The following is a 287164-nucleotide window of genomic DNA, read 5'->3' on the forward strand; positions in this document are numbered from 1 at the left end:
CACAAGAAAAGAAACTACAGACCAATATCATTTATGAACATAGGTGCAAAAATCCTACACAAATACTGGAAAACTAAATCTTGCATCGTACAAAAAGGATTATATACCATGACCAGCTGGAAGTTATCCCAAGAAGGCAAAGTTGGGGCAACACATGAAAGTCAATCAACGTAATGCATCATATTAATAGATTAAAGGAAAACCACGGGATCATCTAAATAGAGAAAAAAATTTGACAAAATCCAACACCCTTTCATAATAAAAACACCTGACAAAATAGGGTACTTCTTGATAAAGGGTATCTGTGAAAAACCCACAGCTAAAATCACAATGGTAAAAGACTTTTCCCCTAAGATCAGGAACAAGACAAAGATGTCTGCTCTCATCTCTTCTATTCAGCATTGTACTGGAGGTTCTAGCCAGGGCAATTGGGCAAGAAAAAGAAATAAGAGGAATGAAGATCAGAAAGTAGGAAGTAAAACTACTTCTATTTGTAGGTGAAATAATTTTGTACATCGAAAACCTTAAAGATTCCACCAAAATACTGTTACAGCTGATAGACAAGTTAATAAAAGTAGCAGGATATAAGACCAATATACAAAAATCAGTGGAATCTCTATACCCTAGCGATGAACAATCTGAAAATTAAATTAAGAAAACAATTTCATGTACAATAGCATCAGAAAGAATAAAGTAGGAATACATTTATCTAAGGAAGTGCAAGGTTTGTGCACTGAAAACTACAACATGTTGTTTTAAAAAAAAGTAAAGAAAATGTAAATAAATGAAAAGACATCCAGTGCTTATGTATTGGAAGACATAATATTGTTAGGATGACAATACTACCCAAATTGATCTACAGATTCAATGCAATCTATGAGAATCCAACTGCCTTTTTTGCAGAAGTGGACAAGCTGATCCTAAAATTCATATGGAAATGCAAACAATCTTGAAATGATTGATGCCTATCAATAGGAGAAGGGGCAAATAAATCATAGCACTTTTATACAATGGAATACTACACAGAAATCAAAAAGAAGAAGCTATTTCTACACTCACCAACATAGATGAGTCTCACGCACACAATGTTGAGCAAAAGAAGCCAGACACAGAAAAGTTCATACTATATCTTCTTATTTACATGAAGTTTGAAAACAGGCAAATCCATGACGTCAGATGTCAGAATAATGGTTACCTCTGGGGAGAGATACTGAGTGGGAGGCAGAATGAGAGAGCCTGCTGACATGTTGGAAATGTTCCATATCTTGATTTGGGTAGCAGTTATCTAGGTGTCTACATATTAAAAACTCAATGAACTGTATGCTTAGTGTTAGAGACCTTATGCACTTTCCTGTAAATGTTAGACCTTAATACAAAAGAAAAAATCAGAAGTTTCAATCCCTTCACTTTGCCATAGACAAATGACACTCTTTGTCTCATCTCAGTTTCTCTATTGTGTTAATTAATGATCTCACCATCTAGAAAGAGCTTTAGTAAAGATAGTACCTATGGTGCTTATTTAAAATGCGGATTCTCTGGTCCCATTCTAGATCTCCTGGATTGGAATCTTGAGAGGGAGGAGCCTCAGGACTCTGCCTCTTTAACTCTGAAGCTGGAGAAGCATGGCTGAGGGAGAGGAAGCCAGCGCCACCCTGAAGGCCTCGTTCCGCCCCATCCCCCACCCCTGCTCTAGCCAGCTCCACTGTAGCTTTTCAAACCAAGGCCAGGCTGAAAAATTGAGACATTGTGTATTGTTTCAGCCTTGATGTGGGGGAAGCAGGAGACTATCCCTCCTCTGAGCCCTGGGAGGGCATGCCTTTCACTGCCGGATGTGCCTTTGTTTGGGTTGAAAGTTCATCTTTTTGCTCCTTTCCAATATAAAAGAATTCAAGTGTTTTACTTGATCTTTCTTTTTTTTTCCTAGTCCATCCCAGTTGAGCTGGAATGTTCAGAGTTTCATGGGTTTTTATTTGTTTGATTGGGTTTTGAGGTTGGAGTAGAGGAATCTTTGCTTTATAGTTTTCTTGATTACATCTATTGCTTCCATATGCAAATCTTCACTTTGAAAGCATTTTTAGTTCCAGCATTATCTGCAGGACAGAATTTAGTTGTTAATCAAATCCCTTCTTTGGGTAAACTACACTGACATGAAGAAAGCCAATTGGTAATGTTGCTGCCTTCCACTGAGCAATGTTTTTTTCAATCAGTAGATAAATCTGGTGGTGGGGGTGGGGGGATTGGAGGGGTGGGCAGGAGGGTGAATGGGGTGGGGGGTGGGATTATAATGCCTCTCTGTCTTTAGTAAACACAATTGTAAGTACTGTATATATTTTGGTTAGTAGAGTGTTTGCATAACAATGTCCTCAGTGTGGAATGTGCCACCAAAAACAAAAATAATGTGCTGAAGTTAATTTTCCTTTAAAATGAGTTATGTCTTTGGAGGGGAGGAAGAAATATTCCTCTACCCTCTAGGTTCTTCTGGCTGGTCTAAGAATTAAATTGACATGAGACAAAATAACAGGAGAAAATCAAATAAATTTAATAATATGCATGTGTGGGAGAAACCCAGGGACACTGAGTAACTCACCAAAATGGCTGAAGCCACCACCTTAAATACCATTTCAGCCAAAGACAAAGGAGGATGTTGGGGGTAGTGGTTTGGACTTCAAAAAGGAGGATGGTATTTCACATGGAGATGGAAGAGCAAATGTTTGGTAAACAAATGTTTGCCACGTCTTGCAAAGACAGTGAGACATGGAGAAGACTTTGATCAAGTGGGCCTTGCTAGGTTCCTCCCTGTCTATCACATCTAGGTCATATTATGCTATAGTTGTCTGTGGCATTAGCTCCTTCTTGAAACAGGCCTTTTGTCCTAAATTCTTCTAGGCAGTTGGGGGAAGGTCAAAGTTTCTTCCTGAGTCTTTTGTTCTTAAAAAATAATCAAGCCGAAGAGACACATTTTCGGGTGGCAAATTCTGATCCCCTCCATCTTCTTATTGGGTTCCATAAAAGGTGATCCCAAATTATCTTAGATCTGCTTTCCAGAAGATCCTTCACCTACTACAGTTAGGATCACCTTAGTGTAGAAGGACACTTTGTTCTGTTAAAAAAAGATACTCCTTCAGGGTAGAAAAATTAGAAAAAGGCACCCCTCCCGCTGGCTGATGAAGCCTAGAGTTAGGGTGCTTGGCTTGGCACACAGCGCCCAGGCAAGATTTCAGCCTCTTCTTGTGCCCTCTCTGGTGTGTGGCCTTGTGTAAGGGCCAGCTGTGTGTGGAGACCATGGAACAAGGACAACATGGTGTGCGTTCCCAGGACCTCTTTTCACCCACAGATTGCCTCTGCCGGGGCGTTGGGAAAGGTAAAGCACAGGGACTCATTTATCACAAGACTGACGGGGCAGAGGCCTTTACCCAGTTGTGCAGGAAGAGGACCCGCTCGGCTTCTCCTGGATTTGTTCCCACTTTGTGATCTTGGACACGTTGGCCCTGAGAACTGCAAAAACTCTCGGCACTAATGACAGAATGCAAACCCTGCCCTGGGAGACCTGAGCAGGGTCTAGCACAGCTTTTAGCAGTCTAAGGCCCTGGAATGACCCAGAACCCTGGAGCTCCTGTATAGAAAAACTCAGAGTTGCCCAAAAGAATTGCCGTTTTGTTCCAGCTAACACCTGACCATAGGCCCTTGACCATTCTTTCTTAGAGCACTTGTTTTAAAAAACTCACAGTTGTAAATCCTTCCTTTGTCCCTTTGAGACGTATATGTAATTCCTACAACCCGGGAATGTCTTTCTCAAAGACCAGAAAGCCATTCCTTTGAAATGTAATCATCAAGATGAGAGGGCCTCTGTCTGCCGGTCTCCGTGGGACCGTGTTAGGCTGACCTGGGTGAGTTCCAGCCAGCAGACAGAGAGCGCCTGATCACGTTGATGTTAACCAACTTCTGACTGCTTTTGGTAACTTTTCACTTAACTCTGCTTGAACCCTCCCTTGCTCCCTTCCCTGCTCCCTCATTCTCCCTCTAACACACCCGGTCACCACGGCACAAATCAGAACTGAGCTCAGCTCTGTCCCTACTGCCATAGCTACTGAATAAAACCTGTGTCTACCCGCTTTAACTAGCATGCAGCTTTGCTCCTCTTTGACAGCTCTTCTCCCAGATCCTGTGCTGCTTCTTTCTAGAAAAGTAATATAACTTAATGTTCTAGCACACACATTTTTCCATGTTGCTACCTAGTTTCCATAAGTAGAGTATTTAATCACTGCATATTATGGGTTATGTGCCAGAAATTTCTTGACCAAAAACCTATTAAAGTTTTTCTTTATTATTATAAAAGGACTATATGTTCATCATGGAAAATGAGAAAAACGTTTTAAGCAAAATACAAAATTGCTGTCCAGTAATCCCACTACCTAGTCTTGCCTCTTTCTAATCCATTTTCCAACTTTTGCTGTTAATATTTCGATATATATCTTATGGTCTACATATCCTCTGAATGTATCTGTAGGATTAAGCATAATTTTTAAGGGAAAAGTGGGATCATACTTTTTAAACAGATGTCTTTTCTACTGACATTTCCCCATGTCATGAAATATTGTTCAGAAATATGACTCGGGGCCGGCCCCGTGGCCGAGTGGTGGAGTTCTCACACTCTGCTTCAGCGGCCCAGGGTTTCACAGGTTTGGATCCTGGGCACAGAGATGGTACCGCTCATCAAGCCATGCTGAGGCAGCATCCTGCATATCACAACCAGAGGCACTCACAACCAGAGTATACAGCTATGTACTGGGGAGCTTTGGGGAGCAGCAGCAGCAGAAGAAAACAGGAAGATTGGCAAGTTGTTGGCTCAGGTGGCAATATTTAAAAAAAAAAAGAAATATGACTTGACGACACAACAGCCCCTTGCATGGATGACCAACATTTACTTAACGACTGTCTTGGCAGGCTTCCCTGTCCCTTCTCACGACCAATATTTTCCCAGTACAGACGATATTGAAATAGTCCTGTAGGCAAATCTTTGTGCTCATCCTTAATTAATTCATTTGGATAAATTCTGAAGGGAGCATTTAACTTGACTGATGACTCAATTCCCTTTTTCTCTTGTCTTCGATGACACCACACCTCCCCTTTCCTCTCTGGCCACGTCTCTGCTTCCCATGCAGGATCTTCTCATGGTGCCTATTAGATTTTGGCTGGGCTGGGCTTTTTTCCCCTGTTCTCTCTCAGCATGCTCACTGATTCCATGGCTTCAACGACCATCCCTATGCTGATGACCCCCGTCTATGCCTTTAGTCTAGACGTCTGCCCCGAGCTCCAATTCCTAAAGATCTCCCTATTTCAGATGTGCTCCTTGGATGTCTCACCACACACAAAGCTCATCATAGCCAAAATGGAATTCATGATTTTACCTCTCGAATCCTCACGCAACAGTGACTCCTCTTTCAGGAAGCAGCACCGCCATCTACCCAGTGGTTCAACCCAGAAACCTAGTGGTCTTGCTTATCGTCTCCGTTACACATTTTGCCAAGTCCTGTTGATTCTACCACCCACCTTTGAGCTTTAGAATCCATTTACTTCTCTTCATCCTCACTGTGATCTCTAGACCAGATTATCATCTCTCACCTAGATTAATTAATCAGCTCCATCACTGGCTCCCTGCCTCCAGTCTTATCTTCTTCCATTCCTTTTCCCCATTGCAGCCTGAGAAAATTCCCTAACATGCGATTGTGGTTGTGTCACTCCAAGACTTGAATTCCTTAAACGGTTCTCCACCTTTGGGATTGAGTCCGTATGCCTTACCACGGCTGACCAGGACTTTTTAAAAGAACAGCTGGTCCTGCCTGTTTCTTAGCTTCATTTCTTGACACCCCACACTCTTGCTTTAAGCCCTAGTTTTTTTTTCCGTTTTTCCACTAAACCATTGTTCCACAGGTGACATCCACATTTCCTGTTGGCTCTGCTTTGTCCCATTCATCACGTTATCACATCACAGGGTCTGTCTAGCACAGTGCCTGGCATAACAGACATTTCAAAAGACGTGTTTGAGTTAATAAATGTATAAATATGGGTGAGAGGGTGTTAATATAAATATTTTCTGGAAGCTGGATATATACTAATTGAGGAGCAGTATAGTCAAGTGTATAGGCTAGTGTCTAGAGTAATTCAGAACAAAGGTCAAATTCCTGCTCCACCACCCTGGGACAATTTCTTTACCTCTCTGAACCTCAGTTTCCTCACCTTTGAAGAGAGGACCTAGTATCTACCTCAAAGAGACAGTGTAGGGATTAAACAAGACAACTTAAGTAAATTATTTAGTACAATGCTGGCAGGTAAGCGTTTAAGAAATGCAACCCAGCTAAACTGACAGTCGTCATCAGGATACATTGCCTCCAGATGGGTGCTTCATTTTATATACCAACCTATTATAGAGTGTGTAGCTGTTTCAATAAGCCTTGCCAATTGCTGTTAGCAATGAAAAATATACCTGCCAGGAGATGGGCAAAAATTTTGTATTTCTTTAATTAATAGCAATATACCTAATATTAGACATTCATGGTATTTATACATTTTGGCTTTCTTAAAAAAATGTTTCAGTGAATCTTCATGCAGATAACTTCTTTCTTCTTCTTAAAAGTTCTTTTGGCTATGTTTCCGGGAGTAGTATTTATAGGTAACACAGTCACATTTTATCACTTTTTATATGTATGTACCGCTTTTTATAAAGTACAGACTGTGTGTTCTAATTTTAGGATCTCTCTCTAAATCCTGATTCTTTTACTAGTTTTTAATTAAAAATGAAGAACATATTACACTATTCTGTGTATTCTTTATGTACTTGGCACTGTGATAACTTTGGCCAGTAACTTGTTTCTAGACTAGTACAGCTACTTGTCATCCTTTCTCATAGTGATATTAGAGACTTACTGAGATCATGTATGAAATGTGTAAAATCAAATGTACTACAGAATAAAATGTAAGACATGCTTTTCGAAGACAAGAATTGATGTGTTTTCTTCACCAAATACTAGGCAGGGCAATCACAGAGAGCACTGATTTCTGCAAAGAACAGTTACTTAAGACAACAGCAAAATCAAAGAATCGTATCTATCTAGTATAATATATATACCATTCTACAGAGTATTTTTTTTCTCTGAGTATACCAAGGAGACAGTGTTTAACTTGGCATTTTAGTTAGGATCGCATTTGTTGGAGGCAGCAGTCTTGACGTGGTGTGGCAGCTCCATCATGCCATCATGGTCCCAGGTTCCTATCTCTTGGCTCTGGCATACTTACTACATGGATTTCATTCTCATGGTTTCAAGATGACAGTTTTCATTCTCATTGTCAGCTCATGGTTACAGCTCATAGTTACATGACCCCACACTTAAATCCTCCTTTCGGGCAGGAATAAGAAAAAAAGTACAAATGGCAAAAGGCAAAGTGATCGCTGAGTTTGTCCTTGTTTATCAGAAAAATAAAAGCTTTCTTGGAACCCATACCAAATAATCTTCTGCTTCCATCCCATTGGTCAAAATACTCATACGGCTACCCCAGCTGCAAGAGGATCCTGGGAGGCAAATCATTTCAGTCGGACCCATTGCCACTCTGCACAAAATGGGGTCCGTCAGAGAAAAGGGAAGAATGGATATTGACCAGGCACCTTGCAGTATCTGCCCTGGGTGTAAATACGTATGTAATTTTTCATTAGTAACGTGAAAAATACCATGTGTTATTTCTCTCAGGCTGAACTTACGAAATACTCTGCCCATAACCTTCCACCTCACCTTAGACCAATCCAAACCGGAGGAAAGCAATGCAACTGGCTTCTCAAACCTGTTTTCCTCTTGTTTTTCAAGTTCTTTTTTTTCAGTGCCTGCTATCTCTTAGGAATTTGAAATCTGCACACAGTAGGAGCATTTGACAAAGAAAACCTCATCAAGATACTGCTTTTTGTCCTGAAAGCACTCCTGAGACATATTTTATACAGCAGGGGAAGAAAGCAAGCATTGCAGGACGTGTAGTCCCTTCTCCTCTTCCAGTGCGAGTGGGAAAGATTGCCTTCTGGCTCCCCCGTTGCCCTGACTGATGTTATTAGCTAACTAGTCAGTTAATTGCATGATATTTTAGATTTAGAAGTCCCTGGATTACCTCAGTCATTAAAACCTTCTCACTGTGATTTTATGAATTTAAAACAGATATATTGTGTATATTGGATCCTAATTCTACCCTTTTAAGTCTAATGGAAAGTCAAAGATGGTGACGAATCTTTCTGAGGAAATGTTTCTTCCATTCACTAAAGAAATCTAAATAAAACTTATAATTGTGCTCTGGAACCTGAAAATAACTTAGCAATTACCCTTAAAAGACGTTAAAAGAAAAATGTGCTTTTCAAAAACTAACAGATTATAAAACTCTGCTTTATATTATGTCAGAACAAGTCTTACAAGTTTTCTTTCTAAAGGTTTAATTTCCTCTTCATGTTCAGGAAAATACTCCTAGATCTAAGAAATCATTTAAGCACGAAGGTATTGGGTATTCAAAAGTACTGGGTATGTTTTAGGGCTTCAAAAGCAAAATCAAATCATATGGCACAGGATTTTGTGCACGGCAAAGGTGGTATAGAATACTGGTTAAGGGAGTGTGCTCTTGAGCCAAACTGGTGGGATTGTTAGCTTTGTGACCATGGAAATTACTGAGCTCTCTGGGTGCCTCAATCTCCTCTTAGGTAAACTGAGGATAACATTAGTACCTCAAAGGATGGTTATGAAGATTAAAAGTGTTCATTTCCACAAAGAAGTTAATAGAGTGCCTGGCAACTTGTTAGCAGTCAAAAACATTAGACATGATTTTAGCCATCAGGAATTCCTGTCTTCCAGTGCAATTTAAGGACTCTTTTCTGGGTCATTTGTATCAACAATCTCCAAAATGCAGTGTCATGGCAAGCTTCTCTTACCTAAGATGATTCCACTTCCCTTTAAACATACACAGATCTTCCTCAACTTATGATAGGGTTACTTCCCAATAAACCCATCATAAGTTGAAAATATTAAGTAGAAAATGCATTTAATAACCTAAGCTACCAAACATGATAGCCTAGCCTAGCCTACCTTAACTGTGATACATGTGCTCAGAACACTTACACTAGCCTACAGTTGGGCAAAATTATCTAACACAAAACCAATTTTATAATAAAGTGTTGAATATCTCATGTAATTGATTGACTACTGTACTGAAGGTGAAAACAGAGTGGTGGATGGGTACAGAATGGTTCTAAGTGTGCTGGTTGTTCACTTTCACGATGACGTGGCTACCTGGGGGCTGCAGCTCTCTGCCCAGCATCGCCAGAGAGAACCGTAGTGTGTGTCACTAGCCTGGGAAAAGATCAAAGTTCAAAATGTGAAGTATTTTGAATAGTACTGAATCTATCGCTTTTGCACCATTGTAAAGTTGAAAAATCATTGTCGAACCATTTTAAGTTGGGGACCATCCGTACTAAAGATGCAATGAGAACTCTTAACCCGTTTACTTCTGCTTGTAACATAAAATAATAACGAAAGCAAGCATATGCAACAACAAAAACCAAAGCGATAATCCTTTCACTCTCTACAAAGTTTTTAGACAAAAGCCTTCAAAATACTTTGGTAGCGATTTACAGCATTTGTTAATCTGACACAGACTCATTTTTTAGTTCTCTGCCCACTAAGATCTCACGGATCCTCAGAGAACGAGTAAACACATAAGCAAGATTTAATGTATCTCAGCCAAAGACGGAAGGAAATGGTGACTTTTTTCTTAAAACATTCAAAGATGCATCACATTTCAAGCAGAGAAAAGACCACGTTCACGGACACGCCTCATGTAGGTAGGAGACGGCACTTCTTCAGGAGGTCTCAGCAGATAGGATTTTTGCCACAGGAAGAGAGCTGGGTGTAGCTGCCTGGATGGGGGCAATGGACCCTCTCTTTTGTGGGGCTGGGTGGATCTACTTATGACTCCCACCAGGATGGCCAGACATATGGGAGACAGGCCTCCCAAGCACAAGTACTCACCAATTGAAAATAATAGCTAAAAGCCAATCACAGTCAAGCATTTCAAACATTATAAACAAGTCGCATTGGCTAGCTTTACACTAAGCCCTTAGGCTTCAGCACCTGTAGGGTCTGATAGCCGAAAAAAGAACATCTACCCAAAGCGCCAAGTGTTGGGGATTACCCTGGGGACTCTGACTTACATACAGCTCTAGAAACATAAATTCAAAAGTTATATTACTTCATTCATTCATTCAAGGTTGGCTGTGGACAGAACTCAACTATTCAAAACTGCTGCTCAAATCTAGTTCATTGCTAAGTTCTAACAATGGTAAATGATGTACAACATTCAAGCTTTCTGCTAATTAAATATTACAAATTAAACAGACGTGAAATTAATTGTAATCAGCAATTCGAAGCAGAAAAGTTTGACTAAAAAAAACGGAGTCAAATATATCACAAGTATTCTTTAAAGTATTTACTAATCTCATCGATCATTAGCAAATTCGTGAAAGGTGACAGCTAAATATTTCCGAGGAATGAAAGAAGCAATTTCAAATTTACAATGCCACAGCTCTTGGATGATGAGTTTATTTTCCAAAGTTTATGTATAAAAGGACGTCTTAAAATTACTTAAATGCAATACTGTTCCTGAATGCATTTATTAAACCACGGCATACATTACTTTTAAGAAATCTACCATGCTCTAAATACACGAGAGCCTATCTTCCGTGGGGGGCAATCAGCCGGAGGGCCCCGGGCGCTAGAGCGGAGGAGGTGAGTGGGGCGGGGACCGGGAGGCAGGGAGGGCGGAGCCGCGGCCCGGGGTCCGGGTCAGTTTGCGTGTGCTGGGCTCGAAAGAGGAAAGGTCGGCGCCGGGGGTGCCTTGTTATCTCAACATGGAAGCGCTGCCTCCCGGGCTCATCCAGATTGTGCACGGAGCTCCCGACTTCCCTTGCCGTTGCATCCTGCTAGGTGGCAGGGGCTGTAGGAGGGTCCTCGCCGGCGCCCTCCGCGTCCCCGCCCCCAGCCCGGGATGGCCTCGCCCACGCTGGGTGAAGTCCCGGAGGCCCGCCCCGCGAGGGGGAGGACTCCGCGGGGGTGGGCGCACGCGAGTCTGCGAATGTCGACATTAAAGGAATACGCAAATTCGGCGGCGTGGTCCCCGCAGCTCGCCCGCACCTATTTTTAATATCTAAGCCAAGGTCACTCTTTAATCCCGGGCCCCGGCCTCAGCCGGCCGGCGCCGCGGCGGACGGGGCGCGGGAGGCGAGGCGGGGCCATACCTGCGGGCCGCCTGACGCCCGCCGGGGAGGCGGCGGCGTCCCCGCGCCGAGGAGGGGCCGCGCGGGCGGGCGGGGGGATTCGCGGGGGGCGCGGCCGCCGAGGCCGAGGCGCTGCGGCGCGAGTGCGTCACGCCGCGGAGGGCGCGGGGGGCTGCGGCCGACCCGCCCGCGGAGCCGGCGTCCGGGCGAGGCGAGCGCACCCGCCCGAAGGCGCGAGGGCGGCCCGGAGCGCCCGCGGCTCCATTCATTCCGCGGCCCCGCCTCTCTCCCGGGCTCCCGGGCGCGTCCGAGGTGAGTGCGCCGCGGGCCGGGGCCGCCCGCTCCCCGCCGCCCGGCCCCGCGCCCCGGCGACGCCCGCGGCCACGGCCGGCGCAGGCCCACGCGGGCCAACGGGCCCGGGGCACGCGTGCAGCGGCGGCGGCCGGTCCGGAGCGCGGGGGGCGCGCCCCAGGTGCGCCGGCCTCCGCTCCGCGCCACCATTTTGTGTGAGGGAATGCCTGTGTCCGCCTCCTCCCCGGCCCCCGGGCCCCCAGCGCGCGCCGGTCGACCCTCCCCGGGCCCCCCGCGCGCGCCGGCCCACCCTCCCCGGGCCCCGGGCCCCCCGCGCTCGCCGGCCGACCCTCCCCGGGCCCCCCGAGCGGGCCGGCCCACCCTCCCCGGGCCCCCCGCGCGCGCCGGCCCACCCTCCCCGGGCCCCGGGCCCCGGGCCCCTCGCCCCTCGCCCCTCGCCCCTCGCGCGCGCCGGCCCACCCTCCCCGGCCCCCGGGCCTCCTGCGCGCGCTGGCCGGGGGCGGCGCAGAGCGAGCTGGCTCGGTGTGGAACTCCGGCGTTCGGCTCGGGGTCACCGCGTAGGTGGCCTCCGGAAATGCGCTGCCCACCTCCCTCCCCTTGAACGGCTCCTGGACTAGGTGTCGCACGGGTTCCCTTCTAGAAGGCAGGTCATTGCAATTTCGTTCTCATTCTTCGCTGTCCATGATGCGATCTGTCGAGGCCTGTGACCCGGGAGATGGCGGGGGAAGCAGCGGCTGGATCAGGATTACGTTGACTCCCATCATTGTCCTTTGGGAGAAACGATGAGGCCTCTCGCTGGCTTCTGGGCTTCTGGAAATTGGTTTGGGTCTCTTCTCAGGAGTAGGTTCTAAGATAACCACCTGATGCGGGCCCCCTGTGCGCTTCGGGATATCCTTTCAAAACCTGAATTAAAATGGTCGCGGGTGAGGATTTTTGAGGGGCTTCTGGCGGGAGGGACAGCTTGTTAAAAGACCCCCGCAGGAAAAGTTGTAATGGTGATTCAGAACTGTTACACAGATTTGTCATTTTCCAGGTTCCTGAGAATTCGGTAATTCTTGTTTTAATTCGTCTGCTCGCAGATGTACTTAAGTACCTCGTGGATTATACCCGTGCCGTTTGTGTTTTGTTACTGCATCACAGACGGATTAAAATCTGGGATGGTGGTGGTTGCATAATACACACATTCGGGCCCGGAGGGAATTCACCAAAATGGATCTGGGTTTGATGTGCCGTATATCATCCCTTTGGTTTATTTTTTGCACAAAAGGTGGACAGGCTATCTTTATAACTGTGTTGTTTTCCTCATACAAGAGGAAATATTTTTAGTGACTAATACGGACAAGACTAAGGTTTTTTTTTCTTTTTACGTTTACCTTTTTTGGTGGGGCGGGGGAGTGCACACGGGAATGCAATGGCTGAGGAATCTGGGAAAGGTCCATTTGTGATGAGACTTCCAGACAAAGATAAAACATCACAGTCTTGCATGGAAAGCTTGTAGCTGTCGTAGTGGACTGGTCTGAATTGATGAGGAGGACTGGTTTAGGGAAATTAAAAATAACTTATGTCAGTAGCAACACTGGCCTGCTGTGTGAGTAATTATAACCTAGGATGTTTACCTGTGGATTTTAGGTTCTGACAAGTTCCGGATTAGACTGACCTTTGAAATAATATTTGAATCTTTACAAGTAGTATCATTTCTCTAGAAAAGGTACAGCATATTATCAAACCAAGGGCTTAACTTTTGATTTGGAGAAAACAAAATATCTTATAACTCGATGCTTTAGGGCGTCAAATTTCAGTGTCACCTGTCTATTGCATTACTCTAAACTTTTTTTCTGATTAGTTAAGACCTTTCCACTGATTCTGTCTACAAACAAGTGATTCCATATCATGTGCCGTTCCCAGCAGATTGTCATGCCTTTCGGTAATGACATATCCTATGGGGAGAATTATGGCAGTGAGAGGGCCCAGGGACACCCAGAGATGTCTTGTTTTGGAGAACTTGAGTAAGCCAAGGTTGCCTGCTAGGGCTTGCAGGTGTCCTGAGCGGCACTCTCGCAGTCCACAGGCATTCAGCTTGTTCCTTCCAGCAAGTTCAGCGCTGAGTGAAACATAAGTCTTACACCTTTGCGTTGATCCTGTTAGTACACACGTCAGAGAGTTTCGCTGAATTGGTACTACTGTATTTAATTGAGTTTTGGAGTGATTTTGGTGTGCTTTTCATCTTTAACGTAGCTGGAGATTTTGAGCATTATTTTACCAATGGTTGAGAAATGGAAAAAAAATCTCAAATATTTTCTCCATTAGTTTCTACCTAGCACTTTTTAAGCCTTACGTGTGTTATGTTCAGTCATCTGTCTAAAAATTCAAAAAGAGGGGCTGGCCCGGTGGCGCAGCAGTTAAGTTCGCACGTTCCACTTCTCTGCTGCCTGGGGTTCGCCGGTTTGGATCCCAGGTGCGGACATGGCACTGCTTGGCAAGCCATGCTGTGGTGGGCGTCCCACATATAAAGTAGAGTAAGATGGGCACGGATGTTAGCCCAGGGCCAGGCTTCCTCAGCAAAAAGAGGAGGACTGGCAGTAATTAGCTCAGGGCTAATCTTCCTCAAAAAAAAAAAAAGCCAAAAGATTTACTTTTTAAAGGTAATTAAGAATATGAGAGGATTGAGTATTCAGGCAGAGGTTTGAAAAATAATCTATCAAGGATTCCGTAGAAAGGATTGTTGGTTGGTAGGAAGTTCCACAAAACCTCCGTGCTTTTTCCCATTTCTAAGATTTTTATGAGTCTAAATTGAAAAAAGGAATTGCATGATTATTGTGTTTAGGCTGATTTTCTCTTCACACACCATTAGGCTTCTGATCCACGGTGTATTTAACCCTGAAATTAAAGTTCTAAATTTTGACATGCTTCATTGGTAGTAAGGGAATTTCACAATTCTTTCCAACAACAACAAAATTAGTCAAGGTTGAATTTATTAAGGAATAGGTGTGACGACTTAAAAATAATCAGGGAAAAGCTCATAATTTACTAAAGACATCACAAAATAATTATTACACTCATTGAGTTGTAGAGCTCGAATTTGAGACCTTATATCTGCACCATAGGAGGGACCTACTCATCAAGCCAGTCTCTTCTTTGGGCCACAAAGTTTGTGACTTAGCACGTAACTTTTTTTTTTTTTTTTAAAAAGAATATCCTTTTAGTTACTGCCTGCTCCAGTGAGATGTTTTAGGTTACAGCAAAGGTAGCTTTCATTCAACAAACACTGTGTCTATGGTATGTGTGGGGCACAAAAACAAACAGACTCCACCCTCATGGAGTTTATAGTTTAGCGAAGTGTTGTGGATTTAAATGTTAAAGATTCCTTAAAATCTAAATGCACAGAGGTTTTTTCCAAAATTAATTGAGAACACATCAATTTGGTAAATTGCGTTTTTTAGGAAAGTGCCAGATGTCGTGGGGTGAGCCCTGCATTTCTGCGTTGTGCAGAGGCAAGGGTTCAGTTGTTGAAAGAAACTGAGGAAGGAGAGCACCCAAGGAGTAGAACTGGGAGGGAGTGCTGTCCGAGGAAGCAGAGGAACTTTTCAGTGGCAGAAGGTGGTCAGTTGGGGTGTCTGTCATGTGGTCAGGAGGGGTGAGAATGAAAATAATCCATTGGGAGTTGAGAGGTTATTAAGAGGAGTAATAACAGTATAAGGGGAGAAGCCAGTTTATGCATAAATAGGAATGGAGAAAAAGTCGGTTAACTTGACTTTTTGTTATCAGTGATTGATAAAGTAACAAACTGTACTAATAAGGGATTTTATAGTCTAAAATCTTTCACACGTGTATACCAGTGCTTTCAAATTTGCATCAGCCCCTGATACACCTGATGAACTTATTCTGATTCTTAAATTAACAGTAGTTATTACTCAGAGGCAGTATAACACCACAATTTAAGCTAAAAGACATAGGTTTGAATCTTGGTTTTGCTGTTTTTGGCTGCCTGCCTCTTTGTGTGTGTGTGTGAGGAAGATCAGTCCTGAGCTAACTACTGCCAATCCTCTTCTTTTTGCTGAGGAAGACTGGCCCTGGGCTAACATGCATGCCCGTCTTCCTCTATTTTATACGTTGGGCGCCTTCCACAGCATGGCTTTTGCCAAGTGGTGCCATGTCCACTCCCAGGATCTGAACTGGTGAACCCCGGGCTGCCGGGGATCTGAACGTGTGCACTTAACTGCTGCGCCACCGGGCCGGCCCCCATGGCTGCCTGACTCGTTAAGATATTTAATCTCTCTGGGCCCCACTTTCCTCATCTGTGAAAGAGTAGTTACAACAGAGCCTATCTGAAAATGTCATTGGCAGAGTTAAATGTGAACTATTGTTATCATCGTCAATGAAACTGGGCTAGTTTTTAGTGTCCAGTTCAGTGCTCCTGTCTTTCTCTCCCTTTTATTACCCTCTCCCCACACCCACCCCATGTACAACTCTTTGTTGAGGTACGTTTCAAAGCAATAATTTACTTTTTCATTGTTAAAATTGTGATTCATTTACCAGTTGTCAGTCAGATGTTTGCTCTGCAGGAGATAAAGTGTAAGCACGAGTTGAGTTGGTAAAGTTCTAGTTAAAAATTAAGAACATCTTCAGTTTTGTTAGTTTGTGTGTTAGCGTAGGGGGAATTAATGTTCAGTTTTTCGAAAAACTGAAAACAATTCATATAGTCCCCTTTATAGCTTCTGTAGATGCCAGGCTGAGAGCCTGTCTTCTAATTTTAGATATGGTCTTGTTTTCTATTAATTATTTATGCTCATGAATGGAAAATATAGCTAAATTTTTCAAAAAACAACCATGTGTTAGAAGTCTTGATATTTGGCTTTGGAATACAATGCATCTAAAATCACTTGAAATTAATTTCAAGGCTGAGGAGATTTATTGATAACATTTTCTAAACCATGAAAAAAGAAATTGAAGTGATTCTGAATAAATTTTATTTGGAGAATACTAACTTTTTGTATCTGAGTAGCTTTTCAGAATGGCAAAAAAGGGCATAGTCTTATTTTATAAAGTGATCCATGTGGTTTGACAGTTTCATACGAAAATAACCGCTCAGCTGAGGTCTGTGGGCTCCTGCCCTCCGTTCCACATCTCCGATCCCGGCTCTGATGGAGACGAGGGAAGTTCTGGTGCCTGTACTTACAGCGGGGCAGAGAGAGGTTCTCCAGTCTTGAGTTGGAACATACCAGCTGCAACTAACGGGACTCTTTGACCAGCTAGTTGCCTGGTCTCTGCTTGCACGCGGTGTAATTCATCTGAGGGTAGAATTTATTGTTGGGAAGGCCCGTTTCTTTTACCGTTTAGAGATATGCAGAATAAGTTTTCAAATGCATGCTGGTACTTCATGGATTTGAAGGGGAACTTGGCTGCCTCCCTTCCCCTCCCTGATTTCTCCCCATTCCTGTTCTTCATCTGCTCTCTCATGGTTTCCAGATCCTTTGCCACCCTGGTTGTTCTCCATTGGAGGCACTCCAGTTTTTCGGTGTGATTTTTCTGAAAATGTGGTCGTCGGAAGGGAGTAAAAACCTGTGGGCGCGGCTGAGCTCGGGGAGGGTGGCGCCCTCTGGGTCTGGACAGTCTTCACCCAGTTGTGAGGGCCTGTGTGGGGTTATTTTGCCGTAACTTGAAGAACACTTGCTCCTGGTTCGTGCTGAATCTAGTATCTTCCAAATCTCAAGGTCTTACTTGTCTCTGTCCTTCAGCCACGGATGATAAAACCGCTAATGCAGCTTAGTGAGTTTGATTATTTTCCACTGCTCTACTTTGCAGTAACTTGTTAAAGAAATATTTGGTAGGCATTTTACTTTGTCAGTTTTTATGTTTCCCTTCTACTTTTTAACTTTAAAGCAATTGGGTTTGTATTTGTTGTGTAGTAACCATTTAAAAACTCTGAAGGAGATGGATCGTAGTGACAGACGGGCACCTGAACTCTGAAGAGAAGATATGGCAGGGTTTAAACTCTGACTCCTAGGGACATTGTATAGTCACATACACCATGGGTTATCTTGGCCTTTTGTCTTGAGGTGGGAACCTGGCCTCCAGGTTAGATGGAGAGGGACCGCCTAGCTGTGTGACCTTGGGCAACTCACCTAACCCCTCCACACCTGAGGCTCCCCATGGGGAGAATGTGTAAGAACACCTGCCTCCTGGGGTCATTTTGGGGAATAAATGAGATAATAGGTGTAGAACGTTGAGCACAATACTCGGTGCCAGTAAGCAAGCAAGAAACAGTTCTGTTGTCACATCAAAAAACACATTCTCAGTTTTAAAAAATTATAAATGAGTTTTTGACCATCCCACCGCTTTGAAAATTAAAACCTTTTTTCTATATGCTTTCTCCATGTATTCAAGTGTAGACACTTAAGTTATTAGTTATAAGGGGCATCAGAGGACCGTTGACCCATCTCTGCTTTTTCTATGTTGGGAAAAAATGGACTATGCTGCCCTGGAGTTCTCAGCCTGGTAGGATAGACAGAAAAAAAATAAATCACATTGTCATGTGATAAGTATATTAAAAGAAGCATGCACAAGGTATTTACCCTAAGAGTGTCTCAGCTTGTCTCCCTTCAGTTCTGCCTATTAATCCATCCTACACACAGCTGCCAGATGAATTGTCTTAAAGCATAGCCTTGAGGTCTGTTTCCTGCTGCAGATCTTTAAATTGCGTCCTCCTGTGTACCAAATAAAGGCAAACCCTGTAGTCTGGTATTCTTGGCCTTTTATCTGTCGTCCTCAGCTCATTTTCCTAGCGTTCCTACCACTCCTTCTCTTTATATATCTGACTTCTCTTGGTAAATCCAGCTCCTTGCTGTTCTCAGCACGCTTTCTGGCTTCCCTTTAGCATGTTCGTCTCCTTAGAGGGCTTTCCCTTCCATGTCTGGTGCTCAAAGACCATCTCTTGCTTTTGCTTTAGTAGCAGAACTCTCCTCCTGTTCATATTCCTCCTCGTAGAAACCAGTGTGTGCTTGCTTTACACAGAGTTTGGTCCAGTCATTCATGTGTTCATTTACTTGGCAAATATGTACTGAAGTCAGCTAGGAAGGCTCCTGCTATCTTGCATCTCTTCCCCCTGCCCCTGAGCCTGCTGCAGGTGAGAGGTAAGAAAGCAATTGTCCTTAATCTGGGTAAGCAGACCCACCTGAGTTTGCAAGCGGGTTGCAGGGGCCACGGCTCCAAGTGCAGAGTTGGAGAAGCCAGGAAGGGAAGGCGGGATGGTTAGCCTGGGCTCAGAAGCTGCTGTTTTTCCAAGTTGGTGTGATACTCTGCAGGCAGTGGCAACCCTTGGTGACATTTCTTAGTTCCATAGTGAAAATAGTAGGGAATGGGTGGAATGGTGGTGATCGTGACTCAGCAGAATATTTCATGAATGCCAGAATTAAGTGCCAGGTTTTGTTTTTGCTCTTCTTTTGAGCTAGATGTATTTTGTTTAAAATGAAAACGTCAGTCATCTTTGTGGTTCTAAATGAGACAGACCTCTGATATTTTGTGTTAAAGATAGCTGCAACAATGTGTATATTGTTTAGGCTCCTGTCTTTAAAAATCACCGGAGTCCTTGAGGTTTGCTATGTCAGCCTCCTGTTAACTTTAATAAAGCCCTATAAAGTCAGATCTGTTATACGGTAGAGAAGCCAGGTAAAACAGTTAAGAATTTTAGGTTGTCTGATGTTGAAGTGGAGGACAAAATTTTATGGTGTGTTCATTTAAATAGTTCCTGTTTTGTCTCTCCTGAATTTTGTAAGCTGCTGTGAGGTTATAAGCAGTATTCAATAATCTGGGTCATGGAGTTCTAGAGTAGCTGTGCTCTAGAGGCAGACGCATTCTTTCCTCAGTACAATGCGTAGTTGGTCAAGTGGAAGCTTCAGTTACAAGCGCATTTCTGTTTTTCAGATGTCACGTATTAATTTATTATTAGGCTTTTGCATGTGTATCTGAGGAGTGTACGTGGCTCTCTCTCCTGCTCAAAGTGAATCGATAGGAAGATAAGGATTTAGCCTCTATTCCCGGGTGTGGTCATTTAGTATTTATTTTGTGTTGACTCATTTTTGCTTATGAGTCTCGTTTCAGCCGTAAGAATCCTGTTTTGCCTCCCCAAGGTAGAACTTCCCCCAAATCACATTTTTTCTCTCTGGAGTTCGGATGCCAGCATGTAACCTAAATGTCACCAGTCAGGCGCGTCCAAGAGAGACTGCGCTGCCCAGTGAGCGGTGGAGGAGTGTGGCTCTGTGTGGACTCCCCCCCCCCGCCCCCGTCTCCTCCCTTGGGGCTGCCTCCCTCCCTCACCAGGAATAACTCCTGTTAATACAATGCATGCTCTTCCGGATCATTTTCTGTACAAATGTATAAATATTTACCATTTTTCATAAATGTTTTTTAAAAATGAATGCAAGTAGGTTTTTTATAAAACCAATTGAGCATTTTTGATGTTTAGTTCTTCCTGTTTTGTGAATTGTCTGTTCATGCATTTGCTGATTTATTTGCGTCTTAGTTTGAAAAACCATTGTGTTTGTAGTAAGGATCATAACTCTTGTGGGTCATATAGATTGTAGTTTGCCTCTGAGTTTTTTGTTTTTAGATGTAAAAATTTTAATATATATTCAAAGTTACTATTTTTACCCTTGCAGTTTATTTCTTCCTCAGAGACCCTTGCCCTCTGTTCAGTTATTTCGCCTGTGGTCACACAGCTGTTGATCCTGGTGGTTTGGCCCGAGAGCACAGTCCCTTAACCAGTCTCTGCATGTTCTGCCCTTCCAGGGCCCGAGATCCTATCCCATAGACTGGATTTGCTTTTGAAGCCCTTAAACACGCCAGATACCCAGTAGCTTCATGTTTAAATGATTTCTTAGATTTAGGACCGTTTTCCTGGACGTGAAGAGGGAATTAAACCCTTAGTTAGAAAGAAAACTTAAAGACTTGTGATATATGTAAGCAACCCTGAGCTGTCTGAGGGCTCCTAAGATGCTGTGCTTTCAGACACAGCATGGTGATGGGAAGACTGGGCATTGGGGCCAGATTGCCTGGCTCAGGTACTGGCTCTGCCGCCTCTGTCGTGTGTGCCCTTGAACGAGTGACTTGCTGCTGTGTGTCTTAGTTTCCTCGTCTGACAAGGGACGATCATTAAGTTACCCACTTCATGGGTTTGTGATGAGAACTGCATCGGAATACATGTGAAGGATTTTGAAGAGAACCAGGCACATAGTCCACTGTTGGCTTAGTGATTATTACTTCAAGATAATTTTGCTTCCTACTTGAAATAAAAAGAGGCCACAAATATGAAACCCATTTAACTTCCTGCTCCTTTTCCCATAAACTTATAGGCAGACCTCACCCATACGTAACCAAACCTTTTTCCTTTCCCGAAGGGCGGAAACGGATTTCTGAGCCGTGTTGAGCCGCCTGAGGTCGATGGTTGTAGAATGCCGTTCAGTGGTTTTGTTTCTGTCATGCTCAGAAACTCGGCTCCAAGACTGGAGAAGGCTTCGTCTAGGACTTGGGGCCTTGTGTAGGGCAGGAGGGATAGAAGGAGAGAAGGTGAGGCGAAGAGGTCAGTTGAGCTGGTGTCGTGCAGGGGCTAGGCTAGTGAGGGAAGGAAGGGATGTTGGGGAGAACAGGGAAGAGTCAAGAGAAGAATCATAGTAAGGTTCAGAAACAGGCTTTTTGTGTAAAAGGTTGAGAGCATTGCCGATTGTGTTGCCTGGATACCTAACCTATTTTTGGTGTTGGGAAACAGCAGAGGTAGGATCAGGACTTGGTTTGGTTGAAATAATTATCTTTTTCTCTAAGAATTCTTTCAGCTCAAAAATTTCCATGTTTTCTTTTGATCTTCCCCTCCACCTGAAATCCCCCAATCATAGCAATAACCTATAAGAATCTTGAAATAATTTAGGAACTGAACTTATAAAATATGTTCCTCCCTTTTAAGAATATAGTTGACAGCCATTAATTAACATTAAATAGGGAAGAAATCACAATAATAGGAATTTGCTTTCCCTTTTTCATATTTTCCTTTCTTTGTAGAGTGTTCATTCTTTCAAATAGTTATATAGTTTTTTTTTTAAGAAAAAGGGGTGAAATTATTAGAAGATGGATATAAAGTAGCTGATGGGCATTTTAGACCTCTTATGTAAGAGATCTGAGTATTGTGTTTTACACATGCCAGCCAGGATTAATGAGCATACCATTTGCTTAATTTATAAATTAATTTGGACACTTTTTACACTTCATTGTCCATTCTGCGTAAATTTTTTGATGAGTTAGTTCGCTTAAGGCGACATTAAGCTTTCTCATTCATGTAGAATCTAGTTAGGTCTTTTGGTTTATTTCATGGGCAGAGTATAAAGTACTTGACGAATTTGATCTGACAGCTTTACAGTTATGTAACGCAGAACAGAAGCTTAAAAACAACAAAGAAGAGGGAGAAGCGAGTGATTTATCATAGCGACTTATATTTCTCTCCAGAACATTACCACCCTTCTCTTGCCTCTCTGAACTGTAGCTGAATGACCATAAGGCTAGTAATTTACTCAGTCTTAAGTTAACCAGTATCTTTTTTTTTATTAACAATTATAAACATTTAGAGGTGAAAAGCTCCTTAGGATTATCGTGTCCAGGTGCATCACATTGCTAATGAGAATACAGAAGCCTAGAGAAGGTAAGTACCTTGCCGAGGGTCACAGAGCTAGTTAGTGGCAGAGCTGACCCAGGAGCCAAGGTCAGAGAGTTCCAGTTCCAGAGCTCTTTCTGGTGTGGTATGTGAATAGAGTATTTAATAACAAGATAATTATTACACTCTTTTACAAAAGGAAATTTCATATAACCATGACAAATACTGGGATATTTGGTTTTGCATATTGAGTAGAAATACTTATATTGGAAAGCATATTTGGCTGTGTGGATTCGTATTCTTCTAGTCCCACTAGTGGTATGACGTTGGTCACATCTTTTAATCTCCAAAGCTCCGTCTCTTCCTCCGCAGAGTGGAGCTCATAGAAGGACCTCCTTGTATGTTACGTGCAGCAGTCTCTTCAGTCTGGCATGTGGTCACGTCTGTGTGAATGTGACGTGCTGCTGTTACTGATTGAGGATAATTTCTAGTTCCTTCATCTTCCTTCACATACTAACAGGTGATTATTTAGCCAATAAAACTGAGCATTGAGAGTGACCAGTAATGAAAGTAATGGATTTAAGGATGGATTTGCAAACAGATGTTTTGGAAGGGCTATGTGTGTGTCTGGGCCTTTGGAATTAGGGAAATATTTTCTACTTTTTTTTTGTATTGAAAACTATGCTATAGTTGTTTTTAAACTGTATTCAGAAATTACAGCCTCTAACTAAGTGAAGTTTTTCCCACAAGTAATGCTCTTTATGCAAATTTCCGAGTAGGTAAATTGTAGAACTTTGGAAAACAGGATTGTTTCATTTTGTGTGTGTGTATATGTATGTGTGTGTGTATATATATATATATATATATATACACACACACACAGAATTATATATAGAGAGAATAATCTTTGAATAATAATAAAAATAAGCCTAGAATTGATTATTTTTCTATTTAAAAACTTGAATCCAAAAACGTTTCTGAAAGAAGGATAATGAATTTCTGTTTTTACACTTTAATTGACATAGTCGTGTTCCACCTGCCTTTGGTCTGCAGTGGTGTTGTCCCAGGTAAGCAATCCCAGACGTGCACAGCAGTGTTTTCTAAAGTGCTGACGTACTACGAGTGCTTTGGGAGATGTTTTAAATTTGTGTTCAGGTGAACATTTAAATTATGATAGTTAGAAATTTTAATGCTGATTAGGAAAATTTGTAATCTAATATACCAAATTTGTGGTTTCATAGGTTTTGTAGTTTAGGGTGAATAAAATGTTTGTGAAAAAGTAAGTTTGAGGTTCTGATACATGCTCCAGCAGGGTGAACCTGGACATGGGCCAGATGCAAAAGGCCGCTTATGGTAGGATTCCACGCACCAGGCTCCTGCAGTAGGGGAACTTTTAGAGACAGAAAGTGGAGTGGTGGCTGCCAGAGGCTGAGGGGAAGAGGCAGTGGGGAATTACTGTTTAATGGTACCTAGTTTCTATTTGGGATGATGAAAAGTTCTGGAAATGGAGAGTGGGGATGGTTGTGCAACAGTGTGAATGTACTTACTGCCACTGAATTGTAAACGTAGAAGTGATTAAAATGGTAAATACTGCATGTGTATTTTACCAAATTAAAAAAAGGAGGGGAGGAAATGGGATCAGAGGTCTGCGTGTATTTTTTTAAAAGTGAATTGAGAAAAATATTAATTAAGTAGTGTTATAGGCATTTGACATTCTGGAAAAATTATCCCTTGTTTTGGTAGGTAATATTCAAGAGAGTGTTTTGAGTTGGTTTAAGGGAAACACTATGATACTAATTCTTCTTGAGCTTCGTCTGGTCAATGGTGTGAAATGTTAAATGTCTCTTAATGTTTTACTTGGATGCAAAGCTGGGGTCTTGTCTGTAAGAGAGGAACAAGCTAATATAGTCTCTTAGCTAGTGTCCTAATTGTCCCCCTTTCCTCCACTATTGACCATTTGTTTCCTGTTGTTAGTTTTGTATAAAATTTCAATCTTCATTAGATTGTTATATCTGATTATAAATCATAATGTTGTATTTCCTTAATTTGCTTTTACATACTCACTTTGTTAGAGAGAGATTTGTCCAAACTAACAGTGAGCTTCCTTAGCAATAGAGCTACTGTTTTATGTTCTTTTTCTAACTATAACATCTTATTTACATAAGCTCCTGGTTGATCTCTCTTGAAATTCATAGGGTTTTTTGCCCTCCTTTTTATAAGCTCACTGGAAAACCTGTGGCATTGCTTTCATAAGCAGTTTCACAAATTTTTCTTGCTTTCTCCTTTTATTTAGACATTTGCATTTACTAACAGATGGGGTGAATTTGTGAGTTATATTTCTAGGCTTTGATTTAAAAAATTAAAAAAATCAATTTGATTAAAAAAACGTATACGTAATTGTATAAACTTAGGTTCCCAATCATATGTACACCAAGTTTTAAAGTCCTTAGGGCCAAGATTTCAGATTATGGTAAAAAGTAAGTTCCTCTCATTATCATAGTATCTTCAAAATTCAGAAAAATATACTTAATATACTTAACTGTTACTATATGTGTCTGTCCTGTCTTTTATGTCTTCATCTCATATTTCCATTAGATTTTCAGTTCCTTGCCTACTGACTCTTTGTTGTGGTAAAATGGGTTTTAAGGTCACTTAAGAGAAAAGTAACTTTTGTTGTCTCAGTTGCTTTTCTTCTGTCTTTCCTTTAATAATTTTTTTTAATTGAAACTGAAGAGGTTATTGACACATAGCAGTTGGGCTCTGCAGTTTTTATTTTGGGTAAATATGAAATGGGGAACGTTTAAGAGGTAATCTAGACTAGCTTTATTTATGCCTCCTTTAAGGACTAGTAGCTCGGTATTTGACATAGATTATAAGTTTTTTTTTTTTTAACTTTTTGTCATGAAAATTTTCAAGAGTACACAAATCAGGATCCTCTCCACAGTGCCTCTGATTATTTCTCTTGTTTATTTTAATTCACATTAGTTTCTACTCTTTTCTTTCTCTCTCTCTTTTTTTTGGGGGGGGGGAGGGGAAGATTAGCCCTGAGCTAACATCCGCCACCAATCCTCCTCTTTTTGCTGAGGAAGGTTGGCCCTGAGCTAACATCCGTGCCCATTTTCCTCCATTTTATATGTGGGACGCCTGCCATAGCATGGCTTGGTAAGCGGCACATAGGTCTGCACCCGGGATCGGAACCAGCCGAGCCCGCAACCTAAAAACCACTATGCCATTGGGCCAGCCTCTCCACTCTTTTCTTTAAACTCCATGACATTATTTATCGAAGAAACTGAGTTATTCTAAATTTGGCTGACTGCATGCTTAAGGTGTCATTTCACATGTCTGTCTAATGGCTTGGTTAGATTTGGGTCCAGTTTTCTTGTTGCAACATATCAGGATGTGTATGTTTGCTTGTCTTACTTTTAGTAAGGTTGATTAGTGTGACTATACAGATCGACAAATGAGTGCATATATCCACCAAAAAACTCACGTAGGAATGCTCAGAGCTGCCCAAATGCCCATCAGCAATAGAATGGGTCAATAAATTGTATTTGTATAGATGGAATACTACACAGCAATAAAAAGGAACAAATTAACTGATAGGTGCCACACTTATGTTTCTCACAGAAATAGTGTTGAGTGAAAAAAGTTGATGCAATAGAGGGCATACTGTATGATTTCAGAGACAAGAAATTCAAAAATGGGCAAAACTCATATCTCACTTAAATGTGTTGTAGGACAGACCAATGAAACAATACTACCTAGTGAAAAGTCCTTCTTTTCCCACGCTGATTGAAGTAGCTCCTTAATCATATACTCAATTTTCATAAGCATTGGGGTGTATTTCTATATCTTGTTCCATCGATCTGTCTGTTCATATGCCAGTATCACAGTGTTTTAGTTATAGAAGTTTTATACCATATTTCAGTATCTGACAGGGCACCTTCTCCAATCATTGCTGTACCTTTTCAGGATTTTTCTAGCTGTTCTTGCTTATTTATTCTTTCATATTAACTATAATCAGCTTGTCTTGCTTCGGGAGAAAAAAAACCTCTAAAGGTATTTTCATAGGATTGCATTAAATTAGTAGGTTATTTTAGGGAGAACTGCTACCTTTATGTGTTTTTTATTGGTAGTGTTAAATTTAAGCCTGTTTTTGCTGTTTTATGGGGTCTTTTCTATTTTTACTTCATTTTTTCCATTCGTTATTTCTTCTTACTGATTATTGTTGTACATATGAGGGCTTGATTTCTGTTTATAGTGTTATATCTTACAATTTTACATTTTCCTATTGTCTGGAATGGTTTTTCCATTGATTCACTCAGGTTTTTCAATTAAATATACTACTGGCAAATTGAGGTAGAGACAGTCTCCCCCGAACCCTGGCGCCCATCCCCAGCTGTTATGCCTCTGATTGCTTTCTCGTGTCTCATTTCGTTGGCAGGTGCCTATGTAATGTTATATGGTAGTGGGGTCCTTATTGTTCTTTAGAGGGAAAGTCTTTCGTGTTTCCCCATTAAAGTGCTGGGTTTTTTTTTTAACAGCTATATATATGAGAGCTGTAATTTACATACTGTAACATTTACCCACTGCAGCTGTGCAAGCCGATGATTTCTATTTAGTAAATTTATAGGGCTGTGCAACTGTCACCACAATCCAATTGTAGGGCATTTCTGTCATTCCAAAAAGTTCCCTTGTGTCCTTCTGCGGGGACTTTTATTTTGACAGATGTGTGAGGATATATTTATATGCATGTGTGTTTGAATATGTCTATCCCATACCTGTGTAAATATATTTATTCTTATCATTTAGGGAATTATCCATTAATTCCTGTTTTACTGCTTGTTTTTAATACAAACAAATAATGTTTGAAAGTGTTCTTTTTGACATATGTTGTTAAATGAGCAGGCTTAGATTGTAGTCTGTTGTGGCACCGTGGAAAAGAAGTCTGCTTGCGGTAAAATGCTGCTGTGTTATAATAAAAGGCTTTTCACATGGGTGAAGGAAGACAGCGTTCCATCTTCTGAAACACTTTGTCCCGTGTCGTTCGTTAGAGGATGGCCTTCCCTGTGGACGTGCTGGATACTTGCAGTCACGAGGACCTGGAAAATTCCGCTGAGGATTACATGTCCGATCTCAGGTGTGGGGACCCTGAGAACCCTGAGTGCTTCTCTCTTCTCAATGTTACGGTAAGGCGTTCTGCAGTGGTTTTTATCAGTCTTTTCAGTTGAGTTTATACATGAAATCGGTATCATTTAAATTTTTTATCATGTTAAAATGTTAATCATGTTTGAAATTTTTATGAGAAGACTCTTCGGTAAAATGGATGAATGTTGGTTATACAGCAGCATGGTCAAGGGTTAAAAAGACAAACTCTATGCGTTATTGCTTATATTTGTCGTGCCTTTAAAATTATATGTAAGTAGTTTACTGGTTTTGCTAAGACTGGTTACTGTATTTGTTACCTCAATTAAAGTTATGTTAGATTTGGAATTTGTGATTTTTGAAATTTTGATTATTTTTTTTTTTGCTGAGAAAGATTCGCCCTGAGCTAACGTCTGCTGCCACTCCTCTTTTTTTGCTTGAGGAAGACTAGTCCTGAGCTGACATCTGTGCCAGTCTTCCCATGCTTTGCATGTGAGATGCCACCACAGCGTAACTAGTGAGTTGAGTAGGTCCATGCCTGGGATCCACACCTGTGAACTCCGGCTGCCGAAGCACAGCGTGAAACCTTAATCACTGAGCTGTGGGGCCGGGCCCTCAGAATTTTTTCAATAATAAAAAAAAAAATTAGCAAAACACATTTTTGTGTCATGAATCTTCCTTTTTCTAAAATATTAAAATCAAAATTTCTAATTAGTAAACTGTGATATGTTGTGATAGAAAGATCATTAGCCTTGAATCATTAGAATAGCACTGTGAACTTGATGGTAGGCAAATTCTGTAACCTCTCTAGGCCTCAGATTTTTCTTCTGGAAAATGATCTCGATTTAAAGGATTCTTTAAAGTCTCCTCCAGTACCAATATTTTATAATTCTCTGAAGTGTAATACTGTCTGTAATTGGGGAATTAGTGTTAGATTCATGAAGGTAGAAAAATTTTAAAGTATGTATCTCGCTGGAAAAATAAATTGACCTATCTGGTGTCTTTTTCTAGAAAATGGACTTTACCCCCTCTAGTAGTCCAAATGACAGATGATAAAATATAGTTGCTTTTACTGACTGATTGACCATATCTTGCTTTTTTAAAAAAATTTTTTTAAGGCTTTGTGGTGAGGAAGAGTGGCCCTGAGCTAACATCTGTTGCCAATCTTCCTCTTTTTTTTCCTTCTCCCCAAAGCCCCCCGGTACATAGTTGTGTATTTTTAGTTGTGGGTCATTCTAGTTGTGGCATGTGGGATGCCGCCTCATTGTGGCTTGATGAATGGTGCCCATGTCCGCACCCAGGATCCGAACCAGGGAAACCCTGGGCCGCCAAAGCGGAGAGCACGAACTTAACCACTCGGCCACAGGGCCGGCCCCTCGTGCTTTTGTTTTTATTCAGACGCGTGGCTAGAGCACAGTAATATTTATCAAAACAAACTTCCGTTTCTCCCCCAAAATAATAAAATTCCTGCAAAAGGAAAGTCTATTTCTTCTACCTTTTTTTTTTTTTTTTTTGAGACGAGAAAGATCCATGAAATGAAGTGATGTATTGGCACTGATGGAGAAGTTTTGTATTTTGTAGAAGCAGGGTGTTTTTGTCCTGTATTTTCTTAACAGACTTCACTAATTTTTAACCAATTGTCGTTTCAGATCCCTATTAGCCTGTCAAATGTAGGCTTTGTACCTCTTTATGGTGGAGATCAGACCCAGAAAATTCTTGCTCTTTTTGCACCTGAGGACTCGCTCACAGGTCTCTTTTTCGCTTGATCTTTGTAAACTGAGGAATTTTTCTCCGAACAATTAGAAATTTATTAAAAGGTAGCTACATGAAGGAATTTTAAAAAAGAAAACGTGTTTCAAACTGTAAATTTAGGAAAATGTAATTCTCAGTTTCTTATAATTAAATGTTTAATGAGTGAAATAAAACAAAATAAAGATGATATAAATGGGGCCGTGTTTATTATAAAGAACAAGTGTATTTAAGGGAATCTATGCAAACCTTACCAAATAGTGATATTGTATACTTGACTTCAGTGTTAATGCTCATATATTCTGTTTCAGCTGTGGCGCTTTACCTTGCTGATCAGTGGTGGGCTATTGATGATATTGTGAAAACATCTGTCCCTTCTAGGGAGGGGCTTAAGCAGGTAACAAGATTCTGTGCTTTTAATAGTGTTTCTTACGAGGCCATTTCACAATGTGTTTCCCATAAACAGTGATGGTGTTTGAAGTTATTGAGCTCTTCTCCATTTTAGTATAAGCAGGTTACATTAAACCCTTAGAGTTTCACTCTTATGATGAAGCTGGCACTAGATTGGGCTTCCTCAATTTTATGTGGTGCTAAGAGTCTCTGAGAATTGGGTGAGGAAGAATGACTGCCTCCGGGTTAGTTGAGCTTTCGTTGTCTGTGTAACCCAGCTTCTCATTTTCCTGTCGGGTAGAGAGAAGGCTGGTCCTCAGTGTGGGTGCTGGGTTCCCTGTCTCTGGGAGAGACTGATCAGGAACCTGCTGATAGTAGGGCCATTTTGGGTGTTCTGTTTGGTGTTCTCGCAGTGGAGTGGAAGGGGGGTCCTTGATAGCATTCTGCCAAACTTTATCCTTTTTTCTGTCCCGGTCACCATTTTATCAGTTATTTAGGGGAAGACACAGATGGCATCCTTATCAATTCTGCATGCCACAGTGCTGAACGGGAGAACTAATCTGAAAGGCAGAATTGAGAAATAAAGAGAAGGATCTACCATGATGGAAATCAACAGAGAGAAATGTATAGTAGTACCCACAGGTTCAGAAACCTAACTGCCCGTGTGCACCAGGAAGACCCAGCTGAGACAGCAGCCCGTGTAAGAAGGCTGGGCTTTAGTTAATGAGAAGTAAGATCAAGGTCAGCAAAGGAGCTGTAAAAACCCTTCCGTTCATAGAGAAAAGCCCGTTGTCTTAGTATCTTCAGTGTTCATGTCTGTCATACCTGCGTGGCCAACGTGAAGAGAGATGTTAGGGATCTGAAGCCTTCCGAGGGAGAGGATGGAGTGGTGAGAGCACCCAGAGCTGTGTAAGCTGTCTTTTCCCGTAGGGCTTCCTGCGTTTAGCTCCGGTGTGGGATTCAGAGGGACAGTCTTCTAGTGCCGTAGGCTGTGTGGCTCCGGATTGTCACAGGAGAGTCTTTGGGAAACAGGGTTTAGCTCAGCATGAGCAAGAATTTTATGCTGGTCAGAGGAAAGAGTGGGTTGCTTTGTAAGCTAGTGAGCTGTGTCATTTGGCATCGAGATCCCCTGCCAGGGATGTTTTTGAGAGTAGTGTGTGTGTTGCATGCTCTTTCTCTCCACTCACCCAATTAAAGAGCACTCTTGTTTCTCTTTAAGGAGACTTGAAGGAAAATAGACTTTATGGATAGGAGTCTTATTTTTAGCAGTGAAAGATCCTATGGGGAAAACCCTGCTGTTTGATGTCAGAGTTGGTGAGGGTCCCTGTGGCCGTGCCCTGTGTGTAGGATGTGAGGTTCAGTTTCCACTCTGTGATTGCCCCAAATGTGTTTTCACCAGACTTCCCTGGGGCCACTGTCATCGTTCACCTGGCCTGGCAGAGGGGTGGGGGAGTGGGAGAGGCAAGTGTTCCTTAGAATCAGACAACAAGGACACAACAGTTAAATGAATGTTTACCTGGAGAAGATGAGGCAGATTCCTTTCCCGAGAGCATAATTATGGCTTTGCTCATCAAATGAGGTCGTTGTTCTGAAAGTCTTCAGGGGCTAACGTGAGACGTTTTTCTCCTTTTTAAAAAATGTTTGGGCTGGAATGGGGTGAAAGAGTTGAAGCAGTAGTGGTGGTAGGGGAGCAGTTGGGGGCGGGAGCCCCTGGATCTGGGCAGCTGGAAGCGGAAAGAAAACACCGAGTGCTAAAGAGGAGGTGCTGGGGACTGGGCGTCGGGAGCCCGTTTTGCCTGTTCCAGAATTTTCTGAGAGGCAGTGTTCCTCGCCTGATACGTGTCTATAGAAATGGATTGGTTTGGTGTGGATGATGAGTCTCATCTCTGTGATGATACAATGTTTTACCCATCATTTTGAATGTCCTCAAAGTGCTTTGAATGCCAGTATGAGGAGTGGAGGCAGGAAGCATCTTCGAATTGATGCATGTTATAACCGTTGTGCCTGGTGTCTGACTCTCTTTGTAGGTGAGAACTCTTGGGGAGAGAGTGGTTCTATATGTTCTGAATCGAATTATTTATAGAAAACAGGAAATGGAGAGAAATGAGATCCCATTCCTGTGTCATAGCAGTACTGATTATGCTAAGATTCTGTGGAAGAAAGGAGAGGCCATTGGGTTTTATTCAGTTAAGCCTACAGGTGAGTCTTTAAAAGTTATTCAAACAATATATTATGGAAACCTCCTTTTTAGACCCAAACTGTATCAATATCCCTTTAAATTAATCTCTAGAGTGCACATTGAGGTGATTTTACTCAGTATTTCTTGGGAGTACTTTGATTCTACCGTTCTGCATAAGTGAGCATTGTTAGGAAAGTCTTTTGAGGAAAAAAAAAGTAAAAGTCAACATTTGACAGAGGGGAAGATTTCTCCACGTGTGTGAGAAGAGAGTTGTGTGTTGACCCTCAGATCTGTCCGTCTTCTCGCCCTCCGTCCTCCTCCCTTCATTTAAAGGTGCTTGTTTCCTATGATTCCTGCTGTTCTCACTTTTACTGCCTCCTTTTAAAACCCCCGTCTACCTGTGGACCAAATGCACAGCCTTTTCCAACCTGAATCAGCCGGACATATTAAAGGCAATGTTGCTAATTACCATGAAAACAGAGCACTTGAATATGTTTAGAGAACCCGAACAGCTTTGAAACTGTTAATCTTCTAAGTTTGGATTCCTGATCCTAAGACCCAGCCATACCGACTTCCTAAAAAGATGTGAGCCTCCCTGGCTTTCCCTGTTTTCCTGTTCGTTCAGCTCCCCAGAGCTCTGGGAGCCAGAAAGGTCTAAGCTGCTTCCTCCATGGGCGTGCACCCCTCACTGTTAACACCGTAGCAGGGTCAGCCTCCTTCTGCACCTTGACAGAAGACCTTTCGCAGAGAACACTCACCTTATTTTTTCTGTCTTTTTTGCATTTCAAACCTTTGAAATTTAACTCTTCTGGTCAAATCCAGTTTAGAGATCCTACCAGGTTCACGGCTGATGGGGAGCACAGTTGTGACTGAGCCTTGATCACATAAGTAGTGTACACTTGTGGTGAGAATTAGCTCAGATGGTCAGTAAAAGGAAGGTCACTTTTTCTCAAGAATCAGAAACTGTGTGCTCTATAGTTTAAAATGGTTTGCTGTTTAGTAAATACTTCGATCCTCCTCTAATATGCTATTTTATTCTTGTATAAATTTGAAGTAGAACCGATAATTTATGTAACTTCAGAAAGCTATCATTATACAGGGGCAGAACGATAGTGTTTGGTAAAGGAAGCTTAGTGCTGCATTGCATAAAGGCATCACGTTGTTGAATTTACAGTGTTTTTAGTTTGGAGCTGGGACGTGGATTAATTGTGTTCTGCTTTATGTTAAACACGACAATTCCTATGGGGACGAGAGGCTTTTGGCTTCTCACACGGGCTCCAGGGCGGTCTCCTACCTGAAACTCGCTCATAGGCGTTTGGAGCACATACTGATTGATGCTGTTTTAGTTAGAGCTTGCATTAGACGAAAGGCACATGGTTAAGGGACACAGCATTCCGCTTTTAGTATTCCAGGAGCGTGCTCCTCTTCGTTATATGTACATCTGGGGCCTCTCCTCTCCTCTCGGACCTGGCCTCCACTTTTGCTTGTTCTGGTAGTTAACTTAATTTTACATCCTCCAGCTTCCAATGCTACTTGTCAGCCACTTTTAGCACTTCCAGACTTCTCCACTAACTGCCTTACATCCTCACTGTTTGTTTGAGTTCTTTCCCACTTTAACCTCTGACTCTCGTCTACCAATAACAGTGGAATTAGGTGTGCTTATACTAGCCTTTGAATCCAGAACAATTTAATTCCATCTGGAAGTATTTTTTCTACAGAAGAAACTCAAACAAAGTATTTTGGAAAATTGTCCAAAACAAATACTAAAACACTTAGTGATGGAAGTATCCCTAATACACATATTAGGAAAAAACTGGACCAGCAGCAAGAAGATAAAATCTTTGTAAACAAATTTTTACTCGAGTGAAAACCTTATATCACTTATTATTTATAATCTTTTAATTAGATAGCAAATCAGTATATGGGGATCTTAGTTGGGACATCAAAATAGACTTGATATATGAAAGGAGACTGTTGATGAGGTCAAGTGCTATTACAGTGCAATGAAGTTCAAGAAACTCTGTGAGTTCTTTTTAACTGAAATAAAGAGATCACTTTGAGGGACTTAAGGTTTGTTTGTTTTTTGGGCGGGTAGGTGTCAGATTATTAAAATAGTTTTTTTACAATAGATCGTTGTGTGATGTTGGGCGCACAACTCTAAGGGAGCTCACAGAATTGAGTAACATGACTGTAACAAAAGATTTTCTGGTTATTAAGCACTTTTATCTATAAAAACATTGAAATAGTATTAATGCTGAACCTTGTCTCATTCTGGTAGTAAGTAATATTCATTCATGGACTCATAAACCAAAAAAAAAGGTAAGCTCCATCTATTTCATTAGGAGATGTATTTTCAGTAAAATTTTATGTTTTGCTTAACACTTTTCCAAATGTATAATATACTTGTGTTTTGATTAATCATGTACTAATATTAATTACAATGATAATTCAAAATTTCTTTTGGATTGATACTTAGAACCATATAGTCACAAGAAATCTTAAAAATTTGTATTTATACACAGCTGTGTTGTTGCAGAGAAGAACAATTGGATAATAAGTATATAATCCAAGTATAAAAATATGTTACATCAGGATAGCATTCTCTAGAATAAAATAGAAATAGAAGTTCAAGGAGAAAAAGGAGCAATGTAAATCTTTTGAGTGTTAAGGAATGGTTAGTTCAATAGTAAAGTTTGTTCAGTGGATGATGACGGTTATCAGGTTGATAATAATTTTTAGGGTCCATTTGATACATTTAAAAGAGTGATGTAATGGTTTTTGTTTTCCTTTAATCAGTATTGTTTGTTAATTGAGAAGGGAAAAATAATAAATGTACATAGAGAATCCTGGCAGGCACCATGTTAACTAATAGGTCATGGTTAACATCACAGGAATAAGGCATTGAGCACCATGGACCCCTGATCTGTGAGATACTGAGGAAGGCATAACATCATTTCTGTTGTATTTTTGCCCCAAATGCATAACTTCAGTTTTATCATAAGAAAACATCAGACACAGCCAAATTGTAGATTATTCTACAAAATAACTGATCAGTAATCTTCAAAAGTGTCAAGATTGTGAAAGACAAGGAAAGATGGAGGAATCGACAAAGATCAGAGTTTAAGGAGACGTTAAACTAAATGCAGTGTGGAATCTTGGGTTGGATTCTGAAACAGAAAAGGATGTTAGTAGAAAAACTGGTGAAATTTGAGTAAGGTCTATAGTTTTGTGTTTTATCAATGTTGATTTTCTGGTTTTGCTACTGGTACTTTAGCTGTGGAAGATGTTAACATTAGGGGAAGCTGGGTGAAGAGTACATGGAAACTTTTTGTATACTTTGCATCTTTTCTCTAAAATTATTTTTAAAATAAATAGTTTTTTGAAAGTTAATATTGATAATATGCTAGGAATTACATCCTTTGTAATTGAAACTTAAGATAAAAATTTTAGATTTTACCAAAAGTGTGTGAATACCTGGTATTTCAAAATTGTTTAATGGTTTCATGAGCAAAATAGTTTTCTTTGAGGAATTTGAGTTGGCCAAGAGAAAAAAAAATTCTAAAAATAACCATATAAGTGGTTCACCTGGGAAAGGTCCGAGCCAGATTATCCTGCTGCAAAGCTTATTGTCAGCAATCCCACCACGCACAGAGCATCAAACTGGCTTTTTAATGTCTCATTCCTAAGTATGAAGAAATAGCTTAGTTAGGGAAAGCCACTGATCAAAACAAAAAAGAATGAGAACAATTTGGAAGAGACAGACAATGTAAAAACAAAACAACTCAACTCTTAGTATTTTTGGAAGATAAGGGTAGTCATTACATTCATGAAATGAGAACACGATATGTTGAAAGTATGTCCATAGAGCTCTTGGAAATTAAAAATTCAATATAAAGAAGATAAAAGTGAGGAGTTTGATCAGAAAGGAGAGCAACGACAACCACAAAAAATAAACCCTAAATGATAGGAAATAGGAAAGAAAAGACAAAATTAGAGGAAAGTTCTGAATAATAGCTGTTTCAGAAGGAGAGAACAGAGAAACGGGGGGGCGGAATCACCAATGAAACAATTCAAGAAAATTTCTCAGAACTATGAAATATGTGTTTGGAGATTAAAAGGCCCCATTGAGCATCCGTCACAATGAGTCAAGATAGACCCGTGCTGAGAAAGATTATTGTGAAATTTCGGAACATCTGGGATAGAGAAAAGACTTTGTAAGCCTCCAGAGAGTGAGAGAAGGATTTATACAAAGGATCAAGAATCAGATTGATTAGATTTCTTGACAGTGACGCTGAGCTCTAGAGGTGGAACAATGCCTTTAAGATAGTGAGGGAAAATGGTCTCCAGTGTAATTCTACACCCAAATTACCAAGGAAGTATGAGAGTAAAAGAAGGAGATTTCTGCATGGTCAGTTCCAAAAAGATTTACCTCTCATGCACACTTTTTCTGGAAGCTAGTAGAGTTTATGCTCTACTAAAATAAGGAAGTAAATCAAGAAAGAAAGGTAACAGATCAGGAAACCAGGAGAGAAAAGAGATCCCCAGCTCCCAGCTGTGTAATAGTTCTGGAGCTGCCCTGTCCAGATGGGTAGCCACTGGCTTTATGTGGCTATTGAGACGAAAATTAATTAAATAAAAATTCAATTTCTTGGCCATAGCACCCGCATTGTAAACGTTCACGAGCCGCATGTGGCTGGTGGCTACCACATTGCACAGGGCACATTTAGAACATTTCCATCATTGCAGAATGTTCTTTTGAACAACACTTTTGTAGAGATTGGATTGTAGCAGGTCAGAAAGCTCTGGGATACTGATTCTAGAATATGGAATAGCTGATGTGTTTAAATTTACCAAGGTAAGGATTCCAGTTACAGGAGACTTTGGGGGATAAGTTAGAGGTATAATAAATAGAAACCGTTATTAAGGCAAATCAAAAAGCAGTGCAGGAAGAGAAAAACAACCATAATATACTGCATGGCTCAGTTGTCAAAAGTGTGTGTGTGTATATATGTAATCGTGAAAACTGAAAATTGATCTAACCAAAATTACGAATTACTCTCTTGGGGTAATGGGGCAGTGTGATTATGGTGGAATTGGGACTGGGGTGTGTGAACGTATGTAAGAGCTTGGTTCTCATCTTCCATGCTGGGAAGTCAGTTGGTTATGCCTAACATGGAAAAATCAAGAAGTAGTAAGTTATGTAGAGATGTGGAAGTAAATACCAAAAAGATGAGTTAAATGATTTCACAGTGGTGGTTTCTGGGGAATGGGAAGTGTGTGTGCGCGTGGATCAGGGAGGCAGTCACAGGACCGCTTTTCCCCAGCAAGCAGTTTGGGACTGTTGTACTCTAAACAACGCACATGTACAACTTTGAGTAAAAACAAAAAGGGAGCATTTAAATAAACGGAACCGTTCCCAGATAAGGTATAAATCAGATAGTGCATTTTATTATAGACAAGCTGAGAGAAAAAAACACAATTGAGGACACTGTCATTAGCTGCTACTTTGGAAACGTCCATTATTGTTTGGTTTCAACCGTGAACCACCTCGATCCAATTTGAAGACCCATCTGGGAAAGCACAGAGAGCCGCATGAGAGAAGCACGATGTAATGAACAGCTGCTATAAATTGGCTTGTTGGCTCACTGCTGAAGGGGTTGATGATCAGTACCAGGGGACATAGTTTTGCTTTTTATAATCTCCATTTGAAATAACTTATAATGGAAACATTTTTTCCTCTCTTCATTTGCTAATCTTCTTTCCTTATGACTTTCAGACCTTTTTACTGAGAGCCAAATCTGTTCTCTTCCCTCCTTTTTTGGCCAGATCACTCACTTCCTGTTCACTGAAATTCAGTTTTCGGTCCTTCTGTTTTAGGGTTATTTTATGGAGTAACAGAACTGTGATATAAAATGGTAAAGGTTGATGGTATAGCTAAAGGCAAAACAGCAGAAGGTTGTGTTGGAGAAGGATCGAGGTTGTATTTTAGGCCCTTGAGTCTGTCTGGGTATAATTGTTTGTAAGGAAATGAGCAAAGGCATCGGGGAGTCCCACACTGCTCTGTGGCTCCCTGAAATGTGTGGTTGGGAAACGAGGTGCCTACTTTGTTTTCGGGTGAAGCTCTAGCCATCTAAAGAAGCACATGTTTTCCAATAAGCACGTGCTTATTGGAGGTGGGGCTGACTCCGTTCTCAGTGGAGACACAAAGATTGCTTGACATGGGTTCAGTCCTCAAAGCCCCAAAAATCTAGTGGATGAGACAGAAAACTATAGTCAGTAAACAGCTAGTTATAATTCAGTTTGATAAGCCCTATATTTGAGGTATTGACAATAGTAGTCATTGAAGCATAGAGCAGTTAATTTTGCCTAGAGGAAGGTGTCACTGAGAAAGTGATACTTAAAGGTGGCTTGAAGGGTAAGTAGGATGTCAGTGGGCAGAGAAGGGGGAAGGGAAAGAACATTCTTACTACACGTATGAGTGGAATATGAATACATGAAAGAAGGCACAGAGTCGTGAGAGTTCAGGCTGGTGTCTGGGATGCCACCCTGAATAAGCTGGTGGGACCAGAAGGTGGGAATTGTGGAGTGGAGAGAAGTGAAGATGGAAGTCCCTTCGTGAAGGGTCTTAAATGCCATACCAAGGTTTGGAATTTTATCTTAGTGGCAAGGAAGCTATCAAAGAATTTTACGTGGAGGTAACGTGATTTAATATGTTAGGGAGGTCATTTTTGTAGTACTTGGTGATGAGTAGGGAAATTGTATTCCGAAGTCAGGGAAGTTGATTAAAAGAGCTGTTTTAGTAGTCCAGGCGAAAGAAGGACTAACGCTAGGAAAGGGGCAGTAGGGGCAGAGGAGGAAACAGATCTGAGGGAGGTTTTGCTGTGGACGGAGTGTGGCGAAGGCATTGTCTGTGTGTTGGAGGGGAAGGGGAGGAACCAGGGATGCATCTCGATGGTTTGGCTTGGTGCCTCGGTGGGAGGCTGTTAACTGAGATTGGGAATACAGAAGGAGGGTGGATTTGGTAATGCTTGAGTTCTGTTCTGACACGTGAAGATATTCCTATGGGACGCAGAAGTAGAGACACATAGTTTAGAAATGCAGGTTGGACCACATGGGGAAGGTGTGGATATTTATGTGGGCCCCAGAAAAATGTGGATGAGAGCAATCAAACCTATTGTATAAAGTGAGTAAGTGTATTTGTGAATCCTGTGAGGATATAAGTTACTGAAAACAGCCCGAGGTAACCAAACATAATTGTGGAGGGAGTCTGCCAGCAAAAGGTGGTATCTGCTGAGACAGATCAGGGATTCCCTGAAAGTTCAAAGGAAATGTTAATCTCTGGGAGATAAGAGAAAGGAGAAAGTTAGCTGGGCAGCTGGCTCTCCACCAAATATTTTGCTTCCTTTTCTATGTTCTGGTCATTGGCCAACAGCTGCCCACTTGGGGATTATATTTTGTAGTCGCTTTCACAACTAGATGGGGCCGTGTGACTAGTTCTCCCCAAAGAAATGAAAGAATTGATACGTGTGACCTCAGATCAGAGTGGTTAAGATGTATTTCTTTTCCTCATCTGTCTGCTGAATGCAGAGGATTCTGAGACCTAGGGGCTGGGGGACCCACAAGATAGAAGGGTCCTGAGTTCCTGTGGTAGTCTGTTAGTGCGGTGAGCCCCAGGAAACCACACTTCTGTTATGTCCTCATGTAGCCTGCTTGAATCTGGGTTGGCTCTGTGACTTGCTTTAATCAGTAGAATGCAGCACAAGTGACACTGTAGTAAACTTAAGAACGCCTGGCAGTTTCCACTTGGGTGCTCTTAGAAGCTAGTCACTGTATGAGAAATACAACGACCTCAAGATGGCCATGTGGGGAGGAAGCCCGAGCAGCTGCATTGCAGAGAGAACCAAGGCACCAGGCTGGTGAGCCCAGCTGCTTCCAGGCGGCAGCCGGGACAGACTGCCAGTGGGAGCGAAGCCATTGGGCCTGTAGCTGTTCCAGGGCCCCAGCTGATACCGTATGAGGGTTGTGAGAAATCACGAAGTAATAAATGTTTGTTTTAAGCTGGCACGTTTTGGGCTGGTTTGTTAGGCGACTGAAAGAGCTCCTGGATGATCGTGAGTCAGAAAGCCATCCGCTACCCAGGAACACCTACATGGGCCTGGTAGGTGAGCAAGAATGAAACTTTTCTTGCGTCAAACTTTCTAGGTTTGGTTGTTAGAACAGCTCGCATCACCTTACCTGCTCCGTGGAGAGTGAGGACTGTGCGGAGAATACTTGCCCAGCAGCGCATGACGAGGCGTCTCACGTAGACAGTCACATTCTCTGTTTAGAATTCACTTCATGTGTGTTCTGTGGAGACACACTGATGCCTTCTGAGGTGAAGCCAGGGTTCGTGAAGGTGAGGGAAGACATGTTCCTGGGTGGACAAAGAAGAAATGGTGATTCCGTGGGAAGAGAAAGCCAGTCAATTGTGGCAGAATATCCTTAGTTTGATGCGTAGCTCGTGTTATTGAAATTTGTTGGAAAGTGATTTTTAAGTGCCGTATCGTTAGAGGAGAGGGAGGAGGGGAGGGGGGTGAAGAGGAGGAAGAGCAAGAGGAGAAATTGAGAGATGATAATAAAAATTTTGTGAACTCTGATCTCATGGCACTTAGATTTTAGAGGAGGAGATGGCGATGAATAGACAGACGGTATGTTCTCAGGTGCTATGAAGAAAACTAAAGTAAAAGAATTGAGAGCGTGTCTGTGTGTGTGGGGGGGGTACTGTTTTAAATAGAATGGGCAGGAGGAGCGTTTCTGAAGGAAGTGAAGGAATGATGAGATGTGTGACGTTTCTGGAGAAGAGATTTTCAGGCCAAGAACTGAAATGCGGAAACCCTGAGGCAGAAGCAAGTTTGGGGTGTTTCAGAAATGACGAGAAGGTCACTGTGGCCAGAGTAGAGGGAGGGAGTGACACAGGACGGAGAGAGGCAGGGCCGTGGCCAGAAAGGCCGTGTAGGCCAAGGAAAGAGTTTGGATTTTATTCCGTGGGTGATGGGAATGCATCAAAGGGTTTTGAGCATGGCAGTAACACAATCTGATTTGACTTTTAAAAAAGTAACTGTCCTGTGGAAAGCCGGGAGGAGAGATGGCAGGACTGAGTGAGTTTAAGAGGCTGCTGCGGAGAAGCCCTGCTGAGAGGCGATGGTAGCTGGGACAAAGGAGATGGAGTGGAAGTCATCATGTTTGAGATAAGGTTAAATTAGGACGTTTGCTGCAGGCTTTCTGACGGATGGTACTGTGCTGAGAAGGACAAGAGTCAAGGATGACTTCTGGCTTTTTGCTCTGAGCAACTGGGTGAATGGTAATGAGATTTATGGAAAAATTGATAAACTGGTGGAGGAGCAGGTTTGGGGAGTGTCTGTGAAAAATCCGATTATAAATGGTTTATCAGAGTCACATCTATAAATTATTGTTTTGTTTATGTTTTTAATAGCTTCATTGCAGTATTATTCATATATCATACAGTTGACCCGTGTAAAGTATACAGTTCACTTTTTTTTTAGTATATTCAGAGAATTGTACAACTATCGCCATAAGCAATTTTAGAGCCCTTTCATCCCCGAAAGGAAGCCTGTACATATTAGCAGTCACTCTCCACTCCCTGTCCACCCTCAGCACCTGGCCCTAGGCAACTGCTGCTCTGTCTCTGTGGATTTGCCTATTCTGGACATTTCGTATAAATGGAACCGCACAATCGTGCAGTGAGACACAGTGGTTTTTTGTGTCTGGCTTCTTTTGCTGAGCATACTGTTTTCAAGGTTCATCCATGTTGCTGCATGTGTCAACACTTCATCCCTTTTTATGGCCAAATGATACTCCCTTGTATGGATGTATCAATTTTGTCTTTCCTCATCTGGTGGACTTTTGAGTTGTTTCTACTTTTTGGCTGTTATGGATAATACTGCTGTGAAGATTTGTGTACAAGTTTTTATGTGGATGTGTGTTCATTTCTCTTGGGTATATCCCTAAGAGTGGAATTGCAGGTCATATGGTAGCTCTAAATTTAGCCTTTTGGGGAACTACCAAACTGTTTTCCAAAGAGACTGCACAATTTTACGTTCTCATTAGCAAGGTACCAGGATTGCAATTGCTCCCCATAGAGTTTCCCTGGAACCCTAGTCTAAAATCAACTGACCGTGAATATGAAGTTTCATTTCTGTGGACCCTCAATTCTATTTTATTGATCTTTATATCTGTTCTTATGTCAACGCCACACTGTCTTGTTTATTTAGCTTTGTACGTTTTAAAATGGGAAGTGCGAGTCCTCCAACTGTGTTGGTCTTTGTTAAGGTTAGTTTGGCTGTTAGTGTTCCTTTGCACTTCTGTATGAATTTTAGGATCACCTTGTCAATTTCTGCAAAAAGTCCAGCTAGGGCTTTGAATTTGTAGGTCAATTTGGGAAGTATTGACATCTTTACAATGTTGAGTCTCCTGATCCATGAATATGGGATGTCTTTCCATTTATTTAAGTGTTCTTTAGTTTCTTTTAACAATGTTTGTAGTTTTCAGCATGCAAGTTTTGCACTTCTTTTGTTAAATTTATTCCTAAGAATTTTATTATTTGTTGATGCTATTGTAAAAGCAATTTTCTTAATTTCATTTTCAGATTGTTCGTTGCTGGTGTATAGAATTACAGTTGATCTTTGTATATTGATCTTCTGTCCTGCAGCCTTGCTGAACTTCTTTATCAGCTTAATAATGTTTTAGTGGATTCCTTAAGATTTTCTATATACAAAATCGTTGCATTGGTGAATGTAGTTTTACTTTTTTCTTACTAATCTGAGTGCCTTTTATTTCCTTTTCTTGCCTAATTGCCCTGGCTAGAACCTCCAGTACAATATTGAATAGAAGTGGTGAGAGGGAACATTTTTGTCTTGTTCCTGATCTTAGAGGGAAACATCCAGTCTTTCACCACTAAGTGTGATGTTAGCTGTGCATTTTTCTTTGATCGCTTTATCAGATTGAGGACCTTGAGTATTTTTATCATGAGAGGTGTTGGATTTTGTCAAATGCTTTTTCTTGTCTTTTGAGATGATCGTGTGGGTTTTGTTATATTTCCATTTAAATGAGCTCTTCCATTCTTGATCTTGGAGTAGGTCTCGTGCATTACAGAAATTAACGATTAGTGGTCATTAGCAATTGGATAAATGGCAGAAGCCTTGGGAGCCAGTGAGATTACCCAGAAGGAGCATATAGAAGGAGAAGGGGGCTAAAGATGGAACTTTGAGGAATATGAGTAGTCAGTTATCATGTGCAGTGCTAAATTTAGTCTCATATCAGTTAATTTAATGACAACTTCACCTAAGGTAGCAGAGCGTGGCTTTCCTTTGCTAGGCAATAGTGCTGTTGTCTGCAGCCACTGACGTGTCTGAAGACCCTCTGGTAACGTGGGAAGTCTTTCTGCCCGTTATTTGGTTGCCTTTGTATGAGGGCAGAGCCCTTGTACAGAGTGCAAGTATTTAACGTGTAGACAAAAAGATCAGCATGCTTTTTGAAATGAACATGTACGTGGCAAGTAAATAGTAGAACTTCAAACTTCGTAAACACTGCTAGTTTCATAAATTGACCATTTTAACAGTCTTAGATGCTGAAATTTACCTTTTGTCTTAGAAGTGATGTTTGTGTAGAAACAGAAAAAAACTCCCAATTTGTGGGAAATTTCCTTCATATAATTAGTGTTCTTTTGTAAGGAGCCTGAAGCATGCACAGTAGTGAGCGCCCGTAGAGCTGCAGACTTTGTATTGAGAACTAGGACTGGAGAGCACTTTCTCTTCTCATTTTCCTTTGTCCTGTAAACTGCTGCTACTTACAAAGTAATGTCTCTTTTAATTTCATGATCACTACTAGCAGTTACCCAGGAAACCCCGATATCAAAGCATTAAAAACTGATAATGATCACGGTAGCTTGTTGGTGAGGCTACTTGTTATACAAGAAAGTTATTTCAGCTTTATTGAGTATAGTTGACAAAAGTATATAATTGAAGTATATAACTTGATGATTTGATATACTTAATGTAGTGAAATATTCACCAAAATCAAGTTAATTAACGTACCTATTACTTCACACGGCTACTGTTTTCTTTCCTTCTTTTTTTGTGGTGATAATACTTAAGATCTGCCCTCTGAGCAAATTTCAAGTGTATGATACAATATTGTTAACTGTAGTCACTATACAAGACGTTTGACCCTTAGAAATATCCTAACTGAATGTCAGCAGTTAAGATCTAAGTATATAGCAGTGTGTTACCTATTCTAAATTTAAATTAGTTGATAGTCTTGGAGACTACTGCAAGAAGTTATTGAAATTCTCCAATTTAATCATAAGTAATTCAAATGATTTGGTTGAACTACAGTCTTGTTAAATTGATCAACTCATCAAATAATATGATTGGTAAAAGTCAGGTTTTGAGGGGCTGGCCCAGTGGTGCAGTGGTTAAGTTTGCGTCTCTGCTTTGGTGTCCTGGGGTTCGCAGGTTTGGATCCTGGGCACAGAGGTACACACTGCTCATCAGGCCACACCGTGGTGGTGTCCCACGTACAAAATAGAGGAAGATGGGTGCAGATGTTAGCTCAGCGACAGTCTTCCTCAGCAAAAAGAGGAAGACTGGCAACAGATGTAGCTCAGGGCCAAAAAAAGAGTCAATTTTGAGATGTTTGTTACCTGAAATTTTGTTTCTGCCTTGAACTACATTATTAGAATTATCCAAAATCATGTGAATAACCTGACTGAGATTAATAGATTGAGGCACAAAATAGTAGAAAATTGACTGATAGCTATGAATTAATACTAAAATTAATAGAACATGGGATGCTGCAGCATGGTACCCTCAATTTATAAACTATCTAAGACACATTAAAGGAGCTGACACATCTATTTGGAGGGTCAGAACCCAAATCAGGGTTCTTATGAGACGAATCAGTCCAGCTGTGTAGTAAGGAGAGATATATTTAGATGCTATGTCAAATTATTTGTCGTGTTTAACCTTAAATATGCAAGATGTTTTTAAAAGTATATTAACAGCAGAAAGATTGCTGACTTAGCCGTTTCTAAGACAGATGTTTCCACTTGGTCCTAATCCATAGTTCTTAAAATTTTGGAGAACTGCTTCATTTCTTTGCCATGATTAAGTAAATAAAAATGAGACTGTACTTGCTAGGGGAAAAGAGAAATGAGTGTTCAGGTACTAAGGTTGGAAGTAGATGATTTATGTACTATAAACTTTACACAGTCATGCGCCACATGACGACGTTTCGGTCAACAACAGACTGCCTGTACGATGGTGGTCCCATAGGATTGGTACCATGTAGCCTAGGTGTGTAGTGGGCTGTACCGTCTAGGTTTGTGCAAGTCACTCTGTGATGTTCGCACAATGACGAAATCACATAAGGACGCATTTCTCAGAACGTATCCTCATTGTTAAGTGATGCATGACTGTGAAGTCATCACATACTTTTAATTGTTGATGAGTTTTTACGTTGTGCAGGTCTGTAGACAGTGATATATCTTCAAGTATATGGTTCATAAAATGGTTGTGGTTAATTTGTCCTGTATTAAATTATATTGTTGGCAAACATAAAATACATAGCTCTTCTCATTATCACATGTATACATTATGATGTATGATAGCAGCTGGAAAACATTTTATATTATAAAATTTATACATTTCTTTAGTAGTCTTCTTGATGTAGCAAAAAACTAACCCTTTTTAGAAAGACTGTTAACTCATGTTCTCTAAATGTATATACATATAAAGCCTTTTAATGTGAAAAATTGTTGGGTTTCTGTTCTTATGACTGCAGGAAGCATATGTGCCTCATTTCTTACCCAAAGCTACCAACTGCCAGTTCTTGATACAATGTTTGTACGAAAGAAATATCGAGGCAAGGATTTTGGGCTTCATATGCTGGAGGACTTTGTTGATTCCTTTACAGAAGATGCTCTTGGCCTGCGGTATCCACTGTCTTCTCTCATGTACACAGGTAAATGGATTGAGTTAGAAAACGTTAAGCTTGTCTCAGTGTTGCTTCTGACTTGTGTCTGTGGAATATTGTAAATGTGCATATCTCAATATTAAATAAATTTGAATTCTTTGGCTCCCTAAGGCTTAATTTTACAGATGTGCCCTTATATATGTGGCTTTTGAGGGTGTGGTAGCTCTTTTTAAAAAACTGAAATATAATTCACATACCATAAAATTCACCCTCTTAAAGTGTACAATTCACTGGTTTTTAGTATATTCACAGCTGTACAACCATAACCACTAATTCCAGAATATTCTCATCACCCACCAAAAGAAACCCTGCGTCAATTAATAGTCAGTCTTCATTCCCCCATTCCTCCGTCCCCTGGCAACCACTGATCTGTTTTCTGTCTCTATAGATTTACTTATTCTGGGTATTTCATATAAATGGAATCATATGATGTGATTATATTGTAAGCCCTTTGTGTCTAGCTTCTTTGATTTTGCTAAATGTCGCGTCCATGTTGTAGCTTGAATCAGTGCTTCATTCCTCTTTATGGCTGAGTAATATTCCGTTGTATAGTTAGGCCACAATTTGTTTGTCTATCACCAGTTGATGGGCTTTTGGGTTGTTTCCACTTTTTAACTGTTATGAATAACACTGCTGTGAACATTGTGTGGTATTTATGTGAACATTTCTCTTGTGTATGTGTACCCAGGTGGGGATGAAATTGCTGGGTCATATGGTGACTCTATGTTTAATCTTTTGAGGAATTGCCATGCTGTTCTCCAAAGCAACTGCATCATTTTACATTCCCATGAACAATGTATAGGGCTGCAGTTTCTCCATATCCTTGTCAGCACTTGTTATTATCTGTCCTTTGATTATAGCCATCCGGCTGGGTGTGAAGTGGCATCTCGTAGTTTTGATTTGCATTTGATGTTGAGCATCTTTTCATATACTTATTGGCCATTTCTGTATCTTCTTTGGAGAAATGTCTGCTTAGATCCTTTGACCATGTTTTCTTTGGATTGTTGAATTATTTGTCTGTGAAAAAAAACCTCAGGGGCTGGCCCTGTGGTGTAGTGTAGTGGTTAAATTCAGCATGCTCTGCTTTGGCAGCCTGGATTCACGGATTTTGATGCCACTTGTCAGCCATATTGTTGTGGTGACCCACATACAAAATAAAGATTGGCACAGATATTAGCTCAGGGCTAATCTTCCTCAAGCAAAGAGAGAGGAAGATTGGCAGCAGATGTTAACTCAGGGTGAATCTTCCTCAGCAAAAAATAAATAAGTAAATAAAATTCATTGGTATATGTATGTGTCTTTCTGCCAGTACCATGCTGTTTTGATTGTTATAGGTTTGTAGTATATTCTGAAGTCAGGAATTGTGATACCTCCAGCATTGTTCATTTTTCTCAGGATTGCTTTGGCTATTCTGGGTATTTTGTTGTTCCATATAAATTTTAGGATTCTTTATTCTATTTCCATGACAAACATCATTGGGGTTGTCGTTGATTCTGTAGATTGCTTTAGGTAATATGGACATTTTAACTATATGTATTCTTCCAATCCATGAGCATGGAATATCTTTCCATTTCTTTATGCCTTCTTCAGTTTCTTTCAAGAATGTCTTACAGTTTTCAGTGTATAGGTCTTTTACCTCCTTGGTTAAATTTATTCCTAGATATTGTATTCTTTTTTGTTACGATTGTAAATGGGATTGTATTCTTGACTTCTCTTTCTCCTAGTTTGTTATTAGTGTATAAAAATGCAACTGATTTTTGTAATTTGATTTTGTACCCTGCTACTTTGCTGTAGTAGTTGATTATTTCCAATAGTTTTCTGGTGAATTCTTCAGGGTTTACTATATAGAGTCATGTCATCTGCAAACAGAATTTTACTTCTTCCTTTCCAGTTTATCCCTTTTATTTCTTTTTCTTTCCTAATTGCTGTGGCCCAAACTTCCAGTACTATGTTGAATAAGAGTGGCAGGAGTGGGCACCCTTATCTTGTTCCTGTTCTCAGAGGAATGGCTTTCAGTTTTTTACCATTAAGTGTGATTTTGGCTGTGGGTTTGTCATATATGGCCTTTATTATGTTGAGGTGCTTTCCTTCTATGCCCATTTTGTTGAGAGTTTTTATCATAAATGGATGTTGGATCTTATCAAATGCTTTTTCTGCATGTGTCAAGATGATCATGTGATTTTTATTCCTCATTTTGTTAATGTGGCATATCACATTGATTGATTTGCAGATGTTAAACCATCCCTGAGTCCCTGGAATAAATCCCACTTGATCATGGTGTATGATCCTTTTAATGTATTGCTATATTTGATTTGCTAGTATTTTGTTGAGGATATTGACATCTATGTTCATCAGTGATGTTGGCCTGTAATTTTCCTTCTTTGTGTTGTTGTTTTCTGCTTTTGATATCAGGGTAATGTTGGCCTCGTAGAATGAGTTAGGAAGCATCCTGTCTTCTTTAGTTTTTCAGAATAGTTTGAGAAAGAAAGGTATTGTCTTCTTACACCTGTCAGAATGGCTATAATGAACAAGACAAAAAATGACAAATGTTGGAGAGGATGTGGAGAAAAGGGAACCCTTCTACACTGCTGGTGGGAATGCAAACTGGTGCAGCCACTGTGAAAAACAGTATGGAGATTTCTCAAAAAATTAAAAATGGAAGTACCATACAATCCAGCCATCCCACTACTGGGTATTTATCCAAAGAATGTGAAATCCACAATTCAAAGAGAATTATGCACCCCTATGTTCATCGCAGCATTCTTCACAGTAGCCAAGACGTGGAAGCAACTCAAGCACCCATTAACAGATGAATGGATAAAGAAGGTGTATTTTTTATATATATATATATATATATATATATATAAAATATATGTATATTTATATATATATAAAATATATATAATAATATATATTATATATGAATGTTTTACATATATAATATATATATTATATATATACATATATAATGGAAGTACTACTCATAAAAAAGGGAAAGTCATGTAGTTTGCAACAACATGGATGAACCCTGAAGGTATTATGCTAAAGGAAATAAGCCAGACAGAGAAAGGTGAACAGCATGTGATTTCACTCATGTGGAAGACAAGGAGAACTGACTGGTGGTCACCAGAGGTGAAGGGGGTCGGAGGGAGGGCGAAAGGACGAAAGGGGCACATGTATATGGTGACAGATGAAAACTAGACTATTGGTGGTGAGCGTGATGCAGTCTGTACAGAAACTGGTGTATAGTAGTGCACATCTGAAATCACACAATGTTATAAGCTAGTGTGACCTCAGTGAAATAATTAAAAAGAAGTTTCAGACATAGAAAAAGGTATAAAGAATAAGGTAACAAATATCGTGTACCATCCAGCACGAGCCATCACGAGAACGGATCTCTGCCAGTGCAGCTGGGCTCCTGCCCGGCTGGCTCGCTCCCTTCCCTGAAATTGGCACTGTCCTCAGTTTGGCATTTATTTTCTGTATGCGTTTCTCCAGACTTTTAATACATAACGTATATATCCTCCAACAATATGTCGTATTGTTTTACATGTTGAAAAACTTTGTGTAAGTGATACGTACTATAGGAATTCTCCTGCAGTTTGCTTTTTCTCTCATCTTGATGAGATTCATCCGTGGGAATTCATGTAGGTCTGTTTATTCGTTTTCAGTGCTGCTTAGTATTCCGTTGTGGGGATATACCATGTGGCCATGGTTTAAAAACTGTTAGTGGACTCATACTTGGATTTGTGTAAAGCCTATGCAACTGCTTTTTTCTTAATGAAGTAAGATTTAATCCTACAAAGTAATTTATTTGAAAACTTTTATAAAATAGAATTTACCATTGATTTTAGTCTAACATCAAATGTTTATTTCCACTGAAAATACATTTTTGTTGTGTTTCCTCCCACTTTTTAATATTGCAAATCTAGAAAACAAGAACTAAGTGTTGTGTGCTCATCTTGAATCACAGTTTCTCTTTAGACCCATCCATGAGAAGGGAGTGAACCGTGTATACCCTTGGATAACCTGAAAATGGGTTTTCCCCTTAATGTCTAATTACTACTTTACTGAATTTGGGGAGGAATGCCAACATGTCCACTGTGGGCACAGTCTCTTAATATTGAGTGTTTTCTAGGATTATAATGATAAGTAACCTGAATACCAGGTGAATTACAAGCCATCCTGAGGCGGTGTCCTTCATACAAAATAGAGGGAGATTGGCATAGGTGTTAGCTCAGGGCCCCTTTTCATCAAGCAAAAAGAGGAAGATTGGCAATAGGTGTTAGCTCAGGTCCAATCTTCCTCACCAAAAAACCCCACAAAAAGCCGAAAAACAAATAGATAATGAGTGGCACATATGGATGGGCTTGGTCTCAGGCCACAGTAGGTGATCAGCCAGCTGTGGGATTTGATTTACATAGTACTATAACATATGTACCCAGAGACATGGAATAAATGACTTCTCGAGAATCTTTTATCCACTTAGAGTTTATCCTGGTGTACCCCATGAGGTACAGATCCAAGTTTATTTTACCTGAGAGATCTGTTTGCCATGGTACCATGTATTGAATGATTTATCTTTTTTGCACTGATTTGCATTCGCATCTATATCGGGGTCAGCAAACAATGGTCTACTGGCCTGCTGACTCTCTTTGTAAATAAAGTTTTACTGGAACACTGTCATGCTCGTTCATTTACGTATTGTCCCTGGCTTCTTTTGCACTAAACTGTCAGTTGTTTAGTTATGACAGTGACCATATGGCCTGAAAGTGTAAAATATTTATTATCTGTCTCTTTAAGAAATAAGTTTGGTAATCCTTAGTGTGGATCATACGTTAAATTTGTGTGTGTATATGTATTTGTGTATACTTCTCACCTTCCTATTTATTTCTATTAGTCTTTTCTTGTAAGTTCCAGTACTTCACAGTTTTATTTATTTTAGCTTTCGAATATTTGGGAAGACTAGTCATCTTCTCTGTGTAATAGTTCTGACTTTGCTTATTTTTTTTTCCTGTATGGACCTCAGAATCTACTTTCTAGATTTTAAAAAACTTCTGTTTAGATTTTACTGGGATCACTGTTTTTTGGTGAGGAAGATTGGCTCTGAGCTAACATCTGTGCCAGTCTTCCTCTACTTTGTATGTGGGATGCCTCCACAGTGCGGCTCGATGAGCTGTGTAGATCTGTGCTCGTATTGGGGTCACTTTTAAACTTACATATTAGCTTATGGAAAATTATCATTGTCTTTGTTTTCTATCCAACAGTATTATAATTGTATGTATAATATGTATAACTGTATGATTTTGTTCAGCTCAGTTAGCATTTAGGTTTTCTCCATACTGGTAACTTAGGAAAAAATATATTTAGGAATTTTATCTTTTTTGTTGCTATTATAAATGTGTTTTCTTCCATTATTTCTTCTATCTGGTGGTTAATTATATACATGAAGGGTATTGGTTTACATATGTATTCATTTTGTTCCCAGCCACATCACTACGTTTGTACTAACTCCCTGGTTACTTTTCTTGAGTTTCCCAGCATCTGCCTGTTTGTTAGGGCCCGGACGGAAAGCCTGGCCTGGTCTCTGCCCGACAGAAATTCTCCTTCCTCCTCTGTCTTGTGGTTCTTCGCCTGTAACGCTCTTATGCTGCATAACCACTTTCTACCCTATATTCTGTTTCTTCGGGTTTTCACTTTAATACTACTTTGGGCTTTTGAGTTCCTTGTGGATCAACTCTGTGAACATTGCTTCTGTAGCAGCACGCGGTCTAGATCTTTGCGCAGAGTGAGTGTGCTCAATACGGGGCTGAAAAGGTTCTATGAGCAAAGAATGTCCCACGAGTTTGGAGACATTTAGCATTGGGGAATGTCTGTGGAGAGGTGTAGCGTCCACACCATAAAGCGCGGGCTTTAGAAGAGTCATGTGGCCGGAGTGACTTCCTCGTGCTGTGTGTGGAATGGCGGCGAGTGGACGAGGCCTCCCCCCTTCCCGGGGAGCAGTGGCCAGTGCTGCACACCTGACGGGCGCTCTTCCTGTGGGCTCGCACCTTCTCCACCACTTGGCTGAGTGGTGGAAGTGTGAGAGCTCTCTTCGTCTGCCCGTGACTCTGGCGAGACGCATCTGAATTAGGACCTTCAACTCTAGTCACCTTTTAAAAACTCTTCCCTTTGGGCCTCAGACTTATTACGGAAGGCGTGCTCTACTGCGTTGGTCCTTTTAATTCAGACAGAGGGCTCACTGTGGCCTGTTGTGTTGATTTTCTCCACCTTCTCCCTTCCTAATAGGTATGGAGACTAAAGCCAGGAAACATGAGAAATATTTTCAAACATGCAGGAAAAAACCCGAGAAAATAGTATCCTAGTGTCTGTGTAGCCAGTATCCTACAAATTGAAGATTTTTCCATATTTGTTTTCATTTATTTTTAGAGAGAACTAAATAGAACATTGTAGATACGGTTGACCTTCTCTTTGGACCCCTCCATAATCCCATTCTCTTTTCCTCCCAGAGATGATTGCATCCTGCAGTCGGTGTAAATCCTTCCTGCCCATGGTTTCCTACTTGTGGCTATGTCCATAAATACTGTAAAGCATTATTTAATGTGCTTTTTTTATTCAAAAAATTTTAAAGTTTTTTTGTGATAAAACGTACATAACATATATATCATTTTAACTATTTGTACATGTGCAATTCAGTGGCGTCAGTCACATTCGCAGTGCTGTGTATCCATCACCGCTATCTATGTCCAAACCTTTTTCGTCGTCCTCAACATAAACTCTGTGCCCTTTAAACAGTAACTCCCCCTTTCCCTTTGCCCTGTTCTCTGGTAACTTCCTTCCTGCTCTCTGTCTCGATGAATTTGCCTTTTCTAGGTACTTCATTCGTGTAAGCGGAATCATAGAGTATTTGTCCTTTTTTGTCTGTCTGACTTCACTTAGCATGATGTTGCAGGTCCATCCATGTAGCATGCATCAGAATTTCATTTATTTTCACAGCTGAGTAGATTTTCGTTGTGTGACTGTATCGCGTCTCGTTTATCCGCTCCTCAGTTGATGGACGCTGTTGTTCCTGCCTTTTGGCTGTTGTGAGTGATGCTGCTGTGGACATTGGTGTGCGGGGCCCTGCTTTCCGTTCCGTTGGATGTGTCCTTGAGGGTGAAGTTGCTGGGTTCTCTGATGATTCCGTGTTTAACGTCTGGAGGAATTGCCGCTGTTGTCCACAGAGGCTGCATGTTCTGTTTAATGTGTTTTTGAACTTTTCGTAAGGGACATAATTGTGTACATATACTAACTTGCTTTTTTACTGACTTTGTAAAGATACATGCAGCTGTAGTTTATTTGTTATCACTGCTGGATATTATTTATTGTGCACATGTAATAATTTATTCATAGATCCCCCAGTGATGGGCACTTAGGTTGTACCCCCACCCCAGTTTAAAAAGTCCTGTAATGAGCATTACAAATGCCATCTTGTGCTTTTGTGTAAGTCATGAGGGTATATTACCTGCAAGTAGAATTGGATCATAAAATATGTCTCTTCGACCTTGCTAACCATTGCAGGATTGTCCTCACACAGCAGAGGGTGTTATGCGTGTTATGATCTGATGGGCTTGGAAATGGTGTCTTGTCATTTCATCTTATATTTCCTTGGCAGCTGGTGAGATTTATCATCTTTATCTTTTTTAGTGACCATCAGGTTTTATTATGTGTGAATTTCCTGTTCATAGCCTCTGCCATTTTTTCTTTGGAATTATTTTGTCTTTCTAATTCAATTTTAGGAATTTTTTTTTACATGCTCAGAATACTAATCCTTTGTTTTATTCAGAGTATCTCCTAATCTGTGTCTTTATGGTATTTTTAAAATATAAAACCAAGTAGTCCAATACAGCAGCCACTAATATAAATTAGATATGTTTAAGTTAATTACATACAGTTTTAAGTTTGAGTCCTCAGTAGCCACATGTGGCTAGTGGCTCCTGCATTGGACATTGCTGATGTGGGACATTTCCATCAGTGTGGAAAGTTCTGTTGCATAGTCCTGATAGAGAGTCTTCAACCTTAACGGTCAGGGTTATCATAATATCTCATTAGGGATTGTAATTTTTGCATCTTTTGTAAGAAATCCTTCAGTACTCCAGGGTCCTAGAGGTATTCTCTTATGTTTTCTTTTAAAAATTTTGCCTTTCATAATAGGTCTTAGACTTCATCTAGAATTTATTTATTTTTTTAAGTTTATTTTATTTTTTTGTGAGGAAGATTGTCCCTGAGCTAACATCTGTGCCAGTCTTCTTCTATTTTGTATGTGGGATACTGCCACAACATGGCTTGATGAGCGCTGTGTAGGTCTGCACCCAGGATCTGAACACATGAACCCTGGGCTGCCAAAGCAGAGCACGCAAACTTAACCACTATGTCACCAGGTTAGCCCATAGAATTTATTTTTATGAATGATGTTGATCTGAGATTAGGATCTGACTTCATTTTTTTCCTATATGGATTTTTATTCTAGAATCTTTTTTTAAAATTTTTTTTGCTGAGGAAGATTTGCCCTGAGCTAACACCTGTGCCATTCTTCCTCTATTTTGTACATGGGTCACTGCCACAGCATGGCCACTGACGAGTGGTGTAGGTCCACGCCCAGGAACTGAACCCCAGGTTGCCAAACTGGAGCATGTTGAACTTAACCACTAGGCCATGGGGCTGCCCTAATTCTAGTGTAATTTTAATAGTTTATCCATTCTTTGCTGAGATGTAATGCTTCCTTTGTCAATTGCCAAGTTTTGGTGTATGTGTAGTTCTTTCCTGGTGGGGTTTTTTCTGGTATTTTAATTTTTCTTCTTCCTATCCCTTCTTCTCTTCCTCCTCCTCTTCCATATCCTATGTCAATACCAGGTTGTTTTTATTACAGTGGCTTTATGATGATTCTTGATATCTGCTACGATAAGTCCTTCTCATTTTTTTTTCTTCAAAATTAGCCTGAATATTTTTTCTTAACCCTTTGTTTTATCATTTTGAATTTGGGATCAAATTTTGTCAAGTTCCATTAAAAAATAAACTCTGGGGGGCTGGCCTGATGGTATAGTGGTTAAGTTTGTGTGCTCCACCTTGGCGGCCGGGGTTCGCCTGTTTGGATTCTGAGGATGGACCTACACAGTGCTCATCAAGCTGTGCTGAGGCAGCGTCCTGCACAGAAGAACTAGGAGGACTTAGAAGTAGGCTGTGCGACTGTGTGCTGGGGCTCTGGAGAGAAGGGAGGGCAAAGGAAGATTGGCCACAGATGCTAGCTCAGGGCCAGTGTGCCTTAAAAAAAAAAGTTGACCTGCAACTAAGATATACAACTATGTACCGGGGGCGAGGGGCTTTGGGAAATACGGGCGGGGCGGGGGGGGGGGGGGGGGGGCAGGAATGATTGGCAACAGTTGTTAGTCCAGGTGCCAATCCTTAAAAAGGAAGAATGGCAGGGCTGGCCCCGTGGCCGAGTGGTTAAGTTCGCGCGCTCCGCTGCAGGCGGCCCAGTGTTTCGTCGGTTCGAATCCTGGGCGCGCACATGGCACTGCTCGTCGGACCACGCTGAGGCAGCGTCCCACATGTCACAACTAGAAGAACCCACAATGAAGAATACACAACTATGTACCGGGGGGCTTTGGGGAGAAAAATGAAAAAATAAAATCTTTAAAAAAAAAAAAAAGGAAGAATGGCAAGAGTTGTTAGCCCAGGTGCCAGTCTTTAAAAAAAAATACAAAAAAAGTCTGTTGGGATTTTGTTTAAAATAGCATGAACTTTACAGAATAATTTGGTGAGAATTGATGTTTTTACACTATTGAGTCTAACAGTCCTTTTATTCAATTCTTGTATGTCCCTCAGTAATATTTAGTAATTGTCTCTTTAAAGGTGAAGCACGTCTTTTATTAGGATTTTTATTGAGTGGTCACATTAAGACTTTAACTTGGAGTGTTATTTAGGGTTTTTCTTCATAAATGAGACAGATGTGTAATTTTCTTTTCTCAAGTTACCGTGGTGTTTCTGGTGTCAAGGTTATGCTAACCCCATCGAGTGAGTTCTGCAGCTTACTTTCCGTCTTCTTTGTTTTCCCAAACAATTGATATTTGGGGTTCCTAGAAAATTCTAAATGTGTTTTTCAGCTTGCAAGCAGTATTTTGAAAAGTATCCAGGAGACCATGAGCTCCTTTGGGAAGTTGAAGGTGTGGGACACTGGTACCAGCGAATGCCAGTCACCAGAGCGTTGCAGAGAGAAACACTTAAAATTACAGGTGAGAATGTTTTCGGGTTGAGCACGTGTCCAGCTTAAAAAGCGGTGCCTGACGATGCTTGTGTCTCACAGTCTAGGGCAGCAGTGTGACCTCTCTAGGAACAGGCCCTGTTTGCTGAAGTTTGAATTTTTGTTAGGTATTTACATTGAGTCACTGATAATAAGAGGACCTAGGAGAGCCCAGCAGAGCAGAACCGTCCAGTAGGAGTTGGTGGGTAAGAAATGGACACAGATTACTGACACAGCCTAGACAGGCATCCGGGGCTCAGAGGGGTCCCCAGCCTCACGCCGCTCTCCTCAGAGTCGCCAGGTATGCACGGCGAAGACTGTCACTGCGAGGTTTCAGTAGAAGCTTGTGGTGAAGGGAGCCACACGCTGGATGTTCAGCACCCTCTGTTCAGGCTGCTCTTCAGGGCTTTTGTGAAAATCACTACAAACAGTGTTACAGTTAAAACCAAGTACTGATTGGGTTACAATTTTTAAAATTCTTCTACACACAGCAGTTTCTCAAAATGAAGCTAAAAGACCTGTGTCTGGAGAATATGGTCTTGCGTCTGTTCCAGAATATGAAGCAGGAACTGAAGACAATCAGCCTAGTGAGATGCAGCTAACGGTAGGTACACCGGATGTTTATTGTAGGAAATAGCCATTTTTCTGTTTCTTGAAAATAGGTTCAGCTAATATTTAATTTTTTTAATGTTATAGTCATTCAACAAACTATGTAATTGCTACTGTGTTAGTTTTCTTGGCATCTTCTGTTAATTAGTTACTGAGGGCTTAATTTTCTTTGAAAAATAATTTTGAATACTACATATAATATAGAAGAAAATAAAAATCTGTAATGCCACTACTTCAGATATAGCAACTGTTAATTTTTGTATATGTACTTAATGTTTACTATAAAACATGTATCTACATACATTTTATTTTTGTTTTTATTCTTTTATGCTGCTTCTGCTTTTTGCCATTAAAGTAATATTATAAGCGTTTTCCGTGGCATTACTTTTTTTTTGATGGGAAAGATTTGCTCTGAGCTAACATCTGTTGCCAGTCGTCTTCTTCCCTCCCCCCGCTTCCCAAAGCCCCAGTACGTAGTTGGATATTCTAGTTGTAAGTCCTTCTAGTTCTTTTTTTTTTTTTTTTTTTTTTGAGGAAGATTAGCCCTGAGCTAACCACTGCCAGTCCTCCTCTTTTGCTGAGGAAGACTGGCCCTGAGCTAACATCCGTGCCCATCTTCCTCTACTTTATATGTGGGACGCCTACCACAGCATGGCTTGCCAACCGGTGCCATGTCTGCACCCGGGATCCGAACCAGTGAACCCTGGGCTGCCCCTAAGTCCTTCTAGTTCTTCTATGTAAGCTGCCACCATTGCATGGCTACTGACAGATGAGTGTTGTGGTTCCACGACGGGGAGTTGAACCCAGGCCGCTGAAGCAGAGTGTGCTGAACGTTACCGCTAATCCATCAGGGCTGGCTCCATGGCATTACTGTTTTAAAACATGATTGTTAAATGGCAGCACACTCTTCTACTATATATGTAAATACCATCATTTATTTCCTTAACATATTATACTTGTTTTTTTACATTTATAAGTGGCCCAGCAGCAAACACATTTATGCAAGCGTCCCTGTGCATATATAATAATTTCCTTGCACAGGTAAATTTCTAGAAGTGGAATTAGTAGTAAGTCAAAGGATTAGGAAGTTATTGTAGGAAGTTTGAGGCTGTATGTGCTAGGTCTGTGTAGATCATAATGCACTTTGCAAATACTAGGAAACCTGAAAGCAGAAGCACAGGTCCCATTACCACACTCCAGAGGACTGAGCAGGTACTCTTCTAGAACTTACCTGATATTAGTTAGTATCAAGTGCATTGATGGGCTTCTAGAAGTCCCTTTTATGCAGTGTTCTGTTGGGATGGGATTTATTACAGTTGTAAGTTGTACACGGGTATCTGATTGTGTTTTTAGTGAGTGTTGAATATGTCTGTGTAAACATGCATGCATTTCAGAGACATGCGCTTTGGGGAATTGTTTGTGCCTTTTATTTCCTGTCTTAATTATCATGAGCATTGACTATTTGAGTGAAAATTTGTGGAACGTTTTTAAGGATGATATGAATAATATCACTATATATAAGGAGTTAGATTTTTTGTTTTAATTTTTTCTCCATTTGGAACTTCAGATTAGCCCCAGTTCTATGACAGTGCCTTCCCAGTTCCTCAGATGTACTCGATTCATTTGCTGTTGGTCAGATACCGTAAGACCAGGGAAAGCAGAAAAATCTGCTCTTCCCATTCGTGTGGTGAGAGCAATGATTTACTTTAATATTGAGCCAAATAGTTTTAAATGTGTCGTTTTAGTGCAACTATATTAAAATTGCACCATGTCATGAGGTTGGCAGCGTAAATGAGATTTCTTTCATTTTGGGAATTCATATTATTCATGTTTAATATTTTAATTTGTTCAAGGAAAGTATTTCTCATGTTATACTATTTCATATTTCTTTCTATCAGTAACCGCATGGGGAAGTGGTTTTGTTTGTTTATTTTAACTACATGATGTGGGTTTTTTTAGCTTTATTGAGGTGTAATTGACATAACAATCGTATGTATTTAAGATGTGCAATTTGATGTTTTGATACACATTGTGAAATGATCACTACATGATTTATTCTTTAGATGATGGTTTTTCTATTTGCGTTTTCCTATTTTTGAACATAAAACATTACATGTACTTCTCTCACGATACTTTTTGTACCTTTTATTTATTCGTCTTTATGTCTTAACCTTAGCCAGTTGAACTGCAGGCTCTGGAAGACAGGATTTTTACCTTAGCCCTTGCAGTTGCTCCCTTGTTTGTCTGCGTCCTGTAAAGAGGCCATCTTGAAGCCTATGTGCTGCTATACTGTGAGGTTTCGATAAGTGTGTGGTGAGTGAATGGATAGCAGTCTGTATAGTAAAGTAGGTACTGTGGCAAGCACTGGACATACAAGGGTATGGTTTTCATCAGCTCGGGAGAAGTAGATGGCCCATTATTGGAAAGAGATAAGTAAACAGATGTCCTTCAGGATACTAGTTCCTTAATCGAGCAGATAGCGGGTGATTGAAGGTGCGTAGCACAGTAGGACTGGCTCTCCCTGAGGACTGGAGTAGGTAAGGTGGGAACTGAGCTGACTTTTGAAGGGTGCCTTTGGGCTCTGTGACAAAGGTTGTTAGGGCATTCCAAAGGATAGCGTGTAAAAAATGCAGGCGTGAAAGAAAGGGTCATGTTTGGTATGTAAGACATATTTGGTATTGAAGAGTTGGGGAGTTTGTATTCTAGACAGCAATAAAACGGGAAAGCTTGTTTTTTAAAGCAAAGGAGTGGCACAATTTGTGATTCGGAAGCATTGCTGTCATTGGGGCGAGGGGGTCTCAGGGCATGCGGTTGGGTCTCAGGGCATGTGGTTAGAGCGAAGGGTGCAGTGAGGAGGCTGTTGGAATAGTTCACGTTAAAGGAGATAAAGACCTGAGCTACAGCATTGGTCAGACGAGGGGGCAGCTTTGAGAGATTGTTCAGAGTGGAACTGACAGGCTTGGTGGTTGATTGAATGAGGATAGGGAGAAGTCGTTACCGCCTCACAGGTTTTTGGCTAGAATGGTTGACTGAATTGTTATTGCCATTAACCAAAACAGGGAATAATATTGGGAAAAGAGAAGAGTTCCGTTTGAGACAGGTTGGACGTGAAGTTGGAGGAAGTATCCACTGGGGAGATATTTCATTGGAAGTAGAGCTTTTGGAATCAGGAAAGAAGTTGAGGAGGTTAAATGGTATTTTCGGATTCATCAGCAAGTAGCTGTTGAAGTAAAGGTGGTAGATAAGTCAGGCAGGGAGGGCACGTGGGCTGGGGCGAGAAGGGAGCTGAGGACGGAACGCTGGGAGACTCCAGTGTGGACCACTGCAACATACGAGGCGGCTTGCTGAGTCCTCAGGCTCGTAAGAAACTGAGGCTTGACATAGCCTTTTGTTACTTAAGTGAGTTTTCTTAGTTGGTAAATAGTGAGTACAAAAAGTGCTATTTGGACAACGTTTTAAAATATTGTTTTTGACACAATGAAGATCCATTGGGAGAAAAAATGAGGTGAAACTTTTGGTTTTAATCTGTGTTTCTGTTTTAGATTGATTCTCTAAAAGATGCCTTTGCAAGCACTTCTGAAGGTAAGAATCAGCTGGTCTATCAGTAAGCGTTTGAGACACTGAGAATTAGGGTGTGGGGGTGTGTGTCCGTCCATCCGTCCCTTGGAGTAATTGCAGATTTATCTGAAAATCTAGATTTAGATCTGGAAGCTACCTAAATTTAGAAATCTAAATCTAGAATTTATTATAAATTTTAGAATTTATTCTAGATCTAAATCTAGAATTTATCTAAAACCTAAATCTGGCTTCTAATGCCACCACTACTGCCGATGTTGCTATGTGAACAGAGTAAGCCGCCATGCCTCTCTTTTCCTCTCCTGTAGAACAGAGATGGTAATGTCTACTTTGTTTCCCAAGATGATTGGGAGAGAATGTAAGTGAAATGCAGAAACACTTTGCAGAGCTCAAGGTAACATGGAAATGTGAGGAAGGAATATTGACAAAGTTATTTCATAATTCAGAAAAAGACACTGATATTGTTTCTTAGCCTGATGTGAGAGAGAAAGGGAGAGTGTGATGGTGAGGGCGTATGTCAACTAGCATAGTTCTTGCCTCGCTGTGTATTTTCATGTGACCCTTTGAATGCGTAATTAATTGTACTTGCTGTCTTTCTCAGGTCATGATAAAACACCTGTTTCCACTCGTACTCGGAGTAGTCAGCTAAAGCGGCCAAAGATTGGAAAGCGTTTTCAGGATTCTGAGTTTAGTAATTCTCAAGGGGAAGATGAAAAGACTCCCCAGACCTCACCTACAGCTTCAGTAAACAAGTAAAGTGTTGTTTATGTTACTGTCATCATTTGGTTTATTCTTTGTTTTTATTTTTTTGTGAAGAAGATTGGCCTGGAGCTAACATGTGTTGCCAATTTTCCTCTTTTTACTTGAGGAAGATTGTCCCTGAGCTAACATCTGTGCCAGTCTTCCTCCACTCTATGTGGGGTGCCGCCACAGCATTGCTTGATGAGCAGTGTGTAGGTCCATGCCTAGGATCTGAACCCTTGAACCCTGGGCTCCTGAAGCAGAGTGCTCCAACCTAACCACTATGCCACCAGGCCGGCCCCTGGTTTATTCTTTTCATTTTACTAGTATTTAGTACTTAAGTTGGAGGCAATGATTATATTGTTTGTGTAGCAATGACATTGGTATAGGAGTTTTGTTTGAATTCTACAAGATTATTGATTACACCTGCCAGTGGTGACGGTCACTTTGATGGTCCTGTAGGGAGAAAGTGCTAGTAAGAAAGTGGAATAAACTCACCATTGAATCTCTCATGTGTGAAATCCAAGAGAATGTTCTAGTGATTATATTATCCCAAATGAGTCACCAACTTTGAATTTGACAACAGCTGTAGTTTTTAGTAATGCTTGAGGTTTAGTCAATTTAAAAAACCCTCAATTTGTCTTTGTAACTGATTCACTTTACTGGGTTATGGGCTATAACATACAGTAGCGATAACCATAAACGGTGCAGACAGCTGCTCCAGGAGTGAAGAGCCGCCCGAGTAGCAGAGCAAGTGCTCTGACTGTGCCCTCTGTCTGTCTGGAAGAAAGCGAGAATGTAAATTTCATGTTAAATTAGACTTTCGTCCTCACCGTCCTACAGACTCCTCCTGAGTCAGCCGTTCAGAGCGTTGCCACGTTAGCTGTGGAATTATTTTACTCAGGTGGAGGGTTCTGTAGCTATGCTAACTTCATCATGTAAATAATTTTAAATTTGGTAATTGAATAAGAATATAAATATTTTGGTGAAAAATTCATGAACAGGCAAATATAAGTAAATATTTAAATCTGGTAATTTGTGAAAAGAGTAATAAGAGTTTTCTCACTGAGCAACATTTTGATGTAATACCCTTTTTAGAAGGGAATGTAACAGTACATTTTAAATTGGACATCCCACAATTATTATGGAATCAGGACAGTAACAGTAAGACTAAATGCTTGAATGCTTACTCAGACACTACGAAGAACGAAACTCCTCTTTGCCCTTGAAGAACTGATGGCCTAGTGGTTTCTAACACACATACTGTCCCTGTGACACAGGTTAGGAGGGCTGCAGGGTGGACTGTGATGGCGCCATAACAGAAGTGCCGGATGCTGGGGGTCAGAGGAGAGTGTGATGGATTCTGATTGGGGGATGGAGAGACTTGGCATTTGGACCAGGGCTTCAGAGATAAGTAGAAACTCAACAAGCAGAGCTGGGAGAGAAGACTTTCTAGTCAAAGGGTCCACAAGCTCTAGTCCATAGGCCAAATCTGGCCCGCCACCTACATTTGTAAATAAAGTTTTATGGTCACACATCCCTGCTCATTGGTTTGTGTGTTGTTATGGCTGCTTTTGCTTTCCAATGGTGGAGTTGAGTTGTTTAGAGACCATATGGCCCGCAAAACCTAAAGGAGAAGTTTGCTGACCCCTGCTCTACACCAGGGCTGTCCAAAGAACCTTCTGTGATGCTGGGAATGTTCTGTGTCTGCCCTGCCCGGTGTGGCAGCCACTGCCCATTGTGCCCGTTGAGCACTTCAGGTGTGGCTCGTGCCACTGAGGAACTGAATTTCTAATTTCATTTAATGTTAGTTAGTGTAAATGATGACGTGTGTCCCGTGGCTGCTGTTACTGCACCCTGCAGGTCTAGACTCCAGGAGTAACATGAGCAAAGGCACAGAGCTGGAAGGAAGGTCGGTGAGGATGAGTGATGTGTAAGGTAAATGGTGGCATCCGGTGGGAGATAGTGATGCAAGGGTCTGGTTATGCTAGGCTTTGAAAGCGGGTGCGCTTTATTCTCTAAACCCTAGAACCGTCTGAGCCAGGCTGTCACAGCTACAGGTACGTGTATTAGAAACAGCTCTGAAAACCTTACTGAAGAATGTGCAGGGGGGAGGGTGAGTGGGAACAAGTCACAGTGGTCCAGAGGGACCTGGGGCTTGAAGTAGGGCCATGAAAATGGGAATAGCAAGTTAGGGGTATGTTTGGAAGATATTTTGGATTTGTTGTCCGTAGAGGATGAAGCCATATCATTTATTGTCCATGGAGAATGAAAGCGGCACTACTGATAATTATGCCAGTGCTGCGACAAAAGGTGTAGACTGGACTGTCCCTGGTAAAGGGGGTATGCGTTCATCCTGATAGAGCGAGACCTAGTCAGATGTGGATGGAGCGAGAGAGGGGCCGAGAGTACGTGCTGGAGAAGATGGTGATGTTAACCAAACTGGGGAAGGTAGGACCGAGAACACATTTATAAGATGAAGAGGTTGGTTTTGAACCTGTAAAATTTGAAGTTGTTGACTGAAGCACAGTTGATTCTCTAAAGTTTTACTTTATTAACAAATCCCTGGAATTTTATATTCATCCTTAATAAGACAAGTAAGAACGGTTTTCTTTTGTTTTGTAGATTGGAGTCCACGGCACGCACCTCAGAGAGCTCAGAGGAATTCCTGGAAGAAGAACCTGAACAGAGTGCGATCGAGTTTGAGGATGAAGGTAGCGATAAAGAGGCGCGGCCCGTGCCGGAAACCCAGCCTCCCCCGGACAAGCAGGACGGTGAAAAGGTGTGAGGCCACTTCGTAAATGAAACAGTGGAAGTAAACGGAAGTTTAACTGTCATGATCATATATTGTCAGAAAAATATAATGATGTATTTTAGAGCCTTAACAGAAATTGTGTTTAATGTTAAAAAGCATGTGTCTGTATTATGCAGGATCGGGTTGTGGAGTTGGGGAGAGGATGAACTTACAAGTATCATTTTATATTTCAAACCGAGTTTGTGAACGGGTGACTTATAGCGAAGATGAAAGAAAGGATGTTTAGGTAGTAAGGTCTCTCAGTGCATTTAAAATATAAATTAATTTGTGGGATTAAACATACTTAAGTGACACGAAGGATGTGACTGTGAGGTCTGCCTTGTAGAACCGGTTAGAATGCCTTGAAGTAGGCACTCAGTTGCACCCTTATTTTGGGTAGAAGGATAAAAGTAGTTGTCTAGAAAGAAATATCTAAGACTACAATTGATTTACAGATTCCTGGAAAAATAGCTAAATTCATTTTTTTTTTTTAACGCTAGAAACCAAATAGGAAAATCGTCTTTGACTAAGTATCCTCTGCGTCTGGCCTGCCTTCTGCACCTCCTCCAGTGTTTTTCTGTGTCTTCTTTTTTCTTCTTCTCTGTCCATTTCCTATCCTTCTCTTTTTTTTCTTTAATATCTTTAATCTTTTCCTGGCTGCAGATTCCTTATTTCTTCTTTCATATGTACTTAAGTTTCTTTAACAATCTTTTACCTGTTTGCCAAGTCTAGCCAGCCCCTGAACAAATGAAACTACATCATGCTTTTATTTTCTTAACTTACTCCAGTTTAGCTCCTGCTTCATCTACTTCGTGAAACTGTAGTTTTAAGTGGCATTTTTTTCTTTTCTTATAGAAAATTGGGAAAATAAAGCACATGTTTTAAAAAGGGACTTACATGCATCTAGATGTTTATGGGAATATATATTTGTGTTTTTTTCTCTTTTAAAGAGAAAAGAAATTGCTTAAGATTTCTTTTTTTGTTTTTTTAAGATTTTATTTGTCCTTTTTCTCCCAAAGCCTGCTGGTACATAGTTGTATATTTTAGTTGTGGGTCCTTCTAGTTGTGGCATGTGGGACGCCGCCTCAGCATGGCTCGATGAACAGTGCCATGTCTGTGCCCAGGGTTCAAACCGGCGAAACCCTGGGCCACTGAAGCAGAGCGTGCGAACTTAACCACTGGGCCACGGGGCAGCCCCAAGATTTCTTAGTATAACTTAAGATTATACTGTACACACTTTATGTCGTGTGTTTCCTGTGTCACATGGTACACTGAGCACATGCTCCCATGGGTCACCAGGGCACTCCCATTCCACTCCCATTCCACTGCCATCTTCCTCGAGATTCTCCAGTCCCTGGCTTTCTAACACTACTTTATTTTTATTTCTTGGTTTTCCAATCTCTGAAGTTTTGCTGTGTTTTGTTTGTTTTTTAAAGCTTGGCACCTGAGCTAACATCTGTTGTGGATCTTCTTTTTTCTTTTTCTTATTCTTCTTCTCCCCAAAGCCTCCCGGTACGCAGTTGCATGTTCTAGTTGTGGGTCTTTCTAGTTGTGGCATGTGGGATGCCGCCTCAGCATGGCCTGATGAGCGGCGCTATATCCGTGCCCAGGATCTGAACCAGCGAAACCCTGGTCCGCCAAAGTGGAGCACGCGAACTTAACCACTCAGCGACTGGCCTGCCCTTTTGGTTTTGGTTTTAATTACTTTTTGTCTGTTCTGCTTCCTGCTTTTTCCCCTTTATTTGTGGACATTCTAGAAGACTCAGTTCTTGGCTTTCTGCTCTTTGGTTCATGCTCTCTCTTTTGAAAACAAACACGCTCTAATGGCTCAACTGTTACCTCTGTGGGGATGACCAGTAACTCTGGACTTTAAATATGGATCCAGACTGTAGTCCCATAATGTTACTTGCCTTCTGAAAATTCCTATTTAGACCGATGTCTGTCATCATCTTAAGTTCAGCATAATCTCTGTTCCTTCTTATCACTTCTGTATTGAGCCTTTTTTCCTGTTTCTTACTTTCTTCTGTTCCCAAACCTAGAACTTGAAGGACTGAGTTTTTCTCTTCTGTTGCTTCTGACTTTCAGTTACTCACCAAAATTCTATTTAAGCTTTTGCTCTCTTCTCATTTTCTTCCTTTGAATATTTCACCCACTCTAGTTGGTCCTTGTGTGAGTTTTATTATAATTACCTTCTATGTGCCGTCAGTTCTGTATACCATCCGGCTAGATTAATTTTTCTAAGTGTCTGATTTCAGTATCCCTTTGGAAAACTTTCCTTACATGATTTCAGGGGTCCTGTGTAATCCAGCCAAATCTATTTCTGAACGCCTAAGTGCATCAGTTTCCTAATTTTTAAAATGGTAGTAAAATGCCCTCTGATTATTAAGAAGTCTTGTAACCTGGTAAACATTGGAAGAAGAGTTTCAGAAATGGGAGGGTTTGTGTTATCAGATGACTTTTCCATATTTTAACATGATGTCAGGAGCAGGATTGTTCATAAATGACCCACCTTGACTGGACAGTGAGCTAACAGAGATTGCGGGCTCTCTAATCCCAGAAAGAGGCTGTACGCAAACTCAGTTTCCCACAGACTGGTAGTGCTTCTTGCCCCTGGCAGGGTGAGCTGTGACTTCCTGCAGGCCCCAGAGCGCCCAATTGCTGAACAGCTGGTGTGCTGTAAAGAGCTGGTGCCAAACGGAGACCCTTTCTCTGTTGCCTCTTTACTGCAAAGGTTCCTCCCATGATTGCCCTATAAGAAGGGAGAGCCAGAAAGTGGCTGGGGCTCCTCACTGAGTTTCAGACCCACACTTCGTGTCCTGGTCCTGTCCTCTCTCCATGGGAAGAGGGGAGTTTGGGGTACTTAGGGATTCTTGTCTTTTACTCACCGGGCTGCCTAAGTTCCCCTTTCGCCCAGTAAGACTATTCCTTAACCCTGCCCTAAATGTGGTAGCATTTATCTCGAGTCCTGGCGCTTGACAGGTAGGGGCTGAGAATGGACCCACCTTGCATGACAAATAAGTTAGTGTCATCGTTTCCTGACTTATTCTTTTCCCCTGATGGTGTAGGAGTCTGAACTAGAGCCTGTGAATGGTGAGATAGTGGATGATACGCTTAAGACCTCGCTGACGACTGAAGAGGAGGACTCCGCTAGTGAGGTTTTAGATGAAGAATTGAAACTGCAGTCTTTCAGTTCCGGTGAGGACTCTGCTGCTCTTGTTCCGCTGGTGGTGGACTCTTCCAAACCCGCTGAGGCTGTTGCCCAGGAGAAGGTAAGGGGGGAATAACCTACTTTTTTATAGTTAAGGTGTTCCGCTGTTGACGACATGCTATGGGCAGTGTGGTATACATATTTTCCTCCTCTTTAACATGTACAGTCCTTCAGGAAAGTTAAATTTTATACTGGATTTGGTATTTTAAGAAGATGCAATCAGTAATATTCCATAAATTCAAACCTTTGTAACCTTGTTTATTCTTATCTGACTTATGGTAACAAAATGAATAAATGTTTAGAAAAATGGACAAATCATTATGTACGAAATATTTGAACACCTGTTGCTTACACAGTCTGTGACCAGTACAGTCAGTTTAATTAGATTAGATTATAGTCATGTGTCACTTAATGATGGGGACATTCTGAGAAATGTGTCGTCAGGCACTTTTGTTGTGTGAGCATCACAGAGTGAACTAACACAAACCTGGATGGTGTATAGCCTACTGCACATCTAGGCTGCATGGGTGAGTCCTACAGGACCACCATCAGGTATGTGGTCCGTTGTTGACCGAAAGGTGGTTACGTGGTGCATGACTGTAGTGGGGAAAACTTGATGGAGTATTTTAAAATAAATCTAATTTTTATTTTTGAATATTCCAATTTAAGGCTAAGAAACTATTGTATAGTGTTATTTTATTAGTATCTCACATAAATAAATGAATACAATTTCCACTGTCCTCACTTATCATCTCATGAAACCACAGTCAAAGTTAGTGGAGTGGCACAGTGTCAAGTCCCAAGGGACTCCTGGTTCTGGCTCCAGTGACACCCAGAAACTAAAAACTCTTGAGTTGATTCATGATTTTGAAGAATCTTTTTTTTTTTTTTGAAGATTTTATTTTTCCTTTTTCTTCCCCAAAGCCCCCCAGTACATAGTTGTATATTTTAGTTGTGGGTCCTTCTAGTTGTGGCATGTGGGATGGTGCCTCAGTGTGGCTTGATGAGTGGTGCCATGTCCACACCCAGGATTCAAACCAGCGAAACCCTGGGCCGCCAAAGAGAGTGTGCAGACTTAACCACTCAGCTATGGGGCCAGCCCCTGAAGAATCTTGATATGAAGTTTAAAATGTCTTAAGTACTTTTTGAGGTAAAAATACCTATTTTTTATTTTTGCTGAGGAAGATTCACCCTGAGCTAACTTCTGCCAGTCTTCCTCTTTTTTTTCCTTGAGGAAGATTTGCCCTAAGCTAACATCAGTGCCAGTCTTCCTCTTTTTTGTATTTGGGTCACTGCCACAGTGTGGCCACCAATGAGTGGTATAGGTCCATGCCTGGGAACCAAACCTGGGCCGCTGAAGTGGAGCTCACTGAACTTAACCAGTAGACTGTGGGACCGGTCCCTAAAATACTTTTATTGTATCTTTAAACCAAGGACGTAGTGTGTCCAGTTATCACGTTAAGATAGTTTTGAAGAGATTGAGTTATATCCAGAATCTGTACATGTGATTGACAGAAGTAACGAGCACTGAGTTCTTTGAAGTGCAGTTCTGTATCGTTGCATATTAGTGGCTGAGAATAATTTATGTAAGAACTATATTGCAAAAGTTTGTTCACCAGGTTTTTTGTTTTCAGACCTCACATATAACTGACTCAGAAATGTTGCTAGAGGAAGGCCCAGCTGATGAAAAGGGGCACCCCGAAGAGAAACTGCCACTAGTTTCAAGAAAGAAAGCGCACTTTGGGAGTTCAGACAGTGTTGCTGCTATCCCAAATGAGGAGCGGTCTGACAGTGGTTTTCCAAACTCTGTGATGACTGAGTTTTCTGAGGAATCCATCTCTGAAAATCTGTCCCCCAACACCACTTCCTCACTGGAAGACCAGGGCGAGGAGGCGGCTCCCGAGCCCCAGGAGCCGGCGGCGGCCCTCCAGCAGAGTTCTCTGATAGAGGTCGAACTCGAAGACGTGCCCTTTTCACAGAACGCGGGACAGAAGAATCAGTCGGAGGAGCAGTCGGAGGCGTCTTCGGAGCAGCTGGATCAGTTTACACAATCAACTGAGAAGACTGTGGACAGCAGCTCAGAGGAGATCGAGGTGGAGGTGCCCGTGGTGGACAGGCGGAGTTTGAGGAGAAAGGCCAAGGGGCACAAAGGGCCTGGTAAGAAGAAAGCCAAGCTGACCTAAGAGAAGGCGTGCAGAGCATGAAGCCTCTTCCTTGTGACATAGTGGTGGTTTTTAACTATGATCCTTAATAAATAGCATGGGGCACAGGACAAAAATTCCAGAATTTCAATTGGGACTTAGGATGCCGTTTTTCCCTCCCCACTAGGACCCTAGGATTCACCATTCTTCTTAATTTTTCAGCTATTTTGTGTAAATACAATTTTTTATTTTTATTAACCATGTTTCAATTTTGGGAAACCAGATCATACTATTTTTTCTTTAGCAGTTGGAGACATCTGACCGTTAATATTTCAGAAAATATAAATTAAAAAACTGAAAGTAGTAGGCTTTCTATTACTTGTAAGGATCACAGAAATCTTTTATACTAAGGGTTTTAATAGTAAACTTGGTGAAGGTTCTAGAAGTTTTATCTCAAATATCAAAACTAATCACCATTTTTTAAAATGTAGGCATGCCTAAACAAAAATGTCAGTAAATTAGAATAAATATAACTTCAACTAAGTGAGAGCACAAATACAGAAATTTGTGGTCAAAGGTTTGTGAAGGTTTGGGCCTCTTAATTCTTAGTTGTGTAGAGGCAATTTCTTCCTTTGACTTCAGTGTCTGTGAAAAGGTACAAAATCTGTGTCCAGCGCACTCTTTGTAGCATCTGATGCCAACAGCACTGCTAGGGATTTCCCGTGGGCCTCTGGGCACTAGCGTAAGCCTTCGAAGTTCCACCTGAAGTGGGGACTGTGCTTTCCTCCTCACCCGTTAGCGTGTGTACTTCAGGAGCGTGAGAACCCTTCCTCTGGCGTCTCCTGACCCTGCCACTGCCTTTAGTCCAGAATCTTACTGACAACCCCCTCAGCCGCCATCCACTTCCCTGGCCCGTGGACTGACTCCTGTCCAAAGACCTGCCTGGCAGCTTGGGCCCTTGGCATCCGTTTCTGGGCAGGTATGGGCTGCACCCCAGCCTTGGGCCTGGGTGGCAGGAATAGAGCTGCCCTGGGAGCTGCGGTTGTCCCTGGGGCCTTGCTCACTCTGGACCTGTTCTGTGACGACAGGTTAAAAGCCAGCCTGTGTGTGGACATGGTGTTGCCATAGCAAAGGCCTCTGCGTAGGAAAACAAAAGAAAAACCTCTTGGTTGTTAATTTTTGTATAGTAATTTATTGAAAAATGGATTGGTGGTTCTTAGACTCCAAAGAGAATCTTCAAACAATCCTACTCTTTGGAAGTATTCTGTTCTCTCAAATTTGCTCTTAAGTTGGAGAATGCTTTGAGACCTTTTCGGTTGTTCTTCAAACAGCTTGGTCCCTACATGAGGAAAACATGTTCTGCCTGGTCCCTGTCGGAGGCGCTGAAGATGAGTGCCGCAGGTTTATTCAGCCTGCAGTCGGGGGATGCCATCAAATCTTATTTTGGGATGTTGGTATTTTAGAAAGATCTACTAAGTTGAATTGAAAATCTCTAAGCTAGCTCGCGAACCCTCCTATTTATGTAAAATTTTGAATACTTGTATCTCCTACATTTTCTTTAATTATTGGTCAGAGGTAAGCCAGATTATTTCACTGTAAATGGAAATTAAAGCACTTTGGCCATTTGTCTTCTCAACAAATACTAATTAAGTGAAAGAATAAGTATGACTAATACTAGCGTATCTATCAGACATTTAGGCTGTTTTATACATTTGTGAGAAACTTTTGTTAGTACCACAATTAGGGGAATGTTAAGATTTAGTAAATTCTTAACCTTTCCATTTTTAATTTCTTAAAATAGATTTAAAAACCTAACACTTAGGTATTTTACTTTTTTACTTGGATTGTTTATTGTTGTCTTTAAAATATTTTCTTTAAAAAGGTGTAGTTTAAGAAGATAGAGCTCTGACAACTCTTGATGTGAGTGGTCACTGACTTGACAAAAAAGTTTATTCATATATGATCACTGGGGACTAACAGGATAAGCTTGGTAAACTGGGTTTATTCTTAAACACTAAGTGCATTTTAAGCAATTTCAAAACTTTTCAGCATACGAGAAAATTTTGTTACATATTCTGACAGAAAATGTTATTTTGGGAATTATAGATGGTAGATAAGGAAAAGTTAGGTCATGTGAAAAAACCTAACTTCCATGTTCAGTAAATGAGTTCTATACCCAGTGAGTATAGAATTTATAACAAAACTTATCCTCCATAAGGAATCTAAATAAAACTTAATCAGATACTTGTCGTTTTTGTAAGGCGTTAGAAAAACTTTCAAAATTAGAAGACTGAAATCTGATTTCACCCAGCTCATCTAGTCGTTGTGTCCAGTCACATTGTATAGTCCTTTGTGAACTGCTTTTTTGCTTAGAAGTCTTACTTGTGGAGAAGGGAGTTCAGTTTGTGTAAATACTTATATATTTCCTTGTGTAATATAAAGCAGTAATTAGCAAAATGTTACTTCTACTTTCAAGTTTAAATTATTCAATTGCTAGACATCACAGAAATATATTTAAGACTTTATTATAAATCTCCTCTATAACTTGTAAAGGTGAGAGGGTCTCTTATGATTTTTTATAAAATCAAATAGCGTGACAGAATGTCCGTCTTCTGCTACTTAAAATGTGTGTATGTTCATGGTGTTCCCATTCAGTGCAGAGAATTATCATGGCAAGGATAACAATTACTAGTGACTAATGGTTCACTTTTAACTGACCACCAGAACGTTACCTAAAACGGTTCAGTGACTTTAGAAAATATCTTGAAGGTTTACGATTGCATCAAATTGAGCCTTTACCTGGGACCTAAATCATCCGCTCTTAAGTTCTGCTTCACCCTTAGGGATTACCTTCTAAGGTTTGGTCACACCAGCAAACTGAAACATCTTAATGTAAATAAAGAATTTATACTAACATTACTCATCTGTGCAACAGTATTTTAGAAATAAAGTTCTGCCCTGTATGTCCACTAGTAGCAATATGGTGTTTAGGGTGTTATCCAGTCTCTCATGGGCGTGACTAGTTACAAGTGTTATGCTTCTGTTTGCATACTTAATATCAAGCTTTCTTTGTACAAGATAGCTAATTTGCTTGGTTTTGGTTCTAAAAATAAGCAAACCTCAGTTCTGTAGTATCCACTGCTTTAGTTTTTCCTTTCACATTCCAAAACTTAAGTCATTCACACATTCTCCATTTCTCTTAGTAGCAGAATCATTTGTTAAAATCTAATTGTTAACAAGGTTCAGCTTCTGTCATCCTGAAGTAGCTGTCATACTGGATAGTCATTCCCAAGGAACTAGCCTTTCTTTTCCTAAGTGTCTGTGTGTTCTAAAGCTTCTACTATGTTTATATACAACTTAGAAAAGATGTTGCATTATTCAGAATAGCAAGTCTTACTGAAGTACTTATGTTTGTTTTCTTGATAGGTTTTTTTTTAAGTTTAAAAGTAGTAATTAAACCTATATTTTGTGATTGTTTCCTGGTCTGTGTTTTGAAATTCTTTTCATTTTCCCTAATTTCATTGATGAAGATGTGTTTAGATATTCAATTTGTTTAGACATTAAATGATTTTGTTAAAGGTACAGTTATCACATTGGTTGTACTTTCAAGTACAATTGTTTATTAAAAAATAAATAGAATTTGAAACAATTACTGTGATTATAGATTCATGTAATATCTAGACACCCTAAAGCTCAAAGCCACAAATAGATAATTCAGATCACAAAAGTGCTCTGACCAAGTTACAACCCTAAAACATGACCATTTTTGTATTATCTAAGCAACTGCAAATAAATTCCTTTTTAAGGGCATCACCACAGGCTTTTTTAAAACTATTTTAGCTGGAGTTATTCAAACAAATTTTTACCATTCTAGAAATATAAATTACTACCCTAAGTTTAGAATATGGAAAATGCTAAAAGTATAAACATCCTGGTATATTTTTATTCATGTTTCAATGAAAAAATACAGTTCCAAGTAGGTATTTTATATATGAATGACAGGAAAAAAGATTTAAAATACTAATTCACTGACTGACTGTATGAAGAAATTAAGGATTAATCACAGGTGAAAAGATTTGTCTAAGTTCTTCTGAACTCTTCCTATTTAGTGTAGTATGCCTTCTCTCAGATACTTTGCATGTAAGCACTTCATAAACTGAAACATGACCGTGTGTTAACGCTGCATTTCTCATGAATGATGAACAGTGAGGTGGAAAAGACTTCAGGTAAGCTATCACACATGACAGTCTCATAGCCGAGGCCCCATATTCAAGTGTGCACTAACCTCTATGGTACAAGGTTTTCAACTGCACTGGCTTTTCCACTAACGACAGGTCTGCATTGCCGAGTACCCACTTATTAATGCAGATACTGATGAAGTAGGACATTTCTATCAGTTTTTTTTTTTAAAGACTGGCACCTGAGCAACTGTTGCCAATCCTTTTTTCCCCCCTGCCTTTTCTCCCTAAATCCCCCCAATACATAGTTGTATATTTTAGTTGTAGGCCCTTCTAGTTGTGATATGTGAGATGCCACCTCAGCATGGCCTAATGAGTGGTGCCATGTCCGTGCCCAGGATCTGAACCGGCGAAACTCGAGGCCACCCAAAGCTGAGTGTGTGAACTTAACCACTTGGCCACGGGGCCGGCCCCATCACTGCTTTTTTAATCATTGAATTTTATGAACATATGAATGCTAAACAGACCCAAAAATAAAGACCAATTTGTAAAACTGGGCCATTTTACTGTTTTTTACAATAGAATAAATAGTTCTCTTGATGACTGCAGACGTGTAAGGCTGGTTGGCAGTATTCAGAAACATCACAGTAATGGTGGTTTTCCTGATTGATTGGTATGTAGTCTTCAATAATCATTAAGGAGCTACTTGTGGGAAACTGCTGTCAAACCAGTAAGACTGCATTTATGCATCCATCATTTTCAGGATTGTTGGTAACCTGGGCATATTTTCCTAAGGAAAACAAAACAGAAAAAGGATGGATGTTAGCCAGTAGAAATTAACTTTAGAGTATAACTTTTGCCCAAAATATTTTTTTTTTTTAAGATTTTTTTAATTTTTTCCTTTTTCTCCCCAAAGCCCCCCAGTACACAGTTGTATATTCTTTGCTGTGGGTCCTTCTAGTTTTGGCATGTGGGATGCTGCCTCAGAGTGGTTTGATGAGCGGTGCCATGTCCGCGCCCAGGATTCGAACCAACGAAACACTGGGCTGCCTGCAGTGGAGCACGCGAACTTAACCACTTGGCCACGGGGCCAGCCCCTGCCCAAAATATTTCTAATTACCACTTTTAAGAAAGAAAAAAATGAATGATAGTAGGATAAATGAGACTTTATAAAATTAAATCACTCAAGACTAAGCTTGAGTTTTGAATACAATTTTTATATAAATACTGTTTTTACAAATGGTGGTCAGCTCCATTCTGTTCATATGCTGTATTAACAAGCCGTAGTGGATTGACCTGAGCATTGCTACTTTTCCACGTAATTCTTATGCGAAAATGCTTCAAGTTTAAAAAAAAGTTTCAAATCAGTTTAACAACCTATTTTAAAATTTAGGTCAGCCAGCGTGAAGTATGGGCCAGTGCCTCATATGAAGACTCACTAAGTTATACGGTATATTTGTTCCTTTCAAAGAACATTAAAGTTTAGAAATATCTGGGGACTAAAAGTAGAAAACTAAGAAAGTGAGGAAAAAATGTTAAACTGCCACATGACACACATCACTTTTTAATTAATAATGAAATAGTGTGGCCATGTGCTTGATGTATGCCTCCCTTCCCCGGCTCGTGGTTAATTTATTGTGTTTTCTTCCAATATTTTTTAGTTATAATCATAACTTTGCATCTGCTTCCCTCATAGTGTCTTTTTAAATAAACAGCATCAAAATAAATCTGGCAATGTAGTACACCTTACGTAACTGAAACCAATGAGCTAAATTAAAAAGAATTGCATTCCCAAATACTTTTTCTACAAAAAGTCTTCTTCCTAAAGATTTAAATCAAGTTTAACTTATCTAGCTCTTTGGCATTAAAATTTGCTGTGTACTTTGTCAGCTTGAAAATTTCTATTTTAGGACTCTAACAGCAGCAGCCCCACATTAAAAAACGAACTTACCCCAGATGACCTTGCCTCCTTGTGTCACGAGGCCTAGCTCGCTCACGTTCACCTCGATGACAGTGCCTTTGGTGATAACACCCAAAGTGGTATATAGCGGGGAGGAGGGATTCTTCTTCACGCCCAGGATGGGCAGGCAAAAGGTGGCCTTCAGTTCAGGGTGGGTTACATGGGCCGCCTTGAAACGTAAGCCCTGGCAAGTCAAACACAAGTCCAAAACACAAAACGTTAACAATGAGGAATGATCCTTCTTGCTTTCCTTTTCCAGTCATCTCCAAAAAAAAAAGGACTGAACAGAGTAAAATCTGAAAGCATCAAATAAAATTAATCCTACAGACTAAAAACCTGACAGTTAAGGGATAAATGTGTGCTCCTGAGAAGTGCTTACCGTGGGACAGCTCCCTAGCGCCCTCCTCAGCTTTCCCTCGCTGGGCTGTCTACACTGAGGATGGGTTACACACACCAGGCGCCACGCCACAGCTCATTTAAACAGGACACCCCACAGCCCTACTGCTGTTCAAATGAGAACACAAAGGTGAGCAGGTTAAATGACTTACTCCCAGGTTAACTGGCGTGTAGACAGAATCAAACTGAACTGTCCTGATTTCAAGTCCTCCTGCTCAGCTCCCTCCCATGGGGAACAAGGGGTGGGCTGTCAGCTTTCTCTGTGCTGACGGTAATACCGCTCAAAGACTGCAGAGAGCCCAGCACCTGGGCACCTACACATGGTCTTTCGGGGGGTAGCACTCTGGAAGCCACAAGACTGCCGTCTCTAAAATTTGATTTTTGCCTGTATGGGAGTAGGGGACAAATAATACTAAGTCAAGTTCTTAGTAATGGACTCATTAATCAAGCTTGTTAGAAACTTATACCATTCAGAATGCCATGTGATTAATTAAGAATAAGAACTATATCTGCCAAGCTACAGAAAGCCTACAACAGCCTGGCTAGTATATTCTCTCCCTGTAGAGCTGGTAAGGTCAATATTTAGAAGACTATGAATATGAAATCAAAACAAAGGGAGTCTGTGATGTAATCCAGGAGTGGGTGAGCATTTCCTCTAAGTGACCAGACAGTGAACATGTTAAGCTCTGCAGGCCGTAAGGTCTCTGTTGCAACTACTCAAACTCCACGGGAAGAAAACAGCTGTGGTCAACACATAAATGAAGGGGCATGGCTGTGTTCCAACAGAACTCTATTTACAGAAACAGGCTGTTTGACAATGCTTTAATCCATTAAAGGTTATTCAGGCTGAGAGCTAGAGTGACCCTGCCAACTTCCCTCCCTCTGATTCTCCAAGCAGGCTGGATATCCAGCTGGGAGAATAATTCAGTCTGTTTAAAGGGACTTTGCAAAAATATATCTTCAATTATATGGGGGTGGAGACTGGTTTTGACTATCACTGCTGGCAACAAAAATTAAAGTCCCACCTTTTATATTCTCTTTTTTTCAATGACTGCATACTGAATGTTTTCAAAAGCATTAAGATACTTCTCTTACGAAACTGGAAGTGACTCTTGAAAAAACAGTCCTACTCAAGTTTTCTAACTGTTCTCAAAGACAACAAGTGTCAGGCATACAGTAGACCACTTGCTGAATGAGAAAAATGACTGTGAAAAAAGAAGATTCTAATAGGTCATGTTTAAAAGTGAGGATTCACTGACAATGTCTGTAATGGAAATTCTTTTTCATCTCAAGTCTCTTAAAGAAGCTGAAGACAAGATTCTTGATGATAGTGCTAAGCCATCACTATCAATAATTTAAAATAATAAAAATAGCCTAAAAATGTCTTTCAGCTTGTTTTTTGTATCAATTTTAGGATTTTCAGGAAATTGTAACGTACTTTTTTCAGTTTAACACAGGAACTAATATTTAAGCCACTGTACTCTTGCAAGAGACTTACCATTGGCCTAATGAATCTTTCATATTTCGGTGGTTTTCGAGTAAACCCATCTCCAACAAAGCAGACTTTAGTAACCATCCTCTTCCAGGCTTTCTTCTTTCTCTTTCCTGTTCGAATAACCTTTAATACTTCTGTTTCTCCCTGAGCACGAACTTTCGGCAGAGGGACTTCCCATTTTCCCTAAAAACAGACCACAGTTGTATTTGCATTGTGAGTAAAAGACAATGAGAATAAAAAGTCAAATACGTTTTAGTTGCACAAAGTAGGAGATTCACTTTTTTTCTTAACCAACAGGATGTGGGTTTCACTGTTGTCTAGAGGTCTGCACTGTCCTCCCACGCCCTAAATTAACTGGAACTAGTAAAGCTCACATTCCATGGGTATGTTAAATAAAATGGTGCGCTTAAGCTAAAGATGTTAATGCTTCGTTATGGACGAAAAATACCACCTGCAATAAGGCAGTGACTTCTCTCAGTGGTGTGTATGCTTATTAAATAGTTAATAGTGTCAAACTGGAAGACTGTCGCCACCTCTTAATATATCTTCGTATTTCTACAATCCTTGAATGGATCTTTAGATTACATTACTAGTAAGACAAGATCATCACCAGATACTCTGTACCTCCCTAGAATGCAAATTCTGTGAAAAACCTGAAGCGGTGCAAGGCAGTACAAAGAATTCTGGACTTATCACTAAGACACAGGTTCTAGAAGCAACTCCACTATTTCAGATATGTGCCCATGAAGAATGATTCACAACCTCCTGGACGCCAGTCTTCCCATCTATAAAATGAGGAGGGGTGAAGTGGATCATCTCTCAAGTTTCTTTTGGTGCTAAAGTTCTACCATTCTAATTTTGAATAAGTACATACCAAAAAACCAGCAGTAAGATTTTTTTGAATCAAATTCGGAGACTGTAAGCTCTTTAAATACAGATACCACATAGTCTGCTGCCACCCACAGGTGTTTAAAAATAGTATCTATGCCTTTTCCTCTCTGTTTTTAGCAGAATTTAACAATTTGACACCAAGCGAAATCCAGAAATACTGAAAAACACCCTGCGGAGTATGTACTTAAGTCAGCTCATTTACGGTGTTCTCCACTTCCACTTTTTTACAGTTTTGACACTGTTGGGCAGTAAAAACAAGCAGCAGTCGTATCTCGCTCCACAACAGCACAGCATTAGGAGTCGTCAAGCATAGGAAGCCGTTAAAATGCTGAATTTGAGATTCACTGATTACTGACTTTTTGTTTTTAAGTAATTCTTTTAAAAACTAAAGATTATGGTATTCTAATAAATTTTTAAAAACCTGTTAAATGCTAAAATGTTCTGGTGATAATAAAGCAAGTTTTTTATTATTTAAACATTTTATGCAAAATGAAATTTACAAAGACTCCAATATCTAAATAATGGGGATAGCAGTTGGACTTCATGTTTCCAATTACACTGAAGAAACAAACTAAGAACCTCAAATTTGAATTTAAGTAATTCTCTTGAACAAAAAAGAAATAAAGACTTAGATTTCCAGTGCTTACCGCTTTCTCTTTTCGTTTCTGTTTAATCATATTGGAAAGCACTTTAGCTCGGGACTGCCCCTCTCGGTCCAGCAGGTATGCAGGTACTGCTCCTTGTGGAGTCTTTTCATCATTCTTTTGTTTGGTGTTTCTCTTTTCATGCATCTTGATACTACCAAAAAGAAAAAAGATTCAAGGTTATTTGTGTGTGGGGGTGTGGGGTGGTGTGTGTGTGTGGAAGCTTGGCCCTGAGCTAACATCTGTGCCCATCTTCTATTTGATGTGGGATACCGCCACAGCATGGCTTAACGAGCAGTGCTGGGTCCGTGCCTGGGATCCAAACCCGTGAACCCTCGGCCACTGAAGCTGAGTGCGCAAACTTAACTACTATGCCACTGGGCCAGCCCCAAAGATTATTAGTTTTAATAGCTATTACTCAAAATATGTTAACTTGTTACAAGTAAATGATCACTTACGTCTTTTTCATTTGGATTTTCTCAGCATGGCGCTGTTTATGGTAGAGCTTAGCTTTCAGACCAATCATCTTTTTTGCCTTCTTGGAACGTTCATGAGCTTCTCGACCTTCCTTCTTTCTCTTTTTCTCATGGTAATCCAAACGATATCCATAGCGCTTACGGTGTAACTCAATATATTCGTTTTGTGGCTATAACAATACAAGAAATGCTACCTTAATTGTAAAAAATGACAATTATTCTAAAATACTTTCTTTTGAGCAGCATATGAAGTATAGAAGGCCCTATGTCATTCAAACGTTCACTTGCTTAAATAACTCTTGCACTAGTAAACCTATTCACATGATGTAAGCTAAACAAATTTTGATCCTGGATGATATGAAGTATTGGGACTTACAGCTGTAATCATCTCAGTGAAAGTTACTGTTCACTGGAGGGAACTGTCCAAAATCCACTGGACCACAAAAGGGATGACCTGATCCCATGTTCTCTCTCTTTTTTCTGAACATCAGTAATCTGGTTTTCAATAACATCATCATCATTATTAATACTTATTAAAAAAATTAAGTCAGTTTTACTTAGGTAAAATTTAAACACACTGAAAATATGCTCTTTAGGTGTGGGTGTACAGCTTTAAGTTTTGACAAGCTATACAGTTCTGTAACCACCACATCAAGATGGAGAATATCCAGGAAGTACCCCTGTGTCACTTTGAAGGCAATCCTCTTTTCCACCTCCAATCTGATATTTATCCCTCCAGTTTTGCCTTGCCAGAATGACGCAAAAACGGAATCTACAGGATGTAGCCTTTTGCATGCAGCTTTTCACTTAGGATAAGGCCCTGGGGATTGCCCCACGCTGTGGCATCTATCAGTACTTCAATCCCTTTTATTGGCAAGTAGTCTTCCATTATATGGACATACCACCGTTTGTTTATCCACTGACCAGTTGATGGATATTTGCATCGTTTCTAGTTTTCAGTGAATCAACATTTGCACAGAAGTCTTTGTGGAGACATAAGCCACACTGTTTTCCAAAGTGCCTGTACTATTTTGCATTTCACCAGCAATATATGGGATCCCCTTTTGCTTTTTAAGTGCCTATTTTACATGCCAATTTTATTTATCTTAAACACGTGGCCCCAGTCCATTTGCATTTTAACACTGCAAAAAAGAAAACAACGATGCAGCAAAGCCAACTCCGGCACGGAGAATAATGCTAAGTAACGATCAACAAGGTACTACCTATCAGGTGTATTGTCAACTGCTAGCACATAAACTCTGCAGCAACCCTGAGCGCGGTATGGAACGCGATTTCGCAGACAGACAGAGATTAGAGAGGCAGGAGGGAGAGAGGGCATCCGGCAGGCAGATGCGGGCTGTAGACCCGGCTCCGCAACTCCCCCGCTGCCGGCCCGTGGGAGGCAGGCCACCCGTCCCCGCGGCACGGCTCAGCGCTGGGTTCCGGGGACCGCACGCGAGCGGCCAAGCCAGGCACTTTCCGGGGAGACCTGTCTCGCTCCAAGGCCTGTGCTCTGGCAAACACCCACTCGCTGTCCCCACAGTGAGCTGCTTTCTCTCCGCGGAGCCCACGGCGTCCCTACCGCGGGACCTCACTTCCGCCCACCAGCCCTCACCCTCACCGTCACCCTCGCCCCGGGCCCAGGCTCCCGGGGGCCCCAACTCAGACGCCCCGCGTCGCGAGCACCCCAGGGGACCAGCTCACCATCGTGCCGGCCGCCGAGCCGCCACGCGCAGCCGCCGGGGCGCAAAGAAGCTCTCAACTTTCGGGTCTTGGAGACCCACGAGCCGACTCCACGCACCCAGCGACAGGAAAGGGACACTTCGAAAACGACGGAGTCCACAGAAAGCGCCACACACCCGTTCCGGGCCTCCGTCTTCTGCCTATAGCGGGAAGGCCGGAAGTTGCCGGCGGGCGGCGTTGCGTGACGCACCGCCGGAAGTGGGGAGGGCGGCGGGAGGCGGGGCAGAGCGACAGAGAGCAGTTGTCCTTCTGGCGGGACCCGCGCGCTCGTGCAGGTGGCTTGTGGCGGCCTGAGGCCTTTGCAGAGCCCGGCGCGGCTCGCCTTCCCCCTCTCCACAGCCGGGCGGGGAGAGGCCGGCCCCAGGCTGCAACCGAGCGCCAGGTGGGTACCGGCCCGCGCCCGCCGCCCCTGCCCGCAGCCAGTCCCGGCGGGTGATGGACGCCTCCGCCCCGGTGTCCCCCGGCGCGGGCGCCTCTGCCCTCCGGCGGGAGCGCCTGGGCTGCGCGTCTGTCGCTGTGTGGGGCGCGCGGCGGAGAAGGATGCGGAGGCCTGAGAGCTCTCGGTACCGGAGAGGGAGGCTCCCGGGCCTCGGCCGCCGGTGGAAGGGAAGACCGCGCTCTGTTTTCTGGACCAGATCTGAAGTCCCTGACGCCCTCCGGTGTCCTGGGCAGAGTGCTGGGTGCACTGGCGTGTAGTGATCCTCTGGTGCCACCAAGGAAGAGGTCACTCCGAGACAGCACGTCTAATTGAGAGAGCTGTCAGGTTTCCCCTTTTGCTGCCAGTCACAGGAGTTCCCTTAGCTGCCCCACGGGTTGGTGCCTGGTTTAGTTATGATGGGAGCCAAAGTAACCGCGCGAAAGCCGGGATGTTCATCCCCCTAAGTCTTAGCGCTTAGATTGGACACAGCTTTTTAAGGCTCCATCTTCTAATGAGATCTGTCATTTTGTTTAAAACCTGAGCTGATTCTTGCTAGCATTTGTATATTTTCAGATACAGTAAGTCAGGTAATCTCTCCTCCTGGAATACACTTCCCCTCGTATTGCCTCCCTCACACACTTCGGGTCTTTGCTTAAGTGTCGCTGTTTTATTGAGGCCTTCGGTGACCTCCTGTCTTGCCATTACAACTGCCCCGATTCCCCTTCCTGCTTAACAAATACCAACCGCAAACACAGACTATTTTAACTTGATGCTTTAGAATCTAATTTCCTGCATTACTTGGTCCTCAGTGACATCATCTTCAGTTCTGCTTGCATACTCATGTATTTTGTGATCGTCCTTTAGTGTCCCATGATTCCTGTTTTTGTGTAGTAAGCCTTACAGGCATGATAGTCCACTGATTTTTTTAAAATAATTTGTGGATTCTTTTTGTTTATTGGTTGTATGACTTGTTGCCAATAATGTAGAATGGATATTTACCCGTTTTTTCTCATTACTGCCCTTCTTATACAAATCAGGTGTTAGAACTTGCAGTGAGCGCTTGTGTGTTCTCCAGGACCTGAGGAGTTCTGGGCCTTATAGAATAACCCACTTGGTAGCACCAGCATGAAATCATTTTCATTAAAGATCATTGACCCATGAGGAAAAAGAACGTCAGTGGAGAGCCATAAATGACTTTATGAGTCAAAAAAAAAAAAATGTTTGAGGCATTGTGTTAGGCACTGCTGACAGAGGAGCCTTCCTTTTAGGGAGCTCACAGTAGTGGAGAGAACTTGTTACCATAGTTGTCATGAGTACATAGAAGTTCCAAGTGTTACGAAAACACAGAAAAGGTAGTATTAAAATTTTCTAGGAAGTTAGGAAAGGCTTCGAAGCTGGGGCTTGAAGATTGAGTAGAAATGGGCCAGGTGTGGAGCTGTGGGGCTCTAGGACTGTTCAGGTAGTGGCAGCGTTACACGCAAAGGTGTGAAGGTGTCAGAGCGTCGTGTGTCTGGGGAATTTTGGTTAGAGTTCCCCAGTGTAGAGTAGGGAATAGGAGAGTATGAGGCTGTGAATGTCCCCTAGTTGGGGACAGATTTGTTGTATTAAGAACCTATAAAGGTTTTTAAGTAAGGAAGTGACAAAATGAGGTGGTTTATTTGAAGGCTATGTGTAAAGAATGGATTAGAGCAGCATTTCCCACTCGAGTGATTTGAGTACTACCTTTTAAGACCAGTCATATCTAAATGTCATCCGTGTTATTATTTACTTAATATTTTTCCTTAAATTAGTTCACATTTTATGTAAATAAATTTAATTTCTTCTTAAGCAACTCTATCTACAAAATCTCAGATTTTGTCAGCTGTTTTTTCTAGTATTTAGTAAACAATTTTTTTGTTTATAAACTATAATAATCATGGGCATTCACTTTGGGAAACATGGTGTTGAAATAAGTTTTCAAAACTTTTGGTGTATATGAACCCTTCACACTCTTTAAAATGATTCAGAACTCCAAAGAATTTTGTTTATGTGGGTTATAATTGATACTCAAATAGTAGAAATTAAAGCAAAACTTTAAAATATTTTAGTAATTCATTTAGAAATAATAATTCACTAAATATTAATGTAAGTAATACAGTGTTATGGAAAATACCTATATTTTTCCAAAGCAAAAATAATTTTCAAGAGTGTTTTACGATTTTGCAAGTCTCTGTAATGTCTGGCTTAATAGAAAACAGCTGGTATTTTATATCTGCTTCTCTATTTAATGTTACTTTATAAATATTTATTTTTGGCTGAAGTGTATGAAGAAAATCCAGCCTCAAACATATATGTGTTTGGGAAAGGGGAGACTGTTAATAGTCTTTTCAGAAAATTGTGGACCATCTTAGATACTATACCAGGCTTTGACAAGTGGTAGTTTCTTAAAGGTGAGTTGCAATGTGGAATCAAACCATATTAGTGAGCTTTTTGTATTCCATTATGTTCGTTGTTCTATTTTAGAATGGATCTATGGATCTAATGTGCATGATTTTGCAGACATCCTGAACATTGGCATTGGAAATGAAGAAGAGGGAGTGGATTCAAGATAAATATTTAGGAAATAAAATCTAAAGGATTTGGTGACTTCCTAAATGAGGGTGGTGAATGTTTTTGTCTCAAGATACAGAAATGAGCAGATTTAGGAGGAAAAATAATGAGTTTTGACATGGCTTCTTACATAACATGGTGCACAGTGGTTTACCCTTACCTGTTTACATGTCTCCCTGCCCCCCAATCTCAGGTGCTTGCACGCATTTCTCATGGCTTTGATGGTGTACTTGAAACATAGTGAATATTTAGTAAATGTTTTTAAACTAAAGATGCTTAGTTTCTATAATCATAGAAGAAGATTTGCTTTTGTGTATTTTCTACATGATTTTATTTTTACGTATTTATTGTAGAAAAGTCAGAATATATAGATAAAGCAAAAAGTTATACTACTGGTGAGAAACGACCAAGTTAACATGTAGATACTTACCTTTCTATACTTAATCCTATAAATTTACATAAAAATGCATTTGGTTGTTATATTTTTGTAATTTCAATAAAAGTTTTTCTATAATATCTTCATAGCTTACCTGAAGAATTAAAGTGTGTTGAGAAAATAAGGGACATTTTAAGCTTGAGAACACTATTTCTCATGTTTAATCACAATTATTATTTTCTGAATGGTGAGTTAAATTTTTGATAGCTAAAAGTATTGTTCCTACTTTTTAAAAGTAGTGCAATTTTACCACATGTATTACACATGCCTTACTTACATATGTCTTACTGACATGTAATACGTAAACTTAGTTGTAAAATTTTGTATTTTTCTTTTTTAGAGAATAACAGTTTGGAGGGCCAAGATGCTGTCCGGCTCAAGGATATTTGCAGTGAATCATAAGAAAATATCCAGCTTGAACATTAATGTAAGCTTTCTTGTAAAATCAAATGTGCTTCAACAATTTTAGTTACTTTACTTCTCAAAAGGCCGAGTATGCCTCGTGTGCTAGTGCTAGTATCTTTATTGTCAGCAGTTTTTTAACAGGGAATATGGGAGACGGGCTCTTGTAACCAAGAAGAAGCATGCCTTATCTTGAGTCTGTAAATTCATTTTGCTACTTTCAAATCACCTGTGCAGCATTTTGAAGAACATCTATTTCTCTATTCCATTTTGAGGCCCTTAGTGGCCCAAGGAGTTACATAGTTTTCCGTCAGTGTTTTCATTGCTGATGCTTTCAGACTACACACCCTGTGACAGGTAGATGCTATTTTACCCTCGTCTTTATGGAGTGGAAACATTTTCTTAGGATAATAGTGTTTTATTGCTGGAAACTTCGTAACTAATGTAGAAATAATATGGAAGGCACAGGCATGAATTCTCTGATATCATAAAAGGCAGATTGTGGCAGCCCAAAATCATTCCATGCACTAACTAACTGTTGCACATATACTGGCAGCCATTAAACGTGTATCTAGCGGTCTGGGGATAAATTGGGATGGAGAATATTCAACCTCTATATGGGAACAGTAGGAGAAGATACCGGGGGATCTTTTAAACTGCCAGTCTCTGGTTCGCCTAACTTCTCCCCCCACAAATGTTTTTAAAAAGCTTTCCAGGTGATTCTAATGTGTAGCCATTGTTATAAATCTTGAAAACAGCTAATGGTTTTGGAGTTCATGACCCCCACCAGCTGTTAGCAGCAATGGAGGAGAACCAAGGAGCATCCAAGACAAGAGACGATATTTAACCTGTCTTACTCTGGAATATGTAAGGTCGTGGTTCTCAACGGTAGCTGTCAGAATCACCTGCAGCGCTTGTTAAAAAACAGATTGTCGTACCCCATCCCTGAGTTTCTGGTCCTCTTGTCTGGGGGAGCCTGAGAGTCTGTCTTTCAGACACGTTCTCCAGGAAGCTTATGCTTTGGGGCTGGGGGAACTGTCATCTCAGGGCAGCTCAGAATAGCAGATCAGGATTCATCTTATCCTTTCCTGTAGCATAATTTGGGGTTGTCACTTTCTAAAAGAGTTGGAGTTAATAAATTGGGACTACTTTAAGGAGATTCAAAGTATTTTATCCTCTGACAAAGCATAGTTATGATGTTAAAACTACTGTAATAAGTCATGCTAAAATAAAATTAATGTTAAATTTCTTTTTCTCCTCATTAGAATGTGTGTTGCTCTAAAATAAGAGCAAGTTTAAAAAGATTAAAGCCACATGTGCCTCTTGGAAGAAATTACAGTTCCCTTCCAGGTACAAATGTTAGCTTTTTCTGATTTTACTTAAACTGCTTGCTTGCTTGCTTTCCATCTTCCTCCCTCATCCGCCTCTCCCCCGTCCCTTTCTCCCTCACCCACCTTCTCCCGCTTGCCCTCCTTTTCTCTCCTCACCTCTTCCCTCCCTCTTCCCCCCACTTCCTCATCTCTCTCGCTCGCTCGCTCTCTCTCTCTCTCTCTCTCTCTCTCGATTGCAAACATCTCCCTTATTAGGGGTCTCCACTCATTTTGTAAACAGTGGCTCCTTTTTACTTCTTGGCTGTTGAGCTAGAGATTGAGATAGGAGTTGGGAGGATTATGATAGATGCCAGGAGGGACTGTCAGTCGACTTATGCTCCTCATCTGCTGGCCATCCTAATAAGCTGAGCAAAGGGAAGAGTTGGTGGCTTTAGTGGCTGCTCAGAAGATTAGCATGTGAGTCTACTTGTAGAGTGCTCTTGCTGTAATATCTTGATTTTTTTCCTAGTCCATTCTGGTTTTTATATAAAAGTATTTTTTGTCAATAGAGGTTTACCAGAATAATTTATTTTGAGGGTTCTTATGAGTAGTTTGGTTAAACATTTATCTGGGGTAGTTTAGGTTGGGGAATATGGCTATTAAACATTCATCTGGGGTAGTTTAGCTTAGGTGATATGCCTGTTAGAAGCTGGAAGGCCGAGGAGCTAACTGTCCTACTTCTGAATCTCTGTGTGTTTGAAGTTAGCAAGCGTGGGGCGACTCGATGAAACTGCGTTCATCCAGTTACTGTTCTCATTACCGTCTTTGTCATGGGAGAATAGTGGAGTAAAAAGGCTGCCTGGCTGTGTGACGTGTAAGGGCGTGTGAGTTTAGTGGCCTGCATTACTGGTGTGTATCTAGGTTTCTGTGTTTTGCCCATGCATATTTAGCTGTCGCAGTACAGATTATCTTTCAATCTTCAAACCATGAGCTTTCAAAATGTAATGGAACTCTTCTTAATTTATGATAGAAATTTGGGAGAACTGGTTTCAGTAGCAGGAAGGTATAGATTAAATTTATAAATGTAACTCCATTGTGCTTTATTAATATTAATAAAATAGATGGTAAGCATGAAGTCAGTCATTATTTTATTCTAGAGATACTTTCCTTTTAGGAGTATTAGATTATTATAGCTTCTGTTCAGTGATATCTCCCAGGCCTTCTTTAAAGATACTGTGTCTTTGGGATTGGTGAGGGAAGGTAGGTTCCAAATTGTACAAAAATTCATTGTCAGCTGATATGAGGATCATTCTTAGCTGTTCGAGCCTTGGAAAATGCAGGTTTACATGTGCATTTTACAGTTTTCTTTGGTTCAAGATCTTCTCATGCCTTAAGATCATTGTTATGAACATTAATTCTCTATCTACAATTCTATTTATTATAGAACTGTAGAAGACAGCAGAGTTTGGGGTAAATCTATATTTTTCTAAGTATATGATCTAGAAATTAATATTTAAAAACTTTTCTTTGTTTTATTGTCATCCGTAGCCTTTTCTTTAGAGATGGCAGGAAAATTTTAGGTAAATGAGAGTTTTATTTAGCTTGGATTTTACTTTAATTGGAATTACAGTATTGGCTTACAATTATTTTGTTTCATTTGTAAATTAAAGAAAAATTTCTTAAATTTAACAGTTCAATTTTAATTCTCTTTCAACTAGGTTTAATAGGAAATGATATCAAATCCCTCCGTTCCGTCCTCAGCCCTCCTGCAGCTAAGTAAGTACTGTCTTAGATGGTGTCTTTCCGTAGGCTGCCGTGGACAGTTACAGGTTTCCTTCACAGGCTTATTAATTCAGCATCGTTAATGAATGCTCTAATTTCTGTGACTTTCTCTCCTACTTAATTATAAATAGATATTCATATGTATTTTGAAAGCTATTTTTTTTCAATTCAATGCTAAAAATTTTTAATGTAGCAACAGCACACCTTTTCTTTTTGAGGAAGATCAGCCCTGAGTTAACATCTGCCACTGATCCTCCTCTTTTTTTATTGTTGTTGAGGAAGACTGGCCCTGAGCTAACATCCATGCCCATCTTCCTCTACTTCATATGTGGGACGCCTGCCACAGCATGGCTTGACAAACAGTGTATAGGTCTGCACCCGGGATCTGAACCTGTGAACCCTGTGCTTCCGAAGTGGAACAGGCCAACTTAACCACTGTGTCACCAGGCCGGCCCCAACAGCACACTTTTTATAGAAGTAAATGTAAGATATTTACAAGATTGTGGTTATCTCTTTTGTTACATAGCTGTCTGATCAGAGTAGTGTGCTAGGGATATGTTTTCCATTTTTCTAGCTTTGTTTTTTGTTTTTTTTCTGCTTTTTCTCCCCAAACACCCCCAGTGCATGGTTGTATATTTTAGTTGTGGGCCCTTCTAGTTGTGGCACCATTTTTCTAGTTTTTACACCATTGTGTAAATTATTGAAATACTAAGCAGCTGTGAAATTTGCACAGCATGGATATTTTGGTTTTATAAGTTTGGTAATGTCCACTTTATAATACGTGTCTTTTTTCCCCCTTTTCAACAGAATCCGTAATATTGGGATTATGGCTCATATTGATGCGGGCAAAACTACCACCACAGAAAGAATATTGTACTATTCTGGATACACAAGATCACTGGGAGGTTAGAATGGATTCCTCCTCTCTCCACCCCCCCATTAGCAAAAACATCATTGGAAAATATTTTGATTAGAAAGTCAACCTAGAGATCTTGAGTATGGCATGGAGGCATTGCTGTCTGAACCACAACTTAAAGATAAGGTGGTTGCAGCGCTCACCAAAGGGTCTTCTTAGGTTCAACTAAACATTCAGACTCATAAGACTCTCTTGGGCCACGATTGGCACTGGTCTGCTCAGAAGGCTACCAGCAGGAACCACAGCTTATGAGCAGACCAGCAGTAGGTGTTTCTTCCTACAGCATTCTTTTTTTGTTTGTTTGTTTTTGAGGAAGATTAGCACTGAGCTAACTGCTGCCAATCCTCCTCTTTTTGCTGAGGAAGACTGGCCCTGAGCTAACATCCCTGCCCATGTTCCTCTACTTTATATGTGGGACGCCTACCACAGCATGGCTTGCCAAGTGGTGCCATGTCTGCACCTGGGATCCGAACCGGCAAACCCTGGACCTCGAAGCAGAACGTGTGCACTTAACCGCTGTGCCACCAGGCCAGCCCTTCATTGTAGTTTTGATTTGCATTTCCCTGATAGTTAATGATGTTGAACATCCTTTCGTGTACCTATTGGCCATTTGTATATCTTCTTTGGAAAAATGTGTTTCTCCTTTTCTGCTTCCTGTTCTTAGAGGGATAGCTTTCAGTTTTTCTCTGTTGGGTAAGATATTAGCTGTAGGTTTGTCATATGTGGCCTTTATTATGTTGTGCTACTTCCCTTCTATACTCATTTTATTCAGAGTTTGTATCATAAATGGATGCTGTATCTTGTCAAATACTTTCTCTGCATCTATTGAGATGATCATGTGATTTTTATTCTTCATTTTGTTAATGTGGTGTATCACATTGATTGATTTGCAAATGTTGAACCATCCCTGCATCTCTAGAATAAATCCCACTTAATCATGGTGTATGTTCTTTTTAATGTATTGTTGTATTCGATTTGCTAGTGTTTTCTTGAGGATTTTTGCATTCATATTCGTCAGTGATATTGGCCTCTAATTTTTGTTTTTTTTCTGTTGTCCTTGTCTGGTTTTGGTATCAGGGTAATGTTGGCCTCATAGAATGAGTTAGGAAGCTTCTCCTCCTCTTCAAACCTTTGGAAGTTTGAGAAAGATAAGTATCAAGTTTTCTTTGAATGGTTGGTAGAATTCGCCAGGGAAGCCGTCTGGTCCTGGACTTTTACTTTTGGGAGATTTTTGATTGCTGTTTCAATCTTCATACTGGTTATTGGTTTATCAAATTCTCTATTTCTTCTTGATTCAGTTTTGGAAGGTTGTATGATTCTAAGAATTTATCCATTTCTTCTAGATTACCCAATTTGTTGGTGTATAGCTTTTCATAGTATTCTCTTATAATCTTGTATTTCTGAGGTGTCCGTTGTAGTTTCTCCTCTTTCATTTCTGATTTTATTTGAACCTTCTCTCTTTTTTTCTCGATGAGTCTAGCTAAAGGTTTGTCAATTTTGTTTATCTTTTCAAAGAACTAGGCCTTCGTTTTGTTGATTTTTTTTTTTTTAGTCTCTATTTCATCTATTTCTACTTTGATTTTTATTATTTCCTTCCTTCTACTGATTTTGAGCTTTCTGTTTTTTTCTGGTCCCTTTAGGTGCACTGTTAGATTGTTTATTTGAGATTTTTCTTGTTCATTGAGGTAGGCCTGTATTTCTGTAAATTTCCCTCTTAGAACCACTTTTGCTGTATCCCATAAATTTTGGCATGTTGTATTTTCATTTTCATTTGTCACTTTTTATTTCTCCTTTGATTTCTTCGTTGAGTCAGTCGTTGTTCAGTAGCATTTTGTTTAATCTCCACATATTTGTGGCTTTTCTAATTTTTTTCCTGTAGTTGATTTCTAGTTTCATACTGTTGTGGTCAGAAAAGATGCTTGGTATTATTTCAGTCTTCTTAAGTTTATTGAGACTTGTTTTATGTGATCTGTCTTGCAGAATGTTCCATGTGCATTTGAAAAGAATATATTTTCTGTGATTTGAGGATGGAATGTTCTGTGTATATCTACTAAGTCCATCTGGTCTAATGTGTCATACAAGGCCAATGTTTTGTTATTGATCTTCTGTTTGGATCATCTGTTCATTGGTGTAAGTGGAGTGTTAAAGTCCCCTACTGTTATTGTGTTGCTGTCTGTTTCTCCTTTCATGACTGTTAATGATTGCTTTACATATTTAAGTGCTCCTATGTTGGGTGCATAGATATTTACAAGTGTTTTAGCCTCTTGTTGGATTGTTCCCTTTATCATTATGAAGTGCCCTTCTTTGTCTCTTTTTATGGTTTTTGTTTTAGAGTCTGTTTTGTCTGATAGAAGTATTGCTACCCCAGCTTTCTTTTCATTGCTATTTGCATGGAGTATCTTTTTCCATCCCTTCACTTTCAGTTTGTGAATGTCTTTAGGTCTGAAGTGTGTCTCTTGTATGCAGCATATACATGGGTCTTGTTTTTTAATCCAGTCGACCACCCCATGCCTTTTGATTGGAACTTTTAGTCCATTGACATTTAAAGTAGCTATTGATAAGTATGTACTTATTCCCATTTTGTTACTTTTTTTCCAATTAATTTGTTGAGATCATAATGGTTTATAACAACCATTTTTTTACTTTTTTTCTGGGTGTTTTTGTAGTTCTTCTCTGTTCCTTTCTTCTTCTCTTCCTCTCTTCACTTGTGGTTTGATGGTTTTCTTTACTGTTATATTTGGATTCTTTCCTCTTAAATTTTTGTGTATTTATTATAGGTTTCTGGTTCACGATTACATGAGGTTCATGTAAAATAACCCTCGTATATAGCAATATGTATTAACTTGATAGTCTCTTAAGTTTGACCTTTTGCTAAAAGCTCTACTCTTTTACTCCCCTCCTCCCACATTTTATGTTTTTGGTATCATATTTAACCTCTTTTTTGTGTGTATCTGTTACCCTCTTATCATAGAAACAGATAATTTTAGTACTTTTGTCTTTTGACCTTATATTAGCTTCATAGCTGGTTCCCCTGTGTGGCTGTTTGGGGAATCATAAGGCTGCAGCTGACAAGCCCCACTGCCTGCTGGTCTGCTCAGCCCATCAACACAGTCCTGCCCTGTGCACATGCCGGGGCCACCTGAAGTGGACCCACTTGCCCCGCTGCAGAGGCCACACACACTCCACCAAGGCAGGCCCGCCCCTTGTGCATGACCTGACCCGCAGAGGCAGACCCACTCACCTCACGGCAGAGGTCCCACACACCCCACTTATGTGGGCCCACAAGTTGCCTGAGGGCTTGCTGTTGGATGGGGCCAGTCCCTAGAGCAAGCTGCCTCTGCTGGCTGAGCTGGATTAAATTGGTGCTCTGGTGGGTGGGGCAGACCCCTGCGTTAACAGGCTAGGGGAAGAACTCCAATGGCATCTGCCACCATCTGTGTCAGCACGCCTGTACTGAGTCACAGTAATGGCTGCTGCCAATGTCTCAGTCCCTGAGGAGGTGGTCCCAGCCTGGGGAGGTCTCACTTCTCACTGAGATGCGCCCAGAGCCTATCAAGTGAGTCTCTTCACCAAATGACTGTGCACCTTTCTTTCTGGTGATTTTAGGCTGCTTTCCAAAATGGGTGAATTTGTGTGTGGGCCCTTTAAGAGCGGGCTTTTCTTTCTCTTATGTTCGATAGCTTTTCTGGGGGTTTTCCCTGTTGTAGTTAATAGCCAGCAAAACTAGATGTTATGGCACTCGTCTCGGTTGTGCTGAGTCCAAAAGATGTTTATTGGACTGCTCAGATCCCCCACTGCTCCAGGGAAAGCTTTGTACCTTAAGATTGCTCTGGGCTGGGAAGTGCCATGGCTAGAATGTGGCCTTTCCTCTCCAAAAAGGAGTTTCTGCCTTTTCTATCTCAGTCAGCTCTGTCCCTTGTTGTGGAGGTTCTTTTTATCCAGTTTTCAGGTCTCTCTCAGGGGTAATTGTTCCAAGAGTAGTTGTAAATTTGTTGTGTCTGTGGGAGGAGGTGAGTTCAGAGTCCTCCTACGCAGCCATCTTCCCAGCAATCTCACCTTTTTTTAAATTATGGTAAAAAACGTGTAACATAAAATTTACCATCTTAACTATTTCTGAGTGTACAGTTCAGTAAAGTTAAGTATCTTCACATTGTTTGCAACCAGTCTCCAGAAACCTTTTCCTCTTGCAAAACCCAAACTCTATACCCATTAATCAAACTCCCCATTTCCCCCTCTGCCCCCCTGCTGCAGACTGCCCTTCTGCTTCTCTTCCCATGAATTTGACTACTCAAGGTACCTTATGTAAGCAGAATCATACAGTATTTGTCTTTTTGTGTCACACACAAAAATTTAGCACTTAGCATCCATGTTGTGGTATGTGTCAGAATTTCCCTCTTTTTTAAGGCTGAATATTATTCCATTGTGTATATATGCAAGATTTCTTTTGAAGTTTTTTTCTGGTTCAGACCAGAGGCCTAGAAACTATCCAAATTGTGGCAGAACTTGTTGATCCAAGATTGATTTTATTAGTCATAGAAGTAATGATAAAGGGATAATAGGAAATAAAGATCTTTATCATTGTCAAAACTCTTACTATCATATGGGTGTTTTAAAAACTTACTGCCTCATTTAGAACTTTTGGTTGATGGTCTTTGTCTCCTTTATTGATGCTGGTGTTCTTGGTTAGTTATGTTGTGAATAACTGGCAACACAAATACAATTCTTTAACATAGATATCTGGGGCTCCTAACAGATGCATTTTTCTTGCTATTTCCCTCTCTGTTGGTGCGTATATATATGTATATTTATACACACACACATGATATGAGGAAACTAGCTAGCATTTTAGAGGTTTAAAGCTGACAGAAGAGTGGTAGTATAAGGCCATAATAACTTGTGTTCTTGAAGTTTGAATGGTAAAGGTCAGTTCTTTTTCATTTCTTTTACAGTATAAATTTAATCAGAATCAAATGCATAATTTAAGAATTTTACCACGGAGTAACTTGAGTGACCTTTTCGTTAGCCAGGATGAACTTTGTTCATGACTTTGTACTGTAGAAAGTCTACCAAGACTTTATTTGCACTTGTAGAAATAAATTCCTTTTTTGGGAAAATTTAATAACAAGAAGGGTTTGTAAAGGATAATTTAACTTTGGAGGAGTTTTTTCTCTACCTTGTTCCATTAGCTGCCATTTACTTATCATTTATTGAGCCAAGTATTTTATATGTATAAATATCTATATTTATTTATGTATAAGTATTTATGTATATTGCATTTTTATAACAACCCAGCAATGTGGGCTTTTATTAGCCTTGTTTTACAAGCTAGGTTAAGTAACTTGCTCAAGATGGTAGAGTAGTTAGTGGTCAAGTCGGGATTGGAATCCAGATCTGTCTGTGCTCTTGCGTTGCACTCCTCTGCCTCCTGTCAGGAGATCGGGGGTGAGGAAGGCCAGATAAAGAAGGGATGACGCAAGTTAAACTAGGGAAAAATGAAAGAACTTTGTGGCTCAGTAAATTAAAGTATTTAAACAGATTTTAATCTTAGTTGTTACAGAAAAATTATTCTTATGGAAAAATTACTAATCTTGCTGCAAAGGCTTTTTCCAGAAGAAGGATTTATGTAGAGAAAGATTTAAAGCTCTAAATTTTTTTTTTAATGACCATAATGGGATTTTTTTCCTTTTTCTTTTTTTTTTTAAGATTGGCACGTGAGCTAACATCTGTTGCCAATCTTCTTTTCTTTTTTTTCTTCTCAAAGCCCACCAGTACATAGTTGTATGTTCTGGTTGTAGGTCCTTCTGCTTGTGCTGTGTGGGACGCCACCTCAGCATGGCCTGGTGAGCAGTGCTGTGTCCATGCACAGGATCCGAACCAGAGAGATCCTGAGCTGCCAAAGTGGAGTCTGTGAACTTAACCACTTGGCCACAGGGCTGGCCCTAAGACCTCTAAATATTAAAGCAAAATTTTTTTTTTTAAGATTGGCACCTGAGCTAACAGCTGTTGCCAATCTTCTTTTTTTTTCTTTTTCTGCTTTTTCTCCTCAAATGCCCCCAGTATGTAGTTGTATATTTTTTAGTTGTGGGTCCTTCTAGTTGTGGCATGTGGGAAGCTGCCACAACGTGGGCTGACGAGCAGTGCCATGTCCGCGCCCAGGATCCGAACCAGCGAAACCCTGGCTGCTGAAGCAGAGGATGTGCACTGAACCATTCAGCCACGGGGCCGGCCGTAAACCAAATATTTTATGAACAGTTTTTCTTAAAGCAAATTAAACTGTATCAGGTAGATGTTAAATACCAGTAAAGTACACTTGCCGTTAAGCCTAACTGTCATCTTTTTCCTGGTTAGATGTTGATGATGGAGACACAGTGACAGATTTTATGGCTCAAGAGAGAGAAAGAGGCATTACTATTCAATCAGCTGCTGTTACATTTGATTGGAAGGGATATAGACTCAATCTAATTGATACACCAGGTATGTTGCTGTTCCAGCAATGCAGAGCTGCATCGTTTGTGGTTTTTGTTTGTGTATGTGTTTTTTGAAAATTGTGGTAAAAAACGTGTATTGTAACATGTACCATCTTAACCGTTTTTGAGTGTACAGTTCAGTGGTGTTAAATATATTTATGTTGTTGTGAAACAGATCTCCAGAACTTTTCTTCTTGTAGACCTGAAACTCTATACCCATTAAACCGCTGCTCTTCTTTGTGCCCTCCCCCACCCCTGGTTACTACCATTCTACTCTCTATATCAGTGAGATTGAATATTTTAGGTACCTCATATAAGTAGAATCATACTGTATTTATCCTTTTGTGACTGGCTTATTTCACTTAGCATAAAGTCCTTCCAGTTTCACCTGTGCTGTAGTGTGACAGGATTTCCTTCCTTTTTAAGGTTGCATAGTATTCCATTGTAAGTATATAGCACATTTTGTATATATACCATTCATCCATCCGTGCACATTTGTGTCGCTTCCACCTCTTGGCTATTAGTGGAATAGTGCTGCTGTGAGCACGGGTATGCAGATATCTCTTTGAGACCCTCCTTTCAATTCTTTTTTGGGTATATACCCAAAGTGGGATTGCTGGGTTGTATGGTTGTTCTTTTTGTTTGTTTGTTTTTTTAAAGAGTTTAAGTGTTAAATTTCTCGTCTTTTTCTTAGGTCATGTGGACTTTACCGTGGAGGTTGAACGCTGTCTAAGAGTGCTGGATGGTGCAGTGGCTGTATTTGATGCCTCTGCAGGTGTAGAGGTAAAAAATACTGCCAAAGTAAAGTGAAGATAGAGCAGCATGATTTTTAAAAAAGTAGAATGTGTCAGATTTAGTTAACTGTACACCTTTTATTTAGTATGTTCACATAAATTATGGTGAAAGGAAGTTGGAATTTAATATTGAAATGTGATCTCAGATATTTCATAGTAAAAGGGAAGAAAAGTTTGCTTTTCTGTAGGAAATATGAAAGTGTTGAGAATGTGTGGGGCCTGAGATTCTACTTTACTCTCAAGCTAACAGGTGAGCCTGCCAGAGTTTTATGGATTGTGGCAGAAGACACAAGACTCTGAGTCAGAGACACAGGACTTTATTAGTCACAGAAATAGCAATAGCCAGAATATCAGCATTTTCTTGAGCTGGTTCCCCAAGCCCTAATTCCCACAGGGTGACATAAAGGGAGTTGGGTGACAGCTGCACATGCAGTGGAACCCTGTGCTTGGAGAATGCAACTATTTTCTAATGGGCGTGCCTGCTTTTTGCTTTGGGGGGAGACAGCATCTTCAAGACTTGTAAGCAAACCTCCCTTTCACTCAGGAGGGAGACACTGACTCTGTCTTTCCTTTTTTTTTTCCTTAAAGATTGGCACCTGAGCTAACAACTGTTGCCAATCTTTTTTTTTTTCCCTCTGCTTTTTTCTCCCCAAGTCCCCCCAGTACATAGTTGTATATATTTTAGTTGTGGGTCCTTCTAGTTGTGGCATGTGGGACACTGCCTCAGCATGGCCTAATGAGCGGCGCCATGTCCGCTCCCAGGATCTGAACCGGTGAAACCCTGGGCCACCGAAGCGGAGCGTGGGAACTTAACCACTCGGCCACTGGGCCGGCCCCTGACTCTGTCTTTCTAAGCTGTTCACTATACAAACGTCTTTGAAAAGATAGTCCAGAACAAAGGCAGTTAATGCCTCTCCTAACAAAACATGCAGAAATGCGAGAGACCTGTGAAGAATTGTCTCCCAACAGTTAATATAAAGCTCCTCAAATAAATTTTGAAAATGGATTTATAATAAATTATTGCTCCTGGAGTCAGTAATGTTCTCTTTAGCTGGTGCCCATTTGTCTTGTAATCTCAAGATTGGCTTTATGTTAAATTAGTACCCATACTCATTCTTCTAATCTTAAAATTACTAAAAGTGATATCTTAATTAAGTGATCAAAATTAACATCCCCCAAAATGGGATAAATTGACACTATGGATCTCCTCATGTGATGCACTAAGAAGGACAACATTACCTATGTTGTATTCCTGGCAAAAATATTGGGCCCAATCTAATAATGAGAAAACAACCAGACAAATCTAAATTGAAAGACATTTGGCAAAACAACTGGCCAGGACTTTTCATAAATTGAAAAAAATTTAAAGTAAGGAAAATGAATGATTTGGGGGAAAAAGGCTGGGGAACTGTTGTATATTAAAGGATTCTAAAGAGATAAGAAAACTAAAGGTAATATATGATCTTTGGCTCGATCCTGGATCCAAAAAGAAAAGTTACAAAGGACGTCATTTGGAAAATCAGAAATTTGAACATGGGCTATATGTATTAGATAGAAATATTGTGTCGACTTAAATTTTTCTGAAGGTGATCATTGTAATTGGTTGTGTAGGACAATTCCTTATTCTTAGGAAATACGCGCTGAAGTATTTAGGATTGAAGTGTCATGTCTGCAACTTGCTATCATGGTTCAACGCCCACCCACCCACACATACACACATGGTATTACTTTGGGTCCTCTGAGCAGTAAATGCCAAGATGGGGTTATATGTAATAGGAGATTTAATGGGGGAAATGCCTGTGAAGAATACAGGAGAAAAGAGAGACGTGGGAAAGAGCATTCAGACCACAGGACAGGTCTATAACGTACGAAGGAGAGAGGCAAGGAAGGAGGATCAGGTAGGAAGTGTCTCAGACTACACAGTTCCAAAAGGCTTCGGCCAAGCTGATGGGGAGTGCTCGAGCCAAAGTCACCTGCTAGAGGAGTCCCGTGTGTTGCAGGAAGAGCCCTACATTGGTACTTCTGCTGTGCTCACTCCTTAGCTGGGAACAGCCCACCGGAAGCTGGGCCTTCAGAGAATGTGGTAGTAGATCTAGAAGGGCAGCACTGGGAGCCCACAGTTAGTTATGCTCCTTGTCGTAGATCCAAGTGGCACATTTTCACAGCGACCACACATACAATGTGTGCTTGTGCACATATTTGTAGAGAGACAGAAAAGGCAGATGTGGCAAAATGTTAATCCTTGGTGAATCTAGGTGATGAGTACATGGATATTTATTGCACTATTCTTTCACCTTTTTTATAGATTTGAAATTTTTGAAAATGAAAAGTTGGCGAGGAAATAATATAGTTATTGAAAGCCCCACCTGAGGACCCCAGACAGACAGGGATATTTGCTTGATAAAGCCTGACGCTGAGGTCTGAAGTTGATTATACACTAGTGTTTCTACTTCTTTCTGAGTCACTTCATTTCCTAGTGCTTGCATCCTTTCTGCCCTTATGACTTCTTTTTTTTTTTTTTTTCTTTTTTCTTCTTCACTGAATTTTATTTTATGAACATTTCTCCATATCCTTAAAAATCTTTGAAAATTACGTTTAGTGATTTTACAGCAATCCATTTTATGGGCCTACCTCATTTTGGCAACTCCCTTATTGTTGAGCTATGAGATTGTTTTCAGTATTTCACTCATTTAGCTAATACAGTAAAAAATATCTTTGTAAACAAACTTTTATCCATCTATTTGAATATTTCTATTCTATGTTTCTTTTTTTTTGTTTTTTTGAGGAAGATTAGCCCTGAGCTAACTACTGCCAGTCCTCCTCTTTTTGCTGAGGAAGACTGGCCCTGAGCTAACATCCATGTCCATCTTCCTCTACTTTATATGTGGGATGCCTGCCACAGCATGGTGTGCTAAGCGGTGCCATGTCCGCACCCGGGATCCAAACCAGTGAAACCCGGGCTGCCGAGAAGCGGAATGTGCAAATTTAACCACTGTGCCATCAGGCCAGCCCCTATTCCATGTTTCTTTTTTTTTTTTTATTTTTTATTTTTTTTTTATTTATATATTTTTTTTATTAATGTTATGATAGATTACAAGCTTGTGAGATTTCAGTTGTACATTTTTGTTAGTCATGTTGTGGGTACACCACTTCCCCCTTCGTACCCTCCCCCCACCCCCCCTTTTCCCTGGTAACCACCGATCAGATCTCCTTCTCAATATACTAATTTCCACCTATGAGTGGAGTCATATAGAGATCGTCTTTCTCTGACTGACTTATTTCGCTTAACATAATGCCCTCGAGGTCCATCCACGTTGTTGTGAATGGGCCAATTTCGTCTTTTTTTATGGCTGAGTAGTATTCCATTGTGTATATATACCACATCTTCTTTATCCAGTCATCAGTTTCTGGGCATGTAGGCTGGTTCCACGTCTTGGCTATTGTAAATAATGCTGCGATGAACATAGGGGTGCAACGGACTCTTGAGATATCTGTTATCAGGTTCTTAGGATAGATACCCAGTAATGGGATGGCTGGGTCATAGGGTATTTCTATTTTTAACTTTTTGAGAAATCTCCATACTGTTTTCCATAGTGGCTGTACCAGTTTGCATTCCCACCAACAGTGTATGAGGGTTCCTTTTTCTCCGCAACCTCTCCAACATTTGTCGTTCTTGGTTTTGGATGTTTTTGCCAATCTAACGGGGGTAAGGTGATATCTTAGTGTAGTTTTGATTTGCATTTCCCTGATGATTAGCGATGATGAACATCTTTTCATGTGTCTATTGGCCATATTCATATCTTCTTTTGAGAAATGTCTGTTCATGTCCTCTGCCCATTTTTTGATCGGGTTGTTTGTTTTTTTGTTGTTAAGCAGTGTGAGTTCTTTGTATATTATGGAGATTAACCCTTTGTCGGATAAGTGGCTTGTAAATATTTTTTCCCAATTAGTGAGCTGTTTTTTTGTTTCAATTCTGTTTTCCCTTGCCTTGAAGAAGCTCTTTAGTCTGATGAAGTCCCATTTGTTAATTCTTTCTATTGTTTCCCTCAACTGAGGAGTTGCAGTGTCCGAAAAGATTCTTTTGAAACTGATGTCAAAGAGTGTACTGCCTATATTCTCTTCCAAAAGACTTATTGTCTCAGGCCTAATCTTTAGGTCTTTGATCCATTTTGAGTTTATTTTGGTGTGTGGTGAAAAAGAATGGTCAATTTTCAATCTTTTGCATGTGGCTGTCCAGTTTTCCCAGCACCATTTGTTGAAGAGACTTTCTTTTCTCCATTGTAGGCCCTCTGCTCCTTTGTCGAAGATTAGCTGTCCATAGATGTGTGGTTTTATCTCTGGGCTTTCAATTCTGTTCCATTGATCTGTGGACCTGTTTTTGTACCAGTACCAAGCTGTTTTGATCACTGTAGCTTTGTAGTATGTTTTTAAATCGGGGATTGTGATTCCGCCGGCTTTGTTTTTCTTGCTCAGGATTGCTTTAGCAATTCGCAGTCTTTTGTTCCCCCATATGAATTTTAGGATTGTTTGTTCAATTTCTGTGAAGAATGTCGTTGGGATTCTGATTGGGATAGCATTGAATCTGTATATTGCTTTAGGTAGTATGGACATTTTAACTATGTTTATTCTTCCAATCCATGTACAAGGAATGTTTTTCCATCTCTTTATGTCATCGCCTATTTCTTTCAAGAAAGTCTTGTAGTTTTCATTGTATAGATCCTTCACTTCCTTGGTTAAGTTTATCCCAAGGTATTTTATTCTTTTCGTTGCGATTGTGAATGGGATAGAGTTCTTGAGTTCTTTTTCTGTTAGTTTATTGTTAGTGTATAGAAATGCTACTGATTTATGCACGTTAATTTTATACCCTGCTACTTTGCTGTAGTTGTTGATTATTTCTAATAGTTTTTCTGTGGATTCTTTGGGGTTTTCTATGTATAAGATCATGTTGTCTGCAAACAACGAGAGTTTTACTTCTTCGTTACCTATATGGATTCCTTTTATTTCTTTTTCCTGCCGAATTGCTCTGACCAGCACCTCCAGTACTATGTTGAATAGGAGTGGTGAAAGTGGGCACCCTTGTCTTGTTCCTGTCCTCAGAGGGATGGCTTTCAGCTTTTGTCCATTGAGTATGATGTTGGCTGTGGCTCTATCATATATGGCCTTTATTATGTTGAGGTACTTTCCTTCTATACCCATTTTACTGAGGGTTTTTATCATAAATGGGTGTTGGATCTTGTCGAATGCTTTCTCTGCATCTATTGAGATGATCATGTGGTTTTTGTTTTTCATTTTGTTGATGTAGTGTATCACGTTGATTGACTTGCGGATGTTGAACCATCCCTGTGTCCCTGGTATAAATCCCACTTGATCATGGTGTATAATCTTTTTGATGTATTGCTGTAATCGGTTTGCCAAAATTTTGTTGAGGATTTTTGTATCTATGTTCATCAGTGATATCGGCCTGTAGTTCTCCTTCTTTGTGTTGTCCTTGTCAGGTTTGGGGATCAGAGTGATGTTGGCTTCATAGAATGTGTTAGGGAGTTCTCCATCTTTCTCAATTTTCTGGAACAGTTTGAGGAGAATAGGTATTAAGTCTTCTTTGAATGTTTGGTAGAATTCTCCAGAGAAGCCGTCTGGTCCTGGACTCTTGTTTTTGGGGAGGTTTTTGATTACCGTTTCTATTTCCTTACTTGTGATTGGTCTATTCAGATTCTCCATTTCTTCCTGATTCGGTTTGGGGAGATTGTAGGAGTCTAGGAATTTGTCCATTTCTTCCAGGTTGTTCAATTTGTTGGCATATAGTTTTTCATAGTATTCTCTTATGATCTCTTGTATTTCATTGGTATCTGTTGTGATTTCTCCTCTCTCATTCCTGATTTTATTAATTTGCGATTTCTCTCTTCTTTTCTTGGTGAGTCAGGCTAGGGGTTTGTCAATTTTGTTAATTCTTTCGAAGAACCAACTCTTTGTTTCATTGATCCTTTCTATTGTCTTTTTTGTTTCAATATCGTTTATTTCTGCTCTTATTTTTATTATTTCCCTCCTTCTACTGACTCTGGGCTTTGTTTGTTCTTCTTTTTGTAGTTCTGTTAGGTGTCGTTTGAGGTTGCTTACGTGAGCTTTTTCTTGTTTAGTGAGGTGAGCCTGTATTGCGATGAATTTCCCTCTTAGGACTGCTTTTGCTGCATCCCAAATGATTTGGTATGTCATGTTCTCATTTTCATTTGTCTCCAGATAATATTTGATTTCTTCTTTAATTTCTTCAATGATCCATTGTTTGTTGAGAAGCGTGTTGTTTAGTCTCCACATTTTTGCACCTTTCTCTGCTTTTTTCTTGTAGTTGATTTCTAGTTTAATAGCGTTATGATCAGAAAAGATGCTTGATATTATTTCAACTCTCTTGTATTTATTGATGTTTGCTTTGGTTCCCAAAATATGGTCAATCCTTGAGAATGTTCCATGTGCACTTGAGAAGAATGTGTAACCTGCTGTTTTTGGATGAAGTGTTCTATATATATCTATTAAGTCCATCTGGTCTAATTTTTCATTTAATTCTATTATTTCCTTGTTGATTTTCTGTCTGGATGTTCTGTCCATTGGTGTTAATGGTGTGTTGAGGTCCCCTACTATTATTGTATTGTTGTTGATGTCTTCTTTTAGTTCTATTAAGAGTTGCTTTACAAATTTTGGTGCTCCTGTGTTGGGTGCGTATATATTTATAAGTGTTATGTCTTCTTGGTGGAGAGTCCCTTTTATCATTATATACTGTCCCTCTTTATCTTTCTTTATCTGTTTTGTTTTGAAATCTACCTTGTCTGATATTAGTATAGCGACACCTGCTTTCTTTTGTTCATTATTAGCTTGGAGTATTGTTCTCCATCCCTTCACTCTGAGTCTGTGTTTGTCTTTGGGGCTGAGGTGTGTTTCCTGGAGGCAGCATATTGTTGGATCTTGTTCTTTGATCCATCCTGCCACTCTGTGTCTTTTGATTGGGGAGTTCAATCCATTTACATTTAGAGTGATTATTGAGACGTGGGGGCCTACCACTACCATTTTGTGTCTTGTTTTCCGGTTTTCTTCAGTTTCCTTTGTTTCTCGTCCCATGGTTTAATCTGTTCTGATGTAGAGCTGCTACTCTCTGTTGTTGTCCCTCTACTTATCTCCTCTGCTCTTGGTTTTGTAGCCCCTTTCCTTTTTTGGATTTTTCAGGAATGAGGGTTTTCCTGAGGATTTCCTGAAGAGGAGGTTTTGTGGCAATGAACTCCCTTAATTTTTGTTTATCTGGGAAAGTTTTTATTTCTCCATCGTATTTGAAGGATATTTTCGCTGGGTAGAGAATTCTCGGCTGTAGATTTTTGTCTTTCAGATTTTTGAATATATCATTCCACTCTCTTCTAGCCTGTAAAGTTTCTGCTGAGAAATCTGCTGATAGCCTGATGGGGGTTCCTTTGTAGGTTAGTTTCTTTTGCCTGGCTGTCCTTAATATTTTCTCCTTGTCGTTGACTTTTGCTAGCTTCACTACTATATGCCGTGGAGTTGGTCTTCTTGCATTGATAAAGTTTGGAGATCTATTGGCTTCTGTCACCTGAAGATCCATCTCCCTCACCAGATTTGGGAAGTTCTCAGCCATTATTTCTTTGAATAGGTTTTCTGCCCCTTTCTCCTTCTCTTCTCCCTCTGGTATACCTATAATCCTTACGTTGCATCTCCTAATTGTGTCTGATAATTCTCGGAGAGTTTCTTCATTTCTTTTAAGTCTTGCTTCTCTCTCCTCCTCTGCCTGCAACAATTCTATATTGCCATCTTCCAAATTGCTAATTCTTTCCTCCATATTATCGGCCCTACTGTTCAGAGCATCTAGATTTTTCTTAATCTCCTCTATTGTGTTCTTCATTTCCAATATTTCTGTTTGGTTCTTCTTTATCGTATCAAACTCTTTTGTGACATAGCTCCTGAACTCGTTGAGTTGTCGGTCAGAATTCTCTCTTAACTCATTGAGAATCCTAATGATGGCTGTTTTGAAGTCATCATCATTTAGGTTATATATCTCATTTTCTTTGGGATTGTTTTCTGTGTATTTGTTACTTTCTTTCTGTTCTGGAGATTTAATGTATTTTTTCATATTGCTTGATGATGTTGATTTGTGCCTCCGCATGGAGATAGAGTTTAGTTGCTCCTTTCACTTGTTTCAGCTGCTGCGGTGGGGGGAGCAGCTGTTTATACTTCACCAACCAGGAACCCTGTCCGTAGTTGCTACCTGGGCCTGGGCCCCTCTTCGTAGCCACAGTGGCCCTTTGGATTCCCTCCTCTGCCCTGGGGGCCGTCACAGGGGGGCTTCAGGCTGCAGGTGCCTACTGTTGTTGCCCACCTAGATGCGCTCTCTCCTTGGGGTCTGCAACGGTGTTATGGGCTTTTCCAGCGGCCAGGGGTGGGATCACTTATATTTGTCACACCGTTGCTGTCGGCACCCACCAAATCTCACTTGTCCTCTATGGGTCGCAGGAGAGCTATTGGCATCTTCTACAGTCTGTGGTTAGTACACCTAGCTATGCTGCTTTTGCCCTGGGGTCTTCCAGCCTTGTGGCTGGCGGCTCGGTGCCTTCTACTGGTGCTGTGCAGAGGCTTTCCCTAAGGCTGCTGTGAGCCTGTAGGGTTTCCCCCTAGGCTACTAAGCTGGGTCTCTGGAACTCTCTCCAGCCCCAGTCCTCTCCGAGATCTCCGGCAATCCCTAGCCTCACGGGGTGGGCAACGGCAGCTGGGGGTCGCCCCGCCCTGTGGGATTCTCTCCGGGCCTCTCCGGGAGCCGTGAATGCTCAGCGTGGCCCCTCTGCTAACGGCACACAGAGAGTTTTGTCTGCTGCCCGGGCGGAGCTCCAGCGCTTCCCCTCCGGGTCGCCGAACCGGCCTTTGAAAGTTCCCCCAGCCCCGGTCCTCTCCGAGATCTCCGGCAATCCCTAGTCCCACGGGGCGGGCAACGGCAGCTGGGGGTCGCCCCGCCCTCTGGGCTTCTCTCCGGGCCTCTGCCAGGAGCCCTGAATGCTGGGCGTGGCCCCTCTGCTAATGGTAGACAGAGAGTTTTGTCTGCTGCCTGGCAGAGCTCCGGCGCTTCCCCTCCGGGTCGCCGAACCGGCCTTTGAAAGTTCCCCCGCCCCGGTCCTCTCCGAGATCTCTGGCAATCCCTAGCCCCACGGGGCGGGCAACGGCAGCTGGGGGTCGCCCCGCCCTCTGGGATTCTCTCCGGGCCTCTCCCGGGAGCCCTGAATGCTGGGCGTGGCCCCTCTGCTAACGGCAGACAGAGAGTTTTGTCTGCTGCCCGGGCGGAGCTCGAGCGCTTCCCCTCCGGGTCGCCGAACCGGCCTTTGAAAGTTCCCCCAGCCCCGGTCCTCTCCGAGATCTCCGGCAATCCCTAGTCCCACGGGGCGGGCAACGGCAGCTGGGAGACCTCCGTGCCCTCCGTGTCTCTCTCTGGGACCCTCCGGGCGCCCCGAGCACCAGGCTGGGTCTCTCCGCCAATGGCGGGGAGAGACTCTCCCCGCGGGCTCAGGTGTGCAACTCCAAAGTTTCCCTCTGCGTTTAGGAGTAATTGCGGGGGGTTTAGGTAGGGTTCTGGTCACCTGTTTCCACCGTCGCTCCTCTGTTGTGTTCTCGCTCCTGCCCTACATGTGTGTGGATCCTCTGGGGGCGTCCGTTGGAAGAAAGCCGCTTGCGGGTACTAGGCTGCCCGTCGGGGTCGGAGAGTTTTCACCTATTTCCACATCCTCCCGGAGGAAAGTCCATCCGCCTTCCGATGTATAGTCGCGTGGGTGTCTCAGACGTCCTGAGATGCTGTCTGGATATCCTTTGTCAAGCGATAAGTGTCCAAATAATTGTAGACTCGAAGGGCGAGAGACAAAGAGGACTACTCACGGCGCCATCTTGGCTCTCCCCCTAGTCCCCCTTATGACTTCTTTACATCAATTTGACACTTAATCATTCAGACAGATTGCATTATTTATAAGATTGAAATATACTGGAATAGGAAGTTTCTGAATTTGTGACACAGGCGGCTCTTGTTTGCTAATAATAGATGGGCTTTTAGCTAGCAGGTGGGATGATGAGAGTTTTTGTTTTATTTTTTAATATGTTTTGTTCTTGGGAGATTTATAATATAAATTTATAATGTAAATAATACCCCCCAACGTCACTATAGACAAAAATTAGTTTGAAGTGGATCATAGTGTTAAGCTAAATCTATATAGTTTCTAGAGGAAAAATAAAGTTATCTTCACAACCTTGCGTGTAGATAACAATTTCTTAGGACACAAGAAGCATGAAACATAAAAAAGTTGATTCATTAGTCCTTAACAAAATTACATCTTTTTTTTTTGAGTTCATGATAGTTTACATGGTTATGCAATTTCAGTTGTACATATTTCTTGTCTGTTGCCACACAAGTACCCCCCTTCACCCCCTGTGCCCATCCCCCACCCTCCTCCCCCCAGAATTATATCTTCTCATTAAAACTAAAAAAAAAACCAAAAAGGCAAGCCGTGGGCAGTGAGAAAATATGTAATGTTAGATAAACTATATGAATGTTAAATTTCTAGAGTGCAATATTGATTATATGGGAGAATATCAGTCTTAGGAAGTATGTGCTGAAATGTTCACAGTACCTGTGTATGACCAAGGACTTGTATCCAGAATATATGAATAACTACAAATCAATAATAAAAACTAATAACCCAATTAAAAAAATGGCAAAGGTCTTGAATGGATACTTCACCAAAGAAGACATGTGAATGGCCAGTGCACACGTGAAAAGATGCTCAGTCTCATTGGTCATCAGGGAAATGCAAATTAAAATTACAAAGAGAGACCATTTCATACCTACAAGAATGGCTAAAACTAAAAAGAGTGATGGCAAATGTTGGCTGAGAATGTGGAGCAACTGGAACTCTTACCCATTGTTGCTGGGACTGTAAAATGTTACAACCACTTTGGAAGACTATTAGGCAATTTCTTATAAAGTTAGATCTACACTTGTCCTGTAACCCAACGATTCTACTCTTAGATCTTTATCCAACGGAATGAAAACATTTATCCACCAAAGGTTCATTCAGAATGTTTATAGCAGCTAAATTTATAACAGCCCCAAACTAGAAACAACGCAAGTGCACATCCACAGGTGGATAGAAAAACAAACTGGTACGTTTATGCAAAGGAATTTAGCAATAAAAATGAATGAACCAGTATACCCAACAACATTATGAATGTCAGAAACATTATGTTGAGCGAAAGAAGCCATGCTATTTATGTGAGGTTCAAGAATAGGCAGAATGAATCTTTGGTGACAGAAATCAGAATAGGTTGCTTATGGGGAAAGGGACATAAGAGAAATTTTTTATTTTCTGTATCTTGATTGGGGTAGTAGTTAGACCAGTGTAGATATTTATCAAAACTCATTGAGCTATACACTTAAAATCTGTATTTTATTGTATACAAATTTTACCTAATAAAGCAATCAAATTACAAACTGGCTTCTATTTTACCTAATGTCAGCACATTAGGTTTTTTATGCTCTGTTTCAGGGCTCTTGGACGCCACTAGGCACAGAAACTGTATGACTCAAACTACATGTACTATGTACAAAAAGTAGAATTAAGAGAAGTCACACAGAAAAGCATATGAGAATTGCAACTTATGTAAATACAGATATCCACCTTTTTTTCCCCTTAAATCCTCTTCGGTTTACGTGAACATTCAAACATTCACAATAAAAATACATGATTTTTATCACATTAGCAGTTTTACAGTACACTCTTATTTGTTCTTTTTATATTACAACTGTCTGAATCAGTTAAGGCGAAAGTCCACGTTTCACAATCAGAAGACTGCCAACTTCAGTATTGTGTGACATGTGCTAGGTGAGGTGAAGCCAAACACAAAGTAGGTCTTCACCTTGGTTAAGTCCTTTTTCCGTGATTCAGTACCTCCCAGGCATTAATTCTCTGTGCCAACACGTTCACCCAAAGTGTTATTCTCAGTTTGAAGCACGCTCTTCGTCACAGTTCACTACATTCTTAGCTGTATAACTTGATAGCAGGAGAGTGGCTCTAGAAGTATAAGGGTGGTGGCACTAATTCTGTGCTATAATGGATTCTGAGATGTGTTTATTCCATGTGTGGTAACAGTTATTTTTGTCCAATATGTGTTTTTTTCCTAATCTTTGCTTTAGGCACAAACTCTCACAGTATGGAGGCAAGCTGATAAACACAAGATACCTCGAATCTGTTTTTTAAACAAGATGGACAAAACTGGAGCAAGGTATTTAAAGTGTGTTTCTTTGGCTTATCAAAGTAAGAATACAATTTGAGCTTTTAATAGACTATAACTTAAATTTAAAAATATCTATTCCCTGTAGAGTACAAATATTACAGGGAATCCCAATTCAATCCCATTTAAAAAAAATTTCAAAGCAGCTAATTCCTAGGTTTAGTCACTCTGTGGGATCAGTAGAGAGTTGCTAGATGGTGAGTCATCCTGATTCTAGTGTAGAGGGGCTGTATCCTGTTTTCTAGGCCCGGGACGGCGTGATGTGTTGCTGATGCCCTGGCTCTGTTTAGAGCTGCATGTACCGTACAGTCTTGCATTGCTCAGGGTTACAGGGCTCCCTATCATTGCTAAAGGTAGAGGGTAGAGGATTGTTTCCTGCAGTTTCCTCAAAGAACAATGCTCTTCCTTGTCCCCTGGTTTTCTTTAGCTCCTGGGTAATATGCTTTCAATAAAGGGGAAGTGGGAGAGGAGAACATAGATGTTTTAAGAAATGCTGGGGGCCGACCCCATGGCCGAGTGGTTAAGTTTTCGCGCTCCACTTCGGCGGCCCAGGGTTTCGCCGGTTCGGATCCTGGGCGTGGACGTGGCACCGCTCATCAAGCTATGCTGAGGTGGCGTCCCACATGCCACAACTAGAAGGACCCACAACTAAAAATACACAACCATGTACTAGGGGTCTTTGGGGAGAAAAAGGAAAAATAAAATCTTTAAAAAAAGAAATGCTGAGATATAGTGGTAATGCTCAGAGACTTAAAGAGTGCAAGCCAATTTTCTGAGAACAGAATTCCAAATTCAGAGAAACAAGAACATGAAGGATTTGGAGAAAATGTGAAAGGGAGTGACTCAAGAATATAAAGGATTCCGGGGAAATGTGATAGGGAGAGATCCTGGTCCGTGATGTGAGAGTGGCAAAAACAAAACATCAACTGTCCCTCCCCTAAATCATAGGATGCTTTGTGTTTGTGTAACTCTCTGCAGTAATTCAAAGGCTGCTGGTTTAAAGGACTTTTATCTTGATTGTTAAAAAGCACAATAACCTTTGAAATGTTCGAGGCTCAAGTTCCGACCCTTTTCTGTTTGGATTCCTTGCTGACTGACAGCACCTGTGATGCTGGGGAGGGAGATGCCTGACTACTAGGCTGCTTCTCAAAGACACTGGGACCAGGGCCGGCCCAGCGGCTCAGCAGTTAAGTTTGCATGTTCCGCTGTGGGGGCCTGGGGCTCGCTGGTTCGCATCCTGGGTGCGGACCTATGCACTGCCTGGCAAGCCCTGCTGTAGTAGGTGTCTCACATATAGAGTAGAGGAAGATGGGCATGGATGTGAGCTCAGGGCCAGTCTTCCTCAGCAAAAAGAGGATGGTTGGCAGCAAATGTTAGCTCAGGGCTAATCTTCCTCAGGAAAAAACCCCAAAAAACATTGGGACCAGAGTGATCTGCATGTATGTATGTATAAATCAGCCCATGTACCAAAGATGGCATGTGTGCCATAGGTAGCCAACCACAGTGTTAGCACAGAAGTAAACAGCACAGCATGTGATACTAAGAATGCCTAAGGGGCCGACCCAGTTGTGTAGTGGTTAAGTTTGTGAGTTCCACTTTGGTGGTCCAGGGTTCACAGGTTTGGATCCCAGGCATGGACCTAGCACCACTTGTGAAGCCATGGTGTGGCGGCATCCCACATATAGTAGAAGAAGATGGGCACAAATGTTAGCTCTCTGGCAATCTTCCTCAAGCAAAAAGAGGAAGATTGGCAACAGATGTTAGCTCAGGGTCAATCTTCCTCACCAAAAAAACAAAAAAAACCCACCTAATATAAAAGTATAGAAAAATTAGTCAGGCTGGCTCTTGGAAGAAAGCTGGTAGTCATGCGTGATAGCAAATGTAGTTGTTAGAAGAAAGAATGTTGACTTGCAAGCACAAATCTTGCATTTGAATCCTAACCACAATTTATTATCTGTGACCTTGATGAATTCATTTAACCTTAACCTCAAACTTTAGTTAAGTGAAGCTCACAAAAATAATACCCTAAATATCTGTGTGGCAGGATTATGGTAGATACTCAGTTACTATTATCTGAAATTGACATTAAAAGTTTATTCAAGGGCTGACCCTGTGGCACAGTGGTTACGTTCCATGTGCTTTGCTTTGGCGGCCCGGGTTTGTGGGTTCAGATCACAGGCATGGACCTACACCACTCATCAGCCACGCTGTGGCGATGACACACATGTAAAGTGGAGGAAGACTGGCACAGATGTTAGCTGAGGGCTAATCTTCCTCAGCAAAAAAAACAAAAACAAAGTTTATTCAAGGTGTCGTCTTATGGAAAACTGTTAAATGGTAAACATTAGGGACAATAAAAAGGGTTATAGTTCTAGAGAATATTATCAAACTTGTTTTAACTGTAATTATTTTGTTTTCTACAGTTTTAACTATGCAGTTGAAAGCATCAGAGAGAAGTTGAACGCAAAGCCTTTGGTTTTACAGGTTGGTTGATACAATTCGTTGATTAATAGGAATAGCTCCTTCTCATTTTCCTCATCAGTTTATTTCTTGTGACATATTATGTACATTTCTGAAGCTTTGTCACATCTTTTTTTGGAAGAAGTTAGGATAGGAATAAAAACAGGTGTAGATTAACGTAATAATGATAATAGATGTTTTGGAGAAAGAAGTTTTATCACCAGTGCAGTTCTACTCGAGCGATTATTTAATAATGTTAATCTCACTCTGATTTCTAGTTACCAATTGGAGAAGCCAAAACTTTCAAAGGAGTGGTGGATGTAGTAAGTAAAGAAAAACTTCTTTGGAATGCCAACTCAGATGATGGAAAAGACTTTGAGAGAAAACCCCTCTTGGAAATGAGTGATCCTGAACTGCTGAAGAAGACGACTGAAGCAAGGAATGCCCTGATCGAACAAGTAAAACGAATGCTGGGAGTTTAAGATTGCATAAGCATTTAGAAACTTGAAAAAATGTTTTATTTATTGTAAAATTTTGCATAAAATTGGGGGCCGGCTCCGTGACCGAGTGGTTAAGTTCGCGCGCTCCGCTGCGGCGGCCCAGGGTTCGGATCCTGGGCGCAGACATGGCACTGCTCGTCAGGCCATGTTGAGGTGGCGTCCCACATCCCACAACTAGAAGGACCTGCAACTGAGATATACAACTACGTATGGGGGGGTTTGGGGTGATAAAGCAGAAAAAAAAAAGATTGGCAACAGTTGTTAGCTCAGGTGCCAATCTTTAAAAAAAAAAAAATCACATGGAATATATAAAGTGTAATGAATAATAAAATGAACACCAATGTATGCACAAACCCAGCTTAAGAAATAGAACATTGGGGCCGGCCCCGTGGCCGAGTGGTTAAGTTTGCACTCTGCTTTGGCAGCCCAGGATTTCGCTGCACGGACATGGCACGGCTCATCAGGCCACACTGAGGAGGTGTCCCACATGCCACAACTAGAAGGACCCATGACTGAAAACACACAACTATGTGCCGGGGGGCTTTGGGGAGAAAAAGGAAAAAGAAAATCTTTAAAAAAAAAAAAAAAGAAATAGAATATTAGCAGTACTCTTGAATCCCCATGTCCACTTCCTGTTCATCCCTCTCCCCTCCACTAATCATCTACCCCATCACTATCTTGATTGTAGTGTTTGTCTTTCATTTGCTTTCCTTTCTAGTTTACTACAAATGCCTGTATCCCTGAAGGACTTAGTTTTCCATGTTTTTGAACTTTACAGAATTGTAATGATACTGTTTGTATTTTATTACCGTGTTCAACATCATGTTGGAGATGTATCCATGTTAGTATGTGTGGTTGCACTTCATTTTCAATCTTATTTTTTTCCTTAAAGATTGGCACCTGAGCTAAGAACTGTTGCCAATCTTCTTTTTTTTCCCCATGCTTTTTCTCTCCCAATCCCACCAGTACATAGTTGTATGTTTTTTTCTTTACTTGTGGGTCCTTCTAGTTGTGGCATGTGGGATGCCGCCACAACGTGGCCTGAGGAGCGGTGCCATGTCTGCACCCAGGATCCCAACTGGCGAAACCTTGGGCCACCGAAGGCGGAGCACGAGAAATTAAGCACTCGACCATAGGGCCGGCCCCCTTCATTTTCAATCTTGTACGGTGTTCCAGTATATGATTATACCACAATTTGTTGTCTAGTCTCCTGGGTAGGGACTTCGAGGTTGTTTCCTCTTTTTTGCTGTTACAAACAGTGTTGCTGTGAACATCTATCTATATATCTCCTTGTGCACCTGTGCAAGAATTCGTATAGGGTGAAACCTAGGAATGGAGTTGCTGAGTCAAAGGGTATGTCCATATTTTACTTTACCAGATGTTGAATTATTTAGAAAATTTTAAAACCATCAATTTTATAGTTAATATATGACTCTGGACCTCATCCACCCTCAAAATCTTAATGGAAAATAGCAAGATTGTTAATATTTATAATGTTGATAGGATATTTTTAGTATAGAGAGCAATAAGTAAAATATAACATTAAATAAAAACTCCCTGAATCTCAAACAGAAAAATATTTGTCTGAACCCTTTGATTTTTCACTTCTAAATTAAACTGTTCAAAATAGATCCTCTCATCATTAATTTTTTTCATTAGTGTTCTTTATATAGTGTTTACTTTTATTATTATTTTTTTTTATTTTTGAGGAAGATTAGCCCTGAGCTAACTACTGCCAATCCTCCTCTTTTTGCTGAGGAAGACTGGCCCTGAGCTAACATCCGTGCCCATCTTCCTCTACTTTATATGTGGGACGCCTACCACAGCATGGCTTGCCAAGCGGTGTCATGTCCGCACCCGGGATCCGGAACCAGCGAACCCTGGGCCGCCGAAGCGGAACATGCGCACCTAACTGCTCCGCCACCAGGCCGGCCCCTATAGTTCTTTTTGAAGTAATTATTTTCCACTGTAATACATAGTAATCATCACCTTTATCATTAACATAGTAGTGATCTTTGTTATTAGTGGATAATGCTTATTGGGGACCTACTGTGATCTAGCTTAAGTTCTTTACATGTGTTATTTAAGCCTTGCCACAACCTGTAGTATCCCCATGTTACAGGTGAGGAGACAGGCTCAGAGAAGTTGTCCTGAAGCTGGAAGGTGGCGGAGCCAGACTCTGCCCGGGGCTGCCTCAGTCTGGAGCTCCGGCTCTCGCCCCTGTGCTGTGCTGCTTCTCCAGGATGCGAGGGAGCATACTAAGAACAGAAGTGTAATCAGCGTTTATTAGTCAATCATGAGGGACATACTTGGTTCCTCTTTGAGGTCTTTTTGTTTTTGTTTTGTCTTTTACAAAAGAGCTGTCAGAATAAACCTAAGGAGGACTTTGTAATCTGGTTGAGGGGCCAGCATACACTTGCATATGTATTTCATTGTTCTAGGACGTGATACTGTGTAATGAAAATAAAGGAAAACTTCGAGAGTATCAGTAGGTAATAAAAGTGCTAATTACAAGGAATACATATGTATGTATAAAATTAGAGAATAAGACCACATTACACCCTTTAGGATAACTACTATCAAAAAACCAAAATCAGTGTTGCAAGGATGTGGAGAAATTGGAACTCCTGTGTACTGTTGGTGGGAATGAAAATGATACAGCCATTGTGGGAATAATATGGTGGTTCCTCAGAAAATTGAGAATAGAACTACCATATGACCCTGCAGTTCCACTTCTGGGTGTACATCCAAAAGAACTGAAAGCGGGGTCTCAAAGAGATATTTGTGCATCTTTGTTCATAGCAGCATGATTCATAAAAGCCAAAAGGTGGAAGCAATCCAAGGGTTCATCAACAGGTGAAAGGATAAAAATGTGGTGTGTGTATACACAATGGAATCTCATTCAGTCTTAAAAAGGAAGGAAATTCTGCCATATGCTACAACACAGATGAACCTTGAGGACATTATGGTATTGAAATAAGCCAATCACCGAAAGACAAACACTGTGTGATTCCATTTATATGAGGTATCTAGGGTAGTCAGAGTCATAGAGACGGGAAGAAGAACATAGTTGTCAGGGGCTGGGAAAGGGGAGAGTGAGCGAGTTGTGTCATGGGTACACAGTTTTGTTTTTGTGAGATGAAAAAGTTCTGGAGATTAGTTCTACAACAGTGTGAATATACTTAACACTGCTGAACTGTTCCCTTAGAAATGGTTAAGATGGTAAATTTTATGTTCTATTTTACCACAATTAAAATTTGTTTTAAGTTAGAAAATAAGATTAGTATGGACTAGAATCAACTTCTTGTGTTCTAAAGGTGAACAGTGATAATAAATAATACTTCTTGTGTACTTACTGTATGTTCTGGAAGCATAATTTGAATTGGTTATTTAATCCTTACAACAGCCCTGTAAGGTAGGTAGGTACTAGTATCCAAGGCAAAGAGAGCTGCTGTCACTTGACCAGAGTTTTTGAACAAGTTAGTTAAGTAGGGGAGCCATTTCCAGGCAGCTTAACTCAGAAGCTGTGCTTAACCATCAGATTTGCTCTTCTCAGGAGGATGGTTAGGTACATTTCTGCTATAGTTAGCTGGTAAAAGTGTGTTTTTCTCACCAAGTTTGAATGTTTTGCTCCCTTGTACATTATAAACTTTTGAAACTTATTAATTTTATTGTCAGCTGAATTCTCCTATTTCATATAGGCAGATGATCATGAAAAGAACATCAACTAGATAATTGTATTTTTATTACTGAAATGCCTACAACCCCCAAATTAAATTTATTCCGTCAGTGCAGGATTACAAATAAGATTAGTTCTTTTGGTTTGACTGTCTTAGGAGACCTGGTGAACATTCAGAATATTTGAGAAACACCAGATGAAACTTTTTTTTTCTTTTTTTTTTTTATTGAGTTATTGATAGGTTACAATCTTGTGAAATTTCAATTGTACATTAATGTTTGTCAGTCATGTTGTAGGTGCACCACTTCACCCTTTGTGCCCACCCCCCACCCCACCTTTCCCCTGGTATCCACTAAACTGTTCTTGGTCCATAGTTTTAAATTCCTCATATGAGTGGAGTCATACACAGATTATCTTTCTCTTGCTTGCTTATTTCACTTAACATAATTCTCTCAAGGTCCATCCATGTTATTGCAAATGGAATGATTTTGTTCTGTTTTGCAGCTGAGTAGTATTCCATTGTATATATTTACCACATCTTCTTTATCCATTCGTCTGTTGATGGGCACTTAGGTTGCTTCCATGTCTTGGCTATTGTAAACAGTGCTGCAATAAACATTGGGGTGCACAGGACTTTTGGGATTGCTGACTTCAGGCTCTTTGGATAAATACCCAGTAGTAGGATGGCTGGATCGTACGGTAGTTCTATTTTTAATTTTTTGAGGAATCTCCATACTGTTTTCCATAGTGGCTGCACCAGTTTGCCTTCCCACCAGCAGTGTATGAGGGTTCCTTTTTCTCTGCAACCTCTCCAACATTTGTTACTATTAGTTTTAGATATTTTTGTCATTCTAACGGGTGTAAGGTGATATCTTAGCGTAGTTTTGATTTGCATTTCCCTGATGATCAGCGATGATGAGCATCTTTTCATGTGCCTATTGGCCATCCGTGTATCTTCTTTGGAGAAATGTCTGTTCATGTCTCCTGCCCATTTTTTGATTGGGTTGTTTGATGTTTTGTGATTGAGTTGTGAGAGTTCTTTATATATTATGGATATTAAGCCTTTGTCAGATATATGACTTGCAAATATTTTTTCCCAGTTAGTGGGTTGTTTTTTTGTTTCAATCCTGTTTTCATTTGCCTTGAAGAAGCTCTTTAATCTGATGAAGTCCCATTTGTTTATTCTTTCTATTGTTTCCCTTCTCTGAGAAGGCATGGTGTCCGAAAAGATCCTTTTAATACTGATGTCAAAGAGTGTACTGCCTACGTTTTCTTCCAGAAGCCTTATGGTTTCAGGTCTCACCTTTAGGTCTTTAATCCATTTTGAGTTTATTTTGGTGAATGGTGAAAAAGAATGGTCAATTTTCATTCTTTTACATGTGGCTTTCCAGTTTTCCCAGCACCATTTGTTGAAAAGACTTTCTTTTCTCCATTGTATGCCCTCAGCTCCTTTGTCAAAGATAAGCTGTCCATAGATGTGTGGTTTTATTTCTGGGCTTTCAATTCTGTTCCATTGATCTGTGCACCTGTTTTTGTACCAGTACCATGCTGTTTTGATTACTGTAGCTTTGTAGTATGTTTTGAAGTCAGGGATTGTGATGCCTCCCATTTTGTTCTTTTTTCTCAGGATTGCTTTAGCAATTCGGGGTCTTTTGTTGCCCCATATGAATTTTAGGATTCTTTGTTCTAATTCTGTAAAGAATGTCGTTGGGATTCTGATTGGGATGGCATTGAATCTGTAGCTTGCTTTAGGTAGAATAGACATTTTAACTATGTTTATTCTTCCAATCCATGTACATGGAATGTCTTTCCATCTCCTTATGTCGTCATCCACTTCTCTCAGAAAGGCCTTGTAATTTTCATTATATAAGTCCTTCACTTCCTTAGTTAAATTTACCCCAAGGTATTTTATTCTTTTTGTTGCGATTGTGAATGGTATTGTATTCTTGAGTTCTTTTTCTGTTGGTTCATTACTGGAGTATAGAAATGCTACTGATTCATGCAAATTGATTTTATACCCTGCAACTTTGCTGTAGTTGTTGATTACTTCTAACAGTTTTCCAATGGATTCTTTGGGGTTTTCTATATATAAGATCATGTCGTCTGCTAACAGCGAGAGTTTCACTTCTTCCTTCCCTATTTGGATTCCTTTTATTCCTTTTTCTTGCCTGATTGCTCTGGCCAGGACCTCCAGTACTATGTTAATAAGAGCGGTGATAGAGGGCATCCTTGTCTTGTTCCTGTTTTCGGGGGGATGGGGTCAGATGAAACTTTTTTATGAACTAAGACACCCAGATTTATCTAAAAACAGCAGTTCACTGTATATATTATCGTTGGCTATATATTGTGCATTTTCTTGTATTTCTTTTGAGCACTCTGAGTAAATAACACTTTATTGAAATCCTTTATCTAGCTCTGGCTTCCCATGAATTTAGGAAACTCATAGTAGCATATCTTCAATTTTCAACCTCCTTTCCTTTCAAAGAAAAACTCTGTCTCTAGAAGATGTGAAGAGTTCCTTGGCCTGGGTAAGGGAGATCACGTAGGTGTTTTGGAACATTTGGATAATGTGTATTTATGGTATTTAGACTTAATAGCTGTGACAATAAATGCCAGTTATAGCTAAAGCCTTTCTTTACAGGTTGCAGACTTGGATGATGAATTTGCTGACTTGGTTTTAGGAGAATTTAGTGAAAATTTTGATTTGCTACCAGCTGAAAAGGTAAATTTTATTACTCGTTTACTTTTACCAAGTTTTACTAATTGAGTGTGGTTTGCATATTATTAGAAAATGCTTGCTTAAAAATTGGGGGAACATTAAGATAAAGTTACTGCTAATACAGGCACTTAAATAATGGCAGAGATTTACTATTCTCAGATATACTTTATAAAATTAGAAATTGAATCTTGTTTAATTATATTGAGTGAAGATAAGTTAATTCTTCATTCTCTGCAGCCTTTTCTCTCCTTTTTTTTTCTTTAAAGATTGGCACCTGAGCTAACAACTGTTGCCAATCTTTTTTTTTCTTCTTCTTCTTCTTCATCCCAAAGTCCCCAGTACATCATTGTATATTCTAGTTGTAGATGTCTCATTGTGCCTTGTGGGATGCTGCCTCAGCATGGCTTGAGCAGTGCTAGGTCCGTGCCCAGGATCCGAACTGGCGAAAACCTGGGCCACCGAAGCGGAGCACACAAACCCAACTGCTCGGCCGCGGGCCTGGCCCTGCAGCTTTTTCTCTTCATTGTCATCATTTCTCCTAAGTATTTTTAGGGAACTCACAGGTAGAAATTTTGTATTTAAAATTTACTGGTTTTTCAGACTACTACAATGATCGTTTTTCTCAGAACATTTTTTTTTAATCTGTTTTAATTTTTAGTGGAAACTCATTACAGTTCTGTTTTTTTTTCTTTTGGGATACATTAAACCAGAGAATAGGCAAGTGAAATACTGATAGTAATTGAATTTTGACAGATTTCTTCAAGGCCTTTCTGTTTTTTTCTGCCAGGGGTCTTCCTCATGAATTTGACAAATTTACTCTTTGTTTTCCTTTACGAAATGAGTTACCAAGTAAAGAGTTTTTAAATAGTAATATGTATAATGGAGTCCAGCAAATTCACTTAGTCATTTTTCACAAAAAGTATTAAAGAAAAACACGAGAACTGTAGATTAGTCTTGAGCCATTGGAACTTAGAGGTGGGAAAAAAAAGATTTTTTCTTTTGAATGAAATGCCATAATTTTTGAAATTTTTTATTGATTAGTATTTGAGTACTTAATTGTGATGTTTATTGTGCCCTATAGTCACATAACATGATTTCTATTTTCAAAGAGCTTGCAATCTGAAGTGGAGTTGACTGACCATTTCTCTTATCAAGAGTAAGCACACTCAAGCTTTTCTTGGTTTTTGAGGTCTTTTAAAAAATTTTTCTACATTGATCTCTCGTTTTCCTTTGGATTTTATGTAATGAGGATCTAATTCATTTGAAGAAACTGTTATTCATATTTATATTTTTAATTTATGACCAGTTCCTCTATTAAACTATCAAGGTTAAATCACAAGTATATTAATTCATTTATTCAAGAAAGATTTTTAAGCACCTACTTGTGTTAAGCACTTTTTTAGGCTCTGGAGATTCAGCAGTGTTTTCATGGGACTTACTCTGAAGCTCATAGCTCATATGGATTTTACATTCTAGTGGATGGGGAGACAGACAGTAAACTAATAAATATGTGTCTAATATGCCAGGTAATGATTAATGTTATAAAGAAAAAGAAAGAAGAATAAGACCATAAAGAATGATGGAGGGCCAGCCCCGTGGCTGAGTGGTTGAGTTCACCCGCTCTGCTTAGGTGGTCCAGCGTTCTGCTGGTTCGGATTTTGGGCATGGACATGGCACCGCTCATCAGGCCATGCTCAGGTGGTGTCCCACATAGCAAGCCAGAGGCACTCACAACTGGAATATACAACTATGTACTGGGGGGCTTTGGGGAGAAGAAGAAGGGGGAAAAAAAGGAATAATGGAAGTGTGCTGAGGAGTGCTGTTTTACCTGGTTGGTGAAGGAAGCATTCTCATTCTGAGATATTTTGACCAAGACCAGTATACTGCACAAAAAATACTTAAATTTATCTGTCTGCTTTGTAGCTCCAGACTGCAATACACAGAGTAACACTGGCTCAGACAGCAGTGCCGGTGCTTTGTGGAAGTGCCCTCAGAAACAAAGGGGTCCAGCCCCTGTTAGATGCTATTACCATGTACTTGCCTTCCCCTGAAGAGCGCAACTATGAATTCCTGTAAGTATGCCAGCACAGAGATTAAATCTTACAGCCTTGAGAAAGCAGACAGGCAAATAAGGTCTTGTTTCACTAAGAGTAGTTGAATCACCATTTTTGAATAACATTGGTGAAGGATATCATTATAAATAATATAGAGCCATAGTAACTTTTACTCTAAAGGGACATTTGTCATCATTTCTCGTAACCTGCTGTGTTTACAGATAGAGTTAAGAATGTGTGGCTTGGGGCCGACCCCGGGCCTGAGTGGTTAAGTTCACGTGCTCCACTTTGGCGGCCCGGAGTTTTGCCGGTTCGGATCCTGGGTACGGACATGGCACCGTTCATCAAGCCATGCAGAGGTGGCGTCTCACGTGCCACAACTAGAAGGACCCACAACTGAAAATACACAACTATGTACCGAGGGGCTTTGGGGAGAAAAAGAAAAAAAATCTTAAAAAAAACAAACAACGAATGTGTGGCTTTTTTGCTGTGTAAAAGTACAAGTGTTGACCCTGCTGTCTTAGTTGAAAAAATAAGGAGTGTACTGGGGCTGTTTGATAAATATTCTGTAGACAGAATTACATTTATTCTAGATATCAAGATTTTCCATATGCTCAAAGTATTTTTTGGCTGTAAAGAAATATTGTTGTTGTACTCCTGTTGTCACTAACGGCTTTGTACTTAGCAATACATCTTGTAAAATCTGAGTGAGCACTGTGTAAAACAGCAGGCAGAAGTGGGCTTCAGTCCTGTTAGCCAGGACGCTGATCACTGTCCACGTCTCCACTGGAGATGCGCTGTGGTGAAGTGCTCATAAGCCCGGGCTGTGTGCTGCCTGGATTCACACCTCAGCTCTTCCAAGTTGCTTACGCTCTCCCCTGCAAAATGCAGAGACTAGGACCTGTCTCATAGGATTGTTACAAGAACCAAAGGAGTTAACATTTGTAAAGCACGTAGGACAATGCCTAGTATATGGTAAGCTCTCTATGTGAGTGTTTGTCAAATAAAGGTAAAAATTGGAGGGAATAGGGATAAGATTGGACAAGTTCTGTAATAGAAGTGTCTAACCTACTTGGAGTCATAGACTCCTTTGAAACTAATGAAAATTAGAGCTTTTCCTCAGAAATTTGTACCTGTGCACAAAATTTGGCAATTTCAGGGAGATTCAGACTTTCCGAAGCCTATCAATGAACACCAATTTAAGGACGTCATTCTCTAAGAATGTTGACTGTGTAAACAAGTTCAAGTTTATAGTGTGGATTTGTATGGTTATGCAGCTGGAGAGAAAGTGGGAGGAGAGAGTAAAAGCAATAATTGGAAAGTACCTATTTGTTTACCCTGTACCGGTGTTTTGAGGAGTGATGTTGTGTTCCTAGGTGTAATTTTGGGGGAGGGAACACTTGGCAATGGAATTACTTGCAAATAGAGGTAATATTTGGAAGAGAATCCATTATTTTTAGTTTTAAGGAATTACTGGTAAGATCTCTATTAAATGGTCTAGTCCAGTGCAGGAAGAGAGATACATAGTCCTAACGCTGTTCAGTTGGCCCTGGGAGCCAGAAGATAGGAAGGATCTTTGGAGGACTTCAGGGTTAAGTTTGAGCAATGATCCTGATCTGATCTGGATAGATATATGGGAAGTGTATTTTAAAGGCTTTTCTGGAATGTTTCCTTAATTTTATAGGCAGTGGTATAAGGGCGACTTATGTGCACTGGCATTTAAAGTTCTCCATGACAAGCAGCGAGGACCACTGGTTTTTATGCGCATTTACTCAGGCATGCTGAAACCCCAGTTGGCTGTCCATAATATTAATGGAAACTGCACGTAAGTAGAAACTTAGGTTATTTTCTAAAACTGTGTTCATTTAAAAAAAATACTTTTACTAACATAAATCATGGTTTTACAGGGAGAGAATAAGTCGTCTGCTTTTGCCATTTGCTGACCAGCATATAGAAATCCCTTCACTGACTGCTGGTAACATTGCTTTGACTGTTGGGCTTAAACATGTAAGTGACTAGATAATTTCTCCAAGAAACAGCTTAAATATTTAATTAAAAGTAGGTATTATGTAATAGCAGAAACCCATGAACAATCCACATAATCATCAATAGTAGAATAATGAATATCATAGCGTTTTTATCAGCATGATTGAATCTCATACACTTAACAGAAAGAAAAGTTAATACAGAAGACTACAAACAGTATGGATAGTATTCATATGAAGTTCAAATCTAAGTAAAATAATACACTATTGATACGTATGTTTTAAGTTTATATAAAATATTGTGTTATTCCCATTGGGTTTTTTTCCTGTCGTGGTTATTGCAGACAGTTTAACCTTATAACCAATCAGGTAATGACTGAAAATATTTTGCCAATGAAGGCTCTGTTAGGGAAAGGATTTTTGTTTCTTTTGTTCTCTATCCTTAGTTCCTAGGTCAGTAGCAGGCACTCCGTGACTTTTGTAGGATGAATGAATGAAAATACTTGATGCTGTGTATGTTTTTTTTTTTTTAAAGATTTTTTTTTTTTTTCCTTTTTCTCCCCAAAGCCCCCCAGTACATAGTTGTATATTCTTTGTTGTGGGTCCTTCTAGTTGTGGCATGTGGGACGCTGCCTCAGCGTGGTTTGATGAGCAGTGCCATGTCTGCGCCCAGGATTTGAACCAACGAAACACTGGGCCGCCTGCAGCGGAGCGCGTGAACTTAACCACTCGGCCACGGGGCCAGCCCCGATGCTGTGTATGTTTTTGTTGGGTTAAAACTAAGGACATTTCACTTAAATGTGGATTAAGTCAAAGGCCGTTTCTCATTAAACTTTGGTGTATTTGGCATTTAGGATAAACATTGTTACTTTTCACATTTTAAGCTCTTTATGGTTAATTGCAAGATTCAAGATCCTTTAGTAGAACAGTCCCATGGTCTGGATGTTGGACCTCTAGCATCGAAGTGTCGTCTCTGTCTACCCAAAGGCAGGAGCTCCATGTGTGTATTTGAAGGAGTTACACAAATACATTTGGAGTATTACTTCATTAGGAATATCTTTACAGAGAAGGAAACTGGCACAGAACTTCATAATATAAAAGTTTAAAAATGAAATTATAGTTTTAAAAAGTAACGAGTCTACAAGGAAGCTATAATTTTGCATGGTCAAGGGTATTCTGGTTAATTGCATATTTTAGTTAATAGAGGATTTTCTGTAAAATAGTAATGAATTTTACTGGTGGTCAAACACTATAATGGACTTCTACCTGACCTGCCTTGACGTGATTAAAAATTGAGGAAGGTACATTTGTTTTGCCAAATGAATTAGGATGTGTATTGTGTGTGTGTGTGTGTGTATAGTTTATTGTTAGAATTTATTACAGCAGTATTTTGGATAGAATTCTCATACAAGTTAAATTAGCTTTATGCAAAGTTATAATGAGCTTTATGAAGCTTTCCTTTAAGTTCTATTGAAAAGAAAGTGCCACATTAAAATCTTTCTTGTTTCATGTTCTTGGTGGAAGCTGAGTGCTTGCCAACAGCCTGTTTTGTTCCCAGGCATCTTGTTTGCTTGCAGACTGCCACAGGAGACACCATTGTCTCATCCAAGTCCAGTGCATTGGCTGCAGCTCGTCGAGCTGAAAGGGAGGGAGAAAAGAAGCACAGACGAAACAGTGAAGCAGAGAGACTTTTATTGGCTGGGGTGGAGATTCCAGAACCTGTGTTCTTCTGTACCATAGAACCCCCTTCAATGGCTAAGCAGCCAGGTACAAAGAGTCTTTTATCAATTAATTAGTGCTCTGATAAAGATAAAATAGTTACGTTATACCCTCAAAAGATTGCTTTTGTGATTGAGTTCAGTTTTATCAGAATTTATTGCTAAGTATGTCTTGTGATTGGTCTAGTTTTTTCTTTAAGATGTTTTGATTTTTACAAACTCCTTTCATTTTTTTTTTTTTTGCTTATATCTTGGCCACTTTTCTCATATCATATTCTTCCTTATTGGAGATTGTATGGTGCTATGAGATTCTAAGTAATTGACCTCAGAACTGTCCTTGCAGTATATTAGATTTGACAGTGGCCAATTCATAACTGATTCTGTTTCTCATCACCATTTATAAAAACGCTGCTTTTCCTTGGTTGCTAGCTCTACCTTTAGAACTTATGAAGATATCTATATACTCTGGTTAATGAAGTTTGACATATTTGAGTGTTACATACTTCGTTCTTTAGCATACTTGCTCAGAATTCTTCAGTGGCTTCTCATTACTTTTAGCACAAACCCAAACTCCTTAGTATGGCATGTAAAGCTCATGATTCCAGTTTTATCATTTCCAATTAGATTTGGTTACATATAGCAGAAAACCCCCAAATAACAGCTGCTCTAGTGACAAAAGTTTATTTCTCTTGTAAAATATGCCTTGAGTTGGTAGCCTGGGGGTTAGCAGGTGGCTCCATGTCATCAGGCACCCAGCCTCCAGTCTTTCCCTGCTGCCTCTCTGAGTGCGTCGCTCCTGTCCTTAGTCATCTTGTGATGACTGCTGGAGTCGTGGGCATCACACTGGAGTACCTGACAGCAGAAAGGAGTAAGGGAGAGAAAGAAGATGTGCCACTTTCCCTTTTAAGATTTCTTCTGTGTTATTGGCTGTCACTTAGACATGTGGCCACCAGTTGCAAGGGAGTCTGGTAAATGCAGTCTTGTAGCCAGGGAGCAGCACAGAGTGGAAGGCTCCTAGCAGTCTCTGACATCAGCCTTCTTACCCGGCCTCATTTCTGGAAACTTCCTCCTTCGTTCTGAATCCTCTTCTTTCTTCCAAGCAAAAATAACAAGAGAGTAACTACTCACACTTCTGCTGCTGTGGTAGAGTAGTTCTGATTTCCTGAAGATGCCGTGTTCTTTTGGCATTGCTGTTTCTTCTCATTTCTTCTCTCTTGGATTATGATGCACCACTGAACTTGTCTGCCTGTAAAATGTTTGCTCTTTCTTTGAGTCTCAGCTCAGTCATCACCTCTTTTTGAGGCCATCACTGAATTCCCGTTAGACTGTTTAAGGACAACGCTTCTAATTCCAGTGGTAACGTTAGAAGCCATTTTTTTCCTCTTGAAAAAAAATTGGACTCACGGATTATGGAAAAACAAAAACAACCTTTATTGCCTCCTCATGTCTCTTGAGTGCCTGGTGGGAAAGAAAGGAAAATTCCTAGCCAAGTAGGGGTTCCAGTTCCTCACCTCTCTGCCTGGAGTTCACATGAGAGAGCTCTGAGTACAGGTGGAAGACAGCCACCAAGTACTGAGGGAAGCTGGAGTCTTTTCTTGTCCAGTTGGTGAAAGAACAGTATTTAAATTAACGTAGAGCAGCGATTTTCTTGTTACCTTAAAATGCCTTGAGGCCAGCTAGGTGTGGTCTTGACTCAAAGGGAGAAGGGTCAGCTACCATGAATCTGGCTGCCCGGTTACATCAAGGTTATCCAAGCTAGTTATATCAAGGGGGGCCAGGCACTTAAGAGCAGGGGCTGCCCAGCAAAAGAAATGAGTTCTTTTAAATATATTTGAAAGTCATTTCATATATAGTCATTTCGAACATAGTATGGACACCTACATTCAGATTGTAGGATTGCAGTTAAATTGCACTATCCACTTTTAAATCTAAGACCTCAAGCCTTTAACTATTTTAGGAGAAAAAGTTTAGTGTCCAAAGAAAGTCTCATTCATGGGCATTAGCTTAGCGGTCATAGGCCCCAGAGGGGAGGGGACATCCAGAGCCTCCCTTGCCCAGACTTCTTTCAAGCCCATCTACATATTCTCTTTGCCGTGTGTCCATTGTGTTTACCCTAGAGATCTGTTAAAGTACTTCACACCCTGCATTATAATGCTGTTAAGTGTTTTCACCCCAGTAAACTCCTGAATGATAGAGTCTTTATAAATATTTTCGAATGAGTTTATTTTTCAGTAAAATTACTATCTTTTTATTCCAAAAGCCACAAAGTGTCATAAGCATCGTTACTTTCTTTGAGTATCTATAGGTACTTAAAAATAAAATAATGCCTAAAATAATGTCTCTTAGCCTTGAATACGCATATATATCTCTTGGGGTTCTTGTTAAATGCAGACTCTAATTCCGTCTGGAACCTGAGATTCTGCATTTCTGACAGGCTCCAAGTGATGCCAGTGTTGCTGGTCGTTGGACCCAACTTTGGGATATCAGGAGTCTAGAACAGCACTGTTCAATAGAAGTATAACATGATCCACATGTGTAATTTAAAATTTTCTTACAGCCACATTAAAAAAAAGTTAAACTGGAAAAGTTAATTTTAATATATTTTCCTTAACCCGGTATATCAAAAGTTATCATTTCAACGTGTAATCAATATAGAAAATTATTGAGCTATTTTACCTTTTTTTCATGTTAAGTCTTTGAAACCTCGTATGTCTTTTACACTTGTAGCACATGTCAATTTGGACTAGTAGTACCTACTACAGATGGCTAGTGGCTGTCATTTGGACAGTGTAGGTCTAGAAGTCCTGGTTTATATACCTAAGAACACTTTAAATGTATGCCTGAAAGGTTAGTTCACTAATCCCTTGCTCACCTCTTTTCTTCAGCTACAGTGTATGTCTGTGGAACTTCTAACATCTTTTATAAAGAAAGAGAGTATCCTTATCAGTTGATTGATTGTATTAAAGCATCCCTTTAGATGGCATATTTAATGCAAATAATATATTCTTATTTCCTCTTTGTGTGTGATAATTCATCATAGAGTAATCACATTAGCATCTCTATTCATGATGTAATTAAGCTTCCTTTTGCCAGTTTCTCATTATTGCCTGTTTCTGAAGGCATTTTGCTTTTTTGTCAGCTCCTAGATTGATCCTTGCAAAACATGATCAGATGATGTTACTGTCCCAGTTAAAACCCTTCAGTGGCTTCCCAGTGCAAATCAGACTTCACGGTGGCCTATGAGACCTTATGTGATGTCATCCCTGCCACACGTCTCCCTCCTCGTCTGCTACTGCTCTTCCTTTTGCCCACCAAAATGCAGCTACACTGACCTTCTGGTGGTTTTTCCAATAGCAAACCATTCTCCATAGCCATGTCCTCTGTCTGGAATTTTTTTTCTTCAGGATTTTGTCTACAAGGTCATTGTTTGTTGTGTCTTTACCTAAATCATCCTGGAGAGGCCTTTGCAGATCACCCAATTTCAAGTAGCCTTCCATCACTATCTTATCGCCTCATTTTATTCTCTATAAAACATTTGTGGCTGTTTGAAATTTTCTTTCTTAAAATTTGTTCACTTGTTCATCTGTTTTCCCCAGTGGAACATGTGGTCCATTATCTAAAAAATGACATGGAAAGATAACGTTATTGTTCATCCCCTAGATTTGGATCATGCATTGAAATGCCTCCATCGTGAAGATCCCAGTTTGAAAGTGAGGCTAGATCCTGACACTGGACAAGTAGGCATATTATTACTTAATACCAGAACTCTTTCAATAATAGCATTTTGTGTGTGTGAGAGAGAGAGAGAGAGTGTGTGTGTGAGTGTTTAAGTGCATATGTCTAAAACATTGATTGATCATGCCCCTGAAAGAAAAAGCTTTCCTTTTTGGCTCTCTCATAATACAAATTTCTGATTATTATATTGACTGTCAAGCTAAGTAGACAAATTCTCCTTAATTCCTCTATATAATCATACCTTCAACTACTCACCAACGTTTTGGCCTTTCAGAAGACAGCCTTTTGTGAAATTTTGAAATAAGGTTAAACCCAAGACAAAGCCTTGAGCCTCTTATGCTAAGGCTTATAAAGCAGCATACTAAAGGGAGAATGCAAAGGTGCTTTTAATGAGAGTAACACACATAAGATGGGTGTGAGGAGTGATAGATTATAATCTAACAATGTGGGAGGAAATAGAGTTCTAAAGTAGGTACAGAACTGTACCATATATTATAGCACAGCAGAAGAACAGATATTCATTTTGCAAATTCTTTTTAAGAAGGCAGGGTAAGGTTTATATAAGATTTCAGAAAAAGTTCCTTAAAAAGATTATACATTTGTCTTTAAAAAGGATAAACTGATTTAGTTAATCTGAAAAATATGGAGTACTTTTTTCCCAAATGCCAGCTAAATGAAATAGTAATTTAGTTTAATGGATCCTGAAGGCTACAACAAGAGCAATTAAAGCAGAAGCTTTTTAGTTTAAAAAACTTGTATTTAAAAATGCCAGTACATATTGTAAAAAAAATAGCAAATAGCACACAAGTGTACAAAGTAAGGAATTAAAGTCTCCCTTTCTGTCTCTCTATCCCATTCTATACGAGTAACTGCTGTGAAAGCTTGACTAGCCTTTCACACTTCCAGACATCCCTTCTGCTGTGCTATGTTATAAAGCACAGTATATTGTTTTCAAAATATTTATATACAGATATATATTATGACAAGTCATCCTGTTTGTATTATTCTATAACTTGCTTTTTTCCAAATAATTTACTTCTTTAGCTTTATATTGAAGTATACCAATTATACACCAAATAATTCTTTGTTGTTATTGTTCCTTTTAATTGCAGTTTTCAGTGAAAGGATACATATTAGAACCAGCCAAAGGAAAAGACACAAAGGGCAAAGTCTGGGAGATTATAAATGTGAGACTTTCTTCATCCTCTGGGACACGATAACCCCCTGACAAAGATATTGTAAACCAGGGAGGCTCATCTGAACCTTTGGTGTCCAGTGTTTTTACTGGGGCTCTGTCACATATTGCCTCTGTGGTTGACCTTTATTCTCCAGCACCTCCTGTAGATTTGTGCTGATACCTTTACCCTCCTGTCTGGGACTGATACGGCTATTCCAGAGCATCATAAATTACCTTGTTAGACTCTGTGGTGGACAGAGCCCCCAGACAAGCCAAGACACTTCTGCCAGGCAGCATCCTGGCCTAGAAGTAACTTCGCAGTAGCTGAGGGCAAGGGCCAGATCTCTCTTTGGGTGAAATTAATACTTCACTACACAGATGGCATATGAATAAGATGGAACAAATATGGTTCCCTGCACTATACTCTTTCTTGTACACAAAGATCTTCTTCAGGAATAACCGTTGTTCCTAAAAGAAAAAAATATGCATGTCTTGATTGGTTTTGATACATATTTGGCTGTTCTAACATGAGCCCAAAATAACATTAGTTCAAATAAGATAAAAGTCAATTTCTCTGTCACTTAAAGCTCCAAGCTAGTATGGAAGTTTTGGCTGCCTACAAAGCTGAAAAGTGCCCAGGATGGTGGGGAAATAGCCATGTGCTTGGGAATGTTTGGCAGAGAAGTTATTCCCCCATTCACAAGATGTTGCACTCATCCACATCTTTCGAGACAGTTGCATACATCGTCATTAAGAGAAGGGCTTTACTCTTTCCTTAAAGGCACAACCCAGAAGTTGCCAACATCAATTGTACTCATGTTCCATTGGCCAGAACTTAGCTATGTGGTTGGGAAGTGTACTCCTAGCTAGATGTCACTTGCCCAGGTGATAAGTCAACTATCATGGAATAAGGAGAGAATGGTCTAGTAATTTCTTCTAATTGATTTATTATTCCAATCAGAAAAGTTAAAAACAGTGTTTTGATGTGGGAGCCCAAAAAATTATAAAAGAAACTCAGTTTGTAATTAATGAAAAATAATATGTATTGATTTAGATAGTACTTTGTGATAAACATCATTTTTGCCTTGATCTTTATTTTCTTCCTCCTTTAACCAGACTGTCCTATGTGGAATGGGGGAGTTACATATTGAGATTATTCATGACCGAATCAAGAGGGAATATGGACTGGAAACCTATCTAGGGCCACTCCAGGTGGCGTACCGAGAGACCATCCTAAATTCAGTTCGTGCCACAGGTAAGGAATAAAACATTAAGAAAGAATTTGCTATTTTCGTTTCTTTCTCTCTCTCCAGGATCTGTTTTCTGAATCTCTTAGTTTAATTGCATAAAGCAGGGTTCACAGTCCCTGATGTCTTCCATCAGGGGGATGGGGTTTTTTTTTCTTATTGAGGCAACATTGGTTTCTAACCTTATATAAGTTTCAGGTATACAACATTATAATTCAACATCTATATAAACTACAGCATGCTCACCACCCAAAGTCTAGTTTCTGTCCGTCACTGTACAGTTGATACCCTTTAGCCATTTCACCCACCTCCCGACCCCCTTCCTCTCTGGTAACCATCAATCTGTTTGTATCTATGAGTTTGTTTTGGTTTTGTTTTGTGTGTTTGTTTTTTATTCCACATATGAGTGAAACCATGCTGCCATGGGGACAGGTTTTATGTGTGTGTTTTCTTCTTTCTTAGGATTTTTTTGTTTTGTTTTAAACACAGCCCTATTTCATTACCACTCATTACATCTACTGGATGAGCCACTCATCAAGGAAATGTGCTTTTCAGTAGTCATGGGATGGAAGAAGCCATTGAAGTAGATGGCTGCTCCCAATCCTCATGACCAGAATGAGTGTAAAAATTTGAAGGTGATGTGTTATTTTTCTCTATAAAGTGAGTGGAAAATAATTTCCACTATTTAATAAATAGGTAATCCTATGCTGATGATCTTCTTGAGAAAGTTCAGTTTTTATATTTCTGCCCAAAATGTAAGAATTCATGATTTTTCTACAATGATTGTTTCAATTTGGTTCCCTTAAGTGAAAGAAAATGACCATTGCTGCTGTTCTCCCCAAGAAGAAGACATGGACAAGTTTGTGAAAAGTCTAGAGAAAAGATATTTAGGATAACCAGGTGCTTTTAAGCAACTGAGTGGTTTATAAAAAGGCCAAGTGGTTACTTTTCACTGAAAGTTGAAAAATTAAGCAAGCTGAATACAGGAGCAAGTGACATGAGGATTTCTGTTTCTGGACTTCATTTATGGAAAAACTAAAAATGCTGGGAAAATATAAAAACATCTTGTAAATAAATGTTTGAGCTGGTTAGAACACAATGGAAATTTCCAGAGGTTAAAAAGGAAGCTGGAGCAGGAATCTTGGAAAATAAGTCAACACCAAAGCCACTGGCTATTCTGGAGGAAACTGCAGTCACTTCTCACATAGTACTTGAGGACCACTTCCTCAGGGAAATAATTAACTAGGAAAGTCTTCTCCATAAAGGAAGAGGACAAGGAAATTTGTTTGGCGGGCTGTGGGGGCAAGGGGCAAAATTTCTGAGAATTTGTTAACCATAGACTTCTGATAGGATTTTCAGCCTAAATTCATAGAGCCAATATGACCTGAAAAACTCCAAATCAAGAAGAATTTAGTGTAAAGTGCTCATGGATTGGTAGTATTCCAGGGAACCTGGAGAAGACAAATGTTGGGCCTCTTGAGATAAATGTATCTTCAACCCAGGCCTCAAAGAAAATCTCCCAGATAAAGTAATGTGAACTTCGGGGCCGGCCCCGTGGCGCTGCAGTTAAGTTCACACGTTCTGCTTCAGCAGCCTGGGGTTTGCAGGTTTGGATCCCAGGTGCAGACCTACGCACCGCTCGTCAAGCCATGCTGTGGTGGACATCCCACATATAAAGTAGAGGAAGATGGGCATGGATGTTAGCCCAGGGCCAGTCTTCCTCAGCAAAAAAAGAAGAGGAGGATTGATGGCAGATGTTAGCTCAGGGCTAATCTTCCTCAAAAGAAAAAAAAAATAATGTGAACTTACAAGAGAAAAAAGTGTTTTTAAATCATAAAACCATGAGAAAAGGCACAATGAGCAAAAAGGCAATAGAAACAAATGTCAGAGTTAGAATAGCAAAGCCTTCTGATATTGGACATATCAGATGCAGAATATAAAATAAGTATATTCTTTTGAAGAAATCAAAGAGAGCACAGAAAGCATTAGTAAGGAACAGAGTATCAAAAATAAGCAGGCAATGTAACATCATGTTATGTGAGAAAGAAAGGAAATGCTCAAAAAAATGATGGGGGCATGTCATATTGACACACAGGAACCAACTTGAAGAGGCTTCATCAGCCAAATGTGGATTAATGTGAACGCCAGAATAATGAAGTACAATAATTATAGACCAATGAGAAAAAGTAAGTATTCGTGTGTCCATACTGATAACAGATAAACAAATGGGAAGAAGAGCTGGTTCTTCCTTACACTGGAATGCCAGGTGCTGACTGTTAGATGTCATGCAGTGGGGTGGAGTAGGAAAACGGTCATTTTGCAACTATCCTGAATACTTAATATCAGGTACATTGTTGAGGAGCAGCATATTTGCATGGAATGAAGGTGTTTCCCCGTAGACTGCTTATTAGTTGCACGGTAAAAAACTAGTAACTAGATGCTGCAGCAGTCAGACCACACCTCGACTGTATGATCAAATCACTAATGATCGCACCTCACTAATGAGGAGCACGTTGACATTGTATTCATCCAGAAAAATTATAAAAATTTGCAGACGTTAGGAAAAGACCTAAGTTAAATGGAAAACCATGCTGTTCACAGACAAGAAGACTAAATATCATGAAGATACCAATGCTACCCAAAGATGTGCATTAGACATTAATACCTATTACAAAACCGTAGTCATTATGATACTGATCAAGCTAGGAATAGACACATACACCAGTGGAACAAACCAGAAAGCCTAGAAACAGATGCATACATATTTGGAAATGTGAGGCATATCAGAGTGATATTGCAGTTCAGTGGTAAGGGATGGACTGACTGAAGTAAATGGGCCTGGAATAATTATCCATATGGAAATAGATTTAGATTCCTACCCCATTCCATATACAAAAGTCAATTCCACGTCAATTGAAAACCTAAAAATAAAAGAAAAGTTGCTCAAAAGTATAGGGAAAATAAATGCTAATCTATGCAAAGAAAAAAAACCTTCAAATTTTTGGAAGAAAATATATGATAATTATCTTACTAACTGGGATAGGGGAACACATAACACCAAAAGTTGAAGCCATGAACTAAAAGATTGCTAAGTTTGATGTTACTAAAATTAAGAATTTGTTTATTAGAACACACTGTAAAGAAAGCATAAAGACATACCAAAGTCTGAGACAAGATATTTGCATCATGTAAAACTGACAAAAGATTAGTATCCAGAATATATAAAGAACTTCTGAAGATCAGTAAAAACATGACAAACAACCAAGTAGAAAAGTGACCAAAAAAGATTGAACAGATATTTCACAAAGAAGGATGCCCAAAAGGTCCGTGAACATGTTAAAAGATTCTTCATCTCAGTGACGGTTAGGATCATGCAGGTTAAGATATGAGATACCATTTTACACCAACAAAATCTGACAGTGCCAAGAGCTGCTGAGATGTTGAGCAATGGAAACTCTTATAAAAAAAACTTCTGATGGGAGTGTAAATTATGTAACCAGCATGAAAACAATTTGGCAACTTTCCTGTGAAATTGACCACGTACAGACCTTACTACTCAGCATTTCCACTCCTTGGCATATGCCCTAGAGAAACTCTTATATGTATGCAAGAGACAGATGTGAGAATCTTAATAATAGCATTGTAATAAAAAAACTGTAAGCAAAAATAGCCCAAATATTTGTGGACAGAGAAGGGATGAATTGTACTGTGTTCATACAGTGGAATCCTACATAGCAGTGAAAAAGAGTGAACGACATCAACACGCTATGCCCCAATGCTCCACAAATGTGAAGCAAAAACGCAAGGTGCAGAGTACACACAATATACCCAATTCAGAACAAAGCAGAAGTCAACTATATTGTTTAGGGATACATGCATATGTGGTGTGACTCTGAAGAGAATCATAGCAATGATTAAATGTAACATCATAGTGGTGGTTTCAGAAGGCTTCTAGGTTACTTGGAATGTTTTGTTTCTTGTTTTAAGTTTCATGAATGTTCGTTTTATTTTTAGCTTATGTGTATATTTTTAAATATAAAGTCACAATATAAAAGTTAGCTTAGAAAGGGATTATTAAGAGGTTTTGTATACTGTAATTCTTAGTTCTGAATTTGGCGCATGAGTCACTGTGTTACATGGTCACTTGCATAAATAAATACAGCATAGTTTTGTTTTAGTAAAATATTGGAGATTGGTGACAGCTGCTGGTTGTTAGCAAATGAGATGTACTATTTTCAGTCTTAGAAAAAGACATTTCACTAGTTTTTTGGGAAAGGAATCATAAACATGAAATGCATAAAATATTACTTAAAGAATATATGAAATTTAACAGTTTGTGGGTTGGCAGGGTTAAAGCCTTTTAATTCTCGTTAGATAACCTTTTGTACTCTGTTTTGCTTTAAATAAAAATTTTGTCATTAAAAGAATTTCAATCACATAAGAGATGTTTCAAAAAGTTTAAAAGTGTGATCTGCATATCAGAATTTCTGTGATCATCTGCCTCGATGCATCTTAACACTGTAGCAATATTAATAGGTGATTCAGAGTGGCTTTTTAACGTTGATAAACACAGAAGCAGATGCTTTCTTGGTAGAACTGTTTACTCTGATATGTTTATACTATATTTAGTGCCATTGTTAATATTTTCTCCCACTTTATCTTCTATGAGACCTTGAACTTGTTGATTGTAATTTTGTCATTTGTGGCACCTTGACACCTTTCCAGAACAAATCTCTGAAGTGCTATATTCAATTTGTTTACAGATACCTTAGATAGAACTTTAGGAGACAAACGGCACCTTGTGACTGTGGAACTGGAAGCAAAGCCAATTGAAACAGCCTCTGTTAGGCCAGTTATCGAGTATGCTGACAGTGTTAGTGAAGACCTTCTGAAGGCCTCCCAGGAGGCCATTGAAAATGGAATCCACAGTGTGTGCCTCCAAGGTAAGGTACTCAAGTAAGAGTAGGCATTTGTATCACGCTGAACCATCGAATCACTCCTAACAGAGCAGGTTGTTTCAGTCTTTCTTTCTAACTTTGGGAGTGCTTTCTCCCTCTCTCTTCCCATTATGCATTTGTCACGCCTTTTTTTTTTTTTGAGGAAGATTAGCCCTGAGCTAACATCTGCTGCCAATCCTCCTCTTTTTGCTGAGGAAGACTGGCCCTGAGCTAACATCCGTGCCCATCTTCCTCTACTTTATATGTGGGACGCCTGCCACAGCAAGGCTTTAACCAAGTGGTGCCATGTCTGCACCCGGGATCTGAACCGGTGAACCCCGGGCCGCAGAAGCAGAACGTGCGCGCTTAACCGCTGTGCCACCTGGCCGTCCCTGTCGTGCCTTTTATGTTGTCCCACAGTCCTTGGATGTTCTGCTCTGTTTTTCCAGTCTTTCGTTCACTTTGCTTTTCAGTCTTGGAGGTTTCTAGTGAGATATCCTCTGACTCAGATACTCTTCCCTCAGCCACGTCCAGTCTGCTTATAAGCCCATCAAAGGCATTATTCATTTCTGTTATGGTGGCTTTGATCTCAAGCATTCCTTTTTTATTCTTTCTTAGGATTTCTGTCTCTCTGCTTACATTCCCCATCTGTTCTTGCACACTGTCTCCTTTATCCATTAGAGCCCTTAGCATACTCATCTTCTTTGATTTAAATTCCCGGTCTGATCATTCCAACATCTCTGTCATGTCTGCTTCTGATGTGTGCTCTGTCTCTTCAGATGTGCTTTTGGCCTTTGAGTATGCTGTGTGATTTTTTCTTGGTAGCCAGACATGATGCGCCTGGTCAGAGGAACTGCTGCAGACGGGCCTTTAGTCACGTGGTGATGGGGGAGCACTCTGTCGTCCTCGGGCTGGGTCTCTGTCTCAGGGAGCCTTTAGTCACGTGGTGATGGGGGAGCACTCTGTAGTCCTCGGACTGGGTCTCTGTCTCAGGGAGCCTTTAGTCACGTGGTGATGGGGGAGCACTCTGTAGTCCTCGGACTGGGTCTCTGTCTCAGGGAGCCTTTAGTCACGTGGTGATGGGGGAGCACTCTGTAGTCCTCGGACTGGGTCTCTGTCTCAGGGAGCCTTTAGTCACGTGGTGATGGGGGAGCACTCTGTAGTCCTCGGACTGGGTCTCTGTCTCAGGGAGCCTTTAGTCACGTGATGGGGGAGCACTCTGTAGTCCTCGGACTGGGTCTCTGTCTCAGGGAGCCTTTAGTCACGTGGTGGTGATGGGGGAGCACTCTGTAGTCCTCGGACTGGGTCTCTGTCTCAGGGAGCCTGCGTCTCAGGACTGGGAACTGCGCAAGTGTTTCTCAGGGTTCTTCTCCCCCCTTAGGTGGGGCAGGCTGGCCAGAGTGGGCTAGAGCTGGGCACTCCCCCCAGGTCAGTTAGGCTCTGGTTAACTCGTTCCCCCTGAAGGCAGGCCTTGTGAAGAACGAGTGCTCTGGAGTATTGCAGAGTGGTTTCACTTCCCCTCCCCCGGCCTGAAGCACAAGGGGATTTTTCTCTCCTGTTTACTGTGAGAACCTACTTGAGCTCCTAAAGGTAAATCTCACAAAATTGTAGGGCCTCCTCCGTGACTGCATGCCCCTGGAGTTGGTAACTCTCAGGCTTGTCCACCCTGAGCCTCCAGCAGTTCAGCAGAAAGTTCAGGTCTTCTTACCCCAGCACTGGTTCCCGGGCCCTTTCTGTTCACGAGTCCCTGCTCCAGGGAGCTGTGGCCCCGTGTTGGCCTGGCTGTCTCTGCAGCCTTAGGGGCAGTGGTTTGCCCTTTGTCGTCCCCTCTCTTAACAGATCCAAGAAGAGTTGTTTATTTTTCAGTCTGTTCTGCTTTTTACTGGTTGTTAGGACAGAGTGACAACTTCTAAGCTTCTTCTATGTGGAACTAGAAACCGGAAGTCCTCTCTCTATCTCTTTACACTTCTCACTTACTCCTCATTACATATTGAGTCCTAATAGATTGCAATTTTTTCCCTTTGCCTAGGACCATTGCTTGGATCCCCAATTCAAGATGTGGCGATTACTTTACATTCGCTGATGATCCATCCTGGTACCTCCACAACTATGATTTCTGCCTGTGTCTCAAGATGCCTACAAAAGGTATAGCACCGTCCTAATCGTTTTTGCTTTAAGGTGACTCTCCTGACAGGAGTGTGCCGCTGATCCACAGACAGCTGTGCTTTCAGTGCCTGACCTTGTGTTTCTGCCTCCTGAGCCTTATAGTTAACAAGAGCTTTTACCATAGACAATCTTTGATTTCTTAATCACCAGGGTTTTATTTGAAACAGGATCTAAGACATTACTGTTTAACACAGATTGCTGTGAAATATCCTCAGATTTTGGCAAATAGGCAACTTTCCTTAAGTGACATCTCTGCTTTCCCCATCCCAGACACCCAGCCGTTAGAGGCAACCTTGATAGGTTTGAGTAGAGGACACTTCTGGAGTCAGCTTAGCCCCAGATGGACTACAGTCTAAAGGACATTGAAGATCTAATATTGGTTCCACTTTTGGAGTTCATGTTTATTCAAATAAGATTACTTTAATCAGGGATCAACGCAATCAGATAAGTCTGCTGAATAACAGATACAGGATAAGCATCTTCCCTTCTCAAAGCATCAAGCAACTTGGTATTCTTGGTGTGGTTACCTGGGGGTATGTCCTTAAGTGTCTTGCCCCAGTAACCTACCAGAGCTGGACTAAACCCCAGGACCTCAGTGTGCTGAACGCTGATTCCATGCATTCTCCTCAGTGTGGAGATGCTCTAGTTTGGTAGGTGACTAATTTTGTGTTGAAACACTTACTTTTAAAATCATTTTCTAGGGAGCCGGCCCCATGGCCGAGTGGTTAAGTTCACGTGCTCTGCTGCAGTGACCCAGGTTTCACCAGTTTGGATCCTGGGCACAGACATGGCACTGCTCATCAGGCCATGCTGAGGCGGCATCCCACATGCCACAACTAGAAGGACCTAAAACTGAGAATATACAACTATGTACTGGGGGGCTTTGGGGAGAGAAAGGAATAAAATAAAATGTTTTAAAAAAAATTAAAAACAAACAAACAAAAAAACCATTTTCTAATATTTTGGACTGATTTTGGGACCTGATTTTCCATAGTCTTATTTGAATCCATAATTGTAAAGTGAATTTAAATACCCTAACCCCCTGACTTTAAAAAGCTGAAGTTAATGTCTCTTTCATGAGTTCAAATTCATACCTCTTAAAAAGTTTTTTGATTTAAAAAAAATGCTTTAAAAAAAATTATTTAAGGGGCCGACCCCATGGCCGAGTGTTTAAGTTCGTGCACTCTGCTTTGGCGGCCCAGGGTTTCGCTGGTTCAAATCCTGGCGCGGACGTGGCGCCATTCATCAGGCCATGCTGAGATGGCGTCCCACATGCCACAGCTAGAAGGAGCCACAGCTAAGAGTACACAACTATGTACCGGGGGACTTTGGGAGAAAAAGGAAAAATAAAATCTTTAAAAAAAAAATTTATTTAAATACTGTTTGCCTAAGTGTATAGTTAGAAATATCACCTGTAAAGTAGTCACTATTAAATTGTTGAGAACATTTACTTTCCAGTAATTTTTAAAGTTTCTCCTCAAATTGGTTTTAGTTACCATTGAAATAATGGTAGCCTGAAAGAGGATATAATGTTTCTAAATTAACCCCAAGCTAGTATATTGGCCAGTCCTTCAAAATCTAATATGCCTTCTAAAATTAAAATCTCTAAGTATTTCTGAGTTGGTTAGCCTTTTTTGTCAGGACCATACTAGAGAACTAGAATTAACTTTATGGGGGCTTCCATTTAATCTTTAGTGTTAATTCATTACTTTAAATGAAATACTCCTAATGGAAGTACGCCCGCACTTGTTAAGCTTCATCTGGGGGCCAGCAGCCCTCCGCTTATGAGAAGTTAATGATTCTTCCTGTATTTATTGAGCCATCGTGTTGTGTTTGCAGCACACCGAGCACTGAGATGGACACAGATAGGATCCATACGTTTTTCTTGACCTAAAGGAGCTTATGGTTTAGAAGGGAATTAAATACAGCCAAACAGCCAAAATATTAGACAGAACAGACAGAGAACCATAATAATTGGGCAGGGTTTTTACAAAGAAGTTAATGTTTGAGCTATGATGATTTGGAGGATTTGGGCACAGTGGGCGGCGTTCCAGTCAGGGAGATTAAAGAGTCCCTCAGCTGTAGTGTAGTGTAGACGAAGGCTGGAGAGTAGTGAAAAACAGTGTGGGAAAAGTAAAACAGTGTCAGGCTATAGAGAAACCTTTAAAAACCACATTTAGGACTTTGAGGTTAGTTTTGAGAACAGTGGTGGATAATTTAAAGTTTTTCAAGAGGGCAGAATAATCCTTAGAATGCAGGAGGGATTGGCACAGGGAAGAGAGCTAGGTCAGGGAATGGCTGAGGTCTGCAGTAAGATACCGGCCCTGGGGAGGGACATCTTACAGCTTACCTGGAGAAAAGCAAGTCGCAGCCGCATGTCCAGGTGGACTGAAGACTAGTGACACCCTCACAGAAAGAGAGAGCAGGCAAGAGTGGGAAAGGAAATGACGAGCTCAGTTTGGGACATACTGGGTTGCTGTAGGACATTCAGACACTATGCCAAAGCAGGCAGACAGAGCACAGGGCTGGCACACTCAGAGACCGTGGGCTGGGTAGAGTTAAAACTTCTTGAGGAAGCTACATAGTTGTTTTTGCAATTAGGCGATGTTGCCAAGGAAGAGATTGTGAAGAGAAAAGAGGACTAAGGACAGACCCATGAGCACGGTATGTCTGGTTAGAGACAAAGAATTTACAACTAAATTCCTTAATTGTGGCATTTTCCTTAGTTTTTACCTTCTCCCACTCTGTTATTTTGTTTTGAAAGACATGTGAAGTGGCACAAAGCTCTTGGTAAGAACTACAAAAATACAGAGGCTATAAAGTTGGGTGCTGCTGTCACATTTCTTAATGTTTTCGTTCAGGAAGGACTATTAGATACATTTTCTGTATATAGATGAGTCATTTCAGCTGATAGTGATTTTAAAAGCTTAATCAGCTATGAAGAACTGAGAGATTATGTTTTACCATGTGTGCTGTTTTTTGAAATTTACGTGATAAAGAGAATATACTCTTGATTTTACTAATCTGGCCATTTTTCATGATTGTGAGGGTAAGGGGCAGGGGAGAAGGAGGAAGAGGTGAGGAATCAGGGACAAAGAGTTAGAGGCCTGGAACCATTTCTTGACAATAGAGGCAATGATCAAGTCACCGTCTAAGGCTTAGTACTAATGAGAAGTGAGCAGTGGGTGGGAACAGAAAAATGATCAGCCAAAGGCGAGGGCACATTCCAGAGCCCCAGCTCTTATTTGCTTGGTTTCCATTGCTGAATCTAAGTTTATTACAGCCCCCCTGATGACCAAGCAGAGGTTTAGACTCTCTAGGAAGTTGTTTTGTTACTTTTGAACTCTGGCAGGCTGGAGGAGTAAGATAGCTTTTAAAATCAAACCACCAGTGCTTATGGTGCTTGCAAACACCATCCAAAACCCACTTACCAATTTGTCTGATGTAACAATACCATTAAAGACGGTGTCTGACAGGGACCAATAAGTTTTCTTTACATTGCTGCTCCTCCCCCAGTTTTCTTCCACTCCTACTCGCCCTATGCTAGTTTAGCTTTTTTCGGCTTCCGCGTTCTTTTCTTTATGTGCTTGTTCTTCTTGGCCTTTGAAGCCTAAAATTCTGAAGAGATAACAATCCGTTTATTTTAAATAGAGGATGTGTTTCTACCACCTTATAGTGTTAAATTTATCTTTTTTTAGCTCTCCCCTTTACTTCCCTCCTTGACTGCCCTGACGTGTGCCATGGACTGTAACTGGAAACATCAGGAACAAAACAGGTTCAAATAGGAAGAACTAAGTCTTCGACTGAAAGGGGAAAACCATTTTCTTTGGCTGTGTCTCTGGGCACGTGTTCACAAGTGCTCCGTGTAACCAGGCTTTACTAAGCACCCCTCACAGCACACCCACAGCGATCTCAGCACTGTCACATGTGGACAAGCAAATATTGAAGTTTCTGAGTTTTGTAAGATGTTATCAGCACATCTTACATATAAATTGTTATTTATAACATATAATATAAATGTTACATCTATATCTATATCTTTGTCTTTATAGAGAGTTAAAGTAGGCTATGTCTTTGCTAGAGCTCTCGGCTTAAGAGTGTGGGCAGTATTTCAGTATTATCTTCCTCTTTTTTTGGTGGAAATTTGATTTTTGGAAGAGAGGTTCACATTCTTTCATTTCTTCAGGCTCTGAAGAAAGCCGACAAGCAAGTTTTAGAGCCCTTGATGGGTCTTGAGGTTACAGTGACGAAAGATTACCTCAGCCCTGTCCTGGCAGATCTGGCACAAAGAAGAGGCAACATTCAGGAAATCCAGACTCGTCAGAACAACAAAGTTGTTATTGGATTTGTTCCATTAGCAGAAATCATGGTAGGTGCTTTGTGACTGAAAAGTACATATCCTTTTACAGGGAATATATATGCTGAGCGAAAAGAAACCATCAGTGCACCTGAAAGAAGCATCAGGGCTTTGATTTATGGGATGACTGTTAAGTTTCAACCCTTGGGAGCTGTTAGGACTTTGGATTTAAATTATTGGGGGAATCCAGGGGATTACAGCAGCACAGGGGTCGTTTCCAGGCCCCCACAGAGGTTGAGGTGTGCTGTACCAAGATGTGGCACCAGCCTGTATGACCATTGTTCCCTTCCCAGCACTTGGCCTCCCTGCACTGTTGCAGTTTTCAGGCAAGTGTCCTCCCTGCCAGCCTCTTCTGTCGAGGACAGGCCTGAGCGCCGGCAGAGCAGTATAAGGGCAGAGTCATCATAACACACGCTGGGACCAGGGAGAGCATCGGAAGCTTACCCACATTACTCTGTTTTCTGTTTTCCACAATATTTCTATCGTTTTTTCCTGAAAAATGGTTAAATGATCCATTTGAAGAAGGTGATATGGTTAAGTGACATGAGTAACATCACCACCTTTCCTGATAACGGTCCAAAGATAAGCAGCAGGAAGCAAAGCTTGGGCTGAAATTTGATGAGATAACTGACTTCTGTTATTTTGATTAGGGCTATTCAACTGTGCTTCGAACGCTAACGTCAGGCTCAGCTACTTTTGCCTTAGAACTGGCTAATTATCAAGCCATGAATCCTCAAGACCAGAGCACACTGCTGAGCCAGAGAAGAGGCTTCACCTAAGGGCTCGAGGTCCTTGGGGAGAAATTCAGGAGCACTTACCTGCTTTGTTTCAGTAAGAACAATTTTTATTTCTTTATTTATTGGACAAATACATTACTGTTTCAGTGCAAAGAACTAGATGAAAGATGTAACTTAAACTGACAGCACTGGAACTGTCCATTCTACTTTATTTTTTTTGATACAAAAATATTTCCCTTTAATAAAGATTTTCAAATGTCTTATATTTAAGGGGAAACAATTAAAATGCTGTGTAAACAGCCCATTAAATAAAGTTTTACTATTTATCTTTTAGATCATATAATTTTTCTTCAAAATCTGTACATATTCTTGTGATGCTCTCAAAAGTAGATCTTGAGTTAGATTTGACTCATCAGTGCTCTACAGAATTCAGATTCCAATTCTGCAGCATCTTTCTCTGGTTCTCCGGTTAGACGTTTCCCACCTCCTGCCGTCTCTTGGTACAGTGCGTCTCCATGCTGTTATTTGGAGGCCGCGGTCTTGAGGTAGGACTCGCTCGGTTTTCCCTTGGGGCCAAGATTCCTGCTGAGCACTGAACTGCTATTACGATTCCCAGCACAAGTGGTCCCAGGACTGGCCTCGTAGGCAGAGTGCTGGGTAAAGATCTGTTCTGCTGTGTCTCCAGGAGTTTGGTTCTGCTCTCTGCCAGCCTCTTCTTAGTCTCTTTAGTTTATTTGCCAATGATGTACAACTTTTAATTCTTCTAGATAGAGTTGCTTATAAGTTTCCAATGTTTTATTAGAATCTTCTTGAGAAATTTTCATTTTGGAGAGTTCAGATTCCAGATCTTTAATTTTGAGCTCCATGTGACTTCTTATTGAAGCATTATTATTCTCTCTTAACTGCTCTGAGTTTTCTTGAGCAGCTGCTTATGTCCGTAATAGATTGACTTCTTTTAATTTTTCTACTGTCTTGCTTTCTTCAGTCTCTCATTTATACTGTTCTGCTTGACCATGTTCTACCATGTTCATTTCTGTATGACTTTTGAGATTTACTACTTCTTGATCCAGCTTCTTTTTATTTTTGTCTAGTTTTTCACTTTTGCTTTCATGGATAATCCTATCAAAGAACTTGATTCTCTGCAGCCAGATGTACACATTTTGAAGATGCAGTTTCCAGTTTTGCTGTAAGAGCATCGGTACTATGTTTTAGCATTACTGTGAATATCCATTTCAATTTGATTGGTTTTTAAATCTCCATGGGAGCTATGCTCTCCATTTTCATTTAACTTCCTTCTTTTTTTTTTTTTTTGGTGAGGAGGATTGGCTCTGAGTTAACATCTGTTGCGAATCTTCTTCTTTTTGCTTGAGAAAGATTGTCCCTGAGCTAACGTCTGTGCCAGTCTTCCTCTACTTTATATGTGGGATGCCACCACAACATGGCTTGATGAGTAGTGTGTAGATCCACACCTGGGATACGAACCCTGGGCTGCCGAAGCAGAGCACACAAACACAAACTTAACCAACTACACCACTGGGCCAGCCCCCCTCTTGTCATTTTTAAGAGTTATTTCAATCCAGTAACCTTTTTCTAGTTCACCATTTCTCTTCATTTCTTGATCCAGACTGTATTCCAGAGATGGTTTTTACTCAATCAATTTAATTATTCCTTTTCATCCTCAAACTAACTTGTATCTAATAGCTTTTTCTGAAGCTGTTCCATTTTGCCTGCTTGCTCTTTGAGTGCAGCTTTTGACTTGAAACTGCATTTTCGATTTCAAGCTTTGCGTGGGATTGTGCATCTTCTCAGCACGTCTTACAGCCTCTGTGTGTCAGTCCTGGGCTTCTTATAGCTGCCTTCTGATTTGACCACATTTCTTCTTTAAATCCTGTGTCTCATCTTATAAATTATGATGATAACATGATGCAGCCTTTGGTGGAGCCTCTGACGCAGACTGCTTTCTGAGGGTGTCGGCCACTTCTTTTTGCAATTGTCTCAACTTTGACAGCTGCCTCTTTCTGCTTTCTCATTTGAGACAGATGCCTTCTTTCTTTTAAATGATTACATTCATCCATTAATTCCTTCTTTCTTTCTTTCAGCATAAGATCTTGTTTTTCACTTTTGGCTTTAAGTTTTTTGTTTTTACAATATCCTGAAACTGGTCTTGGTTATTAATTACTGTCTTGTCTTTACTATCAGCTTTCTTGGGAGCATCATCTAGTTACTGTCAAAGCAACATATTTTCATTTTGTAATTGAGAAGCTGTCTCTTCTAAGGATTCCTGCTTCCCAATATATGTATTCACTTTACCTTGTTACCCTGTTCAGTGTGTGTATGACTTTATATACAGGCACACCTCACTATTGTGCTTTGCAAACACTGCACTTTTTCACAAGACCCTCCACCAGCAAAAGGACTATGACTCGCTGATGGCTCAGATGATGGTTAGCTTTTTTTAGCAATAAAGTATTTTTTTAAGTATGTACATTGTCTTTTTAGACATAATGCTATTGCATACTTAATAGACTACAGTATAGTGTAAACATATGTACTGGGTGACTTGCTTTACTGTGGTGGTCTGGAATCAAACCTGTAGTATCTCTGATGTCTGCCTGAAATGAGAAGTGCGCTCTGACGTTGAGTTAATGTACCTGACCTATACTGTGTATCTACGAAATTATCACTCTCAGCAGTAAAGACTCAGCCCTTTGGAATATCACAAGTGTTTCTGAAGCTTCTTTCACAAGAGAGTAATGTATAATAAGATAGAGTTTCAATCAATAAAAAGATTTTATTTCTATACCAAATCTTACTTTACATGATTTCAAAATCAAGTTGACTGTAGTACAGATTGCCGCGGGCTTTTTTCCCCTCCCGTTTTTCTTCTTTGTTTCGGCTCGCTTTTACACTCTGTCCTCATGGTTACAATATCCAGTAAAAAGAGGTTCTGCTGCTACTCCGCGTCTGTAGAACAGATACAGTAGGCATAAAAGCTGTTTTCGTTTGCTATCACTCATCTCCATCTTAAAGAACTTAATAGCTTAAATCAGAACCACTCAACCATTACGTTATTTAAAAAAGATTGTTAAAGTGATTCAGGATGGAGTTGTAAGTTACACCAAAATTTAATATATTTATAAAACAGTTTTGAGTCCAAATATATTTTCTCCTTAATAGGTGGTATTGTCTTCCTACAAAAAATAGCTCCCAATTAAATCATTACTTCTTAGGTGACATGCATTTCTATTTGTAGCAAAAAAAATGCAAGAATCTAGCTAACACTAAATAAGGTTAAAGATCACCCAGGACTTAATAGTATCCTAGCTTGCTAGCTTGAAACAGAGATCCTTGTCTTACCTGACCATTCTGCAGCGGTGAACTGTTAGTCTCTTGTAGGCATCCTGTGAGCTTCTGACATCTTGACGACTCCAGAGTCTCTCACCAACAGCACTTGCCCGAGGCCTAAATTTAAACCACATGTCCGCCCAAGCAGTTTAAATTCATATTTTCTTAAAGTAATATCTAAATCACATGCTTGCGGAAATTCCTAGTGCTTTCCTACTTGGATGGAGAAGGAAAGCTAAGGCATCTTAATTCAAATGTCATTAAATTCCATACCATAATCTTGGAGTGAGGTTAGTTGCATCCACATATTCTCCCCATAGACAAGCTTCTCCACCAATGACAAGTGTTTTCTGTTTTGAAGTACCTACATCAAATCATTGAATTGATAGAAGTTAAGCAGTCGCAGCTCAAGGCTTGTATACAGAGGCGATACTGATTTCTTCTTCTGTGTTTATCCTAGGACAGCATTTCTCTGCTCTAGTCAGCAGGACCCTGGGAGATGTTCATGGTTGTGGCCCCAAAAAAAGTGGCACACTTTATTCCCACCCGGACCCCGTGGTTCACACAGTGCTTATTAGCATATGTCAGCTAATGTGGTGGGCTAGTATTAAAGGTACCATTTTATTTGGTTTTTTTGCAAACTTATTTGGACTCCAGAAGCATTTTTCCCCCTGGTTGCCTCTGAATAGTGTGCTGGGAATAGAAGTTGGAATTAGTGACCACCACTCCTGCTTTCCATATCTACCTCTTGACATACTTACAAAGAGACTAAGCACCTAATGCTTTATTTTACAGTAATTGTGACTTTTTGATTCTCAGAATGTTTTCTAGAGAAAACAGTGATGTCAGTTCCTAATAGACTTATGGTTTTGAAACTTTTAACAGCAAAATCCTTTTTCTCAAAGGAAATTTTATAATAAAGTCTGGTGTACAAAACCGGACAAAGTAGGAACTTTTCCTCATAAAGGAGATCTGACAGCTTGAAGCTCCACCACTCAGACATCGCCTCCTTTGTCCCCTCCCCAAGGACGCCTACTCCTCAGAACCCTAAGACTGCACAGTGTGAAATCCACTGGTCGGGATTCAAGCCTTGCCTGGGTGTCTTACGGGGGAGGCAGTTCAGAAGAGGAGAGACAAGGGTCGTGCAAACATCTTTAAAATGTAGAGAGTGAGTAACAAGACAGTGAAAATGGAGACCAAATCTAAGGGAATCTACTTTTGAAGTTCTATTTAGGCAAGGTTATGGTTTCTTTTACAAAGTTTAAAATGATACTGAGCCCTTTCTTTTTAAGTAAATACAAAATCAAGGCTCAAATCTAAAAGGGAGGAGGGTTAGAGGGTAATGATGTAGGTAAGGATTCCCAGTGGGCGGGTAGAGCAAATCCAGGTACTGATGGGTGCTTCACTTACCATCAAAATCAAGAGGTTCCACGTTATAGTACTTCACCCAGTCTTGTCCGTAACTAATGTAATCTAAGTACCACGGGGCAGAAAGGAGCACAGGGAAGCCTTCTGCTGTGACTCTGCTTTGTTCCTTAGCATAGTCCCCGTATTTCCACACTTGAACTACTACGCCCGGCTGGAGCTGTCAGAGTTACAAGTTGCAATAGACAGCATTAGTTCTAGCAAATACAGGAGATGAAATTAAGAGTCCAAGGCATTATCAAAATGACTTTCTAAGAGCCTTGAAAAAACATGTTTTCTTCCTTCCCCTTTCCCTCTAGTTAGTCCAAATATTCCTGGTTGTAGAGACTCAAAATTAGAAGTTTCCTCAACCTTAAGGTTGGATATTCAACTTTTGCCTATATATGACCCCATATAGGTGTAATGAACTAAGGCTTTAGTCCCATTTCTGCCTGTGAGGATGTCACCAGCCCTCCTGGAAAGGCAGTACTAGTAGCTGGACTTGAAAATTCTCAGTTGCCTCAAAGGAAAATAAAGCATTCTGACTATGTCAGAGAGAGATGCCATTTAAAATAAAGTGTATGTGGACAATTTTACTTAAAACAACTACTTTATGGGGCCGGCCCGGTGGGGCAGCGGTTAAGTGCCCACGTTCCGCTTCTCAGCAGCCTGGGGTTCACCAGTTCGGATCCCGGGTGCAGGCATGGCTCCGCTTGGCATGCTATGCAGTGGCAGGCATCCCACATATAAAGTAGAGGAAGATGGGCACGGATGTTAGCTCAGGGCCAGCCTTCCTTAGCAAAAAGAGGAGGATTGGGTAGGAGTTAGCTCAGGACTGATCTTCCTCAAAAAAAAAAAACTACTTTAGTAGCAATACTCATTTGTTCTTATGTTTGTTCTGCTCTTCTAAAACAAGCACTTCCTTCGAAGTACCTCAATTTGTGATTACTAACGAGACAGCAGGGGAGGAGGGGAGAGATGAGGAGGAGGCACTTAAAGTATGACGTAAATGGACAAAAAGAAACAAACACCATTGTCACTGGTCTCAGCCTACAGCTGCTGCCTGACAACAGTTTAAATGGGAAGGTAAGGTAATTTCCGCATGATGCCGGGGAAAGCTTCTTTAGGGCCGCTCCAATCCAAGGGAGTAGAATATTAGGTCTCTCCTATTACCAGAATCAGATGCAGTCTTCAAACTTCTCACCTTCACGTTATTATCAAAAACTTCTTGCCAGACTATGGATCCCTTGTTTACGGTTGAAATGATATTAAAAAGCCTACCATTGAAAAAAATTACAAAGTTATTTCAGATCACAAGCTTAATATGTTTAAAAAGCATGCACATTTCCTACCAAGGATTGCAATGTTGATAAGTGCCTTTCAATATAACGTGCACAGAATTATAGCAGAACCAGCTAAAGCTGGGTGGGGACCCATGTGGTTCCTTCTTTCTAGCACGTGGCTCAGAACCTGACACAGAGAGAGGAAGATGTGGCTACTCATAGGGAAACGTGGAAACAGCACAGCAACCTCTAGTCATTTCCTGGGTATCAGAATAAAGGAAACTATAATCTAGCCTGTGACATCACCTTAATAACATTCAACGGTTGCTGACAGTCCACAAATATTTCCTGATATTTAGAAAATACCAGGTGCTCTGCAGGATAAAAAAATTAGAATGTATCACACAAAAAGCTAAGCAGGAAAGGCTAGAATCTGGGCTTGCCCAGTGCAGGGGTTGGCAAACTGTAGCCTGAAGTCTGTTTCTGTATTGCTCATGAGCTGAGAATGGGTTTATGTTTGTAAAGTGTTTTTTTAAAAAATAAGAATATGCAACCTATATGTGGCCCACAAAGCCTAAAATATTTAGTGTCTGGCCCTTTACAGAAAAAGTTACCAATCCCTAGTATAGGGCAGAACTGTCCAGTAGAACTTTCTGCAATGGCGGAAATGTCTATTTATGCTCTTCCCAATATGGCAGCCACTAGCCTCATCCAGCTACTGAACACTTGAAATGTGGCTAATGTCACTGAGAAACTGAATTTTTAATTCTCTTTGATTTTAATTTTAATGCAAACAGCCACACGTGGCTATGGCTCCCTTCAGGAACAGCACAGGTATAAAGTAAAAGAAATGCTCCTGGAGTTGACAAAAGGAATGAATTCCAGGGGCTAGATGGTGATGAAGACTCGGAGGGGAGCCCGGGCTTTGAGGGGAGTCCTGAGAACAGATGACTGCTGTCCTGTATTTCCACAGTGACTGCAGAAGGCTTAGAGTCACCATGTTACTGATGTAAGAAAGCAGTGGATAGTGCTTCCTTCTTTATGACTTCATCTACACTTAGTATAACAAAGTATACAACATCTGTCTTTGGCAAGGGGTGGAGAGACAATGAAAAAATAAAATAGTACTAAATAATAGCTAAACTTTTACAAAAAGCATTGATGAAATAAGAGCAGAAGTAGGTTTTCAAGTAACTTACTTTTGAATATAGAAAACTTCTAGTTTTTTAAAATCTGTGCCAAACCCTTTTTGCTGCATGAACTTTTGGATGTCTGGATTGGACTCCCTTAAACAAAAACAGTGATTAAAAGTTCATTAAAAGTCTGACATGCCAAGTCTACTAAAAGCAGCACATACCCCTAACGTCATTTGTGCAGATTTAAAACTATTAAAAGCTTATAGGGAATAAATTAAGCCTAAAAATTTAATTATGAGTAATCTTAGTTTTCCATTGCAAATAATTTTTTCCAGAGGCTGATTTCCTGTAAAAATGACTTTCCCCACCTCCCTCCTCTTTCCTCCATCTAAGGCTATTTGCAAAGAGGATTTTTACTTGAAAAACCTCCCCCACTTAATCATTGCCCTCTTTCACTAAAGTTGTGCTCATTCACTATGGCCTTTTAAAAAGTCTCCGTTTTCTTTTGCATCTTATTCTCCTTCCTAAAAGCTTATGCTTTGTCATACCACCCATATGTACGTACTACAGAAATCCACCGTCTCAGCAGCTGTGTTGCCAAATGAAGACCTCGTGAGCAGAGGTCCTACCCAAATCTCCCCTTTTCGTGTGGAGACCTGCACACCTAATTAAAATGCAAAGGTTAAAAAAAGATGAAGTAAGGGTTTTAAAGAATTGTCATACCAACATTGAAATTCCACTTCATCTCCTCCCAAATGAATGAAATGATCTGGAAACACTGTACTAATTTCATTGAAAAATTTAGACAGGAAACTGTAAGTTGTATTGAGAATAGGGTTTATAGGTCCAAAAGTCCCAGACTGCGTATGTCCATGGTAACATGGAGTCAGAAGGTCCTTCTGACCTGGAAGAAAACATGAAGATTCTTTTCTACGGAAATATTTTAGTCACAAAGACATGGCTTTGCACATGATTATACTATTATTTTGTTGAAGCTATCAGAGATTTTATACAGAAAAAGACAAGCTTGTTTACTAAGAGTTACTATGGTAATTTCTTCCAAATAAGATGAGGGCAAATTGTCTCCTGAACCTTATCCCTGTGCCTGCTTCCCTCTCCATCAGCCTGGCTCTGAGAGTTTATCCACTTCAGATATTATCTCGAGTATTAATGACTCCCAACTCTTCAGCTTATCCCCGTCCTTTTTCTAGAGCTTCAGTCCCTACTTCAAATTCCCTGCTGAACATCATTAGATATCCTAGCCTTACCTCAACTATGATATAACAAAAACCAAATGTTCTGTTCCCTAAGCTGCTTCTGTGGCTTCTGGTTTTCTGTTCTGGTAAGGCTGCCACCATCCTCCTAGTCTCTGCCTCTCCCCTCTCCTATCGGAGTCAGTCAGTTGCCAGGTTCTAGAGATTACACTTCCAGAATGTCTCTCAGTTCTGTACACTATTCATTCTCACTGTTACCATTCTGGAATAAGACTTCAGTCTCTTTCCCCTTCCAGTCTGTCCCTTTCACATAGGTTTTCCTGAAGTGTGGCTCCCATCATGTCACTCTTCCTCCCCCTCACTTTCACTCGTATTCCTCACGTGAGGCCCTCAGCATTGTACCTCCCCAGACTTACTTCCAGTATTCTCCAAGTCTACCCTAATAATATTTATTGAACGGTAATAAATGCTAGCTGCTGTGCTATGTGCTTCACGTTCATTATTTCATCCTCAAAAAAATTACATGAATTATGTCTGTCAATAGTGCTGCCTTTGTGCAAATCACAAGTAAGAACAAAATGAGCAAACATCTAGTCATAAAATAAGAGATGCAGGACCTCAAATGTTCACTCTTGGCAACTGATAGAACACACTCCTTACCTTTCCCCCAAGACTGTGCGTGGCCAGGGGTATCAAATTCTGGTATGACTCGAATCCCTCGTAGTCGGGCATATTCGATCACTATACGGACATCATTGGGTGTATAAACATGAGACAAGGAATAGCTTCCCTATAAAAGCCACATTTATCAAAATTAAAATGTACTAAGTGGATTTGGTCCTGGAAATTGTTAACAGTTCTGTTTTCACTTTGATACCTGATAGGTGATTTTCCCCAGTGTCACAGTGTATTAAATAGTCCTATGTGATGTTGGATGACTCATTTAAATAAATTATTTGTTTCCCTTATCTTCTCAATAAGCTCTCAGCACACTTTGGGTTAATTCCAGATTTACTGATAGAATTGTCTGTGTCTACCAGTGCCTCTTGCTTCAGGAACCCCTACCATTGTGTTATTTCAACCTCAGGTAACCACACAACAAAACAGAAATAAAATGTTTGACTCTGAAGTGAAAACTCTGAAACACTGCCCTTGTCAGTTTTAGAATCAAAATTCACACATTAATACAAAGCTTAGCTGTTGTCTTTCAAAGTCACCTTAATGATAATCAGCTTAAAAAATTCCCAGGGCTGGCCCTGTGGCCGAGTGGTTAAGTTCGCGTGCTCTGCTGCAGGCGGCCCAGTGTTTCATTGGTTTGAATCCTGGGTGCGGACATGGCACTGCTCATCAAGCCACGCTGAGGCAGCGTCCCACATGCCACAACTAGAAGGACCCACAACGAAGAATGTACAACTATGTACTGGGGTCTTTGGGGAGAAAAAGGAAAAACAATTAAAAATCTAAAAACAAAAATTCCCCAGAGCTGCTCTGATAAGTGACCTCATTTTTTTTAAGATTACCCTGAGTCCCTTTATAGGTCACTTAAAAAATTAGAACTCGATATTGGTTGTCACTAAAGGTCCACTAAAGGTGTTACTGTAGCACATTTCTCAAGGTATAAACATATCAATAAATATAAATGCTCAACTCCTATAAAGTAATATTGTCCCACCCCCACCGTCAAATTTATATCTAATCAAGACTAGATCTAACTACCAGTTGACAGTAAATCTGGGTGACAGAAGAACATGATAATTGACACTATGGGAATGCAATTAGCAAAACCCAGACTCCGGGAAACTACCGGACAAATGATGTAGTTTCCTCAACAAAAATAAATTAAAAGAAAAAAGAGGTAATTCTCTTAAACTTAAAATTCTCTTAATCTAAAACTGATTACAACATACGGACCTTATTTGCATCCCAATGCAAATAAGATTTAAAAAACAAAAAAGGAACAGGCACTTGGGGAAACATGAATAACAACTAGCTATCTGGATTATTGTTATTTTTTAGCTGTGATCATGTATTATGGTTATTTAGTTTTAAACAGGCCTTTTTACAAATGAGATACAGTGTCTGGGATTTGCTTCAAAATAATGGTGAGGGGAATATAGGTGATACAAGATTATTAAAGGTGGGTGCTGAGGACATGGAAGGTATTAAATGATTCTACTTCTGTATATGTTTGAAATGCTCCACAGGCAAACAGGATCAGGAGTGAGGCTGCGTTTCAGCCCACCCTACATCGTGACACTGGAGAAAGCTCTGGCGTTGTGGCCTAGGGTGAAACTGAGTCCTGGCTCTGCCCCTTCCTAACTGCAACTTTGCATGAGGCACACGGCTGCTCTCAAGCTTAGGGACTGTCCCCGTATCACAGGGGGACCAAGCCAGGAGATACTGAGGCTCGCTTCCAGCCCCACTGGTGTGTACGGTCAATTTGGACACTTCTATCTGAGACTGCCATTATTTTCTAGGAAGGAGCTCTCATCTCTAAAGTTTCCTACTCCGTGTAGCTCTTCATAGAAAAAAAGATACCGTCATTTACAGAACTCAAAACAGTTCTGTTTACAGCAAATAGACAGTTGGACTACTTGGTAAATAGAATTACTTAACCTTACATTAATCATGAATGCTTCAGGTCTCCTACATTCATTAGTTTTTAAAATTTTATTGGTATAACCCCTAGATTGTTTACATTTGTAGTAACATAATTATGAAAACAGAACAGTTTTATGGATCTAAAATGCTAAGCCACAGCGTATCAAAAAAAACTTGAAACCACAAACATCTAATTTTTACACTTTAATTCTATCCATAAGAAGAAACATTTAAGCTACAAACTTCCAATGAAACTATACCAAAAATATTTGTAGACAGACTACAATGACATAAGTTACTCACTTTATTACTTAACTGGGGGAAGGTGATGCTCTGATAAGGGAAAGACTGGTCGTCAACTATGTGCCAGTGAAGAACATTAAACTTGTTAAAAGCCATGGCATCCTGCAAGCAGACACATTAACAAATTATACACCACAGCCATAAGACACGATCCAACACACATAGCTACATTCAGGATGGTTCCAGTGTGCCGGCTTCCTTTTAAAACTTTTTTTCAGCAAAGAAAGGTGGAAGAAGTATAAATTATTTATCTTACATACTTTGCATGGCACGTGACCTTTCAAAAAGCCTATACAGAATTCGTGTTTATCCTAAGCAGTGAGCTATAACTTTGCTCTGTGGGAAGGGAGCAAGCTTGGAAATTCCCAGGAAGTATTTAGGGGTCAGTCAAGAATGGAAAACAGTTCTTGCCTTCTACTTCTGTGTTTGGCAATGGAGCAGAGGAAAAATGGGGCATCCACTTAAGTACCATAGCTCATACTTCCCACAATTCAGAGATTTGAGTGCCAACACTTCCTTAGAAATTAAAGAAATTCGTTATAAATTAAATACAATTTCCATCAAAATCTCAGAAATTTTGAGGGAAACTGACACATTGATTTATGTATACTCCGGAGGAACAGACAATATAATATTTATCTAAAATAGAAACAGACTATTTAAAAAAGATAAAAAATAATGAGATTTGCTCTACCAGATAACTGAAACTTAAAACCTACCTTCTCCTTCAGGGCTGAAGAGATTTGCTGATGCGCTTGGGAAATAGCTTACATACGAGGGAATTGTGCAAAGTAGTAAGTATATTGAGCATAATGGCAGGATTTTCACCATCAGAGGAGGGAGTTCCTCATGGTTTTTCATAAAGACCAAGGGGTCAGCAAACTTTTTACGTAAAGAGCCAGATAGTGAATATTTTGGTTTGTGAGGTGTCGTTTCTGTCGCAACTGATGCTGCAGTTGTAGAGTGACAATATGTAAACAAATGCACATGGCTGTAGTCCAGTAAAGCTACATTTGCAAAAACAGGTGACGAACTGGATTTGGTCCTTGGGATGTAGTTTGCTAACCCCCGATGTAGACAGATGTAGACAAAGGTAAAGATGTGTGTGTGTGCACGTTCATACAAACAAATACGTACGTGCATATAAGTATTTTCTAGCTCTGTAGGCTGAGAGGGCCGAGAAGCAATGAGCCTACATCTAGACCTACAGCCCAGATTTTGGTTTCAAAGTGTCATTCAGTGCTAAAAGGGTTCCTTGGAGAAAAGTCTGATTCCAGGACAGGGAAAGAAGAAAGGTAAGCCTGGACTATCGCGTGCTAAAAAGTGAGAAAGTACTCAATGACTGAAGGAGACATGCCCAAAGATGCAAGAGCCAGCTAGAAGGACTCCCGCTGGCCAATGCGGGGACAATTTGACTATTAAATAGGGACAGTAACAGATTATACCACACTCAATGAAATAGTAATCCCTGAGTACATACTGATAAGAATAATGAATAAATACTTAAAGCGAACAGAAGCTCTACCTTACAGTAAAATGCCAACTAATAAATATAGAAGGAACGATGGAATCAGAAAAATTACCACTTGGCAGCCATCTTGGTAATAACTGATATGGGCAAGAAGTATCTGCAGATCCTAAAACTAGTGGGTAAACCCTGGGTGAAGAACAGAAATTTTACATAATCTCAAATATTGCCCCACAAGATACTTAATTACTTATTTATTAATATGTACAAAACACTTGTTAATTACCTTTTACAGTGGAGAAACCTGGCAGATGCTATCTTAGCCAAGTTATAAGAGTTAACGTTACCAGTAATGGAATAAATAAAGCATTGTGCCACCTGACGTGCACACAGAAGAGCACAGCATCATTTCTGCCTTCGTCCTGCCCAAACCGTATAACCTGAATCTAATCATGTGGGAAACAGAAGCTGGAGTATATTCCACAAAGTAACTCACCAGAACTCTTCAAAATGTCATAGTCTTGAAAGACAAGGAAAGATAAATGGTTCCAAACTGAAGGGGGCTAGAGAGACAAAATGCAACCCCTGATCCCAGACTGGATGCTGAACTTCTAAAGGACCTGCCCGGACCACTGACGGAATCTGAAGGGGGCCTTGGGGATTAGACGGTGGTAGTACGCCAATTTCCTGATTTGGAGTGGTTGTAGTACTGTAGTTACTGAGATAAGTGCTACTGTTTAGGAAATCCAAAAGGAAATATTAAGGAGTACTGAGGCATCATATGTGCAACTTGCATATGAGTTAGAAAAATATACATTTAAATAGGGAGAATACGGCAAATATGATACAGTTTTAAAGTTGGGATGTCTGGGTGAACAGTGTACAGGAGGTCTTTGCACTCTTCTTACAACTTTTCTGTAAAGGTTGAAATTACTTCAAAATGAAAAGAAAAAACACACTTCTTATAGAAATTAAAACCATCGGTACTGGCCCAAGAAGATAAACTGGTAAATAGGACAGACTGAGAGTTCAGAAACTGATTCGTGTATTTATGGGAATTTAGTATTTGCTACTCATGATACTGAAAGCAGGAGGGAAATTAGAGACTGCTCAAAAATGATGTTGGGACTATAGACTAAGCATTCGGGAAAAAATAAAACATACTTCACCTAAAATACACTAATGTAAATTCTAACTGAATCAAGAATTTAATAGGAAAAAGTGTAACATTAAAGGAAAAGTTGAGAGATTATTTTTATACCCTTGTTTTGGAGGCCTTTTTTAGCGTACTTCTAAGGCCAAAAACTATAAAAGATTAAAAGATATTACTTCATTAAAAAAACAAACTTCTGCAGGCAAAAGACACTATAAACATAGGTTAAAAAACAGATTTAGAAAACTTTACAATACATGATGGATAAGAATATAATTTATCAGTGCAAGCAAACATAAAAGCATCAATGGTTCCCCTGTAATTAAATACAATGTTAAAGGGCTCTTCAACCAACAGGGAATGATTAACATTCTAGAAGACAAAATGGACATTGAAAGTAAACTTGCAGTTTGCAACATAAAAAATACAAACAGTAAAAGAGGCTTATATTCACTAAAAACCAAAGAAGTGCAAATTAAAACAAGGAGATATACTTCATCACCAGATTAGCAAAGCATATGGCAAAGGAGTGCCCCACTGTTGGCCAAGTACACATTGGTATGACCTCTCTAGAAGGCAATCTCACAGTATGTACCAAAAATTAAAATGGGGGGGGGGGGGCGCCGGCCTGGTGGCACAGTGGTTAAGTGCGCACGGTCTGCTTCAGCGGCCCGGGGTTCGCCGGTTTGGATTCCGGGGGCAGACATGGCACCACTTGGCAAAAAGCCATGCTGTGGTAGGTGTCCCACATATAAAGTAGAGGAAGATGGGCACGGATATTAGCTCAGGGCCAGTCTTCCTCAGCAGAAAGAGGAGGATTGGTGTCAGATGTTAGCTCAGGGCTAATCTTCCTCAAAAAAAAAAAAAAAAAAATATATATATATATATATATATATAAGATGTGTACATCTTTAAGCCCAGAAATTCACTTCTAAGAATTTATCCTCCGGAAATAATCCTGACAAGTGTGCAAATAAAGGAATGCTTACTCTGCAGTGCTGTTTGTGATGATAAATTAACCCAGAAGTCCCTCAGCAGGAGACTGGCTAAATACGTACCATGGCATATAAATTGGAATATTCAACTGTTTGAAATGATGATACAGACCTTATATAGTCTTTCAAAGAAAAATGTCCATAACATAGTTTTTTAAAGGTAGCAAAAGTACAATCCCATTTAAGCTCTTTAAAAATCACTTCATATGTTAATACTTCCAGGTTTTAAGTTTAAAATGAGATAAATGGGATATAGAAATTGATGTCAATCTTTGGTAAATGAAATTATGGGATTACTACCTATTTTATGCATATCTATATTGTTCGAACTTTTTATACTAAGCATTTGTTTCTTTCATAAAAGTGACAATAATGTCTTTTGGAGAAAAAAATTCAGGGTATTAATGTGAATGTAAAAATAGCTTTTTTATAATGTGGTGTGTTTGTAAATGATCCACTGAAGGTGCAGAAAAACATGGGAGGAAAACCTCCCCAGCCCTGCAAATTGGCAGTGATGGTGGGTGAACTGATAAAAAGTCCATAGGACAAGAAAATTATGTTCAACCTTGGCCCCAACTCCCACCATCCAAGGTCCTTTGGAACATTTCCCTTGGAATAAAGCAGCTCCCAGACTCCCTTCTATGCCATTTTAAAGAAAGCAAGTGGAGGTCACAAAATTAAAGGACACTAACTAGAAGTATAGTAACCATATATTCCTAATCAAAAGTCTGGACCCAGGATTTGACAAATAGGAGTATACAGAATGGGCCAATGGGCAGTATTAAAACTGTGTCTTGTGGCCAACCCTGGTGGCCTACTGGTTAAGTTTGGCACGTTCCACTTGGGTGGCCCAGGCTTGGTTCCCACGTGCAGACCTACACCACTCGTCTATAAGTGTCCATTCTGTAGCGGTGACTCACATACCAAATAGTGGAAGATAAGCAACAGATCTTAGCTGAGGGCAAATCTTCCTCAGCAAAAAAAAAAAAAAAAAAAAAAAAACCCTGAAAAATTGTGTCTCTTAACAATCCTGGCTAAATACAGTCATGTGTCAATTAACGATGGGGATATGTTCTGAGAAATGTGTCATTAGGCGGTTTCATCACTGTGTGAACATCATAGAATGTACTTACACACACCTAGATGGGATAGCTACTACACACCAACACTATCAGGTACTAATCTTAAGGGACCACTGTAGTATAGTGGTCCTTCTTTGATCAAAATGTCACTATGCAACTGTCCTTCTCGAGCCCCCTCTGTGAAAACCAGAGGATTCCCTAGGGGAGCCTCCCCTTCTCAGCTGAGGAAATAGACTTCCCAGGGGAGGGAGGGAGGAAGCCCAGTGCGTACACTTAGTACCTGAAACGCTCATTCCCTTGCAACCTTACAACAGCGTAAGTAACAACACGGACACATCTTCAGATAGACAATGGGTTAAAATAATTCTTACCAGAGTTTTAAGGATAGTCTTTACTGGCAGATAGTGTCGGGCTGTATCAATTAAAATTCCTCTATGAGGAAACCTTGGAGAATCAACAATGTTGGATTCATTGATGGTAAACTATAAGACAAAATAAAACTTTGATTTACTTTTAAAATTTTTTCTCTTGAGCTCAGTGAAGACTATATCTACCTATGCAAGCACTGGATAAAAGATTAATTTAGAACCAAAAAAAGTGGGAAATTTACATTTACCAGCGAAGAGAAATATTTGGGGAGAAGAAACCTTCAAGAAGCAATAAATAGCTAAAAAGCTTACATTTTTCTTATAGTCAAGTCTGTCCAACAATGTTAGCAACATATAATAATCATACTTACAGTCCCGTAAGAATCTTGGTAAATTAACTGGCTAAAGGTCTCTAAACCTAGGAAAAGTAAAATTTATAATATATTGCATTAATTTATAAAATAACAAATTGAGAGAATAAAAGTTGTATTACCCAAACATAGAAACATAACCAGACAAGGAAAATAAAATTAAATATAGTGTTATACCACTACTCTCTAACATATTTTCTAAGATCAAAGTTCAATTTCTAAAAGATCCCTGTTGCCATCTAAAAACATCCTTTACTTCATTGTAAATCCTGGGTTTCCATATCCTGGGTTTGGTTTGAATGATAAACACACACAAAAAAGAGTGATTTAATAAAACAAAATACCACTTCCTTAATAAATTTATAGCATTATGAGAAAGAATTTTTATGATAAAATATTATAGGCACTGTAGAAGGTACCTAAATTTAACAGAGGGCAAAAAGGCTCAAAAAACTACCATAAAACTATAAATAGAGACCCAAGTTACAGTATTTTACTCATGGCTGCAAAAACTATCTCCTGAACAATTGTTACTCAAGCGGATTGTTCCCTTAATATTACAGGCCACCACTTGCTTTAACCAAGGAGGTGAATGGCCTCCCACCATATTGCAGGCCAATTCCTCCAACAGGCCTCGAGTTTACCAAAATTCATCATTCTAGCTGACAACTATATATCCAGGGAAAATTTTAACCCAAGAATAGTTCAAAGTCAGAAATGAAAGAGGAGACGTTACAGATGCTGCCACAGAAATACAAAGGATCATAAGAGAATACTATGGACCATTGTATGCTAACAAATTTCACATCTTGGAAGACATGGATAAATTCATAGAAATATACCTACCAAGACAGAATAGTGAAGAAACAGAAAATCTGAACAGACTGATTACCAGCAAGGAGATTCCATCAGTAATCAAAACTTCCCAACTGGGGCCGGCCGGTGACACAGGGGTTAGTTAAGTGCACACGTTCCGCTTCAGCAGCCAGGGGTTCACCAGTTCAGATCACGGGTGCGGACATGGCACCACTTGGCACGCCATGCAGTGGCAGGTGTCCCACATATAAAGTAGAGGAAGATGCGCATGGATGTATGTTAGCTCAAGGCCAGTCTTCCTCAGCAAAAAAGAGGAGGATTGGCAGCAGATGTTAGCTCAGGGCTAATCTTCCTCAAAAAAAAAATGCGCAATCAATCAAAAAAAAAACTTCCCAACAAACAAAAGTCCAGGATCAGAAGGCTTCATTGATGAATTCTACCAAACATTTAAAGAAGAATTAATACCAATCAAACTCTCCCACAAAACAGAAGAGGAGGGGACACTTCCAAACTCATTTTACAAGGCCAGCATTACCCTGATGGCAAAACCAGATAAGGACATCACAAGAAAAGAAAATTACAGGCCAAATCCCTGATGAAAATAGACGTAAAAATCCTCAACAAAATATTAGCAAACCGAATTCAACAATACATTAAAAGGATCATACACCAAGATAAAGTAGGATTTATTCCAGGGATGCAGGGATGGTTCAACATCTGTAAATCAACCAACGTGATACACCACATTAACAAAATGAAGGATAAAGATCAGATGATCATCTCGAAATACGCGGAAAAAGCATTTAACAAAATTCCACATCCATTTATGATAAAAACTCTCTCAACAAAGCAGTTATAGAGGGAACATACTTCAACATAATAAAGGCCATCTATGACAAACCCACAGCCAACATCATATTCAACAGTGAAAAGCTGAAAGCTTTTCCTAGTCTAAGATCAGGTGCAAGACCAGGAAGGATGCCCACTCTTGCCACTTCTATTCCAATAGTATTAGATAGAAGTCCTACCCAGAGCAAGAAAAGGAAATAAAGGCCTCCAAATCCGAAAGAAAGAAGTAAAGTCACTATGTGTAGATGACATGATATATACAGAAAACCCTAAAGACTCCACCAAAAAACAGAACTAATCAACAAGTTCAGTAAAGTTGGAGGACACAAAATCAATATACAAAACTGTGTTTCTATACACTAATAACAAACTACCAGAAAGAGAAAGCAAGAAAAGAATCCCGTTTATAGTTGTAGTGAAAAGAGTAAAATACCTAGGAATAAATTTAACCAAGGAGGTGAAAGACCTCTACACTAAAAACTATAAAACATTGATGAAAGAAACTGAAGATGACACAAAGAAATGGAAAGATATCACATGCTCATGGATTGGAAGAATTAATATTGTTAAAATGTCCATACCACCCAAAGCCATCTACAGATCCAATGCAATCCATATCAAAATTCCAATGGCATTTTTTCACAGAAATAGAACAAACAGTCTTAAAATTTGTATGGAACCACCAAAGACCCCAAATAGCCAAAGCAATATTGATAAAGAACAACAAAGCTGGAAGCATGATACTCCCTGATTTCAAACTATATGACAAAAGTATCATCAAAACAGTATGGTATTGGCATAAAAACAGACACACAGATCAATGGAACAAATAAACAGCCTGGAAATAAACCCATGCATATCCGGTCAGTTAATTTATGACAAAGGAGTCAAGACTATACAACAGGGAAAGGACAGTCTCTTCAATAAACACAGTTAGGAAAACTGGACAGCCAACATGCAAAAGAATGCCACTGGTCTACTAACGCCATGCACACAAATTAACTCAAAATGGGTTAAAGACTTGAATGTAAGCCCTGAAACCATGAAACGCCTAGAAGAAAGCACAGGCAGTACGCTCCTTGACGTCAGTCTTAGTGACGGTTTTTTTGATTTGACACCAAAAGCAAAAATAAACAAGTGGGATTACATCAAACTAAAAGGTTTCTGTACAGCAGAGGAAACCATCAATGAAATGAAAAGGCAACCTACAAATGGGAGAAAATATTTATAAATCATGTATCTGACAAAGGGTTAATATGCAAAATATATAAAGAACTTATACAACTCAGCAAACAACAAAAAAAAATCTGATTAAAAAATGGGCAGATCTGAATAGACATTTTTTCAAATAAAATATACAGATGGCCAACAGGTACATGACAAGATGCTCAACATCACTAATCATCAAGTCAAAACCACAATGAGATATTACCTTGCTGTTAGAATGGCTATTATCAAAAAGACAAGAAATAACAAGTGCTGGCGAGGATGTGGAGAAAAGGGAACCCTTGTGCACTGTTGATGGGAATGTAAATTGGTGCAGCCACTCTGGAAAACAGTATGGAGCTTCCTCAAAAAATTAAAAATAGAACTACCATATGATCTAGCAATCCCATTTCTGGGTATTCATCTGAAGAAAATGAAAACACTAATTCAAAAAGATATATGCACCCCTGTGTTCATTGCAGCATTACTTACAAAAGCCAAGGTATAGAAAAAAACCTGTCTAGTGATGGATGAATGGATAAAGAAAATGTGATATATGTATACAATGGAATACTATTCAGCCACAAAAAAGAATGAAATCTTGCCATTTGTGACAACATGGATGGACCTTGAGGGCATTAAGCTAAATGAAATAAGTCAGAGAGAAAGACAAATACTATGTGACCTCACTTAGATGTGGAGTCTTAAGCAAAAAACCAAACAAAAAACCCAAGCTCATAGATACAGAGAACAGACTGCTGGTTGCCGGAGGTGGGGGATGAAGGGTAAGTGAAATGGTTGAAGGGGGTCAAAAGGTACTAACTTCCAGTTATAAAATAAATAAGTCGTGGGGATGGAATGCACAGCATGGTGACTGTAGTTATTGATATTGTATTGCATACTTAAAAGTTGCTAAGAGAATAGCAACTTAAAAGTTCTCATCACAAGAAAAAAGATTTTTTGTAACTGTGTGGTGACGGATGTTAACTGGACTGGTTGTAGGGATCATTTTGCAATATACAAATATTGAATCATTATGTTGTACACCTGAAACTAATAGAATGTTATATGTCAATTATACCAAAAAAGAAAAAAAAAGTTAAGACAGGAAACAGGAAAGAAAACAAAGTTCAAGTCATTTTTGCTATGCCTTCCTCCTTACCCCAAATACAGGCCCATACCAGGAAGAATAACTTTGGAATTTTCTGTTAGGTGGCCATACATTCAGTTATCATTTTGAGCATGTTACTGTGAAAGTCTGATGGTAGACAGATAATAAGGACTTCTTGGACTAGAATCTAGTCACTGATTGCTCTCAAAGTTCTTTATTTTGATGTGGATCAGAGCAAACATCAGGAAGGCTCTGTTTTCCCTAACAGATCCCAGATAAGACAGGCAGATCAGGCAAGACAAGCTTACCACCACAGGACATGCCATGTAATTGATCTACATGATGTTGATGGCGGCTATGTCTGCAGTAACTATAGATATCATCACGCTCTATTTGAAATAAGATTATAATCGTACCATTATTATTATGACTATGAAACATACAGCATAACAATGATGATTTTATTTTAGATAGCATTCAACCTGAGTCAAATCTAAAGCCTTGTTTATTTTTAATTACTCTAACTTTGGTTGGTTAGCTCACATTAGAGAAAATTATTCTCCTTTTTTAAACCTCTATTTGGAACTCAGTACAACAATATCTTATGTACCTAGAAAAGGAGGTCAAAGCAGCTTTTGAACAGCAAAAGTAAATATCCCAATGCCCAACTTTGAAGGTCAGACTCTGAAGTTCACAGGAAAAGCTTTTAAGGTTCCTCTCTGACCACTGCCTCGCACCACTCCGGGGCATCTTTGCACACTGCTCCTGGAAACTTGGCTGTTTCTAAATCCATAGGAATCTGAAGTGGGGGAGGGGCGCTCTCCCTTTCTGCGCCATCGTGGTGTGTTCAGCTGACTCTCTTCCTCACCATTTCTCACAAGACTCTCAGGATCAAGCAGTTCCTTGAGAAAGAAATGAAAAGCAGAACCATCCCATCCCCCAGTGGATTCCGATGAAAACTGGTAATAAAATCAAGTACAACTCCAAGAGGAGACCCTGCAGAGGAATGAAGCCTGGTCTATAAGGAATCCCACATGAGATGGCCCTCGCGTTTACTCTGTATCAAGGTCACAAGCATCTTACCCCATCAAGCTGAAAACATCACCACTATCTGGACAGTTGGACATGTTTTTCTGGGAAAATCATTTTTCTTTGTTTTTATGCTTCCGCACTAGTAGGTTGGTTCAGTAATAAATATGTCAGAACTTCAGGATGAATAAATAAACAAACAAATAAAACGGGGGAAGGGAGATGATGCTTGCTACTGAAGGCAGCAAAAAGTGATAATGAAGCAAGATCCCCCAATCAGAGCGGGTCGGAGCCACTGATAATTTGTGAACATGACAGTCCCAAGGACATCCACGAATTATAGCAGCGAGTGAATGTAATAACCCTCAAGCGTGTTTAAAAAGGCCAAATGATCTTCTGTGCTTTCAGTGGTATATATTTAACAAACCATACTGTAAAGGGTCCAAGGAAGCAAACTTTTGCTGTGCTTGATTTCCTAAAGCACCAACTGAAAATATTTCTTTACTAGAAGATAACAATGAAACTACACAGGACTTACCTCGTAATACTCCCCAAACTCTGTTAGCCTTGAGGATAGCCACTGGTCCTTTCACAAGCAAACTATCTGTATTGAAAAGAAAAATGTTTGTTTGTTAATCCCTCAATGACATGCACTAAATTTCCTAAACATCTAATGGGTAATTTCTGGGCCAGTTTTTCCTCCCAAGCTGCAGACCTCTTTCTCCAGCTGCCGCCTGTACATCTTCACTCAGATGTCTGTCGATTCCTTTAACTCCACACGCCCAAACCTGAACTCCTCCCTCTGTGCTGCTCCACGCCCCCACCTGCCAGGCGCCTGTGAGCCACAGCTCCACCCTCAGGCCAGCTGAGCGGCTCAAGTCAGAAACCGGGGTGTCACCTCCGCGATTCCTCATTTTTCCCTCCAGCACAATTATTCTCCCCAGCTGCCCCTCCACAAAGTAGGGCCTAGTAAACTAAGATTTTAAGTCCAAAGTGCAGACATTCCTCAGTGTCCACGATCCCTCGGTGAAGCCTCTGGTATCACTCCAGCCTTCCACTCCTAAGGCCAGAGTTCTCCCCACTCCTTCCTTCCTCCTCCATGCTTCTCTGCTGGCCCTGCACCCACCTTCCCCTAGTATCATCCTAAATCTGCCTTAAGACTCATTTCCTAACTCACTTTAGCTTAATTCAGCTTTGTCTCACTCACTGAAAGGTTGACGTCTGCCTAGAACAGGGCTCAGTGGCTGCTTCTGGACACAACCGGGCTAACCTTTCAATCCTTGAACGCACGCTCCGTCTGAGGGTGCCCCGAGTCATTTTAGTCTTTGAGAGAGAGTTGAGGTGGAGTCAACCACAGATAGAGCCAAGCCCCACATGGTACAGAGAAACCAAAAGCTAAAAAGAGTGTGACAGATGCAGACTTTGCCACAGTGAAGACATTCAGGGGCTGCAGGTTAATGATTTCAAAGGTATCTGGGCTGCATTGCCACCCACCACTGTCACCCAGACCGTCACACGATATTGCCCAGGGAATACTGTAGGGAAAAGAGTTCTACCAACAGCCAATCATCATGTGACCCTCTCAGGTGACAGCCTTCTGACCACGCAGGCTTTTCCATCAGAAGACCACCGTGATGAGTCAGCTAAAGGCCCAGCTGAGAACGGTGTCGCTACCATGACGACAGTCTAAGCATGGTGCCTCTCCATCTGTGTCCAGTTCTTAGTTAGCTACCTAGAGCTCACCCTTCCATTGGTCACTGTTTAAAAAACATTTTTTCCCACAATATAGTTTTGAGATCTCCTAGAAATAGGTAGCACATAGAGTCAGCTAAAAACATTAACACATTGCATGTACTTGATGCCGATGATTTTCCAAGAGCTGAGGACTGGCTGATATTACAAAGGATTCTGATTCAGCTCAATGCGAAACCCACAAACGTATAGCAGTTAGAAGGAGATTTTGTTTTCTAAATGTATGGACACGTAAGCTATAGAATTTCAATTGTTACTTCAAAACCAAATTATTAGGGTGAACAATGATTAGCGTGAACCCTGATGTGGGGTGGGAGTAGCCTCTTAGACTTTTCATTTACCCTCTTCCGTACTTTTGCAACACAGATTTTTGAAGGGTGTACATACAAATAATATCAATATATTCTCCTTTAAAAAAAAATATCGATAAAGCTAAAGCCCCCTTTGAAATGCCCACTCAACTCCCTCTACTCTCCTCAGAAGAAATCCTTACCTGGCCTCTTCCTAGGCATTTTCAAACACGTGTAAAGAGAAAATAACAGTCTTGCTCTGTGTGCGTGTTCTGTGTGTGGATGTACAAATGGTATCCCACTGTACACAGTGGGCCTCCACTGTCCAACTTGGCAGTCTATCTTAGCAAGCGCTCTCTGTCTATTCGTTATAACTCAGCTTCTTTCTTCTTTTTTTTTTTTTATTGAGTTAATGATAGGTTACAATCTTGTGTGATTTCAGTTGTACATTAATGTTTGTCATTCGTGTTGTAGGTGCACCATTTCACCCTTTGTGCCCACCCCCCCACCCCACTTTTCCCCTGGTAGCCACTAATCTGTTCTCTTTGTCCACATTTTTAAATTCCTCATATGAGTGGAGTCATACAGAGATTATCCTTCTCTAACTGGCTTATTTCACTTAACATAATTCCCTCAAGGTCCATCCATGTTGTTGCAAATGCGATGATTTTGTTCTGTTTTGCAGCTGAGTAGTATTCCATTGTATATATGTACCACATCTTCTTTATCCATTCGTCTGTTGCTGGACACTTAGGTTGCTTCCACGTCTTGGCTATTGTAAACAGTGCTGCAATAAACATTGAGGTGCACAGGACTTTTGGGATTGCTGACTTCAAGCTCTTTGGATAGATACCCAGTAGTAGGATGGCTGGATCGTATGGTAGTTCTATTTTTAATTTTTTGAGGAATCTCCATACTGTTTTCCATAGTGGCTGCACCAGTTTGCATTCCCACCAGCAGTGTATGAGGGTTCCTTTTTCTCCACAACCTCTCCAACATTTGTTACTATTAGATTTAGATATTTTTGTCATTCTAACGGGTGTAAGGTGATATCTTAGTGTAGTTTTGATTTGCATTTCCCTGATGATCAGCGATGATGAGCATCTTTTCATGTGCCTATTGGCCATCAGTATATCTTCTTTGGAGAAATGTCTGTTCATGTCTCCAGCCCATTTTTTGATTGGGTTGTTTGATGTTTTGTTGTTGAGTTGTGAGAGTTCTTTATATATTATGGATATTAAGCCTTTGTCAGATATATGACTTAGTGGGTTGTTTTTTTGTTTCAATCCTGTTTTCATTTGCCTTGAAGAAGCTCTTTAATCTGATGAAGTCCCACATGTTTATTCTTTCTATTGTTTCCCTTCTCTGAGAAGGCATGGTGTCCGAAAAGATCCTTTTAATACTGATGTCAAAGAGTGTACTGCCTACGTTTTCTTCCAGAAGCCTTATGGTTTCAGGTCTCACCTTTAGGTCTTTGATCCATTTTGAGTTTATTTTGGTGAATGGTGAAAAAGAATGGTCAATTTTCATTCTTTTACATGTGGCTTTCCAGTTTTCCCAGCACCATTTGTTGAAAAGACTTTCTTTTCTCCATTGTATGCCCTCAGCTCCTTTGTCAAAGATAAGCTGTCCATAGATGTGTAGTTTTATTTCTGGGCTTTCAATTCTGTTCCATTGATCTGTGCACCTGTTTTTGTACCAGTACCATGCTGTTTTGATTACTGTAGCTTTGTAGTATGTTTTGAAGTCAGGGATTGTGATGCCTCCTATTTTGTTGTTTTTTCTCAGGACTGCTTTAGAAATTCGGGGTCTTTTGTTGCCCCATATGAATTTTAGGATTCTTTGTTCTAATTCTGTAAAGAATGTCATTGGGATTCTGATTGGGATGGCGTTGAATCTGTAGCTTGCTTTAGGTAGAATGGACATTTTAACTATGTTTATTCTTCCAATCCATGGAATGGATTGTCTTTCCATCTCCTTATGTCATCATCCAATTCTCTCAGAAAGGCCTTGTAAATTTCATTATATAGGTCCTTCACTTCCTTAGTTAAATTTACCCTGAGGTATTTTATTCTTTTTGTTGTGATTGTGAATGGTATTGTGTTCTTGAGTTCTTTTTCTTTTAGTTCATTATTAGAATATAGAAATGCTACTGATTTATGCAAATTGATTTTATACCCTGCAACTTTGCTGTAGTTGTTGATTACTTCTAACAGTTTTCCAATGGATTCTTTGGGGTTTTCTATATATAAGATCATGTCGTCTGCAAACAGCGAGAGTTTCACTTCTTCCCTCCCATTTGGATTCCTTTTATTCCTTTGTCTTGCCTGATTGCTCTGGCCAGGGCCTCCAGTACTATGTTAAATAAGAGTGGTGATAGAGGGCATCCTTGTCTCGTTCCTGTTTTCAGGGGGATGGCGCTCAGGTTTTGTCCATTGAGTATGATGTTGGCTGTGGGTTTGTCATATATGGCCTTTATTATGTTGAGGTAGTTCCCTTCTATGCCCATTTTATTCAGAGTTTTTATCATAAATGGCTGTTGGATCTTGTCAAATGCTTTCTCTGCATCTATTGAGATGATCATGTGGTTTTTATTCCTCAGTTTGTTGATGTGGTGTATCACGTTGATTGATTTGCAGATGTTGAACCATTCCTGTGTCCCTGGTATGAATCCCACTTGATCATGATGTATGATCCTTTTGATGAATTGCTGAATTTTGGTGGCCAAAATTCTGTTTAGAATTTTTGCATCTATGTTCATCAGTGATATTGGCCTGTAGTTCTCTTTTTTCGTGGTGTCCTTGTCAGGTTTTGGTATCAGCATGATGTTGGCCTCATAGAATGTGTTAGGAAGTGTTCCACCCTCCCTAATTTTTTGGAATAGCTTGAAAAGCATAGGTATTAAATCCTCTCTGAAAGTTTGGTAGAATTCCCCAGGGAAGCCATCTGGTCCTGGGGTTTTATGCTTTGGGATGTTTTTGATTGCTGTTTCAATCTCTTTCCTTGTGATTGGTCTGTTCAAATTGTCTGCTTCTTCTTGAGTGAGCTTTGGGAGATTGTAGGAGTCCAAGAATTTATCCATTTCCTCTAGGTTATCCATTCTGTTAGCATAGAGTTTTTCGTAGTATTCTCTTATAATCCGTTGTATTTCTGCAGAGTCTGTTGTTATTTCTCCTCTTTCATTTCTGATTTTGTTTATTTGAGCTTTCTCCCTTTTTTTCTTTGTAAGTCTGGCTAGGGGTTTGTCAATTTTATTTATCTTCTCAAAGAACCAGCTCTTTGTTTCATTGATCCTTTCTACTGCCTTTTTTGTTTCAATAGTATTTATTTCTGCTCTGATTTTTATTATTCCTCTCCTTCTGCTGACTTTGGGCTTTATTTGTTCTTCTTTCTCTAGTTCAGCTAGGTGTAGTTTAAGATTGCTTATTTGGGATTTTTCTTGTTAAGATGTGCCTGTATTGCAATGAATTTTCCTCTTAATACAGCTTTTGCTGTATCCCATATGAGTTGCTATGGCATGCTATCATTTTCATTTGTTTCCAGGTATTTTTTGATTTCTTCTTTAATTTCTTCAATGATCCATTGCTTGTTCAGTAGTGTATTGTTTAGTCTCCACATCTTTGTGCCTTTCTCAGCTTTTTTCTTGTAATTAATTTCTAGCCTTATAGCATTGTGATCAGGGAAGATGCTTGTTATTATTTCAATTTTTTAAAATTTGTAGAGGCTTGCCTTGTTTCCCAACATATGGTCTATCCTTGAGAATGTTCCATGTGCACTTGAGAAGAATGTGTATTCTTCTGTTTTAGGGTGAAGTGTTCTATATATGTCTATTAAGTCCAATTGTTTTAGTTTTTCATTCAGCTCCACTATTTCCTTGTTGATTTTCTGTCTGGATGATCTGTCCATTGATGCGAGTGGGGTGTTGAGGTCCCCTACTATTATTGTGTTGTTTTTAACATCTTCCTTTAGGTCTGTTAATAGTTGCTTTATGAGCCTTGGTGCTCCTATGTTGGGTGCATAGATATTTATAAGCGTTATTTCTTCTTGATGGAGTGTCCCTTTGATCATTATATATTGTCCCTGTGTGTCTCTCTTTACCCATCTTATTTTGAAAACCACTTTGTCTGATATAAGAATTGCAACACCTGCTTTTTTTTCCTTGCTATTAGCTTGAAGTATTGTCCTCCACCCCTTCACTCTGAGCCTGTGTTTGTCCTTGGGGCTGAGGTGTGTTTCCTGGAGGCAACAAATTGTTGGATCTTGTTCTTTAATCCATTTTGCCACTCTGTGTCTTTTTATTGGAGAGTTCAATCCGTTTATATTAAGCGTGATTATTGATGCATGTGGACTTAAAGCTGTCAATCTGTTGCTCATTATCTGGCTTTCCTGCTTTTCTCTTCCTGTGTGCTTTATCCTACCCATTTGATACTGCAATTTCTTATGCTGGGTTTCTTAGATTTTTGCTTATTTATGATTTGTGTCTCTGTTCTGTTATTTAGTTTAGTGGCTACCCTGAAGTTTGTATTTAGAATCTCGTGTATAATATAGTCTATTCTCTGGTGGTCTCTTACTTACTTGGCCTAGACTAATTTAGTCCCTTTGTTCTTCCCCTCCTAAATTATTATTTTCACTTCTTGTTTCAACTTGTGTTATGAGTTTGTAGTTAGAGTGATAAGATCATCTTTGCTTTGGTAGTTTCCTTACCTTTATCCTAATGCTATAGTTGAATATTTGCTATCCTATTCTGGTTCTATTTATCTGTCTCCCTACTCTGTGGTTTGTGACCCCTTTCTCCCTTTTTTCTTTTTTCAGGTATGAGAGCCTTCTTGAGGATTTCTTGTAGTGGAGGACTTTTGGTTACAAATTCCCGTAACTTTTGTTTGTCTGGAAAAGATTTAATTTCTCCCTGATATCTGGGGGATATTCTTGCTGGATAGAGTATTCTTGGCTGAAGATTTTTATCTTTTAAAGCTTAGAATATGTCACTCCATTCTCTCCGAGCTTGTAAGGTTTCTGCAGAGAAATCTGCTGAAAGTCTGATAGGAACACCTTTGTAGGTAATTCTCTTTTGTCTTGCAGCCCTGAGTATTCTTTTTTTGTCTTTCCTTTTTGCCATTTGTACTACTATATGCCTTGCAGTAGGTCTTTTTATATTGACAAATTAGGAGATCTGAAAGCTTCCTCTACACACATTTCTCCCTCAATCCCTAGATTTGGGAAGTTCTCTTCTATAATTTCATTAAGCACACTTTCTGCTCCATTTTCCTTTCCCACGTTCTCGGGAATTCCTATGATCCTTAAATTCTTTCTCCTCATTGAATCTGCTATCTCTCTGATACTTTCCTCATTCCTTTTAATCCTTAGTTCTCTTTCTTCCTCTGTCTGGAGCCATTCAGCCTGTCTATCTTCGATTATGCTAATTTGCTCTTCTATGGAGTCTACCCGGGCAGTCAGGGAATCCGTATTCTGTTTTATCTGGTCCATTGTGTTTTTCATCTCTAGTAATTCTGTTTGATTCTTCTTTATAATTTCAATCTCTTTTGTGAAGTAACCCCAGAACTCAGCTTGTTTCTCTATCTTTCTCTCTACCTCATTGAGTTTTTTGATTATAGCTGCTCTGAACTCATTTTTATTTAGTTTACCTAATTCCAAGTCCTCAGGACTTAATTCTGTGTTTTTATTGTTTTCCTTCTGGTCTGGGGCTTTTATATATTGCTGGATGGTAGTGGAGCAGTTTTTTCGCATGGTGGTAGAATTCGGTTGCAGTTACAGCCTGTCGCCACTAGATGGGGGTCGAGAGCCCTGCGTTCTGAGCTCTCTGCCTTGGGGCAAGATGGCGGCGCCCAGTGCGCTCTGCTGGGGCGGGGGCGGGGGCGGGGGCGGGGCCGGTTTCTCTCGCACACCGATCTGGATTTGATCAGTTCTGTTCTCTGGTCTCCCGATGCCCTAGGTTTATGGGGTCCCCACGCACGGAAGCTTTACCCCGTCAGCAGGTTTCCACTGTACTGGCAGCGGGAGTCCTAGACGATCCCCTGGTCGCGCAGCCCCTCCCCCGCTCCTTCCCGGACCCGCACGGCGAGCCCGGTTTCTAGGGGATGGAGTGATGTTCTCTCCTACCAGGTTCCAGCTCCTCCCAGGCAGGCAGTAGGGGCTCCGTCCTCTGTCTTTTGATACTGTAGGTCTCTGAGTCCTGGCATTAGGTTCATTAGCTGAAATTCGGGGGTTTTTTTCAGTCCTTTGTTGTACTTTGGAGGGGAGAGAGTCCCGGGTCAGCTCACCCCGCCATTTTGCTCTGCCTCCTCCCCAGCTTCTTTATTCTTAAATATTGTGTAGTATTCTTTAGTGTGAATTAACAAGATATATTTCGCCCTTCTATTGATGAACATTTAGTTTTGCTTATAATTCTTCACTGTTATAGGCAAACTGCATTGAACATCCTTGATATATGTAATTATTTCTCTACAGTAGAAATTAGTCCACTTCCGGTTCTGAGAGCTTGCATGTTTTTATTTTTAATAGATGATGCTATAACACTTGTCATTTCCTCCAACCTTCCCTCACCCTCTGGAACAGCTGATAACTTTTTACTTCCATTTGTGTGTTTTACTTCTATCATCATCATAAACTAGTTTAAAATTTAACACTAGCTTATCCTTCAACCAGAAAATTTTACAATCAGCTTGTCTCAAGAAGCTTCCCTTTTAGAATAAAGAAGGTTTGCAAAGCTGAATGGAAGATAAGCTACAACTCTCCAGTCTGGGTACATTCCAATTCCTGGAATTTACAATATGTCACTGTATTACCAACAGTCAGCAAATTTTCCTTGGTAATTTAATGACCACTTCGATCTCAATTTAGATTGCAAAACCTAATTCCTCTTGTGTCAGAGTGCTGGCTGTCAGATGAAATCATGTGGCTAATGCTAGCAAACTATCCTGTTTCTCTTCTAAGAACAGTGCAGAATTGAAGAGAGATGAAGTTATTTTTCAAAGAGAATTATTATTAAGAAATCTCATCCATACCAAGAGGATGCAGAGATGCCCTAGCTCTCTGAGGCAATCTGAGGACAAAGGAGCCACTCTCTTCTCTCAGGCAGGCGGTGTCCTCTCTCTCCACGCCCAGCGCACAGTGCGCGTGCGCTGCACTACCCTCCTGTCACCGGTGTCCTCACACTGCTCCTCTTTGATTCCTTGGTGCAATTCCACATCCCTCCCAGGCAGAATGCTCTACAGAAAGGGTCTGCCCAACTGCTTATTCCTTCCGAAACAATTTGGGAAAAGCCTTAGAGAATAATCTCTTAAGGAACAAAAAAAATCATGTAACTAAATGTTGATTCTACTGTCAATCAAATAAAATAGCTCCACCTCCCACTTCCCCAATTTCTACATTATCTTTGTGTCAAATTAGATTATAAATAGAGATCATGGATAGAAAAACAGATTTGTCTTCAAAGTAAAAGTTAAGAAATTACCTAGGTGTCCAAAAATAAGGGGTTAGCTAAGTAAGTTCTGGCATGTCCACACAGTGGTAGAACATTATTGAGCCATTAAAAATGATCTTACAGAAAAATATTTAATGAAATACATGTTTATAATGTATTGTTATGCAAAAAAGCAGAATATAAAAACCACATGTACAGAATTACCCTGTTTTCATGTCATTGTTTATCATGTTTATATTTATATCTCTGTAAAATATTTAAAACTATTACTCTGCAAAAAGAACCCTGAAGTGACAGTGGTTAATGCTGAATGCTGGGATTATGAGTGATGTATTTCCTCCTCTTCACTGTACTTAAAGATTTTCTAGAGGGGCCAGCCTGGTGGCAGAGTGGCTCCACTTCAGCAGCCTGGGGTTCATGGGTTCGGATCCCAGGCGCAGACCCATGCATGGCTTATCAAGCCATGCTGTGGCAGGCGTCCCACGTATAAAATAGAAGAAGATGAGCATGGATGTTAGCTCAGGGCCAATCTTCCTCAGAAAAAAGAGGAGGATTGGCAACGGATGTTAGCTCAGGGCTAATCTTCCTCAAAAAAAGATATTTCTACCATGACTATGTATTACTTTTATCATCAGACTTTAACAGTAATTTTAAAAATAGGAATTATAAACTCACTGGCCAAGAGCTCACAAGAGTTCATGGCATGGAGCCTGCTTCTGGCACTGACGTCTGTGACAAGCATCTCTGACCATAACACATTCACCTGACACGGTACTCACAGGACTCGTCTGAAGAGACATTGGGGAAGGCGTTACACTGCGAGTCGAGGACAACCGAGACGAGAAGCTGCTCTAACTCCGGTGCAGCGTGAGACTTGGCAGGGCCACGATGCCACTTGTAGAAACCAAAAATATAGTCGTAATATCTGTGTGAGAAAAAAATTCAAACAAAATTTGAACGCAGTATAGCCAAGTTTGAAATGCCCATGTGAGCACCGTAGCTGACGCCTCAAGTTCACGCTGCCCCGTGTTAGTTCAACAAGAGGCTCTACTGTGCACCGCAGAAGCACCTGCCTGGGAGCCTTCTGAACATACTCACGTCCAGACCTTCAGAGTCAGTGTCTCTGAGAGTGGTAGCCAGGCGTGAGGACTGTACAAGTCCCCCCACCATCCCAAGTGACACACACGAAGCCTCCGTTAAGAACCAGTAATCACACGATGAACGGGCAGCCCGTCACGCCCGGGTGTGCAGGCCAGCTCTGACCCTGCTGTGGCGGGGAGGGGGTGGTGGAAGCTTCCTCTCCTCCGAGAGCCACAAGAACACTTTCTCTGAATGGGATACCTGGGCCAGCTGCAGCCACACTAACGATGCAGAGCGGAGACGGAGAGAACAGATTCCCAAATGACGCTGCGGAGCCACTTAGCCAACTGGCCCTGATATGCCCCCTGCTTTTGGACTTCCAAATCCAATTTAAGTAATATTTTATAGATCTTGATAAGCCAGAAAGTTGTGTATGCTACTTATGTGTAAGAATGTCATGTGTTCTCCCAGAGAAGTAAGGAGATACAGGAAAGTTCCAATGAATTTGAAGGTATGTGGAAGTTAACCATTGAGAGAGTAGAATGGATGAAGGTGCTGAGGGCCCTTTTATTTTATTGGTTTTTTTTGCTAAGGAAGATTAGCCCTGAGCTAACATCTGTTGCCAATCTTCCTCCACTTTATATGTAGGCCATCACCACAGCATGGCTGACAAGTGGTGTAGGTCTGCGCCGAGGATCCAAACCTGTGAACCCAGGCTACTGAAGTGGAGCGTGCTGAACTCAACCACTAGGCCATGGGGCTGACCCCAAGAGGGGCCCTTTTCAGAGGAACACCTCAACAGATTCAAAAGGAAACTAAGGGGCCAGCCCAGTGGCACGGTGGTTAAGTTTGCATGTTCCACTTCGGTGGCCCAGGCTTTGTTGGCCAGGATCCTGGGTGTAGACCTACTCACCACCTGTCCAGCCATGCTGTGGAGGGCATCCCACATATAAAGTAGAGGGAGATGGGCATGGATGTTAGCTCAGGGCCAGTCTTCCTCAGCAAAAAGAGGAGGATTGGAGGCAGATGTTAGCTCAGGGCTAATCTTCCTCAAAATAAAAACCAACAAAACAAAACAAAAAAAAAAGGAAATTAAGATCACTGAACTGTATACTTAAAAATAGTTAAGATGGTAATCTTACGTGTATTTTACCACAACTAGTTTTTTTTTTTAAAAAAAAGGAAAATTAAATCTGCCAACAGCTTTGAGATCTGAGTTAGGTGCTGGCTTGTCTCAAGTAAGGAAAATCTTGGCCCTAGGTATTAAAACTCTAACAGAAAACTCCAAGGGTTCTGAGGCAGTGGTGTCCAACGTATCTGGGTTAATTTAGCCTTTCCAGACCTGAGGGAGCAATGCTATTCGTTCACTTAAAAAAATGAGCAACTAGCATGCGACAGACCTTGTTCTAGAAGCTGACAAAGCAGCCATGCGCCAGCCACACAGAGCTCTCTGCCTGCAAACTGCATACCACTGCAAAGCAGGTTTGTGAGAGAAGGTGGGCTCTCCAGAGACAGGAGTCACGGACTCTGAAGGACCTGGGGCCTCGGCCATGGGTGTCCCCACCGCCTGGAGCTTTCAGAACATCCCCATCATCTCTAAATCTTTCCAGCACCGTGGTGCTTTTATTGTGAACTAGACACTGCCCCTCCTGAGATCCTGGGATGCTCACCGGCGTGCTTTCAGGTCTGAGCCATGAGGCTCCTGTTTTATAAGTGGCTTCCTAACAGTGCGGGGTGTAATCAACAGCTGCCTCACGCACAGCGCATGAATCAGTGAGGCAAACCCTTCAGATAATTACCAGCACTGCCTCGAAATGCCAAGCCTTGTCTTTAAAGCACCTCACCGCTCCTTCAAGTCCTGGTTATCTAACCATTGTTCAGGGACGTCACCCATGCTTTCCTGCCCTCCTCACATCGCGCCAGCATATTACCAAGGCCTTGTTTTACCAGCAGTATGGCACAGAGGGAAAACCCAATTTTACAAAATGAGTCCCAAAGTGAACACGGTACGTGTGTGTGTTTCTCAAAGATTTCCCGGCCATGGCCTTCCTTTAGATGACGTGCAGGTTCTTGTTCCTTCTCACTGTCCCACGGCAACCAGCCACCTTGGTTTGACTTCTACACGGGTCTCTAGCCATTCTGACCATTAGTTAGCAGACTCAAGACCAAAGGCCCATCTGAGCAGGTGTCCAAAGGAGGGGAACAATATCCAGTTAGTCTACAAAACTGAAGGCAGAAGGCGCCCTCTCCCCAGCAGCACCCCGGCCTGTTCAGCCCGTGGCCCGCTGGGGCCAGCAGGTGTTACTAAGCTAGTTTTGCATTTTTCCACCATTGTCTGGTGTCGTGCAGGCACATCTAAGCTATAATGCCCACTGGGAAGAGAGACAAAGATCTGGGGAGGAAGGAGGCAGCGCAGCCAGCACCAAACTACAATCCTTCAGGGCACTCTACACCTCAGGGTAGTCCCTCCTACACAGATCTCACAGGAGGGGAAAGCGTGAGGCACGAACCTCTCCCCAGGTGCAATCGACCTTGAACACGGCGTGATTAGGAAAGCCGGCGCCTGGGCTGCCTCCCCGTTACACAGTCCACGCCATCTGAGCAAAGGGGTCACGGGCAGGAGGGAGCTGTGGACATGTGAGGTGCTAAGAAGGAAAGAGGAAGCTGGGGGAGCCAGCGCGTGCCGGGCTGGACAGACAACGAGAAGCGGACAGCGCGCGCACCGACCACAGCGGCGCGGTCAGGGGAAAGCACCGGACGCGCCGGGGAGCGGAGATTTGGGAAGGGAAGGGGAGCCTGAAGGAGTGTCCCAACCCAAGGCCTCCTGCCATCAGAATCGTTACCAGACTGGTGGGCAGATGGCCCCTAAGTGACAAGCAATTTTGGGGAGTCCCTGGTCCCCAAGCTGTGAGCACTCATTTCCCTCCCGGAACTCCCCTCAAGTAAGAAGCTGCCACTTCCCTCCTCCTTCTACCCACCCAGCTCTCCCCTCCGAGGCGGAAGAGGCCTCAGATTCGGAGCCGCCCACTCCCTCCACTCAGCATCCCGGACGCAAACCAGGCTTCCCGAGTACCCAGATGTCCCTTGGAGGGGTGGGGGGAGCCTGGGTTTCAGCCCTTGTTGGTTCGAGCCGGCTCTGCCACCTTCTAGACCTGCGACTTCGACGGTCACTGGCTGGCTCGGAGGCTGTTTCCTCATCTGTGAAATGGGGTCAGGGCGCCGGCGTGGCTGGGTGGCTGTGCGGGTGACAAGGGTGCTCAGGGGTTCCTCCTCTCGCCCCCGCGCCAGCACCGCATCCCGGGTCTCCTCCCCGCCGGGGTCCCCGGCTCCCCGCCCCGCCCGGCCGCCCGTCCGGGGCGCTCACCGCCGAAATGCTTCCTGCAGGATGGTGCAGGAGGGGCCGGCCGTGGAGGAGGAGTCGTGGCCGATGTGGAAGTTCTCGGGAGACAGGCGCAGCAGGCGCGGGGACATCTCCACCGACAGTGGCAGGGGCCACAGCCCCATGTAGGAAGACGCGGAAGAGCGGGGGACCTGCACGGCCAGCAGCGCCAGCAGCCCCAACAGCCTCGGCAGACCCCACCCGCGCTGCTCCATGGCTGGTCAGCTGCTCTGGGCCCGGCGGGCTAGGGTCAGCCCGGCTGCAGCCTTCGCCCCGCCCCGCCCGCCCGGAGGAGGTGCCCAGCTCAGCCCGAAGTCAGGTGACGCCGCCCCGCCCCGCCCCGCCTCCCGCCTCCCGCCTCCCGCCTCCCGCCTCCCGCCTCCCGCCTCCCGCCTCCCGCCTCCCGCCCCGCCGCCCGGCCGCCCCGCCTCCAGCCTCCAGCTTCCCCGCCCCGCCGCCCCATCTCCCGACGCCCCACCGCCCCGCCGCCCCGCCTCCAGCCCCGCCTCCAGCCTCCAGCCTCCCTGCCCCACCGCCCTTTCACTCGCCGCCCCGCCTCCAGCCCCTCCGCCCCACCATCCCGTCTCCCGTCGCCCCGCCTCCAGCCCTTACGCCCCGCCTCCAGCCCCGCCTCCACCCGCAGCGCCCCGCGATCCCGCCCGCGGCCCTCCCCGGCCCTCCCCGGCCCTCCCCGGCCCACCCCGAACCCGGCGGGGCGGCCCCATCTCCAGCCGCTGGGCGGGGCGCCAAGGGAAAGGGCCGCCTCTCGCCGTGAGCGGGTCTCCGCGGCCGTGCGTCGGTGGACCTGGGGGACTCACGTCCCAACCCCATTTTTCCCACCCCAAACTCCAGATAAGCGACGGGTGGTTCGTGTGTTTGCTCCCAAGTCTAGACTTTTCTATAACGGTAATTCTGCTTTAATTAATAAAGCCTCCTATCGGAACTCCCAGGGCCGAGTGGTGAACAGGTGGGAGGTTAAAAATCGTGCAGAAGTCTCCGTGAGAGAGTGTGCCTGCGGGGACGGGTAGAGGACTTCTTAAAACATCAAAAGGACACCATGGACCAAGTTAATAGGCAGATGATACAAAGAGGGACTCTGTTTGCAACGAGGGATTAATATTGTCAGAGTCTAATTTTCAAAAAAAGATAAACGTGATTCATTACAAAATAGAATGAAACTGTCAAAGATTTTATTCAACTCATTAATTAGACAATTACTACAATGAAAAGTGTGGTTCAAAGACAATTTAATAAAGCAGTGTTAGAATAAGATTGGTCAATAGTTTAAAAATTGTGTGGCATCCTGCAGTGACTGAGCCCTGTGTATCTGAGCTTGGGCCCTCCCATCCTCACTCAAGCTACAAAAAAAAGGAAATCCCATTTATAATGAATTCCCGAGAGCAAGTTATTTATTTGTGACAGGACTCTGTCTCTGTTTAAATAAAATAGCAGATCTAGAAGCAAGCAGAAACAATGTCATTAGATTCAATGTGGCAGTGATTCAGATGTCATCTCTCTCCCTTTATTCCCCCCTCCGCTCCTCCCTCCCCCTTCCCTCCTCTCCTTACATATCTCTGTCTTTCAGCTCGGTTTTTCTGTATTGGCTTCATTCTTGAAGAGCCTCTTTCTTCATTATGATACCCTGGGTAGCAAGGACAACTCCTTAAGAAAGCTTATGTCCCTCACTCATCCATATTGATCCTGATAAAGAATCCCAATTGCCAAGCTTGATTTCACAGCTGCCCCTGTGGCAGAGCTAGTGAAGTCATGTGACCAACATGGAATGGAGATGCCAAGTTTTCCAAAAGAAGGAGAGGTGTTTGTTACCAGGAGAAAGGGATGCTAGGCAGGCCAAAACCACAGACCTGCTACAGTTAGTGTTCTGAAAAGGTTGGAGAAAAGCTGTAAGAACAGAATTCAAAGAAAATTTATGGGGCATGCTTAAAGTTCTATGAGAGCCAGCCTCGAGGTCACACTATTCTTCACTCTTCTTATAATTAACATAAATTTCATTTGCACTATACATCTTTGCTGCCACTTTTTACTGTGGTCTCCTACCACAGAGACCACATGGCATAGTGTTTCCAAGATTCAATCTCCAATTCATATTGTTGAAATTACCCTGTATTTAATGACAACTTCACCTTGTGTGTTAGTTATCTATTGCTGTGTAACAAATTACTCCAGAACTTCGGAGCTTAAAACAACAACAAATAGTAAATGATAAGGGGCCAGCCCAGTGGCGCAGCAGTTAAATTCACACGTTCTGCTTTGGCGGCCGGGGGTTCTCTGGTTTGGATCCCGGGTGTGGACCTACACGCCACTTGTCAAGACACACTGTGGCAGGTGTCCCACATGTAAAGTAGAGGAAGAAAGGCACGGATGTTAACTCATGGCCAGTCTTCCTCAGCAAAAAGAGGAGGATGTTAGCTCAGGGCTAATCTTCCTAAATAAATGATAAGATAATAAATATCTCATAGTTTCTGTGGCTCAGGAATTCAGGGGTCTTGGCTGGGTGATGCTGGCTCAGTCTTTCGTGAGCTTGCAGTTCTCTGAAAGCTTTTTTTCTGAAGGCGGATGCTGGAAGGTCTGGTTCTAAGCTAACTTCTGAGGCTGTTGGCTGAAGACCTCAGTTATTTGCCACGTGTGCCTCTCCAGAGGGTTCTTGTGAGGCTCGCAACATGGCCACCGGCTTCCCCCAGACCACGAGATCTAAGAGAGAGAGAGAGCGCACGCGTGCACACAAAGAGGAAGTCATGAAGCCTCTATATCACACTTCCACCACATTGTATCTCTCAGAAATGAGTTACTAAATACAGCCCACATTCAAGGGGAGGGAAATTGGGCTCCATCTTTTGAAGGGAGGAGTCTACTCTCTGACCACAAATTATTTATAGTCTTCCCACATGCAAAATACATTCCCTTCCTCCCAAGAACCCCCAAAGTCTCCTCCCTTTGGAACGTTAGCTTGAAATCCAGAATGTTGGCATCTAAATTAGTGTAGGTATGGACAAAGCTCCTTGGATGTATCCTTAAATATCCTCAAGTAAAGTTCTCTTAATCTGTGAACTAAAGAGAGAAGTTATCTGTTCCCGACGTGTGTAAAATATGGTGGTTGGACAGGCGTAGGAAAACCACTATAGACAGTTTCTGTTCAAAAGTGGCGTCAAGAGGTCTGTAGCAATTCCTAAGTCCAGCCAGGCAAATGTCGGAAGTTCCTTGATTAGGATTCAAAGCCTGGAGAGAATTCCCTGTGGCTCTTGACGCCACTCTCTGCCTTCTGATTCATCTTTCCTTTTTCATGAAAAGTACTATGTGTTTGCAGCTGAGTAGATTTTTCAGCCTGCTTTCCCCTTGTAGAACTTTAAGGGTCCAAAGACCTGCTTTCACTTGGTAGTTTCCTTATCCCTGTCAGTTCAAACTGGCAGTGTTTCTGCCGACTTTGTCAAAAACTGTTGAATCCCTGGGAATCTCACTGAGGTTTACGCCATTAGACAAGGCTGCACCCACTAATCTCGTCAAGATACGCCCTTCTCTGCCTTGGGCTTCTGCTGAGGGGGGAACATCCTTGGAAACCCTATTGTTTGCTTCAAAGGATCTGTCAGGGACAGCCTGCCAATGTTTAGATGACATTTTGTCTCACTGAGGGTACTCTGAGGCACCACAGTAGGTCTTTCTGAGGTCTTAAGGGCTTCTATGATCACAACCTTGGGTTTCATGTTTAGACCATGTTTTCCTGAGAGAATGCCTGGACTTGATCTCTACCTGAAAGCCAGGTCTCACTTTAGTGTCGGTGGCTGCCTAGAGGGTGTGGAAATTTGTAAAAAGCCATTAAGTCCTGGCTTCTTTCCATTTAACAGTCCTTTCGTTAGCTTATCTTGTTCCTTCCACATTTTACTACAGCAGAGAGATGAAGCAGGAGGGACCTTGAAGACACCTTTGACGTTCTCCTTTAAATGAGCTTCCTCAAGTCTGTACTTCTAATAGTTTTCAAGACGCTTCACCCTCTCACTAACCCTGTCTTCAAAGGCATCTAGCCCTGTCTACTGCCTGATGCCACAGTCACTCCCACATGTGAGGTGTTGGTTATGGCAGCACCCCACGTCCAGGTATCAAAATTGGTATTTATTATCTATTGCTGTGTAGCAAATTACCAACACTTCAAGGAAGTGTACAATTAAAATTTTGATAGATAGTGTCAAATTTCCCTCCAAAATGGGTGATAGTATATGAGTGTCCATTTCTCCACAACCTTGTGGGGGATCAGAATTGGCCACCCCAAAATGTGTCCCTTTGCCTTGATTATTTTTAAGAACAAAAGACTCTGAAAGAAACTTTGACCTTTCCCCTACCTGCCTAAAAGGATTTAAGATAGAAAGGCTGTCCCCAGGACAAGCCATCACCATCGATAAATCTGGGTATGATAAACTGGGAGGGTCCTTGCTAAACCAACTCTTATCGAAGTCCTGTCTACCAAACATTTGCTTTCCCACTTCCGTGTGAATTGCCTTCTTCCCCTTTGAAGTCCCAAATCACTACCCCAACGTCCTCCTTTGTCTTTTGCTGAAGATGATATTTAAGGTGGCAGCTTTGGCCATTCTGGCAAGTTGCTCAGTTTTCCTGGGATTCTCCCACGTATTCATGTTATAAAGCTTTGTTTGAATTTTCTCCTGCTATTCTGTCTCATGTCAATTTAATTCTTAGGCCAGCCAGAAGGACCTAGAGGGCAGAGGAATTGTCTTCCTCCCCTACAACCTCATCTCACAATATTATTAATCTTTTTCAATTTTGTAAACTGTTTCTTTTTTATTAAAGATTTTATTTTTCATTTTTCTCCCCAAAGCCCCTCGGTATGTAGTTGTATATTTTTAGTTGTGGGTCCTTGTAGTTGTGGCATGTGGGACACCACCTCAGCATGGCCTGATGAGCAGTGCCATGTCCTCACCCAGGATCCGAACCCATGAAACCCTGGGCCACTGCAGTGGAGTACATGAACTTAACCACTTGGCCATGGGGCTGGCCCCCCTGTAAACTGTTTTAATTTTTACTTCCTTGATTACTTGTGAGGTTGAATAAAATGACCATTTTATATCTTCTAGTAAGAGCCTTTTCATATCCTTTCAGTTGTCTTCTTTCTCTAATGATTTGTGTGGATGATTTTAAAATTATGGATATTAATCTGTCCTGTAGATTGCAAATCTTTTCTCCCAGTCCATCAATTTTCTTTTAGCTTTATTTACGTGGTATTTGTCTTGCAGTGGTTTCAACTTTTTTGGGATCTAATTTGTCAGTCTTCATTTTATGGCTTCAGCATTTGTCTTAGTTACGATTTAAAGATAATAAAACTTCTATTTTTTTCCTAATGCTTCTATAGTTTTGTTTTTGAGTTGGATACTTTACTCCAGCTGATATTTATTTTTGTGCATAGTTGAAGTAAGGCTCTAACTTTTTTCTCTCCCCAAATGGATAGCCAATCATCAAAATGCCATATACTGAATAGATCATTCTTTCTTCACTGATTTGAAATGCTTCCTCTACTTTATTGTAAATTTTCATGGAGATGTGCACTTCTATTTGGAGCTCTTTGTTCTCTTCTGCTGGTCTACATACCTTTTTCTGGGCCAATTGCTATGCTGTCAGTGTTACACTGTTGAAACCATTATAATTTTGAATTATACTTTGATATCTTGAAGGGCATACACACGCATTCTTCTTATCTAAAATTTCTTGGCATTTTAAATGATGTTTCCTTCCACATAAACTTAAAGATTTGATTGCCAAGGTCCAAAAACATTGTTCGATATCACTGGAATTGCATTGACTTTGTAGATCAACTTGGAGAGAACTGACATCTTTGTGATACTGAGTCTTCCCGTTTCGAAATGCTTTCTGTCAATCTATAGGGTTGTTTTATGCTTGTTACCAAAGTCTCATAGCCTACTTTACATAGGGCTTCCTCATTTCTCGTTAGGCATGTTCCTAAGCCTTTCACTCTTTTGTTGCTGATGTTAATAGAATTCCGCCCCCTCTCCCCCGCCCAGAAATTATAAAAGAATGAAGCAGAGCTTTAGGTATTGGCCTGGAAAGACCTTTCCACTTGCTGCTTATGCCACCAGCCTCATCTCTCCACCTCAACCAATGTGGAAACACAGCTGCCAATGTCTTCCTTGTAAAACATAAACGAGGTCATATCACTTCCTTACTCAAAACATTTCAATGGCTTGTTTCCCATTGTCCCTAGAACAAAATACAAGTTCCTTAACATGATCCACATGGCGTGGCAGACTGTGGCCTCTGCCAGACCTTTAGTCAGGCTCCTCTGAGCACTCTTTTTTTTTTTTTTCTTAAAGATTGGCACCTGGACTAACAACCGTTGCCAATCTTTTTTTTTTTTTCTGCTTTATCTCCCCAACCCCCGCCCCCCGCCCCCTGTACACAGTTGTATATCTTAGTTGCAGGTCCTTCTAGTTGTGGGATGTGGGACACCGCCTCAACGTGGCCTGACAAGAGGTGCCATGTCTGTGCCCAGGATCCGAACCCTGGGCCGCCGCAGCGGAGCGCGAGAACTTAACCACTCAGCCACGGAGCAGGCCCCTTTGAGTGCTCTTCTTGAGTAGCACAACCCAGTTCTAGCAAGAATCCTGATGTCAGTTTATCGAGAATCCCCTCACCTTTGGTATCTGATCACCTGGGCTCCTATTAGGAGAGATTTAGCAAGAGATTTACCAGGAATCCTATGAGGCCGGTCTAGCAAGAATCTCCCCTGCTCTTGCTGTCTCTTCTTAGTCGTTTTCCATCCACTGAGAGTTGAGCCCGATCTCTCTCTTCTATGGTGATAGTCTTGACCCCTATTGCAATAGTCCTGAATAAAGCCTTCTTTGGGGGGAGTGAGACATTTTCCTTTACCCATCTAGGTTATTCTAACTGGTCTAAGAATTAATTGACATGAGACAGATTAGTAGGAGAAAATCAAATTTAATTGCATATATACGGGAACCCCACACACATGAGAGGGTTAGAGACAAAAAGGTGAAATGAGGTATATATGCCATCTTGAGCTAAGGAACGGCTGGACCTGAGGCTTCAGAGGGGAGGAGGGTGACGCATGGGGCGGTAAGAAGAGCAGATATCTACTAATTGGAGCTTTGCCCTGTCGTACAGATAGGTTATAAAAAGTTATTCCTGGTAATAACTCTTATTATGGTCAAGGCCCCTAGTTTAAATTCTTTAAAAGAGAGGAAAAGGTTTCTCTTGAGCCCGCAGGGTCTCGATTGCCTTTAGGTCAAGATATTCCATACGCCAAAGTGGCGCATCTGAGGAGACTCATTCTGAACTCCTCCACTTCCTTACCATTTTAACAAGTATTAGAAGAACTTTTTCTTTAGCGCAACTTATTTAGACAATATTTATGGATCAAGTAGCTATGGGAAGTGAGAGAAAAAGGAGCATTTAGGAAGTTTATCATATTTCTAGCTCAGGCTTTTGGGTAGATAATTTATGAGTCATTCAAGGCTTAGCTGCAGAGAACAGAATCCACCCCCAGCTCAGTTATAGTAGAAATGAATTAACCACAGGGTATCAAGTGGCTCATAGAATCTTGTGAGAGCTGAAGAACTTGACTCCTGGCTGAAATTCCTTGCGCAACTGCTCCTTTTGTGACCAGGACGCCGTATGCTAGATGGAGAAGCCTCTACTACTGCGGCTAACTCTCAGATCACACCAATTCAGTTCCAGTCTGCACCAGTAAAAAGGCACCTCATGTTCTGTCTCTGTCACCACTTCACTCACTTCGGAATTCAAGTCTCAAGTAACCACATCTAAGAAACTGAAGAAACTGAGGAATATGGAATTCCAGCAGCAAGGGAGTCTGGGAAATGTAGTTTCCAGCCTCTGTGATACAGGAAGACACACTAGAAGGTGGTTGAGTTGGATGGATGCTGAGTGAGCTCATTCAGCATCCTCACAGAAGGTGAAACAATTAATTGAGATGAGTGGACAGCCTAAGACCTGGGCAGACAGGTGAGCAAAGCAGCCTAACTCCTGAGGAAGCATGAGCAGCTGTCATGGGGAGGGGGCTCCTGCTGTCGAATGTGGATCTTCCTCCTGACTACGTGCCTCTGCTCTCCTGGCATGTCTGTAAACAGTCCTGAAAGATTTGGATTCCGTCACTGCAGTCATGACACGAGACTGAGCTCCATTTGTAATGGGAGTGCTAACCTGGGCTCTCCCGGAAGGGCAAGAGGGTTTGCAGTCAAATCTGCTCTGGCAACTGGCAAGCATTTCTCCCTGTTGTACTAAGATTAACCATAGAAACAACTCTCTCACTTCCTCACCTGATAAAATAGTGCCGCCTGGTAGGAATCCACACTCTTTCTCCTCCAACACTCCGCTTCCACCTTCCTCTATTGATGAATACTATATATATAATTTGGCTATTCATTTAACCTGTTAATGCAAACCAAGTATCAAGATGCAAAAAAAAAAAAAAAAAATCACAAATCTGTCTGGAAACATTTTGGTGACCAAATGCTGCTGCGATGCTGCAAAATGCAAGGATCCACAAGAAGCTAAACTAACACGTCTAAAACCAAAATCTCCAGATTGGGGGCAAAGGTCATGTTGGTGACTGCGTGTCTCCTACCCTTCCTGAAAGCGTCCCTTCTTTGTCCTCCCCCCACCCTCCACAGTTTGTCATGGAGTGAGAGATGTTGTGCTGGAGGCATCTGAACAGGGAGGCACTGGGAAATGTAGTGGCGAAGGACTTAATTTGATGTGTGTAAAGGACCCAGGGGCTGTGAGAAGGAATGGATGCAGCTGCCCAGTGCGGGGTTTCCTGGGAGGGCACTGCGCTGGGCCTGCGTGTCAGCCTGCCCTGCCCTCTAGCATCAAGAAGGCTAGAGAGGGGTGGGGAGCTGGTCTTCCAAGGACAGCCAGATTCTTGGGGGTTAGGGATTTCGCCGCCAGAGGCTTTCAGTCTGACCTGTGGTTTCAGAGGTTGGGAGGCCCCAAGAGAACCACCCATGAACTGTGAGCTTGACACCGGGGCGTGAAAGGAGGGTTCACTCCTCCCTGGGACGTGCAGGCAGCTGGCGCTTGTAGAAATGCTTTGGGCAGTGTGGGCATGAAGTGTGGTGTGGTGTGGTGTGCGGACGACCAGCAAGCTCAGCCAGAAGCCTCCAGGAGGGCGCCGAACAGGAACTGCTTCCTGTTGCTGACCACGTGCTGGTCTGATGAGGAAACTGTCGGGAAAGTGGGAGAATTCCCACCCGCCTCCCCTACCCTCTTTCCCTTAAGGTTCTTATGGCTGGTCAAATAATTAAAAAGGCAGGTTAGCAAGAGAAAATCAAACAAAGTTTAAGAGCATGTATACATGGAAGAAACCCAGGGAAACTGAGTAACTCAGTCATCTGGCCGAGGCCGCCTGTTTAAGTATCTTCAGCTCCAGACGAGGAGGACGTTGGGGATAGTGATTTGCCGCTTCAGCGGGGAGGAAGACAATTTACATAGAGACGGAATGCAAGTGTTTGTTAACAGGTTTTGCTGGGCCAAACAAATGGGTTTGTTGGTGTCCTTTTATCCATCATACCATAGCTGTCATGTGGCGTGGGCTCCTTCCTGGAACAGGCCTTCTATGGCAGAGTCTTTTAGGCAGTTTGGGAGGAGGTGGGTCGGAGGCTCTTCCTGAGTCTTCTGAGCCTTTATTGTCTTCAGCTTGAAATAACCCTCACACCAGTGTGGCGCACCTGGGGGCAAGCTGCCCTGAACCCCATCAGAGCCGTGGCTGCCCTGGAGAGCTGTCCCATCTGAGCAAGGGGGCACGTACCCTAACTACCCTGCAGGTGTTCCACAGGCAGGGACATGGGGGAGACATGGTGACCCCCTCTGACAGTTCATCATGTCATGGGGCCAGAGTGTGTTGGGATAGGGGATGTGGGCTGAGAAGAAGCATCACATACATTGGGACAGCAGAAAAAGATCAGAGAACAAACTACACAGACCTCATCAGCCCCAGGTCCTAGCGTGAGAAGAGGGGCAGGAATAACCAACAGGGAAGGAGTGGCCACTTCCTGGTCTTAGCAACGTGCTGAACTCCACACGAGCAAGAATATACTTTGCCAGTGTCCCCCACGCCATCCTTCCTTTACAAAGAGGGAATCTGAGAACCACAAAGCAGCTCAGACACCTGGGGCTTCCAGGCTCACCTTGGGAGCTTAGGAAAAACGCTGCTGCTTGAGTTCCGGCCCAGACCTATTAAATAAGTACCAACAAGTGTAAGACAAGGGCGATCTTTTTACAGCTTTATTGGGTATAATTGACATACAATAAACTGCATACATTTAAAGTGTACAGTTTGGTAAGTTTTATGTATGTATCAGCAGAGTCATCACCACAATCAAGATAATGGAATTAGCCACCACCCCTAGATGTTTCTTCCGGCCCTTTTGCAATCCCTTCCTCTTGCCAGGGCCTCCGCCCCAGCCTGCCTCTGCCTCCCATCCAGACAACTGCTGGTCTACTTTCTGTCACCCTAGATGCGTTTGCATTTTCTGGACTTTTATAGAAAAGGAATCATACAGTATGTTCTCTTCTTTGGTCTTATTTTCTTACTCAGCATAATTATTTTGAGATTCATGCGTGTTGTACTGTGTATCAATAATTCATTCCTGCGTATTGCTAAGTCGTGCTCCATTGTATGGATATACCACAATTTGCTTATCCACTTACCAGGTGATGGACATTCGAGTTGTTTCCAGTCTTCCAGGGGTTCACCGGAGGTGAGACACATCTGGATAGGACGAGGAGTAGACACCTAATGTTTCTGCTGGCCCTGGAGCACTTGGTTGGTGATGCTGTCATGGCATTGTCATCCCTTCTTACAGCTGATGTCTTGTCATCAGGGTTTCTATGTGCAGCCCTTGAGGACAGCAAGAGCATGTCTTCCACTGGGTGCATCCCGTATGGCACCGCACATAGGAATTCTCCTTGTCCTGGGGCTCTGACCTGTCCCACGCTGTGTCCCCTGCCGCCTCCCCGTTCCTGTTTTCCCTGCTCCCTTCCTTATTTCCCCGTCTCCTGTGTTTCATGAGGCTGGAGACTTTTCATCCTCTCACGAGGCCTTGAACTTCCCCTTTGTTCTGTTTCTGTTCAGACTGCACTGTCTGCCCTGGAAGCTCTTCCCTGTCTTCTCTGCCAGGCTCCTTGGTGCCCTCCACCCCCCACTCTGCTTATCAACGTTCTACAGTCAGCGTGGTGCTGGTCTAGGAAGAGGCCACAGATGGATGCCACAGAACAGACAGCCCTGACACTGACCCTGTTAGATGTAGGAATTTAATATATGCTGGAGGAGGCATCAGAGGCTAGAGCAGAGGAGAAGACTGTCAGTAAACGGAGCAGGAGCAACTGACGAGCTCCTTGGGGAAAATCAATTTAGATCATTATCTCAGCCCTCCCAAAATTAATTCCAGATTTATTGATAAGTTTAAAAAAAACCTAGGAGAAACTGAAAGTAGCATTCATGAAATCATTGGAGAGGGAAGACTCTCTCCTTCCTAGCTTAGATATGGGTGATGCTCAGAAAGGAAAACAGATTAGTAGTTTAAAAAAATCTAGGGGCCGGCCCAATGGCACAGCGGTTAAGTGCGCATGTTCTGCTTCGGCAGCCCAGGGTTCGCCAGTTCGGATCCCGGGTTCAGACACGGCACTGCTTGGCAAGCCATGCTATCGTAGGCGTCCCATATATAAAGCAGAGGAAGATGGGCATGGATGTTAGCTCAGGGCCAGTCTTCCTCAGCGAAAAGAGGAGGATTGGCAGCAGATGTTAGTTCAGGGCTAATCTTCCTCAAGAAAAAAAATCTATTAAGTTTTTGCATGTCAAAAAGTAGAAATTTGCCAAGTACGTGATGCAGGCTTGGTGAGCCGAGGAGTCGAAAGAAGGACTCTTCTTTCTTGGACTCTCAAGGTCTGGCAGTGGTGCTCTTTTATTTAGAGAATAGTATGGAATAGCATGGGGACAGGACCCATGGGCAGTAAAGAGCTGCTGCCCGGGTTGAGGGTGGGGCTAAATTTAAGGCATAGGTATGTGAGTTATCTCTTTACAAGACAAAGGAAAGAATAAGTAAAAAAAAATCATTGAAATGGTATCAGTGCAGGTGGGGTCTGGGTATTGGGAGGTCCTATAACTTTAGATAAGAATCAGACCGGATTAAGTCAGGATGTCCTATGCCTCCCAGAGGATGTTGGTGGTGCTGGGGGAAGTCAGCTACATGAGGTTACCAGACAAGCACAATAAACAAGACTTAAGTCCTTGCCGTCCCCATTAAGAGTTTCTAGAGATAAGGTCATCCCCCCTTCCTCCTGGTGCAGAGAGGGAGACACCCCTGCAGATGGAGATCTCCCTTACAAATGTAAATGTCCCCCAACAAAGGGCAAGCAAATTCCACTCCTCAGAGCCTCCTACCCATCTGCAGTTTTTAAAAGTAACCGACCCAGAATAATTGTCATCAGACGTGTCCAAATACGGAAATGCAGTTGGTTAACAAACAAATGGGCAAATGTTCATCATTGTTTGCTGCATTCAAATATGTGTACAATTGAAAAAAGAATGAGATGTGATGCTTTTGTAGGTTAGATTGCTCAAGATTCAAGACAATTACAACACTTAATGAATTACTCTTTAGTCAGCTCTGCTTGATCATGACTTGTGCATGTTTGTATCTCTGTGGGTGCTCTGCTCACAGCAGGAGGCTCCTGAGGGCTAAGAGAAGCTATCCTTTCAAAATCCCTTTTTACCAGATGTTGTACACACAGTATCTCAGACTCTTATGACAACCTTGCAAGGCACGTAGGATTGGTCTTCTTTGACAGATGATGAGGAAAGTGAGGCTCAGAGAGGTGCGGCTAGGAAGCTGGAGAGCCAGGCTTTGAGTGCTACTTGGCCTAACTACAAATTCTCTTCTCTTCCCACCAGGCCAGGCTGCCTCTCTGAAATTCTCTTAGCTGGCTAAGCAGAAGGCAGCTTCTGCTGTTGAAGCCTGGACCTAGAAGACCCCTCCCCCACAACCCCACAACCTCCTACGCAAAAGAAAGATGGACAAGAAGTTATAAGAAAACAGAACGAGGACTGAGAAGAGCAAAGCAGAATTCAAAATCGAAGGACAAGTGTGCAGAGAAAAAACAAAACAAAGCTAGCTGCTGGGAGAGGCACTTTGCCTCAGGCCATGGGATGCTTCCCCCAGGGAACGGGTCCCCGTCTCCATCAGGTAACTGTGCCTCCAGCCTCCAAACAGATCATAAGCAAATGCGTTTTGCGGCCCGGATATCCAAGAGCCAGGCTCCAACACTTTGTGGAGCAACAAAACAGATTGTTTGTCCTCTGAGAGCCTTTGGCCCTTCCCAGTCCACCCCTTGTGGATAGTGGATGTCATATGTCGATGCAAATAATCCATAACTGACCTATAAAACAAAACTGGGGTGAGTTTTTTATGAGCCAAAGTGGGATTATAACCCGGGAAGCCCTTAGAAGGTATTCCAGAAAAGCATGAGTTTCAGTACAGTCTTATATCTTTTTAGAGCAAAGAAGACACATTAAACACACCCAAGATACATTTTCAAAGAGATCTTCAGTTGCAAATTAGCAGGTCAACATGACCGTGATGCCAGGAAAGGGACTAATCTGGCGTTACCAATAGGGTGTTGTTACCAATAGGGTGTAGGATGGGGAGTGTGCCTTCTTTACCTCAAGAGACATTCCTTACTTTAATGGATAAGCAGATGGACAATGTGTGTTTGATAGGCCATAAGTCAGGCTTTCTAGCTCAAGCCGAATCAGTTTTGAACTTGAATAGTTACCCCATATACCTCAATATGTGAACATCTCTTGTCACACATAACCTATGATAATTTACTTTAATATTAGCCAGTATAAACAGTGTGATGTGTGTGTGGGCAGTTAGCATTTGAGGACCTCTAATCAGGAATCTACACTTCAGGGATGATTAGTGAGCCTCTGAAGTACCCTAGTCAAGAAGATAGACGCCAGAACTGCGGATGTAAACGTTGTTTTTGAAATCCAGCGGAGAGGGTTGGTTAGCTAGCACAGGGGATGACTGGAATGAGTTCCCATTGGTGAAATGCAGAGTTGAAATCTGTGGCTGACTAGAAAGACTGTCCCAGCCCCACTGCCCTCACCGAAGCAAGCAGGAGGACCCCAATGGTCCACCCAGAGCCCTCATTCGGAGCAGCACTGGGCTTTCAGACATCTGCTTGACCCTGTGCTCTTCCTCGTCCCCATGGCCTGTTTCCTGCCCCAACCAGAAAGTTGGCTAATCCTGCCGTAAAAATCTCCTTCCTCCCTGGACTTAAACTCTCAAGCAGAGAGCTGGTTGGAAAGCCCAAGAAAAGATGGGACCTTAACTCACAGGGATGGACTGCATGGTCATTTTTATACCTGCCTCTTAACAGACACTGGCACGTTTAGCAGAATCTGATCTCAGACTCCCTTTCTCTGTAATAAACAAACTGGTAGCAAGGCTGTCAGGAAGAGGATGTACACACCCCACTGTCTCTTTATGCCAGAGGCTGCCAGCGTTTACAAGAATAACGAAAACAACAGATAAATTACTCAACACTTGCTTGTGGACACATTGGCTCTGGTCAGTTTGCAGTGTGGTCCTTCCAGCCTGAGAACGCATCTCTGTGATGTCCTCAGAGCTTTTTCCAAAATATGCATGTGAAGCACAGACAGAGATGCTCACTGGAGAGATGAGAAGCTAACAAAGATTCCACTCCCCACTGAAATCTCTACTGTGATTGACAGGTGGGGAGAACTGACCACAGTGAGGTGCCTTCTTGTTCCCTGCACTGACTGTGGCTGCGAGGACCAGCTCCACTAACACCCCAAGACGAGTGCTCTGCATGCTCTGATTGTGTGTGTGTATGTGTGCATGTGTGTGTGTTGGGGGGGACCTTGTTGGGGAAGAGGTCGGGGAAGCAACACCTGACCCTGTAGTCTTTATGAGGGCAAGACTTCCAACTGGTACAAGTGAGAATTTTGCTGCATGTGGACAATGAGAACCAGGCCGCCAATCACAGCCAACCTGAGCCATTTTCAATGTCACTGCCAACTTGACCTACTATTATGGAAATTGCTCCACTTATGTGCATAGTATTTGCATGTGAAATGACAACTAAGTGCTTGCCTAAGAGGCAATTTTTGCAAATGAAGCTAGGTGTTACTAAAATAGGATGTTTTGTCCTTTGTTGGGATTATTTGTGACCAGATGAGATGACAACCCTCCCCAAGCATTGCCTTGTGGCCTGTCATAAATTACTTGTCCCTCAAATGCTTCCTACGGCTTGCAGACTAGCCTCTTGAAACAAATGGGCTTCAATCACCAGTTTCAACAATTCTCCTGTCTCCAAATAATAAAACATCTGGAAAATTGGGCTCAATGGATAAAACAGTTCTCTGTAATAAGCATCTGGCATCCTTACAACTCTCTATAATGCAGTTTTTTTAATGGCCAGATGTGGTCCTTCTGTGTTATGAAGAACAGAGGCATGTCTGGTCATGCTTTTTATTGCGTTTCAAATGCAAGGTATATTTTCATAGCTCCCTGGAGAAACACTATCCCATTGATTGGGAATTGTTGATGTGTCAGTTTACAAACTTGAAAAGTAAGCGAACCGCTCAGAAAATTGCAGACATAATTTACACAGTCATTAAACTGGACAGTCACAGGGAACTGGCTTAAGTAGAAGAATTCAGTCTATAAATTTCCCCTTCTCTCCTGGTGGATTCAGTCCACAGCCTTTGATCTTGTCGTCGTTTACGTTCTTATCTGTCTTCTGTGATATTTACGGCTTTATGAAGAAATGATTTCATCAAACTTGCTATTCACTTCTTCCCAATTTCTCATTAAGAAAGCTTAGCTGGTAACCCACCTGGGTAGTCTCCATTTTATAGGCCTTTGTGGGGTTCCAACAAGATGTTTTTAACATGTGTGCGTGGGGGTAGCGGAATGGCGATGTCTGGAGCACCGTCCGCAAACCTCCCCAACCGCCACACCACCAAACAGACAGATGTACATTTTAGAAAGTGTCGAAAACACAGAAAAGTACAAGAAGAAAACTAAAAAATAATCTATTATCCAATTATTACCAGTGGTTCTATATGTACTTTTCATTTTATAAAATTACAATCATGCTGTATATACTGTTTTGTCATTTCAAATACTGTGAATGTTTTTCCTCTTATTAAATATTCCTTTAAAATATGAATCTTGGTGGATAGACTACTTTTATTAAAATAGTTTATTTGGGGACAGTTAAAATTTTCACTACTGTAAATAGTCTATGATAAATATCTTTATGTAAAAAGCTTTTGATAAATATCCTTATGTAAAAATCTTTTTACAGGGGCTGGCCCCGTGGCCGAGTGGTTAAGTTCGCGCGCTCCGCTGCAGGCGGCCCAGTGTTTTGTTGGTTCGAATTCTGGGCGCGGACATGGCAAGGCTCATCAAACCACGCTGAGGCAGCATCCCACATGCCACAACTAGAAGGACCCACAACGAAGAATATACAACTGTGTACTGGGGGGCTTTGGGGAGAAAAAGGAAAAGAAATAAAATCTTTTAAAAAAAAATCTTTTTACAGCGCCTTGATTCTTTCCTAAAGTAGAATTACTGGATCAAAGGGTAGAAGTTTGATCTTTAAGGCTTTATTTTAATACGTGCTGTCCCAAGTGTTCTTCAGAAAGGACGTAATGATGTATGTTGTCCACCCCCACCACGAGTGCCATGCACTCCGGGTCCTCATTAGTAAACACAGCGATGCTTGTCTGTTGTTAAACTGCCATTGTGTCTCTACTTTGAAATTTGCCTTGATCTTGGATGATGAGCTGGAAACTTTTATTTGTTTTGCCAAGTTTTCTTCCCTCCCTTCTGCCCTGCTTAGAAGTTTTAGACTTCTTTTCTCTCAGTCTTTTCCTTTATGGATTCTTCTTTGACTTTTAAAGTTTTCCCAGCTTGATATCAGATTCTAGATGTAGGCTTTTCTTAAATTTGTGTTGTTCTAGTTCTTTAATGGTTTCACTTTGATATTTAACACAAATCTATCATGAAATGATTTTGGCTTTTTTTTTTTTGTTTTTGAGGAAGAGTAGCCCTGAGCTAACATCTGCCACCAATCCTCCTCTTTCTGCTGAGGAAGACTGGCCCTGAGCTAACATCCGTGCCCATCTTCCTCTACTTTATGAGTGGGACGCCTGCCACAGCATGGCTTGACAAGTGGTGCTTGGGTCCACGCCTGGGATCTGAACCAGCGAACCCTGGGCCACTGAAGCAGAATGTGCGAACTTAACCACTGTACCACTGGGCTGGCCCCTGATTTTGGCATTTTGCGTGAAGCGAGGAGTCTAATTTATTCTTCTCCAAAAGGTTAACAGATTGTATCAGCACCATTTATTCAATATTCCTTTTTTTTTTGAGGAGGAGGATTAGCCCTGAACGAACATCTGCCACAAATCCTGCTCGTTTTGCTGAGGAAGACTGGCCCTGAGCTAACATCCGTGCCCATCTTCCTCTATTTTATATATGGTACGCTGCCTCAGCATGGCTTGATGAGCGATGCATAGGTCCACACCCAGGATCCGAACCGGTGAACCCTGGGCCGCTGACGTGGAACGTGCGAACTTAACTGCTGCACCACCAGGCTGGCCCCAATATTCCATCTTCAAATAATCCATCTTTTAAAAATTAAAAGCAGGGGTTGTGTTATTTCTCCATCTAGCTCTTTCTTAAAGGTGTATACTTTCACAGATAATTCACTGATACTTAAGTTTTTCCTTAGTCAATCTCTCTCGCCTGAAAATAGGATTTATCTATTGTCACTGATTGCAAACTCCACCTGTCACAACTCTACCTGACTGTGAACCCTTGACTCCCAACAGTTCTGTTTAGAAATGAATTCTTCTCAGTTTTGCTCCTGGCTTGCCCCTTATTTTCAACACAATATAGATCTCCGTGGCGAAGCCGCTGACGTCTTCTGCCCAGGAGAAGTCAGACAGCCTACAGTTAGAAACACTCATCTTTCTGGGTGGACGATTGTCTCTAGGTCTGCAATAGATGCCATGTGAGTCTGTGGGTCTCAGTTTACTCAACTGTAACTTGGCAGAGAAGCTATGAGCTCGAAGTGTGTGTTTTAAAAAGTACTTATTTGTTAAATATCGCAGGTAGGGTTGAGGAGTCAAAAAAAAATGGCGGTGGTAGGAGGCAAAATGGCTTAAGTAGGCCTCAGAAAGCTGGAGCTGCATCTCTCACTCAGCCACTTTAATAATTGTGTAGGCTTGGAGAAATGGTTTAACTTCTGCTAGCTTTTTTTACCCTTGGCTGTAAAATGAGGTTTGTTTCTGACCTAGGACAAAATCCTTCACAAAAGATGAAATATAGCTGGTTAGTAAATTTCTGGAAAGATGTACCAACCTCATGGTAATTAAAGATAACGTAAATTAATGCGACAATGAGATATGTTTCACTGATAAAGAAAGAAATATTTTTTAACACACCCCACCCAACCCGGCCACCCCTGGGACTGGGGAGGGTGTAGTTGGACACTTCAGGAGTGTAGACTGGTACAACTCTTTTGGGAAGCAGTTTTGCAATCAAGCACCTTAAAACATTCGTTCCTTTTGGACCGGTAGTTCCATCACTAGTAATTTAGCCTAAAACAAATTCACCTTAGATATAGAGAAAGATGTATACAGAAAGGGGTTCATCAGAGAGTGATTGATATGAGGAAAATCTTAATAGTAGGGAGAATGATCAGCCTGGTAGGTTTTATGATGGCATCATTCATTTAGATCTTTGCTTAAATGACGCTGACATGGGGGCCAGCCCGGTGGTGTAGTGGTTGAGTTCGTGTGCTCCACAACAGTGACCTGGGTTCATGGGTTCAGATTCCTCGCACTGGCCTACACCACTCATCAGCCATGCTGTGTGGGTGACCCTCATGCAAAATAGAGGAAGACTGGCACAGATGTTAGCTCAGGGCCAATCTCCCTCACCAAAAACAAATAAACAAAAAAGACACTGACAGGGTAAGTCACAACAAAATGAGCCAAGTGTTTCACTATCAGAAATAACTCAGTAAATTACAGTGTGAAACCATTAAAAAATGACATTTAGTAAGAGGAGCATTTCCTGAGAAAATATTTATGTTGTGATGTTAGGTGAAAAAAAGCAGAAAATAAAATGGTCCCATCAGTACTATCATGCCTATGTAAAAACCACACGTACAGCACAAAGACAAAAAGAAAAGTTATGAAGATGTAATGTACAGCATGGTGATTATAGTTAATAACACTGTCTCGCATATTTGAAAGTTACTAAGAGAGTAGATCTTAAAAGTTTTCATCACAAGAAACAAAATTTTGTAACTGTGTGGTGACTCACTGTGGTGATCATTTTGTAACATAGACAAGTATCGAGTCATTATGTTGGACTACAACTGTTGTATGTCAATTATCTTTCAATTTTTAAAATCATTAAAAAAAAAAACAGGAGCCAGCCGGTGGCTGAATGGTTAAGGTCACACACTCCGCCTCGGTGGCCCAGGGTTTCTCTGGTTTGGATCCTGGGCACGGACATGGCACCGCTCATCAGGCCACACTGAGGCAGTGTCCCACATAGCACAACCAGAAGGACCTACAAGTAGAATATACAACTCTGTACTGGGGGGATTTGGGGAGAAGAAGAAGAAAAAAAAAGGATTGGCAACAGATGTTAGCTCAGGACCAATCTTTAAAACCAACCAACCAACCAACCAACCAAAAAAAACCAACCAAACAAAAAAAAACAAAGAAAGCCTAAATGGTGGTTTTCTTTGGGGTATGGAGGATTTTTCCCTCCTTTCTACTTTTCTGTATTTTCAATTTTCTGCAATGAACACATATCAAATTGATACTCAGCTAAAAGTACACCTATTTTTAAAATGAAAATTTGTTCTTTGAACAAAAAGATCTGATCATGAAAGGAAAATCTGTTCCTTCCGTAATCACAGGGTTGTCACAAGGATTGAATAGAGTTGTCACGAGGGCAGACACGTGGTGGACGTGTTTCGTAAAGTATGAAGCGCTTTACACGCAGGTGAGGCGTTCTGATTGCACGTGGACACACTGCTGGGGAAGCCTGCCGCCTTCACACCCTCGGGCAGAGGTCCTGGAGAGCTCATTTTACGAAGAAACCCCACAGTGTGTCAAAGGAACTCTCTATTCATAACGTTAATGGTCTCTTCTATTTGTTTTGCAGGTTTGGACTTTATGTGTCGGATTTCCTTTAAGTAGAACCCAGTTTCAAAATATAAGTCACACTGTTCAGAACTGAAAGAGAAAGGACTTCTTCAGGGAGAAGAAGGCCCGGGTCCCAGCTGGTTGGTCCAGTCCTGCTCCTTTTTTTGCTTTGCTTTTCCACCTCCGCACATCCTGCTCATCCCCATTCTCATTCCCCCTCAGAGGATGACTCTTGCAGTCAAGGACTGTGGGTTTCAATTTAGGTCAGCTTCCAGAATGCTATGGGAATCCACTGAGCGCTGGTGCAAGTGCCGTTGGCCTCTGCTGAAGCTGGGGCCGGTCCTACTGGGCGCCAGAGAGGGGACCGGTTGCTCAGTGCCCCCACCAGCACCAACAGACACGGCTGCCCGAGGCCCAGGCTGCCGCTGTCTGGCATGAAGGATGGAGGCCCAGCAAGAATGGATTTCTCGCCACCAGTGTCCCCCTGCCAGAGGGGCGCTCCTGCTGTCCGGAGTTGACCCTTTTCTTCGGGTCAATGCTTGTCTGTCATTGACAGTGGGTCAATTCCTCGTTGTCATGGCATCTCAGCCTAGTTTAGTTCTCAACCTGGAGTCTCTGGAGCCCCGAGGATCAGAGGCCTCTGACGGGACCTGTCAAAGGATCTTGGATTTCTTGATGGCTTTGATTTGGAGTCTTTGATTTCTACGACAATTTTTTTATTTTGTGAGTTTTCTCGAGAGATAATCTACAATATGATTTTACCAGTTATAAAGGCAATAATCCAAGACTGAAAGACATTTTCTTGGGATAGGACTTTTGACCGGAGGCTGCGTTCAGCTGCTGCCGGGAAGAGCACACACGGCCCAGGGCAGCTGAAGCAAACGTCCTAGTTTCTCTCGGCTACCAAGACGTGTGGAGGCGGGCGGCTGCCGGCTCAGTTCATGGCCTAATGACGTCGGGCTGGTGTCTCCGTGATTCTCTTGTCCTGTCCCTAGTAGCGCAGGTTGGCTGCTGCGCCTTCAGGCCTCATGGTCCATGCTGGAGGCAGGAAGAAGAGGGAAAGAGGTGGCATGAGCCATACTGGTCTCTTTTAACAGAAAAGCAAAACATTTTCCAGAAGCCTCATGGCATCTTCCTTTCACATTTCATTGGCATCAACTGAGTCACAAAGCTACCTGGCTGAGAGGGAGGCCAGGAAGTCAACTACTTGGTAGGGACACGTTGCTCTGATTGGCTTAGACCAATCATGACTCACCACTTAGGGTTGCACACGTGTCTGGAATAAGGTGGGGATTGGGATGGCTGTTGGGCAGGACGTGTGGGCCCAGCCAGGTCGAGAGCCTCAGGACCTCACGGGCCCTTTCCTCTTGCTTCCTTCCCAAAGGCCCCGGTTTCCTCTGACAGAGGTCAGAGTCTCTCTCCTCCCTTTGCTTCTTGCTCAGAGAACGTGGTAATGTCCTGTCTGCTTTTGGGCCCCATACCACCTTCTCCACTCCATCCGCTACAGACAGAGTATTGCCCCTCATCCCCCTCGCCCTTCCCCCTCAGGGTGGAAAAGAACCTTATTTCTAAGTTAAGAGCCTTCTTTAGCTTCAGAGGTATGATACTAAATTCCAGATATTAAGCTTTTAAGGTTTAACTTTCATTTATTCTCATCAAAATGCGATTTCCCGGGTGGAGGAAGGGCACTCACACCCAGCTGACACTCGGGCAATGCTGGGTTTTGCTACAGGCCCCTACGTGTTGGCTCACGGAAAAGACAAGGGTGGAGAACTGAGCACAGTCCTTGGTTTTTCCCAGAACAGGGATGAGCTGGGCTCGTCCCCCGGCTCTTGGCACTCCCACCTTGTCTCTAGGACAGCCCACCCCACTTTCTCTCTGTGGTCATGTCTACGGAGTGCATTGGTGTCTTTCTTCGTCCCTTCTTCTTTTTATCTGCTGGCTTGTCTCCTGCCACTGGGCGCTCACCTTTCGCCTTGTCATCCCTTTGAGTCCAGAATTGCCTGCAGCTCCCCCTTCATCATTTCTGTAACTTTCCTGAGGGAGATAAGTTCCCTTGTCTCCTCCTGGCTCAGCACCTCACCTGCTCTGTCCGTCCTAGGGTCATGTGCTTTCCAGTGTGTTCTAAGGTTAGTATGTCCTGGCCCTGACCACGGTCTGCTGGGCAGACACAGAAATCAGGCATCGCACGTCTGTTGTCAGTTTTGCTATGAACCTTATAAGGTCTTCAGCAGGTGACTCAATTATGCTGAAAAATTAATACTGTGCTGGGAAATCTTTTTTTTTTGGCTGAGGAAGATTTGCCTTGAGCTAACATCTGTGCCGATCTTCCTCTATTTTGTATGTGGATTGCCACCACAGCACAGCGGCTGACAAGTGGCGTAGGTCCACACCCAGGATGGAACCCAAGAACCCTGGGCCACCAAAGCATAGCATGCTGAACTTAACCACTAGCCACAGGGCCAGCCCCTGGGAAATCATTTTGAAATTCAGTATTTTTAAAGTATCTTGGGACTTACACAAAATATTACATAAGTACCAAAGACATGTTTTTCTCCTGTTTTAAAAGTACCCTTCTTCTATGAAAGTTTACAAATATTGAAATGAAAGTTAAAGTTCAATGGAGGGGCTGGCCCCGTGGCCAAGTGGTTAAGTTTGCACGCTCAGCTTCAGCAGCCCAGGGTGTCACCAGTTCGGATCCTGGGCGTGGACATGGCACCGCTCATCAGGCCATGCTGAGGCAGCATCCCACATGCCACAACTAGAAGGACCCACAACTAAAAGAAAAAAATACAACTATGTAGCAGAAAAATAAAATCTTTTAAAAAAGAAAAGTTCAATGGAAAGAGGACGATGAATGTTGTATGGAATGGAAACGGCAGGAGCAGAGGCCCCCAGCCTTTCTGTGGTGCAGGCACACACCCCAAGTTAGCCAGACCGTGAGGTTGCAGGGCACACTCCCCAGGACTGCCCTCACTTCTGACCCAACTGCAAGTTTGTGGGAGGGAGTTCCCCAACCCCCTGTCTATTTTGACAATTCACTCCAAGGAAGGACTTAACCCACAGAAAGCTCTTACGTCAAGTTATGGCCTATCCCAGGAAAAGGGCAAAGATGACATCAGGCGAAGGAAGAGACATATACGCAGAGTCTGGGAGGGCCCCCAGAGCAAAGCTCCTGTTGTCTTTGGCATGTAGGACCCCGCTGGCATCAATGTGGGACAGACACACAGACCATTACCAACCAGGGACACTCACCTGAGCCTCGATGCTTAGTGGTTTCACTGGGGCCCCATTACTAGGTGTGGTTGATCGATCAGTCGACTGACACAGTGTGACCCAAAACTCCCACCCTCAGTCATTTGGTTGTTCGCTGCGGCCTGGCCAGTTCTTGCCGTGACTGCCAGGTGTGTCTGATCCCACCCTAAGATCCAGTGTGTTTGGGCCCTTCCCTAAACAAGACAGTCTGTCAGGAATGTCCTGGGCTACCCCTAGAAGCCAGGCCAGGGCCAGACCCCTCTGGGCAAGTTCCTGACCAGGCAGGATGCTCTGCTTCTGACACAATGCTGACACGGGCAGCGGTGCCTCCAGGAAGGTGCAAGCTGAGCAAGGCATCAGGGGCTCCCTGGAGGCAGCAGTTCATTAGAGGGTGCTGGCCTTCAGACACAGTTGCTTTGGGGCCCACTTTCTTTCCCACCAGAAACGCCCTGTCGATGCCAGGAGGCACAGGTGCCGAGGCCCCAGCGCCGCCGCTCCCCACGGTCGTGGACATCGATGCTGGCAAGGCAAGGACTTGGGGTCTTCCGGGTCTCAAGACACCAGCGCTCCGGGGGCTCACAGACAGCCCACATTTCTGGAAGCTAGTGACCTGCCAACAACTGGGTCAGAGTCTGTGGACACCTGGAGATTTGGGGAACACACACTTAGGAGTTTGAAAGAGCCCAAGCAGCTGTGTCGGACTCTGGACGGGCAAACCTGGACTTGACACGCACCAGACGGGAGAGGGAGGCTGTGGTGGAAAGTGCGCCCAGCATGGGAGGCGCAGAGGCCAGCAGAGGGAGAGTCACCAGGAAACGCGACGACGCAAATAACTCGTGTCATTTCAAGAAGAAAATACCTTCTTCATTAAGTGAAGGATTCATTAACCTTCTAAGAAGATTTTGATGAATAATTACTATCCATCTGTTTAACAAACATTTATTGAGCATTTACCATGTACCATGAAACATTCTAGGTGCTGAAGATTCAGCAGAGAGCAAAATAGACAAAGTCCCTCCCCTCACGGAGCTTGCTCCTAATAGGAGATATGAATCATAAATAAATACACAATGTGTGGGGGGAACAACCATCGGAAGAGAAAGAGAGCTGGTGAACGGGTGGAGAGAGAGGAGCTGTGCTCTCAGACCAGGTGCTCAGGGACAGCCTCAGTGATAGGAGATCTCTGAGCAGTTTGACTTAAAGGAGAGACCTTGTCACGTGGATACCTGTGGAAAAGTGTTCTAGGCAAAAGGACAGTCTGTGCAAAGATCCTGAGGCTGGAGAATGGTTGGAGATAAACAAGGCAGCCAGTGTGGCTGGAGCGGAGATGAGGTTGGAGACACGGGGCCTGTGGTCCTGGAAGGGAGGTGGAGGCCACTGGAGGACGTAAACTAAGTTTATGTGATGGGGACAACAAAAGTTCACACACACACACCCCTCCCCATCCTCAGCCGGATACCGACCCTGATATCAATTTCCCCACATTAAACCCTGCATATATGAGGTTAAAACCAAAACACTCTTTACCCGCTTACTCCCTGGCTTCCTGGCTCCAGAATCTACTATCCTCCATGGAGACAGAAACCACCAAGGACAAGCACCTGGATTCATTATCTCCTCCCTGCAAAGAGATCCAGGCTGGTGGGAAAGCTGCTGACCAGCAAGGTCAGGGGCTCCCTCCACTCTGCAAGTGTCTCAAGGCCAAAGACAGGCTGGTGGGAAAGCTCCGACCAGCAAGGCCATATGCTCCCCTCCCCTACCTAAAACCCCAAATAAAAACCCTTCCTTTTAGCTTTTTGGGGAGTTTGGGATTTCAGTGGTAGCTGCCCTCTCTGCTTCCTCAGCATTGTGCAATAATAAAATTCCTACTTTCTTCCACTACCCCCCACCCCGTGTCAGAGATTGGCTTGCTGTGCAGCGGGTGAGCGAACTCACTGCAGGCTCGATATCAAGCCCGAGCCTGGGTCCCATCGTCTGGACCAGGGGGAACTGCGGAAGAGCCTTAGAGGGATCCAAGAGGCTAAACGGAAAGGATACAGTGTAACCATGAAAGAAACGAACTCTGGAAGGCCCAGGGGTGGGGGTGGCCGGCAGAGGGGCAGAGGGGGGCACTGAGGGGAGTCCTTTGGGGAGGAGCAACTTTAGGAGGAGCAGTATTGAGATGAGGGATGTTTTGGAAACAGGATTTTCTAATGTTCCATCGTGTGTCCTGCAGCGTGGCCCCCGTCTGCTGCTTTTCTGAGAGCTGGGCCTCCTGCAGTTGGATTTGTGTTTCTTTGGGGACAACACTCCACCCAGACCAGCCCCAAGGTGGCCCGGCTTTACTCAGGTTTCATTTCTACTCACAGTGTCCAGGAAGTGACTGATGAACTAGTTATTTAACAGCTGTTTCTAGTCAGCTTGAAATATTTTCTTGTTCTTTGAACAATTTTTAAAAACCCTTCTGTTTCACTTTAAGATATTTATGTAATTGTTGTCATGCAACAGGTCCCCTCAGCCGGAGCCTCACGCTCACTGTTGACAGCCTTGTCATCTCAGTGAAGTCACCTGACCTGCCTAAGCTCCAGGAGTCTTATCTGTAAGTGGAGATAATTGAAAAAACATTTCTGCACAGAATCTCGAGAATTAAATTATACTGGGCATGTAAAAACTAATGGAAATGAGTCATTGTTTTAACTGATCATTTTTTTCTTTTTGAGGAAGATTAGCCCTGAGCTAACATCTGCCACCAATCCTCCTCTTTTTGCTGAGGAAGACTGGCTCTGAGCTAACATCCATGCCCACCTCCCTCTATTTTATGTGGGATGCCTGCCATAGCGTGGCTTGGCAAGCAGTGTGTAGATCTGCACCCGGGATCCGAACCGGCGAACCCTGGGCCACTGAAGTGGAATGTGCGAATTTAACGCTGTGCCGCTGGGCAGTCCCCTGATCACTTTTCTTTTAATAATTTTAATTTGGATACTAACATGTGCTCACTAAATACATGTGGAATAAATTTAAGAAATAATTAAAACAAACGATTCTGTACCATGTCAACTTAGCTGTGCATAAATGTCAGAGGCAGATTCATTTGACAGGAAGAGACAAAATATGTGCCTCAGAGGGCAGAGAACGTCATCCAATTGGGACCCAGGGTCTCTTTTTATCCTACACGAGTCAAGAAAGACAGAACACTTAGTCTGAAAGAGGTGCTTCTCTTTCATATGTCAGAGTATGCAAGCCTGAGAATAAATTTCCCTTATTAAGAATGAAAATAGAGGCTGGCCCCGTGGCCGAGTAGTTAAGTTCACATGCTCCGCTTCAGCGGCCCAGGGTTTCGCTGGTTCGGATCCTGAGAGTGGACATGGCACCGTTCATCAGGCCATGTTGAGGCAGCGTCCCACATGCCACAACTAGAAGGACCCACAACTAAGAAATATACAACTATATACTGGGGGGCTTGGGGAGAAGAAGAAGAAGAAGAAGATTGGCAACAGTTAGCTCATGTGCCAATCAAAAAAGAAAAGAATCAAAATAAATTCTTTGAAACTGTAACTTATACACCTCAAGTTACATAATGGTTATTAAAATTATAACAAAAATAAATGCCAATAAGATACGTATATCTAGAAAAAAAGCTATTATGTAGAAGTTCTGGGAAATAACACATAAAGTGGCAAGAATAATCATTGGTACAAAGCTGGCTTTGCTGTGAAAAGGAGATAACAATCATAAATTATACATAAATTTTATATAAATATATAAATAAAAATCCCATAAAAATCATAAATTCTGATTTTATCTCATCATTTCAAGTTATTTGCATTTAATAACACCACAGGACCCAATTGCGTGAACCAGCGTGGAGACATTGTTGCCTAGTTCAGCTGGCTTTCCTACACAATAATGAATGCAGATTTTTATAGATTCTGAGAGATCAACGGTCAGTAACTCCAAATAAGTCTGAAACTCTATTCAGAGTTAAAATTCACTTTAAGGGTGTCTCCCTGTGTGTCTGGATGTTGGTTGGAACATTCCTGAAAGCCCGATGCCTATGGCAGCCCTTGTTAGTGCCTGCATAAAGAACGGTCTGTTTGATATCCTTATCTAACACGTACTTGGTGCTGTTGCCCATGGAAAAGGGCTCCCAGAGCCGAAGAACCGCTTAGTGCGGTGGTCCCCGGGCCTCGCATGCCTCTCTGCCCTTGCGGGCTGATTCCCTCCTCCCCCTCTCCGGCACCGCCCTCATCGCCATCACCTATGTGCCCGGCTGCACGCGGGATCAAGGTCCAGCCTTCAGGTCAGACGCCAACTTCAGACGGCTGGTATCCGTCTCCTGGACATTTAACGTCACCCGCCCAGCTTCAGCCTCTCCATAGCCATGCCCACTACCTCCCCACTGCCCGGACTGTCCTGGTCAAAGGCACCGGCTCCCCATCGGCAGGTTGGCGACCCTGCTCCCTGCTCTCTGCTATCTCTTTAGAGCTGTCGGCCTGGCCATGGCCTAGCTCCTCTTTGACTCCTGCACAGCAGTCAGAGCTCCCTCGAAAATGCAGGTTCCATCATGTCTCTCTAGTTTAACCTTTCAGCGTGGCTGTGTGTGCCCTGCAGGGACTCACCCCTCTGTGCCTGTCCATCCTCTCCACCCACCGAACTCCTATCTTTACACACCCACCTTAGACATTGCCTCCTCTGGGCAGCCTTCCTGACCTCCCCAGAGAGCCCGTCACCCTCTTACATTCTATGCAGGGTATTCATTCAGCCCTAGTGCCTCACTTATCTTGTAAGACCCGCTACTCCGGTGTGGCCTGCATCTCAGCAGCGTGGCCATCACCTGGGAGCTTATCGGAAATGCAGACTCTCCCTTCCCTCCTCAGACCTTCTGAATGGGAATCTGCAGTTGAACAAGATCCCAGGTGACTCGTGTGCACACTAAAGTTTGAGAAGCACTGGCATGAGGGATGCTGATACCAAGACTTTAAATAGAAAGTATAAAGTACTTGCTAATTCCCGGGGACATGTTTTAAATGGGCCTGAGCTGGAGACCTGTTGGCCCCTCACACTTGGTTCTGGGCTCTAGTGTGAGCTGGGCACACGTGGGTCCACAAGCGTGCGTGAGAGTGGGGCAGTGGGGGCTTCACCAGGGAAGAGCTGAGTGGGCTCACCGTCTACACCCCGGAGCCACCCAAGTGGGTGTCTGCAGGATATGTGGCATCTCTTCCGTTGCTTGGGAAATTGAGACACATGGCCAGAGCCGCCTTGTCGCTGATTCCAAACCTTTAGGCTAGAGCTCCCTGCGGGCGTGTCCTGGTGACCTTGGTGACAGACACAGAGCAGGTGCCCGGTCAACATGCAGGGTTGGATTTGGCTTAAGTGACTGACAAGATGCCTCCTTCTGCCTCTCAGGTCAGCCCAGTGTATGATCCCACCGATTGCAACAGAAGCAGTTTGATCATGACAGAATCCCAGGAACTTTGTCAGGGCTTAAAGTTATCACTTTCAGCCAAAATCACCTACAACAACATCAACATCACTGCAACTCGTGTGGAAGCTTCACCAGTCAACTGTGAATGTATGTCTGTGCATTCAAGTAAAGGGAGGCTGTACTCGATGCTTTGACTGGAAGGCCCACGGGAATAGGTCCGCGTGGGAGGTCGGACCGGGCCTGTGAGGTGGGCCTGTTGCCTGATGAGCCACTGTCAAGAGGGCCCTTGTTTCATATGCTTTGTCGAGTTGTTTTGGGTGGGAGAATACATCTGATTCCTGTTACTCCGTCTTGGCCAGAAGTGCAAGTTCCCCACTTTACTTTCTAACACAGTATTTTTGCAGAGTATTAATACTTCTGAATTACCCAGGAGCGGGACTACTGTGAAAACAGAGGGACAGCTGCTGTTTGTTTGCTTTGGGACTTCGACAGGAGTTGATGTCGTTTGGTGACTCGTGTTGCTGATGTGGCCACCAGAGCATCAGTGCCCGTCTGCATCTGACGCGCACATTCACAGTGGTTCTGCACACCTGCGGCCCCATCCAACTCCTTTGCAACATCTCTTAGCGTAGTCGTGCTGGGACAGTCACATGGTTAGGTGCATGTGATCTTATCATAATTTCCCGCCTGTTTCTCCTTTGTATTACAGTTAAGGAATTTTATTGAGTTTTTTTGAAGTTATATTTGTTTTTTTCCCACCAATATAATAATTTTTAAACAATAAAGTGTTTAAATTACATGATTTTAATTATTTTAGGGCCCCATTTCACTCTCAAAATATCTCAGTTTGGTTAATAATTATATAGTCACGCTATGTAAGTCAGTGTCTGTTTGGGTTTTTAAATTAATTTTTTATTGAGGTAATATTGGTTTATAACATTGTATAAATTTCAGGTCTATATCATTATATTTTGATTTCTGCGTAGACGTCATCGTTTTCACCACCAAAAGTCTAGTTGCCATCTGTCAGTGTACACATGAGCCCCTTTACCCCTGTCACCCTCCCTCCACCATTTTCCCTTCTGGTAACTGCCAATCTGTTCTCTGCATCTATGTATTTGTTTGTTGTTGTTGTTTTTATCCTCCACAGGTGAGTGAGGTCATACAGTATTTGGTTTTCTCTGTCTGTCTGACATATTTCACTTAGCATAATGCCCTCAAGGTCCATCTGTGTTGTCGTAAATGGTAGGATTTCATCCTTTTTATGGCTGAGTAGTATTCCATTGTGTGTATATACTACATCTTCTTTATCCATTGGTCCCTTCATGGGCACCTAGGTTGCTTCCAAGTCTTGGCTATTGTGAATAATGCTGCAATGAACATAGGGGTGCATATATCTTTACACATTCGTGTTTTCATATTCTTTGGTTAAATACCCAGAAGTGGAATAGCTGGATTGTGGAGCAGTTCCATTCTCAATTTTCTGAGGACCCTGCATGCTGTTTTCCACAGTGGCTGCACCAGTTTTCATTCTCACCAGCAGTGTATGAGTGTGCCTTTTTCTCCACATCCTCTCCAATACTTGTTATTTCTTGTCTTCTTAATAATAGCCATTCTGACGGGCATGAGGTGCTGTCTCATTGTAGTTTTGATTTGCATTTCCCTAATAGTGATGTTGAACATCTTTTCATGTGCCTGTTGCCCATCTGTATATCTTCTTTGGAAAAATGTTTGTTGAGATTCTCTTCCCATTTTTTTAATTGGGTTGTTTGTTTTTTCTTGTTGAGTTGTATGAGTTCTTTATATATTTAGGATGTTAACTCCTTATCAGATAAACGATTTGCAAATATCTTCTCCTAATTGTTATGTTGTCTTTTCGTTTTGTTGATTGTTTCTTTTGCTGTGCAGAAGCTTTTTAGTTTGAGGTAGTCCCATTTGTTTGTTTTTTCTTTTGTTTCCTTTGCCTGAGGAGACATGATACTCAAATACTGGGGCTGGCCTGGTGGCCTAGTGGTTAAGTTTACACGCTTGGCTTTGGCGGCCTGGAGTTCACCAGTTTGGATCCTGGGTGTGACCTACACACCACTTATCAAGCCATGCTGTGGCAGGCATCCCACATATAAATAGAAGAAGATGGGGGGCTGGCCCAGTCGTGCAGCAGGTAAGTTCGCATGTTCCATTTTAGTGGCCCAGGGTTTGCCGGTTCAGATCCCAGGTGCAGACATGGCACCGCTTGGGAAGCCATGCTGTGGCAGGCGTCCCACATATAAAAAGTAGAGGAAGATGGGCACAGGTATTAGTTCAGGGCTGGTCTTCCTCAAAAAAAAAAAAAAAAGAAAGAAGAAGATGGGTATGGTTGTTAGCTCAGAGCCAGTCTTCCTTAGCAAAAAGAGGGGGATTGGTGGTGGATGTTAACTCAGGGCTAATCTGCCTCAAAAAAAAAAAAAAAAGAAAAGAAAAGAAACCACTAAGACCAATGTTGAAGAGCGTACCACCTATGCTTTCTTCTAGCATTTTTATGATTTCCAGTCTTACATTCAAGTCTTCAGTCCATTTTGAGTTAATTTTTGTGTGTGGTGTAAGATAATGATCTAGTTTCATTTTTTTGTATGTGGCTGTCCAGTTTTCCCACCATCATTTTATTGAAGAGACTTTCCTTTCTCCATTGCATGTTTTTGGCTCCTTTGTTGAAAATTAGCTGTCTGTAGATGTGTGGGTTTATTTCTGGGCTCTCCATTCTGTCCCATTGATCCATGTGTCTGTTTTGTGCCAGTACCATGCTGCTTTGATTACTATAGCTTTCTAGTATATTTTGAAATCAGAGAGTGTGATATCTCCAGCTTTATTCTTTTGTATCAGGATTGCTTTGGCTGTTCGCCGTCTTTTGTTGTTCCATATAAATTTTAGGATTCTTTGTTCTATTTCCATGAATAGTGTCATTGGCATTGTGATTGTGATTGCATTGAATCTCTAAACTGCTTTAAGAAGCATGGACATTTTAACTATATTAATTCTTTCAGTCCAAGAACACGGAATATATTTCCATTTATTTGTGTCTTCTTCAATTTCTTTCAACAGTGTTTTATAATTTTCAGTGTACAAGTCTTTCATCTCTTTGGTTAAGTTTATTCCTAGGTATTTTATTCTTTTTGTTGTGATTGTAAATGGGATAGTATTCCTGATTTCTCTTTCTGCTAGTTTGTTGTCAGTGTATAGATACACAACTGATTTTTGGATGTTGATTTTGTACCCTGCAACTTTACTGTATTTGTTTATTATTTCTAATAGTTTTTGGTGAATTCTTTAGGGTTTTCTATATATAAAATCATGTTATCTGCAAATAGTGACACTTTTACTTCTATCTTTCCGATTTGAATCCCTTTTATTTCTTTTTCTTGCCTAATTGCTCTGGCTAGGACTTCTGATACTGTGTGAAATAAAAGTGGTGAAAAAGGGCATCCTTATCTTGTTCCTGTTCTTAGAGGGATAGTTTTCAATTTTTCACCATTGAGTATGATTTTAGCTGCAGGTTTGTCATATATGGTCTTTATTATGTTGAGGTACTTTCCTTCTATACCCATTTTATTCAGGGTTTTTATAATAAATGGATGCCTTATCTTGTCAAATGCTTTCTCTGCATCTATTGAGATGATCATGTGATTTTTATTCTTAATTTTATTAATGTAGTGCATGACATTGATTGATTTGTGGATGTTGAACCATCCTTGCATCCCCAGAATAAATCCCACTTGATCATGGTGTGTGATCCTTTTAATCTATTGTTGTATTCAGTTTGCTAGCATTTTGTTAAGGATTTTTTGCTGAGGACTTATGTTCATTAGTGATATTGGCCTGTAATTTTCTTTTTTGTGTTGTCCTTGTCTGGTTTTGGTATCAAGGTAATGTTGGCCTCATAGAATGAGTTAGGAAGCATCCCCTCCTCTTCAATTGTTTTGGAAGAGTTTGAGAAGGATAGGTATTAAATCTTCTTTGAATGATTGGTAGAATTCAATGGGGAAGCCATCTGGTCCTGGACTTTTGTTTTGGGGAGAATTTTGATTATTGTTTTGATCTCCTTACTAGTGATTAGTCTATTCATATTCTCTATGTCCTTTTGACTCAGTTTTGGAAGTTTGTATAATTCTTAGAATGTATCAGTTTCTTCTAAATTATTCAAGTTATTGGTATATAACTTTTTGTAGTATTCTCTTATAATCCTTTGTATTTCTGTGGTATTATTTGTAATTTCTCCTCTTTCATTTCTGATTATATTTATTTGAGTCTTTTCTTTCTTTCTTTCCTTTTTTTATGTGAGGAAGTTGGCCCTGAGCTAACATATGTTGCCAATCTCCTTTTTGCTTGAGGAAGATTCACCCTGAGCTAACATCTGTGCCAGTCTTCCTGTATTTTGTATGTGGGTTGCCACCACAGCATGGCTTGACAAGTGATGTAGGTCTGTGTCCAGGAACCAAACCTGGGCCACCATAGTGGAGCACACCAAACTTAACCACTAGGCCATGGGCCAACCCAAATCTTTTCTTTTTTTCTTTGTAAATCTAGCTAATTATTTGTCAATTTTGTTTATCTTTTCAAAGAACCAGCACTTAGTTTCATTGATCTTTTCTTTTGTCTTTTTAGTCTCTATTTCATTTATTTCTGCTCTGATTTTTATTATTTCCTTTCTACTACTGATTTTGGGCTTTATTTATTCTTCTTTTTCTAGTTCCTTTAGGAGTATTGTTAGGTTGCTTATTTGAGATTTTTCTTGTTTGTTGAGGAAGGCCTGTATTGCTATAAACTTCTCTCTTAGTATAGTTTTGCTGCATCACATAGATTTGGGTATTTCATATTTCCATTTTCATTTGTCTCCAGGTATTTTAGGACTTCTCCTTTGATTTATTCATTGACCCAATAGTTGTTCAGTAGCATTTTATTTAATCTCCACATATCTGTGGCTTTTGCAGCTTTCTTCTTGTAGTTGATCTCTAGTTTCATAATGTTATGGTCAGAAAAGATGCTTGATATTATTTTAGTCTTCTTAATTTATTGAAACTTCTCTTGTGGCCTAATATGTGATCAATCCTGGAGAATGTTCCATTTGCACTTGAGAAGAATGTGTATTCTGTGGTTTTTGGATGGAATGTTGTATATATCTATTGAATCCACCTGGTCTAATGTGTCATTTAAGGTAAATGTTTCTTTATTGGTCTTCTGTCTGGATGACCTATCTATTGATATAACTGGAGTGTTAAAGTCCCCCACTATTATTGTGTTACTGTCTATTTCTCCTTTTATGTCTGTCAATATTTGCTTTACATATTTAGGTGCTCCTGTGTTGGGAGTATAGATACTTAAATGTGTTATATCCTTTGGTTGGATCCTTCCTTTTATCATTATGTAGTGCCCTTCTTTGTCTCTTGTTATAGTTTTTGTTTTAAAGTCTAATTTATCTGATAGAAGTATTGATACCCCAGCTTTTTTTTTCTTCCCATTTGCATGGAATATCTTCCCCCTCCCTTCACTTTCAGTTTGTGAGTGTCTTTAGGTCTTGTATGCAGCATACATATGGGTCTTTTTTAAATTCATTCAGCCACCCTATGTCTTTTGATTGGAGTGTTTAGTCCATTTACATTTAAAGTAACTATTGATAAGTGTGTACTTATTGTCATTTTGTTACTTTTTTTCTGGATGTTTTTGTAGTTCTTCTCTGTTCTTTTCTTCTTTTTTTGCTCTCTTCCCTTGTGATTTGATGCTTTCTTTAGTGTTATATTTGGGTTCCTCTCTCTGTCTTTTTTGTGTATCTATTATAGGTTTTTGGTTTGTGGTTGCCATGAGGTTCATATATAATAACCTATGTAAATAGCAATCTATATTAAGTTGATGGTCTCTTAAGTTTGACCTCTTACTAAAAGCCCTACACTTTTACTCTCCTCCCTCACGTTTTCTGATATTGTATTTTACTTCTTTTATTTTTGTGTATCCCTTAAACTCTTATCATACATACAGATGATTTTAGTACTTTTGTCTTTTAACCTTCATACTAGTTTTATAGGTGGTTGATCCTCTACTTTTCTTGTATACTTGCCTTTACTAGTGATATTTTTTCTTTGATAATTTTCTTATTCTTATTTGTGGTCTTTTCTTTTACACTTAAATAAATCCCTTTGACATTTCTTGTAAGGCTGGTTTAGTGGTAATGAACTCCTAGTTTTTGCTTGTTTGGAAAGCTCTTTATCTCTCCTTCCATTCTGAATGATAACCTTGCTGGGCAGAGAATTCTTGGCTGTAGGTTTTTTCCTTTCAGCACTTTGAATATATCATGCCACTGCCTTCTAGCCTGTGAGGCTTCTGCTGAGAAGTCAGCTAATAGCATTATGGGGTTTCCTTTGTATGTAACTTGTTGCTTTTCTCTTGAAGTTTAGGAGTCTCTCTTTTAGATATTTACATTTTAATTATAATGTGTCTTGGTGTGGGCCTCTTTGGATTCATCGTGTTTTGTGCTCTTTGTGCTTCCCATACCTGGATGTCTGTTTCCTTCCCCAGGTTAGGGAAGTTTTCAGCTATTATTTCTTCAAATAAGGTCTCTGCCCCTTTGTCTCTCTCTTCTCCTTCTGGGACACCTATAATGCAGATGTTAGTACACTAGTTGTTGTCCCAGAGGTCCCTTAGACTGTCCTCATTCTTATTAACACTGTTTTCCTTTTTCTACTCAGGCTGGGTGATTTCCTCTACTCTTTTGTCCAGATCACTGATCAGTTCTTTGGTGTCATCTACTCTGCTATTGAGTCCCTCTAGTGAATTTTTCATTTCCATTATTGTATTCTTCATTTCTGATTGCTTCTTTTTTTATACTTTCTAATTCTTTCTTGAAGTTCTGACTGTATTCATCTATTCTCCTCCCAAGATCAGTGAGCATCCTTATGACTTTTAGTTTGTACTCTTTATCAGGTAGATTGCTTATCTCTGTTTCATTTAGTTCTTCTGAGGACTTGTCCTGTTCCTTTATTTGGAACATATTCCTTGGTGTCCTCATTTTGCCTACTTCTCTGTGCTTATTTCTATGTATTAGGTAGATCAGCTACATCTCCCCATCTTGAAAATATGGCCTATGTAAGAGATGCCTTATGGGGCCCAGCACTGTGCTCCCCTCTTGTCACCTATGCCAAATGCTCCAGGGGTGTCTCCTGTGTGGGCTGCATGTGCCCTTCTGTTGTGTTGGGGTTGAGATTGCTGCAGGTGCATGGGTAGGCTGGGCTGGCCCCTGGGTTTGTTGGTTGTAGGGCTTGGCCGTATGCAGCTGCTACAGGTAATTTATTGGGCAGGGCAAGCCCCCGGCACAGCTGGCTGTGAGGTCTAATAGTGCATAACTACTGTAGTTTTGCTGGTGAGCAAGTCAGGCTCCCAGTGTGGCTGGTTGCTATGCCTGGGGTCACACAGTTGCTACAGACCTCCAGCGCAGCTCCCTGTGGCACACAGCTGCTTTGGGAGTGCTGATGGGTGGCACAGGCCCCAGGCATGTCAGTGTACATCCTTTTCAGCCAGTGGTAAGTGGGGTAGATCTCCTGTGTGGCTGCTTGAGGTGGCCAGTGGCACAAGTCTGCAGCAGGCCCACAAATTGGTGGGTGGGGCGGTTCCTGGGGTGGGCTGCTTGCATTCAATTGCCTCAGGCTCTCTAGTGGGCAGGGCAGACCTCTGCACTGACAGGCTAGAGGAAGGATTCCAATGGTGCCTGCCGGTGTCTCTGTCAGCATGACTGAACTAGGTCACAGTAATGACTGCCACCAGAGTGTCAGTCCCTGGGGGGTGGGCCTGCCACCTTCTGCTTCTCTGGGATGTGCTCCAAGCTTAGGAAGTTAGTATCTTTACCAATGGACTATGCACTTTTCTAGCTGATGTTTTCATGCTGGTTTCCAGGTTGAATGAATCTGGGTGTGGGCCCTTTAAGAGCCGGTTTTTCTTTCCCTGAAGTTTTATAGTTTTCCTGGGCGTATTCCCTGTTGGTTTTCAAAGCCAGTTATATTTGATAAGAAATTATATTTGATAGATTATATTAGCTACAAATTCCATTTCAAGAAAGCAAAGAGGGCATTAGAAATGATTGCTATAGAGAGGGACATTGTGTCACTGGTGTAGATGTGGGCGGTTCCTGAGAAAGAGGCTTTTCCCCCTTACTCCTAATGGAAGGGCCTGGGACTGAGGCAGGACCTCAGAGGAGCAGGCTGTGGTGTGTTCAGGCAGAAAGGGCTGAGGCCACCTGGCCAAGTTTCCACTTCCGGTGTGGAACAGGACCCAGGGGTAGCTGAGAGGGGTGGGGAGGCTGGAATGACTCAGGGACCACCTGATGAAGATCAGAGGGGTTATGGCTTTCTTGGTGGTGGTGCCATGGCTGGACCAGATGGGGGAGGACCAGATGGGCCTCCACCCTTACCTTTTGGCTCCTCAAAAGCACTTTGGAAGTTGGCCACAACCCTGGGGAAAAGAACGAAGGGGGAGGGAAGGAATACCTTAAATGGTGCAAATTCAGTTTCCACCAAACCAGCAAATTTAGGGGCTTATAATAAAAATTAAGTTCTGTTCTAGAAAAATAAAATTATATTTCTTATGCTTCTAAGTTTGTGTCCTAAGATTCATAATTAATACACAAGTATAGGACCCCTTTCCATGTAAAAAATTTTGCAGAACATCCCTGAGCATTAGAGCTTCTGTCATTTTAGCATCCACTGATTGAGCAAATGCATGAAGGCAAGAAGCCACTCTGTTCAGAGCTGCTTGCTTGCTGCCCAAGTGGACTTGCTGCTCAGTAGGCCCACAAACTAGGAAGAACACAGGTGGGTTTAAAAAACTTTTTATTTTGCAGTCACGTCTTTATTTCATTTGGAAAAGTACCTGGAAGTAGGATTGCATGATAAGTGTGTTTTAACATTATAAGACATTGGAAAACTAGTTTTCAAAGTAGACATACCATTTGCATTTCCATTAGAAATGTGTGAAAATTTCATTTGCTCCATATCTTCACCAATACTTAGTATTGTCAATCTTTTTAATTTTAACTCTTCAAGGGGCGTGCAGTAATACATCATTGTGTTCTATTTTGCATTTTCCCAAAGACTAGAGATATTGAGCATCTTTTGCCCATTTTTGTTTGGTAATTTGTCTCCTAATTATGATGTTATAAGAGGTTTTTATACATTTTGATAATAAGACCTTTGCATTATTAGGTAATGTAAATACATCCTGTCATTAGTTGGCTTACTTTTTCACTTTTTAATGTTTCCTTTTGAAGAGGGTTTTCTTTTTGAATAGATGAAGGTTTTATTGTTTTTTAAAATATATTTTGAATTCTGTGTAGATTACATCATGTTCACCACCCAGAGACTAATTATAACCCATCACCACACGTGGAACACAAGTTTTGAATGAGACGGTCTGGGGTGTGGAGTTTGCCATTTATTGACTGTGGGCTCTGGGGCAGGTTAAAGGGCCTCAGTCCTCTGCTTTCTCACTAACAAGATGGGGGTGCTAGTCTCTACCTCACAGCATTGACTGAGAGGATTTGATACACTCTGGGTCACGGTGTGACTGTACATGGAGATTAATTATTGCTTCTAAGGGATCTGTGTATATGTATTAGCTACTGACAAAAAAGTCAGCATTAACTTAATTGCTGTGTGGACTCCTCACTCCAGAGTTAAGTATTACACCAAGCAAAATAAGTTAGGGTTGGCCTTTTTAGAGGATTCCTGGCTTGTCTGGCATAAGGGTACTTTCCCATGGAGCTGGCGAACAGGAGGACATGTACTGGCAGGATACAATTTGCCACCCCTGCTGACCGTGAACCTTGCCCCAGTGGCAACGTGCTCTGATGTTCCATTACCTAAGTCTTATCACGTGTAGCACCAAGGAACAGACCACTTGCTCACCAGGGAGCAGAAATAAATGACCTCACCTTTGGGTGACTTGCCCTTTGGGTGATTTAATACTTCTTATCTCGAGAGGAAAAGCACAGAGATGCTGGTTAGCTCACAGTTGGAATGGCCCATGCTTCCAAGGAGACCCAAGCTATTTGCAGAGGTTCATTCATCAGACGCTGATGACGGTCCTTGTTTGGAGGTTTCGGGGAACTTTCTTCTAATTCGTGGCTCTGAATGTGGTCCTATTTCAGGAAGCATCCAGGGAAACTCTGATGAAGCAAAATATTCTGGAAATGGGGTTTTCCAGGTAATGTAAGGCAAATCATCTGGGTTTAGCCCAACTTGAAAGTCTACTTAAAATGCTTTGTTGGAGTCTCTTGCCTTAGCAAGTAGGGAGCAATGAGCATACTTTGCATATTTCTTTGTGAGGTAGTTGGAAGAGTCATTCATTGGTTAGACCATTCATTTACTCATTCTCCAAATACTTCTTGTATTTGTACTGTGCGCCGGGCTAGGGACTGGATACCTGGTGGTAAAAAGACAAAGGTGCTCTAATAGGCTAATGGAGGCCAAAAGAACCTGTGTTCAGGCTGTAACACCACCACTCAGCAACTGTGGGATCCTGGGCAAGGTATTTATTCTCCTTGACTCAGTTTCTCCTCAGGAAAGTGGGGCCCAATAATTATAATACCTAGCTTGCCAAAGATATTTGAGGATCATAAAGCATAAGGCACTCTAAAACTGCAGTTCTCTGGGAGTGGCCCTATTATCCGACGCCCGAGAATTTTGCGATGTCTTATGAAAATCATCCTAAAAGGTCCAGATGTTAGATCACTTTAAGAGATTAAGCCATCTCTATGCTGACTCTGTATCATTAAAAATAACATTTTGGGGGAAGAAAGTATCTGGTTCAGTTTCTTCCTCTTACAAATTAGGAAAGCAAGGCCTCTCGAGGTGGACCGACTTGTCCAGGGATCCTCTTAGAAGATAAACTGAGGCACATTCAAATTTTTAAGAGTTTATTTGAGCAGAAATCTATTTGCATCAGGCAGCATCCAATCCAGCAGATAGAAAGGAGCTCTGTGGAGCTCTACAGAACGAGAGCCTTTTATAGGCAGAAGCGGGCAGGAACAAGGAAGTTATGGGGCAAAACAAGCAGGAACAAGGAAGTTATGGGCCAAAACAAGCAGGTTGATTACTGCAAGGTCACCTTCTTTTAGGTGATGGCAGGTATCCGTCAGGCAGATGACAGATCAGGCCATTCCTGCCTGACTGGTTTCAGATTCCATTTCTGGGAGAGTCTCAGTTTGGTGACATGGGACTTAGCATAAGTGACTCCATTTTGGGCCTGTTGTCTTGTTTTTAACAACCCACAGAGCTGGGACCAGAGCTCAGGCCACTCTTCGTCTGATCGTGAGTTCTCATTACTCACCATCATGTACCAGACCTACAAAACATCTCATGCTACTAGCTGGCAAACAGCAGTAGCCTTTTACCTGGTATTCAGCTGTAACTTCTCTCCACTTGCATCTGTCTTCAAGGAAGAAGGGTGTAATTATTGTCTCTTCAATCCATTCCAAAGGACTGTTGATTTCATCCCCCTAAGTAAGCTTGAGTGGTAGGCAGAATTTTGGTCCCCAGGATTCAGCCCTCTGATGTCATACCCATGATTATGTTATACGATGTGGCAGAAGGGACATTGCAGATATAATCAAGTCCCTAATCAGCTGGCCTTACCATAGGGAGAGTATCTTGCATTATCCAGGTGGATCCAATGTAATCACATGAGCCCTTAAAGCAGAAAAGGAGGCAGAAGAGGGAATAAGACGGACGCAGCAGAAGGGGAAGCTGGGGATTCTGAGCATGAGAAGGATTTGATGCACCATCATTGGCTTGAAGATGAAGCGGGTCATGTGTCAAGGAGGCAGGGACTATGGTCTTACAACCTCAAGGAACCGAATTCTGTCAACAACCTGAAACGAGTTCGGAAGCGGCGTCTTCCTCGGAGCCTCTGGATAAAGCCCAGGCTGGCCGAGCCGTGACTGCAGCCTCGGGAGGCCCTGTGCACAGGACCCAGTTGACCCAGTTTGTGCTGGTACTTCTGACTCACCAGGAGATAATGAATGGGCATTGTTTTAAAAAATAATAACATTTTTATTTTTGAAGTTGACTTTAAAAACTTCCTAACGTTAATCAAAGCGGTAAGTGTGCATGGATGTGCAATCCAATAGGACAGGAGGACAGGTAGCAGCTTCCCCGCCCCGGTCCGTTCCAGCCCACTCTGCAGAGGCAGCCACACGGAACCGCTTCTGTTTTCTCTTCAGCTTCACCCCCAATCCGTACACTGTTCGTTCTGATTCACCAGTCTGAGACATTACTTACTGATCTGTTGCCTAGACAGATATCATTGGCTTTTAAAAGAAAGCTCCAACAGGGACATATTTTCTTGTGTTTAGCATGTTTCTTCTAAAAGTTCAGGAGAGGGAAAATGCTTTATTAATCATTCTAGTGAGTTGGCTTCTAGACAACTGAGGTTTCCTTGTGCTCGGTTTCTTCAAGGAGTGAGAGCCCCATCACACGCTCAGGGAGCCTCCAGGCCTACTGGCAACAATGTCCTTCCCAGCTGTAAACCGCTGTCCGACAGAGACTTTAAACTGTAGCAGAATCCGTGTACCTTGGGTTTTTAACCATGATGTCACAGTTGCCGGCTACAGTCAAGAAGGTAAATGCTTCCTTTACTCTCCACGGCATTTTCTCTCCAGATCCTTCCGGGAGGTCACACAGAGCTCCCCCAGACACGTGGATTGCAGACTCTGACGTGGCAGAAGAGCGACTCTCAGTATGGGAGGTTGATCGTAGCTGGGGAAACCGTGCTTCATTCTATAGTTAAGAAGCTATGTCTGAACTGAATTAACAGAGCAATTTGATTAGGACATTATTTTGCTTGTGAATTGATGTACTGACCTCTAGTGTGTAGAGTCTGCCAGATTGAAAGAATGATCTGGGAAGACGTTTAATCAACTATGGATGTAAAAAAATCCTACATAATTTTAGTCAGTTGACCCCGCGTCTCACCTGTCACACCTTTATCAGACCTGCCAACAGAAAGCAAAGCACATCAAGGAATCCATTCCCTCTCCTGCGCTTGTGAACCCCATGCACGTGTGCCAGTGTCCAAGGCTGGCGTTCTAGGGACGGAAAAGCAGAGGCCTTAGCTACTCAGAAAATAGTGGAGGCAGAGCAGTTCAGCGGTGAAAAACGCAGCTCCAGTGCGATGGGAACCACTTTGGGTTCTGGCTTCCGGGATTAAACGAGATGGGCGTACACAGTGCTTAGCACCGATAAGACTAAGTAAGTGTCAGGGGTTCCAGTCATTCTCATTAGCTCCAAGACCGTTCCCCTGCAGCAGCCTTGGGGACCGCCTCTGCTGGCAGTGTGTGCAGAAGGGGCAAAGGCACTGGACTGGCCGGTTGGCACTGGCCGGTCTGTGCTGAGGAGCCAGACGGCCCAGCTCCCCCTCGGGATGCTGCCTACAGAGCACAGCAGCAGCACCGCACAGCTGCGGACTGGCCGACCCGGGTCACCCTTGGCATTGCTCACTGGAGGCTATGTAGCTGCTCAAACGGCTCCACGGGAGTTTACACACCTTTTCACTTTTTCTTTTCGATATGTTGAATTTTTTAAAAAACTTTTTTACTTTAAGAAACCACTTTATTGAGGTATGATCGCCATATAAAAAGCTGTACATAATGTATACAGCTTGATGAGTTTGGGGATAAGTATACATCCGTGAAACCATCACTGCAATCTAGGCTACGAATAAACCCATCGCCTCCAAATTCCCTCTGCTGTCTGTACGTAGTGTTATTACTGCGATAAGAACGCTTAACAGAAGACCTACCCTTGTGGCAAACGTCAAGGGCACGGGACGGTGCTGTGAACTGCGGGCGCAGTGGGCGGATCTCGAGGACTTGGACCGCGGCGGCCTCTACTGCACGCGGTTCTTCGCTGCAGCCAGCAGAGGGCACTGTTACTCTACCCAAACCCTGGGCTGCGGTCTCGGGGCCCGCGCCTGCGTTCTCAGGTGCTAGTGTCTCACTCCTGGCTTTGTCCTGGCTGGCAGTTTCATTTCTTAGGTATATTAAAAATTTGTCAAATCTCCATATTTTTTGCAAGAGTCCTGCTACGGACAAATTTTAAATATTTTTTAAGTCATGCAATATTGTGCATGGAATTTTAAAAATACACAAATGAGCAGAGAAAATGCATTCGGAAGAAATTGATCAAGGATCCGCCTGGAAAACCACTGTCTGAAAAATCAGGCCTAACTTGGTGCTCCTGCTCATTTTTGGCATCACAAGTGACCCACAAAAGGTGCAGGAGAAACTGATGCACAGTTTGGGGGGCCCTGGGATGCTTCCTTGCGCTGTGGCCAAACTGAGAACCTCTCGAAAGCAGAGGTCTGTGCTGAGGGTGAGGAGGGCAGTGTTGCTGCCCGCCCCTGCTTCTGCCGGTGGGGTTGGCCTTCTCCTCTCCTGGCCAATGCCATGAGGAGCCACTTTACCATTTCCAACAGGCCAGTTTTTACTGAGACAGTAATGGCTTTATTTATAATCCTTGGGTGAAAAATGGCCATTGAAGAAGCCCATTCACAGCCCAGGTGGTCTGCTCTCTCCTGGGTCTCTTCCAGATGGACAGTCAACAAGGGTGACAGAAATTCAGCTCCTTTTTGGCCTCTGTTTATGCTCTTCCTCCCTCATTCCTCTCAGGTTTGCCGTATAAGACTTCTCTCCAAGTTTTCAGAGTTTGAAGGAGACGCATTTGAAATGCAAAGCCCAGTATGCTGACGGCAAGCTGAGACCGTGCAGGCAAATCACCGAGCGAGGCTGGAAAACCTAGGGCACTGGAGACTCTCTCCAGCACGGAGTCTTAACCAACAGTAACCCACCATAAAGCGATATCTGCGAGATGACTGACTGATTGACTAGCTGGATGAATGAATGAAACCACAACTTCTCAGCTAATTGTGGGCGTGAAAACGAATTTATAACAATTTGAATATACATAATTTTTTTTTAAAGATTTTTATTTTTTTCCTTTTTCTCCCCAATGCCCCCTGGTACATAGTTGTATATTCTTCGTTGTGGGTCCTTCTAGTTGTGGTATGTGGGACGCTGCCTCAGCGTGGTTTGATGAGCAGTGCCATGTCCACGCCCAGGATTCGAACCAACGAAACACTGGGCCGCCTGCAGCGGAGCACGTGAACTTAACCACTCGGCCACGGGGCCAGCCCCTGAATATACATAAGTTTTAAAAAATGTTACCATTTCCTCCAGATAGTTCAATATTTCCAAATATCCTCAGATAAAGAAATAGCAAGTCTTCCAACTTCACTTGGGATTTCATAGTGAATCGCTCTAAAGTTACTCACGAGGCTAAGGGGAATTTGTGAAACGTGTGTATGTGGGTTTATAACCTTGCTCATGCTGTGTTTTCAAAATCACGAGGAGAGGGGCTGGCCTGGTGGCGCACATTCCGCTTCTCGGCGGCCCGGGGTTCGCCAGTTCGGATCCTGGGTGCGGACATGGCATCGCTTGGCACGCCATGCTGTGGTAAGCGTCCCACATATAAAGTAGAGGAAGATGGGCACGGAAGTTAGTTCAGAGCCAGTCTTCCTCAGCAAAAAAAGGAGGATTGGCAGATGTTACCTCAGGGCTAATCTTCCTAAAAAAAAAAAAAAGAAATCACAAGGAGAAACAGTTACAGGAACTTTGTTTAGAACGGCACCTCATCAGATCTCTCTCTCCTTTTTCATTCCTTCTTCATTCTGGCAATGTTAACACGCAGCTTCCTGATTTTGGCTTCCTGTCCAAGCTGAACTGTATGCAGTGTGTCATCTGTACTCACAGAGAGTCATAAAATCCTTTTAATATTCATTCAAAGGTACAAGCTCTTGGACACAAAGGTCCATTCTTCTGGTCCCTTCTTCATGCCTAGACATGCTCAGAGGTTGGCATCCTGCCCTGGAAGCAAAACATGGAGGCAAAACAAAGGCTTCATTTTCACCGCTTGGAACAACAGTCAATTCTTCAATGTGGTAATTACTTAGAACAAATTAAGAGTTTAGATCCAGGAGCCTTGGGACACTCAAAAGATTATGGAAAATAGGAGGAAAAATGGTTTAAGATGCCCCTGGGCTGTGAAGGTCAACCTTTCACCAGGTGCACCTAAGTGACCTACAGGGCAGGAAGAAGCAGGGCCCATATCCGACTTGTGCTCTGGCTAGGCCTGGCTACCTTCTCTAGATAGAACTAGCTGCCTTTTTTTTTTTTCTTCGCTGAGGAATATTTGCCCTGAGCTAACATCCTTTGCCAATCTTCCTCTTTTTTTTCTTTTATGTGGGCCACTGCCACAGCATGGCCACTAACAGACAAGTCATGTAGGTCTGTGCCTGGGGAACCAAACCCAGGTCACTGAAGTGGATTGTGCTGAACCTAACCACTAGGCCACAGGGCTGGTCCCAAGCTGCTGCTTTTTTAAAAGTGTGATTTCTTAAATACCTCTCCCTTTGCAGCAGCTTAGTTTTTTAAGGTGATGGAGAGTAAGGAATTGTTTCTCCATCATCAACTGAAGACCAGTGGCCCCAGTACAAAGTATGAAGACAGTATCAACGAGAGCCAGAAGGAGGCAGAGGCAGGCCCCAAGAATCTGAGCTTTCATCGCCCAAGCTGTCAACTTACTGGGCGTGTGAGAAGAGGAGAGCCTCAACTACACCCTCCAGGAGAATATGTAAATTCATTCAAGACAGGAAGTGTCCCTTGACCCGGTGCTGCTGGGCAGACTGGAAATAGGAACCGTGACAAGGATTCATGTCACTTTTATTTAGGAGAGTGACGAGGAAATGCCATGGGGTTGCAGAAGCACCACTCTCCTTAAACCTCTTACTAAGGAGTCGTTACAAAAGCTAGCATTCTAGAGCCCTTGCCACAAGCCAGCCCGTGTGCTACATATGCGGTTTATCTAACCCACAAAACAAAGCTCTGAGCAGGGACGGATACTCCCTCATACTGCAAAGAGGAAACTGAGGCACCGAGGTATTCACACACTTGCCCCCCAAAAACCCAGCTACCAGTAAATGTAGAAACAGGTTGGTTCTAGAGTCTCTGCCCTCAACCACTTAACCGCTAAAAATAAACCACCATGCGGGTAAAGAACGACTAGAATTTAAATACTTAGTGTCATTATCTCCAAACGGGGGGTTTATGGTTAATTTTCTCTTTTACTTTTCTGTTTTTTCCAAATGTCAACCATGCATTGCTTTTGCAATCAGAGAGAAAATAATAAATGCTGCTTTTAAATCCTGACCCTAAAATCTACAACCTACAGCAGGCTGTAAAGATCGCTGTCCTGGAGGGCCCTGGGGTAGAAATCACGCGAGCAGCCCAGACTGCCTGACTTACTAACAGCCAGACCTGATGGAGTGACACCAGGGAAAAGGGGCTCCAATGCATCCCTCTGCCATCCGGTAAGCAGCCAATAAACTGTCCACCCCTCAGAGTGTCACTCGGGCTGTGGACGGTGACGGAGCCTCAAAGGAAGAATGAACTTCCAGCTCTAATGCCTCTGAACAGAGGCTCTTGACAGTGGAGCTCGGCACTGAAAGGACACAAAAACGCGTGCACACGAACTCTCCTGTAAAAGTTGTAATGCAGGAGTCAGCGCATTCACATACACAGCAACCGACAAGTGGGCTGTGAAGTGAAAAGGCCATCCTACAACCCACAGAAAGTGGTGGCACTTTCTATATAAGGGATGTAATAAGGGATGTAGGAACCAAGTGAAATTCCAAAACAGGACCAAGCCAATTTGGATACAATTTTAGGCATATGCTCGAGGTTTATCGTAACAGACATTTAACACAAATACAGTTAAAATGACATAAATGCAGAAGGTGGCAAACCAAAATTTAGAAGACGGACCATCAGTTTAGACCTCATTCATCCCCAGAGAGAAAAATCACGGACTTACACAAGGCTGATAACTTCATGTACTGATTACCTGCCTCTCTCCCCATCCTTGTCTTTTCAATAAATAGGCAGATTTAAAAAAAATGTCTCCCTTTTTTTGAAAGTAAGAGGATTGCTGGTAGGCCCCGAGGCCTCCATCTCCTGTGTCTCTGCGTTACAGGGAAGCGTTCAAGTGGGCCCTGCGCTGAGCCCCTCAGAGCCTCCTTGGAGAAGAAAGGACTCCGTCAGCTGCTGGGGGCGCCAGTGGCTGATGCACCCAGCTGGCCGCCCATCAGAATGGCGTCTGCGGCAGAGCACCCCCTTGACCAAGGCCGTGGCCCCTTTCCTGGGCAGCCTGCATTCAGCAACTGGTAATGCAGCCATATAAGAGCCTGGCATTCTCGCCTTAACTAGGGACAACTGTGCAGGGTCATTTCCGCCCAGAGCTCGCCTGGGTCAGCAGAGGCCTTGGCTGAGGCAGCATGCCGGCTCGGCTTCCCACTCCCTCCCCTGCAGCCCTTCCTTTCCTTCCCCAGGTGTTGGTCCCAAATGTAAGAGCAGCCGTGGGATGTCGTCCCTGGCTGGGTGTCCACTTCCCTGCACCTCACCCCGGGGAGGAAGAGCAGGAGCTTTGGCTGGCAGTCGGCCCCTCTGCCACACTGACTCCACAGGCCACGGCCTCGAGGCTCACCTCACAGGAACACCAGGAAGGAGCGCTGTGCCACACTCCTCCCGCAGATTCAGGAAGCGCATCAGAGAACAAAGAGGACACTGGAAGACCAGCAGGGAACACGTCTGGAAGTCGGGTGGGGCTCCAGGGGACCGCAGGAGGCAGGATGGCAGCCGCCTGGCCCACTGTTTGGTCTAACCCCCGAGCTGTCCCGTCCTTGGTACCACGGTCGCACCATGTTAATTAAATCATTCTCATTAATTCAGCCCGGGTGTAAATTAGGAAGGAATGAAGATAAATTAGGTTTGAAGGCAGCTAATACATTTAACCCCATGCTGCTTATTTTGCAGCCTAACAAAATAACGTTGTTAAGGGAGATAACAAGGCCACAGCCTTGGGCACAGCATCTTAATAGCATTAAAAATGAGACCTTGGTTTGGTGTCAGAGGCAGAGGCGAAGACCAGCTCCCACGGGCCTACGGGACTGGCCAGCATCCTGATGAGGTGGTGGCCATTGTACAACAGGGATGTCCACAGTGTTTCCTGGGGCGTTTGTAACTCAGATTTCTACTATGTCCATCGCCGTCCTTTGATCACAGGCCTGTCCAGAGAGTTCTTTCTGTACAACCTTGTCTTCCTGTGAGGGAAGCGATCAGAATTGTCTTCAGGACCGGCCGAGAGATGCTGGAGGAAAAACAGTCTGAGTTGCTGTGATCATGAATATGCTAACTTGCAAATCACCCGAGCTGGGAAACAAGCACTAGAAACTGCCCACGGGCCTGAAAACTTGTCACACGTCGGCACAAGCAAACCAGTGTACAGTCTGTGAGAGGTCACTGGCAGCACACATGGTCCCCAAAATGCAAGTGTAGTTTTGTGTCTCTCTACAGGTGAATGTGTTTCAGTTTTTATAAGCCTCAGAAGCTCGTTTCTTTTCTCTGTGTCATGCTCCCCGAGGCAGGTGAAGCTAATGTATATGGTCACTGAATACATTTCAAGATTTTCCAGGCTCCGACTTCTTTTCTCTCTCTTCTCCTGAAGTGTAGGAGTGGTGGCAACATCAGGTAGAACACACAGAGGAAAATGGCAGGGGCGGATGCTGACACGATGCTCGGAGGACCGCACTCCTTTCTCAGCCTGGCCTGCTTAGCAAAGCTGTTTGCAAAGAGAAATACATTTTGCTGTCCCCCTGGTTGAGGACACTCTGCCGTTTCCAGGTGGTAAAAATGCAACAGAAACTGATGCCTTTTCCTAGCGCACTGCCTTCCTGGGGAAAAAGCCCTGGCCAACCAACAGAGCTGAGCACACGTCGTATTTCTAAGCAGGGTCATCTGCTGGAGGTCCAGGTAGTTTGGTAAGTGACTGAAGCAAGAAGGAAATACTTCTCCTTAAGGAGAAAAAGTGTTAATCTCTTAATTTAAACAGAATATCTCCTCCAGAATGGAAGACACTAACATTTGGTCTTCGAAGTGACATGCTCGCTTTTGACCCACAACCCAGACAAAGAGCTTCTAGGAGGGGCCTTTGAGGCCGCTCTGAGCGGCTGCCCTCACACCTGGCCACAGGCTACAGAACATATTTTAAAAAGCCAGATGTGCAACAGCTACACATTTCCACCCCCCCACCCCCCCCCCCCCACCCCCGCCTTTCAGCACCTCTCTCTGGTGCCTGTAGCGCGCCCGTGCGTTTGTCTGCCCTGACTTCATCCACATCTCCTTTAGGATCAGGGTCGCCTGGCGGCGCCGTCCCAGAATCTCCGCACGTGGCTCTCACCGTGAATTGATACCCCCTCTCTCGCTTTGTGAAGCAGCCTCGAGCCCAGACTCTGCATAAAAAATTAAAATGTGAAACAGATTTGTAAAGGCTCCTGGTGAGCCTACCGAGTTAATGCTAACAAAGGACTTCAGAGGGCACTGTCTTTCTTTCTTTGCAAGGAGCGAAATTTCTCAGCGCGCATACCAGGAGGGGCCGCGGGCGAAGGAAAGCGGGATTAGAATAAAGAACCCGCAGGGTCTTGGGTTCAGCAGCCTCTGGACTCCCGGAGCGCCAGGCGGAGCCTCCCCAGTTTCTTGAAACCATTTCTGCGTCTAGTATTGAAAAGCAAGCTGGAGGTGGGGGAGTGGGGACTGGAGAAAACTCCGTCGTGGGTGCCCCCTGGAGCTGCAGGGCCGGGCCGCTGCTGACTGGCTGTGTGACCTCGAGCTGGACAATTCACGTCTCGCTGGGCCTCAGTTTCCTAACCTGTAAAGCGAGGGGGCTGGACCGGTAAGCTCTACAGTTCATTCATGGCCTTTATTCCAAATATCTAATAAAAAATAGAGGTGGAGGGACACGCCCTGGAGCAAAGATCAAAAATCGGTCTCATAAATAGTGATCGCCACGCGAGATTATTTTTTGAATTGCTTTCCCTTTTGGTGGCAGGCGGCGCTTCAAAAGCGTGTGCCGGGCCATTTCTTTGCCGAAGTCCGAACTAACACAACCGAGCGATAAACGACAGGAAGGGCGCAGTCTGGGCGGGCGACCGAGGCTTTATGGCTGGGAGAGGAGGCGGTGCGGCCGCTCCGCAGAGCAGCTCGCTTTGAATCCAGCAGCCGCGGCGATTGGCTGCGAAGCACGTGGTGCGCGGCCCGCCGGCCCGCGCCGGCCGCTACCGCTCCGGGCGGCGAGGGGCAGAGTCCAGCCGCCGGGCCGCGCCCGCCGGGGTGGGGAGGGAGAGCCCGGGCAACGCCTGGGGTCGAGTCTGCCCCCTGCCAGCGAGAAACCCTACGTCCTAGCTTTGCCCAACCTGCAGTGTCCCCGCAGTGTCCAAACTAGTGCCCCTTCCCTCGCCAAGGTCCTCCGTCCACGTGTCCCACCCCCCGCACGGGCTGTGAGCGCCCAGGGCGCGTGCCGCGGACACCCAGCTCCCCCCTGCCACCCCTTCCTGAGCAGCTCGCGGGCTCCGGCGGCGTGGAGCGCACAGCCCAGGGCCGCGCTCCCCTGCCGAGGGTCCCTCAGCTCCGGGCTATCCATTAACCCGGCCGGGCCAGAGAGGCGCAGACACTCCGACCCGGGAAAACTTGTTTTATTCGCGGTCCCCGAGGGTTGCAGCTGCTAGTGGCTGAGACGCCGCGTCCGCTTTGTCTCTCTCCACTCTCCGAGCCCCCTCCCCCGCTTCCTCTCTCGATTACCTCCCCCGACACGCTCTTTTCCAGCTCTCCTCCTCCCCCACGCGCTCCCCCCTCCTCCCCGGTGTCACTCTGCATACGCGCCCTCTCCCCTCCCCTCCCCTCCCCGCCGCGTCGCTTATAGCCGGGCGCGCGGCGGCGGGCGCAGACTGCTCGGGCAGCCGGGAAGGAGGCGGCGCGGCGGTGGCGCTGCGGAGACCGGACGAGACGCCAGGCGGCCGCCGTGCGCAGGGCGCTTTCGAGCTCCCTCCCCCGAGCGCACAGCCCGCCTCCTTCCGCGGCGCCGCAGCCGCCGGCTCGCTCCGCTCCGAGACTCGCTCGGGATTCGCTCCGCGGGTCGCGGCGAACGCCAGCCGCAGCCGGCCACGAGCAGCGCCCCCGGCGCGGTCCTCTCCCCGGCTGGCTCCCCGCGCGCGCTCCCTTCGCCCGGGCAGTCGCCGCCGTTCCCCGGGGCTCAGACGTCCGCTTCGTCGCCTCTCCGCCCGGTGACCGAGGCCAGAACCCAGCTGGTTGTGCGCGGCGGCCGGTCGCCTGTGCTGTAAGTTCCCCCGGTGCGCCGGACCTGTTGCGGGCGCCGCGGTTTCAGGGGCGGCGTGGCCTGCGGGGGTGTGGTCGCGGGGGGCGTGCGTGCGCCCCGGAGCCCGGCTTGCGCGGAGGTGGGGAGCTGCGCTGGGGGCAGAGACCTAGGTCTCCGCCGCTGCCCTCTCACAGCGGGCAGGAGCCGGGCATCGCCGGAGGGGCCTCCTTTGGGCGGCGCGGCGCCCGGGCGAGCTGCGGGGACGATCACCTCCCTCCCCGCGGAAGGCAGCGCTTCCCTGGGCGTGAGGTCGCGCTGCCCGACTTGCAGCCTCCTGGGCCGAGCGCGCGGCATCGCTGGCCCACGCTGCACCCTGCCCGGCACGGGGAGCGCTGGGGCCGCGCGCAGACGCCCCTTGTGGGGGCACGCGCGCTGCGCAGGAATGTCTGCAGGGAATGAATGAAAACTGGTTTCTGAAAAGTTGTTGCTTCTCATGCAAGTATGTGGCCTTTAGTGTAACATTGTTCGTTTGAAAGGATAGGAATTGGTGGGCGGGGTGGATACGAACCATTGAACTCGTCGGCATGTGATTTGGTGTCGCCTTCGAAGGCACGGCCAGCGTTAAAGAGCGTTGCAGGTGGTATAGAGAACTGGAGGGTAGAGTGCTTCTCTTGTTAACAAGATCTTTATAATGTTCCATTGTTGTCAGTAACGTAAATGCCCGGGAAAATCTGTGTAGTTTCTCCTTTGGTTGCATTGAGATCCCGTTCAAAACCTGAAGAGATGTGAGGGGGCCAGGAAGCGTCCGAGGCGGAGCCTGGAAAGGAGTCTCGAGTGAACTGGAGTTCCTGTAACTGGAAGCCCTTTTCTCCTTCTTTGCAGACGCAGGTTAAGTGCATGTGTGCATTTTTTTTTTTTTTTTTGGCGACTTACTTGGCATGCAAGTATCATTTCTCTGGGGGCTTAAAAAATGCCCGAAGGATGACTCATTTCATGTTGAAGGTGTGTTTGGTGACTGGATAGAAGGTTTCTGCTGATATTTTGATGTTTGCATAATTTTAAACCAGAAAGCAAGTCGTTTCTCTTGGGTCTTCAAGTTTCCCTTTTCTTTTAATCAAATATTGCTGTGAGAACGTTGGATGCTGATTGTGACCTGCTTCTCCATGTGGATGGAATCCAAGATGACAGGCTAGACTCTTCCTTCTGGCTTTATGGGCCAACCCGGAAAATACAGGAGCATAAACACAGGGTGCAGAGAGATGCAGACCCCCTGTGGTTCCTGCCCCAGGTGCAGACACTTGGGTGCTCACCCACCTTGTACAGGGGGCCTCATTCTTCAGTCAGAGCTGCATCCTCTTGGAGCCTGAGAGGAGGCGGCTCAGGCGGCTTTTGAGGTTGCTTTGGAAGCATTAGCTTAAAAAAAGAAATGTAGCTACTCATTTCAAATTTTTTCAAGTTTCTATGTTAGGCATAGTAGTATTTATACCATCCTTTGAGGTTTGGGCTTAAAATCTTCCTGAAAGTACTTCAGATTGAATGTACTGATCCAGTGACAGCTACAGTGGGAACGCATCGGGGATGCTAGCACGTGGGTTAACACTTTGGAAACCTGGTGCATTCACATTGGGTCGTGTGGGTGTTTCTCCAGAGCACTGGGCATTGGTTCAAATGGACTAGACTCTAGCTCCTTAGCTTGAGGTGGGTTGGCACTGGGCTGCTCACCACGTGGCGTCTCCCAGCTCCAAGTGGAGACTAATGGGTGCTTTGTAAGGTCTTCCTAACCCCAGAGCCCTGAGACTTTGTGGCTTACTTTCTTCCACTAAGCCGTGTTTACTCAGAATGAAAAGTTACAGTTACATTGCAAAAATAAAGGAAAACAAGTTGCATCCCCCACTGGTATGTGGCCTGTGTGTCAGAGGCAGGTTAGGCCCCCGCGTCTGTTGCTGTCTGCCCACACAGCTGGCTGGGGGTGCAGTTTAGGGTCTAGCCGGTGAATCAGTGGCAAGTCACTCATTTGCATTTATTAATAATTCTTGGGAATTAAATTAAAAAATAAATACCTGAATGGGTAAGAAAACAAGGAGGCTGTGGTTTTCAGCCATGCTGCAAGGACTGGCTGTTCTGTGTTTGCAGCAGATACTGTAACCACACGGTTTGCCCTTCCGGGATAAACAGCTTCCTTAGGAATCCTTTGACGGGCAGCCTCTTGAGGGCTCTATCCCTTTGAGGTAATAGAGGGGTAGGGTTAAAGAGGGAAAAAAGCATGTGATTCAATTTTTGAAGATGAGTAATAGGCATCTCCTATATCTTTAGCCTACAGTTTACTTACTGGAGAAAGCTGAAGATAGCATTTGATTCTGTTGTAGTTTCAATTTAGATGTTGATGAAACCATTCTAGTCAGCGGATAAATTCTAGGGTGGTCCTAAATTAACAGTGGCTGGCGAAACACAGACGCACACACTTGCCTGGATGCAGCCACACACATGTGTGCGTGTGCTTTGATTTAAATACAGCAGTGTTGCATGTTGAACGCCCTCTCTGCAGGTGCCAGCGTTTGCAGGTACATGGGAACGGTCCTGGCCATGCTCTATATGGTCAGAAGAGGGGGCGGACACATCCTTTGTTCTTGCAGCTGGTTTTCCAAGAATTGATATAAAGCAGGAAGAACAGAAAAACAGCACTCATGAGTATTCTACTCAAAATATTCTTCCTTTTATTTGCCCAAATCCTCATTTTGGAAGCTTTCCAGAGCAAGAAAGATGGGTGGTGATTGTGGCCAGAATCTGTTCTGTGTATTCACGAAAGCCTGCTGATGAGTGTATGGTAGTGTTTATACTGGGGCTCTTGTAGGACTCGGTACTGGTAAAGCTGTCTGGTTAGAAACTATTTGTAACATTTGAGCAAAGGTCTGATCGTTGCAGAAGTTGGCCCAAGCCTGTGATTGCACAGTCCCCCTGCACATTTCCCGTTCACTGGATGTGCAGGGGGACTGGAGCCTACCAAAGGAATCCTTAATGGAATTAATTAGTAGGTATTTGTTTTACACATGGCTTTGTGTTGCATAGGGCATTAAACCCGGTGCCCATCATGGCGTTACGAGAGCTGGAGGCCTGGCGATGTAAGTACTCTGCGGTGAATCAGCTGGACACCGACAGGGAGCTGCGAGAACGAGACCTCGCTCTTCTTGGCTTTTGCTGACTTATGCTCTCAAGGACTTCAATATCCTGAGAGTTGGCAATCAGGTTTTCCAAGATGAACCTGCTTTTAAGCAGTGATTTTTTTTTTTTAAACAGTGTATAGTTCAAATAGCTCAACAGTATTACAGTGAATGCCTTTCCTTCCAGGTGGCTGTCTCTGACTGTACGAGAATGGCCATCCATTATTCAAAACAGTAGGCAGTAGGGCCAACAGCAAAGTGTTCTGTTTTTTTTCTGTCCAAAATGATTGTTGCTTTTGTTTTGCCATTCTGAACATCAGGAGCATCAGTGGTTTTGTTTTGTTTTTTAGGAGTGGAAACAAAATGTCAGTCAGTGTGCATGAGAACCGAAAGTCCCGGGCCAGCAGCGGCTCCATCAACATCTATCTGTTTCACAAGTCCTCCTATGCAGACAGCGTCCTCACTCACCTGAACCTCTTACGCCAGCAGCGCCTCTTCACCGACGTCCTTCTCCATGCCGGAAACAGGACCTTCCCTTGTCACCGGGCAGTGCTGGCTGCGTGCAGCCGCTACTTTGAAGCCATGTTCAGCGGGGGCCTGAAGGAGAGCCAGGACAGCGAAGTCAACTTCGACAACTCCATCCACCCAGAAGTCTTGGAGCTGCTGCTTGACTACGCGTACTCCTCCCGGGTCATCATCAATGAAGAAAACGCGGAATCGCTCCTGGAAGCTGGCGACATGCTGGAGTTTCAAGACATCCGGGATGCATGTGCAGAGTTCCTGGAAAAGAACCTGCACCCCACCAACTGCCTGGGCATGCTGCTGCTGTCCGATGCGCACCAGTGCACCAAGCTGTACGAACTCTCCTGGAGAATGTGCCTCAGCAACTTCCAGACCATCAGGAAGAACGAAGATTTCCTCCAGCTGCCCCAGGACATGGTCGTGCAGCTCTTGTCCAGTGAAGAGCTGGAGACAGAAGATGAAAGGCTCGTGTACGAGTCTGCGATCAACTGGATCAGCTACGACCTGAAGAAGCGTTACTGCTACCTCCCAGAGCTGCTGCAGACGGTGAGGCTGGCTCTGCTGCCGGCCATCTATCTCATGGAGAACGTGGCCATGGAGGAGCTCATCACCAAGCAGAGGAAGAGCAAGGAGATTGTGGAAGAGGCCATCAGGTGCAAACTGAAAATCCTGCAGAACGACGGCGTGGTAACCAGCCTCTGCGCCCGGCCTCGGAAAACTGGCCACGCCCTCTTCCTCTTGGGCGGACAGACTTTCATGTGTGACAAGTTGTATCTCGTCGACCAGAAGGCCAAAGAGATCATTCCCAAGGCTGACATCCCCAGCCCAAGAAAAGAGTTCAGTGCGTGTGCAATTGGCTGCAAAGTATACATTACTGGGGGGCGAGGCTCTGAAAATGGAGTCTCGAAAGATGTCTGGGTTTACGATACCCTGCACGAGGAGTGGTCCAAAGCTGCCCCCATGCTGGTGGCCAGGTTTGGCCACGGCTCTGCTGAGCTGAAGCACTGCCTGTACGTGGTCGGGGGGCACACCGCCGCAACTGGCTGCCTCCCGGCCTCACCCTCAGTCTCCCTGAAGCAAGTAGAACATTATGACCCCACAACCAACAAGTGGACCATGGTGGCCCCGCTCCGAGAAGGCGTCAGCAATGCCGCAGTGGTAAGCGCCAAGCTCAAGTTGTTTGCTTTCGGAGGTACCAGCGTGAGTCACGACAAGCTCCCCAAGGTTCAGTGTTATGATCAGTGTGAAAACAGGTGGACGGTACCAGCCACCTGTCCCCAGCCCTGGCGTTACACCGCAGCCGCCGTGCTGGGCAACCAGATTTTTATTATGGGGGGGGATACAGAGTTCTCTGCCTGCTCTGCTTATAAGTTCAACAGCGAGACTTACCAGTGGACCAAGGTGGGAGACGTGACCGCAAAGCGCATGAGCTGCCACGCTGTGGCCTCCGGGAACAAACTCTACGTGGTTGGAGGATACTTTGGCATTCAGCGGTGCAAAACTCTGGACTGCTACGATCCGACGCTGGACGTGTGGAACAGCATCACCACAGTCCCGTACTCGCTGATTCCCACTGCGTTTGTCAGCACCTGGAAACATCTGCCTTCTTAAACGCAGCACATGCTGCATAAAGAGAGTGAGCACAAGGTAAGCGGTCAGCTGAGCTGTAGATGTAAGTATGCATGTAATTAAGCTGGCTGTGTAAGTTCATATGTAGAGTGAGACATGATCCGTATAATAGCCTAGACTGTTGAGTCCTACAAAAACTATAACGATAAAAGACCTTGGACCCCCAGAACTTACGCAGTGTGTTGACCACAGCTGCAACCCCCCATAACACCAGCCGGTACTTCTCAGCCTCTGCCGAGCCTCAGAATCTCCTGAAGAGCTTTTCAAAAACTGCCCATCCCAGAGACTTGGTTTTGTTTGGTCTGGGTGGGGTCCCGGCATCAGTATTTTTAGAAGGTTTCCCGATAATTCGGATGTACAGCCGGGTTGAGAACCGCTGACCTGTCTTAGTAACGCCAGCTGATGTCGACTGAGCCCTCGCTGTGTGCCTGGGGTGGGGCCATGTGTTTCTTGTGGATCATTTCCTTTAATACAACAGCTTGTGAGATACTGTTACTGGAGCACGTTACAGAGGAGGAAAGCTGGGGCACACAGAGCTGAAGCAGGTTGCCCAGAGTCATAGAGGTTAGTAGGTGAAGAAATCAACCCAGACAGTCTGGCTCCAGAGCGTAAGTACTTGAGCATCATGCTGAGCTGCCACTTAATAAACCTGAGCTTTGTGTGGCTGTCACCCTGGGAGATATTTCAAACTTAGCTTCCTCAAACCCTTTCTAGAATGAAGTAGGGTTTGAAAAATTGAATGCTTTGCTTTATTCCTAGTTTATTCTCTCCAAAATTTCAAAACATAGCTCCCTGTAGGGCATTTATTAACTTTAAAGAACTCTAGGTCTGTCCTGGGGAAAGGTTGCACCTGCGTTGTATGAATTCGCCCGACGTGCGGATGCTCTGAGCCGTCTAAACAGCCCTTACTGCAGCTTCTCAGGGTTAATCCGTCAGGCTGACCCTATTGTCACAGCTAACAGAAGTTGTGTTTCTGTGTCATATATCTCTGTACGTAATGGTTGTCTTGTGTGCTTAAGAGTATATAATACTCTTCGCTCAAACAATTTCTAGGCCTCCACAGTTCAGTGTTCGTGAAGCTAATGGTCACTCAGCTGCTTTCGAGCATTTGGAGGATTGGCCCCAGGAATCACTTAAGCATGTCTCGGTGTAGACAGAGCACACAAAACGTGTTGATTTGTTTTGGTGATTCATGGGCTTATTAGTAATAATAGAATAAAATTAAAACTCTGCTTTCGGGGGACTACAGTGACAGCTAACTCATTACTTGGCAACTCGTGCCTCTGTTTTCTCTCGTATGTTTCACACCTTTGAAGGGGACTTAGGGAAAAAGAGAAATCTAGGGGTCGTTGCAAGCTCAGCAAAGAGGGAGTTTGACTCATTTGGCTTTTCTTTCCTCATCTCTTACAGCTCATTTAAAACACCATGAAAATTGGCCTCACTTTCCCATCTAATCTTTCTGGTTTTTTCATTTCTTCAATTATCTCCTCCAGCCTACTTCAGTTAGTAGAGTTCTTAATGATAGAATGTTTCCTTGGAATGAGACTCCTTCAGAGGAGCAGGAACAGCCAGAACCTCCTGGGGAGCGACGGGCTAACAGCATCCCACACCAAACTGGTTTTTGCGGCCCTGCCGGCATCTCAATAATCCTGAATAAGCAAATGCTCCGACAGTGGTTATTTCATTTGTGATATGAGTGCGCAACTCAACTCTAAGGCCGGTTTCAAGAACCTCCTGGGCAAAAGCACCAATTAACAGCTCAGTAAGTGGGGTGTTAGTCCAGAACTGATTATGTTTGCATAGGAGAGCCATGAAAATTGCCAGCGATGGTGCCGGGACGTCAAAATGGTAACTGGTAGACTGGCTGGCATCCTTGGAGCAAGGGAAGGAGTTTGAGGCAGAGAGCAACCACGTGTGCATCCTGGTTCTCCTTCTCAGCTGGAGAGCCTGGGCCTCTCTGGACTTGAGGCTGCTTTTTCATCAGATGAGTCATCCGAATTATTCTTCCCCTGGATCTGTCCTGGTTCAGACTTGGGTGAATGGTAAATGAGGAAAAAAAAGAAAGCGCTGAATAGACCTGCCCAGCGCCTGGCGTGTATTGTGTTCCATACATTAGTTTTCTTTCCTCCCTTCAATTTAGACCTCAGCTTGCAGGGGAAGAATTCGCTTTGTGTGTGGTGGGAGAATGTGGTTTCCCTGACTATCTGCTTGTGATCTTTATACTTCATTTTTGGTGCCTCCTTTCTCAGTCCAGAGTGAGTATGTTGGCAAACACTTGAATTCACCCGATCTTGGGTATTTGAACCTAATCACACACTTCCGGTCCCTGGGAAATGGAGCGAATGAAGTGTCAGATTATATGTGAAACAGCATCCTCTCCGCCCTTCGTGCTGCCAGCAGAGAGTCAAGCACGTAACAAGGAAATGTGACAGGGCGGGTTTTGCCTTCTTAAAGGGCAGCAGGGGCCTGATCAAAGCCACTCTTGCAGTTTCCGACGGGGAGGATGTTGGTTTAAATTTCTAAAGTTTACTACACAGAAGATAGTGTTAAAACACTTACGCTGGGTGGAGTGACTCAAAGAGGGGCTGTGTAGGGATCAGTCCTGAATAGCGACAACTTCCCGGCATCTCTTTGCTCCAGATGTCGGTGGGAACTAGATTAACAGAAAATGTGAACAGAAAGTGTCCCTGGGTCTAAAAGCCCATCCACCAAGGAAATTGTCGCTGTCTCCTGCTGCTCTGTCAGCAGGTAGGAGCAACAGAAAGGAAATTACTTCTGATGGCTCTCCATTTTCATGGTGCTGTGTGGCCCCAATCGGACAGCATTTGGATTTTTATTTGTTTTGTTTCTTCCCTTTTTAGAGCCTGCCTTCCTTCCTTCCTTCCTTCCTTCCTTCCTTCCTTCTTTCCTTCCTCCCTCCCCTCCCTTCCTTTCTTCCTGTTTGAATATGTAACATCTTGAAATGTCACAGTATTACGAAGATACATTCCTTTGGCCGCCTGTTGATGTTTAGGTTACAGTGAGGTGGGGGTGGGGAGATGACACCTAGTCTAAGGAATGCCTTGAAAGCTTGAATCACTGTTACGAAACTGCCAAAAGAAACAACTAATGAAATGAATCAGACTTCTGAACACACAAAAGCGAGAAGAATGCAGTACAAGTAATGAGCGGCCCTCCTGAATTCCCTTTGTCCAACCTTAGGCAGGAGGGGTGCAGATGCCTACACTGGGGCTGGAAGCGTGCTGCGAGAGCAGATAGGGAGTTGGAAAGACAAAAGGCTTCTGAAAATCTGCCCGTGTAAAATTCAACTCCAGCAGATGAGGAGGGTGGGTAGTGGGAGGAGGTGCCAGCTCCCGTGACACACTCAGACTTCGTGGTTGTGGCACCTTGAACTTACCTTCATGCTCGATGTCAGCAGATTCTGTAGATATTAACGCTGCATACCGCAGCCGGTGTCTCCCCAGTATGGACTGATGAACTTGAGAATAAACCCCAGCCTTGGGCTGATGAGGCCTGGTATGTCGTCGTGTGAAAGGAGGCGAGACTCATTTCTGCTGTAATGAACAGCAGAGATCCATTTAAATAAGAGGATTAATATGTCTGCCTTCTATATGGTGAATAAATGTGGTGTGGAATCCTTTCTGGTAAATGGGCCGAGAAGGGTTGGCACAGGAATCTCTTGACCCCCCGGCGAGCACTTTCTGGTGGCTCTTTAACCATGGAGACGAGTTATGAACGTTGGAAGCAGAAGATGGCAACACTTAACAGCACCTGGTTGCGTGGATAGGTTTGAATTTGGACATACGTACGGTTAGGAAGGGAGTGAAGATCTTTGGACTCCATCAGTTTTGTTGGGCCAGCCATCTGCATGCGCGTGTGCGCGTGTGTGTGCGTTTAAGGCCGGCACTTTAAATACCTTTGCACCGTTCCTGCTGAACGTGAAATTAAGACCTTTAGAAGCAACATTGACCAGCTCTGTCCTGAGTTTAATATTTTTTTTAGATTGTGAGGCTGCTAACAAAGATCTTTCCTTTTTTTCTCTTTTAGCTCACTCCATCACTCGTTGAGACAAGATGAGATTTTACTTTCGAGAGGCGAAATTTAATGAAGAGAAAGAAGGAAAGGAAGTTGCTACAAGACTCGAATTCAGTCCGCTGCACCTTGTAAATGCTCCAACTGGACATGAAGGAACGGGGTGGGGGAGGGGTGGGATTCTCGGGGTGAGTCGCACACGGTTTAAGTAGGAAAGAATGAACCTGTGATCTAGTCCTTGTCTTGTACTTGTGGATTAATGTCAGCGTTAATCAGCCCCTCTGAGGGAGAGAAAAGCCGGACCTTTTCCTCGCTGTACTATATTCAGCATCTGATTTCCACGGGCTCCACCATCGATGTGTAAAATTTGAAATGGTTGTCACCTCTCTCTGAGGAGCAGGCTTGAAGCGTCTACACCAGCTGCTGTTTGGAGATTGAAAGCTCAACTGTGGGGCCAGGAGGGAAAGCTGGCGGGGCTGGTGCAGAGTGAGGACCACTGGACTCTCCGCTAATCTCTGAGGGGCTGTGCTCCCCGGGAAGGCTTCGGAACAATGGGGACATTGTTGGTAGCTGTTTGGTAGATGTGCTTTTCTATTTATAAGTGACTTTAAACTTTCCCTTGGCTCTTAAGAAGTTTGTTATAGATTTAGCTATTTATTGTTTGATGCCTGCATGCTGAAACAATGCTTACGGTTGTCTTCACGTGTATGGACATGTGTGAATGGTTGTACGTTTTGCACAATTTTGTGGCTGTTGTGTTGTGCTTTGCTGCACAAAAATGAAAACTTTGGAGTTACAATTAGGAGTATAACTGGAGGGTGGGTTGGGGAGGGGGTTTTTGTAAATGTCGAAACAGGGAAGGATTACCAGATGGGAACATAAACTACATCCTGGAGGCGGGGAAAGCGTGGAGGGCCCTCTTCTTGGATTCACTGGTTCTGATGGGGTTTCCTGGGCTCTGGCTACGCCGATGGCTCGTGGGTCAAGGGCGGCTTCTTTCTGCCCCTCTCCTTCCTGATTCTCTCCTTCAGTCTCAGCTACTGAAATTTGGAAAGGACCAAATCGCTTTGCAGTTTTTTTCTTTGTGTAATATCCTGAAATCCTGGAAAATTCTATGGAATAGTTCTGTATATAGGGCACAGGTAAAGGCACTGTCCAAAGTTTATTTATTTATCTATTTATTACCCTATGAAACTGCTTTGCCGTAACCACAGTTAATGGGGAAAAAACCCAAATTCTCGCAGATGTAGATGAATTCACTCACCGGATTTGCTTGATGTGGACTCTTCGTTCGTTCTTCTTGCCGTCCGATTTAGCAAGTGTAGGAGTTCTCCAAGGCGGTCTTCACGTGGCGACAATGTGTACTTAGTGCTCACCCTTAGGTAAGTCTCTAAAAGAACTCTGGTGCACAAAAGTGACACATTTGGCCACAGAACACCAAAGAATTGTAAGCAGCGACCCCTGTGGAGCGGTTTTCTGGGGTAGGTGAGAGTTGGCTGTGAATACATTTCTTTGCTAGTTCAAGTGCTTGTGCCGTGATAGGTGTTCGTGCTGGACTCAGCTTCCTCCGAGGCGTCTGGGGAAGACCAGCGTTTGCCACGCGTGCTGCTTGCATCCATGTTTCTCACGTTACTGTACTTTTAGAAAATAGGGTTTAAGACTGATGACACCCTTTTACATTGTGAGTGTGTTTGCATCGTCTAATCACAGATAAATCCTTAACATTTCTCTCCACTTGAATACTTTAGACTAATGGTACGTGTCCGTCCGCGCCATGAATAAGTGGGCTGTAGTTGGACCAAAATAAGCGAGCTGTTGGAATGAAAGAATCACAGTGCTTTCCAGCAGTCAGTCCCTGGCTCCTAGATGTGTTCTAAGCAATGCAAATGTCTAATTGTCCCCTGGCGGCATTGTGGCGGTTACAGCTCTGTAGTTTATGATGCAAATCTGCCGAGATGTGTGTGTCACTGCATGGCTTCTCAAAGCCTGATGAATTTTCTGCAGCTGTTTCAAAGTTGTGGTCTGTCCTTGAATCCTCTGTTAATTACTGTGTGTGAGCCAGTGGGAGCTGCGGTCAGGTGGGCCCCCAGCCTGCAGGGAACTTTCTGGACTCCCACTCTTTGAATTGATGTAGGCATTTGGGCTCAGTACTTGACCATTCTCACCCTGTGAAACGTCTCACACTTTGAAGCAAACACAATTCACAGCACAGTGCACACAAAAACCTTGGCGTAAGACAGAGAAGGTGGTTCTTATTCTGTGGACTGGTTGCTGTGGAAACGGATAACAAAGGGCAGCCTTCCACTTCCAGTGTAATTGTGCAGCCCCCTTTTCTCTGGGCTTGACACCTGTCTGAATAGGAATGATTAGAGCTGAATAACGTCCGTCTCTGGGCTATTGAATATGTGGTTCACGTACAGAACTCTGTGTCCGTTGAAGAAGTGAAGTGTTCGTGTTCATATCTCCTTGTTTGCTACGATTACATTTTTGAGGTTTTGTAAAACTGTTATTTTTTTTTTCACAATGTGAAACTGAAGGTCAAATAAATTATTAGAGATTTTCTCTTCATTGTGTGTATGGGTCTTGATTTGAATCCAACATCATTTTAGGCCCTGAACACTTGTGCCTTTTCTAGTTTAATCAAAAGGAGGATCATGTCAATTTTCTGGAATGACTTTTATTTCACCACTTAGTCACATATATTTGTGAAAGCAATTTTGCACATTAAATATGTAAAAATTTTGACCTTTTAGAATATTTCCTTAAGCAAAGTAAAATCCCTCAATTAGGAGTTATTTGTAGCTTAGAATGTAAAAAGTCATGTACTGTACCACGTTAAGCCTGCATACTTAGTATAGAAAAGGAATTTAGTTTTTGTATTCCTCGTGTGGGTTTGATAGGAAAGCTGTGGGAGTTCAGTCCTCTTCATCTGACATCACCTTACAAATCATTTAAAGTAAGTGGAACTATGTGCATGTTTTTCCCTGTAAAGGCACAGAAAATCACAAGTTTAACGCCTCTGATAGACTTAGCTTCTTTCAAGTCGAAGGCTGCCATCCCAGCTGGCTCAGCATAAAGCCAGATGCAGCCTCTCGCCCCCACCACCTGATCGCTTCATGTCACGGTGAGATGCTCCTTTGTCACTTGGGTTGGACCCCTTGTTATTTTAACGTGCAGAGCAATGTTGGGCATAATCTTTTTTGGATGGGAAATAAATGCTACTTAATTAGAACTCACAAGTAGGCAGAATGCAATTGCGGCCTTTTTGGACCTTGACCAGGAAGCCACAGCAGATGCCTCAGGATTTACAGAAGGGTCGTTCAGTTCCCTCCTGGGTGAGGCTGGTCTCGAGCCAAGCCTGAGAAGAAGTGTCTCAGATCCTGAGGACACAACGCTGGTGACCACGGACACACCATTGGCGACACCACATATGACACCATAGGCCAGGGAATAGGGAAGGTTAGCAGCTAGGGGTCAACACATGGTTCTGATATTCAGGAAAAGCCTTGACGTTAATCCTTTGAAGGGTTGAGAAGGATTCGCGTGGAGATGATGGGGAACTGACCTTTCATTCCCTGGAGTTCTTTCTCATCTTGGCTGGGACAGGTAGACAGACTGCGTTAAAGAAGTTGCTTGAAGTGCTTTTCATTCATTTGGGAACTGCATTTCATTCAGACATTCAGGTGGCCCCAGATGGTGGCTGCCTTGTGTGGATTGCCTTGGGCTGCATGTAGGAGAGATCTGGCCAGAGTGGCTTCAGCACAGCGGTGAACCGGTCTGCAGGCTGGCGGTCCAGCGCTGGGCTATAGCACCCCAACGGGGCCATCAGGGTCCTCGGTCTCCTGTCTCTGCTTTGCTGTCCTGGGCCTGGCCTCCTGTTCTGATGCTTGCAGGACAGTGGCTCTTGGCCTGACTTGTGCTTTCCAGGCAGCAAAGGTGGGGACAGACAAAGGGGGAAAGGCAGGTGCTAGATGAAGCTCCTCCTTTTTTTTGAGACTGTAATAGTTTCCCCCAAAGGCCCACCTAGGAGACTTACGCTTCTCTCTTCTGGCAGAACTAGGTCACATGAAGGTCCAGAGATGTCAGGGAGACCGAGAGGAGGACTTGTGTTGGGGCTTAAGGTTACCCCACATAAAAATGTGATTTTGTTAGTAAGGATGAAAGAGAGAAGAGGTGTCGGAGGGGCCGCTCCGTGGGGCCTGTGGCTGGATAGTCAAAGGTCGTTTTGAACGACAGCCCCCTTGACTGAGTGATTACCATGTGCTGGGGACAGTGTAAGGACATGGTTTCCTCATCTCATTTAATCCTCGCAACAAATGCAGGGACGCACGGCGAGGCTTCTTAACATCTCTGAGCCTCTGCTCCTTCATCGGTAAAATAAAGATGCTTAATAGCCTCGGTCTAATAAGAAGACCTAGCAACATACATTTAAGAGGAAGCCCCAGGCTCAGGGCCCGGCACGCAGCTGCTTCTCGGTAATCTTCAGCTGTCATTGGTAAACACCACCGGGAGAGATGCATCCAATAAATCAAAATCCAAGTGCCCATTCTGCGAGGAATGGTGCTAGAGGTTTCCACGCCCATTGCCTCATTTCATCCTCACAGCAACACTGAACGCAGCCACTGTTATCACCTGCATTTTGAGATGAAGAAACAGTTTTTAGAGACTCTCTCACTGGCCCAAGGGAGTGGTGGAGCCTGGTTTTCAAGGCACGCTCTCCGACCTGCTCCCCTCGGTCCAGGAATGTGGGGGAAGGTGATTCCTGGGGCTGTACCTGGTGTTGGGGACCCCAGGGCTGTCTGCGTCCATCGTGTCTGCGAAGACTGGGCCTCAGGAAAAGGTCTCAGAGGCCTGCAGCTGGTGAGGCCACCCCTGGACATGAGGGCTAACGAGGCACCTGGTTGAGAGTCCACGCAGCAGCTTAAACATTCCTTGACAACAGATTTCTAAAGGTAAGATTTGGAGAATTTAAAGATAAACGGGGCCCCTGGATGGTTGTCACACTTGATAATTCACCGAGCTTACACTTAAGCTTTGGTGCTTTTTCGTTTGTACAATGTTTATTGACTGAGAGATTGAGTATACAGAAGGACGATGGCCAGGCCGTATACACTCCTGCGTTGCGTAACGATGGGGACACGTTCTGAGAAATGCGTTGTTAGGCGATCTCGTCGTTGTGCAAACATGATCGAGTGCACTTACACAAATCTAGATGGTATGGCCCACTACACACCTAGGCTGTATGGTACTAAACTTAGGGGACCACTGTCAGTTATGCGGTCTGTCGTTGACCAGAATGGCGTTCCGTGGTGCCTGACTGTGTAACAAGGGCGCTCTGACCCGTGGCCTGCAGCAACCAGCCCAGGAAACCCAACCCACTGTCTTCAGTGGACGGCCGAGGAAGCCAGCCTGTATCTACAAGTCAGACTTGCAGGAGGGCAGACCACAATCTCCACCATCTCTAGCAGCTGCTCCAAGAAGCCAAACAGTGACCGCTCAACAATTGGCCCCAAACGGCTAGGACTTGATGAATAACTGATGCCTTCCCTAACTTTTGTCCTTGCTTCTAACTTAGGGCCAAGCACAGAAAGCCCCTTATGCACCTCTGACCGTCATACGGGGTGCCCTGCTTCTAGTTGGCCCTCCTGCAGCTTCTGCACACTGCCAGCCTCCAACAGGGGCACGCCCAAGCCTTCCTTTCCTCCACAAGACAGCTTCCCCATTACTCTGCCTGCCTCTGAGTCTCTGCCAGACACAGACGATCGTGGCTGACTCTCTTGCTATAGCAAGCTCTGAATAAAGAGCCAGGGCCTGTTCTCATTTGGCTCATCTTTGTTTATTCCCACAGACAAATGTTTGTTCAATAAAATAATTAAATATTGCAATAAAAAGGTTCATAAAAATGAAGTGGGAACCAATATTGTGGGTTCCAGGCAAGCTGGGCTTTCAAAAGGGTGCTGTTTTCATCCTGAATGTCAGAGTAAAATGAGACGTACACAATACATATAGCATGAGAAAAATGGATTTTGAGTTAATGGGGTTGAGCTTAGGGCATCTGGTTTGCCAAAAGGAGAGCCGTTGCTTTGTTTGGGAATATTTTGAATAAAGTGAGAACACTTAAATAAGTTTTATGGCCGTATTCACGGTATACATGAATGTATGAATAAATGCAAAAACGTAGCAGTTAATTCCCGGTCTTGCCTGTCGCAAATCTTAAGTGCTTTGCCTGTCTGACACATACTCAGACAAGCCATCTGTCCTGTATTTGAGTTTAATCATAGACAATGAATTTTAAAGCTCTGTTATTTGTCAGACATTGGACAACTAAATGCAAGACCTAACTTTCAGAGGGGAAAAATGTACATTAAGGCATGACTGTGAATTAAAAGCAATTTGACTAAGTAAATTATAAATCTACCATAATCTCATCCAGCTCTGTTTACAGCCCAGCTTGCTTTGCGAGTCTGGGGAAAACCAAATGAGACAAAAGTTTCTGCCTTTCTCTCTCTGGTCCTGTTTCCTTGGCAACAGTAATCTTTATATGCTCCAAGATAGGGGACCGCATCCAGTAAAGGCAGTCGGAATTTCAGCAAAGTTTCTCCCTAATCCTTCTCTTGTGTTATCACATGATTTGTTTTGTTACGAAAAGTGATTTTACACCCACTTTTTAGATGGTACTGGGAGTGTTTATTGGATATCCTAGAAAGGCTGCGAAAACTTGTTTTTCCCCATGAGACATGCTAACATTGTAACCACCAAGAAGAAGAAAGTAGCATCTTGATAGACCCAAGACTAGGCACCTGCAAACGGAGAACTAAAATGTCTCTCTCTGGTTCTGATACATACACAAGCTCTCAACTGCAAGCTCGCGGTGCCACTCAGTCACCCACACGTGTTCCAGCCAGGGCACCTCTGCCAAGAGAGCCATTTTGAGAGGAGTCTTGGAACTTTGAAATCATTTGTATACTCTGAAGGGAAGGGAGGGAGAAAGGGGAAAAAGTAGAAACTAGCCTCAGGGAGATGTGTCTGGAGGGTGGTGGCCCTCTCCACATCCCTTTCTGGTACTTCCTGAGAGTGCATCTATTCAAGAGATGGAGGGGGTCAACCAGCACGCTCTTCAGATGGAAATACCTGAGCTCCACCCGGGCTGTTAGTTGCTCATAGATTCACAGGAATCTGGCCCTATGAAGGGCGGGTGGGGGTTGGGAGTGCTGACAAGCTGCATCAGGGACCCTGGGGAGAGCTTGCCTGCATGGGGCTCAGACACTACGGCACACCCAGGGGACACTAGGAGTGAGGAGGCCTGAAGGTGTGGTTGTAGCAGATGGGAGAAGAATGAGAAAGGGAAAGTTTACTTCAAGACGTTCCGGTTAGGGAGGAGGGAGGCATTGGCCCGGCACAGAGGATTTTTAGGGAGGCCTGTTTGTGACACGATTCTGTAGGATACTACAATGGCGGGTGCATGTCATTATGGGGCAGTCAAAACCCACAGAACGTGCAGCATGAGAGTGAATCCATTGCAGACTGTAGACTTGGGGCGATAATGATGTCTCAGTGTAGGTTCCTAACAAGTGCAGGTTGTGACAAACATCCCACTGTGGTGCCGGGTGTCGGTAGGGGAAGGTTGTGTGTGTGTGGGGTGAGGGGATGTGGGAACTCTGCACTTTGCACTCAATTTTGCTGTGAACCCAAAACTGCCCTAAACAAAGTCTATTAAAGGGCACAGGTTGAAGCTCCAGAGATGGAGTCTTGATGGCTAACCGGGGAACCCAACCACCAACTAGAACGTGGCTGCTAGGAGGGTATGTGTCCTAAGCTCCAAGCAACCCGCTCCCAGCTCAGACCGTCAGCACCAACCCCCTCGTGAGAGAATGACAGTCTGCCTTCTGACAAACATCCATATGTGAATGCTGCACTCACAGTGCAAATGCTGTGTCAGAGATTTTTGTTTCTGCAAATTTTTTTCCTTCACAATACTAGTGTTCGAAATTTAATTGCTATAATATATTTTTGTTTTCCTTTTCGGGTATTTCCCTGGAGCAGAAAGCTAACTGGATAAATGTTTATTGCAGCACTGTTTACAATAGTCAAGACATGGAAGCAACCTAAGTGTCCAGCAACAGATGAATGGATAAAGAAGATGTGGTAAATATATACAATGGAATACTACTCAGCTGCAAAACAGAACAAAATCATTCCATTTGCAATAACATGGATGGACCTTGAGAGAATTATGTTAAGTGAAATAAGCCAGCGAGAGAAGGATAATCTGTGTATGACTCCACTCATATGAGGAATTTAAAATTATGGACTAAGAACAGTTTAGTGGATACCAGGGGACAGGTGGGGTGGGGGGTGGGCACAAAGGGTGAAGTGGTGCACCTACAACATGACTGACAAACATTAATGTACAATTGAAATTTCACAAGATTGTAACCTATCAATAACTCAATAAAAAAAAAATAAAAGCCAACAAATCATAAAAAAAAAAAGAAAGCTAACTGGATAAATGGCAGCATGGGTGTACAAATGGCCACATGTGACCAAAAATTCATTTATTTGCTTATTTGCAGAAAAAAAAAGAAAGAGAGAGAGAGAAGGGATAATCATCTCAGGCAGAAATGTAGAAATGTTCGAAGAGATAAGCCAAACCTTTTGGGAAGAACATTGGCTCTTTCAAAAAGTTCTGCGAGGGCGGATTAAAGAGAGCTGGGGGGGAGCAGTGTTTCTCTTGGATGACAGAAGGTTGGCCTTACTGGCCTGTGTGAGGGCAGGGCTCCTTGAACTTTCTGTGAAGAGGCACCTTTTGGCCTTGGGATCCCTGGGGGTGGAGGGGGTGGGGTACAGAGTCACGATGCATGGGAGGGGGAGCAGACGCTGCTGGGTGGTGCCTTTTGCCTCTAGAGAAGGCTACGAGGAGGATGGGTGTAGGACCGTGACTCCCTGCACCATCTCTGAATGGCACTCACAGCTTCGCTCGCCCTCTAAGAACCACGTCCATGACAGCATGGTGGAGCCCCAAGGTCTCTGGGCTGGCACTGCTTGTGCTCCGACATTCACCATTCAGGGAGTTACTCAGGCTGGAGCGAGCTATCCTCAGTACATCCTTTTCCACCTCTGAGGACAAGGGATGGGCGTGACCCCTGCCTCTGCGTCTCTGAGAGCTTTCAGGGGCTCTCTCAGAACCAGAAAGGAAGGGAGCCACCCCGGAGAGGTAAGGGCTGCAGAAATCGCACCTGGAAACAGGGCCAGGCATCAGGCCTCAGTGGGGAGCAGGTGGAGGGGCCATGGGAGGCAGGGAGAGGAGAAGGTGTGCCCTTCTCTGTTCTCTCCAGGGCTGGCTTACACGTGGACATCGTGTTCACAGGTGGGCCTGGAGGGCGTCAGAGAGTCTCGACTGGGCGTGGCATTAATCTCTTTAATCTATGGCACTGGAGAGAACCTGCAAGAAAGGTAAAGAGATGAGGAGACGGAGCAGCTCATGCCGAACACAGGAGCCCCACTAGCAATGGGAAACGTGAGTGTCTAGGAAAGGGGTTTCGGTCTTCCTCCTTTCTTCTTAGAGGTCAGACCTGCCTGTGGTCTGAACGCTCTCCCTGCCTCTCTGGTCCTCTCCCCTATCCGTCACATCTCCCTTTACTTCTCTTCCTGGTCTAAGCCTGTCTTGACACCTGCTCTTGGAGCTCCCAACCCAACTCTGAGGGTTACAGTTGATGATTGAAATCACGCCCCACCTGTCATCTCACCCCACGGCCCTAGGATTCCATGTGGGTGAGGCAGGTGCAGCCGCAGGTGAGGGAAGGTTCTCAGAAGGGATGAGATCACCCTAGCGGCCCAGCTTTTAGCATCTCACTTTCAGCGGGCTAGTTTCTTCATCTCCTTTTTTATGTTTCGGGAGATGACTAAAAGCCTTTGAAAACTTCTCAGCATTTGGCAACAATCTGCCCCAGCCTAGTGATATGATTGCTCTGTTCACACTGAGCTGCAATTTTAGGCAGAATTTTCAGAGCATCTCAGCATCCAGCAACTCACGAGAACTTGGCGGCAATTTCGGGAGACATAACATCTGCTGATTTCATTTTGTTACAAGTCACCTGGGCAAACACTCTCCCTAACTGTGCCCCATAAGGAGCGAGTCTCCAATTAGAAGGCACGGTTAATAGCAGTGGAATCCTCGCGGGGCCTCCTATAGCAACGCCTTGGAGCGAGCGCACTTCTCGTGATAACAAAACAAAACCATTATTTTCCTCTGCTGCTTGGATGGGCTATTTGCTCATGTCTCACCAGCGCTCACAGCTTATTCTCCAAGGAGGAAGTAGTCTTGGTTTCTTTGAGAAGAAACTGCTCCTTTTATCTGGGGTTTTGAATAAAAGGATTTGGAAGTCATTTACTGTGCATTTTAAAATAACGAGGTTCTATAATAACATCACGCCCCAGCACTTTCTGATCGTTTTTAAAAGCACGACTGCTGCATCTATTCAGCATTTTCCAGAGGAGACCTTTGAGCGTTGTTATAGAACAGAGACCAAGCACACTGAGTTCCACAGTTATTCCTCCTGCCTTTTCCCCCAACTACTACGGTGTTGCTCAGGAGAAGTCTGTGGACTGAATGCCTCTGCAAGGCCCCGCCTGCTCTGGAGGCAGCAGAGCCCACACTGGTCACCTTCAGTTTATTATATGTCCTGACCCCCCCCAAGCCTCTCTCTTCAAGGTCAGTTTTCTGTTTCTGGAATACAATGACTGAGGACAATGCCTTGGAAGAGATACTGCTGCCACCACCACCTCCTTGCCATCAGCTGGGGCCTGAGAAGGGCTTGCATGTGGCAGGCCGTGGTGCTCCTCCCTGCCGTACGTAGGGTCCCCTGGCTAAACTGAAGAGGGTGGGAAATGACTGAAAACAGTCTGAACTGGGGCCCAACTGGAAAGTTGAAAATTCCCTTTCAGTGTTCCACGCAGGTTTTTCTGAACCTCTCTTTACCCCAGTGACAAAGCTCTCAGAATATCATGGGATCAGAACTGATGGCCCGTCTGGGGTTTATAGCTGACCTTGAATCCTGACTCTCAGCCTTTGCTTAATTTTCTGTGGTGACAATTACAGCTCATTAAAAAGCTGACACATTGTTTTCCGCCTTTAGCCTGTCTCTGTGATTCACTTAAATGTCTTAGGGAAGGAGGAGAAGAAACCACATTAGTCACAGAAAAAAAAAATTGGGGCCTCCCTTTTTATGTCATAAAGTTATTTCTACTTCGAGAGTTATTAGATGACTTCCACTGATGCCCTTCTGTTGAAATGCTAGGCGGTGAAGTTAAATGTAGTCGGCATCCTGTCCTTCATCCACTTGAAAGGTTCTTGAGGACCTAAAACAGAAACACTGACAGCCACACGCCTTGTTGCAAATTCATCCTTAGAATTTAACTGAGGGAGAAATGACACGTGATGAAGAATAAGTTTTTTTACATCCAGAAAAAGTTGACTGGAGAGTTTTCATGTTTCAACTTAATAAGAATAATTTCAAACTTCTTTTTATCAAAATTAAAATGTATCTAAGTAACTTGGGCTGTTCCCTTTATAGTGCAGTGTAAAAAACTAGATTTATTTAAATAGTAATAAATAGTCAACTCGTTATTTAACCTGATAGTCACAGTTTCAGAGGGGAATATTTTCCAAGGAATTTGAAGGAAAAAATATATATGTATATTTTTTTGCTGAGGAAGATTCGTCATGAGCTAACATCCACTGCCAATCTTCCTCTTTTTTTCTCTTTTTTTATGTGAGCTGCCACCATAGCATGGCTGCTAACAGACGAGTGGTGTAGGTCCGTGCCTGGGATCCGAACCTGGGCCACCAAAGTGGAGTGTGCTGAACTTAACCACTAGGCCACTGGGGCTAGTCCTGAAGAAATATTTTTGGAAGTGAGGTTTGGGTCTTTCTGTGGCACCTAGGGTAGGAGGGTCTGCAGAAATGCACCAAAGGCTTATATGAAAAATGATGAGAACAGGGAGGTAATTTTTCAAACCACCCAGCTTTTGAAAGATAAGAATCAAGGTATAGCCTAAGTTAAGCCATTTATTTGTAAGAAATTTTGGAAAGCCTTTAAGAATAACTTATGTTTAAAAGCTGATAAGCAAGAATTGTTTGAAATTTGGGACACGTTTCCGTAGAGAGGGTGTTACCCTTGATGGGCGAAGTTCCTGTGGTGGCCACTAAAGGTGTGTGGTCCTAATGTAGCTGATCTGTAATATCAAGCTTGCTTGGCTTCTGATGAATTTGGTCTTGGGGTGGAGCAAGGAGGCTCAATCATACTATACCTGTGAATCTGAAACTTGCATTTTTCTCTTAATATGTAACCGTGTTCTTTCCATGTGACTATTTTTCTAGTCCTGGTCTCTTTTCCTCTGGCAGGGGGTTGGACATCTGGACGTGGGAATGAAGTGGGCACCCTGGGCAAGCCTATATATCACTGTGTTAGCAGACATGTCCCACCAGAAGCAGTCCTTGTTCTTTCCCGTTTCCCATTCTATTGGCCTCCCCCATCCAAGCTGCCTGATAAACACTTGTACTTCTCTCCTAGCTGCCTTTTCTGGTTCCTTTGCCTGTTTAGACCTGGGACTCCAAACACATTTGAATGCATGAAATCAGAAAATATATTCTCTATGGCTTGGCTATGGACAGAACTTCTTAATACAATCTCTCATAAGCATTATTTTACAAAAGTATAATCTGTTGGCAAAGAGCTCAGACCTCCACACCACTTCTCTTGCTATCTTTGCACTGTGTCTGGTGCCATGGCTGTGGTCCATAGTCTGGACACCACGGAGCCTCTCACAGCACTGGGCCAGCACCCACGTCAGTCCACACTGTCGCGGGAGGGGAGGTGTTCAGTGAAGAGCTGATGCGCTGGGCAGCAGAGCAGATGTGTCACCGGCTGGTATGCCAGTTACATTTGGGAGAGAAGAAAATGAGCATGCAAAGCACTGACTAGGTTACCTGGTGGGCCTTACATAATCTTCCCGCCTTTAACAGCAACGTGAATATTTTTATAAAAGCTTCCTCTGAAGTACAAATGACATGATGAACAAATAGGTGGGACATTTACTTTTTAACTCTATTTTTAGCCTTGAACTAAGTGACTGGAATAGAATTGTACACATTTTTTGATTGATGAAATGAAAGTTGAGTGAATGAAAGCATTTCTTTCTCAACCTGATATCTTCTTTCTTGGGCATGGGGGCTTCTTTTTATTTTGAGGCAGGCCCCAAGTCACGAGAGTAAGGCAAATAGCATTGCTGTGTAGGTGGGACACCTGGCTTGATCTTATTTCCCTGGCTCGCAATTACATCAGCCTGTGTCACTGGAAGCAGAATGTGCATGCAGTGTCTTTAGTCTGGAATGTCTCTGTACTGGAAAGGCATTATTGCTTTAATCATCACCACACCCCTGGGAGGAAGCAAAGGTGGAAACTCTGACCAGCGTCCCAGCGTCACAGGCGAAGGGGTTCAGGAGACTGAGTGACTGGATGCCTCTGTGCCCACAGACTGGAGGCAGCGCCAGCACCGGGGAGCTGGGTTCCAGTTTCGAGACACTGACCTGTGTTTCTGTGTGGAATGTCCAACGACTCAGATCGTTGACGACCCTGTGGCATGCTGAAGTGTTATATCGACACAAAATCGATTTGAATGGAGTTATAGAACCAGGTAAATAATCCTCATTCTAGCTTTATTGAGTATAAAAGGACAGTTTCCTGACATGAGGGAAAATTATGTTCCTTCAAAGGTGTTTGAATCATTGGTTTGGGGCAGCTTGGTCAGAAAGTTGGGGCAGAGGAACAAACATGCTATTCGCTGAACTTGCCTTAGGGCCAACCTCCGCCACGCTCCCTGAGGCCAGAGGCTCTCTCTCCCACACAGACACGTAGAGCAGCCGCACACAGGCACACACAACACCACACACACAATACCACATGCACTCAAACACGTACACACACAACACAGCACAATACCACATACACTCATACACATACACACACACTCAAACACCTACTCACACGTACACATGCACACAATACCACACACACTCAAACCCATATTCACACGCATGCGCACACAATAACACACACTCAAACACATATACACACACTAAAACATACACACACTCAAATGCTCACACACACACACACATGCACACACACACTCCAGGTCTACTCTGGCTTTGTGAATCTTTTTCAGTTGACAGTTAAAGAAGAACTTTAATTTTCTGATATTGAGAATTAAATTAAAACTCTATTTCATCTAAAACATCTTAAAGGACCCCGTGCCTGGTGCTGCAGAGGCAGCCTGTGACCGTTTGAGGCACCTGGTGTCTTCGAGCTAGAGACACATGTGGCCAGTGGGTGTGAGGCCTCAGGAACGCGGAAGGGCACGCGCTGCTGGGTTTCGCTGGTTGCCTCACGTGTGGCCGGTACTGACCGAGGGCTGCATGGTGTGGGGGGGTAACCTGGGGAAGAAGGGCTGGTGTGAAGTGATGCTGGAGAGGACCCCTCATTTAACCAAGTGCGTGAGAAACAGTTACCTAAGGTGTCACTTGGGTCTGGTGAATTGCAGCCCATCTGGGGCAGGCCGTGTTCCCGCCCTAGAGGACAGGGTTTTGGGTGGAGGCCCCGAGGAGACCATGTCATGCAGAGGTTCTCATGCCCATAGGGGACTGTGCCTCTTTAAATTGCAAATAGTTTGTAATTCCCCCTTTACTGCCCCAAATTAAAATTGCAGATAACATACCACCCAATGTCCAAAAACCATTAACTGTGTCACGGTTCAGGTTGCCTGGGAAACAGAACCTGAGATGGCATGAGGGCGGCAGGTGTGTTGGACCTGCTCCCAGGACCAACACCTGCAGGACAGAGCGAGGGAAGCAGGCTTGGGCAGAGGGGGAGGTCGGGCTGGGCTCTGACTCAGTCCCACGAATGACTCAGCAGACGCGCAGGGCGCTCTGGAGCTGGGCTGATGCTGCAGAATGTGGCTGATCAGAGCCTTGTTCCCCACCGGCCGGTCAGTGGATGCAGGCTGCTCCTGAGTGGTTGCTGGGAGGGGTGCTGGCACTCAGCTGTGGGCTGTCAGCCCCTGGGAAGCCCTGAAGCGGGGATCTGGGTGGGACACACACGGTCCGCAGAAACTGTAATAGACAGGAAATAATAGGAGAGTAATTTATAATAAAAGCATGTATATTTTTGGCGTGACTAAACTAAAGGATATTATGAACTAGTCCAATGCTTACAACTATTTCTAATGAATTAGTTCGGGCCTAAGAGAAGACAATACTCAGTGGAATATCATCAACACTCTTTACGTTTGGTGTTTTGGAATAAGGACTGGGTCAGGATATTTGTAGCTCTGCTGGAATGCAGAGTTACATACGCAGCCTGATACACTGTCATCGGAGATTTACTGAAAGGGCCGTCAATTCTAGGTAAAATTCCAAATGAGACAAGTATTTATACACACCGATTGCATTCTTGAAAAATTCAATGTGTAATAAATCTGTGAAAAAATACTTTGCGTTTATAGGTTTATTATAAATAGAGTTGGATGTCAGGCTCAGATAATTTTATCAAGGTTTTCATTTACATGTTGGACATTCATTTGAAATTAGGGCAGGATATGGGACACTTCTTGTCATGTGGCCCATCTCCCACACTTGACACGTGTTTACCACCTTTGGCCCCCCGTGAAATGCAAGCGGGGCCTCCCAACCAGGGCAAGAGTCAAAATGCTCCCAGAAATTGTCACGCTTCCCCAGGGGTGATAGCCCTTCCTTGGAGAACTGAGTTGGTCAGTTCTCTGCTTCTAGTCTAAACACAACTGTCTTCTCAAGACTTTTTTTTTTTTTTTATTAATGTTATGATAGATTACAACCTTGTGAGATTTCAGTTGTACATTTTTGTTAGTCATGTTGTGGGTACACCACTTCCCCCTCTGTGCCCTCCCCCCACCCCCCCTTTTCCCTGGTAACCACCGATCAGATCTCCTTATCAATATACTAACTTCTTCTCAAGACTTTTTAAAGCAAGAGATGCAGCAACCTCTGTGAGGTCCCTATTTCAACAAACTCGTCCCAAGTAAAGAGCCTACACGGCTGCATGCACACGTAGTGAAGCCCGCAGTCACCCCTGGGGTCCCACAGCCTCGAGTGATGGCCCCCTCGGCTCTCCCATAAGGCCTGGGGATGTCGCCCCAAGTGTTTGAATCCCACCAGAGGGTCAAAGCCACAGTCTGGTTTATTGATGACTGACTCACTGACTAACATCCGGGTTGGGCCGTGTGCAGCCTGGGCTCCCTTAGGATGTTCATCGCCCACCGTGTCTGCTCCCTTGCTTCTGGCTCTGGCGAAGCTGACTTCCTGGAGAAGACAGTGGATTCCCGAGGGAATGAATGTCCGCACCCGCTTCAACATGCGCAAAGCAAAGGGCTGTGTCCTCCTGAGCTTGAGGGACCTCAGTGGGCAGACCCCGTGCGTTCCTTCCTTCCTGCATCCGACCGGGGCCCAGCAAACACAGCCGAAGCAGCCCACCCGACGAGGCCGACGAGGGCTGATGAGGGGCGTCAGGCCGCGGACCGAGGAAATGGAGTTGGAGAGAAGGGGAAAGGTTCTAAGCCTTATCGAAGACCAGACAACAGCAACACCGATTCGGAAATTGAAAAGGAAAGCCTGTACTGTGAATTATTTCATACAGAATGTTTTATGCCAGTTCAGACGTTGGGATTTAATCTTTAAAGTGCTTATGCAGCGAAACTGCTGACACCACTGATGGTTCGGGCTGCATGAGGACTCACACGCCTCTGGAAAAGACGGCCTGAGCCGCGGAGTGATTTGCATCCAGAAGACACGATGCTGAGATGGATGCATTTTATCTGCTCACCTGAATAACGTACAGACAAGTGTTAGTCATTTGTTTGTGAGTATTTTCCATTACCACTCATCTCCCGACATATGGCGAACATTTCTTATTGTTTTCTTCTGTCGCCTCTTCACCGGGCTGCCAGAAACAGCTGGCACGTCTTTGTACGTTTTTGCTGATGACTTTTCTGATGCTCTGGGTTTCTTCTTGTGATTAGAGAGGAAAATTATTGATTTACCAAAGACATTAGTTCGTTGTGGCTGAGATGCCCAAGAGTGTTTTTTAAGTGAATAATCGATCACACTGCTGATTTGACCTCAGAAAATGAGCATCTTAGGAATTTCCAAGCAAATGTCTATGGATATAAGCGCCATTCTGTACTCAGAGCATCACGGGTGCCGGTTTTCTAAATCGTGGTATTACGCCTTCGTAGACTTGACGATGTTCACATTTCATCAGAAAAAACAGAGCTAAAAATTGTGTGCCCACAGTTAATTGTAACAGGAACGTGATAAATCTGTATAGCGCAGCCTTACTAATTTCAGTTTAATCTTAATTTTATGCAATTTTTCTTAGTTTTTGAAAAAAAATAAAAGCAATTCTAAGTCTTTGAAATTTAAGCAAGGACTCAAAAGGGACTTCTCAACGCACATTCGAGAAGCTGGGCCATCATGTCCGGTGGTCCTGGTTGTGCCCGGCACACCTGCTCGTGGAGACCCCACCAGAGCCAACAGCCGAAGAAGCGCCTGGACTCAGGAGAGCAGCCACTGGATGCCTTGCGCCCATTCCAAGGACCTTCTGTTCCTGAACCTCCTCCCTGCTTCGGTTTTCAGATTTGCACTTAGATTCTCGGGGATATGGACTGAGAAGGGCAGATGCCTCGTGGCAGACCTCTAGCCCTTGGGATGAGAGAAACTCCACCGGTGCAACCCTCTCCAGGCAGGTTAGACCAAAACAGGTGAGAAAGACTCGGAATGAGCCTGGGTAACGCTGTCTGCAGTAAGGAGACTCGGAAGACAGTTCTGAAGGCAATTCCAAATGAGGATGCTAAAAAATGTTCTCAGTGAAATCAATGCACAACCTTCCAAATAGTTATTTAAAAAACATAAATTACATGCTAACTTTTTTTTAAAAAAGAAAAGGTCTTCATTAGTTAATATTTTTATTTTACATTCAATTCTCAATTTTCTATAATTGTAGGACAAGAATATCATATATAATGAACGCCTATAACTTAGCCAAATGTTTTATTGAACTGATGGCTAAGACAAAAGAGAGCAAATTAAATTGTATCTCCTCTTTGTGTCTCTGCCTGCATATTGTGTGTGTGCATAAATATACATATACACGCATTTTTTTTTTTTGGTGAGGAAGATTGGTCCTGAGCTGACATCTGTGCTAATCTTCCTCTATTTTGTACATGGGATGCCGCCACAGCATGACCAGCATGTAGGTCTGCACCCGGGGTCCAAACCTGGGAACCCTGGGCCACTGATACAGAGTGCAAAAACCTAACAACTACACCACCGGGCCGGCCCTTATACATAGATAGCTTTAAAGTAAGAAGGCAAGCTGTAAGAACATAAGTAAGAAAAGACTAGTCTAGTAAAAAGATACATTGTAGCGTCAGTCTCAGAGCAGTTGAGTTAATCTAAAATAAAAATGAGGTGTGTTTAAATAACATCTTGAATGAAAATTGTATTATCTGTTATGATCATAGTTCAGAACTAATATCAAAAAAATGAAAAGGTTCTATATGTTAAAAAATTTTAAGGCAAAAACCAAACAATTTTTGCTTTTCCAAAAGCATAAAAGAGGGCTAACAGAAAACAAACAAAGATCATGAATGGACAATATATCAAAGAGAAACTAAAACATGAAGAATATGGGAAAAATATCAACCACACAGAAATGCAGAGTAACAACATAGCATCTATGTTTTTCTTTACCTAACAAATTAGTAAAAGTTAAGGGGGAAAGAGAGGGAACTGACAGGGTGTAATGAACAAATGCTTTCATAGGTTGTCAACGGGAGTATAAACGGACACAGTATTTTAAGACACAATCTGAACTTTAAATTTTAGAAATCTTTAAAAGGTTGATACCTTTGACCCAGTCATGCCATTTCCAAAGGTCCTTGCTATAGACATTCTTCATTATTGAGAAAGCTTCAGGTTAAAATGTTCATGGAAGCCTCGAAATCCAAGAGAAGAGAACCGGTGACATAAACAAGGGCAGATCCACTTGATGGAATATTGTGCAACCGTTAGACGTAACGTTTACAAAAGTTACGCCATAGAGAGGAAAATGTTTATGGTAGCATGTTAAACAAAAATAAAGCAGCTCTGCATCCAAGTTGTATGCAGAGTATTAAATTAGATATGTTAAGAAGGAAAAACAAAACCCCAAAACAATGTGTAAGAAAAGAGGCTGAAAAGAAATATACCCAAATGTGAACTATGGTTTTATTAGGATGATGATTCACCTACAGATCATGTGTTTCCTTTCTTTCTACTTTCCTAGTTTTATTTAAAAAACAAAACCTACTTCTAAGGTTATAAGTTTAAAAACCATCAATAACAACATCTTCCGATTGTAGGCTCCAACAGGTGAATAGTGAGGCTCCTATTCTAATGTCGGGTGAAAAATCCTACCTTTAGGGGAATGGGTGACTTTTCCAAAAATTCTGGATATTGACATGGTTTAAGCTGAGTCACTACAATAAAACGTGAGGCATAAAATTGACAGTTGTCTAGTTATGTTTATCACTTTGTATATGTGAACCTCCAAGGAAAGGAGTTTATTCTACATTCCCCTTTTTGGTGGCTGAAATGGTTCTGTTTGGTCCCCAGGGAGCCACCATTTACCTTGCTCTCTTTGAGCCATTTCCCTCAGCCCCCCTTTCTTGGGGCTGCTCATGTGTCCCCTTCTCTTTACTAGGGAAGCCGGACGCCTGGACACCTGCGCAGAATGGATGCTACAACAAGCCTCTCCCAGCCCATTCTGAGTTTTAATTTCTAGTGACTCATTATTGCCCATCTACATAAAGGCTCACTTTCATCAGGTCTGATATTTCTCGTTCCTTTAGAATTATGCCTGCAGCTCCCAGAAACATTGGAAGTTATAACTAGAAAAATTAAAGGAGTCTTAGCTACAATAAGCAAACTGGGCTGGGCATCTTCGTGGTCGGGAGGGAGAAGGGCATTAAAAGTCAGTAGCCTTGGAAATGCCTTTTGCATTGCTTGGCTGGAGAAAGGCCCTTCCCCCTTCTCCTAGCTAATACTGCCCACTCACCCTTCAGGTCTCCGAGAAGCATGACTTCCTCACGGATGCTTTCCTTGACTCCTGAACTAGGATAGGCCCTACGCTCTCCCTGGGGCTCTGCCCCTCTCTTTCCAGGACTTGGAAGTTATTAGTAATTGTCGTTAATACTGGTAAGTATTAGTAAATCTTTCTTTCCTGCTGGGCTCTGAGTCCATGAGAGCAGAGACCTTATCTGTTTTATTTATCATCACGTCCCCGGTGCCAAGAACAGGAGCCTGGCATGCACTGGCTGCTGAATAAATATTTGTTTAATGAATGAATTTTCCGGGGCGATCTAAGGGAGAGAAAGAATGGTTGGCACAAAACCAAATAGTGGTGGAGTTGGAAACATAAATACTAAAAGCTTTATTATTTTTCTTTAAAATGTACATGTGTATATGTAAAATCTCGTGTCGATGCTCTAGTACCGAGTTCAAGAAGATTGGACTCAGCCTTTTGTGTTTGAAAGTGATGAGCACATAGTTTGGTTGGTTCCCACAGTAATGTGAGAGTACCAGCCGTTGGAACCCCTCCAGAGTTTAGGCTAAGTACTCCTTCGGTAACTTGACCCACTTGAGCAGAGCTTTTATGTAAATAAAGTTGAGCACAACCTAAGAAATGCACAGGAAGGCGTTCTGCCAGCTGGCCAGTCTGTGAATCCAGAGACCTCCTAAGTCCCTCTTTCCTGAAGTTCACAGTAAACTGCTCCCCTTCGCACATCTGTTCTTGCCACTTCCACTTCCTTGCCTTTTGTAGAAGCAAAATTCTCGGAATTTGTCTTTCGGGCACAAATCACCTTGTAATTCTTTGCACTGAGTAGCTATGGAGCATGTAACTACAGAGCTTAACAATTACCATATACTGTAATCATGCAAAGATTTTAATCTTTCAAATTAGATCTCACCTCCACACCAGGGACGAAAAGGAAATGTACAGGATAAAGGGACGAAAAGGAAATTTACAGGATAATTAGCTCATGGGCTAGTCGGCACTTCCAGGGGTTGCCAGGGAGTCTGCAGGAGTGGTTTTAAGGTAATATTTATTTTTTATTAAGTGCCTTTTATTAAAACTTTCTGCATGCTTTGCATTTAAGAAACTGGAGAAAAATGCTTTTTTGCAAGCCCAGGCAGTCCTTCTGTAACAAACCCTGGGCAGAGGGTAGCATAGTCTCCTACCCTTCAGGGTAAATCATTGGTCCTCCATGTATATATAACAAGGGAGCCAAGTCAAATTTTAAAAGTGAGATGCCAAAAAAAAAAAAAAAAAAAAAATGAAGTCAAATTTAGGCTTATTCTTTTTTTTCTTTCTTAAAGATTTTATTTTTCCTTTTTTCTCCCAAAGCCCCCCGGTACGTGGTTGTGTATTTTTTTAGTTGTGGGTCCTTCTAGTTGTGGCACGTTGGATGCTGCCTCAGCATGGCTTGATGAGCGGTGCCATGTCTGCGCCCAGGATTCAAACCAGCAAAACCCTGGGCCGCCGAAGCAGAGCGCATGAACTTAACCACTCAGCCACAGGGCCGGCCCCTATGCTTATTCTTTATGAGCTGGTTTCACAGGAACTTTAGGGGAGAGAGTTTTGAGTTGCAGAGTCACCTACCCTCACCCCAAACCAGAGCCACTGCACCCTGCCCGCTGGAATGGGTCGTGCATCTCTTCTCACCGCCGTGTGTGTGAAGTCACATCGGTAATTGGAAACTGGCTAGGGTGGTACTAATTCCACCAGGACAGTGGGCCAACCCTACAAATCAGGGCTCCCGCCACACATTTACCAGCACATTGCTTCCCAAAACTATTCTCTGAGAGAGGAGAGGAAGAGAGGCAGGGAGGGAAGAAAAGAGATTTGGGAAGAAATACACACACACACACACACACACACACACACGTTGTAAAGCCACTAGAGGAGTGCTGACCTGGAGCAGGTGCTTCATAAACGTGAGTTCCTCCCTTCTTTTAGCAGCAGACAGGAGGAGTGGGACCACAAGGCCAGTTGAGCTGCACATGGGGGTAGGGGTGGGGACATTATGCCTATTGAGTCCATTGTCTCTGACAATTGTGGCATTTTCAGGGGTTGACCTACAAAAGTGAGGAGGCTGGAGAGGAATGTGGCCAGGAAACACGGGTGAGTTGAAAAGAGACCAGCCCAGGCTCAGCATCAGCTCCTGAGAGCAGGAGACTGGCCTGAGCTGTAAGTACGCGGGATGGTTGGGGGCTGCCTGCAGGGCTTTGGGAGGGCTTGGAGCAAGTTCTTTCCAGAGAAATAAAAAAAAAAAAGGTGTTGAACTTAGTAATTTTTCGACTTTGCACTCTCATTAGAAATCGTAAACCAGCTTTTACTCACTCTGATAAGGAGAATCATCAGGATGAAATTATATTGCCAATCAAAAAGTGTTACTGAGGGGCCGGCCCAGTGGTGCAGCAGTTAAGTGTACAGATTCTGCTTCAGTGGCCCGGGGTTCACCGGTTCGGATCCTGGGTGTGGACATGGCACCGCTTGGCAAGCCATGCTGTGGTAGGCGTCCCACATATAAAGTAGAGGAAGACGGGCATGGATGTTAGCTCAGGGCCAGTCTTCCTCAGCAAAAAGAAGAGGATTGGCAGCAGATGTTAGCTCAGGGCTAATCTTCCTCAAAAAAAAAAAAAAAAAAAAAGCGTTACTGAGAACTTATGTGACCTGTCCTGAAGCTGGTACTGTAGAGGCTCAGGAGAAAGATCAAGCAGGAGCCTTATTTCCAAGGCTCTTACAGTCTCGTTGGGACAAAGCTAACCCACGGAAAGTGGTAAGATAAAAATTAATCACTGGGCAGTTTGATGCTTGCCAAAAACAGCCCAGTAGGGTTTAGAGAAGGGAGGGAGCACAGTGGGCAGATCATTCTTTCTGAGCCTCAATGCCTGCTAATATATTTCTTTATATTATTATGAGCTCCATTACCGTCATCAGCAAAATTATAGTACTGCTAATAGAGATCCGTAGTAATAAATTCTTTACTACGATTGTAGACTCCTTCATCCTTAGAGCTACACTCCACAGTGGGATGAATGCCAAGGATTTTAAATCCTTGCTTTATACTCTCTGAGAGAGTCAAGTTCAATAGCTTGTCTCCAGCTTTTTATCATGTCAGTAGCAGAGCCGGGGGGAAAACAAAACAAAACACAAGTCTGCTCATGGGATCACTGGCTCTCGGGAAATAACTTGAAGGGCCGTATCAGATTGAGGGTGGAAGCTAGCCTAGAGAAGTCCCAAACGTCAGAGGAGATGAGGACACACGAGGAAGTGATTTACACGCTTCTTGGACGTGGAGCAGACACAGGATTTTCATCTTAGCCCTTCAGACAGTGGGGAGGCATGTGGACCTCCCGTATATGGGAAAATTGGAACTGAGGTTAAGGTGTGCACATGAGTTTCGACCTCAGCCAGCAGCAATTCTAGGAATGTTTCAGAGATAACGCCAGGCAGCCCAGCTGAGGAAGTGGGCGTGGGAACTCAGTGTAAGTTGAAGGGTCAAGGACAGCTTTGAGACCTGAGGCCTTGGGAACAAATTGCAGAAAAGAAATACAAGGAACAAAATAGATATATATATATATGGATATATATATACTTTTTCCAAAGAAGAAATTTAATTAGAACAATGTCAAGCAGTACAGAGAGGAAGTATTGGTGTGTTCTAAAAGTGACAGAGAAGATAAATAGGGGAGAAACGCTCATTCAAGGAGGATCATCACCATCAAAAATAAATTCAATTTTCCCTTCACTCATTCATTCAAGAAATCTTTGTTGAGCGCTCACTCTGTGTCAGTCTTGGCCCTAGCTGTCGGGGATTTGGAGATAAATCTGGTCCTCTGAGCCCACGCCCTTGAGGAGCTCTCGGTCAAGCAGATGGAGCAAATGTCTTGGAAAATCTGTAATTACAAAGCAATGGAATGGCGTGCTGTAATAAAAGAAAGTTCACAGACCACCACACCGTCTTTTGAAAAGAGGCTTCCATTTCATTTCTGAAATTATATGTTGCTTACCCTGCATTAGAGAATTATCCTGGTCCTTTACCCTGCTCTGTGGGGACTCTGAGGGCGAGGGAAGGCTATGTCAGAATGACTTGTCATTGCGCAGAGACAGCACAGATGTGACGGGGAGATACGGAGCTTGCATCTGAAGGGCATTTTTTGTCGGAGCGCTTTCATTTTTACAGCATTCAGCAGTCAATATTGCGCATCACTGCTGTAGAATACGCACCTTCTTCCTTATCTAGCAGAGAGCTCTTGCCAGATGGCCTTTCCATTTTGCACAATGACATATGTCCTCTTAGACACAAAGGGCAAAATCCTCAGCTGAAAAGTCAAAGATTCGGTCAATCAATAGGTTATCTTGTTGAATTGATATCAGATCAGAAATTTTATTAATTTTGGAATTGAAAAGATATCTTTTTATTCAGAGATTTAATTAAATCGGAAGTGTTTAGAGGCATTATATGGACAGGCAAGTACACTTTTAGAATTTTGTTCAAGAAAGGCAAGGACAATACTTATAAGCATTCTGGAGTATGTTGGAAAGACATAGCATGTGAAATGGACATAAAGGACAGGATTTGATCTGTTGCATGAATTGATGGTCCTGTATCGTGGAGGTCCTCTCAACTTCTGGCCCATGCCTCTAGCTAACTGGCTTCTTTCTACATACTTTGTGGTATGAAAAATATGTCACTAATAAGGCCCAAATCAGGAACAATTTAATTATCCTATGAACAGAGGCTGTGTGTATTCATACAAAATGATGTTAAGAACTGAAGCAGGTTCCCAGAGAATTCAGCAGGAAAAATACCGATTTGACGTCCGGGTATGAAAAGGGAAGTATACAGACACTCCAGGGGTCTGGTCTCATCTTCACAATTGCTTAGGTTGTCTTCTTCTCCTGCGTGGCACGAGTATGGTCATGGTTGATTGGAACTACTGCTCCAGAACTCTTTTCTCAGAGGACATTTAAATTGCCAGTTGTGCCCAAATTGCTGGTGCGAGCCCATCTGAATAGGCCCCAGCATGCCACTACCTGACGCTCCCATTTATAGTAAGAGACTTATGTGCTCAGTGTATGTTTTTTGGGGGGTGGCTGGAGAAGGCTGTGGTGGTGGAGATCATTGAGGGGGAGGCATCAAGTGCCCTCACGTTGCCCCTTGGTGCTGTCCGTCTCCCATGGTCAACACTTGGCAGAAACAGAGAACCCTAACGTCACCAGCATATTCAAAGGACTCATTTGCTTGGACACTCCCAAAAGATTTTTCAAAAACTATCTACTCTTTCGTAAACATTTAAGTTAACAACTTAATTCTTCCGTCTTGGATTTAAAGGAGTTCGCTCTTTAATAGGAGGCAGACAATATTAAGCACATTGTAATTTGAAATTAGATGAGAACTGTCTGTAATTAAAATAAATATTTTATGACAGATTTGATAAAATAGATTTTAAGTAACTTCCTGAAATGCTGTTTGAATCAGAAAGAATTTAAATAGAATTTTTACCTGTGGGTTTTATCTTTAAAAGGTTGATAATTCCAGGAAACGTTCCAGGAACATTTGAATAATCAAGGTCACTAATCTATACTGCATCGATTATTCTAAATTCGGAACCTCTCTCAGAGGCCAAGTTTCATCCTTAACAGGAAGAACCAAGAGGACAAGGTGCCCTGATGGATGTTAGGCCACCATAGAAAGATTTAGCATAAGTGAGGGATGTGGCTTTCTTTTTCAAATGTGATTTCGGTTATCAGGCAGTTTTAGGAAAAAGGTCATATAGAAGTTGAGGGTCTAGAAATGGATTGCCCTCAAATGATCCGTTTAGTGTATGTGCCATCTGGAAAGTCTTTGTGTCCCCCGGGCGTGTGAGCGCCTCGGTGCAAAGACCCCTGGTCTCAGAGCACACTCTGGGTACCGCTGCCACAGCGCTGAGGAGTAACATCTGAACTGCTCTCTGCCTAAGTCTCTTTTTGCCTCCCACCCAGTCACTAGCATCCCCCCAAAGCCCTTTGTCTATGACTAAAACAAACCTCTCAGCCTGTGGGAAAGCCCCTGCTGACCTCATCCTTCTTCCCCTCCGCCCAGGCCCACGCCCAGCACCCTTGGCTCCAGCCCAGGGATCTCAAGAGTTTGCATGGCTCCTTCCTGCCACTGTGTCCTGTTCTCTCCGTCTGGGCATCGTATTCTCCAGATACCAGCCTCTTCTACCCAGTAAGGCAGAGCTGGACTCCCCCCGCCAGGAGGGTTTCTTATTCAGAGTCTCTCCCCCTTCGCCCCATTCTCACCGTGGCCTTTGCAGCTCCAGTATATCTTACAAGTCTGTGCAACTAGCAAAGACAAACCTGGGCAAGTGTTTGTCTTCTTAATTAGGGTCAAGTCCCGGAGTAGTGAGGACTATGCTGTACTCAACTGTGTGCCTCCAGCACCTAGCCCAGGGCTGGTTAAATGTTGATTGAATGATCAATCTAACTAGTTTAAACCCATTTCCAGTATGAGAGGCACATGGAATCTCCAAGGGGGAATGTTGCTCTTCCCTGTCCCTAGGGGGCCCTGCTGAGGAGTCTGACGTTTTGCCACCAGCCGTAGCGTGGGAAACCAAAGGAACAAGACCCCTGTGCTCCCAGCCTACTCTATCTGCAGTGGCCGTGGGATGCGGGCAACTTGCAAGCTGGCTTATTTCTGTGGAACAGCTGTGAAATTTACAGGGCCACCCTCAAATTATACTTATTTACAAAGACAAATAAGTATCTCCTTTTGTTAAAAGAAAAAAAAAAACCCCTGCATGCCCAAAGTATTTTAGGTAAATGAAGACTTTAGTTTTCCCTAAAGGGCTTAACAAAGAATTTCAGTTCCTGTTGTCAGTAATGTCTTTGTGGCAGGTCCCTAATCTTTTCTTTTTCAAATTTCCTTCAAAGGATGGTTAAGGAGTCTTTAATTAACTATTAAAACGAGTGTTCTAACATGGAGGACAAGATTTAGAAAATCCTTTTAATTACTGGAACCAGATTATCTCGTGATTTGTAAATACCAGTTTACTCCTCCACCAAATTGGGCTTTAATTAAACTGGGGGTCGGGGGTTGGGAGCACGAATACTACAAGAAAGTGCCTTAATTTGCATCAGCCCCAGCTTCAATGAAGTTGGCTTAAGGGTGGGGATGAGAGACTCTTATGGTTTATTGTTTAAACTGGAAAATCAAGCAAAATGGGATTTGCTTTCCATACAGGAACTCATGGAAATTAGACACACCCTTGCCACCTCCGATTTATTCAAATGTGGTTGCTATAGGATTACCACAGGGTCCCTTGGTGGTAAGAGTCTATGAACCAGCCATGCGTTTCTTTTTTTTCTCCTCTGGATACATTAATCGGGAGAAACTAGGCTATGGTTCTTGTGACAAGGAAAGAAAAACCAGAGCTCACTTTACCCCTCCCTCCATTCGATGTTTAATATTCAAGATGGTGCACAGTTTGTTGAGAAAATCAGGTACATGTTTTGTCATTCCCCTTATGGATTTCAGTCAACACATGGAGGTGTTTGAAATGATCTGCTAATCCAGTTTCCTCTCCTTGAACCATCTGGTTCGAATTCTGTCTACCTGCTTGGAGTGCTCCAGTCTCGTCTGCATGTACATATAAGGAAGTCACAACTCATTAACAGTTTAGGGCAAATCCCTGTGGAAATATACAACTTCACTGTTGTGGTAGGTTTCCTCTTGGGAGCAAATTAGATAGGACTTTGATGTAAACCAAAGAAACCTGAGGGTTTTTGGAAGACGTGAGTGGTCCTAAAACAAAAATTAAACTAATTTAAAAGCTTTTATTTTAAATGGGAACCAACTTATTGCAAACCATTAGCTCACTAACACCACAGCTCAACTATAAACGGTCAGGTGTAGCGATGAGCAGAATGTGGTCTTACTAGCTTCATGATGGGACCCTTGATCTAATTTCAGGAATGAGCATCCACTAATAATAAAACTAGTGGGTAAAAATCCTGTGGCAGATGTTTCTCATTGGCTAAGCCAACAGACCTACTCAGTCTTCTTATGGCCTCCATTTTAGCGGCTGGAAATCTCAATACTCTCTTTCCCAGCCTCCCTTGAAGCAAGGCATGTCTGTGTCATATGGTTTTGGCCCATGAGTTGTAAGTCAAAGCTTGCTGGGGGTTTCTGGGAACTATTTCTCTTTCCTGATAAACGGGAAAGACCTATTTCCTCGTCTTTCTTCTTAGACACGAAAAGAAAGATTGAATGTAGATGTGATGTCTAGAGCACAGGCAATCATCTTATGATCATAGGGAAATAACTGCAGACATCAATCTGACTTTGGTAATGTACCGGACCAAAAGCAACAGCTGCCTCCCTCTAGATTTCTTCCTACTTATTTAAGTCACTTTATTGGTTACTTGCAGTTGAGAGCAATTCTAACCAATTGGTATAAACCCTATACACTTGCATGTGAAAGGTCTACCTGAGTTGAGTAACTCAGTCAACCTTCCTTCCTCCACTGTGGCAAATGGGGTCTCCAATGGGTTGGAGCATCCATGCAGGCCTGGGAGGTAGCATTTGGGCCTGAGCACAGGGTGGGTGATATAGTGTGGGTTGAAGGAACAAGTCAAAGACCCAAGAAGAAAGATGAAAGATTATTTCTCAGCCTCTACTCTACACATGAGGGAGGGATGCAATAAGAATGTCGCAGTCCACCCATCTTACATGTCTTGAGTGAAGATAAAGTCAGCTCTTTGTATCGTACTTGCACCCCCCCACCCCCATCACAGGCCCAGTCTCTGATTCGCTCAAACACCCCTCTTTACTTCTCTCCTCCTACTTCTCAAGCACCTGGAATCTCCTCATGAAGTCAATGCAGTGATTTATTTGCTTCTTTCTTTCTTTCTTTATTTGTCATAGCTAGACTTTGATCCAATTTCCACCCCTTCCTCAATTCCCTCCATCTTCCCATTTTTCTTAAACACTTTCCCTCAGTACCCCTGGTCTCATCTTACACAAATCTAGTTCAAAGGTACATTCAAAATTTATAGCATCTGACATTTTAGCTGAAAAAGAAAATCTTCGGTGATGAGGAAATAAAAAGAAAATCCTTAAGAGCTGATGCAGATGTCGCATTTTCTGACTTAAAATAGGATATAATATCTAAAAGAAAAAAGCTGTTGTAAACATTTTTACTTTTCTTGAACTGGATTTTGTTTAAAAACAAAAAAAAAAGAGTACCTCCCATTGACCTAATATACAGAACAGAATAGAAAATTGGGCTACAGAAATCTGACTGTGTTCGTTTGTATTTTTCCCTAGAGGTGTGCTGATCAGGGACAAAGAATCTTTTCTAAGAGGAGTTTTTTCTCTGTCCTGGAAAAATCCCGAAGACAGACCCCCGATTCAGCAGGTCAAAGGCCCACTTCACCAGAGGTGCTGCCTGGGCAGGAAATGGTGGATTTCCTCCTCAATGGGATCCCCCAGGAGCAGGGTAGGGGGGAGGGGAGGCAGCTGTTCTGACCACTCAAATTCAGAATTTGAATGGGGAGAGACCGCCCAGAGCTGAGGTCCGGTCTCCAGGTCTGTGGGGACGGGAGAACGTGCCGCCTGTTTTCACAAATCTGAGTCAGTGCTGATGGAAACGCCCAGAGGGAGGGCGAGGCCCTCTGTGGAGCCCTACGCTCTGGAGACGGTGTTTCCCGAGATGCGTTTTGGGGTTTCCTAAGACCATTAGATGGTAGTAAGAGCTTCGTGAAGTGAAGTTTCCTCGGCCAAATAGGTTTGGGGAAACACTGACTTAGATCACATTAAACAAGTGTCTTCACGATGGTGGTTCTCTAAGAGGGAATTTAGTGTCCAGTTTTCCCCAATTTCCTTGACGGCAAACTTACTGTTTCTGTTTTTCTTTTTGGTGGAGTAAGAAAATATTCCTCAAACAAGCAAGCAGTTCCTACAAGGTAGGGATATACTTCAGTGAGAAACCTGTTTCCAGGACCCATCTCCTTTCTCTCAGTCTTCATCAGCAACGTGGGTGATAAACGCTCACTGTACTGGGCCACTTGTACCCAACATATTCTGTTCTCCAGTGAAGAAGGAACCAAAGCAGGACACCATACATTTAATATCTGAAGACTGTTCTAGAAGAACATGGTCTTCCCCAGAAAGAATCTGAAGACTGAGTACATTGTTCTGCCCCTGCTTATTGGCAAAGCAAAGTTCACCTTTTTGAAGGGGGAAAAACTCAGAGAATGTGGTACTGCTTACACAGCACAGGAAATTATTGGCAAAACTGCAGCTGTATTTTTCAGAGCCTTGTGAATTACCCATTGCATTCATGTAGAAAGCCGATTGCTTCCCCTTTTTTGTTTGGTCTTGAAACAAACTCTTGGCTAATTTCTTTGTCGGGAAAGAAAAGAATTTGAAAATGATTGTTCTTTTTAAAAAATAATTGCTTTTTTCCTCGTGTTTTTTTTTGCCAGCTGGGATGATCCACGATTAAGATCTCTATTCTTTTTAATATCCCTAAAGCACTACATATGCTGACAGCTTGCAACTTGAATTCCCCAGCCCAGAACTTTTTTTTTGAGCTCCAAACCAATGTAGGCAACCACCCACTGAACAGACGTCCCAGGATGTCCCAAGGGCACCAAATTCATCTTTGTTACTCTGTTCCCCTCTTCCTGTAGCCCCCTCCTGACTAATGGTACCGCTATCCATCTACTAACACAGGCCAGAACCTGGGCCTGGTCCTTCTCTCTGACTTTTTGCATCCGCTTGTCAAGTCCACTTCAAAGTAGCTCTCAAAAATGTCACCTCTTCTCCGTTGTCTTTCCCTTGCGTTGCTGACCGTCTTTCAAGATCTGACTTCTCCAGCCTCTCGCGTGTCATCGTCTCATCTTGTGTTCTGCTCACTGCGTTCTGGACAGTTCCCCAGACTCACCCTGTTGTTTCACATTGCTCTGCACTTTACCTGCTCTTTTTGTTTCTTCAGATGCCCCCCATTTTTTCCCTTCCTTGCCTGGTGAACTTCTACCTCGTGTCTGAGGTCTGAGACCTCCATCAGGTGCTTCTCTTTTCAGAGAAGCAGAGCCTTCCCTGAGCTCCCCAAGCAGAAATGGCCACTCCCACCTTTGTGCCTCCACTGTCCCTTTGTCAGAGTCCTTGATTTTTACTTGGGCATGCAGAATCGTGAAAAATGACACATGATTGTTGTTTTGGGGTGAATTGTTATGTGGCAAAAGCAAACTGATGCAGCGGGGCATACAACAGGTGCTTAATAATGTTCAATGAGTAAGCAAATTGTGAATACCTGAGGGCATTTTATTTTCCTCTACAAGATGAAAGAGAAGAAGATAATGTTCGGTGATTGAGTTCCCTACCTTGGAAGCTGACTACTGGAGAAGGAGGTCACTGGGGGAATGCCAGGGACTTAGTCATTCTCTCTCTGCCATCCTGGAACGTTCACTGGGCAGATGGCAGTGGGCTGCGTGCTCCATGGGGGCCCTTCCACACAAGCATTTTGATGCCCTGAACTCCATTCTCACAGAACTGGGACCAGAGGTCACCTGGCTGGCACTTCACCTCCTGTAGCCAGCTGAGCATTTGAGACTTTTAAATGAGCCACTAAGCATCAAATTACCTAGTACAAAGCCTGACGTGAAGTATGCACTCACTAAGTGTGACTTTTCCTGTCTTGCCATTTTTTAAAAGGCAAAAATGCAAAATTAAATTTTTTCATGAAAATCTGTGCATAGGATGTGGGAAGAGGATGATGGCCAAAGGACAGGATGCTTTGCCCCTCTTTCTTCTAGAGGCAAATCCCCCCCCCCCCCCCCCCCGTCTCTCTGTCTTTCTCTCTCTCTCCTCCCCAGCCTCTCCCTCCTCACTGGCTCCTGCTACTTCATCTGTGGAGAAGCTCAAGCTCCTCTTATCGTAAAGAACCCTCCTTGATTCTGCTCTGCACATGCTTGGGCTACTCCCACCAGGTGACCTAAACTCTCGGGGCCTCTGACTTGTTCCTGTTCTGGCCACCACAACCTGGCTTCCATCCCAGCTATTCCACTTACTGCTCCTGCTAAGGTCAACACTGACCTCCTTCTTGCTAAGTTCAGTGGAAAGTTCAGTCCTTATCTGATTTGCCAAGTCTGTGCCAGGAAACTCTTCCAGTGCTCTCCTTGAAGCCCCGCCTCTCTTGGCTGCACGGACGCTGCTCTGTCCTGGTCCTCTTCCTACCCCTCTGAGAACATCTTCTCGCATTTTTTCCCTCTTTTTCTATCCGAATATTGATATCATAGTCTTACCATCCTTTGAAACCCAGCTCAATTTCTACTCCTTCTAAAAAATCAAATCCCATTTCTATACTTACTGATTGTAACTTAATTATTCTAAGGCTCAGTTTCTTCATCTGTGAGATGGAGCTCATAAGAGAACCTACTTCGTAGTATCCATGTGTGAAGATTCAGTGTAAGGAATGTAGCACAGTGCCGGCTGTTTATGTAGGTCTCGATACATGTTGGCTATTATAAATATTGTTTCCAGATGTAATCGGTGTCTTTGTCTCACTGTGTTTCTGAGTGGACATTTCTCTCTGGATTGAGAGATCCCGAGGTGGTTGGGGAGGGAGGAGGGGAGCTGGTTTACTCATCTTTTTATTCCTTTCCAGCTGCTGTCACTCTTCCTTGCCTGATGTTGCTCTGACTCACACTAATGAGTTCTGTATCATTCAGCACAGCTTAGTTTGTGCAATTCGGTTGCATTCACCAAGGCCACTCTGAGCTATCAGGTGAATGTCGGGCGCCGAGCGAGGCCTGGAGATGCTCACATGAATGAGGCTCAGTCCTTGCCCTCCAGGACTTCTAAGCTGGGCTAGAGCTAGCGTGGGTGTGAACTACCAAACCTCCACCCGACTTGGAGATTTGTCCTTGATGACCACGATCTGGCTGATCTGGTGAATTTTGGTTGGTTGAAGGGATAATTCAATGTATGGCTATAGTTACACAATTTGGCACTATGATGGCCTGAATCTGACGTGACCGTGTCCTGCTTGTGCCCCTGAGGTTGTTCAGGTGTGCTTCGTCTCCTAACAGCTGCTGCTTCTTCGTGGGCACAGGCTAACTCTGTTGACCAGACTGCCACGGCCACTGGGTTTACTCTCCTAGGGAGTCTGGAGAATGTGTCCCCAGGCATCTCTTTCTTAAGCAACAGAAGAGAGTTTGGACTAGGCGACCTCTGCAGTCCCTTCTGACCTTGAAGCCCTGTGATGGAACACAAGTAGCCCAGAGCCTGTGGTCTGAGTGTCGGCGGCAGCGTTCTCGCGGGCCTGTTTGGCTCATTAGTGTGAATCAGTAAATGGGTGCTGAGACAGTCCTTGAGAGGTGGCTTCTGGTGGATTAAGGTGGAGGTGGGTAGAAGAAAGTGTACTCTGAGGGGAACGGTAGTTACAGGGCCACCTAAAATAAGACTGGCTCAAGTGCCACCTTTTCCTGGAAGCTTTTGTGCGCTACGGGCCCTCGGCTCGTGTAGCACACTGGTCTTTGTAAAACATTCTAGACTTGGATGGCGATGAACCTCTGACCACGCGGTCTCTCTCTCTTAAAATGATATCTGCTTTTAGCCTCCAAAGAGCTCTTAATCTACTTGCAATTAGGGACCGTGTCTTACACATTTCTGGGAAATGCTCCATGTCCCGTAGCACCTGGTTCCGTGCTGGTGACAGTACTGTTTCACAAGAACTTTGTTGATAGCGTGAAAGCGAGTTTCCAAGGACTGCAGCCTCAGCCTTCTGACCCCGGCAGGCGGGAGGCTCTCCCTCCTTGGTGCCAGTCCCTAGAAGGATCTTAGAGAAGGCTGTGCTAGAGGCAGGTGCGCACAGTGTGGCCTTTCCCAAAACTTGGGCACACCAAATCCATTGCTGCTGTGAGCTGAGTTCTTTCATGCTTGGTTTCCAGGAAGAATGAACCTGGTACAGAAGATGGGGAGACAGACTTTCCTTGGAGTGTTGGTGGGGGTGAGCTTCCCCCTCTCCTGGGGCAGCAAATACTTTATGTCCCAGCCCTGACTCCCACTTCTAGTTCAGGTCTCACAGACCTCTTGGAGTCCCAGGATGGCCACAGGAGTGGTGGATGCAGAGTTTTCCAAAATTTCATGCAAATTTGTGATGTATAATTTTTCTGGAGAAAGAGTCTATTGCTTTAAACACATTTATGTTCCTCAAAATGCCAGGAAACACTACTTTCTCCACATTTCTCCTCCGCAGGCTTTCTTGGGAATGAGCTGTATGGGAACATGCCCAGATCCTACGAAAGAGGGTGGGGATGAGCAGCCGTTTGGCCTGGGGCCTCGAGCTCAAGGGTGGAGCTTAAATTTTGACTTTTTTAAAAAAAGACTTTATTTTTTTTAGAGCAGTTTTAGGTTCACAGCAAAACTGAAAGAAAGGTACAGAGATTTCCCTGCCCCTGCACATGCACCGCCTCCCGCATTAGCAACATCCCCCATCAGGGCTGTTCATCTGTTATAAACCACGAGCCTACACTGACACCTCATTGTGACCCGCATCCATAGTTTACATCAGGGCTCAATCTCGGTGTTGTACACTCTAGGAGTTTCAACAAATGTACGTACGTCCACCATTACAGTACCATACAGAGGATTTTCACTGCCCTCGAAGTCCTCTCTGCTCTGCCTGTTCCTCCCTCCCTCCCCACCAACCTCTGGCAACCAGTGATCTTTTTGCTGTCTCCATAGGTTTTTTTCGCCTTGTCCAGAATGACGTGTAGTTGGGATCATATAGTATGCAGACTTTTCAGATTGGCTTCTCTCTCTTAGTAATATGCGTTTAAGGTTACTGTATGTCTCTTCATGGTTTGATAGCTCATTTCTTTTTACTACTGAATAATATTCCATTGTCTGTTTGTACCACAGTTTATGTATCTATCCATCTACTAAAGGACATCTTAGTTGCTTTCAAGTATTGGCAGTTATGAATAAAGCTGCTATAAACATCTGTGTCAGGTTTTTGTGTGGACATGTCTTTCAGCTCCTTTGCATAAATACCAAGGAGCATTACTGTTGGATCATAGGGTAAGAGAATGTTTAGTTTTGTAAGAAGCTGCCAAATTGTCTTCCAAAGTGGCTGGACCCTTTTGCATTCCCATCAATGAGTGAGAGTTGCTGTTGTTCCACATCCTCGCCAGTGCTTGGTGTTGTCAGTGTTCTGGATTTCAGCCATTCTAATAGATGTATAGTGGTAGCTCATTGTCATTTTAATTTGCATTTCCCTGATGACATATGCTGTAGAATATCTTTTCATTTGTTTACTTGCCATATATATATTTTCTTTGGTGAGGTGTCTGTTAAGGTCTTTGGCCCATTTTCTAATCAGGTTGTTTGTTTTCTTATTGTTGAGTTTTAAGAGTTCTTTGTGTATTTTGGATAACAGTCCTTTATCAGTTGTGTCTTTTGGAAATATTTCTCCCAGTCTGTGGCTTTCTTTTCATTCTCTTGACGGTGTCTTTCACAGAGCAGAAGTTTTTAATTTTAATGAAGTCCAGCTTATTAACTCTGTCTTTCATGGATTATGCTTTTGGTGTCGTATCTAAAAAGTCATTACCAAACCCATGGTCTTCTAGATTTTCTCCTGTGTTATCTTCTAGGAGTTATATAGTTTTACATTTTACATTTTGGTCTATGATCCATTTTGAATTAATCTTTGTGAAGAGTGTAAGTTCTGCATCTGATTCATTCTTTTGCTTGTGGATGTCCAATTGTTCCAATACCATTTGTTGGAAAGACTATCTTTTCTCATTTTATTGTGTTTACTTTTGATCTTTTTAGTGGCAAACTTGTTCATGCCTGTAGGTCTCAACACTAATATTGCTTCTAAATCAAATTTTTCAACCTGCCCTCACCCCCGTATTAGCTAAATCTGAGGGTGGGGAGACTGACTCAAAGTCAAGGGTCTTTAAGTTTGGAAACCCTGGGCATCAAGGAGCCTCTTTGGAGAGCCTGGGCACTTCTGGGTCCAGCAGCGAATCTGGAGCAAAGACCCAGGAAAGGTTTTCTCCTTTCAGTAAGCATGGAAAGGAAAGGCTGGGAGAGACCTTGCCTGAAAGGCAAGCAACTCATGAAGTATCAAGCCCCCCAAAATTAAGTAGTAGCATCCCACTCCTGTGGCCAGGAGGACCTTCAGCAGAGTTCCAGAGAAGCATCATGGCACCCAGATTTTTATACAAGGAAAGATCTGCTTTAGCTTCCGCTTTAAGCCAGAAATTCTTTCTGACAAAAGAGGGGTTGAACTGCCACCCTTCCTTTGCTGAATAATACAAGAACAGAGAGGGTGCTTAGACACAGAGAGAGCAGGAACCATAACATTATGTAGCCACTCCTGGAGTTAGTGAGTGACAAAGACTAAGAACTACATGTGGTTGGACTCTGGGGCCCCGAAGCAGGCGGTGAACACCAGGCGGCACTGTCATGGTCAACTTGGGGAATACAGAAGAGGCTGCACATGGACCAGCCTGCTTAACACTGCTTAACACTAGGAAAGAGTTTCCCAGTGGTTTTGCATGAAAGAAAAATTAACATGGAGATCAATAGAAACTGTATATCCTTTATGCTTATTTTAAATACAAACACACGTCTCTAACACCTATACAAAGTACACTGTACATATTTCTCAGAGAGTGCGTTCTTTTGTTCCCAACAAAATCTTTTGTTGTCCTCAGAAGATCGTGAGTTAAAGAACTCCTAGGTAATATTATATTGAGGAACCTGACTTGGCTGCTTCTCCAGGACAACGAAAGTCAGTATCAGGTCTCAGACTGGGCAGATCCACGGATGCGTGCCCCCTTTCCAGAACCCTGCCTCAGCAAGGCTGATTTCTGTCCGGGTGTACTTCGTACACGTAGTTCTAAGATCATGGCTACCATGTTGAATGTTTCTGTGGGCGCAGAAATCCCATTTGTCTCTGTGACTACCTTTTTGAGTTTTAGTTCCTTTTGTTAGAAAGATAGGAGGAGGAAAGTGGTTTTTTTGGGTATAATTGTTAAATAGTGTATTTTTCAAATATAATAAGTAACGGTTATTGAGTGCTTACTGTAACCTAGGTACTGTTTTAATTGCTTTTCATGTATTAAATCAAGGACTCCTCACAACCACATCATAAAATACTACGATTACCCCCAATTTACAGATGGAAAAACTGAGGCGCTGCGAGACGAAGAACTGGCCTGACGGTAATAGTTGGTAAGCAGCAAAACTCGGAGAGAAACACAGGCCAGCCCGTGCCTTCCTGATTCTGCGCTTCCCTTCAAAGTGTCCAGACTGCCAATGAGGCTTTCCAGAAAGGCTGTCATGATAACTTGGTCTTGGTGGTCTCTGGGCACAGGGCTCGTTCATGTCACTGCTGGGAGAGGGAGCTCTCTCTTGCCCTGACGTGTAAGGTGAGGAAGTTGCGGGGAAAGCAGATCTCGCAAACACGTCATGCCTCTGCTTAACTCCTGGGGCATCTGTGTTGGGCGCATAGTGTTGGATGAATAATGACAGAGAATCCATATCAAGTGGTCTGCTGACTTATTTCCCCTACATTGTATAATATTTATTCTCAGGAAAAATAGTGTTTATGGTATCGAAGCAAAATGGAAATCAAAAAATGTGAATTGCTCAAAAGTCTTATAAACAGAAGTTTGGTAGAACCAGAAATATGATTTAAGCTAATGGCCTATTCCTTCTAAATGAAAGGGTCATTTTATGTTTGCAATAATCTCTTGAGACCCCTCTAACACACATGCTCTACCACTTGCCCCCTCCAGCCACACAAACAAATGAGCATCAAACCAAGGCGCAAGGACACCAAAACAATGAGCTAGCCCAGGTGGCTGACAGGGTAAGCAAATGCCTCCTGATCTATCTAATAAGCTTTGAGGCTTAAACAAACACCTACTCTGCGGCCAGGCCAGCCTTGTCACAACCTCAGTTAAACACGCTCTTCTGATGTTGACACTGCCCTCCAGGCCACGGGCTCTAGCAAAATGCACCAAGTCCCACGGCCCAGTGGATGGGTTTTCCAACGGGACTCTTGTCAAAGAGCGGTAGAGCTGAGGGCTGAGCTGGTGCTTAGGCTCAAGCTGACATTGAATTGATGCCTTGCTGGAATCCGAGGCCTGAGGCTTTGTGTCCTAACCAGAGAGATTTTCACAGAGCTGGAAATGCCCTCCTGTTCTCCCTCACTTTCTTTTCCTCCCACCTCCTCTACCCTAAAACCTGCGTCCCTGTGACAGAGTCCTCTGTGGAACTGGAACAGTCCAAGCGTCTTGTCCTGCCTCCCGTTGCTTGTCTAACTTCTGGTTTCTGTTTGGCCCAAAGGAGTATCATGCAAGATTAAAAGCAGATTGTATGACAGCAAAATGACTAAATCATTTCTCATAAAAGACAATTAAAAAAAAGGATTGCATTACCTGAAATAATTATTACAACAAAGTGTATTTTGAATTTAATATTGTCTATTGCTCAGAAAAACTGTGGTCATTAGTGTGCACTTGAGATGGAAGGTGGAATGCCCTTACGGATGAGCCCTCTTCCTTCCGTAGACCCTGTGGCCTACCACGGTGCACTCATGTCATCCTCACAAGTGACCCTCGAGGTAAGCAGGACAGAGTCATCATCACCATTTCACAGACAGGAACCCCAGAGGCTGTGACCTTGCTAAGGTCCCAAACCAGTTACGAGTAAATTCAGACCTGTTGCCGAATCAGTCCTGGGTTCTTCCTAACACACAGCCCCGCGTAAGTTCATCATCATACAAGTGGTTGCTTTTCTAGTGTTTCCTAGAATCTTCACACCCCAGAGAAGGCAACGCCTTGTCCTATTGTAGCTTACAATGTCAGAACCTTCATCTGTCGCTGAATTTTCGGGGGGAGGTGGATGGCAAGAGACCCTTATTTGCCATGTTGAACGCCACACCCCTCACTCCCCAGTAATCTTTGACGAGGGGAGAGTGGAGTGGAGTGTAAGATCCCATTCTTAAGCCAGGAACTTAAATAATGGAAATGAGTTATGTGATTCAATTATACTATTCAGTTAAACGTAAGTAATTATAGTCATCTTCGTCCTTTGTAATCTTCTTAACCTTGTGGTATTTCCTGACTCCGACATACTTTCATGTGATCACGTCTATCAGCTGGGATGATGACTAATTCCTTTGAGCTATTTTCTGTCTGCTTGTTCTTATTTGTGACGGGGAACTCTCTCTTTGTAAATCTGCACCAAAAAGGCCAATTATTATTATTACTTTTATAGATGTGGCTTAACACAGTGCCCGGAACCTAGTTAGTGCCCAGTAAATGGCGGGGATAATAATTAAAGTCAAAGTTTGCACAGGAGCCTGCTGAGCAGGTAACTTTTGAAGCACTGCCGTCACACGATAACTTGGGAAATCTGGAGGGTTTTTCAAAAGTGAGAGAGTGGCCACATCAGAAACCCAAGGACAAGCAGCCAAAGAAAGAGTTTGCCATAGTATCTTTTTATTTATCCCTTTCATTTCTTCAATTCTTCCATGAAAAAGACAAATGAGGACTTCCCAAAATTGACATTCACTTTGTAAATAACCACACTTTGGAAGAATAACGTGAACCTGCTTGCCTGATGGGAAGAGCTGCGACAGTCTTCCCCTCGGCATCTGACGTCGATAAAGCACGTCCTGAGGGACTGGTGCAAGCCAGCTCCACCCGCGCCAGCCCGGCTCACCTTCAGATCAAAGAACTTCCCCCAGAGGCCCACCCATCCACTTGGTCCTGAGAGTCTGGACCAAACTTGGCAGAAAATTAAACACCCAGTTGTGACGTGCAGGTAGGGAGTGGAGTCAGTCTTGAGCGCCTGATACGCTGCAGCCTTACCAGCTCCCACTGTGTAGGTCCAGCTCCTGATTCAGACTCCATTTCCCCTTCTCGAAACTACTTAGATATTCCTGTAGCCAGGCTCCTTTCCCCAAAACCGACAACAGCAGGCAAGAATGTGCCTGCACAGTTGCATTTTAAGGGCAGGGCAGTGGGAGCAACACCTGCAGGATGCAAAAAAATAAGGTGTACATTTTCTAAGTTCTAAACAATTGTCTGTTAATAACATATGTGTCAAATGAGCACATTTTAATTTTTGTCCTTTAATACATGTTGTAATTTAATACGGTTGTAATACACATCTAAACAATTATAATACACATTTTATTCTTGTCCTTTAATACACATTCCATGAAAACATAGAATTCAATTCTGAGGCCTTTATAGTTACACAGTCGGCCCCCAGTGCAGGCAGGACCAGATGTGCGTTTGTTTCCTAAGTTGTAACAATTCAGCATCATTTGGGCTCCCTCAGGGCACAAGTTAGTATCTCCAAGCCCTGTGATGCCAGATATTCCTGCGATTAAACAGTCGATTCAAAATAAACGATGGCACAGAGATTGCAAACATGAAGAAACATGATCACTTGGAGCTTTTATTTGTGTTTAGAATTTTAAACAGCGAAATGTGTGAACTGCTAGATTCTTTACTGTAAGAGACTGATAGGTATGTTTTTTCTTTTGTAAAAAATACATTAATGTAAATTTAAAAGTATTAATAATTTTTCCCTTTTATATACTTTAATTTACTTTGATTTTTATTATTAACATTTTTTAAAGGCATGATTATACACAGGCTGTTCAACAAAAGAACATTTTCGGGGCCGGCCCGGTGGCCCGGTGGCTCAGTGGTTCAGTGCGCAAGTTTGGCTTTGGTGGCCCAGGGTTCGCCGGTTCGGATCCCGGGTGTGGACATGGCACTGCTTGGAAAGCCATGCTGTGGCAGGCATCCCACGTATAAAGTAGAGGAAGATGGGCACGGATGTTAGCTCAGGGCCAGTCTTCCTCAGCAAAAAGAGGAGGATGGGCAGCAGATGTTAGCTCAGGGCTAAGCTTCCTTAAAAAAAATAAATAAATAAAAGAACATTTTCACTGTCTTTGTTTCTTTTCTGGCCATTGTTGTCCTTAGGTTTATTTCATGATTATTACTAAAAATGATTTTGTTGTATTGAGGAGAGGGAACATGTTAAAAAATGATTCACTCAATGTGTCAAATACTCCAGGTGCTCCACTGAGTCTGAGTTCATTGTGCTTCCAGAACACTGTGATTTGGACTGGATGGCATCCTTTTCCCCATAGGGACCATTCCATCATCTATGTTACTTAGTCCTTTTATTCTTAGCTTACTTCTCCGATGAGATACCGGCATGCCTTGCATCAAACCTACCAGGGTTTTGACACTTGAAATGTCAATGACCACGTTTCCCTTACAGCAAACATCCAGATGAAAAGAAAATTCCCGTTAATCATCTAGATCTGTTTACTCAAAGGCAGACATCTGGTTGATTGAACACTTTTATCAGTGTCACGATATGGTCAATGTCAGTCTGGTATACTTTATCTTTCAAGTACATCAAAGACAGCAGTCATGTAGGTGTCATTCTTATCAGTAGATAAGAATGGGCAATGTTGACAAAAATGGGTCTCTGTACTGAACAGGGCTCTAGTCAGCCATGACTACAGATCTTATATGAGCTCTGTTTTGCCACTACTGGTTTCAAGAACAACTTCTTTATAACGGGGTCTCCATGTGGCCCAGTCTCAGGGCGGTTTAGAGAAACAGTTGTTTAACAAAAAGATATAACTAATAGCAACTTCATTTTTAACTTATGTCTAGAGAAACTACAAAGGACAGAAGGAAATACCCCTTTAATTTGTGTCAAATTATCTTCAAAGTCTTGCCTTCCCCCTTCAGCCGCTTGTTGGGTGCTCTGCAGAGAGGAGTGGTCCTTCCCCGTCTCTCTCTCCACACTCTAAATTCCTAACCAAAAAAACCCCCAAACACCAACAAGCGAAAACTCCCAGCTGGTGCAGCCCCTCCTTTCCCCCATGGTTTCTTGTCTCTTCATTCCTTCTTCTCTCTGCTTCTCTATCCGTTTCCCTCATTCTGGAGAAAAGCCTGGAGGAAAGAAAGGAATGCCCTGAACATACACATCAACGGCTTTGTCTCGTGAAGTTTCCCAGATGTGCTGCTGTGGGAATGACACCTCTATGACATCGTACTTGATGTAGCGCCAGGCAAACCTTATAATTACTTTTTGCCCCTTGGTGTTTCTAACGTACCCAAGGGAAAAGCTTGAACTTTGTTATGTCGCACTGATCACAAACCATCAAAAGTCACAGGGAACTATGAGGTTTGAGATTGATGGCAGCCTAAGGTGCCTTAACAAGTCACTTGATGCAAGCCTAACTCAGCCCCAAGTCATTCCCACTTAATGGTTGCTCAGAGGCCTGTGCAAAGTTGTTTGTTGGTCTCGGTCCAGTCATTGGTGGTCAACTGTCCATGACCAATGGTCCCATTATTTGACCGGGGAGTGCGGCTGCTGAGCTGTGTCAGATCTCCTTTCGTATTCCTCCTCTGAACATGAGCTCAGGTGTTGCGTGGTGGTTGAGGGTGAGGGGCGGCAGTTTGGGAGAGGAAAGGACATTTTAAAATGTGAAATTACTGTTGGCTGTTGCTTGTTTTTGGCCCCAGGGGGCCAGAATAACAAGCTCAACCGGTGTCAAACTCCAAGAAGTGTGTGAAGCTGCATGTTAATGGCTCAGGCTGGGTGTAATAAATTGCCAAGAACAGGGCTTTTCCGGATTGTTGTGGGTTCGGAGGGAAAGTGGCATTTTCACAGCCTCCTGATTATTCTGACCCGGAGAACTTTCCAAACACGCTAAGGAAATATACAACTGCAGTTCCGCAAGGCTGATCTTTCCAAAAGGGTGTCCAGTGTCATGTCTGGAGACATTTGATCTTAGTTGCTGTGACGGCTTTTTGATCAGTAAACTTTTTCTTTTCTCCTTTTCTCCAGTTTCATGACCCAGTGTACCAGTTCACTTCCTATTGCACATCCACTCTCCACGTGCAGTTTCAGATGACTGGCGTTTTGTCTTGATCAAAGCTAAGGGGAATTTTACGTTTGCTTTGTTTCCTGGTTGCAAGTCAATGGGGGTAATTTTTAGGAGATAATATAGAACCAGCCAGAAACACAATTCTTTACTTACTTGGAGACCAGGAGCCGAACTGTGTGGACCTCAGGAAGTTCTACTGCGGAAATTATTAAAAGAATATGAATTTGAATATAAAACCCAAGACAAAGAAATACAATTTACTCCAGAGCAAGTGTATTCTTTCTGGAAGCAGAGCATCATCTAGTAACTTACTCCAATAAAAATCAAATAAAATGCAGAGCAGATTTTCCAATGGTTTCCCAACTTTTATTTTCTCCGGAGTCAGTGACCTGCAAGCTCCTTTATGATGCCTGAGTTGGAGGGCCCGGGGGGCTGCTGTGGCCGTGCCCTCCTCCTCTCAGGAAAATCTCCTGGGTCAATAACCTTTTATTTCTGAACTTTTAACCGGAGCTAGTGGGCCATGAAAACCTAAATGCCGTTTCTTTCAGATTCCTGGGAAGCGTCAAGTCTCTTGAATCCAATTCTCTAGGGGAGTTTTACTCAATATAGTCAGGTCATTGATCCTGCAGCAACAGCCTCAGGTCATTCGTGCGTCACTTCTCTAGGGAAGGACAGTGTCTGCGGAAGAGTAGGAAGGTGATGTCACTAGAGGAAGCTCTCCTTTCTAAGGCCGGGAGACTAGCATCAGTGGGACTAATAGGGATGGGGATTGTCTTCTTGGTGGAAAAGGTAGAAAGACTGATCATAAGGTACGTCGTGCTTACTCTGAGGCTTACTGGAGAGCCCGTGGGCAGCACAGGGGTCTGAAAATAAGCAAGCAGGCAGTACCCGAGTGCTGATGTGCTCCTGATGCCCACATGTCCTGATCATGAAATGTTCTGGATGGAAACATCACGGGCTGTGACAACTGCTTGCTGGAAATTTGAAACAACTTGAAGCTGCAGCACAGGCCTGGCCCACAAAGCAACAAGAACATGGCCGGACTGAGATAATTGGTCCACTCCTCACTAAGGGAAGATGAGGCCCACCCTAAGCAGGAAGTCATTTCTATAGGACTTGACTAAATGACCAGTCACGTTGTTTTTAGAGAACAATATCCTTTTCCAATTAGGCAATTGATATTTTACTCAAGCAATTTCCAAGACCTTCATTGGGTTAACATCCCTGGATTCCTGCCCAACCCTGTCAGTATTTAACTGTAGGATATTGGACTCCAATCGCTCATGGTGTCCGCATCTGTGCGATGGGAACGCTGTTACCTGCTTGCTTATTCCATGTGGGTACTATATCAACAGCAAGAGATGTTAAAATGCTTTGGAAATAAGGAAAGCAATTATGCCCACTCTGTCCTTGGAATTGAGTCAGACTTTTGTTGACAACATCCTGGGGAAATGAGTTTCAAAAATCTGCTGCTCACCACAGAAGGGACGCTTCTTCACTCCTTGCTTTCTTTTTTGGAGGGGGTGGCAAGGCTTCAATTTGTCTCTCACACTTAAGTGTGAACTTGATACAGAATGTCTCTTTAACATTTTATTCATCAAGAAGAGTTATCTTTGAAAATATATGAGATTTTGCAGCTGAATGGCTGAAAAGCCAGCTAATCAATAGAGACGTTATAACCCAATGGCAGTTGGCTCTGCGTTCACAGCTGCGATCATCCTTTATTGCGTCCCACAACAGGACACTGAAGGAGCAGTGCAGAGTTTATGAAAACCTTATGTGAATTGCTCATCTTCCCTGCTGCATGTTGGCCGCCCTGCTGTGTGAGATGGACTGATGCTCCTTGCTTCTGTTTTATAAACAGAAGAGACCTGGAAAATTACTCAGGAAAGGCATTGTTGGGGGAGAGCGGCGATTTGGGGTAAATCTCTGCTGGGCTTGGCAAATTAATCTTTGCCTGCCTGGTAGGTAGATTCAAATTTAGTAAATGATTTGTGGCTCTCAACAGGTGATGGGTTATCTTTAATTCGACCAGATGGTTAACCCTGATTTCATTAAAATATGTGATCCTCTGAGTCCCTTAAATCTTGGCCTCAGGTGTTTCTTCTCTGCCAAATAACATGGTCTCTTTGCTGTTGAAAGGGCTGATAAGTGCTGTAAATGACCTTGCGGCTGTTATTTTCATCCAATACATGTTATTTTCATCCAATCGTGATTACGTATCTCATTAGATTTCTTAGTAACTCCTTTAAAAAATAAGCCCATATTTAAATACACCAGTAATGCACAAATATGTTCTTGTCATAAAATACTCAAATGGTACAGGAGAATCAAAGCCATCCTGCCAAACAGTGCCAACCCCCTCTCCAATGAATCGGACCGCCTTGCCCCCGTCTCCATTCATTTACCTTTACGTGCATATATGTGCATATAGAAAAATATACTTTGTTTCTGTTCGGTATGCGTGTACATATTTTAACACAAATTGGGTTATATTTGCACAATAGTTTGCTTTTTTTTCCTTGATAGGTTTTAGATGTCTTTCCAAGTCACTGCATGAAGGTCCATATCATTCTTTTAAGCTCTCGATGGTATTCTAAAATACGGGTGTATAGTAGTTCATTATAGTTTAGTTAGACTTTTTCCAATTCTTTACTATTGGAAACTGTACTGCAGTGAATATGCTCATCCATGCCGAGTTTGTAAGGGGGATTTTTGGGGAGACGGGTATGAAGACTTTCATTTCGCGGGACCAAGGGGAGGGAGTAATAAGCTCCCTGTTCGCCGCGGTGATGGCAATCCGCTGATGTGATAAAAGAGACTCTGGTTTCCGTTTCTGTTTCCGTAGACACAGTTGTGCTCCTCTGCACCTGGAGAATCCGTCACTACGCAAAGCACTTTTATCCCAGGAGCACATGGTCACAAGGTCTTGGACACTCATCAGTAAAGACACCAAACAACACCCAGAGATACCAGATGAATAGTTTCTCTGGAAACAAAGCTCCTCTGAAGAGAATTACGTGGACTCGGAGACAGCCAGAGAATCTTCTGTTCTCCCCGTTCTGAGCTGGCAGAGCTGGCTGAGAAGGAGGCCATGGTGGGGCCAGGTCAAGTATATTCTTCTCAGGGCCACGCAGGCCCCTGTGATGGTGGCTTGCCTGTACTCCCAGCTCCCGGGGGGCATGGAGACCCTCCTCAGAAGACAGATTTTTTAAAAATTGAGGTATAACTGACATATGACATTATATTAGTTTCAGGTGTACAACATAATGCTTTGATATTTGTATGTACTGCAAAGTGACCACCACAATAAGGCTAGTTAACATCCATCACCGCACATAGTGAAAATTCTTTCTTGTGATGAGAACTCTTAAGATCTACTCTCTTAGCAACTTTCAAATGTGCACTACAGTGTTATTAACTACAGTCACCATGCTGTGCATCACATCCCCATGATTTATTTTTTTTATAACTGGAAGTTTGTACCTTTTGACCCCATTCACCCACTTTGCCCACCCCTTAAACCCCACCTCCACCCCCGGTCTCCGGCAACCACCAATCTGTTCTCTGTATCTATGAGCTCGGTTTTTATTTTTGTTTTTTTTTTTTGAGATTCCTCATTTAAGAGAGCACAGTTTCCTATGCCTTCCAGGCCACTGGGCGAGACACCCAAGTCTCCCGGGCAGCAGCCGAGCGGTGGGCAGCACAGTCACAGGTGTCCTCTCTGGAAAATAAGGACCATGTGCTGAGGAATGTCCCTTCTCCTCTCCTTTCCAATCAACTACTTAAATTGTTTTACCTTTGATAAGAAAATTTTGGAGAATATAGTGGATCTGAAAGACCTATCTTTTAAAATAGACGGATAGTTGTATAATAGAAATCTAGAGCAACTTGCAGAGCGTATAATGTGAAAATGGCAAAATCAAGATGGTGGATGATGATGATTATATTAGTTCACATGTATTGACCATTTACAGTATGCCAGGCTCTGCATGTTGTTTTACAGCTCCTCTAAACCTCCCAGCAACCTTATTATCCCATTTCAGAGGCAGAGAGACTTGTGCTCACAGAAGATATATAACCAGATTAGAGTCGGACAGCTAGAAAGTGGTGGAGCCTGGATTTGCACCCAGAGTGTGAACACTTGACAATGATCATGATTATACTTCTATAGATTAGCAGACTTTTGGTATGTCCATATGGCTTCTGTGCACTCTTGGTCTTCCGAGAGAGAAATTTTTTCCCGTGTAGACTGATTGTCTGCCCCAAATCCCTGACTCTTTTCTCAGCTTGAGGAGCTGGGTTGTGCTAACCACAGGAGAACCTGAAGGTCTCCAGGCTGTAAACTCAAGGGATGGAGAGACGAACCCTGGTCCAAGTAGCAGGTGAATTCCTATAGAGGGAGAAGGTGATTTCTCAAGCTGTGACATCTTGGTAAAATATTCCTCAAGTCCAGCTCTCTTGGCAATGACTATACTCACCAAGTAAACTTTTGCTATTATTTTGATTTTCTTGCTGGAAATGGAAGGTTCAAAGAGGTTGACAAGAGAAGTCCAGTTATCTTGGCCATTATGTTTATCCCTAAAGTAATACACCAGAATTCTGGATTGCTGGCCAATCTCTTGTGATCTTGGTAAACATGACATGGAGAAGAACCAGCACGAGGAGAGAGGAAGAACCGATTGCAGAGCAATGTGTTTCTCTCCTTGACCTGAAACGCACGAAGACCTGTGGCTGGAGTCTTCCTGGTTTGGAAGAGAAGAACTGTAGATGGGCCTGGGGGCTGCTGGCCACTCTGATTCTGTGGACTGGACTTGGCCCATGACTCTGCCTTCATCTACCAGCTTGTGCTTCGGCTTCATGTATATTTTAATTTATTTCCATTTCTTTCCACCCACTATTTTGACTCTCTTTGACCTCTTGCCATTCTCAGAAGACCTGAATAATCACACGTAAAAATAAGGTTTTTGCAAGGCTCCTGCTCACAGGGGATGCCACATCTAGATGTGGAGGCTGTGAAGGACTGATGGCTGTAGGCTATTTTGAGGGGCCGCAGCATCCACTGTCTATTTGTAAAAACTTACTTTCCTGTCAATTTCCTGCCAGAACTGATGTAAATCAAAGTGTCAGCTTCTTGACTGAAATAATTTTGTTTTTCCTTCTGCAAAAAGAGGTTTTCAGATGGAGTTAGCCTGACCTCCTTGTGCCCCTGGGGAGGTGTAACAGCAGTGTGCCCTCCAACGCTGCAGAAGGAGATAATTGCTCCTCCCTCCGGCCATGACCCATCCTGGATGCTGGGCTGACTGTGTTCAGGACTGAGCGGAGCAGAGGCCACGTGGCTGGAGCTGACGGCCCTTGGGGGCACACTCTCAGAACTGCATGGAAGCTTTGAACTCGGGCAGAAGGGCTCTGGCTGCACATATCGGACAAGGCCAGGATCTGGTCAGTGTGCCCCAACTTCTTATGCTCTCCTTGCAGTCTTCCAACACACACGCTTCTCTAAGTAGGACTCAGAGCCACATCTATGCTACGTAAAATAAAGCAACTTCTTTATTTTCCTTTGATACCCTAGGTGACCCTTTATAATCCTGACACTTTTTAGGTGCAGGGAACAGACATAGGCTGGAATTTATCTTCTTAGTTGAACCATCAGATTATTAAAGATCTTCCAAGCAGATGCCAATGTCGAGTCATATTCACAAAAAATATGTATTTTTTCAGTGTGAGAAAGAAACTTGCTGGTTTAATTCAATTCCTCCGCCTCTCCCTCATTTATCTTTTAGTTTTATCACAAGTCTAAAAAAGGGAGCAGGACCACATTTAATCTTTCAGTTGACCATGTCTTCACGATTCCTTCAAGCCTTAACAATTTCCCATTAAGTCAGCCTCACCAAGATAAATGAAGCTGAATAACAGGCCTGTGAGGGGTGCGCAGTCCGGGAGGTGAGGGGGGGTGGGATGAGAGAGCTGGAAATGAGCATGCTGAACATGCAGACTAACCCAGGGGCCTTGTCTCCAATTTAACAGCCAGTGGCCAT

At 42.7% G+C, this 287164-nt stretch overlaps 6 protein-coding genes and 3 long non-coding RNA genes across 82 annotated transcripts in view; 4 read left to right on the forward strand and 5 right to left on the reverse strand.

The window, feature by feature from the left end:
* Positions 1–10949: 10949 nt before the first annotated feature.
* LOC138917352 (uncharacterized) lies at positions 10950–11794 on the reverse strand. The gene is made up of 2 exons (XM_070233366.1): positions 11315–11794; positions 10950–11210 (listed from the first exon to the last, which is right to left on the reverse strand). The coding sequence occupies exons 1-2, from the start codon at positions 11792–11794 to the stop codon at positions 10950–10952; spliced, it is 741 nt and encodes a 246-aa protein (XP_070089467.1).
* FAM169A (family with sequence similarity 169 member A) lies at positions 10992–72729 on the forward strand. 48 transcript variants are annotated; one of them, XM_070233430.1, is made up of 15 exons: positions 22218–22286; positions 22611–22758; positions 23264–23305; positions 27293–27427; positions 27778–27900; positions 29033–29132; positions 29444–29529; positions 45541–45720; positions 55875–56003; positions 56503–56615; positions 60163–60202; positions 60798–60948; positions 63563–63719; positions 66797–67000; positions 68574–72729. In XM_070233430.1, the coding sequence occupies exons 8-15, from the start codon at positions 45597–45599 to the stop codon at positions 69120–69122; spliced, it is 1467 nt and encodes a 488-aa protein (XP_070089531.1). In that variant the 5' UTR covers positions 22218–22286; positions 22611–22758; positions 23264–23305; positions 27293–27427; positions 27778–27900; positions 29033–29132; positions 29444–29529; positions 45541–45596; the 3' UTR covers positions 69123–72729. The 48 variants fall into 48 exon arrangements, with proteins under 48 accessions (XP_070089501.1, XP_070089521.1, XP_023473945.1 ...); XM_070233408.1 differs by lacking the exons at positions 22218–22286; positions 22611–22758; positions 23264–23305 and adding exons at positions 11057–11233; positions 31550–31721; XM_070233416.1 differs by lacking the exons at positions 22218–22286; positions 22611–22758; positions 23264–23305 and adding exons at positions 11144–11233; positions 31550–31721 and having other exon boundaries at positions 56506–56615.
* Positions 72730–73802: 1073 nt separating this feature from the next.
* On the reverse strand, positions 73803–81078 carry NSA2 (NSA2 ribosome biogenesis factor). The gene is made up of 6 exons (XM_001504679.6): positions 80825–81078; positions 79103–79290; positions 78648–78798; positions 77113–77292; positions 75210–75402; positions 73803–74048 (listed from the first exon to the last, which is right to left on the reverse strand). Exons 1-6 carry the CDS (start codon positions 80825–80827, stop codon positions 73981–73983), a joined length of 783 nt encoding a protein of 260 aa, XP_001504729.2. The 5' UTR covers positions 80828–81078; the 3' UTR covers positions 73803–73980.
* A 27-nt stretch (positions 81079–81105) lies between these two features.
* GFM2 (GTP dependent ribosome recycling factor mitochondrial 2) lies at positions 81106–190619 on the forward strand. 23 transcript variants are annotated; one of them, XR_011425219.1, is made up of 24 exons: positions 81112–81245; positions 84647–84733; positions 85974–86058; positions 87737–87794; positions 88608–88705; positions 95065–95190; positions 95878–95966; positions 108192–108280; positions 110713–110773; positions 111028–111207; positions 117570–117650; positions 119571–119719; positions 121386–121526; positions 121609–121708; positions 123264–123453; positions 127065–127141; positions 128252–128326; positions 129433–129571; positions 134327–134506; positions 136530–136645; positions 139268–139330; positions 140853–141035; positions 141674–141854; positions 190404–190619. XR_011425219.1 is itself a non-coding variant. In XM_070233394.1 (23 exons), the coding sequence occupies exons 8-23, from the start codon at positions 95097–95099 to the stop codon at positions 141800–141802; spliced, it is 1998 nt and encodes a 665-aa protein (XP_070089495.1). In that variant the 5' UTR covers positions 81106–81245; positions 84647–84733; positions 85974–86058; positions 87737–87794; positions 88608–88705; positions 89794–90401; positions 90697–90846; positions 95065–95096; the 3' UTR covers positions 141803–144567. The 23 variants fall into 23 exon arrangements, 7 of the variants coding, with proteins under 7 accessions (XP_070089495.1, XP_070089494.1, XP_014586295.1 ...); XR_001378361.3 differs by lacking the exons at positions 139268–139330; positions 190404–190619 and adding exons at positions 153778–153840; positions 154810–155451; XR_011425223.1 differs by lacking the exon at positions 190404–190619 and adding an exon at positions 131659–131749 and having other exon boundaries at positions 141674–142093.
* On the reverse strand, positions 144532–177773 carry HEXB (hexosaminidase subunit beta). Of its 2 annotated transcripts, XM_005614986.4 has the most exons (14): positions 177422–177773; positions 173757–173902; positions 164033–164098; positions 158484–158530; positions 158116–158226; positions 153047–153148; positions 150803–150932; positions 149652–149832; positions 148992–149078; positions 147714–147786; positions 146516–146690; positions 145379–145469; positions 145118–145222; positions 144532–144724 (listed from the first exon to the last, which is right to left on the reverse strand). In XM_005614986.4, exons 1-14 carry the CDS (start codon positions 177649–177651, stop codon positions 144664–144666), a joined length of 1605 nt encoding a protein of 534 aa, XP_005615043.3. In that variant the 5' UTR covers positions 177652–177773; the 3' UTR covers positions 144532–144663. The 2 variants fall into 2 exon arrangements, with proteins under 2 accessions (XP_005615043.3, XP_023473952.1); XM_023618184.2 differs by lacking the exon at positions 173757–173902 and having other exon boundaries at positions 177422–177763.
* A 24589-nt stretch (positions 190620–215208) lies between the features above and the next one.
* On the reverse strand, positions 215209–217374 carry LOC138917360 (uncharacterized). Its single transcript, XR_011425227.1, has 2 exons — positions 216326–217374; positions 215209–215265 (listed from the first exon to the last, which is right to left on the reverse strand). It is a non-coding gene; the product is annotated as an uncharacterized lncRNA (long non-coding RNA).
* Positions 217375–223560: 6186 nt separating this feature from the next.
* Positions 223561–227056, reverse strand: LOC138917368 (uncharacterized). The gene is made up of 3 exons (XR_011425238.1): positions 226926–227056; positions 226622–226791; positions 223561–226121 (listed from the first exon to the last, which is right to left on the reverse strand). It is a non-coding gene; the product is annotated as an uncharacterized lncRNA (long non-coding RNA).
* ENC1 (ectodermal-neural cortex 1) lies at positions 226665–240559 on the forward strand. 4 transcript variants are annotated; one of them, XM_023618186.2, is made up of 3 exons: positions 226665–227231; positions 232159–233977; positions 238007–240559. In XM_023618186.2, exon 2 carries the CDS (start codon positions 232172–232174, stop codon positions 233939–233941), a length of 1770 nt encoding a protein of 589 aa, XP_023473954.1. In that variant the 5' UTR covers positions 226665–227231; positions 232159–232171; the 3' UTR covers positions 233942–233977; positions 238007–240559. The 4 variants fall into 4 exon arrangements, with proteins under 4 accessions (XP_023473954.1, XP_023473953.1, XP_070089582.1 ...); XM_023618185.2 differs by lacking the exon at positions 226665–227231 and adding an exon at positions 227631–228671; XM_070233481.1 differs by lacking the exon at positions 226665–227231 and adding an exon at positions 228667–229149.
* Positions 240560–251468: 10909 nt separating this feature from the next.
* LOC138917369 (uncharacterized) overlaps positions 251469–287164 on the forward strand; it is a 35990-nt gene continuing 294 nt past the window's right edge. Inside the window, exons 1-2 of the long non-coding RNA XR_011425239.1 lie at positions 251469–251686; positions 283975–287164. The exon at positions 283975–287164 is cut by the window's right edge and continues 294 nt beyond it. This is a non-coding gene — a long non-coding RNA (uncharacterized lncRNA). The remainder of the gene's footprint in view (positions 251687–283974) is intronic.

The sequence above is a fragment of the Equus caballus genome, chromosome 14 (genome assembly GCF_041296265.1).
Source record: "Equus caballus isolate H_3958 breed thoroughbred chromosome 14, TB-T2T, whole genome shotgun sequence".
NCBI lineage: Eukaryota > Metazoa > Chordata > Mammalia > Perissodactyla > Equidae > Equus > Equus caballus.

Bases quoted from the DNA above. Each gene is read 5' to 3' on its own strand.
- NSA2 (XM_001504679.6), bottom strand. The intron at 77,293-78,647 runs GTAAGCACTGGA...GTCTGTTTTTAG, and splicing joins AGAAACGAAAAGAGAAAGCG to GGAAAATGGGAAGTCCCTCT. The intron at 75,403-77,112 runs GTAAGTCTCTTG...TTGACTTGCCAG, and splicing joins AAAGATTCATTAGGCCAATG to GGCTTACGTTTCAAGGCGGC.
- ENC1 (XM_070233481.1), top strand. From the start codon at position 229,106: ATGAATGAAAACTGGTTTCTGAAAAGTTGTTGCTTCTCATGCAA. The intron at 229,150-232,158 runs GTATGTGGCCTT...TTTGTTTTTTAG, and splicing joins AGTTGTTGCTTCTCATGCAA to GAGTGGAAACAAAATGTCAG.
- GFM2 (XM_014730809.3), top strand. From the start codon at position 84,671: ATGCTGTCCGGCTCAAGGATATTTGCAGTGAATCATAAGAAAATATCC. The intron at 95,191-95,877 runs GTATGTTGCTGT...TCTTTTTCTTAG, and splicing joins CAATCTAATTGATACACCAG to GTCATGTGGACTTTACCGTG. The intron at 119,720-121,385 runs GTAAGTATGCCA...TTAATTTTATAG, and splicing joins GAGCGCAACTATGAATTCCT to GCAGTGGTATAAGGGCGACT.
- FAM169A (XM_070233395.1), top strand. From the start codon at position 12,469: ATGCGGGCCCCCTGTGCGCTTCGGGATATCCTTTCAAAACCTGAATTA. The intron at 27,428-29,032 runs GTAAGGCGTTCT...TTGTCGTTTCAG, and splicing joins TCTCTCTTCTCAATGTTACG to ATCCCTATTAGCCTGTCAAA. The intron at 45,721-55,874 runs GTAAATGGATTG...TGTGTTTTTCAG, and splicing joins GTCTTCTCTCATGTACACAG to CTTGCAAGCAGTATTTTGAA.
- HEXB (XM_005614986.4), bottom strand. From the start codon at position 177,651: ATGGAGCAGCGCGGGTGGGGTCTGCCGAGGCTGTTGGGGCTGCTGGCG. The intron at 173,903-177,421 runs GTGAGCGCCCCG...TTTCTCACACAG, and splicing joins CTGCAGGAAGCATTTCGGCG to ATATTACGACTATATTTTTG. The intron at 147,787-148,991 runs GTAAGTTACTTG...TTTCAATGGTAG, and splicing joins GAAGTTTTCTATATTCAAAA to GCTTTTTAATATCATTTCAA.
- LOC138917352 (XM_070233366.1), bottom strand. From the start codon at position 11,794: ATGGTGGCGCGGAGCGGAGGCCGGCGCACCTGGGGCGCGCCCCCCGCG. The intron at 11,211-11,314 runs GTATGGCCCCGC...TATTAAAAATAG, and splicing joins GGGCGTCAGGCGGCCCGCAG to GTGCGGGCGAGCTGCGGGGA.